The 262,272-nt window shown below is 43.8% G+C and overlaps 1 protein-coding gene across 1 annotated transcript; it reads left to right on the top strand.

The window, feature by feature from the left end:
* Window positions 1–21,478: 21,478 nt before the first annotated feature.
* LOC126187695 (coagulation factor XI-like) lies at window positions 21,479–183,560 on the top strand. The gene is made up of 6 exons (XM_049928937.1): window positions 21,479–21,604; window positions 73,810–73,981; window positions 94,235–94,440; window positions 123,664–123,938; window positions 171,051–171,105; window positions 181,411–183,560. Exons 1-6 carry the CDS (start codon window positions 21,520–21,522, stop codon window positions 181,596–181,598), a joined length of 981 nt encoding a protein of 326 aa, XP_049784894.1. The 5' UTR covers window positions 21,479–21,519; the 3' UTR covers window positions 181,599–183,560.
* The last annotated feature ends 78,712 nt before the right edge of the window (window positions 183,561–262,272 follow it).

The following is a 262,272-nucleotide window of genomic DNA, read 5'->3' as shown; positions in this document are numbered from 1 at the left end:
TTCTGCTCCTCCTCCTTATTTCGTTTGCTATCAGTACATGGTGTCCTCTTTAGACTGTCTTTGACTTCAACAGTCCTGTAGTTCTTCCTCCTTTTCACTGGGGATGGCAATGTCGTCAGCGAATCTTATCATCGATATCCTTGTGAAATGGCCTTGTGTGAATTGGTTCCCAGCCATAATCCATATGCAACGGTAACAGCCAGTGCAGGTTGAAACGATGTGGTCAAATGAGTTGAAATGCAAAGACGGTCGTGATCCTGACACTGGAACTTAAGGTAAGGGATCACAATTTTGCTCTTAAATTTATTACGAATGATAAGAGAATTGCTCATTAAATGAAAAAAAAATCAAATCAGAATTAACGTGTTAGTTTATTAGAACAAAAAATCTTCGGGGCATTAATCAATGAAAATTATACATAACTTTCCAGTAGCACCCTACAATAACGAACAAAAAATCTTTCCAGAAGCTAAAGAGTAGCAAAATTACAGGAGGAGGATGAAATTTATCAAATATTTCGTTCCTTAAACTATACTGAATGTTTGTCTTGCCTACACGTTGATTACAGTGGCTGACCGTCTGTTACAACAAGTGTGCACTGATATACTGAAAAATCACACCCTAACTGTTGATGAGATTCCAATAACCAAACTTCCCTAACATGCCCATGCCGCATCCTTACTTACCATAACATTAGATCCCACGTGAATTGAGCGATGTGTCAGTGACTAGCTGTGAATCAGTACAGCACTTGCAAAGACATGCTTGTGTAGTTTTTAGTCGGTAGTGGAACCAGCCATGCATAAGACAAAATAATGTACGAACTGTCTTGTTTCACTACTCGCGAATGTCTGTACGGCTCGGCGCTCCGGTGTCCAATGTTGTTTATAGCTTGCTCTACAACTGCCTTCCCGTTACTACCTACCACAAGTTACGAAAGCCAGTCAAATGCTAAACAAATCTCCTACGTCCATCTGACATCACAGAGCAGCTGATCAATCTGTGCCTTCTGTTAAAATAGCTAGCCTCGTTGTACAGTCTCCAGGAAAGCTGAAGGCTCGGCGAGAAGCTAGTTTCTGAAACTCCCAGCTCTTCCCAAACTCATACTCTGTGTTGGACGTTTGCGGAAGCATTCTGACAGTCGGCAGATTTTATCAGAGGGACGACGTTTACACACCACGGATGCCTTACATCAGACGTAGCACCGTTTTGCTCTCCAAAGGAAAGCTGTTTCGTGGCTCCAACGGCCCCAAGTTACGATATCCAGCGCCTCGCTGGAAACGGTCACCCCCCTGCCATCTGGGCTGAAATTCCCTGAGGGAGAACATCACAGCACGTGACACTACAGGTTACTGCGTGCTTCATTGCAAGCAAACTCTCGATACCACGCAGTAGAGTTAAGACTTTAGCGGAAAACTTTTCATGGACACACAGATTTCCAGTGCTCCCGCATGGAGCCGAGCATTTGCTAAGTATGGAGGACAAGGCGACAAGAGTGAGGTAACACGTCCGTTGCATGGTTCGTATTTCCCATGGGCCCCATTGACTCCCAACCATCCAAACACGTACTTTTAGTTCATCCTTACAAGGGAACCTCCCCATCGCACCCCCCTCAGATTTGGTTATAAGCTGGCACAGTGGATAGGCCTTGAAAGGCTGAACACAGGTCAATCGAGAAAACAGGAAGAAGTTGTGTGGAACTATGAAAAAATTTAGAAAAATATACAAACTGAGTAGTTCATGTGTAACATATGCAACATACAGGAGAACGTGAGCTCAGGAGCACTGTGGTCCCGTGTTTAGCGTGAGTGACTGCGGAGTGAGAAGTCCTTGGTTCAAGTCTTCCTCGAGCGAAGAGTTTACTTCTTTATTTTCGCAAAGTTATGATCTGTCCGTTCGTTCATTGACGTCTCTGTTCACTGTAATAAGTTGAGTGTCTGTGTTTTGCGACCGCACCGCAAAACCGTGCGATTAGTAGACGATAGGACGTGCCTCTCCAATGGGAACCGAAAACATTTGATCGCAAGGTCATAGGTCAACCGATTCCTCCACAGGAAAACATGTCTGATATATTCTATATGACACTGGTGACTGCATGTGCGTCACATGACAGGAATATGTTGTCGACCCACCTAACTTGTACACTTGGCGAATGGGTATAAAGATTGTTCTACCTTGCCCGATTTAGGTTTTCTTGTGGATGTGATAATCACTGCCAAAAAAGTGATGAAAACATAAGAGTTTGTCACATAAACTGCAGCAAATGAATGCAACAGTTTCACAGTCGCACAGTTTTCCCTGTGCTCTGTCAAAACATATGTTTTTAACGTCTTCCAATTTTTCCGTGTGTAGACCGTCAAATCCTGCATATGTCCAAGCAGATCTGAACATGTCCTGGAATTTTGGAGAGTGAAGTTGATCATGTGTGAGTGCCCGAACTTTCATTATTGTCTGAAAATAAAAAATTAAAGTTTTCACTCGAAGGAAGACTTGAACCTACGACCTGTGGTTCCGCAGCTACTCAATCTAACCACAGGTCCACGGCGCTCATGGGCTTACACTATCCTTTATGTTCCCTATATTGCGCATGGACTACTCAGTTCGTATATTTTGCTTATTTTTTCATAGTTCCATACAACTTCTTCATGTTTTCTCGATTGATATGTGTTCAGTTTTTCAAGGCCTATCCACTGTGCCAACTTATAACTAAATCTGGGGGGGGGGGGGGGGGTGCGATGATGGGGAGGTTCCCTTGTTAGCAATAACATGAAGTTCATGGCTCGCTTCCAAACTCAGCAGAAGAAGTTATCAGCAGCAAGTTGTTTGTAGTGCTAATTACAAAATGAAAATAAGCTTCATCAGCCACTGGAATGCAAATGCAACTTTCCTTTTAGTAATGTCATACCTGCCCCTGTGTGCTCTACTTCTTTCCGATCTCAATTCGAAACCGAGCAAGAGAAAGTCCACATACCTTGCCGCTTTTCACCCTTTTACGCTAAACTCTAACACCGCTCCTAAATCTTTATTTCTGCCATTACTTCCTACATGTACAGGTGGAACAGTAGGGGAGGAGGACTGCACCCCTGGCTTACGCTTTTTAATTCGAGCACTTTGTTCTCGGTCTCACGTTCATATTGTTCCCCCTTTATTCTTGGAGATATTGCCCTGATAATGCCTGAGTTTGACGGATAAGTGTGTTGAGAAATTTCTTCAGATATGTCATCTCCAGCTGATACCGCCCGCTGATGATTAGATCCTGCAAAGCTATCAAACTGCTGGAATGTGTATCGCGACGTTTCATCCGTTGTTCCAAGAGAGTCCCAGATTTTATGTGGATGATTTTGCTGGCCACTCTAGGTGCAATACAGTGCCTGGGTGTACCTGATACGAAGTATATATGGGTGCGCCCCTCACATTGCAGGGCTATAGTGTGCACAGCACACTCACCATGATCAAGAAATGGCAACATTACATGATCGACAACGCTGTAATAAATTTTTTTACCATTTTATGCCTAATCAAGCGAAGAAATTCAGGGAAATGTATCTGGCCTGAAATATACATTTCACGCACTGCACTGCACTGCACGGCCGTAAGAAATAGCAGATAAATGGAAAGATATAATGAAGGCATCTGCGCGAGGGAGTAAATGTCTGCTGACTTACGAGTGGGGGTAAATATCTGCTGACGTTATAGGGAAAAAAGTGGAGTGGATCTGAAAGAAATAGGAGATGCAGAACTAAAGACAAAATTTGAAAGACCTCTGGAAGACACAATCCAATGCCAAACGGCGTCCAAACAACACCTCATCAGAATTTCTAAAATCATTTGGAGAAGCGGTAACTAGACTGTTATTCTTGTTGAATCTATGACACTGGATACATATTATCAGACTTTCCAAAAAATATCATAGACACAATTCCGAAGATAGCAAGGACAGAAAGGCTTGCTGACAAGAATAATATTTATAGAAATATGAAAGAGGGTCAATTACATGACGATCACTTTGGTTTTAGGAAAGGCAAAAACAATACAAAGGCAGTTCTGACGTTGATAGTGGAAGTATGACTTGGAGAAAGTAGAGAAACTTTCATGGGTTATTTCCACCTAAAAGACGCGTTCGAAAATGAAAAATGATGTAAGATGATCGAAATACTCAAATCATAGGTATGATCTATAAGTTAAGACGATTAATACAAAATATGAATGAGAACCAAGAGGAAAAAATAAAAATGAAATACCAAGAACGCTGTGATAGGATTAATAAGGGTGTCAGACAGGAATACAGTCTTCTAGCCATTCTTTCAATCAGCACATCGAAGAAGCAATGGCGGAAATGAAACAGGGATTTACAAGTGGGATTAGACTTCAAGGTAAAAAAGTTATCTGATTTTTTCCAGTTCCCTTGGCACATTTAAAAGTCTGTCAGTCAAAGACTGTTTTTAAGCGTTGAGCGTATTTTAGTCTCAATTTTCGCTCCATAATTAATTATCAACGACTCGGTGCACTTGGAAGCAATTAAATATCTAGTACACTTATTTTTCTGAAAAAATAATTTCCACATTGATGTAAAGATGAAGAAGCCTTCAGCAAAAAAGGTTACCCTCATTCTCAGCGGAAAGAAGGAAATCTCGGATATAGACTCTCTAAAAACAAATCATAACCACTCGTTGCATGATTTTTTTTTCTTTTATATGTCTAACAAGGCACGTAATTTCATTTCGTGTTGACGTTCATTGTTCCTTGACATTGACAAGCTTGTGTAAAATGAACTAAACACAGTTTCGGGTCACAAAGATGTCTCCGCAAATAAATTTCGTTGTATAGTTGAGTTCCTAATGAATATTTTCACGAATTATTTTCATTGCGATTTCGCTACACCGTGTGGAGAAATAGTTGTATGGATTGACCAATACATATGATTAATGGAACATGAAGCTGCTTTCACACTCAACATATTAATTCGTTGTTTCAGACAGGACATACTTCAAAAAATTCCGAAGATGACACAGAAAACAGGCACCTATCTCCAAAGGACGATTTTGTACTGCATAACTGGAACGCCGTTTCCTCAAGTCTTATCTCCCTATCCACTGACCGCGTTATTTTCTGAAGGTAAGTGCGACTTACGTTGGTGTGCCGTCGATAAGGCAGAGCGACAGAACAACCGCTATATATGTCGCTAAGACGGCGGGACCATGTAAGTTGTCCACTATTGTCAATTTCACATCTTTCACTCTATGGAGGGTGATCTGGCGTAATGAGACCTGGTTACATCACATTAAAAAGTCCCTCAACTAAATTTGAAGGTTGTCATCATCCATTCTACATCATATTCTGCAAACTTCTGTGAAGAATGTGACAGAAGCCTCATTGTACCAATTATCAGAACTCCTGTTCCATTCACCTATGGAGGACGGAAAGAACGATTGTTTAAACGCCTATGTGCACGCTGTAATTAGTCTAGCCCTTTCTTCGCGATACCTACGGCCGCTATACGTAAAGTACCGTTGTACGTTCCTAGATACATCATTTACACTCCGTTCTTTCAACTTAGTAAGTAAACATAGTAAGTATACGGTTCGTAATCGAAAATGTTTCTTGATGAGCCCTCCATTGGCAAAAGATACCGGACTAGCGCCCATTCTTGTCTCCGGAAGGATCTCCGGGAGGGGACTGCCAATGGAGAGGTGACCATGAGAAAAAGACTGAATAACCAACGAACGGATAATGTTCTATGAGTCGCGCCGTAAAATGTCAGAAGTTTGTAAATGATAGGGAAGCTAGAAATTCTGAAAAGGAAAGTGCTAAGGCCCAGTCTAGATACAGTGGGCGTCACTGAAAAGAAATGGAAAGAAGGCAAGGATTTCTGATCAGACGAGTAAAGGGTAATATCAACACCAGCAGAAAATGCTATAACGGGAGTAGATTCGTTATAAATAGGAATGTAGGACAGAAAGTGAGTTACTGTGAGCAGTTCAGCGACAGAGTTGTTCTCATCAGAATCGACAGCAAACGAACACTGACGACAATAGTTCATCAATACGCACCGACGTCGCAAGCAAGAGATGAATAGCTAGAAGAACTATATGAGGGTGCTGAACGTGCAGGTTCAGTAAGTAAAGGGAGACGAAAATCTATTTGTCATGGAGGTTTGGAAAGTGGTTGTTGGGGAAGGGGTAGAATAAAGGGTTACCGGAAAATATGGGCCTGGTAGCAGCAATAAGAGAGTAGAAGGATAGACATCTGCAATAAATTTCAGATGGTAATAATGAATACTCCGTTCAAGAATCACAAGGGGAGTAGGCTGAAGAGACTTGTCAGGAAGAATCAGTGCACAAATAAATGGGTTACGGATGTACTAAGGAATAAAGAAATACTCTTGAAGTTCTCTGAGACTATAGATACTACGATAATGAATAGCTCATTGGGCACTTCAATTGACGGGGAATGGACATCTCTAAAAAGGACAATCAGAGAAGCTGGAGAGAAAATTGCAGGTGCAAGGAAGGGAACTGTGAAGCAACAAGGGGTAAGAGACGAAATACTTCAGTTGGTCGGCGAAAGAAGGAAGTACAAAGATATTTAGGTACATTCAGGAATACAGAAATGTAAATCACTTAGGAATGAAATAAACAGGAAGTGCGGGGAAGCTAAGACGAAATGTCTGCATGAAAAATGTGAAGAAATCGAAAAAGAAATGACTGCCGGAAGGACTGACCCAGAACGTAGCAAACTCAAAACAACCTTCGGTGAAATTAAAACCAAGAGCTGCAACATTAAGAGATCAATGAGAATTCCAGTGCTACATGCACAGGAGAGAGCGAATAGACGGAAAGAGTATATTGAGGGTCTGTGTGAGGGGTGAGGCCTAACCTGATGTGATAGAAAATAAACAGGATTCAACAGAGAAGAGATAGGGGATCCAGTATTAGAATCAGAATTTAGAAGAAATTGGAAATTTCCAAAATCATTGGAGGAAGTGGCGACATAACGATTATTCAAGCTAGTGTGTAGAATGTACGAGACTGGCGGTATACCTCTGACTTTCGGAAAAACATCATCCACAATTTCCCAAGATTGCAAGAACTGACTGAAAAGTAAAAGCACCATAGAAGCCATGCTGGCATACAGGTTGATACTGGAAGCAACACTGAAGAAAAATCAAGACACGTTCATAGCATTTGTCGATCTGAAAACAGAATGCGATGGTGTAAAATGGTGCAATGAGAAAAATAAGTGTGCCCGCATCTCGTGGTCGTGCGGTAGCGTTCTCGCTTCCCACGCCCGGGTTCCCGGGTTCGATTCCCGGCGGGGTCAGGGATTTTCTCTGCCTCGTGATGGCTGGGTGTTGTGTGCTGTCCTTAGGTTAGTTAGGTTTAAGTAGTTCTAAGTTCTAGGAGACTTATAACCACAGCAGTTGAGTCCCATAGTGCTCAGAGCCATTTGAACCAAAAATAAGTGTGAGCTATAGGGAAAGACGGGTAATACACAATATGTTCAAGAACCAAGAGGGGACAATAAAAGTACAGGACTAAGAACGAAGAGCACAAATGGTGGGATGAATTCTTCCGCACCTACTCTGCGTCTATATGTCAAAGAATCAATGACGGAAATAAAAGTAACGTTCAAGGTGAAAATATATCAGTATTAAGAGTCACTGATGACATTGTTATCCACAGTGAAAGTAAAGAAGAATTACAGGATACCTTGAATGGAATGAGCAGTCTAATGCGTACAGTACATGGATTGAGCGTAAATCGAAGGAAGACGAAACTAACGAGAATTAGGAGAAATGAGGTCAGTGAGAAATCTAACAATGTAATTGGTGATCACGAAGTAGACGTAGTTAAGAAATTCTCCTACCTAAGCAGCCAAATAACGGAGAAAGGGGGCCATGAACATCAAAGTAGCGCTGGCAAAAAGGAAATTCCTGGCCAAGATAAATCTACTAGTAACAAACATAGGTCTTAATTTAAGAAAGAAATTTCTGAGAATGTACATTTGGGGTACAGTATTGTGTGGCAGTGACACAAAGACTGTGAGAAAACCAGAGTAGAAGAGAACGGAAGCATTTGAGATGAGGTTCTACAGAAGAACATTGAAAATTAGGTGGATGATAATAGTAGTAGGGAGATGGGAGCAGAAGGGCAATTTTGATAACAAATTGATAAGCAAATTAATTAAATTGATCAATTAATTGCATTAACAGTCACCCCCACTTCCACCTCCAGATGACGTCATGTGTTTTCCTTAGCCAGCTCATCGGTCGCCGACCCGTTCCCCTCCCGATACCACCTCCTCCCCTCACCCATCTACCCTACTGGTGAGAATTTCGGGTTTTGGGAGAATTTCGAGTTGTGGTGGGTATTACTTCGCTCACGTCAAGCCCCCCCGTCCCCCGCCCCCACCACACACACACCCGGGAACTGGAGGGAAATCAAAAATGGCAGTGCCCTTTCTGGGACTTGAATCCTAGTCCTTCTGGACACATGGAAACTGTTCAGACGCAGGACAGGAAGGCTAGATTATATACTTTATTTATTTTCGTTGCGAAACTAAACTAAACATCGTATTAATCATAAAGATCGATCCTAATTACACAACTACACACATCAAAAAAGATTTGCATCACCTCGGTTACGGGAGCTCTGGAACCTGTACAGAAAATTGGAATAGAGATCATCATAAACATCATTTCAGCCGTTTTTACTGCTCATGAAAATCACACATTGAGTGTTGTACCACCATACAGCGAGACCTTCAGAGGTGGTGGTCCGGATTGCTGTACACACCGCTACCTTTAATACCCAGAAGCACGTCCCCTTGCATTAATGCATGCCTGTATTCGTCGTGGGAAACTATCCACAATTCATCAAGGCACTGTTGGTCCAGATTGTCCCACTTCTCAACGGCGATTCGGCTTAGATCCCTCAGAGTGGTTAGTGCGTCGCGTCGTCCGTAAACAGCCCTTTTAAATCTATCCCAGGCTTGTGCGATAGGGTTCATGTTTGGAGAACATGCTGGCCACTCTAGTCGAGCGATGTCGTTATACTGAAGGAAGCCATTCACAAGATGTGCACGATGGGGGCGCGAATTATAGTCCATGAAGACGAATGCCGCGCCAATACGTTGCCGATATGGTTGCACTATCGGTCGGAGGATGGCATTCACGTATTGTACAGCTGTTACGGCGCCTTCCATGACCACCGGCGTCATACGTCGGCCCCACATAATGCCACCCCAAAACAGCATGGAACCTCCACTTTGCTGTGTCTAAGGCGTTCAGCCTGACCAGGTGCCTCCAAACATGTCTCCAACGATTAAATGATAATTAATTGAAGCCCTCAGCTGCCGACAGGTGTTGTTGATATACCTCGATGGGGACAGCTGAAAATGTGTGCTCCGACCGGGACTTGACCCGGGATCTTACATGGCAGACGCTCTAACCATCTGAGCCACCGAGGACACAGATGAACAGCGCGACTGTAGGGACTTATCCCATGCACGCTTCCCGTGAGATCTACATTCCCAACTGTCCACAATCTACATACGTAACGTACCTAATAGATATTTGCCCATCGACTCATTACTCGCGCACACTAAGGTAACGATTCCGGTAAGAGTTCGGGCAACCAGTGCGCATTCGCACAGACGAAGGTCAATGGATGGGTAGCCTTTAACCATAGATATGAAGATAATAACTGTTCTCGAAAGAAGAGATACCATTGATGACCGTGCAGCTTCTCTAGAATAAATGATAATTAACTAAAACCCTGAGCTGCCGACAGGTGTTGTTGATATACCTCTATGGAGACAGTTGACAATCTCCAGCGATTGTCTGGTTGACGGCATATGCGACACTCGTCGGTGAAGAGAACGCGATGCCAATCCCGAGCGGTCCATTCGGCATGTTTTTGGGCCCATCTGTACCGCGCTGCATGGTGTCGTAGTTGCAAAGATGGACCTCGCCATGGACGACGGGAGTGAAGTTGCGCATCACGCAGCCTACTGCGCACAGTTTCAATCGTAACACGACGTCCTGTGGATGCAAGAAAAGCATTACTCAACATGGTGGCGTAGCTGTCAGGGTTCCTCCGAGCCATAATCGGAAGGATGTGGTCATCCACTGCAGTAGTAGCCCTTGGGCGGCTTGAGCGAGGCATGTCATCATCTAGGCATGGTTGAACTACAGACAACTCGAGCCATGTACCTCCTTCCTACTGGAACGACTGGAACTGATCGGCTGTCGGACCCCCTCCGTCTAATAGGCGCTGCTCATGCATGGTTGTTTACATCTTTTGGAGGTTTAGTAACATCTCTGAACAGTCAAAGGGATAGTGTCTGTGATACAATATTCATAGTCAACGTCTATTTTAAGGAGTTGTGGGAACCGGGGTGATGCAAAACTTTTTTTCATATGTGTATACGCATAGCGCTACACGAGGACTGCCTAAAATCGTAATAAAGCTCAAAAATTGACGATGCTATACAACTGGTGTTATCTTGCTGGGAAAAATTTCACAGTACGACTCGACACTTGTGGCAAACTGTCACTGGCACTGTCAGTGGCACTGTCTATCCTCCACATACAAGCTGGCAGGAAAAATGCTGGGTTGTATCTTCATTTTTTTGGTGGGACACATGTTCGACTGCCGAGATGCTGGTGTTGGACAGAGACGAATTTAATAAGTGTATTACCTGCAAGCATACAACTGAACACTGTATCTATCGTCAGTCAGATTTCGCTACATACGCCTCCTGCTGCTTTGTTCGACGATCACCTTGGAACCCAGGTAACCGAAGCCAAAACATGCTACCACTGTTCTAATTAAACATTGAACTTATCTTAAAAAACAAACACTGGTAATAAATGTGTCATAATGTAACAAATGTCCTGGGGCTGGGAAAAATTCATCATAATAACACAACTACCACAAATAGCGACCCCAGAAGATTTCAGAGATGCAGCAGTTGCAGCTGTGTCCTATTCGATGGGTGGTCATGAACTAACCAGCATGGGGCAGTATTACCCCCTTCCCCACCACCATCACCTCTCATACCTCCCTCTGCTCACCATAGGTAAGGATAGACTGTTCTATCTTGTTGCTGATGGTCCACAAAGAGGTCCTTCTGGTGGCATTGATACACTGTCTCAAGTCTGCAGAAATCAGTCACAGCTAGACAAGAGACAAGAAGATGTCACTTCATGCAATCTTTTAAACATATTTCTCAGAAAGGCTGCACCCCCTCTCCCTCTCCCCTGGAACAACAACGAAATTATTGGAGAGCTCCCGCCGATCTGATGGCGGAGTCGTCATTACAATGCATCCCTGTCGAGAACGTGGCTGGACGTTCAGCGCTATCGATGCCAACAAAAGTCACACATCCAACAGACTGCTATGCTGGCGTCCCTCAGAAGAAAAGCGAGATAAATGACAGCTATTCTGACTCCAGGATGTTTGTCTAAAAGGGTAGCTGCGCCCTCCTATGGAACACGCCCTCCATGCCTCTAGTAGCTCCACCCGCAAGTGCACGCCATTCTGAGGGGAAAACACTTTACTACAACGGTTCTATTTAACGTCAATGCGCCTTCTATAAGCGAGCATCTGTAAAAAGGGAAAACACAGTCGTGACGATAATAAATATCCTTTCCACGAAAATAGGTGCTGTCCATTTTCTTTTAGTTTTATGAGCAAAATAGGTATAGTTTCTACGTTAGAGTGCAGGATACAGTTCGCATCTCACTATTTTGTGACATCCAACGAAGTGCAGAAACCTACAGCACCACAGTCGATTACAGATGACCGGACTGCAAAGGCATATACATGTCTGCCCTGCATAAAATCAGCAAAAAAAAAAAAAAAACTGCCACTGTTTTCACACGAAAATTACCCATCACAACAGAATGTCCTCGTTAATTCGAAACCATCATCGGACTAAAGAAAAAAACGAGAATTTAAGCTCCAAAGAAAAGCGTCCGTGTTAAGCAATTGCTTTCAGCTTCATGGACAAATTACATGACCTGAGAGTGTCTCTCACGTTCAAATCAGTGTCTCCAAACAAACTGTCATGCATGTGAGCATTACAAACATTTCAGACACGTGAAATAACATAACAGAGCACAGCCTTTCACGCCATTTGCTCCCATGTCGGAAAAACACAATTATTTTACTTTCGACATCAACAAGCTTTAATTCAAGAGGATGTTGCAGTTTCGTACACTATGGCAGGTCACGTTTAACCAACGCAATGCTATATCACACTGAAATTTACTAAACAAATCGTGAGAGCCTGTCTTGTAATAGAGTCTTCTATAAAATTTTCGCATATCTTTCTCTCTTTTCCAGTACATCGAGAACAAATACAGTCTGTGTGCTTACATTCGACGTTTATGCTCCATAACTCACTTCTACCGTCCTGGGTGTAAAATGCCTTTCATCCAGTACACAATCTATCGTAATAGTAGCAGATTCTTGCGTTATGGTTCTGTAAGCAATTTGATAATCACAACCTGTTTCACACAATCTACTCACATGTCAGGAAAACACTATCATTTCTAGGCTCCAGAACGAGCTACAAGAGGTATCTACTTCATAGTTAGAGGTTGTGAAGTATGAAATAATACAGGAGTTGTGGTAACACCCATTTTTAAACACGCAATCATGACGATAATAATAGAAACATCACAGTTCAATGGTAATAGATACAGCCGATTTCTATTAGTTTTATGAGCAAAATTGGTGTAGTTTTGAGAGCACCATTTGCATCCAAATATTCACCAGTTAAACCACTCCTTGTAATAGAACCTTCTATAAGATTTTACCACGTCTCTCTCTTCCGATGTATTGAGAAACAATTACCATCTGGGTGTTGATATCGTGCATATTACATATACAAGTTTCGCTCCATTGGAGCAGGTGGCCAGTAGTCGACGTCGCTTGTACAGACCTGCGTAAAGTTTTGTCAACTGAACTGGAAGAAGACCATACCCGACAGAAAACCAGGAGGGAGTGTTCCTGTATTCTTGCATTTTTTCGGCTGCGGCTATTTTCGTGGAAAGATCATATTTATTATCGTCATGATAGTGTTTTCCTTTCCAATCGATGCTCGCTTATAGGAGGTGCATTGACGTTAAATACAACTGTTACAGTGACGTTCCCTCAGAACGGTGTGCGATTGCAGGCGGAACTACTAGAGGCGTGGTGAATGAGTTCCATAGGAAGTCGCAGCTGCCATTTTAGACAGACAACCCGTGGTCAGGATAGCCATCATTTATCTCGCTTTTGTTCTGAGGGGTGCCGGCGCCGCGGCCTGTTGTATGTGTAGCTTTTGGCGGCATCAATAGCGCTGATCGCAATGCCGATGCATTACACTGAAGACTCCAGCACCAGATCGGCGAGAGCTGCTATCGGGGCTGCCAACGACATAGCCAGTGAGCTACCTGCTCTCCAAGCAGCGTTGAAAAAATGATCTGGAGAGTTCTCCGGATTTTCGTTGTTGTTCCAGGGGTTGAGTCTTTCCGAAACATGCATTTAACTGGTTGTATGAAGCGTTCTGTTCTTGTATTTAGTCTAGCTGTGACTAATTTCCGCAGACTGGAGGCAGTGTATCAATTCCACCAGATGGATCTCTTTGTGGACCATCAGCGACAAGGTAAAACAGGCCTCTCTCCCCACCTATGGTGAGGAGAGAGAGGGATGAGGGGTATTAGGGGTTAGTTGATGACCACCGATCGAGGAGATGTAACTGCCACCTCTCTGCAATCTTCTGGGGTCGCTTTGTGCAGTAGTTGTGTTATTACAATGACTTTTTTCCCAATCACCAGTACCTGTGTTGCATTAGGACCCATTGATTATGAATGCTTTTGTTTTCACGACAATTTCGCTATGTAATCGGAATAGTGAAGCATTTTCCATCAGTTGTGGTAGCGTGCATTGGCTTCGTTTACCAGGGTTGCAGGGTGATTGTCGAGCAATGCAGGAGGATGTGTCCAGCAATAGATACAGTCCTCAGTTGTATTCTTGCAGGTTATACACTTATTAAACTTCTCTGTTTCCAACACCAGCATCTCGTCAGTAGAACATATTTCCACCAAAACAATATTGATAGTTCCTTTTACTCCAGCCTTTTTCCCTGCCACCTTGTATGTGAAGGGTGGGGTCTGAGTACATCCGCCACTAGTTTCGAGTGGTACTGTGAGATGTTTTCCCAGCAGGATAACACCAGTTGTATGGCATCCTCAATTTTTGACCTGTTATGCTATTTTAGGCACTCCTTGTTAAGTGCTCCGCATATGGTTGTGTAACTAGGACCGAGCTTTACTGAACTACGTAATTAGGACCTATCTTTACTTCAGTTCCCCAACCAAAATAAATAAAGTAGACTGACCTAACCTTCCTGTCCTTCATCTGGACAATTTCCATGTGTTGTGAGTGCACTTGGGCTTTCTCTCCAGAAGGACCAGGATTTTCATCCCAGAAAGGGCACCGCCACTTTTAATTTCCCGCCAATTCCCCGGTTGGGGGTGAGGTTGGACATCATCACATCCCTGGGTCAAAGTAATTTCTAACAAAATTGGAAATTCTCGCCAAAATTGGAAATTCCTACCAAAATTCGGAATTCCCACCAATAGGAGAGAGGAGGTGCGGTGGGGAAGGGAATGGGGCGAGATTCACGTTCCGTCTGAGAAAATCTCATGATATCATCTGGGGGTGGGTGAGGATGTAATTAATTTATCAATTTAATTAATTTGGGTATCAATTTGATATCAAAACTGTCCTCGTGCCACCATCTTCCTATTAGCGATAAGGTGAGGAATGAGAAGGTCCTCAGAAAAATCGGCAAGGAATGGACTGTATGGGAAACTCTGACAAGCAGAAGTAATGGGCTATGGGGCACCTGTTAAGACGTCAGGGGTAACTTACATGGGACTTTGGGGAGCTGTTGGGGGTAAAATCTAGAGGCAGACAAAGACTGGGTTACATCCAGCAGATAATTGAGGACGCATTTTGGTAGTGCTACGGTGAGATGAAATTATTGACAGAGGAGAGGACTTCGTGGCAGGCCGCATGCAACCAGTCAGAAGACTGATGAAATAAATAAATTAAAATTAAAATTAAAATTAAAAAGTCTGACACCTGATTTACCTGTGACTTATACTAAGTTTCGTCGTTTCACGAATGACACAATTCTGCATTACTGAACGTTCACAGCAAGTCGCCAATCTTTGCACCACTTTGAAATCTTTTCAACATCCGTCTGAATATTTTTCAGTCAGTACTTCATTAGAGAGAAATGCTTCATATGCAAAAAGTCTTACGATACTACTAACAGTGTCTGTAAAGTGATTAATATGTAATACGAACATCAGGGTCCCAACACACTTCCATGGATCACACCTGAATTTACTTCTACATCTATCGATGGCTCTTCATCGAAGATAACATCCCGCGTCCACCCTGCCAAGAAATCCTAAATCAAGTCACAAATTTCGCTTCAAACCCCATACTCTCTTACTTTAGGTAGTAAGCGTAGATGTGGTACTGAGTCAAATGCTTTTCGGAAATCAAAAAATATTGCACCTACCCGAATGACTCGATACACGGCTTTCAGGATGTCATCTGCAATATGTGCTATTTGATTTTCTCATGCTGGTTGGTATGAAGGAGTTCATTTTGTTCGAGGTATCTCATTACTTTTGAGCTCTGAATACGTCCCCAGATTCTACAACAAGTAAATGACTAGGTTGTAGGAGGGTACTTGTGAATCATGCTGCTACCCTTCCTGTGCTTTCTTCCAAGTCGTGGGCGTCTTTGTTTTGTTCGAGGGTTTTACGGCAGCTTATGATTATAAGCGGGGCTAACTCACACGAAAATTCGGTATAGTATCAGACCCTGGGATTTTATTCGGTTCAAGCGATCGGCTGTTTCTCAACACCACTGAAACTATTATCTATAATACTCATCTTTGAGTAGTGCGAGAGTAAAATTTAAGCAGTACTCCGGGATTTTCTTTTGTAAAGGAACTGAGCCGTGCCACGAGCCCGTAGGTCGCATCCGGCTTGCAAGTTGGCTGATCTTTGGCCAGGTGGTGCGCTGATACAATGCTCAGTCTCTGGCAGCGGCGGGCGCGGTCTGGGTTTCTTGGAGTTCAAATGGCTCTAAGCACTATAGGACTTAACATCTGAGGTCATCAGTCCACTAGACTTAGAACTACTAAAACCTAACTAACCTAACGACATCACACACATCCATGCCCGAGGCAGGATTCGAACCTGCGACCGTAGCAGCAGCGCGGTTCCGGAGTGAAGCGCCTAGAACCGCTCGGCCACAGCGGCTGGATTTCAACCGGCGCGCAGGAAAGAAGTAAGGCGGTGAGCAGGCGGTCGGGTGTGTCTGGACTCTGATACGTGCGATGGGTCATGTGGGCCGTTCCAGGGAGTCCTGAGTTTACCGCCGTACTTGGTTGTTGGATACGAGGGACCGTGTTAGAGGACCAGAACAGCGCGACCGTACGGAACCGGCAGACGCTGAGTGGCAGCGGGCGAACCGTTGCGGTCCGAGAGGCGCATTTTGCTGTTGTCTTCCAGGTTCAGGGAAGATAGGGCCAACAATTTACAGCCGCAAGCAGGCTTCCCGCGAGACTTCATTTAAAAACCGGGTGAGCAGCTTATGGATCGATACGCTAGAATTCAGTTCTCTTGTGACGTACTTCGTAGTGTGGTTTCCATGCTATGTAGTCCTCCTCGTGCGTCTCCACTGCTGTGTTTGCTTAAGTGCGAGTTTGCTAGTGGTCATACTTCCTAGTGTGGTTTTCATGCCACAAAATCCTCCTTGTGGGTCTCCACTGCTGTGTTTTTGTAAGTGCGAGCTTGCTAGTGTATGGTGTTTGGGAAGTGAGTTTTTCTGACGACAATCCGTTACTTTTGCGATTGGAGCCTGAGATGATGATGTTTGGTTTGTGGGGCGCTCAACTGCGTGGTTATCAGCGCCCGTACAAGTATCCAATCTTTGCTCAGTCCAATTGCGCCACTTTCCTGGATGATGATGAAATGATGAGGACAACACAAACACCCAGTCATCTCGAGGCAGGTGAAAGTCCCTGACCCCGCCGGGAATCGAACCCGGGACCCCGTGCTCGGGAAGCGAGAACGCTACCGCGAGACCACGAGCGGCGGACACGCGATTGGAGCCTGTCGTAGTGTTTGACTAAGCTCAGTCTCCCGTGGGAAAAATCCTCCTAGTATTTTTACTGGTTATTCATTTAATATTTTCCCCCAGATGTATATGTACAGGTTGATTATGATTTAAGTTCAACCTTCAAACCGCTGTAGAAATAACACCACTGGTCAGAATGACGTCAAATAGCAACGGAATATTATCGGATAAAGGGGAAGAAAAATAAATAGTTACAAAATGTAGCAACAGAGGCCTCTGTAAGCATCATAATTTAATAGTGGTCGACTACAAATGAAAAATGAATGGCTCTGAGCACTATGGGACTTAACATCTATGGTCATCAGTCCCATAGAACTTAGAACTACTTAAACCTAACTAACCAAAGGACATCACACAACACCCAGTCATCACAAGGCAGAGAAAATCCCTGACCCCGCCGAGAATCGAACCCGGGAACCTGGGCGCGGAAAGCGAGAATGCTACCGCACGACCACGAGCTGCGGACATGAAAAATGAATCATACAACAATGCCTAAGGTGTACGTTTGATGTTTAACAAACTGTACTACTCATTGTGCCTGGGTGTACAGGAGTGATACTGTTAGTTACGTATGGCCATCCACCATGCCAAAGTCATATTACATCGGAAGGGAAAAATTGATTTTCAGTTGTCCTGAGGCCAGAAACCTCATACAAAGCATCAATCAAAACCAAATCGGATTATTAATTTCCGTGTGACTGGCGCAAAACATGTTCAATATGCAGTACACCGTTTTCTGCAACAAGTTGAAATGGAGAAATAGCATGTTCCACAACTGATCGAAGTGTTTCCGGGGTCATGTTCAGAATGTGTTGCGCAATACGTGCCTTCAATGTAGCTAAGTTCGCAATTGGAACTCTGAACACATCTTTTAATAGCCCCACAGCCAGAAGTCACACGGATTAAGATCGGGACGGCCAGGCTGTAGCGAAATGGCGACTGATAATTCTAGTATTTTCGAAATGGCGCTTCAGCTGCAGCTTAACTGGATTTGCAATGTGCGGAGGTGCGCCGTCTTGCGTAAAAATGATCCCATCCACGCTGGAATGACATGGTTGCCGAAAATACACTCATAGCGGTTACCAGTGAAGGTACAGGTAACAGGACCGGAAGAATCTGTCTCTTCAAAAAAATATGGCCCTATGATAAACGATGCGGTAAACCAGCACCAAACAGTGACCTTTTCAGGATGAAGTGGTACTGCTCGATTTGCGTGTGGGTCTTCCGTTGCCCATATTCGACAGTTCTGTGTATTGACATATCCTCTCAGATGGAAGTGGGCTTCGCCTGTCCACAAAATATTCCACGGGCAATCATTGCCACTTCCATGCGAGCAAGAAATTCTAAAGTAAAGGTCTCTCTTGCTGTCAGGTCAACAGAAAGCAACTCGTGCACATGGGTACTTTTTAATGGGTAGCAAAGAAGGATGTTTCGTAGGATTTTATGCACCATGCTCACAGGTATGTCCAATGTTCCGTGCACTACACGTTTGCACACCACCACTCGTCTCCTCCTGCAGTGCTGTGGCCACTGCTTCCACTGACGTCGAATCAGTTCGTTTCCTCCCTCTACCAGGTTGCGCACCAAATCACCCGACTTTTCGAATTTCCGAATCATTTTATCCAGACCTACGGCAGTCATCGGACCAACGCCTTTTTTCAAACACTTCAGTGTCCGGAACTTCCGCGGAGGGGCTTGTGCACAGTCATCATTCTTGTAATACAGCTTTACGAGCAGAGCGCGATCCTGCATTGAGACACTCATGGCTGTTTATACCATCTTCAATAGACTGTGCGCACTACAGGTGCTTTCATTTACGTATTCTGACATATACAGCGCCATCTATTGCTACATTTTGTAACTATTTCTTTTTCTTCTGCCATACGTTTTCCCCCTTCTCCGATAACATTCCTTTGCAATTTGACGTCATTCTGACCAGTGGTGTTATTTCTACAGCGTTTTGAAACTGTAACTTTAATTATAATCACCCTGTATATTAAAGTTTTGCTGAGTTACAAATTTAATGTTTCTTATGGATTCTCTAAGACTCCCTTTGTGTATTTCAGAAATTACATCTGCCGATGTGTCCCATCAAAAATACCTTATGGAGTTATATCGCCTACAAACTCCTGAGCGTGCGTTTTATTCAGATCTTCTCCCTGAGGCTGCGTTTTATTCGGATCTTCTCTACCGAAGCATTTAGATCCTGCTGCTACAGTTTTCTTCAAGAACCCTTCCAGCTATTCAAGAAATGGTCTCTCGAAGAAGATACCAACAGCAGAGTGGCAACTTTAAGATGGAGGAAATTTCAGCAATGACGCCATACACAGCTTTAGATTGCTGTTTGCTGCAAGAAATAAGGCGTAAGGACAGATCCCTGCAATATGGTACGAAACCTAGTGAACAGAAAACCTGAGTGATTTCCCTTGTCCTCTCCCCTATCCAAATGAAGTAATGAAGAATTGTTGCTTCCTTGACTTCATTCTAATGGATAGCAGTGTTTTTTGTTCTACGATGGTCACTCCAAAAGAAATGCACCATTTTTGTAAAAGTACAGTTTTCATTCTGCGTGAGTGAAAGTTTTACAGTGTGTAGATACATCCTTCCCGCTTGTTTTCAAACTTAGTTCAACCTGTTCACGTGAGTGGCGCCGTCACAGTATGTCTTCAAGATGGTGCTCCACTTGACGTTCGTCAGAAGCAACGTGCTGTCATAGAATTCCTGTGCTGTGACAACGAGACCTTGGGAAACATCCACAAGAGGTTGAAAAAGGTGTATGGAGATGCTGCTAACTATCGCAGTACAGTTAGTCTGTGGGCAAGCAGGTTACGTGACGAAAGCGGGCACGGCAGTATTGAGGATTGTCCTCGCAGCGGCAGGCCTCGTACTGCACACACTGCAGACAATGTGCAGAGAGTTTACGAATTGTTGACTGCTGACAGACGCATCACAGTGAACGAATTTTCACGCTACTTCGGGATAGGGCAAGGAAGTGTTTGCAAAATACTGAAAGTGTTGGCGTTAAAAATGGTTTGTGCCAGGTGGGTTCCCAGGATGTCGACAGTGGCTCACAAAGAAACAAGAAAAACGGTATGCAGCGAACTTTCGGAACAGTACAAGAATGGTGGAGATGAATTTCTTGGAAGAATTGTGACAGGTGATGAAACATGGCTCCATCATTTTTCACCAGAGATGAAGAGGCAATCAATGGAGTGGCATCATGCAAATTCACCCAAGAAAAAAAATTCAAAACCACACCTTCTGCTGGAAAAGTTATGGCTACGGTGTATTTCGATTCCGAAGGACTCTTGCTTGTGGATATCATGCCAAGTGGTACCACCATAAATTCTGATGCATATGTGACGACACTGAAAAAACTTTAAGCTCGACTTAGTCGTGTTCGAACACATCGGCAAAAGCAGGATGTTTTGCTGTTGCACGACAATGCACGGCCACATGTCAGTCAAAAAACCATGGAAGCGATCACAAAACTCGGATGGACGACACTGAAACACCCGCCTTACAGTTCAAAGGGCTCTGAGCACTATGGGACTTAACTGCTAATGTCATCAGACCCCTAGAACTTAGAACTACTTAAACCTAACTAACCTAAGGACATCACACACATTAATGCCCAAGGCAGGATTCGAACCTGCGACCGTAGCGGTCGCGCGGTTCCAGACTGAAGCGCCTAGAACCGCTCGGCCACTCCGGCCGGCGCCTTACAGTCCTGACCTGGCTCCATGTGACTATCATCTCTTTGGGAAACTGAAAGACTCTCTTCGTGGAACAAGGTTTGAAGATGATGACTCCCTTGTGCACGCTGCCAAACAGTGGCTCCAACAGGCTGATCCAGAATTTTATCGTGCGGGTATACAGGCGCTGGTTCCAAAATGGCGTAAGGCAGTTGAGAGAGATGATAATTATGTGGGGAAATGAAAATATTGTTCCTAAAGGATGTAGGATATATCTATACACTGTAAAACTTCCAAACATTCAGAATAAAAGATGGATTTTCAAATAATAGTGTGTATTTCTTTTGGAGTGACCCTCGTAGTACTGAGAATGAATTCTCATAAGCTCCACATTAACATCGCCTCAGCCGAAAAGGACTGAACACGACGAGGTGACGTTAGTGCAGTAAGACTCTCACTACGTAGACGACTAGCGTGACTGACGTGAAGCAACCCGCGACAGGTTTACTTATCGCGAAGATAGCAACCACGTTCACGCCGCCGGTCTGTGTGAGCTGCCCTCAGTCTGTGCGCCTTGCCTTTACAAGCCACGCGATCAGCCGGACATGGTGTTCACCAGCTTCAGTCTTCACACGATACCCATATTTTTGCTGACGACCCTACTCGTTCCGTCAAGCGTCAACGCCTACGGTATGTTCTCAAAGGTCATTGTATGAAGCGTCTTGTCAGAGATCTCGTTCTATTAAGGTTTCCTGTTACCGTTTCCTTCTGTTTACTGTATACGAAAGCGCCAATAGCAACTCAAATTCTCGACCGTCTGCGGCTGAAATCCACATTTTTGTTTCAAGTTGTATGTCTCAATAATTTTTCGGCAATTACATCTGGCAAAACTAATCCATATGCTTTCATAATTTGTCCGTAGAACTACACTGATGAGCCAAAACATTTTGACCACTGCCACCGCGACACCGGTTGTCGCCTGGTGGTGTTGCGGGCACCGAAGGTATGGCTGCGTAGGGAGAAATCCTCTGATAAGCGACTTTGACAAAGGGCAGATTATTGTTACGCAGAGCCTTTGAATGAATATCTCGAAAACTGCAAAGCTGGTCGAATGTTCACGTGCTACTGTCGTGAGCATCTACGGAATAAGATAGGTCAGTGAAACTACCACTAGGCGCTAAATGGTTGGTTGTCCGTGACTTTTCACAGAGTGTGTGGTCGGAGGCTTGCTCTGTAAAGTATGGTAGATGGTGAGCTATGGCATCTCTACCGAAGGAGCACAATGCTAGAGCACGCACAGTTGCTTCGACGCAAACCATACATCGTACAGTGTTGAACATGGAGTTCCGCAGCAGACTACCCCCACGTGTTCACATGTTGGTCCAACGATATCGTCAATTACGATTGCAGTGGCTGCAGAGCCATCGGAATTCGACCGTCGATCAATGAAAAACATTTTTGTCACACTAGGTTGCCTGTCGTCTCCACAAACGCCGTCAAAGAGATGAAGGGCGGCTCGAAACGTGGTGCGTGCCACGGAAGCAAGCTGGTGGGAGAAGTGTTATGCTGTGGGAGACATTCTCCTGCGTTTACACGGTAATAATCGAAGATACGCTGACTGTTACGAACTACCTGCATCCCCGAAGCCGATGTCATCTTTCAACAGTATAATAGCCCGTGTCAAGCAGCCAGAACTTTGCTACGGTGGTTTAAGGAGCGTTATAGCGAACTCACATCGATGTCTCGGCGACTAAATTCGCCTGATGTAAATCCTGTAGAACCCATGTGAGTCGCTATCGAGCGCCATCACTGTGTACGCAAATCAGCGGGCCTTATTTAAGCGAATTACATGACATGTGCGTAGACATCTAATGACATATGCCTCTTCCACAAGCCTACAAACAAACTGGCAGATCGTTGATACGCAGAGCAAGTGACGTATTTCATTCCAGTTACGGACAAACAAGCTATTAAGCAGGTGGTTCAAAATGGTTCAAATTACTCTGAGCACTATGGGACATTTGAGGTCATCAGTCACCTAGAACCTAGAACTACTTAAACCTAACTAACCTAAGGACATCACACACATCCATGCCCGAGGCAGGATTCGAACCTGCGACCGTAGCAGTCCTGTGGTTCCGGACTGAAGCACCTAGAACCGCTCGGCTGCCACGGCCGGCCAAGCAGGTGGTCATAGTGTTTTGTCTCATCGGTGTATGTGAACATACATTGGTTCACAGATGTCAAAATGATACAATATCCAAGTAGATCCTTTAGTACGAAGACATATATTTTTAAACAAAAGACATATTCTGGCAGTGATAAAAATTTTCAGTTATCTTATACGACGTAAAAAACTTAAACACCTGGAGACTATGAACTATACAGAAGCACGAAAATATTCATATGGTGAATAACGTTTTGGGACAAAGTTTTACGATAGTGCTATATGAAACATGAGAAAAGTATACAACAAAATAGTGCTGTGATCTCCACATTGTAATCTGCTTATCAAAATATGTTAGTTTGCTGGTGATAAACATTATGGGGGAAAACTTTTCCTATCGTTCTGTATGAAACATGACGCAAATGTACAATAAAATACTGCTTTGATCTCCAATGGTAATCTGGTTGCCAAATTATATTTTTAGAAACACACACAACCAACTATACCTAGCCACTTCGTTTGTTGCTGACCACAACTGGAAACTGTTTGAAAACTGATCTAAACAGAATACTTTTTCTCTTCGTATCTCTATGTCTTTGTAGCCCATTTGGCTGCTACATTTTTTTCGTCGGGCAGACAGATAGAGTGTGGTAGTTCTATAGGTCTTGTGAGAGCTTTTCTTGAATTTTCGATGTGTCAGTCTTACAGTTTTTTGTTCTTGATGTTTTGTCTTAGTAAACCATAGACCTGTGGAAGCTTTTCTATGAATTACTGCACAGCTTGGAAGTTTTTGAAGAATTGTTTTGCCAGTTACTTGTCAATTGCTTTCTGATTATAAGAATCTGTTGCTGGGAATTTAGGTATTTCAGTCTCATTTCCAGGTCCCATGTTAGAGAGTATTTCTTCGTTTACAAGTATCCTAATATTTTACAATGCTCACTATTCATCCCAAATAAAAGATCAACGGTTGCGTTACTTATTGGGCGTGTTTTTCGCTGTTGCAACGGAGATTCGTTTCCTTCAAACTACAACGTGGCTAACCAACCCCTTGAACTATAAGCATGGGTTTGTACGGCACGGAATGAAGCTTTTTGAGGGTGGTGCCTGGTGCTGGGACGTAGGACAAGTGATTTCAATTTAAGACCACACTAATTAAGTTGCGTTCCGTTATAGTGCCTTTAGTCTCCACACCATAAGGCCATAATCAGGCTTATCCTTGCATTACGGGCTTCACATAAAGGGTGGCCAGAAACAGTCCGTAAAGGTTGTAAGCTTGCTGCAAGGCATGTTGTGCTGAGAAATAAATGTTCAGAAAAAAAATCGATACGTTGAAAAGTCTTCGAGTTATTTAGCATTGAGGTTAGCCAATCCAGTTGTCTCGCGCGCTAATTCAAGCACTTGCCTAGCTAAATAGCGGTAATGCACAGACATCTGTGGGTATGTGAGTTGTAACTTGTTGAAATGCTTACTACATATTAAAACGTGCCATTTTCGGAAGTGATAAATTTAGGTCAGGTGCGCAGAAGCTATGTTTGTTTGTTTGAGGAAACCAAACGAAGAATACGATTAGCAACACCGTGTCTGCCAGGCTACTTAAATTTACGCGCTCAGTGACCTCATTGGCTACCTTCAATGCTAAATAACTCATAAATGGTGCAACATACCGAATTTTTTTTCTTACAAATTATTTCTCGGCACAACCTCCCCTGCAACACGTTCTCAGACAGTTTCTGACCACGCTGTACATGCATCCATGTTGCTCTTGCTTGTTTCCTAATGCCATTTATTCACCTTCAATTACGTCACCGTCTTCGAGTTTTCCTTTTATCTTTTAGAATCGAGCAAAGACAGTTTATATATGACCTATTTGGCTAGCACTATGTTCCACCCCTCTCCATATCATTTAGACTACACTCATAGTCATGTATCCAGTTAAATCTTGTTCCTTGATACCTTAGTATGTTTCCTGCCTCTCTTAGTAATTTCCAAACTGCAACGGTCTCTGCGAGTACCCGCTGACCAACCGTCAGTTTCTCAGTCGTTTCCGGATGTAAGGTTCGTGTATCACTACGCTACACCATAATAGCTAATACACACTGATTGTAAAAATTCAGTTTGAGGCACATTTGAAAAACAGTTTTGCTGCCTCTGTTTAATTTACCAAAAGCCGTTCAGATTATTTTTCAATCTTCTGTTTTTCTATTTGTGTCTGTCCAGTAACTTTCTTCAGCTCCTCACAATATAAAAGTTTACCGTCTGGTTTCACGACTTCGTTATACACTCCTAGAAATTGAAATAAGAACACCGTGAATTCATTGTCCCAGGAAGGGGAAACTTTATTGACACATTCCTGGGGTCAGATACATCACATGATCACACTGACAGAACCACAGGCACATAGACACAGGCAACAGAGCATGCACAATGTCGGCACTAGTACAGTGTATATCCACCTTTCGCAGCAATGCAGGCTGCTATTCTCCCATGGAGACGATCGTAGAGATGCTGGATGTAGTACTGTGGAACGGCTTGCCATGCCATTTCCACCTGGCGCCTCAGTTGGACCAGCGTTCGTGCTGGACGTGCAGACCGCGTGAGACGACGCTTCATCCAGTCCCAAACATGCTCAATGGGGGACAGATCCGGAGATCTTGCTGGCCAGGGTAGTTGACTTACACCTTCTAGAGCACGTTGGGTGGCACGGGATACATGCGGACGTGCATTGTCCTGTTGGAACAGCAAGTTCCCTTGCCGGTCTAGGAATGGTAGAACGATGGGTTCGATGACGGTTTGGATGTACCGTGCACTATTCAGTGTCCCCTCGACGATCACCAGTGGTGTACGGCCAGTGTAGGAGATCGCTCCCCACACCATGATGCCGGGTGTTGGCCCTGTGTGCCTCGGTCGTATGCAGTCCTGATTGTGGCGCTCACCTGCACGGCGCCAAACACGCATACGACCATAATTGGCACCAAGGCAGAAGCGACTCTCATCGCTGAAGACGACACGTCTCCATTCGTCCCTCCATTCACGCCTGTCGCGACACCACTGGAGGCGGGCTGCACGATGTTGGGGCGTGAGCGGAAGACGGCCTAACGGTGTGCGGGACCGTAGCCCAGCTTCATGGAGACGGTTGCGAATGGTCCTCGCCGACACCCCAGGAGCAACAGTGTCCCTAATTTGCTGGGAAGTGGCGGTGCGGTCCCCTACGGCACTGCGTAGGATCCTACGGTATTGGCGTGCATCCGTGCGTCGCTGCGGTCCGGTCCCAGGTCGACGGGCACGTGCACCTTCCGCCGACCACTGGCGACAACATCGATGTACTGTGGAGACCTCACGCCCCACGTGTTGAGCAGTTCGGCGGTACGTCCACCCGGCCTCCCGCATGCCCACTATACGCCCTCGCTCAAAGTCCGTCAACTGCACATACGGTTCACGTCCACGCTGTCGCGGCATGCTACCAGTGTTAAAGACTGCGATGGAGATCCGTATGCCACGGCAAACTGGCTGACACTGACGGCGGCGGTGCACAAATGCTGCGCAGCTAGCGCCATTCGACGGCCAACACCGCGGTTCCTGGTGTGTCCTCTGTGCCGTGCGTGTGATCATTGCTTGTACAGCCCTCTCGCAGTGTCCGGAGCAAGTATGGTGGGTCTGACACACCGGTGTCAATGTGTTCTTTTTTCCATTTCCAGGAGTGTAATTTGAAGTGTTTGATATTCGGTATGGTAGGTGTCTATTAATTTAGATTTTTTGTAACTTATTTTCAAGTATGCCATCAAACTAGTTCTAATATGTTCTTTCATTTGTTGAAGTTTATTGCCAAAACAGGCACACAGTACAATCTGGACAACACAACGAAGCTATATGAAGAAAAAACGTTTTTGCCACTTTCTTCCAATGGCCCTGAGCACTATGGGACTTGACTTCTGAGGTCATCAGTCCCCTAGAACTCAGAACTACTTAAACCTAATTAACCTAAGGACATCACACACATCCATGCTCGAGGCAGGATTCGAACCTGCGACGTAGAGGTCGTCCGGTTCCAGACTGTAGCACCTAGAACCGCTCGGCCACTCAGGCCGGCCCACTTTCTTCACTATTTACTTTACCGACCTAGGTTTAGTATTATTAGCCCTTTTTCTACAACAACTGACAAAGATGTTGTCGTGCATACTCGTACAAACATAAACAGCAAAGAATGTACAATCATCAAAGAAATGAATTGCCCTCATTAAATACTGTAAATTACATATTCAGTCATAGAAAATTAAAATAAGTATTTGATTAGCGTATCAATGTAATAAAAGCGGACGGAGTAATTAGATTCGGAGGCATAAAGAAGAGTACAGTAACTGGTGACTGCTTGCCCATTCAGTAGTTCAAAAAAATGGTTCAAATGGCTCTGAGCACTATGGGACTCAACTGCTGTGGTCATAAGTCCCCTAGAACTTAGAACTACTTAAACCTAACTAACCTAAGGACATCACACACATCCATGCCCGAGGCAGGATTCGAACCTGCGACCGTAGAGGTCGTGCGGTTCCAGACTGTAGCGCCTTTAACCGCTCGGCCACTCCGGCCGGCTATTCAGTAGTTGATCAGGATGATTCTCGTAGCGCCGCTTGGTCTTTAGAGAGCGATAGTTTCTGCCCACTGTGCCCAGAATGCAATATTTTTACCTCTACTGCATAATCGTGGTCGCTTTCCCGACAATGGTACGAAAATGTGACGCCTGTTTTCTGCATCTGCCAGGTCCTGTGATTTTCTTTGTCTGATGCAGTTTGGTCTACCTGTTTTTGTTATGTAGTATGAGCCACACTCTTTGCAATTTATCTTACAGGCTCTACTTTTGTTTACTGGCTGATCTGCTTGTCTTTACGGTTATGTAAATTTTTCGTACTGTCTCTCTGGTGTAGTAGTTCACTGAATACTTGTTTCTCTTCAGAATATTGCCCGTTTCGGTCGAAAACTTACCAACAAATGGCATCACAAAAATTTTTCTGGTAATCGTTTGGAGCACTGTTGCGGACATGATAGTGATTTATAGTGTAAGAGGTCCATGGCTAAGGAATTTATTGCTAGCGCACTCGAGAAGATGTAACTTTGATGGACTGCTCACGCACTGCCTACGATATGTAAGCTACAATGGAACCGCAGACTAGAGAGCAGTGTCGGCTGCAATAGGAGCAGCGTCGGCTGCAGTAGTAGTTGTAGCTGGCAGTCGGGCGGTTGGGCCGGTCGTGGAGAGCGATGTAGTATAAGGTAAAAGCAGCCGCGCGCATATGTAATTTGTAACAACTGATTTTGTACTATTGTTGCATCAAGTCCCATGTAAATGTTTTTGAAAATCTTTTAATAATAATCTTCCTTACAAATAAATTTTGACAATTATTTATCTGAATTTAAAGGATTTTACAAATTTCTCCTATCCATGGTCATCCCTATTATCGTAAAGAAAAATCAGTTGCTTCTCTTTACACATAACAAATCTAGTGGCCAGCATTGCACTGGGCTGTGCCACAAAAATTTCTTATAGGAGCAAATGTACAGGGTGGTCCATTGATAGTGACCAGGCCAAATATCTCACGAAATAAGCATGAAACGGAAAAACTATAAAGAACGAAACTTGTCTAGCTTGAAGGCGGAAACCAGATGGCGCTATGGTTGGCCCGCTAGATGGCGCTGCCCCCATAGGTCAAACGGATATCAACTGCGTTTTTTAAAATAGGAACCCCCATTTTTATTACATATTCGTGTAGTACGTAAAGAAATATGAATGTTTTAGTTGGACCACTTTTTTCGCTTTGTGAATAATGGCGTTGTAATAGTCACAAACGTATAAGTGCGTGGTATCACGTAACAATCCGCCAGTGCGGACGGTATTTGCTTCGTGACACATTACACGTGTTAAAATGGAACGTTTACCAATTGCGGAAAAGGTCGATATCGTGTCGATGTATGGCTATTGTGGTCAAAATGCCCAACGGCTGTGTGCTATGTATGATGCTCGGTATCCTGGACGATATCATTCAAGTGTCCGGACCGTTCGCCGGACAGTTACGTTATTTAAAGAAACAGAAAGTGTTCAGCCACATGAAAAACGTCAGCCACGACCTGCAAAAAATGATGTTGCCCAAGTAGGTGTTTTAGCTGCTGTAGGTGTTTTAGCTGCTGTCACGGCTAATCCGCACATCAGTAGCAGACAAATTGCGCGAGAATCTGGAATCTCAAAAACGTCGGTATTGAGAACGCTACATCAACATCGATTGCACTCGTACCATATTTCTATGCACCAGGAATTGCATGGCGACGACTTTGAACGTCGTGTACAGTTCTGCCACTGGGCACAAGAGAAATTACAGGACGATGACAGATTTTTTGCACGCATTCTATTTAGCGACGAAGCGTCATTCGCCAACAGCGGTAACATAAACCGGCGTAATATGCACTATTGGGCAACGGAAAATCCACGATGGCTACGACAAGTGGAACATCAGTGACCTTGGCGGGTTAATGTATGGTGCGGCATTATGGGAAGAAGGATAATTGGCCCCCATTTTATCGATGGCAATCTAAATGCTGCAATATATGCTGATTTCCTACGTAATGTTCTACCGATATTACTACAAGATGTTTCACTGCATGACAGAATGGCGATGTTCTTCCAACATGATGGATGTCCGACACATAGCTCGCGTGCGGTTGAAGCGGTATTGAATAGCATATTTCATGACAGGTAGATTGGTTGTCGAAGCACGCTCACCGGATCTGACGTCCCCGAATTTCTTTCTGTGGGGAAAGTTGAAGGATATTTGCTATCGTGATCCCCCGACAACACCTGACAACATGCGTCAGCGCATTGTCAATGCATGTGCGAACATTACCGAAGGCGAACTACTCGCTGTTGAGAGGAATGTCGTTACACGTATTGCCAAATGCATTGAGGTTGACGGACATCATTTTGAGCATTTATTGCATTAATGTGGTATTTATAGGTAATCACGCTGTAACAGCATGCGTTCTCAGAATTCATAAGTTCACAAAGGTACATATATCATATTGGAACAACCGAAATAAAATATCAAACGTACCTACGTTCTGTATTTTAATTTTAAAAATCCACCTGTTACCAACTGTTCGTCTAAAATTGTGAGCCATATGTTTGTGACTATTACAGCGCCATCTATCACAAAGCGAAAAAAATGGTCCAACTAAAACATTCATATTACTTTACGTACTACACGAATATGTAATAAAAAATGGGGGCTCCTATTTAAAAAAACGCAGTTGATATCCGTTTGACCTATTCCAGCGCCATCTAGCGGGCCAATCACAGCGCCATCTGGTTTCCGCCTTCAAGTTAGACAAGTTTCATTCTCTGTAGTTTTTTAGTTTGACGCTTATTTCGCGAGATATTTGGTCTTGTCACGATCAATGGACCACCCTGTTTACGCGTTATCCGGCGACTTCATTGAAGTAAGATTTTTTTCAATTTATTCAGAATGACTTTTCAGGGCCATGACGCAGCATTGCTGAGGACCAGATTGACCAGTTTAGGTTCACAGTCAGTTAATTATTGAAAGTTTATATGCGAGCCACAGTTTTCTTGAGGGATAAAATAACATTTTATTATTCCGAGGTTACGGAAGTAAACTGTTGGGAGGTTACACTATGTGAATGTTATAATTAAGTATACTGTTGGGAGGTTACAATAGCATGATTGTTTTAGCTTCCTGTTACAAATATTGTCGACGAGAATGGGCTGGTAACCATTGTTGAATGTAGTTCTTGATCAAACGCAGCGAACTAACACCAAACGGTGGATCATAAAATCTGAAGCATAATGTTTGTGGGAAGCAAAGGTTCACTGAACACCCCCGAATGTGGGAGACTGTGTACCTGTTTTTCCTGTGTGTTTTAAACTGTTGGCTTCTTGTATTGATGTCAAGATAAATATCTAAAAATTTTTCTGCTTGAGTATCATCATTTTTAGGCGCCGTTTCTTTGATCACACTTCTAATCACATTGAACGTCTAATCTAGCGTTACTTTAGAAATATCATTACTTTTATGATTGGCCATCAGTGTTTCTGATTCATCTCTTGAATTACACAGATATTTAAATATGTCATGGAACGTTTGTACAATCTTCTCTCTCGTGTTAGTTATTTTCCTGTCTGCCACTTCATCCGCTGAGATACGATATCGATCCATTATAAATTTCTGTTTAATCTTCTTCAGATTCTTACTGCTTTTAATTGTTGCTCAATTGCAGATATTTCCGAATAATTTTATATAATTTTGCCTGTCCTATCACGATTCTGTTGCCACTATACCTTCAGATTAAAATTCCACGATATGATTTTCTAGTGGGTTTGTTGTAATTCTTCTTAGAAGTAATCAACTTCATCATTTGTATGTGACCACACTGATGCTTAGATTTGAATGATTTCCATTGAATATCTATTGATTACTTTTAAAATAAGTCTTATTATTTTGAATACTAGATTAAATTTTGACGTTTGGAATAAAGTCGCCAAAGGATACGTCCTGATTTTAATTCTATTTGTTCTTTATTTTATTGGCCACACTTCTAAAACGCTATTACGTTTCTTTCAATTTTGTTTAAGTCCTCTTTAAAACGTGCTATCTTTTCTTTCTTGAACCTGCAATTCTCCAAAATAAGAAGTATTAGGACAAGAGGAATTCAAAGGTCCATGTTATTATCTGTACAAGCCGGCCGCGGTGACAGAGCGGTTCTAGGCGTTTCAGTCTGGAACCGCGCAACTGCCACGGTCCCAGGTTCGAATCCTGCCTCGGGCATGGATGTGTGTGATGTCCTTAGATTAGTTAGGTTTAAGTAGTTCTAAGTTCTAGGGGACTGATGACCTCAGATGTTAAGTCCCATAGGGCTCAGAGTCATTTGAGCCATTTTATCTGTACAGCCAACCTACACGGGGAAAGGACTAAGGCGGAATACAGAAATCGCTTGAAGCTTTACGTATCAGTAGAGCCTCTGACAATACTGACCAGTTGGCATGCTATCATGTACCAGCAGAGCCACCCATCGTTCAGTCAGCTTTGTCATTTCACTATCAGTCAGTCTTTGTCCCACCAGTGGTACATTTAGTCGGTAAGGTAGCAGAATTTGACCCACTACTGTGTCTGCATTGTAGATTGCTGAACGGTCCATGCACATTTGTCCCTTACAAAGTAAACCATCAAGACAGTGACCTTAGGGATATGAACAACGGCAAGGCATGATGGACTGGTTTGGAAATTCCTCCCTAGTTGATTCCCTGAGACGTAATGAAGACTCTTCCATGAGTTCACAGGTGATTCACCTTTTTGGTACATGTAATATGTGATTATTAAGAAATTTTTCCGCCTCACATCTTATTTTGTACCACTTTGGGCTCTGCATCTAACTAATATTATTAAAATAGACTTACCAAAATATACTTTCAGATACTTTAGCTAATACGTCATTCTAAGATATTCTGATTCCACTTTTTTTTTAGATCAGTCTTTTGACCGTTTTGATACCCTTCTGTGTCAAACACTTCATCTCAGACTTCTACCCAACGTCCACAAATACAAGTGTCTATTGGCTGTACCCTTTTTTTGGTGTGAACCTACTGTGGTAATTTCTCTTGGTCCAAAAGAAATTCTGTTTCATGAAATTATTGTATTCGAATTGTCCTTAGAGCTCAGAGATTATTAGTTTTTCCGAAGTTCTTATTTCATTCATAGCTCCAAGCTTAAAATGACGAAACTTCATATTTTTTGGTCCACTCAGTGAATGCAGCAGTCTGGCAGGCAGCAAAGCAAGTTTTAAAGCTGACCTAAAAGTCATGGAAGAACTTTCATTTAAAAAATGGTAGCCAGTAAAAAAACTAGTTTTAAGTGTAGTTGCATGACTAGGACTGCAAACTTAAGTGTTCATTATTGTTAAACTGTCAGGTAAACATACCCTTCAAAATTACTCTTCTCACATCATTTCGATCAAAGATCGTTCAAATGGTCTATGGAACATGTAACTAGCTAAATAAATAAACTGTCATCATTGATAGAAATGTTTAGCCATATATCAGTGATACTAATGTGTAATTTCATTCATGAATGACGTAAATATTATACGAAAAAGCCCGAGAAACATCAGTATTAAAATTTCTTGTATTATTTCCAATACTTGGTAGCAGAGCCAATAAAATAACGATGGCACATAAAATTTCTTTGCGATTCATGGGTGAATTTTTCCTTCTCTGTCTCATGTATGTATACTGACGTTTCATTCTGATGAGAAAGATTTGTGCATTACTTTAATGTGGAACATAATGGAACTGTTTAGATCTTCTACTGCATATTCTATATTATTATATACGAGGTGCGAGTAATTGCTGACTTGAGAATAAATAATTTTTGTTAGGGTGTATACCGTGAAACGTCGAAACAAACGTTCTGTTTCGGACATAGTCATCCACTTCCCACGATGACTGAGTACAATAACAGCTCGATTATGTGCATCTAGGTGCAATTACAACAGCTTCTTCCCCTTTCTTCAATTCCTTTGGAGTGCAGCATGATTATGTTCTATAAATCGCACAGTTGTTCTGGTTTTTTATTTCTGATATGTTGTACACGTTGAAGTTCTACGTCTTATTAATGAGGAAGTAACTCCTTCATGTTGAGGTCTCCGAAGAAATTGACGTATTATGTTCTTCTTGTGGGGGACGATGTCCTTACGTTTGTTTTCTACATTTATGCTGTTACAGATTCTCGTTACTGAACCTTTTCAAATGTATTTCCAGGAAAAAAGCGCTATTTATTTTACACATACAGTTTATGCCTCAGACCTGTTTCCTCTAGGGTAACGTATGAACCCTGAGGAACGTCCTTTAAGTCGTGCACACGATATGATTGGAGAGTGGAGCGCTGGGATTTTGTGCATGAGAATCAGCTATGCTGTAACAGTCCTTTTATTCAGTCCCTCAATTTCAAATTTCCAAAGTACGCAATTTTCGGTCATCTGAAAGTCACGAGAATTTTGCCCGTCCAACGTCTTCAGAGTGAACCCTGCCATAGACATTAGAACTTGACCCAGGTCGACCAGCTTCATGTGGCTATCAGCGACCACGCGAATGTCGGAATGGTTGAGCGTGATAGATAAATGGGAGACAAAAGCGATTTTGTTCTGAAACAGAGATATGTACAATGAATGTTATCTACTGAAGATTTTAACCTCCTTCTCACTCCGACTAATAACACAACTGGATGGCAACATTCATATTTAAAACACACCACAAAAAAACATGCGATAAAACAACAATTTAAAAATTTTTGTTCAGCGATACATTCCCTGATCACAATTAACTGAATACTTCAAGAAAGTAAAATTCTGAAATCAAAGAATATTAAACGTCAAGGCTGACAATACGTATACCGCTTCGCTCAAACGTGACCACCTAGCAGTATTGGTTAACATACAGGTTAACGATCATCATCGTTTACAATTAACAAACAACATCCATAGCAGAATTAGTTATATACGTAATACAGACATTACCATGTACCCAGTTAGTAGTAATGGTTGCTATCAATTAGTAATCACTAGCGGCTGCTCACTATGCTACACTAAGCTAACTTTTAAACTAGAGCATTCATTCGATGTTTATTAACTCTAATGACGATAGTCATACAACCTTGCCTTTTGGCTGTCATAATCTGCAGACGTTGGACCAACCGAGACACAGGTCACTCCCTATTGAATCTATCATACAATCTGTTAAACAGTACCAACAGAATTGCCCTCGTAAATGAGTCCTAGGTATTGATTCTCACGAAAGGCACCACAGGTTTAATAACTATAAGGGGGTTCATCTAACTACTGAATTAAAAATCTAGGCCCAGTCTGCTCGCATTTTATTACAATAAGTCCTTGTGAACACATTCATAAATAAGAAATCAATACTTACACAATAAAATGATTAATAAAATACAGAGTGAAAGGAACTAATAGTTGTGACCACTGAAACAAACTTAAACCAGAGCTGTTGATATGGCAGAGCCCACAAAGAATAACAATGGTACGAGTGATCAGGCCGCTCTTGAAAAACAAATACTGCCGATGACTGTGCAGTGATTGCCCCAATCGTGCCAGGAATCCACATTCAAATGACAAATCCTGTTCGTCACGAATGAGTCCTCGAATACCAGACCAGGGGTTAAATTACAGAACATAATCAAGTTTAAACCACTGCAAGGAGAAACACCAACTGGTGTGAGGTAACGGGCGAGTTGTGGCGTCCTGGAAACATTATACACTACTGGCCATTAAAATTGCTACACCACGAAGATGACGTGCTACAGACGCGAAATTTAACCGACAGGAAGAAGATGCTGTGATATGCAAACGATTAACTTTTCAGAACATTCAAACAAGGTTGCCGCCGGTGGCGACACCTACAACGTGCTGACATGAGGAAAGTTTACAACCGATTTCTCATACACAAACAGCAGTTGACTGGCGTTGCCTGGAGAAACGTTGATGTGATGCCTCGTGTAAGGAGGAGAAATGCATACCATCACGTATCCGACTTTGATAAAGGTCGGATTGCAGCCTATCGAGATTGCGGTTTATCGTATCGCGACATTGCTGCTCGCGTTGGTCGAAATCCAATGACTATTAGCAGAATATGGAATCGGTGGGTTCAGGAGGGTAATACGAAACTCCGTGCTGGATCCCAACGGCCTCGTATCACTAGCAGTCGAGATGACAGCCATCTTATCCGCATGGCTGTAACGGATCGTGCAGCCACGTCTCTATCCCTGAGTCAACAGATTGGGACGTTTGCAAGACAACAACAATCTGCACGAACAGTTCGACGACGTTTGCAGCAGCATGGACCAGCAGCACGGAGACCATGGCTGCAGTTACGCCTGACGCTGCATCACAGACCGTAGCGCCTGCGATGGTGTACTCAACGGCGAACCTGGGTGCACGAATGGCGAAACGTCATTTTTTCGGATGAATTCAGATTCTGTTTACAGCATCATGATGGTCGCATCCGTGTTTGGCGACATCGCGGTGAACGCACATTGGAAGCATGTATTCGTCATTGCCATACTGGCGTATCACCCGGCGTGATGGTATGGGGTGCCATTGGCTACACGTCCCGGTCACCTCTTGTTCGCATTGAAGGCACTTGGAACAGTGGAGGTTACATTTCAGATGTGTTACGACCCGTGGCTCTACCCTTCATTCGATGCCTGCGAAAGCCTACATTTCAGCAGGATAATGCAAGACCGCATGTTGCAGGTCCTGTACGGCCCTTCTGGATACAGAAAATGTTCTACTGCTGCCCTGGCCAGCACATGCACCAGACCTCTCACCAATTGAAAACGTCTGGTCAATGGTGGCCGAGCAACTGGCTCGTCACAATGCGGCAGTCACTACTCTTGATGAACTGTGGAATCGTGTTGAAGCTGCATGGGCAGCTGTACCTGTACACGCCATCTAAGCTCTGTTTGACTCAATGCCCAGGCGTATCAAGGCCGTTATTACGGCCAGAGGTGGTTGTTATGGGTACTGATTTCGCAGGATCTATGCACCCAAATTGCGTGAAAATGTCAGTTCTAGTATAATATATTTGTCCAATGAATACCCGTTTATCATCTGCATTTCTTCTTGGTGTTGCAATTTTAATGGCCAGTAGTGTATGTTCGGAGTTGGCGTGGCCGCACAGAACGCTCGGCGGGCGCGGGCCGCTCGGCAGACCGACCACGTGGTGCCGGACGTTGGCCGAAGCGAGAGGGGTCCAGCCCGAGCACGTGGCTGGGAATTCCATGTTGACGCTGTGACGAGGACGGTGCTTTGTGTCGATGAAGGAGATTTCTATGCCGGGAGTACCAAAGATGGCGGACTTTATGAAACCTTAATGGCAGACATTTCACAGTTCATATAGAAATTAATAGTAGCCAGGGGAATCATGATACCTAAAAAGAAACATGTACATTACCACTATTTGCACGACGATTCTGATGGTGTAATCAGATTTTCAATATCTTTATTAGTTTAAAGTTTAGTATATGACTGTAAATTAGACAAGTAACACCCAGCAACGAATTTCCAAAATGTAAACGCTTCATCCGATTTCGTCGATCGACGTGTCTTTAGAAAGCCATTAGTGCAAGCCTAAATTGCTATAAATTACAGGCATATAACTTGAATAATACATGAGTTATAGGAGATCAAAGTGGCCAATTACTATCGATCGCGTCAGGCCATAAGCACTCCACAGTTACACGAGAAAACGGTAGCAGCATGCTTACAAGGGAACCTCCCCATCGCACCCCCCCTCATATTTAGTTATAAGTTGGCACAGTGGATAGGCCTTGAAAAACTGAACACAGATCAATCGAGAAAACAGGAAGAAGTTGTGTGGAACTATGAAAAAAATAAGCAAAATATACAAACTGAGTAGTCCATGTGCATGATAAGCAACTTCATGGAGAGCGTAGACTCAGGAGCGCCGTGGTCCCGTGGTTAGCGTGAGCAGCTGCGGAACGAGAGGTCCTAGGTTCAAGTCTTCACTCGAGCGAAAATTTTACTTATTTTTTTGGCAAAGTTATGATCTGTCCGTTCGTTGACGTCTCTGTTCACTGTAATAAGTTTAGTGTCTGTGTTTTGCGACCGCACCGCAAAACCGTGCGATTAGTAGACGAAAGAACGTGCCTCCCCAATGGGAACCGATAACATTTGATAGCAAGGTCATAATTCAACCGATTACTCCACAGGAAAACACGTCTGATATATTCTATACGACACTGGTGACGGCATGTGCGTCACATAATTGTCTGAAAATAAAAAATTAAAATTTTCATTCGAGGGAAGATTTGAACCAAAGACCTTTCCTTCTGCAGCTGCTCACGCTAACCAGGGGACCACGGCGCTCCTGAACTCAAGTTGTCCTTAATGTTGCCTATCTTACACATGGACTACTCAGTTTGTATATTTTGCTTATTTTTTTCATAGTTCCACACAAATTCTTCCTGTTTTCTCGATTGATCTGTGTTCGGTTTTTCAAGGCCTATCCACTGTGCCAACTTATAACTAAATCTGAGGGGGGTGCGGTGGGGAGGTTCCCTTGTTAGAACTGTGCTTATCCATCTATGTCGTTGTTTATATCCGTTATATACTACTAATTGGTTAAATATTTACTGTTTCTTAGAAAGCACGGAGACATTAGGCTACTGGTCTACCTTTTGTTCTATTCCTTTGATATATGTTTATTTAATTTGTTTATGTATCTAATAATGTGTGTTAGAGCTTTTTTCTGGTCCAGCCGAAGGAATGTTTATTTAATTTTAAGTTATTTAAATGTAACTCCAGTATTTCGTATGTTTCATTATGTTTGTGAGTGGCCATTGGCTTGGAGACACAGCGGGAGCGCTCTAGCATATCACAGCGATCGTCTACGGAGAGCACACGAGGTAGTTCTGGGCAGTGCGGCAGTGCTGGATAGTCGCACAGGACACGAGAAGTGCTGGACGCGACGGCGCGACGAACGCACAGTCGCGGGAAGGACTTGGAGAGTGGAGCGGTTTGCGCGTGGTCAAGGCAGATAGAAATGTGCACTTGTGAGATTTCGTGGCTTCTGCAGTGAAGACGTAGTGTGCGTTTAGAAGTGAATATCTCGCGAGCTGTGTTGTTGTTCATAGCTAATTACGTGCAGTAGGAATCTATCGTTTCCTTATTATTCAACTTGTATTTTATTTAATTGCTCGACCATTGACACCAATAACTGTTTTGCAGAAATATACCGCATTCTCAAAGTACTTCTACTATCGTACTCATGATTTAAATTCGTTAAAATAGTACCTGCAGATTTATTTAATTGCCATCTTTCATTTATAAACGTCTTTGTTACATTCGCAGTTGCCGAACGATAGGAACCTTCGACCATTCGATTCATGTGCATATTGATATCGTATACTGTAGGCTCAGCAGTATTTGGTTTGTAATGCAGCAAGTACGTATCCCAGCCCCTAGACAACGAAACCAGTCAGAACTTTTAATATTGCAACTCTGAGTCGGAGAGTACGTTGAGGGCCACCACACCTCACATTCTTTCAACGTAGTTGTTTGACAGCCTGCACTGCTCTGCTTTCCAGGTAGCCTGTGCTGCCAGATACTCTCACCGTAGCTGACAAGCTGGAAAATCGAGTCTTACATATTGCCAGGCCCCCTGCCAACTAGTATTCATCAGCCGCTGTGTGATGGGCTGATGCTTAAAGAAAAAAGAAAAGCCTGCCTTCTGCCGCGTCCCCGAAGTCAGCGCGTCCTCTTCCACATTCCGATCGAGTGTTTCTGTTCCTCCCCATCTCGAAAACCCCGTGCCCAAAAGTTCTTTTTCCCCTCTGCTCTGCATAAAAACCCGCGTAAAAGCTACTTCACCTATGACAAATATTGCCCTGTGATAAATATTGCCCAAAGTTATATTTAAAACAAAAATACCGAGCCAACGCTCCACAAAGCAAATGTTTTTTGAGTGATCAAATGATCTGCCTTCCCGTATGTAAAATCCTAAGAAAACTGAATTCAAAACTTCCACTTCTCAGATGTCTTTTTACGTCGCCGAATTGGGGTTTTCTCCCACGTCTGAGTCTTGTAGAAACTGGCATTCTAAACTCCCACTTTTTAGGTCACCCAATGAGCTACCTGGCCCCCAGAGGTCACACTTCCGCCCCCACAATGGTAAAAGAAAAATTTTTAACAATAAACAGCAGTTGAGCTTCCCGTGTGAGGGCAGAGAAGAATATCTCTCAACCAGCCTAACATCCTCCAGTTGTCTAGGAAAAGCGAAAACATTCCGTAAAGCAGAGGGCTGACTTGCAAAAATAATTAATTATAGTGGCCTTTTTGGCTAGAGTCCTGGTTTGCACAGCTCTAGGTTTGTGGAATCTTGCCCGCACGTGCCTTAACGGGATCCATAAACACCTACCTGGCGGTAAGTACCCAGATTGTTGTTCCCTCCAAGCAGCCTTATCTTTAAAACTCGGCTATTGTTCCTAAGAAGCTCTGGGGGCTGATTGCCAAAGGCTCTTGCCCCCTCCTATTATGTTGCCAATCCGAGGCTCGTAAAACACAACAAATAGGCTCATGCAATTAACTGCACACGTAGACAGAACTTAAGACACTTGTTAGTGACTCGATCTTTGCAAGCACCGATACCGCCTATATTATCAGCATATGTTCATCACACAGTACAACTATGACACGGTTTACGATAAATTGAATCAATAACAATAATACATCAGACTTGTCAGACGTGCCAGTCCATCACTTGACTGAAACGTTTCAAAACTAAAGAAATAGCCGTTTGTCACAGGATAGCACTTACAACTCTCGTAAAGTAACCTTCTTATCCTAAGACGGCTATAAATGTAGCTTACTTGCATTTTCAGTATATAGAGGGGAAACAGACCATTTATAAACACACAGGTTTTAGCTGGGTTTATGGTGGCAATATAATGCAAGCATATGGTTGTATTCTTGGTAGTAATCAGTGCATTAACGCTGATTTATCTCTAGTACAATTAGAATAGCTCTAGGTGTAGGCTTTTGCGGTTAACAGCTCAAGACGCCCAGTGAGCAAAGCGCATAAACTGTTCCTCACAACCAATTTTCGGTGTTTGACAGTGATGCTTGCATGTCCGAAGGAAATGATACTGTGGCGACTACAGGCATTACGAAATACATGAAACGTATTCACAGTTGCCAAAATGGACAACCGTCAGCTATCTAAGGGAATGACGACGGTGAAAATTTGTATCAGACTGGAATTCGAACCCGGGTTTCCCGCTTCACGCGAGAGGCCGTCTTATGTGCTTTTGCTACCCATGCACGGCTCACGGCCACACCCTAAAGTCCATATGTTGTCGTTCCTGCATCACAACCTGTAATCGCAAACACATTAATTCCCGTACAGGGTACCGGCGGATAAATACGATGTTGCAGTGCCGGTGGTGTAAAGAATAACGATGCGGTGTTCCTGCAGGCATGTATGCATAACGCATGACGTTCGAGCACAGGTAGTGACACAGGAACGACGACATGTGGAAGTTTGGGTCTGGCCGTGATAGCCAAAGAGGACAAGACGACTGCTCGCATAAAGCGGGTAATCTGGGTTCAATTTCCGGTCTGGCGCAAATTTTCACTGTAGTTATTCCCTTACACAGCAGATGGTTGTTCGTAGTCGTAACTGTCAGTACATGTTATGTGTTAAACTAAATGTGCACACGTGTATGCCCAAAATACAGCAACAAGATTAAGAAAAAATCATAAAACACAGCCACCCAAAACTAATGCTCGCTCGGACATGTCTTTCATAAACCACACATCGGTGCAGAATACGTACATGGACACACCAGACTGAATGACAGTTTATACAAAATTGGTGCAGCCACGAATGCTTAACCTTCTAAACAGTACAACAAGCGAGAGTACCTGATCGTTTCCACTGGATTTATGTGCGGAATTCTTTCCCCACCATCAATTCGCTGGACAAGTAATGCAATCCCTAATGCAAATTTCAGTCAGATTCCATAAAGTCACAGACACTAGACAACAGGCGGTTCGAAAAAGCAGACAGATGAAATACATTTCCGAGTCGTGATACCAGGAACACAGACGCTCACCGAACTCACTGTAAAGCGATGTAGACGTCGGCGTCTCAGTGCCTGCAGTAGGAAAGAAAAGCATTAAACGATAGCTGGCAGAACATATCCGACTGTGGTTGGTGCTTTACATGTCATAGGACAGCTGAAGGAAACAACTCAAAACACTTACGCTTCATGTTCCCTGGGCACGACGGCACGATGGGAACCTGTCACGTCAATATTTACATATGCCACTTTCCGCCTAAGCGTTTCAATGGTGAAAACACCTGTCACCACAAAAACTAGAGAAGGCCAATACTGTTGCCGAGTTCCGCTCTATCCCATATCATGACAGGAAGGGTTCCGTCTCCGGCACTCTGCATGTTGTAAGTGGCGGAAACGGCCTCCAGGCAGCGCCACTTGGACAGGACAACGCAGAAACCCGATATTGTCTAGCACTGCGACGCAGATATTTGAAATATATCTCAAAGGTGCCTACAACAACAACAACAACAACAACAGCGTAAAAGCGGGGCGTCCTACGACGTCACCTTCAGGCTCCATAACTCTTCAAATAGCAAGGTGTCCACATTCGAAAATAGGACAAGAGCTCAGAAGTTCATGTGAGGTGTAAGGTGGATCAATGATGTCACATTGGCACCAAGTTCGCCCCCCCCCCCCCCCTTCGTCTTTCCTTTCCTCTCCCCCTTTTTTACCCTCATCTGTCCCGGTCCCACCGCCTCCCCCATTCTGCCCTTGGCTGTGGTGTGTTATTTCCGTGCCGACTTTTTAGTGCAGTGTTGTGCGCCTTTTCCGAAGTGTTGCGAACGGAAATCATACTGTCGCTGGGTGTGATTTTTATGTCTCTTGCGAACAGAAACCAGACTGCCGCCGTGTTTTTTAATTGTCTGTCTACTGTTTTACTTGTCTGCTTCCTGTGCATTTTATTAGCATCACCAACCCTTTGTTTTATGTTTCAACTTTCCACAATTTTCCACCGTTTTACAATTTAAGTCACCGTTTTATCGGCTGCTTTTATTGTTTCTTATATTCTTCTTATGTTTTAAATATTCTGTAGTCTGTAGAGCAGCGTACTAAGCTACTGCCAGCCCGCCCCCTTCGGGGGGAAACTAAATTCAGTAAAGGAAAAAAAAAAGGCAACACGTTTGATCATAATTCTGCCAAAAGCACCGGAACCGGAGATGTAATGGGAAGATTGTTACACCCCTTCTTACCCACGTTTCGCCCATTCTTTCGACGCCTTTTTGACGGAGGCCACAACCGCGACGCCCAAATCACATGGTTTCTTTTTGCTGCCTGAGGGAAACATTTCAGACCACCGCCGCTCATTATGGACACAAACAGGCTTCAGGCGATGGCGTAAGGCGCGTGAATGAAACCGCTTGGGGCTGATATTCCTACACATTTCGCAGCCTAAAACGACAATTCGCACTGCAGTGTGATAACCAACAGGAAAACGTTCTTGACAACCTTTGCAGTACTGACCACCCCCCAAGACTATTCAACCCTTCTAAACACATCGTGGGCCGCCTCCATACCATCTGAACGTGATCACACCCCTTTGTAGTGCCATTAAAATAACTGTTCTAGTGTACAGGTGGGGGGGGGGGGGCACTAGAAACCGTTCAAAACCATTCAATGAAGTATGAACGTGATACGTAGCAGCAAACGATGTTCATGCTTTTTTAGTCCTTCGTGCCATCCTGCGGCGTTTTCACGGGAGGGACGGGGTGAGGGGTGGGGGTTCGAATCCTGCCTCGGGTATGGATGTGTGTGATGTCTTTAGGTTAAGTAGGTTTAAGTAGTTCTAAGTCTAAGGGGCTGATGACCTCAGATGTTAGGTCCCGTAGTGTTTAGGGCCATTTGAACCATTTTCGGAGGGGTGTAACATTGACACATGCGTGAATAAAATGGCAGAGGGATCACTCTAAGAACCCAGATCGGCAACACTTGTGGTGTCACCCGTGTACCTTTGTTGAACACTTTAAAAATATAATTGTACAGAGACAGACAGTCACTGATTTCTAAGCGCGGGTTGACAGTCAACCATTTCGACACACCTGAGCTGAGTGGTGCTACGTCACTGAACAAGCGCCTGCTGGCGTTTTGTTCATATATGCCACAGGAGGGCGTGTACAGGAGGGCTGAACAAGTGTAAACATCTTTTGCTGCTTCGGAACACGTTCAAGTTTCGTCCTATGCTTTTGAACGGTCTCTAGCAGTTCCACTAGCGCAAAAACTGTAGCGCGCGCTACACTCCAAGGGATGCGATGATGCTCTTGCAGGCCCACGATGTCCTTAGAGGAGGTATGAATCGTCCTGTTGCTCACCACAATGTGAACTGTCGTTTTCGACCGCAAAATATGTGGGAATCAACGCCCCGTAGGCAGAGGTGGTTACATCAGCACACTTCATGCCATCCCCTGAGGCATTTTCGCGTCCATTCTGAGCGGCAATGCGTCTGCACCTTGCTCTCTGAAGAGTTAGCGAGTCCGAAGGTGACGTGGCTATTAGGTTTCGGTTATATCACATGTTAGTCATCAGACCTGTAATTTAATTTAGAAAGTAATAGAAATCTTACTAGATTGACTGTAAAATATGACAAAATGACGATTATGTGAACCCGTTTTACACTGATTTGTTGACGTGAGATAGAGGGCGAAGAGGTAGGCGGAGCATCTTCGTATTTAAGCGTATGCCCGCCACTTGTTGGCACCAGTTGACATCACAGCAGCTGTGAAGAGTGCTCCACCTACCGTCTTCGAAGGTTGCCATGGGTATAACAAGTCTTATTGTATTTTATCCTTATAAGCACTTTGCCAAATTTTACTGTCAATCTACTAAGGTTTGGTGGTAGTGGTTGGTGGGTTTGGGGAAGGAGACCAGACAGCGTGGTCATCGGTCTCATCGGATTATGGAAGGATTGGGGAGGAAGGCGGCCGTGCCCTTTCAGAGGAACCATCCCGGCATTTAGGGAAATCACGGAAAACCTAAATCAGGATGGCCGGACGCGGGATTGAACCGTCGTCCTCCCGAATGCGAGTCCAGTGTCTAACCACTGCGCCACCCCTCTCGGTCTAGTAAGGTTTCTATTACTTTCTAAATTAAATTACAGGTCTGATGATGGTCACGTGATATGACTGAAACCGGTCACCTATGTTCTTGAAGCATACGTGGTGTGATCAAGACTGAATTTTTGAAAGAAAAATTTTTAAAAATTTTTCATCACTGCTCCAAAATTGTTTATTAAGATCTCTTTATAGTGAACACGTCCTCCGACGCGATTATAGTTATGGCGAGTAGAATTAGAAGGAAACTGTTACTTTACAGAAGTTATTTTTTTGGATTCCAAAAGTTTTTAAAAGGTTGTGTAGTGTAATGGATGTGCAACATTAAGAGCTGCAAAAGCTTTTAAAAACTGTCTCCATTAAAGACATAGATGTCCACGAATGTCAAGACGACCACAAAAATGCAGAACTACCAGAAAACAAAATTCGGAGGCCGAAAACAGTTTGTGAGTCGCTGAGTAAATCTACTGAAGATAAACTCGTATGTTAAAGACCATCAAAGCAATTATGTAATTGAGTGAAAGGAGACCGCACGGAAGAAATTACCGCTAAAGATGTCGACAGTTTACGTAAAGATAGGTGGAAAAGTTTCCGAAATTACCTACTTGTATCCAGGAAGTTCATGTTGTTTTGAATACACTGAGTGTGAAAAGTACAGATCGGGGGGATCTTTGTGATGCAATATATGTTGATGGAATATTGAAGTATTGCACAAAGTTTTTTGTTAGGTATTTACGGCCGATTGGCTTGTTGATGAACACTGCATTCCAACAGCTTTTTGTTTGTTAAACGATAAGAAATCTTCATTTTATCATACGTATAGGACAAAAATTCACTTTAGGTGCCAGTAATTTCTTAATTTATTCCACGACCTGTTTCGATGTATGAAGCTTTATCTTCGGATGTCACCAAGTGCGAACAAGTGGGAGGGGCTCCTAGCACACAAGTAGAATTGGGTTAACATACCAAAATGATAGCTACAGCTGTGAAAAGTGGTATACTCACAAAACTATGGGAACATAAGTGTATGGCTCGAGGGCGTGGAAGGTTCAAATGAACACATGGAACTGGAACAGAAGCGCTAACAATGAGGGAGGATTCTGAACAGAAGTGAACATAATAACGAAATAAATGCGTAGGACCAGCAACCACAACGCGCATGGACAGCACGACACAGAGGCGGGTTGTACAGACTCCACAGAAGCAAGTTGACAGCGGCGGAGGAAGCGACTGACATAGGAGCCAATGGGTGGGAACGAAGTAGATAACCGCAAAAGCGCAGAAAACGGGGACTGACTGATCCATCCGGTTACATACGTGTGGTGTACAATATGGATACAAACAGAACTACAAATATAAGAACAAATGTAATAGCCTACAAACATGAGTATTCGGCAAAAATGCCTAATGGCCAAAGTGATACAGTTCGTCATTATATATATATATATATATATATATATATATATATATATATATATATATATATATATATATAATGAGAGATGAGGTGTGGTAGGAGAACGATACTAACTGTTAACATCGGTACTCATCCATAGACTTGTCCTAAAAAGATAAAAACATCTTAGTATAAAAGGCTTAGTTAGGCTTGAAATGATATACGCAATAGGAATAAAAATGTACACTTATAAGACAACACTGTATATTCACATGGCAACAGACGTAATAAAAATAAGCGAGAAGTAAAAGGCGGTATAAACTAGGACTAGAAAAAGCGAGAAAAGAAAAAATGGATCTGAGCACTATGGGACGTAACACCTGAGGTCATCAGTCCATTAGAACTTAGAACTACTTAAACCTAACTAACCTAAGGACATCACACACATCCATTCCCGAGGCAGGATTCGAACCTGCGACCGTAGCGGTCGCGCGGTTCCAGACTGAAGCGCGAGCAAAGAAACTAAGCCTATGTGTAGTCAATTGGATCCCTGTAATCGGGTTACAATAGGATTAATACAACAGATTCGTTGAAATGAAGTAACATAAACTATGTTACACACATGGGAGCGTTACCGTTAAGACGTTTATTATAATAATACGTAAACGTAAGTGTTCGGGGGAAATGTCTAAGAGTCAACGTGACAGAACGCATGACAGTAAAAAGATAAAAGTAAATATGCAACAAAAGTAGGGGGTACAGATAATAAAAAAAATATATTCAAAAATTGTGCAATAAGACAACGATAGCGTTAGGCCGGCAAGAAAATGATGGCAACCGCTGCGCTTGGTAATCATGTATAGCCTCTTTTTTGGGAGCCAAAGAAAGGTCCTAATATGAAAAGTTTATTCAGGATAAAACTGCTATACAGATCACGAATATAAGCGTAAACATATAAAACAGAACGGTGTATCACGTGGCCCCAACCGTCATAAAAATAAGTAAAAGGGGCTCTAAATTAGAAGTAAGACAGGGGGAGTACCGAAACTAAGTCTATATACCGGGTGGTCCATTGATTGTGACCGGGCCTAATATCTCACGAAATAAGCATCAAATGAAAAAACTACAAACAACGAAACTCGTCTAGCTTGAAGGGGGAAACCAGATGGCGCTATGGTTGGCCCGCTAGATGGCGTTGCCATAGGTTTAACGGATATCAACTGCGTTTTTTAAAAATAGGAACCCCCATTTTTATTACTTATTCGTGTAGTACGTAAAGAAATATGAATGTTTTAGTTGGACCACTTTTTTCGCTTTGTGATGGATGGCGCTGTAATAGTCACAAACTTATAAGTACTAGGTATCACGTAACATTCCGCCAGTGCAGACGGTATTTGCTTCGTGATACATTAGCCGTGTTAAAATGGACCGTTTACCAACTGCGGAAAAGGTCGATATCGTGTTGATGTATGGTTATTCTGATCAAAATGCTCAACGGGCGTGTGCTATGAATGCTGCTCGGTATCCTGGACGACATCATCAAAGTGTCCGGAGCGTTCGCCGAATAGTTATGGTATTTAAGGAAACAGGAAGTGTTCGACCACATGTGAAACGTCAACCACGACCTGCAACAAATGATGATGCCCAAGTAGGTGGTTTAGCTGCTGTCGCGGCTAATCCGCACATCAGTAGCAGACAAATTGCGCGAGAATCGGGAATCTCAAGAACGACGGTGTTGAGAATGTTACATCAACATCGATTGCACCCGTACCATATTTCTGTGCACCAGGAATTGCATGGCGACGACTCTGAACGTTGTGTACAGTTCAGCCACTGGACACAAGAGAAATTACAGGACGATGACAGATTTCTTGCCCGCGTTCTACTTAGCGACGAAGCATCATTCACCAACAGCGGTAACGTAAACCGGCATGATATGCGCTATTGGGCAAAGGAAAATCCACGATGGCTGCGACAAGTGGAACATCAGCGACCTTGGTGGGTTACTGTATGGGGCGGCATTATGGGAGGAAGGATAATTGGCCCCCGTTTTATCGATGACAATCTAAATGGTGCACTGTATGCTGATTTCCTACCTCATGTTCTACCGATGTTACTACAAGATGTTTCACTGCATGACAGAATGGCGATGTACTTCCAGCATGATGGATGTCCGGAACATAGCTCGCGTGCGGTTGAAGCGGTATTGAATAGCATATTTCATGACAGGTAGATTGGTCGTCGAAGCACCATAGCATGGCCCGCACGTTCACCGGATCTAACGTCTCCGGATTTCTTTCTGTGAGGAAAGTTGAAGGATATTTGCTACCCTGATCCACCGACAACGCCTGACAACATGCGTCAGCGCATTGTCAATGCATGTGTGAACATTACGGAAGGCGAATTACTTGCTTTTGAGATGAATGTCGTCACCTGTATTGCTAAATGCATTGAGGTTGACGGACATCATTTTGAGCGTTTATTGCAATAATGTGGTATTTACAGGTAATCACGCTGTAACAGATGCGTTCTCAGAAATGATAAGTTCACAAAGGTACATGTATCAGATTGGAACAACCGAAATAAAATGACAAACGTACCTATGTTCTGAATTTTAATTTAAAAAACCTTCCTGTTACCAACTGTTCGTCTAAAATTGTGAGCCATATGTTTGTGACTATTACAGCGTCATCTATCACAAAGCGAAAGAAGTGGTAAAAAAAAACATTTGTATTTCTTTGCGTACTACAGGAATATGTAATAAAAAAATGGGGGTTCCTATTTTTAAAAAAACGCAGTTAATATCCGTTTGACCAATGGAAGCGCCATCTAGCGGGCCAACCATCGCGCCATCTGGTTTCCCCCTTCAAGCTACACAAGTTTCGTTCTTTGTAGTTTTTTCGTTTGACGCTTATTTCGTGAGATATTTGGCTCGTCACGATCAATGGACCACCTTGTATAGTGGACAAGAACACCACGAATTCGAGTGCAATGCGATCAGTGTAACGACAGACATTGAAATAAAATAGCAGAAATTATGTTGCAGACATTGGAGTGACAATGTTAAAATAATATGTGAGCTACTAAAGAATCGAAGCTTGGTAGATTTAGACAAGTGTGCATCATTTAGTGCTTCAGAAATTGATAGTTATTAAGAATAAATTTGTGTTTAACCATAGTTTGTTCATTTAGCGTAAACTCGGTGTTATCAGCATGTCTTTTCAACGGTTGTTGATAAACGGTTGGCCATTTAGCACACATATGCGATAGTGACAGCCGCTGATAGTGAACGACGTCGAGCAAGCAAGCAAGCGCTCCGCAGGCGGAAACACATACCATGTCCGCACTACACGGCTGCGAAAACTGGACTGCTTCGGCGATGGAGGCGGGTTTGCAATGTCCTAGCTACTGTTAAACCTTTATCCATAGTGTAGGGCAGTGTGAAGTCTTCATTCGAAGTTAACTATTCGTAAAATAGGGGTTACTATGATCTACGATGCAAAGGGGCGATCAAGAAGTTTCTGTACAAGAGCGTTGCTACAATGTGTATGCAACGCAGAGTGACTCAGATGCGGATATAAGAACTGACATATAGGAGAAGGATCAGTGTGGTATTCGTGTCTTTCCGACGAGCTTGCAGTAAATGCAGAAATGTGAGCTATGACGACGTTATTGCCAAATGCGTCCAAACAGCACTAAAGTGCTTTTTCTTCCCTTGGCTGCCGAAGGACAAACACAGGTAGAGAACCACTCTGTAATGAAGGATATGTATGGTGCAGCATCTCTGTCGAAAACAACCTTTGTTGAACGGTGCGCGACAAATTCTGCTCATAACGCATGTCGCTGTACGGCAAATGTCATAACACAGAAGTTACTCCAACTCAAATGGGAGACACTCGACCACTCTCTCTATAGTCCTGATCTCTCCCTTTCGATTATCACGCCTTTGGTCCCTTGAAGAAGACCCTGAAGTGTCGACGATTCCTGTCAGACCAAGATGTGCGGCAAGCACTTATGTCTTTTTCACGAAGCAGGATACTGTATTACACGAAATTACCAATATTATAATGTTATAACTGATGGGTACCCTCAGCCTGGTGCAACGGTTAGATGACTGCCTCAATACTCACGGCGATTTCACCTGATTCTCGACTATACTGCCTTCGAACGGAAACTTTTTACTCGCCCTTTATACACTACTGGCCATTAAAATTGCTACACCACGAAGATGACGTGCTACAGACGCAAAATTTAACTTACAGGAAGACGATGCTGTGATACATAAATGATTAGCATTTCAGAGCATTCACACAAGGTTGGCGCCGGTGGCGACACCTACAACATGCTGACATGAGCAAAGTTTCCAACCGATTTCTCATACACAAACTGCAGTTGACCGGCGTTGCCTGGTGAAACGTTGTTGTGATGCCTCGTCTAAGGAGGAGAAATGCGTACCAAAAAATTGTTCAAATGGCTCTGAGCACTATGGGACTTAGCATCTGTGGTCATCAGTCCCCTAGAACTTAGAACTACTTAAACCTAACTAACCTAAGGACATCACACACATCCATGCCCGAGGCAGGATTCGAACCTGCGAGCGTAGCAGTCGCGCGGTTCCGGACTGAGCGCCTAGAACCGCTAGACCACCGCGGCCGGCGAAATGCGTACCATCCGACTTTGATAAAGGTCGGATTGTAACCTATCGAGATTGCGGTTTATCGTATCACGACTTTGCCGCTCGCGTTGGTCGAGATCCAATGACTGTTAGCAGTTATGGAATCGGTGGGTTGAGGAGGGTAATACGGAACGCCGTGCTGGATCCCAACAGCCTCGTATCACTAGCAGTCGCGATGACAGGCATGTTATCCGCATTGCTGTAACGGATCGTGCAGCCACGTCTCGATCCCTGAGTCAACAGATTGGGACGTTTGCAAGAGAACAACCATCTGCACTAACAGTTCAACGACGTTTGCAGCAGCATGGACTATCAGCTCGGAGACCATGGCTGCGATTACCCTTGACGCTGCTTCACAGACTGGAGCGCCTGCGATGGTGTACTCAACGACGAACCTCGGTGCACCAATGGCAAAACGTCATTTTTTCGGATGAATCCAGATTCTGTTTACAGCATCACGATGGTCGCATCCGTGTTTGCGACATCGCGGTGAACGCACATTGGAAGAGTGTATTGGCCGGCCGGAGTGGCCGAGAGGTCCTAGCCGCTACAGTGTGGAACCGCGTGGCCGCTGCGGTAGCAGGTTCGAATCCTGCCTCGGACATGGATGTGTGTGATGTCCTTAGGTTAGTTAGGTTTAAGTAGTTCTAAGTTCTAGGGGACTGATGACCTTAGAAGTTAAGTCCCATAGTGCTCAGAGCCATTTTTTGAAGCGTGTATTCGTCATCGCCATACTCGGCGTGATGTTATGGGGTGCCATTGGTTACACGTCTCGGTCACCTCTTGTTCGCATTGACGGCACTTTGTGTAGTGGGCGTTACATTTCAGGTGTGTTACGACCCGTGGCTCTACCCTTCATTCGATCCCTGCGAAAACCTACATTTCAGCAGGATAATGCACTACCGCATGTTGCAGGTCCTGTACGGGCCTTTCTGGATACAGAAAATGTTCGACTTCTGCCCTGGCCAGCACATTCTCTAGATCTCTCACCAATTGAAAACGTCTGGTCAATGGTGGCCGAGCAACTGGCTCGTCACAACACACCAGTCACTACTCTTGATGAACTGTGGTTTCGTGTTGAAGTTGTATGGGCAGCTGTACCTGTACACGCCATCCAAGCTCTGTTTGACTCAATGCCCAGGCGTATCAGGGCCGTTATTACGGCCAGAGGTGGTTGTTCTGCGTACTGATTTCTCAGGATCTATGTATCCAAATTGCGTGTAAATGTAAACAAATGTCAGTTCTAGTATAATATATTTGTTCAAAGAATACCCGTTTATCATCTGCATTTCTCCGTGGTGTAGTAAGTTTAATGGACAATAGTGTTTGTAACAGGGAATGATGTTCAATGAATAGTCCTGAGTCAGTATTTTCATCGTTGCTACGACTTCATTTTTGGAAATTACATTAGTCTGTCATCCTGTTAGAATAAGAAGAAAAGTACTGAATGCGCGTCAGTTATATTGATAATGCTATACGGTCGTGGCCTCATTTGATCATGATCGGGATACAGAGTATAACGTAGACAAAATTATAACGAAAGGAGCAAAATACCCACATCTACGTCCACACAGATTCTCCATAAGCCACGCACGCTGCGTGGCGTAGGGCACCCTGTACCACTGTCATTTCTTTTCTTGTTCCACTTGCAAATAGAGGGTGAGAAAAACGACTATCTATATGCCTCCGTATGAGCTCTAATTTCTCGTATCTTATCTTCGTGGTCCTTACACGCGGTGTATTTTGGGGGTAGTAGAGTGGTTTGGCAGTCAGCTTCAAACGCCGGTTCTCTAAACTTTCTCAATCGTGTTTCTCGCAAAGAACGTCGCCTTCCCTCCAGGGACTCCCATTTGAGTTTCCGAAGCATCACTGTAACACTTACGTGTTGTTCGAACCTACAGGCAACAAATCTAGCAGCCCGTCTCTGAACTGCTTCTATGTCTTCCTCCAATCCGACCTGGTAAGGCGCCCAAACATAAGGAGCCCAAACACTCGAGAAGTACTCAAGAATAAGTCGCACCAGCTTCCTATGTGCGATCTGCTTTACAGATGAACCACTCCTTCCTAAAATTCTCCCAATAAACCGAAGTCGACCGTTCGCCTTCCCTGGCACAGTTCTCACATGCTTGTTTCATTTCACATCGCTTTGTAACGTTACGCCCAGATATTTAAACGACTTGACTGTGTCAAGCAGAACAGTAGTAATACTTTATCCGAACATTAATGATTTGTTCTTCCTACTCATCCGCATTTACTTTCATTGTTCCACATTTAGGACTAGCTGCCATTCATCACACCAACTGGAAATTTTGTCTGAGTCATCTTGTACTTTCCTGCAGTCACTCAACTTCGACATCTTACCGTACACCACAGCAAACAACAGCAGATTGCTGCTCACCCAGTCCGCCAAATGATTTATGTGTGCAGAGAACAACAGCTGTCCTATCACACTTCCCTGGGTTACTCCTGACAATACCCTTGTCTCTGATGAACAATCGCCGTCGAGGACAACACACTGGATTCTACTACTTAAGAAGTCTTCGTGCCATTCACATACCTGTGAAATTATTCCACTGGCTCGTACCTTCATTAACAGCGTGCAATGAGGCACCAAGTCAAATGCTTTCCGGAAATCTAGAAATGTGGAGTCTGCCTGTTGCACTTCATCCATAGTTTGCAGTAGTATGTCATGTGAAAAAAGGGCAGCTGAGTTTCACACGAGCGATGATTTCTGAAACTATACTGATTCGTGGTCATAAGCTTATCAGTCCCTAGAAAGTTTATTATATTCGAACTGAGAGTATTTTCAGGGATTCTGCAGCAAATCTAAGTCTGGTCTGTAACTATGCGGGTCCGTCCTTTTACCTTTCTCATATACTCGAGTCCCCTGCGCTTTTTTCCAGACGCTTGGGACTTTGGGTTGAGCGAGGGATAAATGCAGGCTAGGTAAAGGGCAAACGCCGTAGAATACTCTTTGTAAAATCGAATTGGGATTCCATCCGGAGTAGTGATTTACTTTCTTTTAAACCTTCCAGTTATCCGTCTACGCCAGGAATGCTTATTACTATGTCGTCCATAAGGGAGTCAGTCTGCCCGATGGTCTAATGACGGGATGTTTGTACGATTCTCCTGTTTGAACGTGAAATTTAAAACTTTGGGTTTCAATTTGTTGTCTTCAACTGCCACACCAGACTGTTCAACAAGTGACTGAATGGAAGCCTTAGACTCTCTTAGAAATTTTACATAAGACTAGAGTTTTCTCGGGTTCTCTGTCAGATCTTTCAATAAGCGGCTTTTCATCCCCATGGCACTGAACGCTGGGCTCAATTCCAAACGCATCCCATTCTTAATGGTGTATTGCAGGTCACTTTAAATCCGTGTTGTCTCGTGCTGTCACCTATAAATCAGCGGGTGCTGCGCTGTCATTGTATACACTGGCCAACGCAAGACTTTTTTCCGGGAGCGGCAAAGAATTCCACCTCAGGTCTGAGTGTCTGCAGCGGCGCATCACCTAACTGCCGTCCCCTACCGTGGCACCTCCGACTCTGGCGACTGTTTCAGCGATCACCTACGCATCAGCGCCCACCGTCGTCAGTCGGACCGCGTACCAGTGCAACGCGGGGATCGAGTGTCACACTCACAACCTGACGCGACTCCTGCGCCACTATCATCAGCTGTCTGCAACTGGTGACCCCCGCCTGGCCGATGATAAAGCCGTCACGTTGCTTACCGTTTATGGGACAGACTTTCTCCCGGACCTCTGTGACTCTCTACCGACACAGAGGGACGGATACGCAAAGGGACACGCAAAGTCCACCTAAATGGCGCAAGAGGAGGCGTCGTACGGTCTCGGAAAGAGACAACACACCTCCCCATGAGCCCGCAGAGGCCATCCGTCCTCCACTCCTATTGACCAGGTGGAACATATAAACGCCACGACGACAGAGCCCTCGATGGCTTGGAGTAACGAGGTTGACGATGACCCGAACCATACGCAGGGAACGGAGGTTTTGGAAAATTTGGAAATTTGTGGTAAGGTCTTATGGGACCAAACTGATGAGGCCATCGGTCCCTAAGCCTACCGTCTACTTAATCTACAGACACCCACGCCCGATGGAGGACTCGAACCTCCGACGGGGTGAGTCGCACGGACCGTGAGAAGATGCCTCAGACCGCGCGGCTACCCCGGACGGAGTTAACGCTGACGGAGACCTAGTTACGCCGACGCCAACGCCGCCAGGTGGCGTACGGCACGGCTCGACGCTGCCTGCTCCTCTTCACCCCCTCCCCTCCCCGCCAAGCTGATGGAGTTCCCTCCCGGCAGGGCTCGACCCCAAACGTACCAAATAGCAACAATCAACACTAACAACATTAGCTCCCGAGTGGAAATTCAACTGCTGCGACGGATAATATGGGCATCGGGCGTCTACATCGCACTACTACAGGAAGCACACTAGGCAACATTTCCGGACGTCATGGGCTATAAAATTTATCACTTCCCCATTGACCACCTGGGATGTGGCGTAACCACTCATGCCCTCGTGGGCATCCTCGTAGCTGATCCGCCAGACGCATGATGATCAACATCGTGGGGATTGAATCTTCAACATTTATGCTCCGTCAGCCTCCTCCCACAGACAGGACAAAGCACACTTCTGCTCCGAAGAATTCAGTCCTTTGTTTCATGGGCGCTGTGACCGTTACTTCCTGAGGGTTGATTTTAATTATGTCCTGCACCCTAACAATCAAATGCCCCACTGCAACAAATGGTTCAAATGGCTCTGAGCACTATGGGACTTAACATCTGAGGTCATCAGTCCCCTAGAACTCAGAACTACTTAAACCTACCTAACCTAAGGACATCACACACATCCATGAACGAGGCAGGATTCGAACCTTCGACCGTTGCGGTCGCGCGGTTCCACACTGAAGCGCCTAGAACCGCTCGGCCACACCCCCACTGCAACACCTGTCAAGAACTGCGTCTTGTCGTCCGTGATCTGTTGCTCCACGATACTTGGGAGGTTCGGTACGGCGACGCACCTGGACTTACTTACCAGACATGACATTCCGCGAGCCGCCTTGACAGCTCACACCTGCTCTCCAAGCTGCAGAACTTCACCGCTTGGCCTTTTCGGACCACTGTGCCTACACTTCAACATTCTCTTCACGCAACAAGTGGTCTGGCACAGTTGTGCACCGTGGAAGTTAAACACCTCCCACCTCCACGATCAAGGCGTTACCGAGACATGGGCCACTTGTGAACGTCGCTTGCCACAGTTATGCACGATCTTAACCTGTGGTCTGGAATGTGACAAACCTGCCATTCGACGCACCTTGATTCAGTGTGGCAAGGAAGTAGCTACGTGCCACCGGCATACTACCAATAATTTTTAAGCCGTTCTCCGCGACCTGGGTGGTCAGGTGCCCACCTCTGAAACCCAGTGGGAATGCAGCAGGAACAATAAGCGACATTGACTCGCCGTAGACTGCAGGTGGTGGTGGTGAGGGTCCGAAGTCAGGATTCGGCGTCACAGGAACACCCCACCATGCATCATATCGCCTCTAATGGGGGACAACGACTACAACGACTCATCACGGAGATATAAACCTGTCGCACCCAGCACGTCAATTGCCAGGCCGAAATCGTCAATGCCTTTGTAGGTCACTACCGCACAATGTCCCAGGAGGAGGTTGTGCTACCACACCTCGCCGGCGACGAGGCGGACAAGTTGAAGGCGCTTATTGCATGCAACGAGGTCCACGGTGCGATCAACAGAGGTGCTTTAAATAAGACACCTGACGTCGACGGATTGCCGATAGAGTTTCATCACGCCTTCCTTAGGCTAATGGCGTCGCGGTTAACTGCTGACGATGGACAACGCTGTACCGAAAGCCTTTGTCAAGGGTATTATTATATCCATCCACAAACTAACACTGGACGACAGCAAATTACCACTGCCTTATTATGCTTAGCGCAGAACGTAAAATTTATGCAGGACTCCTGGTGACGCATTGCCTCAAGATACTCGCTTGCATTCTGTCCCTAGCACAGACGACTTCTGATGGCTCAGTTAATATACTAACGGCCACAGGGGAACGTTCGACTTATTCAGACTGGCAGCTGCGTGCAGACTCTGCGCCGCAGTGATTGCCATTGATTTTGACAGTGCATCTGACAAGGTGCGACATCATTTTCTATTCTCCATAATGGACCAAATGGGTTTTCCATCCCCCTTTATTGCTATCATCCGTCGCCTATAAGGCAGCGCCGAATCCCTGATTCAGGTCAATGGCCGTGAGGCAGGACCAGTGACAATACGCGCTCCATATGCCAAGGATGCCCTCTTTCGAGACTATGCCATAATGCTGGAACCACTCATGGGTAGTCGGACGACCCAGCTTCCTGGTATCATTTTGCGACAGCACACTTTTCGTTATCATGCGTATGCAGACGACTTCCTCCCCTTAGTCGCTCGTGGACCGAAACACATTTGGTACTCGATTTGCTATCAACGTATGGAACTGCAGCAGGCGGTAACATGAATGTGGGTAAATCCTCGGCGATGTCCATTGGACGCAGCCTCTCACACGACGCCTCAGAACCTCTCCTGTGTGTACAGAACCTCCGATACATGGGTATCATTTTCGCCTCCACAGTTAGTCCTCCGTCACCATCAATTTTAAGCGTACTCTCCAAATTATCCGCACGACAGTGCCCTGGACTCTTTACAACTTATCGAATATCTCAATCGACATATGGCATCCAAGATGGTCCACAGTGCCAACAACTATTGGGCGCAGCCTCTAGGCCGCGTTCGGACATGTTATTACGGCTGGTATGCTCTTTAAGATCCGTTACGAAACATTAATTCTCCCCCGCGAGTGGAGGGCCTCCGTCTTCTCAATGTGCGACTCCGAGCGGCGTCTCTGTACATGGCCATCATTTCACGAGCAGTGGAACAGGGCCATCTCCCTTAGACGCAGCTTGCTGGACAGTCTTATACCTATCTCCACCTGGGACATTTTTCTCATTTCATCCTTGACTTCAGCTACGCTCACAATCAATCGCACTTACTCCAACAGAAGATATCTACTCCCCACTAATCCGCTGCAAATCCTGCAACAACGTCGAACTCAAACTTCCATCGACGCGGTGGCCCACGGTTGACGTCATGTCCACCAGCGTTTTCTTCCCTCTAACGTCTAGGCACCGTGTCGCATGTGGAAAATTCGCCACAAATTAATGTCTTCATGCAGCCGGATTGTTGCACACTTCACTTTATAAAATTTGCCACCTCGTGGATGACTGTCCCCACAATCTGACCTGTGCTTCCACCAGTGGTGTCTGGAAACTGGATCGACAGTTAGTTGCCTGCTACCTCCGCACACCGCTGGACTCGACTGACCCACCGGACTTTTATCCATCCCATGGATACTCATTTCCCTGCCACCAAAAATCATGTGATTGATTAGTCAAGGGATGGACGATCACTTACCTGTATATTGACGGCGACAAGTCACGGCTTGACTCCTGGCAGTACTTACAAACCGCCCACAGTGGAATCGAGCAGCGACAGCGCCACCGCATCTTCTTCGCCAATGCATTTTCTTCGCCAATTACTTTCACGCGATCTTTACGTCACCTCCCTTCAGCTGGATGGTGCCACACGCGGACGGCACTCCCTCCCCGCTCCCTCTCCTCCTGTTGACTCCTTGTGCTACATTTCTACATCGTATCGCTAAGCGAGATAGTCGCATGGACACTTGCCCTTTTCTTTCACGCACTACACAAGACCACGTCGGTCATTGCCCCAAACTGTCCCCTCCTCCTTGGCTTCCACCCGGTAGTGGTGCCGGGGACACTGTGACCAGGCCTCGCATGTTGACCCCTGCTCACTCTGCCCCCACTTCCCATCTGCCAAGCAGGAGAGAACTCCCAAGTCTTACCATGCCCCCGCTGTCTCTTCCCTCTTTGTCTGCGGCGTCGTACCTCTGAGTTTAATTTCAGTTTCTTTTTCTCTTTTTCTCGCACACCTTGTTGATAAATATGTTTACACGCCTTGTGTCTCATGTTGGTTCCGCTGGAAGTACGGCCTTTACGTAGTATTTATATTTGTACGAATGAAGATATTTTATTTAACGTTTTTTTCCCGTTCCCAACAAAAAAAGGCGGAGGGGAGCGGTTCAGGGATGGGAAGGTGATGGCACTGTGGCCAGGCTTCAGGTTTCGACCACTGCCCACCCTGTCTTACCTGCTCAAAGTTGACCACTATACTTATTGTTTCTTTTATATAAAAATTTTCACTACCATTATTTGGCCGGCAAGGGGAGGAGAGGTGGTGGTGCAAAGTTCACCACACTTTGCGCCGAAGCCCTAGTTTAAATACCAAACCTCTCCACAGTGTTTCATGAAGTGAGGGCACGTGGCACTATTGATGAGAAACGTAAGCTTGGCGCCCCCTAGGTGCTTTTCACGAGGAGTAGGCTATGTACGGGCACCGGGTCTGACCCTTTCCCTTGTTTTATCACCTCATCATCATCATCATCGTCATGCAACACACATAAAATAATACATACATGTAGTATTACAAGTAGCGTGTAATGGAGTATGATGTAAATAAACAAAAAAAACCATGACTAGGTACCATCATTAAATGCTTAGCGTGGTCTCCAAAGAACTCAAATAAAAATGCCGAAATTACGGCTCTGACTAAGATACAGCCGATTTCCTTCCCCGTTCCTGCATTATTGGAGCACATAATCGCTGATGACTCGTCGTCGTCTGGACGTAAATCCCGTTCTTCCTTCCTTCCTGTCACATTCTACACAGCCTTTGACGTTACATCTGTACATGGTCTCATTAGGTAATAAATGAGTGTATGGGAAAAAAGTCATAAGTGATTACATTAAAGCAGAAGTATCAGTAGAGGTAAACACCACTAAACCCCGACGTTTCAGTGGCATCTTTTTTAGTATACGATAAGTTCCAGTTATGTTACAATTCACTATCTATGTCCATTTAGCAGCTTACCTCTAGTGTGTTCTGTCAAGACTGCGCAATGACCCTTTTAGATAGCTCCGTTGCGTTTCTCCTTGTTCGCTTGCAATCTCTTGCGCTATCAGCACTAGTTCAACGTTTTTGTATGCTGCTTGCTTCATACAGATAATATTTAATTTACACGGCTTCCATTTGGTTTTAGCACTATTGACAGCTAAAATATGGAATGTGAAGAAAGTTAATCATCATTTAAAAATTCCCTATTTAATCACTCCGTAACAGTGGCTTCTTTCTTCTAGTTCATAATTTCTTTTCAATCGACAGCCAGGTGTCGAATTTAAGATCAACTATTAAAAGATAGCTCACAGCTCTTCTTCCTGGCCGTGTGAGCCCAAGCTATGTCTACCAGACACCGTGTCATCCTTTGCCTTAAGGTGTCATGTCGATGCCTTATGGAGGGACGTGTGGTCAGCAAACCGCTCTCCCGGCCGTTTTGCAGGCTTTCCAGACTGTGGAGCTGCTACTGTTCGGTCAAGTAGCTCCTAAATTGGAATCTCGAAGCAAACGCACCCTGTACCTGCCCTCCTCTCAACGAAAAATCCTCCGCAGTACGGGGAATCGAACTTGGGTCCACTGCACAGCAGCTACCTACATTGTCCACTCAGCTCCGCAATAACTGAACTATTAGTAAGAGAAAAACTTAGTACAACATTTACATACGTGTGTGTGAATCTGTGGATGAACGTTAAGAACTGGCAAAGAATGCCGTTAACGTTAGCTTACGAGGGTACAACATGGCTATCGGATTTTTGTAATTTTTGTATATTTATGGTACGTACAGTTCGACGCAATTTTCAAAATTGTCGAGAATATCGACTTCGAAGTTTTCCGACCATAATTAATATGGTCGGTTTTTCTCGACAGGCCGTGTGGCTGTGTGGTAGACTACTTGCCTGCCACGTAGGGTTTTCAGGTTCGATTCACGGCTAAACAGAGTGCCTGTCCTACTAGCATTTCCGCCAGGTTTAAAATACATAAAAATGGAAAAAATCAGTAGTGCTCGAGACTGATAATCACTGGTTTGCGTCTCGTTTCCGCCATTATTTTATTCGTCTTTTTCCGTTCATTTCGAATACCTACGTCATTTGAATATGAAATTCATGTATGTTAATTAACAAATATCTAAATGCTATTTTTATGAAAATGCACGTCTTCCTATTTCTAATTACGTATCACAAACAAAAATATAATTTTCGTTGGTGGGATACATTTTTAATTATTGATCTTTTATAAAAGATTCCTTAAATTTAAAAAAAAAACACAAATTAATTTCTTGTTCATCCTTACGTACTTTATGCTTCACGGAAATATTCATGCAAAATACACCTTTGCTTAAAAATCTGGGAGAGCTGGGAATCGTAACTGTACCACGCAGCCACATGACCTGTCGAGAAAAACTAATCTTGCTTTAGCATATTAACAGAAAACTTCACAGTTGATTTTCTCGAGAATGTTTGAGAGTTACATCGAACGGCTTTTGCTGATTGATTTTTGAGTTCTGAACTTGGGGTACGATAAATATAAAAAGTACAAAAATCCAAATTGCCATGTTTGCCCCTTTCTTAGACAAACTATTTACACATTTGAAAGCAGGAACTAATTACAACGAGACAGACATATAGCAACCAGTATTTAATGTTTGTATGTTTCCGTTAGCAAAAATTAAAACAAACTGAATCTATGTGTTATGCAGATCATTTCACGTTACCGAAATACTCAAAACGGAATAAATGAAGGTAGAAATAATAACTTACTGGATGACTACTCAATACCGAATGAAAGAGACAGTCTGACTGTGAAGATACAACTCAGCTTCCCACATTCTGTTACGACGGAAAGCCGTGAACGGAATACATAATAAAAGGAAAATAAGAAGGAAATTTTTGAAGCTTGTCTAAGATTAATAAAATGAACTCAACATGTAGCTAGTATGACTTTATACTATTGTTAAAAAAAGAATTAGAAATTGGTCATACTGTAAAAAAGTGGCTCTATCTATTGCCTTTTTGAAAATTAAAGATGTTCCTGACTGTATGCTGCATAGACTTTTGATTAAAATGATCAGGATTAGTGAAATTAATGAGAAACAGGTAACAAAATGACCTCACACCAGCTGAATCTGAAAAGATACTTCCAAGGTGCCAAATCAAGAATATATATATGTAAATATATGTGTCCGGCTAAACCCGATTTTAGGATGAACTAGTTTCGCCTAAGTCTAACTCGTTCATCCTGTTACCGATAGGGTAAAACAGATTATCCTAGGTCGAACTGGTTTATCCTAGTTAGAATTTACATGCTTTAGGATAAACTGATACATCCTAGTCTCAACTAATTTCACCTAGTTTGTATCTTTTATAAGCTTTTCAAAGTAAATTGAGTAATGTTCAGCCTAGGTCGAATCTTTAAATCGTAGTTAGAATTTACATGCTTTAGGATAAACTGGTATGTCCTAGTCTTAAATAATTTCACCAAGTATCTTCTATAAGCTTTTCAAAGTAAATTGAATAAAGGAATAGAAATAAAATAGTCAATATGATTCATTAAAGTTATTTCTTAACTAAACAGTAATTTTATTTCTATCACTAGATCAACTTACATATATCCGTCCACAGAAATCACCTTATCTGCATTTTGCTTATTTGCTTATTTTTGCAAGGTTTACTTTGGTGGCACTTATAATTGCAGAGTACTTCGTTTTTCTTACAATTGCATTTGTTTGTTGTACAGTTTTTCGAGCAACTGCATTTCACGAAGCCTTGCCCTGATCCAACACAATGTTTTGTGGTTGCAGTCCTTAAAGAAATTTCGATAATCTGGTTAATATCTCCCAGATATAAAAACTTCTGAATGCAGAATTTGAAATCAGTTCTAAAAAATAAAAAGAAGTTAAACAATTTTTTTAAATATTTCATTACAAAAATTTTAATTAAATTATACCTGCAATAATATTTTTGAAGTACGCCATATTTGGTGCCAACTTTGTAGAGACGCTCATCAGTCTTTTGAAGCATTATTCCAATATGTCTCGAAGGTCACCTCTGCCTTTATCTGCATCTGGAATAGGTATGGTTATGTTGTCTCCATTGTCAGCTGGTGGATGGGATTTGTCAGAGGAAGCTACCATTCTTTCAGCTTGCTTTTTACAATTTTCTGCCGCAATTTTTCTAGCAGTTTTAATACCGTTTGTGTCAATTTTCACAATGTGATCACCGTCACTGTCTTCGTACTGTTCAGTATTGCTGTCATCTTCGATTGCCTTCTTTCGGTCATCTTCGTCCTGAATATCATTTATGATTTCTTGAGGGAACGAGGAAATGGAAAGTCCTACTCTAGGTTCCATTCCGAATAATGCTTTGTAAAGTGATTGTTTTATGCCAGAGTGGTAAGCTCGATTTTTCGTGAATTGGACATACCTTTATCCTTCCGACCACTTTGTTGAATTGTCTTTTAACCAAGAACTTATCATATATTCAATGTGTTGGTTGGCACATTCAACAGAGCCCTGACTTTGGCTGTGCCTTGGTTTTCCATGCACAATTTTTAATTCTCACCAAAGCTTTGAGAGTTCATTTATAACATTATTCACAAATTCTCTGCCATTATACGATTGAAGAATGCACAGCGCCCCTACAGTTAGCAATATGTCATTCAAATGATAATCCATTTCTCCAGCCCTCTTTGATGTTAACGCACGAAAGAGATTATATTTGTGAGATGGTCTTGGTAAAATAGAATGAATTTTAAATTCCCGTCTGGTTGTGTTTGGAAATCAATCAAATCGACTTGGCATCTGCTATTCATTTCCGAATGGAGAATTGGCTTTTAAAACTAGTCCTCTTTTACTTTTTTGTCTACTTTTGTTGACAAACATCACACATTGATAAATAGAGGCATATCACTTCCTTTGTGATATTGGCATATTTTTTCGATGTCTCAGCTAACATCATATCGCGACCACCATGACCCACAGCTACATGAGCTGCGTCAATCACATCATAAATATCATCAGCTGGAACAAAGTGTTTTATATTCTCATCGCACTGTGCAATGAGTTTTTTCATATCACCAATTTTCAAAACTGCAAATCGTTTCAGTCTTCTGTTTTGTAATGATGTTCTTTTTTTCCAAATTTTCCACGTCTTCTATTTTTGTAACCAAATCTGCATATTCGTCTACTGATAACACATTATAGTGAGAAGACTTTTTTTCCACTCTGCAAAATTTCCTCCAGAACCTTTTCTCTCGACAGCATTTGATTGACTTGTCTATTACACGAAGGCTCATCCATGATGAAACGCCTCACAATGATTATGATAGGATTATAATAAAATATTTTAAACGCAACCAGCAACTTAACACCCGCCCTCGTCGATGCAAAATACCCTTCAAAACAAAGAACAGTGCGAGCGACGAGCGGTTGAGAGGCGTGAGGGGCGAGCCAGAGATGATTCGGGGATTCCCCGTTCGTACAGAGACGTGGCTTCCGACTAGGCAAAATTAGTTCAGACTGGGCTCAAAAATGGTTCAAATGGCTCTGAGCACTATGGGACTTAACATCTGTGGTCATCAGTCCCCTAGAACTTAGAACTACTTAAACTTAACTAACCTTACATCACACACATCCATGCCCGAGGCAGGATTCGAACCTGCGACCGTAGTGGTCACACGGTTCCAGACTGAAGCGCCTAGAACCGCAAGGCCACACAGGCCGGCAGTTCAGACTATGACGCACCAGTTTATGCTAAAGCATGTAAATTCTAACTGGGATAAACCGATTCGACCTAGGCTAAACTGTTTTATGCTATCGGTAAAAGGATGAACGACTTTGACCTAGGCGAAACTAGTTCATCCGAAAATCGGGTTTGGCCGGTAATATATATATATATATATATATATATATATATATATATATATATATATATATATATATATATATATATTGCATTGGAGAGTATACAATCATTATGTTATGTTATGTTACATTATCTTACGCAAAAATTTTCAGTTGTCGCCATTGAATTGTTTCAGTGTGCTTATACGGCTAATTCCACTACTTCTCTTACATCTCCGCTTTCTTTACCAACATCAGATAAATGCAACACTTCAATATAAAGGTAATTATTTGTTTTTTAAACTTTTATTTACAAAATTATAGAAAATCCTATAGTCAGTTTCACAGAAGATCACTGCTGAACCAATTAAAAATAAAATGAAATTTCAAACTGAATCCTGCGTCCTTATAGTAACATACGGGAGACAGGTAAAGTAATGTGAACACTTGTACTTATTTGTGAATCATTTATTAATAAGGGGTTGTTCTCTGCCTCGTGATGACTGGGTGTTGTGTGCTGTCCTTAGGTTAGTTAGGTTTAAGTAGTTCTAAGTTCTAGGGGACTGATGACCATAGATGTTAAGTCCCATAGTGCTCAGAGTCATTTGAACCATTTGAACCATTAATAAGGGGTTGGCCCCCATTTGTGCTTTTTACAGCTAAGGTTCTTCTTGGAATAGTCTGCAGTGGATTGTTATGCCACTCTTCGCACAGAACCTTTTCTAACTCCTGTAGTGACAAGGGAGGCGGAAATCTGCTCCGGAGTTTGTGCTCCAATACCACCCACAAGGGTTCGATAATGCTCAAGTCCGGAGACTTTGCTGGCCAGGGAAGACACTGCTCCTCATACCACGATTGTACTTTCCTGTCTGTATGAAGGGGGGCATTATCGTCCTGAAATATGACATCGTGGTTGGGGAACAACTTTTTAACCATGGGGTGCACCTGACACCTAAAATGTTCACATAATCATTGGCTATAACACGGCCTTTGAGAGTAATGATGGGACTAGCAGAATACCATGATACGGCTGCCCACACCATCACACTTCCAACCCCATTCTTAAACGTTGGAATCAAGCAATCAGGACTGTACGCTTCTTTTGGCGTTCTCCGGACGTGAACCCACCCGATGTTGGAAATAACTAAAACGTTGACTCGTCGGGCCATACGACGTGTTTCCACTGATCAGCCGTCCAGGATTTATGATCCTGACACCATGTTTTACGCTTCTTTGCTTAGCATCTCGTCCATGAATATTTGGTTTATGGAATTTCCAGTGGACGGTGTCGATAGATACAGGGTCTCGAATATGGCTATTGAGCTCTGCAGTCACTTAGCCGCCGTGGTTTTGTGTTGTTTTGGCACAATCCGTGTTAACATATGACAATCTCTGTCATTTAGTTTTGGTTTGCGCTCAATATTACGTTTACACAACGATGTCTTTCCATTTTTTGTGTAGGCTGTCGTGACTGTTGAAACGTTTGCTCTTGAAACATTCAAGAAGTCGGCTGTCTTGGTTACTGATGCTCCAGCTAATCTGCCCTCTTTGGAAGGTCTTCCATTGCACGTCGACCTCTGCCTCTGAATGCAGAAACGAAGTGTGTACTAGTCGTTAACAGTCTGCACTGATGCCTAGTCCGTACTGGACACGCACAGTCCAGCGCAACACGTGCCTTGCCTGCGTCGTTGACCTTGAAATAGAAACATCTCATTACTACCACGGTTCAGATTATTTTGCCTGTCCCCTGCATACTTTTTATTACCCTGTCATGTCAATTCTAATCATTGCTTTTATTGAATAAGTACTAGTAAGAAATAGAACATTGCAACTGTAAAGGTCAGGTCGTAACCGTTGCAGTTGCGGAAGAATTGGCTGTTGACAAGTCAAGACAGAGTGCCATTTCTCCACCTGGACTTGGGCTGCAGAGTGTTGGTGACTGGAATTGTACGGCTGACCCTCAGTAAAATATACCTGGTTAAGAAAGTCTTTTATTCATGTCAGTCGCTGCGACAGAATCGTGACTGGAGGAAAGACTGTTGTCATATATGACATGGACAGCCACTGTCGCATGACGTGCCGGTGTCAGTAACTTGCCCACCAGACAGGTAGTACTTCAGAGTGGTGGCAGATGTGGCGTCAAAAAACAATGGGATAGTTGAAAGAAATAATAATTGAATCTAGACCCTAAGCTGCCGACAGGCGTTGATATACACCAACGGGGACAGTTGAAAATAGGTGCCCCGACCGGGACTCGAACCGGGGATCTCCTGCTTAGATGGCAGACGCTCTATCCATCTGAGCCACCGACGTCACGGAGGATAGTGCGATTGCAGGAATTTATCCCTTGCACGCTCCTCGTGAGACCCTCATTCCCAACTTTATATCCACACACTACATTCGTAGTGCCCCTACCCATTACACTCATTACTCGCAGCAGACAATCTAACCGAGTCCCGTAAGAGTTCGGGCAATGCATGTGCATCCGCACAGAAGACGGTCAATGGCCGGTTGGCCTTAACTACACTCCTGGAAATTGAAATAAGAACACCGTGAATTCATTGTCCCAGGAAGGGGAAACTTTATTGACACAATCCTGGGGTCAGATACATCACATGATCACACTGACAGAACCACAGGCACATAGACACAGGCAACAGAGCATGCACAATGTCGGCACTAGTACAGTGTATATCCACCTTTCGCAGCAATGCAGGCTGCTTTTCTCCCATGGAGACGATCGTAGAGATGCTGGATGTAGTCCTGTGGAACGGCTTGCCATGCCATTTCCACCTGGCGCCTCAGTTGGACCAGCGTTCGTGCTGGACGTGCAGACCGCGTGAGACGACGCTTCATCCAGTCCCAAACATGCTCAATGGGGGACAGATCCGGAGATCTTGCTGCCCAGGATAGTTGACTTACACCTTCTAGAGCACGTTGGGTGGCACGGGATACATGCGGACGTGCATTGTCCTGTTGGAACAGCAAGTTCCCTTGCCGGTCTAGGAATGGTAGAACGATGGGTTCGATGACGGTTTGGATGTACCGTGCACTATTCAGTGTCCCCTCGACGATCACCAGTGGTGTACGGCCAGTGTAGGAGATCGCTCCCCACACCATGATGCCGGGTGTTGGCCCTGTGTGCCTCGGTCGTATGCAGTCCTGATTGTGGCGCTCACCTGCACGGCGCCAAACACGCATACGACCATCATTGGCACCAAGGCAGAAGCGACTCTCATCGCTGAAGACGACACGTCTCCATTCGTCCCTCCATTCACGCCTGTCGCGACACCACTGGAGGCGGGCTGCAACGATGTTGGGGCGTGAGCGGAAGACTGCCTAACGGTGTGCGGGACCGTAGCCCAGCTTCATGGAGACGGTTGCGAATGGTCCTCGCCGATACCCCAGGAGCAACAGTGTCCCTAATTTGCTGGGAAGTGGCGGTACGGTCCCCTACGGCACTGCGTAGGATCCTACGGTCTTGGCGTGCATCCGTGCGTCGCTGCGGCCCGGTCCCAGGTCGACGGGCACGTGCACCTTCCGCCGACCACTGGCGACAACATCGATGTACTGTGGAGACCTCACGCCCCACGTGTTGAGCAATTCGGCGGTACGTCCACCCGGCCTCCCGCATGCCCACTATACGCCCTCGCTCAAAGTCCGTCAACTACACATACGGTTCACGTCCACGCTGTCGCGGCATGCTACCAGTGTGAAAGACTGCGATGGAGGTCCGTATGCCACGGCAAACTGGCTGACACTGACGGCGGCGGTGCACAAATGCTGCGCAGCTAGCGCCATTCGACGGCCAACACCGCGGTTCCTGGTGTGTCCGCTGTGCCGTGCATGTGATCATTGCTTGTACAGCCCTCTCGCAGTGTCCGGAGCAAGTATGGTGGGTCTGACACACCGGTGTCAATGTGTTCTTTTTTCCATTTCCAGGAGTGTATATGCATCTTCATATAAATGGGATAGTTGATGTTTTCACTGCAGTGCCCATCTAACTGAGCAGGATGAGATGTGCACACACCAGGTGTTTAGACAGTGACAGTGTGGCTGGGCAACTAGGTGGCCCCGACTCGGACCTGCGGATCACTGCCGTATGGCTGTCGGCAGAAGGTGGTCACCCATATGTGATCCAGAGGTGTGAAGGCACCAAGCTGACAGCATGCAGACTTCCGCCCAGGCAGAAGCTTGCGGCCACGTGTTCGCAAAGTCTGTGTTGGCTGATTCGTCTTGTATCATAAGTGGACTTCGTCTCATAGTCATCAGCTGGTGAGAACTGTATTGCTCTGCGTACTGTACATACCTGAATACTGCTGGCTACAATGATCCTTTGAGAGTGAGGGTCTGATCTGGGTGCTATACATCTGAGTGGGCGACAAGTCCTCCTCCAACTAGCACGCCCACCTCAAAAACCTTAACAGGCTGGAACGCCCAGGCATTGCAATTGGGAAGCGATGACTTTATTTGTGTCCCTGTCTTCCTGTCAAGTAAGCTTCTCCAGAAGCCCTACTGGAGCTATAAACTTAGTTTCGAAGGTCCCTGGTTAGCGTATTCTGCATCGTCAGCTTACTGAATGAGTGTTCCTTCACAATGAATACGTTCTCTAGTTCAAAAGCGCCTGGTCTTCAAGATGACGAACGCTTCTCCCTCTAAGACATTATTCTGGTAATCTATGGAGGAATACTCCAGCGTTCCAACTAATCCGTGGCGCAACATTCCTTCTCCCAAAGCCGGCCGGTGTGGCCAAGCGGTGCTAGGCGCTTCAGGCTGGAACCGCGCGGCCGCCACGGTCGCAGGTTCGAATCCTGCCTCGGGCATGGATGTGTGTGTTGTCCTTAGGTTAGTTAGGTTTAAGTAGTTCTACGTTCTAGGGGACTGATGACCTAAGATATTAAGTCCCATAGTGCTCAGAACCATTTTGAACCTTCTCCCAAAAATACGATTCATGTTTCGCAAGTTGATGTAAAAATATAATATTCTCCACTTTCCCTTGCTCTGATTCGGTGTAAACCACATGGTTCGTAGGACATACGTTCAAACAATGGTTCAAATGGCTCTGAGCACTATGGGACTTAACATCTGAGGCCATCAGTCCCCTAGAACTTAGAACTACTTAAACCTAACTAACCTAAGGACATCAGACACATCCAAGCCCGGAGCAGGATTCGAATCTGCGACCGTAGTGGTCGCACGGTTCCAGACTGAAGCGCCTAGAACAGCTGGACCACACCGGCCGGCGGACATATGTTAATTCTTAAGATTAAACCAGCTGGTGCAGTGTGAGCTCAATAGATCGAGTGATTCTCCACGTAAAGTAGACACAGGCTACACAAAGCAGAGTCAGGATCACTGTGGTACCAGGAACAGGAACGTTCATGGCCATGATTTTATCACGCTGTTTATCGTTGTAGTGACGCATGTGCCTGCTCAGAGGCAATATGACCTTTCTGCATGGCTATAAGTTCATTCAGCGAATGGAGAATGTTAAGTTTTAAGGTGTTGTTTAGGTAGGTCAGATATTAGATTGGTAATAAATCCAATGGTTTTTCTTGCAATACAATGAGGGCTGTGTTGTATTCATTGTAACGGTCCCAGTGATAATAGACGAAAGGTTGTTCGTGCTACATCACAGGTGGTACCATTAACCAATAACCCACTACAGCCGCTTTATTTCCGTGGGCCGACCCTGATCGTAACAGGTTGTAATCACAAATTCTGGTAAATCCAATGCATACCGCCCTTTCGAAGCAAGATGCGGCGCCAGGACATCCCTTTGACACCCTACTGCATACAATCGATCCAGGAAAAACTGTACCTGACACGATATCATGTCGTTCTGGAGCATTCCTGTTGGACACGTAGCGACACTTTCCTCTTGGGCTTGACAAATCTCATGTCATCCATGAGCATCAGTGCGTAGCTTCCCGTCTCCTTACAAATCAATATTACTTCTCGTGTCTTTACTTATGTATACTTTCCCAGAGCTTCCCATTTTACAGAATGGGGTTGGACCGCAAAACATTCGTAATACGAGTCAGGCTATATTGCTGCTAACTTCTACTGTTTCCATATTATGGGTAACGATGCGTTCTGCTCTGTAGGTTTCAGTATATGCTGCAGGTCAACCATTAGTTTTTCAGTAGTCCTTGTTGGTAACGCCAGCTTGAGGAAAGGAATACTTATCACTCTCCCTCCCCCTACCAAAAGACTAGACGCAAGGAGTCTCTCATCACACACCAACAATGAACAACTCATCTCATTATGTTAACATGCTTATGTAGCGCTCACTTGCTGTGCTACCAACCCTTTTACTGAAAAATACAACATAGCAAATGAAAAGACAAATCTGTCTATCTTAACACATATAACAATACAATAGAAAAACAATGATACGACCATAACACAATTCAGTGGAAAGCTTCTTTATGCATCCCACAAGCCTCACACCTTATTGCTGAAACCTGATTACCTAGAGACCAGATTATATGCATCAAAAAAAGCATAAAAATACATGCAAACATGCATGAGAAACGCTTAAAAATGCATGAAAAGTGTCCATATATGCAAGATCAAATAATAAAAAAAAATGGTAGTTACTGCATGCATTATATCTCAAAAGCCAATCTGTGCGACGGCCACGCGAAAAATTTAGAACGCTGATATCATTTTCTGAATAGCTTGAGGCAGAAGGGGGTCTTTCTGGGATTATTTTCTAAAAATCTGAAAATTGAGGACGCATAACGTGTTTCAAGAATTGTTCCTTCTTTGCTTTTCTTGGCGGTAACAAGTGGATGCGATGCGAGTGAGTCGCAGCGAAGGAGTCGATAGGTATAGGACCAACTTCGAAATACATCGCACACAGAGGGGCACGCTCAAAAACTCCGTAATATTTTATTTAAAAGTCAACATACAATCATGAATTTTTTTGAACAGCATTATTTTTTAATCTATTGTATTGGACCACAGTATCATTTACAACTTATTTTACAATTTTCTACTATTGTAAACATACACGAGCACGTACTGTTGCGGATGTGCGGTAGTAAGGTTGTGTCTTCGATCACTCAGCACACTTTTATAAGCAGAAAAGGACCGTTCTACATCATCTGAGGTAACTGGCCAGTATTTGAATTTGTGTGCTATGTTGGCACTTAAAAGTCCACCTGTTCCATTAATAAAACTATCAATTTCGCACAAGGGATCAAAGCCTGGGTTATTGTTTAAAATGTTTTCTTGGAAATACATCCGGCAATGAGTTCACTCGAATAATGTCTTTTTTAATACCGGAATCATTAAAAAGCTTCCTTGCAATGGCAAACTGCCAAAGCCTCTGCACTATCGGAGTCGTTTACTACCCCTCTAATGGCCTCGAAATGTTCTTTGTAAAACAACACAGCTTCGATCCACGTACCTCAACGAGTTACCACTGGTTCGGGAAGTAAAGGCACATTTGGTAGTTTTTCTTTGTAGGCCTTGATGAGAGCGGGAGCCTTTAGAAACACTTTCTTTGAGGATGAAATCACTTTATTTACATTCACAAATGTGGAACGTACTTCTTCAGCAAGGCGATGTACTCCATGAGCAAAGCACGTCACATGAATTAAATTGGGATAAAATACTCGGAGGGCTCTTCCTGCTGCGCTCATATAGAGAGCAGCATCTGAAATAAACACAAATACCCTTTCATCTGCAGAAGATTCTGGAAATATTTTTCTGATGCCCTCATTCACAAATCTGGCAATCGTAGAATGACTTACCTTTCCAAGTTCTTTGCAGGCCCCTACACAGGAAAAAGAAGGCTCTTCTTTTAAAACACCAACAATTAAATTTTCAATGTAACAGCCACAAGTGTCTGTAGTTTCGTCAACTGAAATACACATAATGCTGCCTTGAGTTCATTGCGTATTTCTTCCAGAACTGTCGGTACGTAATTTTTACGCAATGTTCATTCATAAAATGGCTCTAAGCACTATGGGACTTAACATCTGAGGTCATCAGTCGCCTAGACTTAGAACTATTTAAATCTAACTAACCTAAGGGAATCACACACATCCATGCCCGAGGCAGGATTCGAACCTCCGACCGTAGCAGCAGCGCGGTTCCGAACTGAAGCGCCTAGAACCGCTCGAACACCGGCCGGCTGGTCATTCATTTGGTAAATTTTGATTTAAGCAATATTTGCGCAGGAAGCCTTTGAGGATAGGTTTTGTAAGTCTGTGACGAAGAATATTGCTTTCAATGAAAGCTTCACATAGATCCATGTTAAACCGACTTTTTTGGTTACCTTTGGACAAATCCCTGCTACTGCAACTTGCTGTTATCAGAAATTGTAGTCGTGGTCCTTTTTTCTGCATTCCTGCGATATGAAGACTTGTCTTGACAGGCTGGTCTATTTGAAACTTTGTTTTTTGCATGAAACATTTTTGTCGCAAATTCGACAATATAAAACTGTTCTGTCATATGTAAATGTTCCAGGATGGTTAGCTATCCACAAAACCACGTTTCTTTTTTCGGGCAGCATGGCACACAACACGTTACACACTACACGTTGTAAACTGGAGGGTGATGTTAAATGAACAGAAGCAGGCCCTCAGGCAACGCATGAAGAAGTTGTGGGAAGATAAAAAGACTATACCTTTGTCTTAGGTTCTAAGAGGTCAGTAACTGACCAAATTCTGTAATTAAAAAAATAGTAGAAAATTTTAAATTGTAGACGAATCGTAGCGTAGCACTAACTCTTACGGCGAATCGAATACCGCCATACACTGTCCATTCCTCATAAGCCCGTTTCGAAAATTATGTCTAGAAGTTTCAGTGCCAGAAGAGTCCACCATTGCGTCAGGGAGCCAAGTCGCCTTCGCCGGCTCTTACACCCGTTCGCTGTGACTGACACCTGTGTAGGACGGGAAAAACAGGAAAGCGGCACCGATATCGCCGCTGTTGGGGCTGTCTACTGTACGGCTTGTGACGGTACGCTGTGACGTTGCGGCGTTGGAATGTTGCAGTATGCGGGCTGACGTCGGGCAGCCGCGTCGTGGGCGGCGTGAAGGCGCCGGCCTACGCCTACCCGTGGTTCGCGGAGCTGCTGCTGCGCGGGGAGCCCGACAACGGCGTCTGCGCAGGCGCGCTCATCTCCCGAAAGCACGTCCTCACCGCCGCTCACTGCTTCGTCGAGGTGTGAGTGTCTCGCCTATCATGTGTGAATACGTAGTAGCGGCAATTTCATTCAACCGTGAATCACTTCTTCCTCTTCTTCTTCTTCTTCTGCTTCCTCCTCCTCTGCACTTCACAAAACCACACCGTGCCTAATGTCGTGTAGGAACGCTACCATGGAGATGCTGTGTCCCATCGCTCGTGCGCCGACTATAACACCACGCTGAAATTCACTTAAGGGGCTCCGGAACGCCCTATACTTGCAATGTTAAAATAACACTTATAAATTACATCTTTCCTCACAAAGTATTTGAGGTAGGAAGTTGAACTTTTTACAGATTATTTATTGGAATATGGGCTACAACTTAACACAGGGATCTTACAAAATTTTAGTTCAGTTATTAAAGATGATTTTTTTTTCAATTGTAATGAAAATTCACAACATTTTTTTGCAATTTTTTATTTATATATTCAAAAATATACAGTTTTTTGGAAAAAGGCTGTGTTAAATTATGCAGAAGGTACTGTGTAACATTTACTGAAAGTTTGAAACAAATATGTTTGGAAGATCCTTAGAAAACATGTAATTAGTATGAGAAAATAAAAGTTTCGGGAATCGAGCGACAAAGATTGCATTAACTTTTTAGTGCATTCCAGGTCCATAGGATGGATTATCTTCATCCTCTGCAAACTCCTCCTCCAGCTTCCTCTTGTTCCTCCTCCTGTTTACTCTTGCTTGTATTTCTAGACTCTTTACAGCCCTGTCTGCAGCCCGAAGGCGTTCCTTGTCTAAAGCAAGCATCGCTCGTACCATGTTAGAACCTATCTTCATTCCCATATTTCTAAATACCTTGCACCTTACAATGTTGCCATCATTGAAAGTCGCAACAGCATCATACACACCAAAGTGAAGTGTTTCTATTCCAACAAATACAGTCTTGGGGATTCTCGACCATATAACACTATTTACACTTTCATTGGGGTTTTGAGTTTTTCCGTGAATACACTTTTTCGACAGTTCAGGTGCTGCTGAGTCTCTGAAAATAGGTTAGCCACAACACATACTTTATCTCACATCACTAAAATGTACCTGATGAACACGGACGTTAATAATAACACCATTTGACAGCAGTTTAACAGCGCCACAGTGGATCACGCCCATGTAGAACACATTTCAAAAAAAATTTAAAAATAGTTGTAGTCTTCGGAATTGAATAAATTATATATCTATTAAAAGGTAATAGTCTGCAGATTCAGAAAACGCAAAAAAGTAAAAATTGAACTTTACATGATTTTGAGCCTTTCCGGAGCCCCTTAAATCTTGTGATTCTTCAATTTCTACAGGCGTATTTTATGACGAAATATATCTCGGGTGAAAAGCCTGGTATGAGTGTGCATAGCACGCAATATTTCGGCAATCGATCACGTTGCCATCATCAGGTGTGCTGACGTACTGACAGGCGGTGGGCCGGCGCCAGGTATATATAGTACAATCCTCCCCCCTCCTGCTCCTCCCTCTGGCGCTTCCTGTGAGTCGGTGCGGTCCAGATGCAGCGTCCGTTCTTCCGCCGTCTGGGCGCTGCGTCCTAGGTCTTCTCGTCCAGGAGGGTCAGTCGGCACCGCTCTCGTTATTCTTCCCTCCTCCCCCGTAGTCGGTACTCTCTGGGAATTATCCTTTTTCCTCTTAATCCGGGTGATCGCGGGTTCCCACGCTTTGCTAAGGACGTAACCGCTGTCACGATTTAGTTGTGGCTCCCTTACTCTGATCTCTATGGCTTCTTTGATGACACAGTCCCAGTATTTGGAAGTCTGTGTGAGGACTTTGGTTTGGTCATAATCAACGCTGTGGAGTTCCGACAGGCAATGCTCAGCGATTGCCGACTTACTGGGCTGTTGTATTCTAGTGTGCAGTCTAGTGTGGCCCAAAGTGCCGTCAGCGTGTATAGGAAGAAGATGCACACCGATTTGTAAACATGCGGATAGCTGTCACCAGCCGCCACAAAAGAATGGCGTGCTCAAAACTCTTGTACACAGAGTTCACACCATCTCCGACAGGGACAGTCTCCAACAAGAATTGGACCATCTGAAGACCGTTTTCGGAGGAACTGTTACAAGGAAGGGCAAATTCGGAAGGCTCTACATCCCACACCTGCAGCACCGGCGGAAACTGAGGATGAATCTCAGGAGGAGGCGGCGTAGGCTATTATTCCGTTTTGTGGGGCCTTATCCGGATAAGCTGGACGCATTTTACGTAAACACCAAGTGAAAACCATCATCCATCCTCCAAGCAAAAACAAGAGCTTTCTTGGTAGTGTCAAGGACAACCTTGGTCTAGTAAATCAGGGGTTTATCAGATACCTTGCCAATGCGGTAGCGTATACTTAGGTCAAACCATTCGTACCATTGAGGACCGATGCCGAGAACATCAACGGCACACTAGACTGCAACAGCCCTGTAAGTCGGCAATCGCTGAGCATTGCCTGTCGGAACTCCACAGCGTTGATTATGACCAAACCAAAGTCCTCACACATTCCAAATACTGGGACTGTGTCATCAAAGAAGCCATAGAGATCAGAGTAAGGGAGCCACAACTAAATCGTGACAGCGGTTACGTCCTTAGCAAAGCGTGGGAACCCGCGATCACCCGGAATAAGAAGGAAAAGGATATTTCCCAGAGTGTACCGACTTCGGAGGAGGAGGGAAGAATAACGAGAGCGGTGCCGACAGACGCTCCTGAACGAGAAGACCTAGGACGCAGCACCCAGACGGCGGGAGAACGGACGCTGCATCTGGACCGCACCGACTCATAGGAAGCGCCTGAGGGAGGAGCAGGAGGGGGATTGTACTATATATACCTGGCGCCGGCCCACCGCCTGTCAGTACGTCAGCACACCTGATGATGGCAACGTGATCGATTGCCGAAATATTGTGTCCTATGCACACTCATGTCAGGCTGTTCACCCGAGCCGCGCGGGATTAGCCGAGCGGTCTCAGGCGCTGCAGTCATGGACTGTGCGGCTGATCCCGGCGGAGGTTCGAGTCCTCCCTTGGGCATGGGTGTGTGTGTTTGTCCTTAGGATAATTTAGGTTAAGTAGTGTGTAAGCTTAGGGACTGATGATCTTAGCAGTTAAGTCCCATAAGATTTCACACTTTTTTTTTTTTTTTTGTTCACTCGAGATTTATTTAGTCATTTAAACCTTGATAACCTGCCATTGTAGCAGCAGTGACCGATCTAAGAACTGCGCCAGACACTTATTGTCTTATATGGCCAACTGCAACGCTGTACTCTGCCTGTTTACATATCTCTGTATTTGGAAACGCATGTCTATACAAGTTTCTTTGGCACTTCAGTGTATATTATAAAAATAGATGTGCACATACAGGTTGGTCAGATAGAGTCTGAAAAGCTTTTGGGAGTGTTGCAGGGAAGAATGTGCTGAGATTTATTGTTAAGAAAAAAATCGATACACTGCGCCATATCCGAGTTAAGCAGCGTTTGAGTTAACTACCGCGCTGTTTCACGAGCAAGTTCAGGCGGCCCGCCAGATACAAGTTACTGTCAGTTATTCTCATTGCGCAGAAGACAGTGCACGAGAAGGCCTTTGGCTCGGATTCAATCCTCACTTCCAGTGTTTGCACCGCTCTCTTGCTCGGTTTTAGGAAACGAGACGTGGAACACATTTGGCAACACCGTCTCTGGCAGGCTTCTTGAATTTGCTCGCGCAACGGTTTGACTGGCTAACGTCAATGTTAATTAATTCTGAAACGGGCCAGTGTATCGAAATTTCCTCTTAACAGTTATTTCTCAGCGCAACCTATCCTGCAGCACCCTTACAAGATTTTCAGGTTGTTACCGACTACCCTATATGTTCCACATCTCCTCCTAAACCACTGGACTGATTTCAGACTCACTACACATATCACGTACTGTCTGCAAAGAATCACTGTGAGGCTAAGAACCGTCTACCTGTCAAAGGGGTAGAGGTTGGGTTTGGGGTGAGAAAGCAGTGTAACCTATGTTGCACGAATATACATACTTTAGCCAGCCAGTATTTGTGAATAAGAGCGCCTAGTAACTTGCAATAAACTATAAACATAATTTCAAACCCTTACGAAACTTTTTCTCGCTGACAGCCTCCGTAAAATGACGAGAGAAAAAACATTTATCGCTTAATACGTTTTAGCTGTTCGTGCAGTCAAACTGAAGCATGACGTTTGAATTTATGTCTTCTTTACTACTAACACTATTCGCGACACATTTCGCTTACGGTGTCAATATACGTAGATGAATGTATCTACAAAACTATTTCGTAATATGACTTATGGTTCAGGAGATACCACGTTAAATACTGAAATGGATTAAAAACCGCGGCATCATGTATGACATTTTAATTTCTTATTTCTTTACTACTAATTCTATTCACAACACATTTCGCAAACACACGTGAAAAAATAAATCGTTGTACGACATATAGTTCAGGAGATATGGCGACGTAAACACTGAGAAGCAAGAAGAACTGCGGCATCATGCCCCACGTTCTACTTTATTACTACTGACTCTATTCACAACACATTCTGCAGACTGTAGTCACACATACTACTGGACGTACCTGCAAAATTATATCACTGTACAGCACATGTTCGAGAAGATACGCTGGCCGCTGTGCCCAAACGGTTCTAGGTGCTCTTCAGTCCGGAACCGCGCTGCTGCTACAGTCGCAGGTTTGAATCCTGCCTCGGGCATTGATTTGTGTGATGTCCTTAGGTTAGTTACGTTTAAGTAGTTCTAAGTCTAGGGGACTGATGACCTCAGATGTTGTCCCATAGTGCTTCGAGCCATTTTTTGAGGACATACGACATCATAAACAATGAGTTGTGGGAAAATAAAATTGTATAATTAAATTCACTAGAGATGTGAAATATCGATAAAAATATGTGTGAAATATGTTAAACGTATGTGATAATTTGACATGTGCTTACGTAGGCAAAGCCACAGACGGGAAACTCATTCTAAAGCCCTGGAACGATTTCAACCAAATTCGGTACACATACTGGTTACGATCTGGAAAGAAATACTATGGTGGTAAGAACTACCAGTCTCCAGTTGAGTTGAAAGCGATAACGTGAAGAGAGAAAGGGCGAGGACGGGATGGACAGACAGCGAGGGAGAAGGAGGTGTTGCAAACAGACAGGGGAGAGAGGGAGATGGACAGAGAATAAAGAGGTGATAAAGACAGGGGAAGAAAGAGAGAGGCAGAGGGACAGGAGATGAAAAGTGTGAGGGGAGAAAGAAATTGACAGAAGAAGGGATGTGTTGCGAACTGTGGATGAAGGACAACAAGCAGATTCCATATTTATGGATTTCCGATAAGCACTTGGCACGGTACCCCACTGCAGACTGTTAACGAAGGAACGAACATACGGAATAGGCTGCCAGATAAGTGAGTGGCTCGGAGACATGTTAAGTAATAGAGCCTAGCGTGCTGTCCTCGACGGCAGCGTTCGTCAGAGACAAGGATAACGTCAAGAGTGCCCCAGGGAAATGTGACAGGACCGCTATTATTTTCTATACAGGTAAAGATTTGGAGGACAAGGTGGGTAGCAATCTGCAGATGTTTGCTGATGACCCCGTGGTGTACGGGAAAATGTTTAAGGCGAGTAGAGTGATAAAAGATGACTTAGACAAAATTTCTAGCCAGTATGATGAATGGCAGCTAACTTTAGATATAGAAAAATGTAAGTTATTGCGGATGAGTAGGAAAAACAAACCCTTGGAGATACTTCGGGAACTCTAACGGGAATCCCTGGAGGGGAGGCGACGTTCTTTTCGAAGTACATTATTTAGAAAATTTAGAGAACCGGCATTTGGAGCTGGCTGTAGAAGGATCCTACTGCCGCCAACATACATTTCGCGTAAGTACCACGAAGATATAAGGAACGGGAAATTGGGAAATTAGGGCCTATAGACAACCGTTTTTCCCTCGCTCTGTCTGCAAGCGGAACAGGAAAGGAACATTAGGGTGACTTGCTGAGTGTGTATGCTAAATGTAGACGTAGATGAAGAGGAGGAAGGAGACAGAGAGAGATGGGAGAGGGCGAGATGGCCAGAGAAAGGAAATAGAAGAACAGCAACAGGGAGAGGAGGAGGTAGGAGATGAACAGAGAGAGGGGGATTAGTAGATGGACTAAGAGAAGAGGCCGAGGAAGGTGGATAAAGAGAGGGGGAGGAGGAGATGGAGTTGAGGAGATGGACAATGGGGAGAAAGGAGGAGATGGACAGAGGGGTAAGGAGCAAATGAACAGGGAGATGGAAGAGGGGGAGATGGACAGAGAGGGGATGTAGGGTGAGACGGACGGAGAGGGAATGAAGGGACAGATGGACAGAGAAAGGGCGAAGGAGGAGGTGGACTAATAGAACACTGGAATAAACACATCTGGGCAATTCCGGGTACTCAACTACCTTTTTCATACTGACGAAACGTGAAGTTCAATACTTAAATAACAATCAACCAAGGCTACTGGATGAAAATCTCAAGAATTATTGAGAAAATTGACATTGAAGTTTCCTGAGCGTCTTTAATACCCTAAAGTGTAGCCGATTTTTCGACAGGCAGTGTGGCCCTGTGGTAAAATATCCCGACCTGCTATGCATGGTTCCCGGCTTCGCTTATTGACAGACGCAAACCTTTAAACAAAGGTTCATATTCTACAAGCATTTCTGTGAAGGGTAAAATATAGAAAAAAGACAGGGAAAAAATGTGTAGCGCTCGAGGTTGGTAAACGTTGGATCACTGGCTTGAGTCTCTTTTTTATCATTATTTCTTTCATTTCTTCTTCCATTCTGTTCGAATACCTACACCATTTTATATAAAATTAATCACATATACGCTAACTATCATGTAGCATTTTTATGAAAAATACACATCTCCTTATTTCTAATTAATTGCAAACAAATATCCAGTTTTCATTGCATATATAAATTCTTAATTATCAAACTTTTATAAATGAATGTTTATAAGGATTGTTCGAATTTACAAAACAATGGCCCTAAGCACTATGGGACTGAACATCTGAGGTCATCAGTCCCCTAGACTTAGAACTACTTAAACCTAAGTAACCTAAGGACATCACATACATCCATGCCCGAGGCAGGAGTCGAACCTGCGACCGTAGCAGCAGCGCAGTTCCGGACTGAAGCGCCTAGAACTGCTCGGCCACAGCGGCCGGCCGAATTTACAAAAGAATTACAAATTAAATTTATTTCATCCTTATGTATATTACGCTTTACGGACAATCTCAAAGAACATGCGCCTTTGTTTAACAACTTATACAACCAAGAATTAAATCCGGGCCACCCACATGGTAGGCGAGCATGCTATAACAGAGCCACGCATCTGGTCGAAAAAAATACCGTATTTAGGATATTAAAGATACTTGGATAACATCAAAGTCCATTTTCTCGAAGATTTTTGAGAGAAACATTAAACTGTTTGGTGTTTGCTTTCCGACATCACGTACCACAAATATAAAAAATTACAAAAGTCTGACTGCCGTGATTTATCAGTCATCTAGTCAAATGCCTGAAGAAGAAAAAGTCAAGTTAACGAAAAACTGTGGATGTCTACAGTATATTTTTCCAGCCTTTATAAGAGAAAATTTAGAAAACCGACATACGAAGCTGACTGCAGAACGATCCTACAGCCGCCAACATGAACTTCACGTAAGCACCACGAAGCTAAGACACGAGGAATCAGGGCTCATACGGAGGCGTAGACACAGTCGATACCGTACGTCGGCTTGTGGAGTATGTATGTAGGTGTAGAGTAAAGTAATGTGGCGTGGCTTCCACCTTGAGGCCTCTTAACCTATCAGGGTTTTGATAGAGGTTTCCTTGCTCTAGGTTCTGAAACCAACATAAACAGTTTAGACCACAAGAAATCTTTATTTTTATTTCGGTCAGTTACTGGCCAACTTCTTACCTCATATTGAAATATGAACTTAGAATACATTAACAGGAATGTGTATAAACAGTAGTAACATATAACATACATCTTATATAACAAATAATAAAAGAAGAGATTATACCCGTGTTGGTAAGCGGTGGTGATATAATATCTTCTTTTATTATTTGTTATACTGGGTGTTACAAAAAAGTACGGCCAAACTTTCAGGAAACATTCCTCACACAGAAAGAAAGAAAATATGTTATGTAGACATGTGTCCGGAAACGCTTACTTTCCATGTTAGAGCTCATTTTATTACTTCTCTTCAAATCACATTAATCATGGAATGGAAACACACAGCAACATAACGTACCAGCGTGACTTCAAACACTTTGTTACAGGAAATGTTCAAAATGTCCTCCGTTAGCAATGATACATGCATCCTCACTCCATCGCATGGAATCCGTGATGCGCTGATGGAGCCCTGGAGAATGGCGAATTGTATCACAGCCGTCCACAATACGAGCACGAAGAGTCTCTACATTTGGTACCGGGGTTGCGTAGACAAGAGCTTTCAAACGCCCCCATAAATGAAAGTCAAGAGGGTTGAGGTCAGGAGAGCGTGGAGGCCATGGAATTGGTCCGCCTCTACCAATCCATCGGTCACCGAATCTGTTGGTGAGAAGCGTACGAACACTTCGACTGAAATGTGCAGGAGCTCCATCGTGCATGAACCACATGTTGTGTCGTACTTGTAAAGGCACATGTTCTAGCAAAAAATGGCTCTGAGCACTATGGGGCTTAACATCTTAGGTCATCAGTCCCCTAGAACTTAGAACTACTTAAACATAACTAACCTAAGGACATCACACACACATCCATGCCCGAGGCAGGATTCGAACCTGCGACCGCAGCAGTCCCGCATGTTCTAGCAGCACACGTAGAGTATCCCGTATGAAATCATGATAACGCGCTCCATTGAGCGTAGGTGGAAGAACATGGGGCCCAATCAAGACATCAGCAACAATGCCTGCCCAAACGTTCACAGAAAATCTGTGTTGATGACGTGATTGCACAAGTGCGGATTTTCGTCAGCCCACACATGCTGATTGTGAAAATTTACAGTTTGCTCACGTTGGAATTTGCACTGAAATGAGGATTGACACATTGTTGGATGAACCATTTGCAGAAGTGTACCCTTGGAGGCCAATCAGCTGCTGATAGTGCCTGCACACGCTTTACATGGTACGGAAACAACTGGTTCTCCCGAAGCACTCTCCATACAGTGACGTGGTCAACGTTACCTTGTACAGCAGCAACAGACATTAGGGTTATCGTCAACTGCACGAAGAATTGTCTCGTCCGTTGCAGGTGTCCTCGTCGTTCTAGGTCTTCCCCAGTCGCGAGACATAGGCTGGAATGTTCCGTGCTCCCTAAGACGCCGATCAATTGCTTCGAACGTCTTCCTGTCGAGACACCTTCGTTCTGGAAATCTGTCTCGACACAAACGTACCGCGCCACGGCTATTGCACCGTGCTAATCCATACATCAAATGGGCATCTGCCAACTCCGCATTTGTAAACATTGCACTGACTTCAAGACCACGTTCGTGATGAACACTAACCTGTTGATGCTACGTACTGATGTGCTTGATGCTAGTACTGTATAGCAATGAGTCGCATGTCAATACAAGACAAATGTAATGTATTGAGAATACATAGAAAGAAGGATCCTTTATTGTATGATTATATGATAGCGGAACAAACACTGGTAGCAGTTACTTCTGTAAAATATCTGGGAGTATGCGTGCGGAACGATTTGAAGTGGAATGATCATATAAAATTAATTGTTGGTAAGGCGGGTACCAGGTTGAGATTCATTGGGAGAGTCCTTAGAAAATGTAGTCCATCAACAAAGGAGGTGGCTTACAAAACACTCGTTCGACCTATACTTGAGTATTGCTCATCAGTGTGGGATCCGCACCAGATCGGGTTGACGGAGGAGATAGAGAAGATCCAAAGAAGAGCGGCGCGTTTCGTCACAGGGTTATTTGGTAACCGTGATAGCGTTACGGAGATGTTTAACAAACTGAAGTGGCAGACTCTGCAAGAGAGGCGCTCTGCATCGCGGTGTAGCTTGCTCGCCAGGTTTCGAGAGGGTGCGTTTCTGGATGAGGTATCGAATATATTGCTTCCCCCTACCTATACCTCCCGAGGAGATCACGAATGTAAAATTAGAGAGATTAGAGCGCGCACAGAGGCTTTCAGACAGTCGTTCTTCCCGCGAACCATACGCGACTGGAACAGGAAAGGGAGGTAATGACAGTGGCACGTAAAGTGCCCTCCGCCACACACCGTTGGGTGGCTTGCGGAGTATAAATGTAGATGCAGATGTAGCACCGAAGTCAACATTACCTTCCTTCAATTGGGCCGACTGGCGGTGAATCGAGGAAGTACAGTACTTACCGACGAAACTAAAATGAGCTCTAACATGGAAATTAAGCGTTTCCGGACACATGTCCACATAACATCTTTCCTGTATTTGTGTGTGAGGAATGTTTCCTGAAAGTTTGGCCGTACCTTTTTGTAACACCCTGTATATGAGGTATTTTATGTATTTCTACTATTTGTACCCATCCCTCTTAATCTATTATATGTTCGTATTTCAATATGAGGTCTGGAGACTGGCACTAACTGACCTAAACCGGTAACCACAAAAATAAGGATTTCTTGCGGTCGAAACTGTTTATGTTCATTTTCCAATACAGAGAAAAACCACTGTTCTCCATGAGAATTACTTGCTATAGATGATTCGCTTTCTTCACAGCCTCGGAGTCTCATCTCCTCTGGATTTAATCCCCTTCCTAGACTAGACAAGATTGCCCCTTCCCCCAGCTTCGCCGAATCAGTCCCCTCTCTGCTACGCTCGCCGTCGTTGAGGGCTTCGTCGTAGACTTAACAACGGGGCTTACGAAGTAGAATCGCCCGGAACCAGCTGTTACTCCTCACGCTCCGCCTGTCTTAAACGGCCTGGACCTGATGGGATACCAGTTCGATTTTACACAGAGTACGATAAGGAACTTGCCCCCCTTCTTGCAGCGGTGTACCGTAGGTCTCTAGAAGAGACGTGCAGAACTATAGAGCTAACCTATTATGTTCGGGTATAATGACTTTTCTGGAGACTAGAAATCTACTCTGTAGGAATCAGCATGAATTTAGAAAAAGACGATCGTGTGAAACCCAGCTCGCGCTATTCGTTCACGAGACTCAGAGGCCCATAGACACGAGTTCCCAGGTAGATGCCGTCTTTCTTGACTTCCGCAAGGCGTTCGATACAGTTCCCCACAGTCGTTTAATGAACAAAGTAAGAGCATATGGACTATCAGACCAATTGTGTGATTGGATTAAAGAGTTTCTAAAAAACAGAACGCAGTATGTCATTCTCAATGGAGAGAAGTCTTCCGAAGTAAGAGTGAATTCAGGTGTGCCACAGGGGAGTCTCGTAGGACCGCTGCTACTCACAATATATATTAAGTTCACTGAGGCTTTTTACGGATGATGCAGTAGTATATCGAGAGGTTGTAACAATGGAAAATTGTGCTGAAATGCAGGAGGATCTGCAACGAATTGACGCATTTAGCTACAATATAGCAGGTCAGCAACTGGAAGCAGTTAATTCCATAAATTATCTAGTAGTAGGCATTAGGAGTGATTTAAAATGGAATGATCATATAAAAGTAATCTTCGGTAAAGCATATGCCAAACTGAGATTCATAGGAAGATTCCTAAGGAAATGCAGTTCGAAAACAAAGGAAGTAGGTTTCAGTACACTTGTTCGCCCACTGCTTGAATATTGCTCACCAGTGTGGGATCCTTACCAGATAGGGTTGATAGGAGAGATAGAGAAGATCCAACGGAGAGCAGCGCGCTTCGTTACAGGATCATGTAGTAATCGCGAAAGCGTTACGGAGATGATAGATAAACTCCAGTGGAAGACTCTGCAGGAGAGACGCTCAGTAGTTCGGTGCGGGCTTTTGTTGAAGTTTCGAGAACATACTTTCACCGAGGGGTCAAGCAGTATATTGCTCCCTCCTACGTATATCTCGCGAAGAGACCATGAGGATAATATCAGAGAGATTAGAGCCCACAAAGAGGCATACCAACAATCTTTCTTTCCATGAACAATACGAGACTGGAATAGAAGGGAGAACCGATAGTGGTACTCAAGGTACCCTCCGCCACACACCGTCAGGTGACTTGCGGAGTATAGATGTAGATGTAGAAACGGGCTTTGGACCGGCTATGGCCGAGTTCCGTGGATCATTTTTATAAAGATGTTTGTTTATTACACTCTGCCGGAGCAAAATTAGTACTCCTGGAAAGACGACGTCGATTTCGATTCGATGACGGCATATGCCGTCTGGAGGATAGTGGATGCACTGGTAATGTTTTCAGCGTTGTCCGCCAAAAGGTAGCGTAGTTGCATACCTACTAGTGCGCCATATGTATCTGCCCTTTAATAGGGAATGCTCACAGCCCAAAGGCTCAGTGTGATGCAAACATGTAAAGCAAGCAGGGAGGTGGAGGGGAGCAACCATATCACAGAGACGCACCCGTACCGCGCGCGCTTCCTGCAGCCAAATGAATTAGTTTGAAAGGAGTCGAACTGTAGCCTTCCGAGTGGCGGGATGGTCTTTTCGACGAATTGCCACACAAGTTGGACGTGCTGCCTCTGTTGTGCGGCGATGCAGGTATCAGCGGTCTCAAACCCGTAGACGAAATTCTGGACGTTCACGCAGAACAGACGCCCACCATGATCATTGTATCGTAAGGACAGCAGTGGCAGACGGTACAGATACCACAGCACAGATAAGAGGGCTTGTGAGTACACACGTGCCAACGCGAAGTGTTCGAACTGTGGAACTGTGGAACTATGGACACGCACGCCTCTAGCAAATAGTGCAAATGGCTCTGAGCATATGCGACTTAACTTCTGAGGTCATCAGTCGCCTAGAACTTAGAATTAAACCTAACTTACCTAAGGACATCACACACATCCATGCCTGACATGCCTGAAGCAGCATTCGAACCTGCGACCGTAGCGGTCGCTCGGTTCCAGACTGTAGCGGCTAGAACCGCACGGCCACACCGGCCGGCACACCTCTAGCCCGCCTGCCACTCACACAACAGCAGCGATGCGCATAGCTCGAGTAGTGCCGTCAGAGAATTACTTGGAAGATGATATGGTGCACCTCGGTCTTCAGCGATGAAAGTAGGTTCTACCTGCATGCAAGTGGCGGTCGTTTGCGCGTGCGGCGTAGACCTCGTGAGCGCTGTCTCCTAGAGTGCATTTATCCGAGACATACTGCCTCCACCCCAAACCTTATGGCCACGACTGCGATAAGATAAAACTTTTGTTCACCTTTGGTGTTTCTGGAGTGTACGCTAGTCAGCCCGTTCTTTTGCCGTTCTTGCAACAGAAAGGTGTTCCAACAGGATAATGCTCCAACACACTGCCCGATAAACTCAACGAGCTGTGCAAGACGTGCAGCAACTTCCCTGGGCAGCACGATCTGCGGACTTGTCTCCAGTCGAACGCATGTGGGATATGATGGGACGCAAAGTGATTCGTGGGATTCTTCAACCAACAACGCTTACGTAGCTATGTGAACAGCTCGAGCAGACGTGGAATAACGTATCCCAGGACAATATTCGCCGCCTGCACGATTGACAGGATGTCAGAGTCAGCGTCTGCGCTGTGGTTCGTGGACTCTACATCAGGTACTAATATGGGTGTTTGTCCGTGGGTCGATACCTTGTACCTCAGAACCGCTTGTGCTATTCATACGTAAATGTAACCATTTCCTGTACTCCACAGGCACGGTTTACAAAAATAAATCTTGAGTTAACTGCAAACATCTAAAAGGGAGTACTAATTTTTTTCCTGGCAATGCAGTTTAAAAAAGATGTTTCATGAACACAGGCACTTTAGTATGACAAGAATCAGACAAGCAGTCGGCCGTGGCTTTATAGTATTGGTATTTGCATGAGATAATTCAAGTAAACCACGAAAAAACTGAATCACGAGTGCCCAATGCGGATGAGAGTTTCCATTCTCCTGAACACAAGGTCAGTCTGTAAACAACATCGCAACATCACTCTGATTATCTTTAGTATAGACTACCCTTTCGTTTGTACATTCTTGCAAAGAAGTTATTTATCAATGTAAATAGCTACTGCTACACTGTTCAGTTTTCAACATCAACCACTGTACCCACAACAGAAATTATATAGACACTGTCTGCTGACATCAGGACTATGATGATGATATTTTACATTCCTGATTCTTTCAACGTTCATACAGAACCTCTCGTCTCTCTTTTGTTGTTTCTAAAATACAGTGGCAGCTACGCGACCTGAATCACAGAACTCTAAAATTCTACACAGTATTTTAAGACCGAAGTGTTAAAGAATAACTGATAAGACAAAAGCACTTAGCTGAAAAAATAAATACCCAATAATACAATATCCAAAAGCATCTCGTGATTTCTAAAGTAAGCATATGAAAAGATGAATGAAACTAAGACGGCTCCGGAAGCAGAGTGGTGCTGGTAGAGGGCGTTTTCATTAAAACAAACATCGCTGCAAACATGAAAGATTTAAGTATATGCTACCGCGTCATATTGTAAATAACTATGAAACCAGCGTTTTAGCCATGGGACTTCTGGGTCTGCTGGTGTGTTTTTTTCTGTTTTTTTAATTGTTATTTTATACTCTTCTCCCCATATGAGCGAGGGGTAGGCTGCCGGCGGTACAGCATCCCGCTCTTCACCCATGAATTCGAATCAAAATTTCAACTAAACATGGGCTCTAAAATCCGCACGTTAAGATCTGTGGGCACTTGTTCATCTTCGCTAATGTGAAATAGTTCTGTTCTACTGAACAAGTGCTCATATCTTTTAAGTATCCATTTTAGATCCCATGTTTACTCGGCTTTTTTGCTTTAATAATCGTTTCTGTCATATCCCTGAAAATTGCCCATTCCTCCTGGGACTCCCTGTATAGGCCGTTGGATATTATCAGTAGAAATGAAAGTGTGTGTTTGGGTAGTAGTGGGACGACGACCGGGAAGACAAGAGCAATTTGACCGGGGAGGGGGGGGGGGGAGGAGGTGGGGCCGTGGTATCAGGAGGCAGAGGGATAGGGACAGATAGAAAAGGAAGAAGCAGGATGGGTGGGAGACCCTGATGTGCAGTGAGACAGGTGGGGAAGAGTTATGGTTGGTTGAATGGATCGGATCGGATTTCATTGTCTGGGAGAGGAAATCGGTTAAGTCGCGTTGGGACAGGATATGGAGTGTGTGTAGGGGTAGAAATGGTGAGATGTCTTTTTAAAGGTACGGCAACATAACAGGTTTGGTGATCAGAGGGGAAATAATGGGGTTATTGGGGTCTCGTTTAGTCTTGGCGTAGAAATGCGGAGGTAATCAAAATGGATGAAGAAGTGTTGGCTTTTGGTGAGGTGGTAGATGATCGGTATGGGGGAGGGTAAACAGCCACACAAAGTTAAGTCAGAGTGCTTGACGTTCAAGGCCTTCGAAAGACTGATGAAACTTTGTAGGGGCGGACATCCATACATCGTATGCATGGGAGAGGATGGGTCGAATTAAGGTTTTGTAGGTGCAGAGTGTAGTGGAGGGGTACAATCTGCCCATTTGTGGGCTGTTGGTAGTTTTGATCCATGAAGGGCCCATCCTAGTTGCGGTCGAAGGTTAGTCCAAAAAATTTTAGTGTAATGGTTAGCTGGATATGATAGCTGTAACTGACGAGGCTAAAATCATGGAGGTCAAAGCTGAGGATGGTTTGTCTTATATTTCTTGTCTGTGTTTCGGAAGGAATGAACTTGAGGAGCCACTGTCTGCACCATGAGGAAAACTAATTGAAGAAGAGTTGGAGAGATCGTTTTGATTTCTGCAGTGTTGGATAGAGGGTGAGGTAAACTGAGTCATTAGTATAGCGTAGGAGGTAGACTAACAGAGGTGGTTAGGGAATGTCGGCAGTGTAAGGGAGATATTGGGGAGGAGAGAAGATGGAGCCTCGATGCACGCCTGCTGTGGAATGGAAGGTACGGGAATTGGGTATTGTTAACAGTGACAAGGAATAGGCGATTACATAAGATGGATTCAATAAAACGGACGTAGTTAATGGTCCGTGCATTGGTCTGGAGTTTGAAAATCTCCTTGTTGGAGATACATACAACCTTCGAACTTTTGCTGTATTGTACTCAGATCCTTTATCAAGTATAAAGCATTTCCATATATGCCTAAGAGATGATAGTATGCGTTATAGACTTTCAGAGAGACAGAATGAATATGTTTTCTCGTAGTACTTCGTAAAAAGCGTCCTTGTTGCAAAAACCGGGTTAATAGTTGACTTAAGTAGCTTAAGGCCATGCAGTTCCTCCTTGAATATTGGCTTAACAGGTTTCCCTTTCTGCCGTTAAGGACTAATTGCCAGATTTCCAGGTCACGAGGCAGCCAAGTTCCTTTCTTTAGTATGTGTACTTCTTCCCATAACCTTTTTAAATAGCATTATAATGATTCCCTGCATTCAATCACTATGTGAAAAGTATCGTCTCATACACTGTCGAGCAGTTAGTAAAGCCATTGCTGACCAATCTCTTATAGTTCTTTGATCGAGTGAATACTGGATTTAGCTGGCCTAGCTACCTTGTTTTTTTGAGTTTACTTACTGCTGCCTCCACTTCCAACTAGATCGAAGTACCTGCATTTATACTCTCAGAATCATCAACGTGCAATTCATCAATCTGTTTGCAGTTCAGCATCATGTCGAATTTGATTTTAAATCCTTGTAGTATTAGCTCCTCGTCTCGAGTCAGCTCATCACGGAAGTTCTGTTTTTTGGAGACGCTTTATCCGTTCTTCTGTTCTCAGTTACGCTGTACAGCTTTTTAAAATCTTGTCTTGTGTTACTCGACTTGCAAGCCCTTCGTTTCAACTCTGCTTTGCGGTTGAATACAAGTACTTAATAATTGATTTCTTACAGACACTCAATTCTCCTGCATTTCACTTTGATTCCTTGAGTTCTTAATTGATGAAAGACTGTTTTGGTACATTGCCTATCCCAGACAGCTTTTCCAACGTTCTCTTTCCATTAGATGGTCTCTTTAGGTTTCCGTCTTCGTTTCTGTCGTCCACATACTATACGTGTTGAGTCTACTCTAGAAATTTTCGGTACCCTGCTCTTCACGTATTGAGATGCTTTTTATCACTTCTGGAAGTTATCTTCTCAACAAGATGTGGAACTAACATAATGATTTTTCCATTCGCTGTTTTATTATTGCAATTGTATTCTGTGATTTTCTGAGTATCCACTTACTTGACCCAAGTGTTATTTTTCTATACAAATTTAGTTAACGATCTCACTCTGCGTTGTTTCTTTCTCTTATTTCCATACCAGAGGAATCAGTGTGAGTTCATGTCATGTTCATTGTGAACAAGCCTGTACACTAAAATCACCCACTGAAATATTTGCACTGTCTATTTCTTCTCCCAATTTTTATAGCTCCGTCTAGTGGGGTGTGAATTTAGCTCACGGTCTGTGAACGACGTGATTATGCTTTCACTAACAAATTGAACCTGTATAAAAGAAACCATATTTTTATGAAAGACATATTTCGCTCCATTCTTCAGCTTTACTACATTTTTTGGACAACATAGTCTGTAATCCACTCTGTTTTATTATTTCGATTCTGTTCCTCTTCGTTTCACTTAATCCCAAGATCAGAATGTTTTCGGTCTCCCAAACCGATAAACTGTTCAGTTTTATTTGTCAGTTTCAGAATATTTACTCGTTTTCTCTTGATTTTCTACTTCAAATCTTTACGTCAAGCTGACGTATTTTCCACTGAGTTCAGCATAGTCCCCGAAGCTATAATTTTAACAGGCAACACCTTGTTTCTTTATTACTGCTCTATACTTTAGGATATAATTTTCATTGAGATATTGTAGGAAGAGAATGGTACATTTTCAAGGTAAATTATGTTTTTTTATGTTCTGGGACGTACTTATTAAAATAAGTTATGGTTAAATATGATACAACACATGTGGTGGAGCATGTTGTATAAGAGATATGGCGAAACTTAAGGCGTTCACAGAAACAAATCAAAATTTCGAGGGCTAATTATTTTTTTATGGCAGAAACGTACAAAATACATAGTTAAAAACAGAATAGAGAGATTTTACAACGTGAACAAGGACACGAGAAAATGTATATGAGTCCAGTATTAAATTTACAGGTTTTTTTCAACTACAAAAGTTAGTGACCATGCTGGGACAAGGTTTAGTACAGAAAGTCAGCTCAAAACGAATGAAATGTTACTTAACAGTCCACTCAGCGCTCTTTATTAATATGAAAACTGATATAATTGTAATCATTCTGAAGATTTCATGAGCACACAACGGTTATCAATACACCACTCTCCTCCTCGTGGACATATTTCAGGTATAAGTTGCGGTAAACAAAGCACGGCCATCTGCTTCTGCGCGGATCGATGGGTCATCCATTTATGGTGTCTCATCTATAGCTGAAGTAAGTTGTACGTTCGTTTAGAATCACTGGAACTAAAATATGTTCCGTGAGAAATGTTTCCCCGACTGTCCTCATTTCGGACTGCCGCTGGTTAGTTCTGCAAACTAAGGTAATTGCTTGGCGTTCCTGGAATTATCGGGCTGCCTTATCACCCGCCGCGTCTCTTGTCAAAAGTCACTTACTGTCTCGTCGAGGACAAACGTTTCTCGCAGTTTCTCTTTGGGTCGATGAAAATTAGAAATTTCGCAGTCCTACTTCCACGTGCTTTTTTATGTATGCCGTAAACCAGGATTACTTCGGTCCATTTTTTGTGTGTGGTTTTTTAGTGGCAAGAAAGAAAGAATAGTGTCATAGAGAAAATCTCAAATACGCCTGTAACATTGTAAACGAATTGTACCACCAATTAAAAAAGATGCAAAACAAAATACATCACTTATGTTGCTGTGGCACCATAAAAAAGTGGGAAATTGTTACCCACATTCGGGGCTACTTTGACCTACTGAGTCATTTCTTCACGAAAAAGTGATGATGTGATGTTGGGACAAAGTAAACTCAACGAATATTTTTAGAGTAAGTAGACATTCAGGAGCATGAGGAACAAATAAAATACTAAATTTTAAATGCAAGGACAGGAAGTATTAAACTTTATTCAGAAAGTGACACGGTAATATAAAAATGTAGTATATTTCATCAACTGACTAATTAATTTTCTAATTACATATTACACTACGGTAACTATATGCAAAATAGAATGTATAATACGTTAAGAATATTGTATAGTGCGTATATGAGCCTCATTACGCAAATTACTGAAGCTCCAGCACTTGAAAGTAGCCATGTTTTGTTAGTCGTAATGGACTGATAATTCTTATGAAATCGTACCAAGTATGAGGTAGGTTACCTTTTTCTTCTGACCGTTTGCAAGAGGACTTATTTCTTTCCCATGCAACTCTCCAGTTTTCTTTTTCTCCCTCATCAATCACCAAAGTCGAATTCCGGAATATTCTTCCTTATCATATAAAACTGTGTCCTATTACCCAGTCAGTAATTTATCTTTCAATATTTTGTCGTTCTGGACATCATGTTACACATCAGAGAAACTTTCAGAATCACCATTGTCACCACATTTTCTTATTAGGATTACTTTCACCCGGGCTAAAGTAATACAATATTTTGCAAAAATGTTCACCATTATACACATGTGTTAAATGTTTTGCCTAAACTGAAGTTCACACAAATGTTAGTTTCTCTCCCTTTCCTAATACTGACAGGTTGCAAGACTACACTCGCTGTATTTTTAGCTTAACTGATGTAAAATATACAGGTAGAAATTATTGGGATGTGATAGCTGTGAAAATATTCATGATCAACACTGAGTCCATTGTTGTCAACACGATATTATTTCATTGAACTCACAGCCTTCTATTCATTATTGACACATTGTAAATGCATACTGCCTTGTGTACGCAATGCTGCTTATGTAATTTTAGCGAGAAAAAATTTAAACCCTTTTCCTGCCAGTGGGCTAAAGTTACCTGCAGAGGGTCTAACTCCTGCTTACGGTATTATTATGACGTCACGTTTAGCTATTTACACAACTCAATGCGGCTTGATAAGGAATTATGTTATTATATCCTCATGTCCCAACAAAAGGTACTCAACTACATCGGGTGTTCTTTGTAGATCCATTAACTCAGTGTTTGGGCTAAAATCTCTCGTTGCAGACTGGAAGGTGTTCCCAACGACAAGAAGTATAAGGTCGCGCTGGGCATGTCGAACCAGTGCGTCAACCAGAACACGAGGAAGATCTACGACGTGGCCCGCGCGGACGTTCACGAGCGCTACACTACGGCAGGGAACGACTACGACATCGCCCTGCTCACACTCAAGGAGGCCGCGCATTTCATGCCGCTCTGTCCTCCGTGGGAAGGTCAGTACCCGTTACCCGTCGCTGTTGCCAATAAGTCTGTTACCATACACCTGATCCAAAGTCTCCCGACAGCCCTAAGCAATTGACCTATGGAACTGATCACTAGGTGCCATGAGAGGCAGACCAGCCAGAAAAAAAAAAGAAAGACGAGCACCTGGACTCGCATTCGGTTCACACATCCTCCTCCGACCATCCTCATTTAGATTTTCCGTGATTTTCCTAAATTGCTCCCGGCAAATTGCTAGAGGCTCCTTTGAAAAGTGCGGGGCTGATTTCCTTCCCCATAGTTTCCTAATCCGAGCTTGTTCTCCTTCTCTAACACCGCGCTGTCGACAGAACGTTAAACCCCAATCTTTCTTCCGCCAGTATAAATGACAGCAGGAACTATTCTGTGGGCAGGAGACTGTCATGTGGTCTCAGTGGTTTCGAACGTGAACGAGTAATTGGATGTCACCTAAGAAAACCATCAGGCACAGTTCAACCATTCTAAAGCTGCCCAAGTCGGACGTTCATGATGTGAGTGTGAAGTGGAAACGCGAAGGAACAACCACAGCTAAACCAAGATCAAGCAGACATCATGTACTGACGGACAGAGATCGTTGTTCATTGGGGTGAGTGGTTTTAAAAAATCGCATCGCTCATCGGAAGGCGTCACTCGTTAGTTCCAAAGTGCTTTCAGCATTCCAGCTAGCACTACGAATGGTCAAGTAGCTTCTCATAAGCAACACATTTCGTACTCAAAAATGAGAAATGGATCACGCTGTACCCTGTGGCAATCCGATGGAAGGATTTGGTTTTATCTGCCATTATCTCTAGTACCAGCCATTATCTCTAGTACCTGGATATCAAGAGCTCAGATGGAAACCCAGTTCTAAGCAAAGAAGGGAAAGCAGAAAGTTGGAAGGAGTATATAGAGGGTCTATACAAGGGCGATGTACTTGAGGACAATATTATTGAAATGGAAGAGGATGTAGATGAAGATGAAATGGGAGATACGATACTGCGTGCAGAGTCTGACAGAGCACTGAACGATCTAAGTCGAAACAAGTCCCCGGGCGTAGACAACATTCCATTAGAACTACTGACAGCCTTTGGAATAAAACCCTGACAAAATTCTACCATCTGGTGAGCAAAATGTATGGGGCAGGCGAATACCCTCAGACTTCAAGAAAAATATAATAATTCCAATCCCAAAGAAAGTGGGTGTTGACAGATTTGAAAATTAACGAACTATCAGTTTAATAAGTCACGACTGCAAAGTACTAACGCGAATTCTTTACAGTCGAAGGGAAAAACTGGTAGAAGCCGACCTCGGGGAAGATCAGTTTGGATTCCGTAGAAATGATGGCACACGTGAGGCAATACAGACCCTACGACTTATCTTAGAAGCTAGATTACGAAAAGGCAAACCTACGTTTCTAGCATTTGTAGGCTTAGAGAAATCTTTTGACAATGTTTGCTGGAATACTCTCTTTCAAATTCTGAAGGTGGCATGGGTAAAATACAGGGAGCAAAAGGCTATTTACAATTTGTACAGAAACCCGATGGCATTTATAAAAGCCGAGGGACATGAAAGAGAAGCAGTGGTCGGGAAGGGAGTGAGACAGGGTTGTAGCCTCTCCCCGATGTTATTCAATCTGTATATTGAGCAAGCAGTAAAGGAAACAAAAGAAAAATTCGGAGTAGGTATTAAAATCCATGGAGAAGAAATAAAAACTTTGAGGTTTGCCGATGACATTGTAATTCTGTCAGAGACAGCAAAGGACTTGGAAGAGCAGCTGAACGGAATGGACAGTGTCTTGAAAGGAGGATATAAGATGAACATCAACAAAAGCAAAACGATGATAATGGAATGTAGTCGAGTTAACTCGCGTGATTCTGAGGGAGTTAGACTAGGCAATGAGACACTTAAAGTAGTAAAGGAGTGTTGCTATTTGGGGAGCAAAATAACTGATGATGGTCGAAGTAGAGAGGATATAAAATGTAGACTGGCAATGGCAAGGAAAGCGTTTCTGAAGAAGAGGAATTTGTTAACATCGAGTATAGATTTAAGTGTCAGGAAGTCGTTTCTGAAACCATTTGTATGGAGTGTAGCCATGTATGTAGGTGAAACATGGACGATAAATGGCTTGGACAAGAAGATAATAGAAGCTTTCGAAATGTGGTGCTACAGAAAAATGCTTAAGATTAAATGGGTAGATCCCATAACTAATGAGGAGGTATTGAATAGAATTGGGGAGAAGAGGAGTTTGTAGCACAACTTGAACAGAAGAAGGGATCGGTTGGTAGGACATGTTCTGCGGCATCAAGGGATCACCAATTTAGTATTGGAGGACAGTGTGGAGGGTAAAAATCGTAGGGGGAGACCAAGAGATGAATACACTAAGCAGATTCAGAAGGATGTAGGCTGCAGTACGTACTGGGAGATGAAGCAGCTTGCACAGGATAGAGAAGCATGGAGAGCTGCATCAAACCAGTCTCAGGATTGAAGACCAAAACAACAACAAATCTCTAGTACCAACAGTGAAGAACGGGGGGTGATACGTTATCGGGTGGCGGTGTTGAAAGGCTCTACCCACAATGCTCCAAACGCTCTCAATTGGGGACGGATCCAGGGACCTTGCTGGCCAAGATAGGGTTTGGCAAGCACGAAGACGATCAGTACAAACTCTCGCCGACATGTAAGCGCGCTGTGCTGTAAAGGTGTCGCTCATGACAACCATTGGGGTTGGTCTGTTATGGAATGGAATGGCACCCCAGACTACCACTCCCCATTGTCGGGCTGTATGGCGGACGACCGTCAGATTGGTATCCCACCGCTGCCAGGAGCGTCTCGAGACACGTTTTCGCTGATCGTCGGGACTCAGTTGGAAGCGGAACTTATAATTCAAGAGAACTGTAGAACTGTACTTCAGTCAATTAGATTCTAGGCCAAATACATGTCTGGAGCCACTCTGGACAGCTGCGAGAGTTTTTAGTAATTTTCATCGTGCTTCCCAAAACCTACCTTGACCAGCAAGGTCGCCGAATCTCTCACCCACTGAGCACGTTTGGTGAATATTGGCCAGTGCCTTCCAACCATTTCGCGATTTTTACTATCTAACGCGCCAGTTGGACAGAATTTGGCACGAAGTCCCTCAGGAAGACACCCAGTAATCAATCAATGCCAAACCGAATAACATTTTTGTTCATTCCTCATTACTAGAAGGGCATTCTGTTAGCAAAAAGGTGAATGGTCTTTCAGATCATGAAGCACAAATTTTAACTCTAAAAGATTTTTGTGCTGCAACACATGTTAAATATAGTTCTCAACTGTTTAGGAAAGCTGATCCAGTTGCTGTAGAGACCTTTGTAAACCTTATCAAGGAACAAGAGTGGCAAGATGTTTATAGCGCTGATACAGTATATGATAAATAAATGCTTTTCTCAAGACTTTTCTCGTGCTCTTTGAAAGTTGCTTTCCGTTAGAACGTTCAAAACAGGGTACTAGCACAAACAGGCAGACTGGTTGGCTGACTAGAGGGATAAGAATATCTTGTAGAACAAAGTGGCAATTATATCAAAACGTTAGAAACAGGCTAAATCTAAATGCAGCAGCCCATTACAAACAGTATTGTAAGGTGCTTAGAAATGTTATTAGGAAGGCAACAAGTATGTGGTATGCAGATAGGATAGCTAAGTTTCAGGATAAAATTAAAACCATATGGTCAGTCGTAAAGGAAGTGGCTGGTGTGCAGAGACAGGATATAGAATCATTGCATAGTGGGAATATCCGTGTTACTGATAAGTCGCATATATGTACAGTATTTAATAATCACTTTCTGAATATAGCAGGTGAACTAAATAGAAACTTAGCCCCAACAGGGAATCATATAGCGCTCTTAGAAAAAAGTGTTCCGAGACTGTTACCTGAAATGCTCCTCCATGATACTGACAAGAGGGAGATTGAGTTAATAATCAAATCACTAAAGACCAAGATCTCTCATGGATATGACGGGGTATCTAGCAGAATACTGAAGTATTGTTCTATGTATGTTAGCCCAGTACTTAGCCATATATGTAACTTTTCCTTTAGGAGTGGTCGGTTTCCTGAACGAGTAAAGTACTCGGTCGTGAAGCCACTTTATAAAAAGGGAGACAGGTATAATGTTGACAATTTTAGACCAATTTCTACGCCATCGGTGTTTGCTAAAGTTATCTATAAGGTTGTATATTACTGAAGCATTTAAATTCACATAATTTGCTGACAAATGTTCACTTTGGTTTTAGAAATGGTTTTACAACTGAAAATGTTATATTCTCTTTTCTCTGTGAGGTTTTGGACAGATTAAATAAAAGGTTGCGAACGCTAGGTGTTTTCTTTGATTTAACGAAGGCTTCTGACTGTGTTGACCACAAAATATTACTGCAGAAGTTGGACCATTATGGAGGAAGGGGAGTAGCTTACAATTGGTTCGCCTCTTACTTTAAGAACAGAAAGCAGAAGGTAATTCTCCGCAATATTGAGAGTGGTAGTGATGTTCAGTCCCAATGTGGCACTGTTAAGTGGGGCGTACCCCAAGGATCGGTGCTGGGGCGACTGCTGTTTCTTATTTATATAAATGATATGCCTTCTAGTATTACAGGTGATTCAAAAATATTTCTGTTTGCTGATGACACCAGCTTGGTAGTGAAGGATCTTGTGTGTAATATTGAAACAGTATCAAATAATGTAGTTCATTAAATAAGTTCATGGCTTGTGGAAAATAATTTGATGCTAAATCACAGTAAGACTCAGTTTTTACAGTTTCCAACTCACAATTCAACAAGAACCGATATTTTGATCAGACAGAATGGGCATATTATAAGCGACACGGAAGAGTTCAAGTTCCTAGGCGTTCGGATAGATAGTAAGCTGTTGTGGAAAGCCCATGTCCAGGATCTTGTTCAGAAACTAAATGCTGCTTTATTTACCATTAGAACAGTGTCTGAAATAAATGACCGTTCAACACGAAAAGTAGTCTACTTCGCATATTTTCATTTGCTTATGTCGTATGGTATTATTTTTTGGAGTAATTCTTCTGATTCAAAAAGGGTATTTTTGGCTCAAAAACGGGCTGTTCGAGCTATATAGGCAGAAATCAAATCTGCATGTGGAATGCACTTCCTTGACTCTTGTGCAGAAAGGAGTGCAGCATTCTGCTGCATCCATTTTCAATAAGCTACCACAAGAACTCAAAAATTTTAGCAGTAGCCCAAACTCTTTTAAGTCAAAATTGAAGAGTTTCCTCATGGCTCACTCCTTCTATTCTGTCGAGGAGCTCCTGGAAGAGCTAAAAAATTAAGCAAATTCCAGTGTTACATTATTGATTTTCTTTATTTAAACTTACGACTTGTCGCCTGAATATGTTTTTTATATTTCATTTTATCTGTTTCTACTATCGTGTTATAATTTCATGTATTGACTCGTTCCATGACCATGGACACTTCTCCTTAATTTGGTCCCACGGAACAATAAATAAATAAATAAATAACTGCTGCATAAGGCCAGAGGTAGGCCAAAGCGATAGTGACCTGCTCAATCAGTGAAGCACTTTTTTTTAATAAATCATCGAATTGTTCGGAAACTGTAATTACTTGTTTTTCTGTTTATGTACAAGCTGTGACAATGAAGTAATGAGACTGATGTGAAAGAAACGTTGCTTACCGTTTTAGTCAAGTTTAGTGTTGTCTCCTTCAAAGTAGTTCCCTTCTGATTGCATACTCTTTTTCCAGCTCCTCTGACATTGATGGTAACATTTCTGGAACTCATCTTTTGTAATATCAGACAAGACAGCTTTTTGGACATCTCGTGTTGTTTGAAAATGGTGTCCCTCGACCAGCGTTTTGACTCTTGGAAATAGAAAAAAGTCACATGAAGCAATATCTGGTGAATAAGGTGGCAGTGCTAGTACTGAAATTTGTTTTAAGGTTAAAAATTGCTGTACTGACAGAGCAGCATGGGAAGCCGCATTATCGTGATGCAGAATCCAATTATCAGTAATGTTGACACAGACACAAAGAACTCTTTTACGAAGTCTTTCTAAAGTTTCTTTTTAGTAATATTGATTAACTGTTTGTCCAGGAGGCACCCACTCTTTATGAACAACTCCCTTGGAATCAAAGAGGTTGATGGTCGTCCACTGCAGTCTTCATCTTCAACATTCGTTCTGCCTTCACTAAACATTTTATACCAATGAAAAACTTGAGCTCTTGACATAACCACCTCTCCAAAAGCCTTCTGAAGCTTACCATAAGTTGTCGCCGCGTTTTAACCTAATTTAACCGAAAAAAGATATGGCATACCGTTGCACAATATTATGCGGTTCCATTTCCATGATGAGAGACACAAACATGTGTTAACTTATTATAGCACAGCTCACGACTGAGCAGTTGCATCGATGTGCCGCTTGGACTAGAAGCAGCTTATAGACCAAGGTCAGAGATATTATGCCTACGCAAGCCTGCAGGGTTGCCACATCTTGCAAAGAAAATCAGTCTCATTACTTTATTGTCGCACCTCCTACACCACATTTACCGATTTCCTTCCCATTTGGGTAATTCCTTCATGGTGCATCTTTTGTCTTACAGTGTATTAATAAAGTGAAGGTGTTGATATACAATATTAATATAAAGCCCTGTCGATAACAAGGAAATCAAGGATGGAACGCAAGCACGGGTAGAAGGAAATGGGATTTGCCCCTTGCGAAGGAAGCACTGGGAAGAAAGATGGGGTTTAACGTTCCGTCGACATCGAGTTCATTAGGCACGGATCACAAATTCGGATTGTCAAGGATGGAGAAGAAAATCGGCCATGGCATTTCAAAGGAACCATCCTGACGTCTGCGTAGAGCGATTTAGCGAAATTAAAGAAAATCCAAATCAGGATGGTCCGACGCGCATTTCAACCGTCGTCTTCCCAAGTGCGAGTTGAGTATGCCAAACACTATGCCACCTCGCTCGGTGGAACCATTAGGGTAATTGATATAAATATGTACGGAACCAAGGAAAACCTAAAACAGGATGCAATTCTAACGGCCGTCGTTGTTTCGGATACGAATCCCAAATGTCTCACCACAGCACTACATTAGTGTGTTATTCCACGCCGCCGGGGTGGCCGAGTGGTTAAAGGCGCTACAGTCTGGAACCGCGCGACCGCTACGTCGCAGGTTCGAATCCTTCCTCGGGCATGGATGTGTGTGGTGTCCTTAGGTTAGTTAGGTTTAATTAGTTCTAAGTTCTAGGGGACTGATGACCTCAGAAGTTAAGTCCCATAGCGCTCAGAGCCATTTGAACCATTTGTTATTCCACATTTGTAAATGGTCTTGAGAATTTCAGCTTCTTAATCCCAGTATAGACGTATATTTAAAATACTTCATTTCTTTGGTGGCTGAGTCAAGATAAGGAACTATCGTGAAACCCAGCTGACCAACTTTCGCCATTGTGACAGCTGCTTTGTCACCAATAGTGTTGTACTCTACAAAGAGAGTTTCTCGCTTTCGGTTATATCTCAATGAGTTATTGCTTTAGATGCAGCAATAACTTGTCATAACTATGTCCAATTATGCATTTGCTTTTCGCCAAGGTAAACTTTTTTGTTACATTATCAGTCTTACATTACAAGGAAGAGATGAAAAACGTAATGATAACAGACAGATGGCTGGAGTACATCGACAGCATATGCGATGAACAGGAACTATCATCAAGTGTGAAAATGGAAGAAGAGAAAATTGATGTAGAGGAAATATATACTCAGGTAACAAGTCTTGGGATAGCGAGATGCCGGCCGGAGTGGCCGTGCGGTTCTGGGCGCTACAGTCTGGAGCCGAGCGACCGCTACTTTCGCAGGTTCGAATCCTGCCTCGGGCATGGATGTGTGTGAAGTCCTTAGGTTAGTTCGGTTTAATTAGTTCTAAGTTCTAGGCGACTGATGACCTCAGACGTTAAGTCGCATAGTACTTAGAGCCATTTGACCATTTTGATAGCGAGATGCACGTACACAGATGGTGGTAGAATCACGTACACAAGTTATAAAACGGTAGTGCATTGGCGGAGCTATCATTTGCACTGAAGCGATTCATGTCGAAAGGTTTCCGACGTGGTTGCGGCCGCACGACGGGAACTAACAGACTTTGAATGCAGAATGGTAGTTGGAGCTAGGTACATGAGACATTCCATTTCGAAAATCGTTAGGGAATTCAATATTCTGAGATCCTCAGTGTCAAGAGTACGCCAATGATACCAAATTTCAGGCATTACCGCTCACCATAGGCAACGCAGTGGCCGACGGCCTTCACTAAACGATCGAGAGCAACGGCGTCTGCGTGAGTTGTCAGTGGTAACAGACAAGAAACAATGCGCAAAATAACGGCATAAGTCAATGTGGGATGAACGACGTACTTATCCGTTAGGACAGTGCGCCGAAATTTGCCGTTACTGAGCTGCGGCAGCAGATGACCGACGCGAGGGCCTTTGCTAACAGCATGAAATCGCCTGCAGCGCATCTAATGGGCTCGTAACCATATCGGTTGGACCATACACGACAGGAAAATCGTGGCCTGGTGAGATGAGTTCCGACTTCAGTTGGTAAGAGCTACGGGTAGGATTCGAGTGTGGCACAGACGCCGCGAAACCATGGGTCCACTTTGTCAATAAGGCACTGTCCGAGCTGTTGGTAGCTCCATAATGGCGTGGGTTGTGTTTACATGGAATGTACTGGATCCTCTGGTCCAACTGAAACAATCATTGACTGGAAATGGTTATGTTCGGCTACCTGGAGACCACTTGCGGCCATGTTCCGAAACAACGATGGAGTTTTTATGAATGATAATGTGCCATGTCACTGGGCAACAACTGTTCGCGATTGCTTGAAGAACATTCTGGACAGTTAGAGCGAATGATTTGGCCATGCAGATCGTCCAACATGAATCCCGTCGAACATTTATGCGACATAATCGAGAGGTAATTTCGTGCACAAAACCCTGCACTGGCAGTACTTTCGCAGTTACGGACGGCTATAGAGGCAGCATGGCTCAGAATTTCTATAGGGAACTTCCATCGACTTGTTGAGCCCATACCATGCCGAGCTGCTGCAATACGCCATGCAAAAGGAGGCCAGACACGATATTGGGATGTATCCCATGGCTTTCGTCACCTCAGTGTTGGTATTCAACTAATGCGGTCTGACTTTGACAGGGTACTGAGTGACTTACGCTCAAACAAGTCAACAGGTTCAAAATGGTTCAAATGGCTCTGAGCACTATGGGACTTAACATCTGAGGTCATCAGTCCCCTAGCACTTAGAACTACTTAAACCTAACTAACCTAAGGACATCACACACTTCCATGCCCGAGGCAGGATTCGAACCTGCAACCGTAGCAGTCGCGCGATTCCGGACTGAAGAACCTAGAACCGCTCGGTCACATCGGCCGGCAAGTCAACAGGAATGCATGACATACCGCTGGAGGTATTAAAATCCGTATATGATTTAGGAAGTAGAAGGCTTCTCGAGTTGGATTAAAACCTATGAAAAAGGTGATTTACCATCGTATACCCAGAAAAAAAACATTATCACAATTTAACCAAAGAAGAAATGGGCGTATAGTTCCGAAACTGTGGGGTGATAAATCTGACAAGTCATACTGTTTAACTGCTTATCGGAATAAAATAACAGAAAGAAAAATTAACAACATGTTGAACAAAAGTTACTTGAAACAGTTCTACCATTGCTTTGGTAAGGTAAGACAGATTGAAAAAGTATCAGTTGACCTAGAGAAAGCCTTTGACAATGTAATATGGAATAAGATCTCCACGACGCTTAGATGACACTAAATTACAGACAATAATAACCTTCGACGTCCACAAAACCCAAAGATTAGTAATGGAAAAATTAAGGTAGACAAGTTTATATTAAGTGAGCTGTAAGGCACAGCTGCTGCTAATCGGCACCACTCTTCAATTTGCACATCGATGAAACAATAAACCAAACAAAAGAACATTTGGGAGCAGAAATAGAAGTTCAAGTGGAACACATGTCAGCGTTGAGGTTCGCAGTGGACATGACCTTCTGGTCGTATCTAAGGAAACTTTGTTGCACGGAAGATGACTTAGAATAAACAGAGCATGGGCGAAGGTGATGGAGAGTAGTAGATAGGAGAATAAAGAATTGTTTAACGTCAGAAAAGTAACGAGAAGTGCAAGAATATCCTGTCTGTTGCAGAGCAATCCTATTTCTGGGTGCACTAATAAATTTTCGAAGCTAGTGCTCGGATATTATGGAATAGGAGGCAAACTTTTGCAAGCAATTAAAGGTCTTTACATGGATAGTCAGGCAGCAGTTAGAGTTGACGGTAAATTGAGTTCATGGTTCAGAGTAGTTTCAGGGGTAAGACAAGGCTGCAACCTGTCTCCACTGTTGTTCATATTATTTATGGATCATATGTTGAAAACAATAGACTGGCTGGGTGAGATTAAGATATGTGAACACAAAATAAGCAGTCTTGCATATGCGGATGACTTAGTTGTGATGGCAGATTCGATTGAAAGTTTGCAAAGTAATATTTCAGAGCTAGATCAGAAATGTGAGGACTATGGCATGAAGATTAGCAGCTCCAAGACGAAAGTAATGTCAGTGGGAAAGAAATATAAACGGATTGAGTGCCAAATAGGAGGAACAAAGCACAGGTGGACGGTTTCAAGTACTTAGGATGCATATTCTCACAGGATGGCAACATAGTGAAAGAACTGGAAGCGAGGTGTAGCAAAGCTAATGCAGTGAGCGCTCAGCTACGATCTACTGTCTTCTGCAAGAAGGAAGTCAGTACCAAGACTAAGTTACCTGTGCACCGTTCGATCTTTGGACCAACTTTGTTGTATGGGAGCGAAAGCTGGGTGGATTCAGGTTACCTTATCAACAAGGTTGAGGTTACGGATATGAAAGTAGCTAGGATGATTGCAGGTACTAGTAGATGGGAACAATGGCAGGAGGGTGTCCACAATGAGGAAATCAAAGAAAAACTGGGAATGAACTCTATAGATGTAGCAGTCAGGGCGAACAGGCTTAGATGGTGGGGTCATGTTACACGCATGGGAGAAGCAAGGTTACCCATGAGACTCATGGATTCAGCAGTAGAGGGTAGGAGGAGTCGGGGCAGACCGAGGAGAAGGTACCTGGATTCGGTTAAGAATGATTTTGAATAATAGGTTTAACATCAGAAGAGGCACTAATGTTAGCCCTGAATAGGAGATCATGGAGGAACTGTATAAGGGGGGCTATGCTCCAGACTGAACGCTGAAAGGCATAATCAGTCTTAAATGATGATGATGATGATGATGATGAGCTAGTGCTCAACACAAATGAAGAACCAAGTCCAACTAAGACCATAATCTAGCACGCAGAAAGTGCCATTATTGCAAAAGCAGGGCAACGCCTGTAGGTCACTGCTACACAACCAGCCACAGCAAGGAGCACAAACGGTGCAGTATGACGGCACCTGAACTCTACAACGCGGAGCAGTAACATACAACATCCAGTCCCCGCTACTCCGAAGCATGCCAATACTGATGTCGAATGGAGAGGCAGGAGAAACGGTTCGTACTTGAGACATCACGGTGAGGAAAGCATCACTGACACCTGTGTTTAAATGACAGCAATTGGCTGCGTAACCTGCTGCAATGACGCGAGATCTAGCTTGAAATACCCCTGTTCCGGACAGCTCGTCATTAGTGTGTCTGTTCATTCCGACCCCGACTGAATCAAAGTTTCACTAGGTGAGGGGGTTGCTGACGAACCGTGATGTGCTGCTTGAAGCCTATCTGAAGACTTCGACTACGAGACTACAGCCTGACGCCTGTGGATGGACTTCGTCGCCCCATGCCGTCGCTGCCGGTTGGTCGCAGCCTTGACTATTAGAAGATACAGCCGTATAGGGTCTTCTTCTGGTGACGAGCCTAGCCGACCTCCTACAAGCTACCGTCTACCACCTGCTGGGAGAGCACCTGCGTGCCGGCTCGCAGGTTGTACGTGCTGTTTGTGCCGAAGGAGCCCAGGACTTCCCGCTTCACGACAAACGCCATCCGGATGATGTTATGGGCACAGGTCTAATCTCGAGTCCCTAGTCGAGTCCACCGAGGCCTTACAGTTCACCGCGGCGGGTCCATACGCCGACACACGGGGTCCCGTAGCCGACCTCTCACTGCTTCGCTCTCTGACAGATCTGCCACAAAACTAAGCAAGCTGTTTGGGTGCTGTGTCCAGCATTTCTCATTGACATCTGGGCAAACAGCCCGGCCTGTTTCCTGAACAGCCCGCATCTCGTGGTCGTGCGGTAGCGTTCTCGCTTCCCACGCCCGGGTTCGATTCCCGGCGGGGTCAGGGATTTTCTCTGCCTCGTGATGGCTGGGTGTTGTGTGCTGTCCTTAGGTTAGTTAGATTTAAGTAGTTCTAAGTTCTAGGGGACTGATGACCATAGAAGTTAAGTCCCATAGTGCTCAGAGCCATTTGAACCATTTTTTTGTTTCCTGAACAGCAGGGAAAATAATATTCATTGTAGCAAACACTTTAATAAAATGTTATTTAAGAAATCTCTGTCTCTCTGGCGCCTTCGGACGTAAGACTGAAAGACTCACCAGTCTCCTGGGCTCGGCCTCTGTTGCGTTGCAACGTCAGCGCTTCACCCGTCCAGCCTCGATACCCACTGAAATCTTGACCTGAGGCGTGAACTTGACATACTTAAGATGGCGTAAGCAAGGAAGGTAGAAGCAGACTGGTGCAGTTGCAGAAAGCTGTCTTCAACAAAAGAGGTCTACTGATATATTGGCATGGAGTTGAGGAACAAGTTTCTAGATTTGTACGTCTGGAGCACAGCATCGTATGGACGTGAAACACGGACCACTGGGAGCGCAGAGAAGGAGAAACTAGAAGCATTTAAAATGAGGTTGAGCCGTGGCGCCATTGAGCTAGTAGACTGTTCTGTCTGGCGCCACTGGCTCAGGTGTAGTATCGACTATCCCTCTTGCGGCCCCATTGCCAATATCTATGAGGAAGAGTCGGTATATATGGGTTGTGCTCTTAGAAGGTCTTTACTTGCCGATATATATATATATATACGGGATTCGCTGGTCCGAGAGAGAGGCGCGAAGTTTGGGGATTAGCGGTAGCGTCGCGACAAGAGGTAGTGACGAGGTCCGAGAGGCCGAAACCACTTGCTGGGCAAGGAGGGCCTGCGCGGAGCCAAGATACTGGAGTACTTCACCGGGGTCAGCGTCGACTACAAGCAGCAGGTCGACATCCCGTCGGTTGGTCGGCAACACTCGTGTCGGACGACGGCTCTTGGCCTGGCTGCACTCCTCTACCTGGCTTTCATCGGCACCACTCAGTAACCGCTGCGACGCACCGTAGATCCATGGAGCTGCTTGCTTATAAAGGGGAGTAACATTCTATAAACCCTGTGGTGATTTATGTCATTCTCTACCTGCCCTCCTCATTATTTTCTGGTTCGTACCCGACCCTCAGAGTTTTACTCGGTCAGCTATTTGGTAGTAAATTTAGGCAGTAGTATTATACTAAGACACTAGTTGTCGTTTGAAAATTTGTTCCGCTATTATATTTCCTTTCGTTTCTGGTTCGTATCCGATCATTTATATTCTAATAAATCAGCTCCTCGTTGTAAATACAGCTGGAACAATGGTACTAAGGCACAGGTTGCCGTTATAAAAAAGAGGGACCTTGTAGTTACATTTAGATGTTAACCGGTTCAATTCTTTGAGTGTAATTGCATTTCTCAGTCGTTAGTTATAATCTGAACAACCTGTTGTACTAAGCTGTTCGTTTCTGTGTTTCAAGGCCGGATAATTATTGGTGTATTTTAGCTGGATCTTGTGGTTTCGACGACTGAGTTCTCTTGTAATAAATGTTCACAAGTAATGTTTTAAGACGTTCAGGGCGGTCTTAATAACTGTCAGTTTAACATTGGAAATATTAACAGCCAACTGTCACCAGGGCTTTAGTCAAAATAAAACTGTCAGAAGGGACGGACTGGGATCCAGTCGCACCTTTGTTGCCGATTGAAATTAAGAGGTTGGTTGCTTTGAAGTAAGCATTGTCATGTTGTTTCCTAATCTGTTTAACCTTTAAGCACAGATGCGCATCATAACCCAGAACCTTTCGACATACAGCTTTCAAATTAAAAGTTACGTCATCTGTTTTGAGTAACTGAATCACTCTTGTCATCAGTGGCGATCATTTAGTTTTCATGTATTGCAGTAGAACATTGAATAAGACAGACTGTGTCCAGTGCGGTAGTAAACACCGCTGTTTCATCCAGTAACTGGCGGGCTGCAGACCCGGCCGTCTTGTAATCATTGTTATATTGTTTGCTGCTTTGCAATATAGCACTCAGATTTTTTTGCAAAAGCTTATTCAATTTAAGGTTTAAGGTCTAAAGAATTAGAAAATTTGTTCATTTTGTTAAGGAAAATTTTATGGTTATATATTTTTAAATAAAGAGGTTGTGTGAAACTAAAGAGATATTTCCACAGTTTCCTTAATTCCAGTAAGTATACGTATCAGAGGTGCTGTCGAAGAGAGACAAACTACGGAATGAATATTTACTAATAGGAACAGGTGAAGAAAGAAGTTTATGAAGAGACCATCATCAGGGAACGGACACGTTAGTAAGACATTTGCTAGAGGATCCAGGAATAATTAACTTCTCACTGGAAGGACCAATATATGGGAAAAATAATGGAGGCACACTAAGACTACAACATACAAAACGGTATATTTGGAGAGGCTTGTAGGAGAATAGTCCTAATACACACATAAAAAAAAGTTTTGCATCACCTAGGTTCCGAGAGTTCCGGAACCTGTACAGGAAATTAGAATAGAGTTCAACATAAACAGCATTTCCCCCCTTTTTATTGCTCATGAAAACCACACATTGTTGTACCACCATATAGCGAGACCTTCAGAGGTGGTGGTCCAAATTGCTGTACACACCGGTACCTCCAATACCCAGTAGCACGTCCTCTTGCATTGATGCATTCCTGCATTCCTCGTGGCTCACTATCCACTAGTCCATCAAGGCACTGTTGGTCCAGCTCGTCCCACTCCTCAACGGCGATTCGGCGGTTTATCCCTCAAAGTGGTTGATGGGCCACGTCGCCCGTAAACAGCCCTTTTCTATCAGAGGCATGTTCAATAGGGTTCATGTCTGGAGAACATGCTGGCCGCTCTAGTCGAACGATGTCGTTATCCTGAAGTAAGTCATTCAGAAGATGTGCACGATGGGGACGCGAATTGTCGTCCATGAAGACGAATGCGTCGCCAATATGCTGCCGATATGATTGCACTATCGGTCGCAGGATGGAATTCTCGTATCGCACAGCCTTTACAGCGCCTTCCATGACCACCAGCAGCGCACGTCGGCCTCATATTATGCCACCCCAAAACAGAGGGGAACCTCCACCTCGCTGCACTCGCTAGACAGTAAGACGTTCAGCCTGACCGGATTGCCTCCAAGCACGTCTCCGACGATTGTGTGGTTCAAGGCATATGCGACATTCATCGTTGAAGAGAACGTGATGCAATCTTGAACGGACCATTCCGCATGTTGTTGAACCCATCTGTACTGCGCTGCATGGTGTCGTTGTTGCAAAGATGGACCTCTCCATGGACGTCGGGAGTGAAGTTGTTCATCATGCTGCCTACTGTGCACAGTTTGAGTCGTAACACGACATCCTGTGGCTGCACTAAAATCATTATTTAACATGTTGGCGTTGCTGTTAGGGTTTCTCCGAGCCATAATCCGTAGGTAGGGGTCATCCATTGCAGTAGTAGCCCTTGTGCGGCCTGAGCTAGGCATGTCATCGACAGTTCTTGTCTCTCTGTATCTCCTCATGTCCGAACAACATCGCTTTCGTTCACTCCGAAACGCCTGGACACTGCCCTTGTTGAGAGCCCTTCCTGGCACAAAGTAACAATGTGGACGTGGTCGAACCGCGGTATTGACCGTCTAGCCGTGGTTGAACTACAGACATCACGAGCAGTGTACCTCCTTCCTCGTGGAATGACTGGAACTGATAGGCTGTCGGACCCCCCTGTCTAATAGGCGCTGCTTATGCATGGTTGTTTACATCTTTGGGCGGGTTTAGTGACATCTCTGAACAGTCAAACGGACTGTGTCCGCGATACAATATCCACACTCAGCGTCTATCTTCAGGACTCCTGGGAACCGGGGTGATGCAAAACCTTTTTTGATATGTGTAGTTACTTGCAGATGAATTTGTTAGAACAACATAAAGAAAGATGATGAACATGCAACCATCCAAAAGATTCATAACGAAGTATTGCATACCTGAAGACCTGTTACCTAGTTTTTTAAATTAGGTTGTCATTTTACATCTTTCATCGTATAATAAAATAATTTTTTGCCACATTACAACCAAATATTTTTCTCAACAGAGTAAAATCAAAGAAACAATAATGACTTAGAAAGAAAAGTAAACAAATTGGAAACTGCAACGTACTTAAAGGAAAGGGTGTTAAGAAAAAAATTTAGTAATTTATAAGAGAATAAAAGAAAAGATAGGATCGATAAAATAGTTGCTCGCCACCCACAACGATCGGAAGTAAAAGCCTTGGAACTGAATCAAGCCTTTTCCAAGGAATTTTATTTTACAACTTTCATCGGTCCGCGTATCACAGTGCACGGTACCAGTATGTTCCAAAACCCCGCCCGCGCAAAGGCTATTTTTCAAGGGGTAATATTTTGTGTTCTGTTGATAACAGAGATAAGGGTCCAAGGGCCTTTGATTGTGTAAATCATGGAATTCTTTTAGATAAGATAAATCATTATGGTTTGAGTGGGACAGTGCACAAATGATTTAATTCATACTTAACTGGAAGAATGCAGAAAGTTGAAATAAGTGGTTCATGTAATGTTAAAACAACAGCTGATTCCTCAAACTGGGGGGCTATCAAGTACGGGGTCCCACAGGGTTCGGTCTTAGGTCCTTTACTGTTCTTGACATACATTAATGACTTACCATTCCACATTGATGAAGATGCATAGTTAGTTCTTTTTGACCATGATACAAGTATAGTAATAACATCCAAAAACCAAGAACTAAGTGATGTAATTGTAAATGGTGTTTTTCACAAAATTATTAAGTGGTTCTCAGCAAACAGACTCTCTTTAAATTTTGATAAAACACAGTATATACACCTCCGTACAGTAAATGGCTGAACTCCAGTAGTAAATATAGACTTTGAACAGTAGTCTGTAGCTAAGGTAGAATTTTCAAAATTTTTAGGTGATTCCATTGACGAGAGGTTAAACTGGAAGCAACACATTGATGGTCTGCTGAAACGTCTGAGTTCAGCTACGTATGCTATTAGGGTTATTGCAAATTTTGGTGATAAGGATCTCAGTAAATTAGCTTACCATGCCTACTTTCATTCACTGCTTTCGTATGGCATCATATTCTGGGGTAATTCATCGTTGAGTAGAAAAGTATTCATTGCTCAAAAACGTGTAATCAGAATAATTGCTGGAGCCCACCCACGGTCATCCTGCAGACATCTATTTAAGGATCTAGGGATGCTCACAGTAACCTCACAGTATATATATTCACTTATGAAATTTGTTGTTAATAATCCAACCCAGTTCGAAAGTAATAGCAGTGTGCATAGCTATAACACCAGGAGAAAGGATGGTCTTCACTATGCATGGTTAAATCTGACTTTGGCACAGACAGGGGTAAATTATGCTGCCACAGAAGTCTTTGGTCACCTACCAAAGAGCATCAAAAGCCTGACAGATAGCCAACTAACATTTAAAAATAAATTAAAAGAATTTCTAGATGACAACTCCTTCTACTCATTGGCTGAAATTTTAGATATAAAAAAAACTTAAACATTAGTGTCATGCAATTTTTTGTGAAATTTAATATCTTGTACAGACATCTTTCATTAACCAGACACGTTCCACATCATTACGAAGTGTCGTATTCATGATCTATGGAACAAGTATTAATCTAATCTAATCTAATCTAAGGGCATTTTGGATAATCCGTGCCCTAGCTATCATATGTATACTGCCATAACAACGGACATTCTGTACCTATCCCGCTGCACATTATCTAAATTTACACATTACACACTTCCCCCAGCCCAGGCAGACTGAGCAGATCGGTTGGTTCCTTTGTATTATAGTGATCTATAACGGGCTTTAGACGTCTTATAAAAGCACAATATGTTAGTAGATAGTTGCTGAGAAATACCCGATAAACGAAGATTTTTGTGTATCAAAAATATCAGTTAAGGGGATAGCCATATCTATAATTTCTATTCACGGCAATCCACAAAATTTTTACTATTAGTTCTTGCACTGATGTTCTCGGGAACCCTTGAGACATTTTTGGACGTCATTGTCCGTTACCGAGATCCATAGAGTCAAAGTTATTGTACTGAGGCACGTAAAATATAGACATAACATCCGGCCTGAGGCGTACTTGTAGTTTTAACTGACATAGTTTGCACGTGGCAAAGGTCCTGGGGTCATCACAAGGGTTTCCAGGACACCAGACTATGCTTTTAGTCGCCGTCTTTTCCCCAGATGTATCTGCATAATAGGCACTTCATGTCTATAAAGACTGTCTTGATCTGGAAGTTATTCTGTTGTGCGACCTTACAAAAAATATTCTGTCATACGAAATTCTATGTGCTTGCAAATCAAACATCGCACTTTTTGGTATACTGAAGGTGTTGCCTAAAAACGTTGTGTATTTTTATGCAACAAAGTGTAGAGCGAACTTGCGTTCTACAGGAGACGATTTTGTTTTAACTTTATATTGTGCATACCTATTTGTTGTTTATACTGTATGTGTCAAAGTACGTAAGCGTGTCGAAGTACATAAATAAACTGTCAAAACTTTTCTGAACTACATAATTCGTTTTTATATAACAGGCACACCCTGTTGTAACAGGGAGCCAGCCGAGAAAAATGCAAAAATGCTAATATGTTCCTCTTCAAAAGAGTCTAATAAATAATTGGGGAACCAGCTGTCTTAGTCATCATTCAGCCTTTCTCACCAAAATTTTTGCATGCGAGCATATTCGCGCTTTTTGTGCTGAAAGAATCAGAGAGACAGTGGCGGTAGAAGAAAGAATACGCAGTGCCTGTGGCAGAGGAAGAGAGAATGGCAGAAAAGAGAAAGAGAGGTGGAGAAAGACAGTAGGAGTGGGAGCCAGAGAGAGAGGAGATACTGATGGCCAGTGAGATACAGCGGCAGTAAAAGGAAAATAGAAATGGATGGAGATAGTAGCAGTGTTAGAAAAATAGAGAGAAGACTATGGAAATCAAAAACGAATATGAGTTGAGACCATACATAGGCTTGAGGGTCCGGAGGGGGTGGGTCGTTATGGAACCGCCCGCTCCTCTCCAAGACCGGCGAACTTTAACACGAAGAAAAAAAAGTTTTCTGCCTTTCCCAACACGCTATAGCCATGCGATAAGATTCCCCGTCCTAGGGGTCAAAACCTCAAGGAAGTCATCCCCAGTGGCATGTATGGAAAAGAGGCAATGATGGTTGAAGAGAAAAATAGCAGACCATAAGCGAGAAAGCAGGAAACATTGACAATGGGAAACAAAAAGAAATAGGACAAGTACAAGAGCGGTGGGACAGAGAGACTGGCAGAGAAGGACACAGTGGGGAAGGAAATGACAGTGGGAGAGACGGCAGGAAAAGTGTCAGTGGGAGAAAAAGGAGACTGTGAGAGAGACAGCGGCAGAGAGATGCTGCATATGAAGGCTTCACTACAAAAAGAGACTGGATAATAGGCTTTAGACAAAGAGGAGCACATTCTCCTTCTTTGTGCTCCGATAGAAGCATTTTTGAGCTGTATATACCTATGACTGTATGTTAAGGGTTAGTTTCCATCATAAGTTAAACTTTTTGAGCGACCATTAGGCTACAATAACAGGTCACTGTTCACAGATTATACGAAATACATTTCAAATACATTTATTATAGTTGTTATGACTGTCAGTATGGGGCTTGTCAGAAAGGCATATCTCAGTGTGAGGTCATCGAGTTATGCATTTTTGATCAATATTTTCTTTATTTATAAGTTCCTATGCATTTCGATATTTAATATTCTAGGTGTTAATATACTTTTATGTCTGTCTGTGTTACGTGTTACCTTGTCGTAGGGTGTGTCTGCTTCATCTCCTGTTTCTGTAGCAGTATCTATCACCATTTCTGTCATTTAGTGCTAGGATTATGTTTGGCCTGGGTGCAGGACTATACAGTCTCTCTACTGCGTTGCTTCTTGCAATATTCTTGCAATTGTGTCCGCTGTTCTGTCTAGGTCTGCCTATTGATCTGGTTATCTGAGGCAATGATATATAGGGTGATCCTACCGATAGGTTTTATGCAACCTAAAATGACTTTAAAAAACCCCACACGAGATTTTCATGTTCTCTCCCTCGCTTTGTGCAAACTGTTAGTCCTAAACAAAAAATGAACAGGGCCTTTCAGTAGGAAATTTAATGTAGTTAAATTTTGTACTGAGATATGTTTTCGCCGGAGGCCTCAGTTTTCGAGTTATTCAAGGAAAACGCTTTTGAAGGTAACTTTTGTATATTTTTCTTGAATAATTGGAAAACTTGGCCCTCTAGCGAAAACATGTCCAAAGCAAAAGGATCCCATTCATTTTTCCTCTAGGACTAACAATTTGCACGTACTGTGTGAGAGAATATGAAAATCGAGCAAGTGGTATTTGAAGGCATTTCAGCAGCTGAATCACCTTCTGTATTATTGAGTGTCGTCATTTGTCGTTTGACCGGTGTATGCGAGGCTCAGTGTAGTAGTACATGTTTAGGGAAGTTAGTTTCCCTACATGCACACTCTATGCTCGTATGGGTACTCATCTGGCGTAAATGTGTTGGACAAGGACAATGCCCGGTTAGGAAATGTATAATTCCACAGTTCGGGGTATCGTATCTTACTCCTAATCTTTCACTTACTTTAGCAAAGAATTCATATTCTCTGGCCCTTGTCGCATGTATCCCAGTGCATTTTCCATGTCTTCACTCGCCATCTTTTAGGATGGCGTTTACCAATGATGTCTTCTGTGACTGCTCATATTTTGTCCATAAAGCCTATCTTCATCCAGTACGTTCCAGTACGGCATCTAAGGCTGCCGTCGGTTGGAAAGACGCCCAGGATGTAGTTTCAAAGGCGTCTAATAACCGTAGGAGTGCACCCCTCTGATTGCGCCTCGCATCTCTTTTGTTTGTCGCTAGAATGAGTTTATGTACCCATGCGCTTGCTGCAAAGTACATAATGGATTCAAAGACTGTACAGTGATATATTGTCATGTTTGTTGGTGGAGGTCTGGAATATCTGTCTAGTCTTGCCAGTTTCTGTAACGTTTTTTCGGCCTTGTCTGAAGTACTTTGTATGTCGATCTGGAAGGAGAGTCCCTCATCAGTAGTAATTTCTAAGTATCCCGTCGTCTGTTTTCATGTTATATTTCTGTTTTCAAATTTCACCGACAGGTTTCTAACGAGTTTTCCTTTAAGTAGGCCATAAAGTGTTTCGTTTGAGGAAATTGTCAGTTTACTTTGTGTACACAAGTTCGTGATATGTTGAAAAATACTACTGGCTTTCTCCCGAAGTTGTGCTCGGGAGCTTGCCGATGCTACCATCGTACCACTAGCAGGTCGTTGTCATTGCCACGATTCCGACGGCGTAGTCAAGGCTCGCTACCGAGACGTAAAATGGGTTCTGTTCTTACATCTCAGAAGCTGTACCAGCAGATCGATCCCTGTCGGCATCCCTTAGTGGATCTTTTCACTACTTCCCGGTTGCCTGCTCGCCAGTCATTAACCCTGTCTCTACAGTAACCCCATTGACTGTGGTACAGGGTGGCGGGTTACCTGTGGCTCCCTAAGATGCGGAAACATCATAGGCCACTAGACGTTGTCAAATGCGCCAGTGAGTCTAGCATTATGGCATTAACATACCCGCGATTTGTGTTTTCTACTATGCAGAGAACTTGTATTATTCCGTCGTCAATTCTCTTGTTTCTCTGAAATTCGTATTGATGTAGGCTAAACCTCATCAGCTCTCTGTGGACAGGCACGACAGACCGTAACGTTTTATTCAGGTTTGTTTCCATTAGGCAAGCAGTAGAAAGTTTAGCAATGTGCGGGCAGGCATTATTTGCTGAAATGTAAACCCAGGACGACTTGCCATGAATGGCAACAAAACAGGCCATAGAATACCGTGTAGTACCGCTGTGCTGTACGCGTTGGCTGGCTGATTTTGGGGAGGGGACCAGACAGTGAGGTCATCAGTCCCATACTGTAAGGGTGCCGCGGTTAATTACCAAAGGGATCCTGCTATGAAATGAATTGGCACCCCAGACAATTACTTCTGGCTGTAGAGCAACAGTCTGGTTAGTGTTCACCGCTGTTTGGCGCGTCTCCAAACATACGTTCGCTGCTCATCGGGATGCAGTTCGAAGCGAGACTCGTCACTGAGGACAGTTCTAATCCAGTCAATTGTATTCCAAACCGAATGGGCTCGGCATCATTGCAAAGTTGCTTATTGGTTTACAGGGGTCAATGCTAGTCGGCGCAAGGAACGCTGTGAGCTTAGCCTCCTTTCTGTAACGTACTTGTGGTCACTGAAGCCCCAGTTGCACGTCGGATCGATGACAACAATGACTCTAGGACTCTGTTTGCTCTCTGACTACTGCTCGGTCCTCATTTCAGACGTCTCTCTGAGTAGACCGCTTGAATCTTGATGCTGTGTTTAGTCATGGTTCGCCCATTCCTGCCAACATCGACGAATACTGGCAACTGAGTACACATGGTGAAATTCGCAAAGAGTTTGTGCCCTGGTCCCAACACATCCCCTGTTTACAGTCCTTCCCAAACGACGGTGAAATTGCGCTGCAGCATCACACATTCATCCATCGGCATCAAAACTTTACTGATTGGCATTTTCCGCCAATCTATATAAATAAAAATCAGTTGCCGCATCTATGAAAGATCATTGCTTGAGAAAGGTTAGACCGATTTAACTGATTTTTTCTGTTATGTTCATAATTATCAGGACAAGGTTTGAATGAAGGAAAATTTTTGGAAAATCCACCGAAAAAGACATAAATTTGAATGATATTTTTGTATGTAGATCTCAATGAAAAAATTGTGACGGTTCTGCTGTCAGATTTTTCCGTAAGGGAAAAGAAACAAAGTGACGTTCAGTTCGACAGTTCTGCTACTGTATGTTTTAATACCAACAACAAATTCCGCATTGAACACTGATATTTCGCGAAAAAGAATACAGTTGAAAGCGGTATTTCGGTGTGTTATCGTTGGCGATCATATCTGTGGTGTGTGGCAAAGACTATAACTGGTGTCACTTCGTGATATTTTGGTGTGCTGAAAACATTCAGTTGAGTACAGTTCGTGCTTTATTTCCTTGAAAAAAAAAATAAATGCAACCAGTGAGGCGTCGAAATACCGGTCGACGTACGCGGAACGTAGGCCAACTACATGTTCGTCGAGCCAATCTGAACCAAACGAAACTATGTAATGCAATAAGACTCGCTGTTAAGAAACTGATGAACAACGTCGCTAAAGCAAGGGTAATCTCAAGGAAGTTTAAAGGTGAGGATGTTCTGATGCGAGGATGATCTGATACCAAAGACACCACTAATTTCAACCGACTTGCTATTTCGATTTACCCAATTATTTACGAAATCAATTAATTTCGATTTACCTGAATTTCTTTATTTCAGTTTACAGAAAGATTCGGTTATATCCATGTAACTGACAGTCTACAGGAGATATAGAATAAACACTGTCTGTTAAAGCGGCTGCGAGAAAGAATTGGGCTAAACTGTTCCTTTTCGCAGTCTTTTTTAATGGAAAATAGGGTTGTGTTTATCGTTAACTTTATAATACTACATGTTCATAGATTAAAATTGTGCGAAATACTGTCATTAAGGTACTATCCTCACAGATCCAGCAGCTGAGAAGGCCATGTACTAGTGATTCCAACAGATTTACCCATTCATTTTGACTTCTATTCGCTATCGAGATCCCGTTTGAAATAACTAAGAAGGTCAGAGAAAGAGAGAGGGACTAGGGGGGGGGAGGAAGAGATGAACAGAGAAGGGGAGAGGAAATTGAGTTAGGAAGCGGAAGGAGGACATCGGAGAAGGAGATCAGGTCGAATACCCAGATTTTAAATTCAATGAAAATGGGCACGGAAGAATATAGACTTGCACTTGGAACATAAAGACCATTAATAGGCGGCTCATAGAAAGGAGGTTAAGCTTACAGACCTCCTTGCACCGATCACCATTGACCACTGTACACCGAGAATGCCACTTGCACGGTGTCGGGCATATTTGTCCAGAAATATCATTGACTCGAGCATAATCGTCTTCAGTGATGAGTCCAGCTTCGAACTGAGCTCCGATAACCAGTGAAGATATGTCATGAGAGGCTCCAGGCAACGGAGGGATACCAATCTGACTGTCGTCCACCATTCTGCCTGAAAACCAGGAGTGATGGCCTGGGAAGCCATTTCTTTCGATAGTAGGAACCCTTTCGTTGTCATCCTGCACACCCTTAGAGCACGATATTCTACGGCACCTTTCGTTGCCCTTCATGGCAAGCCATCAAGGGCTTACATTTCAGCAAATAATGCCCGCCCGCGCACTGCGAGAGTTACTACTGCTTGTCTACTTTGCCCAGCAAAGTCGCCGGATCTCTCTCCAATCGACAACATCTGGAGCATTATGGGCAGGGCTCTCCAAGCAGCTCAGAAGTTAGACGATCCAACGCGCCAGTTGGGCAGAATTTGGCCCAACAGCCCTCAGGAGATCATCCAGCAACTCTGTCAGTCAATGCTGAGCTGAATAACTAAAGGCCAGAGATGGGCCAACGCTTGTTGGCTTGCTCAATTTGTGAAGCTGTTTCTCTTCAATAAATCATCCAATAATTTGCAATAATTTGTTTGTCTCTAGACGTACATCATATCTACCGATTTCTGCCCCATTCGGCTAATTCCTTAGGTTCGTGTTGGTCTTTTTTTTTCCTTTTCTTGTCTTAGAGTGTTTTTAATTTAGTGACAGTTACTACCCTTGTAAGTCAAAAGACTATTGGTAGTGGTAATACTGGTAAAAAAGTGAGTGTACGAGAAAATTTAGTATGAGATAGTTTCTATAGATGATCTGCTAAAAAGGCCCTCTTCCAGTAGAAGAAAGTAAGATTTTAAGAGATAGGTAAATATAAAAGTAAATCTAACAACAGCATAGCTTGTGATGAAGCTCACAGATTTAACTCAAACTATATGAGTAGAAGCCTCTTTCAAGCTCCTAGAATTTTTAACCTGAGGGAGCAGTAGGAAAAACGCTGTCTAAAGTTTTACGCGTAAGATATGAAGAATTTCTGAGCTGCAGGTCATGTATTGGCCCGGTAGTGCAGTGGTCAAGCGCACTGGCGCAATTTTTCGACTCTGGTTCGGTTCCTGCTGCTAATATATTTTTTCATTTTCTTTTGTTCCTCACAATGTAAGATGATTAACTGTGAAGTTGAAGTATACTTAAAGAATTCAATTTATATAAGTAAAATTAATATGTTCAACTAGCCTAGCCGGCCGGTGTGGCCGAGCGGTTCTAGCCGCTACAGTCTGGAACCGCGCGATCGCTACGGTCGCAGGTTCGAATCCTGCCTCGAGCGTGGATGTGTGTGATGTCCTTAGGTTAGTTAGGTTTAAGTAGTTCTAAGTTATAGGGGACTGATGACCCCAGAAGTTAAGTACCATAGTGCTCAGAGCCATTTGAACCATTTGTTGTGCCTATCTGCGACACGTTCTGCGGCATCAAGGAATCACCAATTTAGTGGTAGAGGGAAGCGTGCAAGGTAAAAATTGTAGAGGGAGACCAAGAGATGAATAGACTAAGTAGATTCAGTAGGATGTAGGTTGCAGTAGTTACTCGGAGATGAAGAAGCTTGCAGAGGATAGAGTAGCATGGAAAGCTGCATCAAACCAGTCTCTGGACTGAAGACCACAACAACAACAACAACATCTGCAGCTTATCTCCTCCAGTACATTGTGAATAGTAATCCATTCTCTTCATAGTACTGATCTTATTTAATATTATTACAAACGGAACCTTGATTGCAAATAGAAGTCAAATTAATGGGTAAATCAAGTGTAATCAGCTGCTGTATTTGCGAAGATAGAAGCTTTTATGACAATATTTTGTATGGTTTTATTCTTCGAACAGGTGGGATTATAAAGTTAGCCATAAACACAACTTTACTGTTTTCTGTTAACAACGACTGCGAAGAGGAAAGGAAAATCGTACATTTTCACAGCACTGCTTAGCATGTTCTTTCTCGCAGCCAGTTTTATAGAAAGTGGCTAATGTACAACATGTTCACAGATTATGTGCTGTTTGTCAGTTTGTTGGTCGAGAAGAAATTCATCCGACCGAATCTTTACTTGTCTTTGTGTGAATTGAAACAAATCAACTCAGTAAGATCGTGAAATTATTGAAATTTAATAAATCGGAATTTATTGTTTTGTCAATAATTGTTTGGTATTTTAAATGCATTTATCGCAACGCTTGGTAATAAACGATATTTTTTGTCTTTAGACCGAGCGGGGTGGCGCAGTGGTTATACACTGGACTCGCATTCGGGAGGACGACGGTTCAATCCCGCGTCCGGCCATCCTGATTTAGGTTTTCCGTGATTTCCCTAAATCACTTCAGGCAAATGCGGGGATGGTTCCTCTGAAAGGGCACGGCCGACTTCCTTCCCAATCCTTCCCTAATCCGATGAGACCGATGACCACGCTGTCTGGTCTCCTTCCCCAAAACCAACCATTTTTGTGTTTCAGTCCAAAGAGAAAACGAAAGCGCTGATGGTGTACAGACTCTCGAGCATGCCATGTACAACTGCCCATGGGAAAAACACATTTGCAGTTCAAAGGTGCCTCCAGACACTGTCTTCGCTCTTCATCAGTCTCCTGTACTCATAGTTGGTCCGCGTTGCGCATACGCCGAGCGATATTTCGACGCCTCACTGGTGTCATTTTTTCCAAACCAATAACCCACGAACTACCATCAAATGAATGTTTGCAACAGACCTCCACGAACTTACATGAATTCAATCTTTGCAACACACCAGAAATACAATCACCACCGATAACTGACTGAAACATCTCTTTCAGTTGTCTCATTTTTCGCAAAATTTCAACATTTAATGCGGAATTTCATGTTGTTATGAAAATAAGTGACAACAGAACTGCCAGCCTGAACGTCACATTTTATTTTTTATTTTTATGAAAATGTGCGACAGCAGAACTGTCAAACACCCCGTCAGATTTCTTTGATTGAGATTTTCGTACACAAACACCATCCAAACTTCCGACTTTTCTGGTGGAGTTTCCAAAAATTTTCTTCCATACAAACTTTGGCCTGACAATTACGAACACAACCAAAAAGAAATCAGCCAAATCGATTGAGCCATTCTAAAGTGATGATCGTTCATACACGAGACAGCTGATTCTTAATTATATACACTCCTGGAAATTGAAATAAGAACACCGTGAATTCATTGTCCCAGGAAGGGAAAACTTTATTGACACATTCCTGGGGTCAGAAACATCACATGATCACACTGACAGAACCACAGGCACATAGACACAGGCAACAGAGCATGCACAATGTCGGCACTAGTACAGTGCATATCCACCTTTCGCAGCAATGCAGGCTGCTATTCTCCCATGGAGACGATCGTAGAGATGCTGGATGTAGTCCTGTGGAACGGCTTGCCATGTCATTTCCACCTGGCGCCTCAGTTGGACCAGCGTTCGTGCTGGACGTGCAGACCGCGTGAGACGACGCTTCATCCAGTCCCAAACATGCTCAATGGGGGACAGATCCGGAGATCTTGCTGGCCAGGGTAGTTGACTTACACCTTCTAGAGCACGTTGGGTAGCACGGGATACATGCGGACGTCCATTGTCCTGTTGGAACAGCAAGTTCCCTTGCCGGTCTAGGAATGGTAGAACGATGGGTTCGATGACGGTTTGGATGTACCGTGCACTATTCAGTGTCCCCTCGACGATCACCAGTGGTGTACGGCCAGTGTAGGAGATCGCTCCCCACACCATGATGCCGGGTGTTGGCCCTGTGTGCCTCGGTCGTATGCAGTCCTGATTGTGGCGCTCACCTGCACGGCGCCAAACACGCATACGACCATCATTGGCACCAAGGTAGAAGCGACTCTCATCGCTGAAGACGACACGTCTCCATTCGTCCCTCCATTCACGCCTGTCGCGACACCACTGGAGGCGGGCTGCACGATGTTGGGGCGTGAGCGGAAGACGGCCTAACGGTGTGCGGGACCGTAGCCCAGCTTCATGGAGACGGTTGCGAATGGTCCTCGCCGATACCCCAGGAGCAACAGTGTCCCTAATTTGCTGGGAAGTGGCGGTGCGGTCCCCTACGGCACTGTGTAGGATCCTACGGTCTTGGCGTGCATCCGTGCGTCGCTGCGGTCCGGTCCCAGGTCGACGGGCACGTGCACCTTCCGCCGACCACTGGCGACAACGTCGATGTACTGTGGAGACCTCACGCCCCACGTGTTGAGCAATTCGGCGGTACGTGCAGCCGGCCTCCCGCATGCCCACTATACGCCCTCGCTCAAAGTCCGTCAACTGCACATACGGTTCACGTCCACGCTGTCGCGGCATGCTACCAGTGTTAAAGACTGCGATGGAGCTCCGTATGCCACGGCAAACTGGCTGACACTGACGGCGGCGGTGCACAAATGCTGCGCAGCTAGCGCCATTCGACGGCCAACACCGCGGTTGCTGGTGTGTCCGCTGTGCCGTGCGTGTGATCATTGCTTGTACAGCCCTCTCGCAGTGTCCGGAGCAAGTATGGTGGGTCTGACACACCGGTGTCAGTGTGTTCTTTTTTCCATTTCCAGGAGTGTAGATTTAGTTACTATTACTACTGTTGTACGCCAGAAGGCTAAAGGCCACCACATTGTTGCACATTGGTAAAATTTTACACGAGCCACCTGTGGTAAAATTTCACACTAGCCGCCTGCGCCTCACAAGCAGTGCATCGCACAGCCGGGCTGCGTTCCCTGTTGCAGTGCAGGGAGGTAGCCGGCTGATGTTGTGGGGCCGGCCGGTCGACGCGCCGAAGCCGCTGGTGCTGCCCGACGACGGCGGGCGCACGGGCCTGGTGGCCGGGATGGGCACGACGCGGCCCGGCGTGTCGAGCAGCGCGCCCTGCGAGATCCGGCACGCGCTCGTCACCGTCCTCACGCGCCGCGAGTGCCTCAACACGCGCCTGCCGCGCGCCGAGGCCATGCAGCCCGGCATCATCTGCGCCGGAGAGCTGGCCGGCGGCGTCGACACCTGCCAGGTGAGTCCGCTGCAGTGGTGTACACGTTCCGCCTTTAACCCGCCCATGCTTGCCCGGTGGCCAGGCGGGCACGCCGCCGCCCGTTGTCAACAGAACGGGCAGGCTGTTTCACTCCCAGCCAAGCCACGCACAACCCAACCCGGGCAGGCTGCGGGAAACTTGCTTGCCTGCCCATATTACTGCTGAGCTGCGCTACGCATCCGTTTACACTGCGCGCGTCATTGTCGTATTACGAACGTTAGTTAAAAGTTTTTATTTTACCTGAGCACCAAAGGACAAACCCCAATATATGTGTTAATTTCAGGTCAAAAAATATTGGGCTTATATTTGTATATTCTTCCTTTACGCATATATTTCGGGCTTATTATCCATATAAATAAAAATGAATTGCCAAATGTGTCGATAATCGTAAAACTCGAGAACGGCTGGACCAATTCGGCAATTTTTTTTTTTTTTTTTTTTTTTTTGCTGTGCTCGTAAATCTCAGGACAAAGTTTTTATGAAATAAAATTTTTGGAAAATGACCTAAAAATTGGAAAATTTGAGAAAAACTGAAAGTGCGTTTTCATTGTGCCCGTGTATTTGTATTGCATACAATCTTGATGAAATTTTGCACACTATCTCTTGAAACCATAAAATTTCGTAGGGTGCATGGCAGAGGTTACTTCACCAAACGGAATTCGACAAATTGTAGATTTTTATTCCAACCTTGATGAAGTTTGGCACACTTGATAGTGTTTTTTGTTTTGGTGGAACGCAATGCAGTCTGTGTTGCAGTTTTCAACACTGAAACGGATAGATATTTGTACTAAAGAAGTGAACCTCCACCCTCCAAAAAGAAGATTGGTCCCCTACCCAGAAGAATAAATTATCTACGCCCCTATAACCACGATACTGCAATGAGAACCAAATTAAGATTTTGGAAGTCTAGATTCTTTAACTTTAGTATGTTTCAGCCAAGTATGACACCAGTTATACAAATATTTAACTACTTTTCCAGGATGTATTTTACTGGTTCTGTGAATTCATTCGAAGTTGGCAAAATCATTCTAAATTGCCAAAATGCATTTTAACAAAATCGAAGCACTTGTTTCGTATCCAGTTCGTCTAAAAACTATAGTGCTGGGAATACAATGGCGAGTCTGAGCCATTTTTCGCGGCGTCTACGTTTGCGCCATGACAGTCCACAGCGCAACCTGTTGTCAGGCGCAGCAAGCTTAGCGGGGCCCGTGAAGCTTGGCAGGCCTGTGGGAACCCAGGTAGCCCGGGCTTGCGGGAGCCCGTGCCGGCCGCATTACCCACTATGCCTCAGTACACGCGCACTCTTGTGTTTACGTCGCGGCAGGCTGACCTGCATGAATGGTTGCAGAGGAGCTAGGGGCAAGCAGGCTGCAAGGGGAATTTGTACACCTCTAGTCCGCTGTCGCACGGCGCTACGTACTAGAGAAGTGCATCCGCCACTCGGCAGTCGTTCCCTAGCGCTCGTTACCCACACGAACGAGGTCCCGTAAAATCAGGACTGCAGTTGCTCTTTTTCTTCATTTTCATTTCGTCCCGCACGCAACATATGAGCAGGGGTGAGGTGTCAGCAGTTCAATACTCCGCTCATCAGCCAAGAGCATTCATAAGAATATAACAAAGACTACAGAAAAAGAAAAGTATGGGGAATATTTACATTTTAAATTAAAAACGGTCAATGACAGACAGCTAACAGAACGAAATATACACTACTGGCCATTAAAGTTGCTACTTCAAGAAGAAATGCAGATGACAAACGGGTATTCATTGGACAAATATATTATACTAGAATTAACATGTTATTACATTTTCACGCAATTTGGGTGCATAGATCCTGAGAAATCAGCACCCAGAACAACCACCTCTGGCCGTAATAACGGCATCGATACGCCTGGGCATTGAGTCAAACAGAGCTTGGATGGTGTGTACGGGTATAGGTGTCCATGCAGCTTCAACACGATACCACAGTTCGTCAAGAGTAGTGACTGACATATTGTGACGTGCCAGTTGCTCGGCCACCATTGACCAGACGTTTTCAGTTGGTGACAGATCTGGAGAATGTACTGGCCAGGGCAGCAGTCTAACATTTTCTGTATCCAGAAAGGCCTGTACGAGACCTGCAACATGCGGTCGTGCATTATCCTGCTGAAATGTAGGGTTTCGCAGGGATCGAATGAAGGGTAGAGCCACGGGTCCTAACACATCTGAAATGTAACGTCCAATGTTCAAAGTGCCGTCAATGCGAACAAGAAGTGACCGAGACGTGTAACCAATGGCACCCCATACCATCACACCCCGTGATACGCCAGTATGGCGATGACGAATACACGCTTCCAATGTGCGTTCACCGTGATGTAGCCAAACACAGATGCGACCATCATGATGCTGTAAACAGAACCTGGATTCATCCGAAAAAATGACCTTTTGTCATTCGTGCACCCACGTCCGTCGTTGAGTACACCATCGCAGGCGCTTCTGTCTGTGATGCAGCGTCAAGGGTAACCGCAGCCACGGTCTCCGAGCTGATAGGCCATGCTGCTGCAAACGTCGTCGAACTGTTCGTGCAGATGGTTGTTGTCTTGCAAACGTCCCCATCTGTTGACTCAGGGATCGAGATGTGGCTGCACGACTCGTTACAGCCATGCGGATAAGATGCCTGTCATCTCAACTGCTAGTGATACGAGGCCGTTGGGATCCAGCATAGCGTTCCGTATTACCCTCCTGAACCCACCGATTCCATATGCTGCTAATGGTAATTGGTTCTCGGCCAATGCGAGAAGCAATGTCGCGATACGATAAACCGCAATCGCGATAGGCTACAATCCGACCTTTATCCAAGTCGGAAACGTGATGGTACGCATTTCTCCTCCTTACACGAGGCATCACAACAACGTTTCACCAGGCAACGCCGGTCAACTGCTGTTTTTGTATGAGAAATCGGTTGGAAACTTTCCTCATGTCACCACGTTGTAGGTTCGCCACCGGGGCCAACCGTGTGTGAATGCTCTGAAAAGCTAATCATTTGCATATCACAGCTTCTTCTTCCTGTCGGTTAAATTTCGCGTCTCTAGCACGTCATCTTCGTGGTGTAGCAATTTTAATGGCCAGTAGCGTATATACAATTTAACAAACACTGTTGCGATGGGGTCATATTCTATTAAAAAAAAAAGACATTGGAGCATTCCACTTTTACTTTACGTCTGAAGGACTTGCACTGGATGAAAAATTATTGTCGGAGAAGAGAATTTGTTGCATAGATGTTGGGGAGTGTGGGCAAAGAGATACGGATCTGTTAAGTGGGGAAAATATGGAGATGACAGGTAGGTGATGAAGCAGATAGTGAGAATACAGAGAGTGCGAAGGACAGAGGTTGAGGAGGATTAATGGTGTGTACCAAAAGAAAGGGACAGTGGTGGGTTTAGAGGGAAAAGGAGGGAGAAGCCCTGTTGTAGAGTGGGAAAGGGAGTAAGGGTTAAAGTTGGTAGGAGGGATAAATATCGGAACAGATCTCACTGTCTGCCAGAGGGAGTTGGTTAAATTGCTTTGAGATAGTACATGGAGTGTGTATGTAGGTGTAGGGATATAGGGATGTGTTTGTGAAGGCGCAGCAACATCCCAGTGTTGATGATCAGAGGCGAAACAATGGGTTTATCAGAATTTAGTTTACAGATGGTACAGGAAATTCAGAGATGTTCAATGTGAGTGAGGAGGAGTGGGAATTTGATAAGATGGTAGAGGATCTATGTGGGGCAAGGTAAATGGATGTGGAAAGCGATATGGAGTGCATTGGGTTTGAAGATATGGAGGGATTTACAGAACTTTGGTGGAGCACATGTATGTGTGACAGTGACACAAAGGATGGATCACTTAAGGATTTTATGAGTGTGGAGAATAGTGGATGAGTGTAATCCCCAAGTTTACCCCATTTAGTCTGTTGCGGGCTTTCTGTTGGACAGTTAGTAGGTGAGGTTTCCACGTTAGTTGCCAGTTGAGCATGCCTCCAAATGTCTTGTGGGCAACAATAAATATGGTCTTGAACAAACGTACAACAATAAATATAGGCTTGAGCACACGTATGTGTGACGTCAGCAGTGTAGTGTTCATGGCCAACAACAAATGCTTGTCAATGTCCTTTTTGTCAAATCTTTGACAGGGGAGCTTCTATCAAAGATCTTTGATAAACATTAGAGCAAGGGCCTAACTTTGATCCAAGTTCACCATTCTAAACATATCTTTTCGCTTCCTTCAGTGGATTTAAACTTTAAAATGACGAAGTACGTTTGGTGAGTGGCTACCATCGTAGTGATCATTGCAAAATACAAAGGCGAGGAAACCCTTTATAACACAAAGCAATCTGACTACAAAAACAATAATAAGTTGTGGGAATTTTATAAAGAAATACCTGCAGCAATCAGTAGCATTCGAAATGGCTGCACTGTGGATGATATTACGTTTGCATACAGGGTGAACACTAATAAGACCAACAAACTGCAGGGACGGATTCCTGATTGGAAATGGAGTAAAAAAGGGCCTATAAGCATGTGTCCAGAAATGGACAGAGTGTGTGCAATGACAAAAAAAACGTCCAAGGGGCGCATTGCACGCGCTCACACGTCGCACCATAGATTTCCACACTCTTTCCCATGTTCCGACCTCCCTCTGAATAGCGTCACAGGCATCATGAACATGTTGTTGAAGGGTCTGCATATCAGGAAAAGTTCAGCATACACAACGCATTTTAGATGTCCCCATAGGCAAAAATCCAGCGGATTCAAGTCTGACGGTGTAGCAGCCTATGCCACAGGGCCTCCACATCCTATCCAACACCCGAAGAAGATGATGTTGAGGTGTTGGCGAACTATAATGCGGAACTGGAAAGGTGCTCTATCATGCAGAAACCACATAAGCCGTCGCATTGCCAAAGGCACATTCTCAAGCAGTCCAGACAGAGTATTCCGCAGAAGACTAGGAATTGGCATTGTGGAATAAAAAATATTCCAAGTAAGTGCTCACCTAGAATCCCTGCCTACGTACTGATGCTGAACCTATAGTGATGAGATGCAACAACCATTCCCTGAGTATTGTCTGTAACCCATAGATTACGATCTTGCAGATTGATGCCAGTTCTGGTAACGCTTGCTTTGTCGATGAAGATGAGCCATTTCAACCTTCTTTTTTTTTGTGAACCCACAGCAGCATACCAGTGTTGGTCATCAGAGGCGAAACAATGGGGTTATCAGAATTTAGCTTACAGATGGTACAGGAGATTCAGAGGTAATGTGAGTGAGGATGGGTGGGAATTTGTTTAAGATGGTAGAGGATTCATGTGGGGCAAGGTAAAAGGATGTGGAAAGTGATATGGAGTACATGCAGTTTGAAGATATGGAGGGACTTACAGAACCTTCGTGGAGCATATATACATTCAACAGTGACATAAAGAATGGATCACTTAAGGATTTTGTGAGTGTGGAGAATGTTGGATGAGTGTAATCCCCAAGTTCACCCCATTAGTCGTTTTAGTCTATTGTGGGCTTTCTGTTGGATGGTTAGTAGGTGAGGTTTCCACGTTAGTTGCCAGTCGAGCATGCCTCCAGGTGACTTGTGTGCAACGATAAATACAGGCTTGGGCACAAGTATGTGCGACATCAGCAACGTAGTGTTCATGGCCAATGACAAATGCTTGTCAAACCCCTTTTTCTCAAATCTTTGACAGGGAAGCTTCAATCAAAGATCTTTGATAAACAGAGCGAGGGCCTAACTTTGATCCAAGTTCGCCATTTTTGTGTGATAAGATATTGTTCCACAGATCTTTTCGCTTCCTTCAGTGGATTTAAACTTTAAAATGACGAACCGTATTTGTTGCATGGATACCATTGCAGTGATCATTGCAAAATACAAAGGCGAGGAAACTCCTCATAACACAAAGCAAGCTGACTACAAAAATCATAATAAGTGGTTGGAATTTTATAAAGAAATACCTCCAGCAATCACTTGCATTCGAAATAGCTGCACTGTGGAGATTTTATTTTTACATACAGGCCGAACATTAATAAAACCGACAAACTGCAGGGACGAATTCCTGACTGGAAATGAAGTAAAAAACGGTCCTATGAACATGTGTCCAGAAATGGACAGTGTGTGTGCAATGACAAAAAATCGTCCAAGAGATGCATTGCGTGCGTTCACACGTCGCACCACAGATCTCCACACTCTTTCGCATGTTCCGACCTCTCTCTGAATAGCGTCACAGGCATCGTGAACATGCTGTTGAAGGGTCTGCATATCAGGAATGGTTCAGCATACACAACGCATTTTAGATGTCCCCATAGGCAAAAATCCAGGGGATTTAAGACTGGTGATCTGGTAACCCATGCTACAGGGCCTCCACATCCTATCCAACACCTGAGGAAGATGATGCAGGAGTGTTGGCGAACTACACTCCTGGAAATGGAAAAAAGAACACATTGACACCGGTGTGTCAGACCCAACATACTTGCTCCGGACACTGCGAGAGGGCTGTACAAGCAATGATCACACGCACGGCACAGCGGACACACCAGGAACCACGGTGTTGGCCGTCGAATGGCGCTAGCTGCGCAGCATTTGTACACCGCCGCCGTCAGTGTCAGCCAGTTTGCCGTGGCATACGGAGCTCCATCGCAGTCTTTAACACTGGTAGCATGCCGCGACAGCGTGGACGTGAACCGTATGTGCAGTTGACGGACTTTGAGCGAGGGCGTATAGTGGGCATGCGGGAGGCCGGGTGGACGTACCGCCGAATTGCTCAACACGTGGGGCGTGAGGTCTCCACAGTACATCGATGTTGTCGCCAGTGGTCGGCGGAAGGTGCACGTGCCCGTCGACCTGGGACCGGACCGCAGCGACGCACGGATGCACGCCAAGACCGTAGGATCCTACACAGTGCCGTAGGGGACCGCACCGCCACTTCCCAGCAAATTAGGGACACTGTTGCTCCTGGGGTATCGGCGAGGACCATTCGCAACCGTCTCCCTGAAGCTGGGCTACGGTCCCGCACACCGTTAGGCCGTCTTCCGCTCACGCCCCAACATCGTGCAGCCCGCCTCCAGTGGTGTCGCGACAGGCGTGAATGGAGGGACGAATGGAGACGTGTCGTCTTCAGCGATGAGAGTCGCTTCTGCCTTGGTGCCAATGATGGTCGTATGCGTGTGTGGCGCTGTGCAGGTGAGCGCCACAATCAGGACTGCATACGACCGAGGCACACAGGGCCAACACCCGGCATCATGGTGTGGGGAGCGATCTCCTACACTGGCCGTACACCACTGGTGATCGTCGAGGGGACACTGAATAGTGCACGGTACATCCAAACCGTCATCGAACCCATCGTTCTACCATTCCTAGACCGGCAAGGGAACTTGCTGTTCCAACAGGACAATGCACGTCCGCATGTATCCCGTGCCACCCAACGTGCTCTAGAAGGTGTAAGTCAACTACCCTGGCCAGCAAGATCTCCGGATCTGTCCCCCATTGAGCATGTTTGGGACTGGATGAAGCGTCGTCTCACGCGGTCTGCACGTCCAGCACGAACGCTGGTCCAACTGAGGCTCCAGGTGGAAATGGCATGGCAAGCCGTTCCACAGGACTACATCCAGCATCTCTACGATCGTCTCCATGGGAGAATAGCAGCCTGCATTGCTGCGAAAGGTGGATATACACTGTACTAGTGCCGACATTGTGCATGTTCTGTTGCCTGTGTCTATGTGCCTGTGGTTCTGTCAGTGTGATCATGTGATGTATCTGACCCCAGGAATGTGTCAATAAAGTTTCCCCTTCCTGGGACAATGAATTCACAGTGTTCTTATTTCAATTTCCAGGAGTGTATAATGCGGGATTGGAAAGGTGCTCCATCATGCAGAAACCACATAAGCCGTCGCATTGCCAAGGCACATTCCCAAGCAGTCCAGGCAGAGTATTCCGCAGAAGACTAGGAATTGGCATTGTGGAATAACAAATAGTCCAAGTATGTAGTCACCAAGAATCCCTGCCTACGTACTGATGCTGAACCTATAGTGATGAGATGCAACAACCATTCCCTGAGCATTGTCTGTAACCTACAGATGACGATAATGCAGATCTATGCCAGTTCTGGTAACGCTTGCTTTGTCGGTAAAGATGACTGATGATGGAAAACTCATAATTGTAATGCTGGTGCAAAAACCATCGGCAGAATCTTTCCTGAAGAGGGAAATGCCCTGCTGGTAATTCTTGAACTCATTGCACGTGCTACAAATAGTAGCGGTTGTCACGCAAGATACACTTAATCGTACCTTGCCTGCAGCTTGTGCTGGAATTCGTCTCAATAACCTATAGAACCCAGTGCTCCAAATCTGCTGTATGCACAGTCCGCCACCTGTCTGTTCAAATGGTTCAAATGGCTCTGAGCACTATGGGACTTAACATCTATGGTCATCAGTCCCCTAGAACTTAGAACTACTTAAACCTAACTAACCTAAGGACAGCACACAACACCCAGCCATCACGAGGCAGAGAAAATCCCTGACCCCGCCGGGAATCGAACCCGGGAACCCGGGCGTGGGAAGCGAGAACGCTACCGCACGACCACGAGATGCGGGCCCACCTGTCTGTCTGAAGTCTGAAAGCACCAATGACCACACGCAAAATGGGTCTGAAATGTTGTGTGATGTGGTTGGTGTCTGTGAGGGTACTCGTTTTGGTATAGCCGTGCTGCCTCTAGATCATTTCCATCTGCTTGGCCACACACAGCCACCATCCCAGTTTGTTCCCAACATGAATACCCGACCATTTCTCTGCTTATGCCACGCTCAGTCACATAACCTGCTACACACAAGGAACATATGGCACATGGTCAGAGGAACTTTGATTCACCAGCGCCATGTACCGTGGCTACGACTCATTTCCGAACAAATGTTCATAGGACCTTGTCTCCTCATTTTTACTCAGGAGTCTCTCCCTGAAATTTTTCGGTTTTATTTATGTTCAACCTGTACAGAAAGAAAGTATAGTAACTGGAATATGACATGACCAAGAAACACTAGCTGACCAGCCGAGGGCATCGACAGCGACTTACCAAAAACCACGAAAGATAACAACAGCGGTGGACGAACAACAAGACAATATGACAGAAAGACAAGTCTGGAGTGTAAACCAAATACAGAGCCAATGTGTAGCAATATCTGAAATGAAGTAACACTGCATACAAGAAACGATACAAGAGTGCTGTCAGAGGTCGGGGCCCCTCCTCTGCTCCTACCTCTCATCTCCATAGTTTCTCCTATCTAACAGACCCCCAATATTTCCACCCACAGCCCTCAACCTAATGGAACAAACTCACTCTCAAGCACTACCACTGGACTCGCATTCGGGAGGACGACGGTTCAATCCCGCGTCCGGCCATCCTGATTTAGGTTTTCCGTGATTTCCCTAAATCGCTCCAGGCAAATACCGGGATGGTTCCTTTCAAAGGTCACGGCCGACTTCCTTCCCCGTCCTTCCCTAATCCGATGAGACCGATGACCTCGCTGTCTGGTCTCCTTCCCCAAAACAACCCAACTCAACCCCAAGCACTACCTCTCACCTTAGCACGGGTCCTTCAGATTTTAAGTGACAGTGCAGCGCTTCAGTGTTTTTACCAGAAGAATTTCACCTTCAGAGATATGTTGGCGGTAGTAACGCGTACACTAGGTATAAAAGGGCAGTGTATTGTCGGAGTAGTACTCAGGTGATCCATGTAAAAAGGTTTCCGATGTGGTTGTGGCCGCACGACGGGTATTAACAGATATTGAAAGCGGACTGGGACATTCCATTTCGAAAATAGTTAGGGGATTCAGTATATCGAGATACAATGCGTCAAGACCGTGTCGAGAATACCAAATTTCAGGCATTGTCTCTCACCATGGGCAACACAGTGGCCGGTGGCCTTCACTTAACGGACGAGAGCAGAGGCGTTTGCGTAAAGATGTCAGCGCTAACCGATAATCAGCACTTCGTGAAATAACCGCAGAAATCAATCTGGGATGCACGTATGACGAACGTATCCGTTAGGACAGGGCCCCGAAATTTAGAGTTAGAGGGCCATGGCAGCAGACGACCGACGTGAGTGCCTTTGCTAGCAATACGACATCGCCTGCAGCGCCTCTCCTGAGCTAGTGACCATACTGGTTGGACCTTCGGCGATAGGAAAACCGTTACCTAGTCAGATGAGTCCCGATTTAACTTACTAACAGCTGATGATGGGTTTAGAGTGTGGCGCAGACCCCACGAAGCCACAGAACCAAGTTGTCAACGAGGGTCTGTGCAGGCTGGTGATGGCACCATAATGGTGTGGGCTGTGCTTACATGGAATGGACTGGATCCTCTGATCCAATTGAGCCGATCGTTGACTATAAATGGTTATTTTCGGCTACTTGGAGGCCAAACAAAGTGTAGGTCGGTTTTAAAAGAGAGCAGGCAGAAAAGAGTCTTGGTGCTAAGTATCAGCCATGGCAGGCATGTAGGCCAGATGATACAACACAAATTAGGTACAGGGTATCAGGTCACAAGTATGGTGAAGTCAAGTGTTAGATGGCTGACTTTGTTTCAGAAAATATATGACGGGGGGGGGGGGGGGCATCAAAGGAAGCCAGATCCGTATGATTACAGATGCCAGAGAGGTAACCTTTAGGTCAGAATCAGGATTCAGGCACTCTGATTTGAAAGAAGTCAAAATAACAGAACAACCCCCACAAAACACTTAAGAATACACAGGAACGGAGGATCAGCTCATATCATGAAAATATTAGAGGACTGAGTAAAAAGGTACTAAAGCGTTTCGACTGTTTGGAAAATTTAGAGATATCTGAAAAGATGGACATCATGTGCCTATCTGAGCGCCACATAACGACAGAGTTAGATAAGTTACATATAAAAGATTGCGCTCTATTATCTTACTCATGCAGAACTAAGTGGGAAACGGAAGAACTGTTACATATATTAAGACAGAACATGTGCTCAAAAACAATTACACAAGTACATTTTGTACTGATCAGCACACAGAAGTGTGTTCCTGTGAGTTAATAATGAAGTAGTTAATTCAGTTTTAATTATAACTGTATATAGACCCCACTGATAAATTTTGAACTGTTTATGACGAATTTGGTTTCCTTACTGTGATATCTGTCAGACAGCATCAAGCAGTTAACCGTTTGTGTGCCTTTTACAAGATTCTGAAAGGAAAAATGATCTGGAAATCTTATTTGGTCTTACGATATGATCTCAGTAATTAAAATTCCAGTATAGGTGCATAAATACACTAGGACGCAAATCAAAATGTTTTCTTTAGTCAAATACAAAGCAAGAAAATAGCTGCTTACCCAATAACAAACACTGACTCCTATCATGATGCACAGTTTGTTAGAATGAATAACAGAATGCCTTGTAGTGTTGATACTCTTCATGGAAATCAAGTAGAATTACTAATGACTCCAAGAAAACTGTGATGTGTCGGCAGAAGTGCCAACACTGTTTTGTTTGAGGAGACCGAATTGCACGCTAAGCTCACGCAGGCTGGCGTGAGGTCTGAAACAGGATACGTATTGAATGCTATAAAGAAAAGTACGTAGCTTCTGGAATACTTAACTTTAATCCACATTTGTAGAACATCTCTCGTTACTGTACAGGCTTTATAATCACAATATCAATTGGTAATGGCGCCATGCTAGGTCGTAGCAAAAGTAGCTGAAGGCTATGCTAACTATCGTCTCGACAAATGAGAGCGTAATTCTCAGTGAACCATGGCTAGCAACGTCGGCTGTACAACTGGGGCGAGTGCTAGTACGTCTCTCTAGACCTGCCGTGTGGTGGCGCTCGGTCTGCAATTACTGACAGTGGCGACACGCGGGTCCGACGTATACTAATGGACCGCGGCCGATTTAAAAGCTACCACCTAGCAAGTGTAGTGTCTGGTGGCGGTAACACCACATTCCTCCCCCGCAAATCGGCGAACGGTTGTATTATAAGGTTTCCGCCCGCCATGGGGAGGACCCCATGTTGACGTATGCGACGAGGTGGGGAGCCGAACAACAGGCGAGGCTGTGCCACCCGCACCCGGCCATTCGGTCCGAGGGGAGCTAGGAAACGCCTGAAAACCTAGTCCAGGGTGCACTCCGACATGACGTGCATGCGCCCGTAGATAGGCAGGAGGGGCCGAAGGGTCGACCTCCATCGAGTCGGAGCACCCGACTGGCGAAGACGACATCTGGTCCGGAGCGGGCAAGAGTTCCACGTCGGAGGACAAGTGGCCACGGGAAGCGGTCGGCGGCGCGTGACCCAGGAAGGCGCCCGGCGGTTGCAGCGACGCGTCCACTGCGGGCGGCGCCGGCGGCGGCTGCGGCGGCGGCGCGACGCCATGGGGCAAAATGGAAGGCATCGTCGGTAACACCTGGGGATGAGGCGAGCCAGTAGATGGGTCCCCAGGGCGCTGACCGGACGGCACCGTCGCTGAAAGCAGACGGGGAGCGGCAGAACCCGTGCGACAACACAGGCGCAGCTGATTGAGATGCCGACGCACCTCACCAGAGGCCCCCAAAACCAGTTACATAGCGCGGCCGAGGCAACGAAGAATGCGCCCTGCGAGCCAACGCCGTGAACCGCGATAGGTGCGATAGTATACAACGTCACCGGGAGCAAAAGCAAATATCTGCCGCTGCACAGGAACCTGATGCGGCGGATGCAGCAAAGACATCAAGGTTCGATGAAGACGACCGTGCAACAACTCAGCCGGCGAGCGACCATCTCGGGGCTGAGAGCGATACGAAGACAAAAAGAGCAACAACGCGTCCTCCCGAGAATGCGATTCTTTCAACTTCAACATCTGTGACTTGAAAGTCCGGACCAATCGCTCAGCGGCACCGTTTGACTGCGGCGAAAACGGCGCGGACGTCAGATGTTGAATACCATTGGCCTTGCAGAATGACTGAAATTCTGCGGACATGAATTGTGGGCCATTGTCGGAAACAATAGTCTGCGGAAGACCTTCGATGCAAAAGATAGCGGACAACGCTTGGATGGTGGCAGAAGACGTCGTGGAAGACATCCGGACAACAAAAGGAAAATTACTGAAGGAATCGACAACAACCAACCATCGAGCATTCCATAATGGACCAGCAAAATCGATGTGTAAGCGTTGCCAAGGGGAAGTGGCTTTCGGCCATGCAAAGAATTTCCGCGGTGGCGCGGATTGTTGTTCGGCACACGCCATGCAAGAAGAGCACATATGCGTAATCGCAGCATCGATTCCGAACCAAGTACAGTGCCGACGAGCAAGTTGTTTCGTTCGCACTAGACCCCAATGGCATTGGTGTAGAAGCTTTAAGACAGAGGATTGTAACGAACATGGGACCACGACCCTGGACTGATCATTATCAGAACGCAACAGCAAAACACCACGTCGTACAAAAAGTCTCTCCTTGTGAGCAAAAAATTGGCGAACCAACGGATCCTCGATCCATGACTTTGACAAGGGCCATTGCGTAGCAACAAAACGCAAAACGGTTGCAAGGACAGGGTCTGCAGCTACACGACGAAAATCAATCGGAAACGATTCTACCACGTCATCGGTTTCCGCATCAATGAACATGCAAGCAAGTTCGGAGGAATCGAACGCTCTATCCTCAACAACAGGCAAACGGGACAACGCATCGGCGTTTCCGTGCTTAGCAGTGGACCGATACAAGATATCGTAGCGGTACTGCGAGAGGAAAATAGACCAGCGAATGAATTTCTGCGCTGTACGTGGAGGTACAGGCTTGGACGGATGAAAAAGCGATGTCAAAGGTTTGTGGTCTGTGATGATGGTAAAGTGACGACCATACAAGAAATCGTGAAACTTTGCAACACCAAATACGAGAGCCAAAGCTTCTTTCTCTATCTGTGAAAAATTTCTTTGCGCTGATGAGAGCAATTTGGACGCAAAGGCAATAGGGCGATCATGCAAACCATCTTTGTGCGCAAGCACAGCACCGATCCCGAAATCCGATGTATCTACCATCAACAAAAGGGGTTTCCGGGGATCGAATGGCGTAAGGCAAGTATTTGAAAGCAACGCCGATTTCAACTGTCGAAAGGCGCGTTCGCATTCCGTCGTCCAGACGAACGGAACACCCTTAGGGCGTAAGCGATGAAGCGTAGCTGAAATGGAAGAGGCATGGGGGATATACACTCCTGGAAATGGAAAAAAGAACACATTGACACCGGTGTGTCAGACCCACCATACTTGCTCCGGACACTGCGAGAGGGCTGTACAAGCAATGATCACACGCACGGCACAGCGGACACACCAGGAACCGCGGTGTTGGCCGTCGAATGGCGCTAGCTGCGCAGCATTTGTGCACCGCCGCCGTCAGTGTCAGCCAGTTTGCCGTGGCATACGGAGCTCCATCGCAGTCTTTAACACTGGTAGCATGCCGCGATAGCGTGGACGTGAACCGTATGTGCAGTTGACGGACTTTGAGCGAGGGCGTATAGTGGGCATGCGGGAGGCCGGGTGGACGTACCGCCGAATTGCTCAACACGTGGGGCGAGAGGTCTCCACAGTACATCGATGTTGTCGCCAGTGGTCGCCGGAAGGTGCACGTGCCCGTCGACCTGGGACCGGACCGCAGCGACGCACGGATGCACGCCAAGACCGTAGGATCCTACGCAGTGCCATAGGGGACCGCACCGCCACTTCCCAGCAAATTAGGGACACTGTTGCTCCTGGGGTATCGGCGAGGACCATTCGCAACCAAGCTGGGCTATGGTCCCGCACACCGTTAGGCCGTCTTCCGCTCACGCCCCAACATCGTGCAGCCCGCCTCCAGTGGTGTCGCGACAGGCGTGAATGGAGGGACGAATGGAGACGTGTCGTCTTCAGCGATGAGAGTCGCTTCTGCCTTGGTGCCAATGATGGTCGTATGCGTGTTTGGCGCCGTGCAGGTGAGCGCCACAATCAGGACTGCATACGACCGAGGCACACAGGGCCAACACCCGGCATCATGGTGTGGGGAGCGATCTCCTACACTGGCCGTACACCACTGGTGATCGTCGAGGGGACACTGAATAGTGCACGGTACATCCAAACCGTCATCGAACCCATCGTTCTACCATTCCTAGACCGGCAAGGGAACTTGCTGTTCCAACAGGACAATGCACGTCCGCATGTATCCCGTGCCACCCAACGTGCTCTAGAAGGTGTAAGTCAACTACCCTGGCCAGCAAGATCTCCGGATCTGTCCCCCATTGAGCATATTTGGGACTGGATGAAGCGTCGTCTCACGCGGTCTGCACGTCCAGCACGAACGCTGGTCCAACTGAGGCGCCAGGTGGAAATGGCATGGCAAGCCGTTCCACAGGACTACATCCAGCATCTCTACGATCGTCTCCATGGGAGAATAGCAGCCTGCATTGCTGCGAAAGGTGCATATACACTGTACTAGTGCCGACATTGTGCATGCTCTGTTGCCTGTGTCTATGTGCCTGTGGTTCTGTCAGTGTGATCATGTGATGTATCTGACGCCAGGAATGTGTCAATAAAGTTTCCCCTTCCTGGGACAATGAATTCACGGTGTTCTTATTTCAATTTCCAGGAGCGTATTTGTTGTAATAATTAATTTTTCCCAGCACACTCTGTAGCTGCTTCAAATTCTGCGGCGAAGGTAAGTCTTGTATGGCACGGAGGTGCTCTGGACTGGGATGTATGGCTTGGGCACTGAGTACATGTCCCAGATATGGCAAATCACGAGCAAAAACACACATTTGTCCTTCCGCAAGCTAAGACCATTTTGTCGCAAGACCTGAAATAATGTTCGGAGGTTGGCTAAATGTTCGTCTGCCGTCTTTCTGGAGATCACAATATCGTGCAGATTGTTTGCTGCAGTAGGGACCGACGCACAAACAGTTTGAAAATATTGCTGAAACAATGCAGGGGCGGATGCACACCCGAATGACAGTCTTTTGAATCGGTACAAACAAAGATGTGTGTTAACCACCAATATGCGCTGGGATTCTTCGTCCACCGGTATTTGCAAGTACGCATCTGCTAGGTCCAACTTTGAAAAATATTTTCCCAGGCACAGTTTCTCAAAAAGATCTTCAGGGCGGGGTAATGGAAAAGATGCAGTCACTAGTTGTGGATTCACTGTTGCCTTGAAGTCCACACAAAGTCTCAATTTTCTGGAAGGTTTTTGCAAAATGACTAAGGGTGAAGCCCAGAGAGAAGCCTGCACACGTTCAATAACACCTTGTGATTCCAAATCGTGTAATCTTCATGCGACCTCAGCACGCAATGCGTGGGGAACATTGCGCGCTCTGAAAAATTTCGGTTGCGCGTTTACTTTCAGTTCCAAATGTGCTTCATAGTTCTTAGCGCAACCAAGGCCCAGTGCAAAAATGTCTGCAAATTCTTCACATAGACTAGAAACACTGGTTGAAGGCACAGTCTGGTTCACTGATAGGACGTGATTGACTATAGACAAGTTAAACAACTGAAATAAATCTAAACCAAACAAGTTCACTGCAGAAGAAGAACGAAGAACGTAAAATGACACAAGTTTTGTTTGTCCCGTGTATGTTGCAAGAAGGCTGCACTGTCCTAACACAGGGATCTGCTGTCCTGAATATGTAGTTAGCTTAACATTTGCGGCACGCAACGGAGGTTTGCCCAGTTGTTTGTACGTGTCTTTATTGAGCAATGAAACTGCAGCTCCAGTATCGAGCTGGAATGGGATGACGTTGCAATTAATTTCCAAGTCTACAAAAAGTTTGTCCTGCTGACGACAAGAGCGACTGTCTCGTGCAACGTGAACAGACACTGGTACAGAATCACTTGCGACTTGACGTGATTTCCGTCGATGTCGACGCACACTTTTTTTGGGACGAACACAGTCACTGTTAGAGAGAGAAGCACTGGGCGGAGTGGCATTAACTACATGAATTTCCATGGGCGAAGGTTCATGAGCCCGAGTATTCTTGGTTCGATTCCGGCGCGAAGCAAAGGGCCTGGAATGGTTGTGAGTGTCCGATCGGAGCTTTTTCTGGCAAACACTTTGAACATGACCTTTCTTATTACAGAAAAAGCAAATAGCTTTGCGTGACGGGCAATTCTCACGCGAATGTCTAGTTGCACACCACAGGCATGATTTCAGCACTGCATTTGCTTGCTTGCGCGGGACACGTGGCGGAGGGCCAGGCGGCAGCTGCACGGACGAGCGCGAGGGCTGTTTACAGTTCCGCGCAGCTCTCCCGGCGGGCTGGTTAATGTGACACACAGCTGGCGTAGTTTCAAATGATTCCTGAGCAAAGTCAAGTGTGTCTTGCCGATCCAATATGTCTATCACTTATTGAAGGGAGGGATTGACTAGTTTCAAAATCTGTTCCCGTACACGAACATCAGAAACATTCTGTGCAATTGCATCACGCACCATAGTATCTGAATAAGGCAGTCCACATTCACACTCAAAAGCACAATCCCTTGTAATGCCTTGCAAAGTTGCAACCCACTCCCGATTAGTCTGAACGGCCGTACGTTTTGTACGAAAGAAAGTATACCTTTTTGCAACTACATTAACTGATTCTTTGAAATAGGCATCTAAAGCAGACAAAATTTCTTCGTAGGACAGAGTTGCTACGTCGCGTCGGGGAAACAATTTCACTATCACACGGTACATCTGCACCCCGACGGATGCTAACAAAAAAGGCTGCCGCTCGTTACCTTGAATTCTGTAGGCGGCGAGATGGAATCCAAATTGGCGTGACCACTCCGTCCATGTTTCCATTGTCGCATCGTATGGACGAAACTGGGGTGCAACAGCATGTTGTGGCTGTGGTAGCAGTGAAGCGGCGGCTGCCGCATCGTTTTGCAGCGCACGTTGACCCTGGACGAGCTGTCCAAGGGCATCCAATAAGGCCTGCGTCTGCTGATTCTGCAAGCGATAAAATTTGGACAGTACATCTGGAGATTGTGGCGAAGTCATTACACAAATAAATCAGAGCAAAGCAATATCAAGACGAATGCCAAGTGGGCGCATCATCAATCCTCGGCGCCAATACGATGTGTCGGCAGAAGTGCCAACACTGTTTTGTTTGAGGAGACCGAATTGCACGCTAAGCTCACGCAGGCTGGCATGAGGTCTGAAACAGGATACGTAATGAATGCTATAAAGAAAAGTAGGTAACTGCTGGAATACTTAACTTTTAATCCATCATTTGTATACAGCATTCTTGATGATACAAATGAGACTCTCTCTAGAAATGGTTAATGGCACCTTGCTAGGTCGTAGCCATGGACTTAGCTGAAGGCTATTCTAGCTACCTCTCGGCAAATGAGAGAAAGGCTTCGGCAGTGTAGTCGCTAGCAAAGTCGTCCGTACAACTGGGGCGAGTGCTAGTACGTCTCTCTAGACCTGCCGTGTGGTGGCGCTCGGTCTGCAATTACTGACAGTGGCGACACGCGGGTCCGACGTACACTAATGGACCGCGGCCGATTTAAAAGCTACCACCTAGCAAGTGTGGTGTCTGGCGGTGACACCACAAACTGTTTGTAAGAATGATACTTGTAAGAAAGAAATTTATAATGAACGTAATGCTAACACAAATTGTATACTATTCCATGATAAATTCGTATCATTATTTGAAAATAGCTTTCCACATAAGCTAATCAAACATTATATTAAACAGCCCGTAAATCACTAGAGGGATTAAAACTAACTTGTGAAAGGAAAAGGGAAGGGTATCTGCTGGAAAGAGCAAGCAGAGGTCCTGCAGTAGTTACACTCTATAAGAACTTCACAAAATTGCCACGGAAAGTTATAAACAAATCAAGAATCATGCACATTATCTTAAAAAATCTGTAATAAACACAACAGACTGAAGATTATGTGCAACGTAGTAAAAAGAGAGACACGACAACCCGCCAGAGAACAGGATGACATCACTATTGAACCGAATGGAAGGGCTATAAATAATGAGTCACAGATAGAAAATATTATATTTAATTATTATTTCTTAAGCACAATAGAAAGTATAGAGACTAACAGTTCAAGAGAAAAGTAACAGAAATTCGGTGAAAACGGAACATTCATAAAATTCAGTCGTATAAATGCATCACAACTTCTCTGAAATTAAGAAGATTATACTCTCTTTCTACCAAAAATAAAAGGTCATCTGGAATTTACAGTGTTTACAATAAAGTATGTAATATCCGTTCTCACATAATAAGCCCTATATTATCGTAAATATGTAATGTATCATTCTTCCTGAGAGACTGAAACATGCCTCTCTTTAAGAAAGATAATAGAAGAGATGTCAATAACTACCGACCTGTTTCACAACTAACATCATTTTCCAAAATTTTGTAGAATGTGATGACTTCCAGAATAGTATCTCACATGAGCAACAATAATATCCGCATAAAATCACAGTTTGGATTTCAGAACAATTTATATACTGAGAATGCCAAATTTGACAAGCATTAAAAAAACAAAATAGCGTCGCTTGGTAATTTCTGCGACCTATCTAAGACATTTTACTGTGTGAATCACAATGTTCTTCTAGATAAAGTGAAGTTTTATGGGACTGACTGTGTAGCCAACCGAAGGATAATGACACATTAAGCAAAAAAATGCATGAAGTTGTATTTAGTAATTCAATCAATGTAACCAGGAAAGATTCTTCTGCCTGGGGCGAAATCACGTAAACGGTTCACCAAGGGGAGTTAGAACGAAAAAAAAATTCCACATTTTCGGATTTTTATTTCATTGTAAAATTTGCAATTATCTGAATAAAATGGTATACATATCACTTGTAAACTCACATAGGAAGAATATATTTAATTTTTTAAATATAATCTACACCGGTAGAAAATGTTAGAATTTTAATGTGCATTACTTCAAGAGCTAATACAATCGATAATTTTTTATATAGAAGGCTGTGGATTGCTGTGTTATAAATGTTAAATTACGTATTTGTATTGGTAGCACTGTCAAAAACAGTATCGTATCGTTTAACAGTATAAACAAGCGATCTATGTCGAAGTGCTAACGTTTTTCCGAGGAAAAGTGACGAATAGATTGATAAATCTCTCAAAAAGTAAAGTATGACGCCAAAACGAAGTGTTTTTAAGAAAAGTGGGTTTCACGGTAATAGATTTTCGAATAAAGGGAACATTGTGTTCGACATGTGGCATGTGAAGTTACAGTCAATGAAATACGGGCAAGCTCGTCAGTATCTGGAGAAACACCCATTAGTGCTTCGAAGATTATAATATAAAGTTGTGATACACGGTTTTCTAAAAATAAAAGTGATGTAAATGGTAGTTAGGTTATATTCTGATAGATTTACATGTCCTAACAAGGGTGTTAGGTGAACGTGTATGTTGTAAAATATGTGGAGGGTCTGTTAGTTTATATGAAGACAGTGAGGTATGAAATGGACTAGACAGGAAACTTATCATTAATTGTGCCAGTTGTAAATACACGCATTCATTTTGGAATTCTGATAAGTGTAAAGATAAATATTTTGAAGTATATGTTAAGTGGGTTTATGCATTGAGAGCTATCGCCAAAGGACACACTGCAGCAGAAACAATGTGTGTCTTGTTGAATATGCCACGGCCACCTTGTAAAATCGACAAGTACCCAGGATTTACGGGAGATGCTGCGGAATTTGTTGAGTGTGAGTCAATGAAGGGTGCTGCAAACGAAGCTGTTGAAATAAATGATGGTATGACTGACATACCAGTAGCTCTTGATGGCACTTCGCAGTAGCGCAGCTTTAGTTCTAAGAACTCTGTTGCTACAGTGACCAGTGTGGATACTGGAAAGATTTCCAGATTTTTACCAAAAATTGTTATAAGTCTAAATCAGGGCATATCTGTGACAGAAATTACACTCCTGGAAATGGAAAAAAGAACACATTGACACCGGTGTGTCAGACCCACCATACTTGCTCCGGACACTGCGAGAGGGCTGTACAAGCAATGATCACACGCACGGCACAGTGGACACACCAGGAACCGCGGTGTTGGCCGTAGAATGGCGCTAGCTGCGCAGCATTTGTGCACCGCCGCCGTCAGTGTCAGCCAGTTTGCCGTGGCATACGGAGCTCCATCGCAGTCTTTAACACTGGTAGCATGCCGCGACAGCGTGGACGTGAACCGTATGTGCAGTTGACGGACTTTGAGCGAGGGCGTATAGTGGGCATGCGGGAGGCCGGGTGGACGTACCGCCGAATTGCTCAACACGTGGGGCGTGAGGTCTCCACAGTACATCGATGTTGTCGCCAGTGGTCGGCGGAAGGTGCACGTGCCCGTCGACCTGGGACCGGACCGCAGCGACGCACGGATGCACGCCAAGACCGTAGGATCCTACGTAGTGCCGTAGGGGACCGCACCGCCACTTCCCAGCAAATTAGGGACACTGTTGCTCCTGGGGTATCGGCGAGGACCATTCGCAACCGTCTCCATGAAGCTGGGCTACGGTCCCGCACACCGTTAGGCCGTCTTCCGCTCACGCCCCAACATCGTGCAGCCCGCCTCCAGTGGTGTCGCGACAGGCGTGAATGGAGGGACGAATGGAGACGTGTCGTCTTCAGTGATGAGAGTCGCTTCTGCCTTGGTGCCAATGATGGTCGTATGCGTGTTTGGCGCCGTGCAGGTGAGCGCCACAATCAGGACAGCATACGACCGAGGCACACAGGGCCAACACCCGGCATCATGGTGTGGGGAGCGATCTCCTACACTGGCCGTACACCACTGGTGATCGTCGAGGGGACACTGAATAGTGCACGGTACATCCAAACCGTCATCGAACCCATCGTTCTACCATTCCTAGACCGGCAAGGGAACTTGCTGTTCCAACAGGACAATGCACGTCCGCATGTATCCCGTGCCACCCAACGTGCTCTAGAAGGTGTAAGTCAACTACCCTGGCCAGCAAGATCTCCGGATCTGTCCCCCATTGAGCATGTTTGGGACTGGATGAAGCGTCGTCTCACGCGGTCTGCACGTCCAGCACGAACGCTGGTCCAACTGAGGCGCCAGGTGGAAATGGCATGGCAAACCGTTCCACAGGACTACATCCAACATCTCTACGATCGTCTCCATGGGAGAATAGCAGCCTGCATTGCTGCGAAAGGTGCATATACACTGTACTAGTGCCGACATTGTGCATGCTCTGTTGCCTGTGTCTATGTGCCTGTGGTTCTGTCAGTGTGATCATGTGATGTATCTGACGCCAGGAATGTGTCAATAAAGTTTCCCCTTCCTGGGACAATGAATTCACGGTGTTCTTATTTCAATTTCCTGGAGTGTATGAAGGAACTAGTGATGGCATGGAGGCCTCTGCAGATATTGAAATTTTTAGTCGATCTGTGAACGAAAGGGGAGTGTGTACACTAAGTTCTTAGTTGATGGAGACTCAAAAGCATGTAGTAGTGTAGTAGCTGCTCAGCCTTATGGTGAGAAGATTATCACAAATCTGGAATTGTTAGTCATGTCTAGATGGGCACAAGGTTGAGGAAGCTGAAACAAAGTTTGAGAGACAAGAAACTTTCTGATGGTAAAACCATAAGAGGCAGGCTGACAGACAAAATGATTGATGAACTACATCAGTATTATGGGATGGCCATTAGAAATAAAACTAAGAATTTGTTGAAAATGAAGCAGGCAGTATGGGCTACCTTCTTCCACAGACTGTCAACTGATGGAAAATCAGTGCACCACCTTTGCCCTCCTGGACCTGATTCTTGGTGCAATTACCGCAATGCCCAGTACTCAAACAGTTCATACAGCTATAAATAATCCATCCTAACAGCAGTCATGGATATCATAAAACCTATTTACAGAGACCTGGTAAATCCTGAATTACTGAAGAAGTGTCTGCATGATCAGACTCGAAATTCCAACGAGTCGTTCAATAATCTTATATGGACTCGCTTACCAAAAATTTTTTTGTTGGAATGAACACACTGAAGTGGGGGGTCAGTGATGCCGTTATTGATTTTAATGATGGCAACATTGGTAGGGTGAAAGTGCTACTGCACATGGGAATTAATCCTGGAGCAATCAGAGAACTTGAACAGATGAACAAGGTTCGCATTGATAAAGCAGAGTATGCAGCACAGTTGGCCACTACGGAGTCCAGAAAGAAGAAAAGACGAAAAAGCTTGGAAAAAGATCAAGAGGATGATATACAGTATGGTGCAGGAAGCTTCTGAGTGATTAAAAATAAAAAATTAAGCATATATTGAGTTACAGTCTTTTGAAACTTTAGAAGCTGTTCCTGAAAATTTACTTTTTCTGTTGCATTTTTCCCTAAATCACAGAAACATCTTCGAGTGGAGTATTCTAATTTTCAGAGAGAAATAATATACATATCCTCAGTCCACTGAACTAAGAGAAGAACATAACGTTATGTATAATTAAAATTATTTAGGATAACGTACAAAAAAGTATACAAAATTTTAACTGTGTAATTAAAAATTTTATTCCCGTAAGAAGTGCCTGAAATGCAATTATTGTAGTTCAGTAAACTCAGAACATAGACTTTAAAGTCCTGCAAAAAGTTTCATGTCAATGGCTATAGTGGTTCCTGAAATACGGGGAAGCCAAGTCACTAAATTTAACATTGTCGTGATAGGGTATTCCAATTCCCCTTAAGTCCGCAATTGTTCCTCACACATATAGACAATCTTCCATGTAATACATAGCTAGTTCTTTTTGGAGATGACTCTAAATCATTCGAAGCATACATACATAAATACAAGAGAAGGATGATACATAAGGTTTTAAAAAATATCATTGATCAGTTCTCTGCAAATTGTCTCACCCTCAATATTAAAAAAGACACAAAATATTAAATTATGAACTTACTAGTGTACTACACCAACGATAAGTGTACCCCATGGTGAACAAATTACATGTGCGACAGTGAAACGCGTGAATTTGCATCCCTGTAAATAGCACGTTAGGTTCTGAATTAGAAAACGGAGCCGTTCCATCTGGACAACAAACCTTTGCCGTTGACCCTGACATCCATGTTCAATCGAGATGTCGTCGTCGATCGGTTAACAACGTCCTGTTTCCGTGATGGCGCTCTACTTAAACAACGACAGCTATGTGGCTGCGCAGAGTGTATTTCATGCTCATTTCAATCTCTCATGTCATGCTCTACTCCCGTAGGTACATTCTATCCAAGTGTGGGTAAAGAAATGTGAAGAAGTGGGTGATACCGTGCGAAAGAGGGGTGGAAGTGCAAAGCGCGTGTGCAAACCAGAGAGTGTTGCAAGAGTGGAAGAAACCTTCAGCAGCAGTTCCAGGCGTTCAGCATGCAAGACTGCGCTGAAACTTGACATGTCGGATCAAAGTGTACTGCGAATATTGCACAATGAACTGCAATATCATCCATACAAAATATCTGATACTGCAACAACTGAGTGCGGACGACCATACAAAAATATTACAATTTTTTAGGAAATTACTGGAACTAATGAAAGACAACACAGGCCTATGCGACAGTCTGATGATGAGCGGTTAGGTTAATTTTCATGTTTCAGGCTTTGTTAATAAGTAAAACTGTAGATACTGGTCGCATGAAATTCCTGAAATGCTGCATGAAATGTCACTTCATAGTCAGAAAGTTGTAGTCTCATTTGTAGCATCTTCGTCTAGAATCTGTTACTGAGAATAAAGAACGTTTTGTTCACATGTTGAACTATTTGCCAGTGCGATAGCTTTCTGATTTTCCTGTAACTGCAAACACGTTCTTCCAACACGACAGGGCGACATACCGTACCTCGCGGTTTCCATAAACGTGCTACTGCTACAGAACATCTTTCCTGATCATCTCTTCTCCAAGAATGGGGACATTTCTGAGCCTTCAATATCTCCTGACCTTTCAGCGTGTGATTTCTTGTTTTGGGATTATTTGATATCCTAAACACCACCCAGGAACTGAAGGATCAAATTTCTCAGTAAGTTAATAGAATTCTAGTACTAGTCCTGCAAAATATGATGTTCAACTACCCTAAAAGACTTGAAATGTATGTGAAGGAAAATGGCGGCTACCTACATCATGTCTTTTTCAGTGATGGACGTTTTAAATAGTAAGTTTTGTAAAATCATGTTCTGTTTCTTTCACATGACTATATAAACATTTGTATCGCTGGTAGAGGTTTCACAATCGCACTTTTTATTTCTGACCCTGTTAATAAATCTTCAAAATCCTAGATGTGATTACTGATGATCATTTAAACGGGAAAAAGCACATTTTGGACCTCCTAAAAGAACTTAGTTCATTCACATTTGAAAATAGAATCACTGAAAATCTTGGGGAAAGACAAATCAGTAAGTTGACACATTTTGCGTTTTTTCATTTCGTAATGTTACAAGGAATATTATTGTTGTGTAACATATCTTTAAAACATAAAGTCTTCATTGCTCAAAAACGTGCTGTAAGATTAATACATACCACTTACCCATGATCGTCTTGCAAACGTCTGTTAAATGAGTCAGGCATTTTACTATTGCTTCAGAGTATATTTATTCCCTCATGTTATTTATTGTAAATAATCTATTGCATTTCGAAAGGAACAATGAGGTACATAATTACAATACCACAAGGAAAACTTACATTCATTATTCCCCTTTAAGCTTGTCTTTTGCACAAAAAGGGCTGCGCAGTGCTGCAACAAAAATGTTTGATGACATACTCGTGATATAAGACGTCTGAAGAGGCAACAAACTAAAAATATCTTGTGGATCTGGTGACTGCTGCAGAAAATCTGTTTGAAACCTCGCCGGCGGAGGACGTTGCCCAGTCGTTCACTGGCGCCCTTCACATTTGATGTGTACGAGTGGAAGCTTCTCTTCCTTGCGCTCTTCTCTAGTTTCGTTTCAGTTGGCCTTGGTAGCTTTTCTTATAACGTTTTTTCATAGCCTTTGGCGCGAAACGTGTGGTGTAGCTCTCTCAGTTCGTCTTTGATGTTGTTAGTGTCACATCTGGTAGGTATAGGTAGTAAGCGTGCGTGGAACGCAATACTTCTGAAGTGGGTGATGGTGGCTCTCCGCATGCAGATAATGATTGTGTGGGTTGGCTTCCCGTACACTTTGTGTCCCAGTGCACCATCCGCAGTTCTGTATACTTCCACATCCAAAAATGGTAACGCACCGTTGTTTTCGATTTTGTCGGTGAACTGTATGTTCTTATGCAGGTTGGTTAAATGTTGGCTCGACATCAGTTCCCTCCACTTTTAACTATAAAGATGAGTGATAACTCGAGTCGAACAATACAAGAGCAAAAAAACTAAAAATTATGAATCACATTCCACATCTTAGTGGTGGCATTACCGTTAATCTGAGGCACCCGTAGCCTAATATAAAATCTAACCGTCCAACCCCCGTTGCGGGCTCAAAACTTCGCACTGTGCGCTGTTCTCATCTCAGGTGGCTCACGATTTCAATTGACGCATTGCTGCTGCAAGTCGTGCCCTCGGTTCGCTTGCGAGGAGGAGCTTGTGCAGAATAGGTTTCTACTATAGTATGCCATGGAAGCCATCATACGCTGATGGCTGCTCCTCCGCCCAGTACAGGATGGAAGACTTCTGTCTTGAACCAAGGAAAGCTACTGCACAACGAGAACTTCTTAACTCTGAATACGAGCAGTTGGTCTCTACAGACCAGACCTCCCACTCCGGAATCAAATTGAGTTCCTCTGTGCAGTTCACTACCTGAGCTCGGAGCAGTGCGCCCTTTCCTCCCCACGACAAATAGTGATATAGGCACGAAAAGTCCCTCCCAATTAAAAGAACTAACAATAATATGTAACTCCCACCAGGGTAGTCAGCACAGACCAGCCAACTGAACACGCTCCTGCCTGAAGCATATGTGCACCCAAACTCACCATTCCAGCTTCTCATGCAGGATTCGAGGGCCTTCCTACAAGAATGCAAGACAAAATCCAAACATGTAAGCTTAAGTGCGCCATGCCTTTACGATACTCAGGAGAAGATACACTCCTGGAAATGGAAAAAAGAACACATTGACACCGGTGTGTCAGACCCACCATACTTGCTCCGGACACTGCGAGAGGGCTGTACAAGCAATGATCACACGCACGGCACAGCGGACACACCAGGAACCGCGGTGTTGGCCGTCGAATGGCGCTAGCTGCGCAGCATTTGTGCACCGCCGCCGTCAGTGTCAGCCAGTTTGCCGTGGCATACGGAGCTCCATCGCAGTCTTTAACACTGGTAGCATGCCGCGACAGCGTGGACGTGAACCGTATGTGCAGTTGACGGACTTTGAGCGAGGGCGTATAGTGGGCATGCGGGAGGCCGGGTGGACGTACCGCCGAATTGCTCAACACGTGGGGCGTGGGGTCTCCACAGTACATCGATGTTGTCGCCAGAGGTCGGCGGAAGGTGCACGTGCCCGTCGACCTGGGACCGGACCGCAGCGACGCACGGATGCACGCCAAGACCGTAGGATCCTACGCAGTGCCGTAGGGGACCGCACCGCCACTTCCCAGCAAATTAGGGACACTGTTGCTCCTGTGGTATCGGCGAGGACCATTCGCAACCGTCTCCATGAAGCTGGGCTACGGTCCCGCACACCGTTAGGCCGTCTTCCGCTCACGCCCCAACATCGTGCAGCCCGCCTCCAGTGGTGTCGCGACAGGCGTGAATGGAGGGACGAATGGAGACGTGTCGTCTTCAGCGATGAGAGTCGCTTCTGCCTTGGTGCCAACGATGGTCGTATGCGTGTTTGGCGCCGTGCAGGTGAGCGCCACAATCAGGACTGCATACGACCGAGGCACACAGGGCCAACACCCGGCATCATGGTGTGGGGAGCGATCTCCTACACTGGCCGTACACCACTGGTGATCGTCGAGGGGACACTGAATAGTGCACGGTACATCCAAACCGTCATCGAACCCATCGTTCTACCATTCCTAGACCGGCAAGGGAACTTGCTGTTCCAACAGGACAATGCACGTCCGCATGTATCCCGTGCCACCCAACGTGCTCTAGAAGGTGTAAGTCAACTACCCTGGCTAGCAAGATCTCCGGATCTGTCCCCCATTGAGCATGTTTGGGACTGGATGAAGCGTCGTCTCACGCGGTCTGCACGTCCAGCACGAACGCTGGTCCAACTGAGGCGCCAGATGGAAATGGCATGGCAAGCCGTTCCACAGGACTACATCCAGCATCTCTACGATCGTCTCCATGGGAGAATAGCAGCCTGCATTGCTGCGAAAGGTGGATATACACTGTACTAGTGCCGACATTGTGCATGCTCTGTTGCCTGTGTCTATGTGCCTGTGGTTCTGTCAGTGTGATCATGTGATGTATCTGACCCCAGGAATGTGTCAATAAAGTTTCCCCTTCCTGGGACAATGAATTCACGGTGTTCTTATTTCAATTTCCAGGAGTGTATTATCTGTACTGAGACACACTGCTGTAGCATTCCATAGGGTCATGGTTTTAGAAAACAAAGTTTTCGAGCAACCATTCGTCGGGCTAAGTGCTGCTGAAGGCTTAGTTTTCTTACTTAAAGAGTCTCTCTGCATTGTTCACTCCCTGTTTCTACATAAAAGGCATTGTCTTGCGAGTCTGAAGAACATGGTCAGTGTGACGCCCCCTGCCGTCTTCATATACAAATAGGTGCCACAGCCCAACAGTAAGTGGTCCAGCGAAACATCGCCAGACTTTCCATCTCACACACTCGTCCTAGAAGGTTCCCAAACAGGAAACTCATCGTTTCAATCCATGCAGGAATACAGAACTTTGGACGAATGCTAGCCTCCTGCCTACTGTACCATATGCACTAATAATATACTGAATGGAAGCAGATTATAAGGAGATGAAATCAAGTGGAAACCCATTGTACATTAACCATGTAATTACTCACTATCTGTTTGTAAATTTACCCCACCCATTGAGCCACGCTACCAGCAGTTCTGGACTACGAGCGCCCTGTGTCGCTGTGATATAGGACAGCAGGTGCTAACCATTCAACCCCACTCGCACTTGGAACCAGTTCGTTACGACACCATAGTTCATACTTAGTTCAGAAAGTGTCTTCCTTGTTGACGTTGACAGCTGGACTCCTGCTGCATTATTTTTAATGAGTCTTCATACATTTGGAGAAACACAATTGAAGTAAATATACTGTTTATCCTGTTAATGCGTTCACTAATCATTTCTGCTTTCCTACTATGACAGTTGCCTCACCACTCTGTAGCCCACCTCTCCTTACCATTCTTACCATCATGTACGAACATGTATACAACAAAACTAATAAGAGCCTCACGTAAATTCGATTTTAGATTAGCGAAATACTGAATTAGAATTGTGAGAAGAGGAGGCCTGGAAAAAGCTGACGCCTCTCAGGACCAGTTTCTCAATGGAAGTATCCATCACTATGCCCAAAAGAGCTACACCCTCTGAAGTGTTGTGATGTATCTTGGATAAAGGCTTACTTAGCACCAAAATAATGTATATATCATCTGAATCTATTTGGTGTATTCTATCATATAAACTTTGTGTGTCTAATGCAGAAATACTTCCTGTCAATCGGTACAAGATCGACTTTATAGAGTTCCTTCCATTCTATGAAGCAGTATGGAATACAGCTGGTCAAAGTGGGTTTGAAACTGATGAAGAAATATAGATTTTGGGCAAATACAACGTTTCTGTGGCAATAACTACGTCCGACAATCTGCTCGAACAGTATCCAAGTTCAGAGCTGAACGCCAACAGCATGTCTCATACACTATGTGATCAAAAGTATCCAGACACCTGGCTGAAAATGACTTACAAGTTCGTGGCGCCCTCCATCGGTAATGCTGGAATTCAGTATAGTGTTGGCCCGCCCTTAGCCTTGATGACAGCCTCCACTCTTGCAGGCATACGTTCAATCAGATCCTGGAAGGTTTCTTGGGGAATGGCAGCCCATTCGTCACGGAGTGCTGCACTAAGGAGAGGTATCAGGCCTGGCACGAAGTCGGCCGCAGGCCGTGCATTATGAACAGGAGCTCGATCTTGTTGAAAGATACAATCGTCATCCCCGAATTGCTCTTCAACAATGGGAAGTAAGAATGTGCTTATAACTTCAATGTAGATCTGTGCTGTGATAGTACCACCCAAAACAACGACCACACCGTAGCATCACCGTCTCCGAATTTTACTGTTGGCACTACACACACTGGCAGATGACATTCACCCAGCATTCGACATACCCACACCCTGCCATCGGATCGCCGTGATTCGTCACTCCACACAACATTATTCCACTGTTCAATCGTCCAATGTTTACGCTCCTTACACCTAGTGAGGCGCCGTTTGGCATTTACCCTCGTGATGTGTGGCTTATGAGCAGCCGCTTGACCTTGAAATCCAAGTTTTCTCACCTCCCGCCTAACTGTCGTAGTACTTGCAGTGGATCCTGATGCAGTTTGGATTTCCTGTGTGATGGTCTGCCCATTACACGACACGACCCTCTTCAACTGTCGGCGATCTCTGTCAGTCAACAGATGAGGTCAGCCTGTACGCATTTGTGCTGTACATGCACCTTCACTTTTCCACTTCACTAAGACATCGGAAACAGTGTACCTACGCGTGTATAGGAGTGTGGAAATCTCGCGTACAGAAGTATGACACAACTGACATCCAATCACCTGACCACGTTCGAAGTCCGTGAGTTACGCGGACCGCGCCGTTATGATCTCACACGACGTCTAATGACTACGGAGGTCGCTGATATCTTATTCAAATAGAATCAGTGATGTTTCAGATTACTGTAACCAAGCATTAAGAGAGGCAATCAAATCAGCGTGTGTGCTAAATTTTAGAATTCAGGCTAATCACTCACCAAAGCTTTTTCGAAGGCGATTGTTAACGACAAAGTATAGAGTTGTATCTATTATATATCGTGACGAGGAAAATGTTATTGCGTACGACGAACACCACCATGTCGTTAAGGTATCGCTGGTACGACGCTTGATATAATATTTATTTGCAGAGGCCACTCAATAAAGCCTCTATATCTGAGGATTCGCATCACTGTCTGATAGTTGCTTTCTTAACGAGCAGCTTTCTCTCGAAAGCTTGCAATTTTAAACCGGCTGCATGACAAGTCACCCGATAGCACCTATTTGACAAATCCGTAGCCAAATACTTCGTGATTGTTTAACTAAGAAGAATGACTACTAATATGACCCTATTATCACATAAGCGTATTGTAGATGGACGCACATTGTTCCTCTATTCATCATCAAAACTGGCTCTTGTAACTCCCTACTTAGGTTTTCGTCGAATATTAGGCGTCTTTCCTCGAACAGTGCCGTTCTGAATCTTCAGGATTCCTATGACTCACGTGAACCAAACAAGTTTGCGTCCATTCGTACATTTCGTTTTCGTATATGCTTGCTGATGTCTCTTAGCCCAGTGTTGTAGGAAACTCTCGTACACTCGAGTAAAATGGCGTTATAGATCGTACGATTTTTTAATAGGTAACTTTTCCACGTAAACTGTATTGCCTTAGTGTTCTGCCAATCAACAAGTCTGCCACTAGGCACAGCTAGCAGTCTGTGCAGACACTTCCGTCGCTCTGTTGTAAAAACACAAACGACTGCATTATTTTTTGGCTATAATGCTCGGTTTTCCTACTAGTCAGTGTGGAATTTCTGTTAAGGACCTACTTGTATATTTGTTATGCATAGTAAAGAGGCGTAATCTCATTCAAAATGGAACAATTTATTACAAATGTATCACAATTGCAGTACAATATACATATGGTTATGACTCGTATAGTGAACATATGTCTAGTCTGACATGTATCTATCATCGTAATGCATCTCTTGTCTATTTTAGACGGTTGTCATTAAGCTCAACAAAGTGTTGAAATTACATCTTTCAAAACTGCTGGCGGTACTCTAAACATCCCATGCAGTGACTTAATAATATATGATCCGAATAGTATTCCATCTCCCACCCACGTTCTCTCTCTCTTTCTCTCACACTTGCATAATGAAGTATCTTCGCACGTGTCTATGGTCAACGAGTTTAGCTACACCACTGAAGTAAGTGAGGATAATGGGTGGCATTGTGCAATGTGACCAAGAGCGCTCAAATTTTACAGCAGACAGTCATAATACCGATAATGAAACTGCAGGCCGGTTTCCGCCGTAGAACAAAGCCTTGAAGTGGCATAGTCAAGATAAGGAAAGTGTTTTCGACTAAAGCCGAACGAAAAGCAAACGAATTCTTTAAAGTTACTTCTAAGAAGATGAGAACGTAGAAACACAAATATAATTTTGCCAAGAGAAACATATTGAAACTCAGTCCAAACCTACAGTTAATGACTGCTTTACTATTTCGGTGACAGTATGCAGTGGATTCTTAGTAAGTGGGGTCACGTCACTAGAGACTGTATCATCAAACCAAACAGGATAATCTCTACAATTGCGAAATCCATTTTTTATCATTTTCCCATTACTGTCGTTGGTTCTGTGGCAGTCATGATGAGGGCGTTTATCACGACATAAACCACTCAGAATGTTAACGTGTAGTCGCCGCCTTGTAGAATCATGGATTCTTCCAAGAGCACAGTGCGTGCATTCTATACGCTCACAAAGTAGTTCAGTGTTGTGAGCGCGTTCTTAGTCAACTAAAACTTCCATGTAGCACGACAGATAAGAACATTACTGAATTCAGCGTAGGAAATGAGCAAGCCATCTGTCACGAAAATATTCGTTCTACTTGTTTTTGGTAACTGGACTAAAATGTCTTACTTCGGAGTCGTGCACGAAACCCATACGTCTTCCAAATTTTCATCATTCCACTGGTTTCGTCAATATTCTTGTTAGTCTGATCTGTTAACCGCACTTCTAGAAGAAAGACATTGTTAAACTGTCTACACAAGGTTGATGAAGTGTTAATTTCGAAGCTGAAGCACACCAACTAGAAAGTTAACTCGTTCCTAGCCATTGTGCATGTTGAAAATTCATTGCGCACAAGTATTCTCGCCACACAATGATCCACAATAGTTTTATGGCGATGCTGATTTTTTTCGAACACTTCTGCCTGAATAATTTTAATACTGGTCCATAAGTGGTCCCTGAAACTCATCATTCGTATACAAATCTGCTTGTAACTGTCCATCGGTAGCTTTTAAGCGATCTTGCTTTTCACTGTCGTTCGAATATTTGTTGTGTAGAAAATACTGTTGGAAAAGGATCCACGTACAAACGCCCGGCTTGTGTTGAGTTAAATTTGGCAGTTTCGGGAATTAAATGCGGAACAACTATTTCATGATTTATGTAATTCATTTCTTCACACGCTTAGCACACAGGACGCTACAAACTGCACTAATTAAGACACCAAGACGAAGTGACCGGTGCCAAGTACCAAACAGACCACTCGAGTCATGTACAGCAGAAGTGTCACTGGATGCTCAGAGGCATCGATGACAAACGAATCATTGTCCGGTAACAGCGAATGTTACCACAATGGGAATTGCTGGAAAAGGTACAGGATCCATTACTACTTAAACCCCGTCATAATATCGTCTACCCCTAGGTTTTTCAAATTATTGTTCGCCGCACAGCTAGAAACGAAAGATAACTCTAACAAACGTTCATACAGACTTTCATCTTTGTTTTTGAATCTCCCGCCCGCAGATAACTTCGCGAAATTCAGAACACCAGCTTCACTTTTTGTAACAAGCTTTTTTCTTGGTCGTTAGTGAGTATTTGTTCACCTTCTTCCAATGTGTTGCTTTGAGCTGCTGTCGCTAGATCGTCAGCGTAGGTAAACTTTTCAGAATTTGTCGCTGGCGCACAAGTTAGGAGCCATAACCGAGCCCTGTGGAAACAATTCTCTACGGCAGACAATTTTCTTGCAGTTTCTCCAATATTAACTTTAACAGAGCGTTTCGAAATATGTTTTCCATCATTGCTGTGATCTTTTACCTTGGAACGGTCTGACTTGGCTCATAAATCAAGTCATCCAGTCACACGGTGTCATACACTGCTGTGAACTCAATAAATTCCACTGAGGTTTTAGGTCGAGAACTTGCTCGCGGCAGCTTCGATGGTGTTTTATTTTTTATGGCTTGTTCCTGAACTTTTTTTTGAAAACTGTATCAACTCTTACTTTTTCTGCGCGTTTCTTTATTTGTAACTCTACTTGGGAAGATAGCTTTTGGGATGACTGTTGCTCCACCTAGTTTCCTTAAGAGAGAGCATGCTTTCCTAATGCTGTTAATGAAATCTAGATTTTCTGTATTGTCCGCCCATCATTTCTTGCGTGATTCATTAACAGTTTGTAAGATCCTGTCTCCCAGAGCTGGGTTACCTGTTCTTTGATATTCTCTATCTAAGGAGTATATTTTTTTCTGTAACCTGACGGAATATGTCGTTTTGTTTTTGCTATTGTCATTGCAATATATGTGCTATAAATGGCCATTCTAAGTGTTATCAGCTGTATGTTATAGTCAGTTTCTTTCCAGTACGATTCCTACGCAATATTGTTACAGGTGACGAGCTAACTTCTTGAGACGCAATTAAAGAACCCTAACCAAAGACATCTCCTTCAGCAATCGGCAGCGTGAACAGACAATATTTGGCATTTGGTGGCACAAGCTGCGAGCATCGCAGCCGGCATTCGTTGCTGTCTACTGATACGCCTTTCTGCGATAGTGTAAGAAAAACAACCACAAAAACTGCACCGTTTGTTGTTATTGCGCTGTACACCCGCATTCACTCCGCTGATTTCACGAAAAGGCTATCGAGGAATTTTTTTGAGAATCCATTCCTCACGCACTTATTCTTCTGATCTTGTACTCCCAAATGCTTACCTTTCGCGCTACTTATCGAAGAACCACTAATAAAATCAGTTTCGAGACAAAAACGTACTTCAAACGAGGCTTGACAACATCTTTAGCTTCGAACCAGTAGCTTTCCGCTCTACCTGAGCATTGTTATGACAAACATTACGACAAAAACTTATTTTAATTATACACAAAGTATTTGTAATACAAGCATAGCTAAATCGACGTCATTTAGTAAGATATTACGCTTTTTGGACTTTGAAACCTTAAAAATTGTGTGTATTCACAAACAGGGCAGGTTAGAGAATATTTTTCCACTTAATTGACTTATTATTTGGCAACCTCCCCCCCCCCTCCCTCCCACTCCTTTTCCCCCCGTACAGTTTCACGAGTATCAGTTTACGCTACTATTTGTTGTACGGATCGTCAGCGTAGGTAAACTTTTCAGAATTTGTCGCTGGCGCACAAGTTAGGAGCCATAACCGAGCCCTGTGGAAACAATTGTTATAACGAATGTTATACTTGGCCGCCCCTCTCAGCTTGGAGCGCCTAGCGGCGGCTTGTGTCACTTGAACTTTAAACCAGCTCTGTTCAAAAAAACAAAAATATGTCAGCAGATGCAGAGAAATGAGTGCAATGTCGTACGTTTTTCACCCTCAGACTGTAGAATACTCAAATTAGCGAGACGACTGCTAAGGGAGAGGTTTTCTTAAGATTATTATTATTATTCTCGTGTCAGAAACATCCAGTAATATGTACGTACATCAAACACAGTTATGGTTAAATTACTTTTGACCGAAACTTGGCCACTTCCAGTGCATTTTCTGTTACTTGTTGAATATCATCTTCTGTACAGGAGACTGGGCACAGTCGACACCGAAGCATGTGCCGAACTGTCTGTTCTTCTCCACAGTCACACCGAATATCATTTGGGTCAGTGTATCCCCATCTTGCCAAGTTAACCTTTGATCTTCCAACTCCGGATCTCAGTCTATTCAGGGACTTACAAGTTGTCCATTCTCTGTCTTGGCCTGGAGGTATAGCTTCAACAACTCTTTTCCAACTAGGTCGTAGCCCTCCATAGTCGTAACTTAGCTTTTTCAGCAGTGGTTCTAAGTTCCTTTGATGTCCCAAAGAAACTCTTCCTTGACTTCAGTCGTTGCTGATGCGGTTCATGTCCATACACAGGTTGGATAATTTCCTGTTCCACTGCCTTTCAAGCAACCTCTTATAATTCAGCAGATTTCGTTGAGAGCTACATGAGTTGAGTTATACCAAACAGGACAGGCATACTCTGCCACAAAATAGCATAGTGCCATTGCAGATGTTCGGATTGTCTCAGGTTGACTACCCCACTGTGATCTGGCCATTTTCCATAGGAGATTGTTACTGGTGGAAACTTTCGACTTGCATTTCATGCAGTGCTTTTTGAAAGTGATAGATCTGTCAAGTATCACTCCTAGGTATTTTGGAGTCTCGTAGTGTTCCAGTTCGACCCCTGACCATACTATTTTCAACGAGTGGCTTTCTTAAGATTACCTTACTGATTTTCGATCCGGTTTCTTATCGTTCTGCCACAGAAAAATTAAAAAGTTGACCTCCATCGAGACAGGAACGACGAATGTGAACCCAGCTTTCACTTTACACCGCGACTGTTACTACAGATGTAGCAAACAAATGTAGCAATCATCTCCACTTAACTCCCCAGTGGTGGGTGGCGAGGACAGATAAATCGCAAAATATAAGACGAGATTACTTTTTGCATAAAACGATCTTTCTAAATTCAGAACCATAAACTGATAACGGATGGCACATCTTTATTGCTAACTACTTAGATTATTCACTGAAAATGGCAAAAATAAATCAAGTGAGTTTTTCTGTAAAATTCTTTGCCCTACAGGATATATCTCGATGATCATAGAGCTGCTAGACATTTCATATATTGCTGCCAAGTTTCAGCTATACTACAAGCAGGAAGAGTACGTGTCCCCTACTGATGTGTTTCTTGAGTGGCCTTTGAAGACAGCACAGCTTCTGTCTCAACGACGTGGCCGGAAAGCAAAAAGTATAAACGAATGTGTTCCATTCTCATTTTTGTAACTAGATTTAGTAACTAGAGATTTCTTATCCATTATACTCAGATTCACAGTTTGCAAACTAAATATCTTAAATCAATAACTTTTTTATTTACTTTTGTTTTTTCTGCCGTAAGTGTACAGAAAACTGAAAAGCTCATTCTCCAGACGCAGTCCGCTTTTTTGCAGCGTCTCCTGTGATTGTACTGTAAACATTATACACTTGAGAAAGTTTTTTTTAAGAATGCTTTCGATGGTACTCTCCATCTACATCTACATCTACGTGATTACTCTGCTATTCACAATAAAGTGACTGGCAGAGGGTTCAATGAACCTCCTTCATGCTGTCTCTCTACCGTTCCACTCTCGAACGGTACGCGGGAAAAACGAACACTTAAATTTTTCTGTGCGAGCCCTGATTTCTCTTATTTTATTGTGATGATCATTTCTCCCTATGTAGGTGGGTGCCAACAGGATGTTTTCGCAATCGGAGGAGAAAACTGGTGATTGAAATTTCATGAGAAGATCCCGTCGCAACGAAAAACGCCTTTGTTTTAATGATTGCCACTCCAATTCACGTATCATGTCTGTGACACTATCTCCTCTATTTCACGATAATACAAAACGAGCTGCCCTTCTTTGTACTTTTTCGATGTCACCCGTCAGTCCCACCTGATGCGGATCCCACACCGCACAGCAGTACTCCAGAATAGGGCGGACAGGCGTAGTGTAAGCTGTCTCTTTGGTAGACCTGTTGCACCTTCTAAGTGTTCTGCCAATGAATCAGTCTCTGGTTTGCTCTACCCACTATATTATCTGTGTGATGGTTCCAATTTAGGTTATTCGTAATTGTAATCTCTAAGTATTTACTTGAATTTACAGCCCTCAGATTTGTGTGCCTTATCGCGTAATCGAAATTTAGCTGATTTCTTTTAGTACTCATGTGAATAACTTCACACTTTTCTATATTCAGGGTCAATTGCCACTTTTCGCACCATACAGATATCTTATCTAAATCATTTTGCAAGTCGTTTTGATCCTCTGATGACTTTACAAGAGGGTAAATTACAGCATCATCTGCAAACAATCTAAGACGGCTACTCAGATTGTCTGCTATATCGTTAATATAGATCAGGAACAGTAGAGGGCCTATAACACTCCCTTGGGGAACGCCGGATATTACTTCCGTTTTACTCGATGACTTTCCGTCTATTACTACGAAATGTGACCTTTCTGACAGGAAATCACGAATCCAGTGGCACAGCTAAGGCGATACTGCTTAGGTACACAGTTTCGTTAGAAGACGCTTGTGAGGAACGGTGTCGAAAGCCTTCTGGAAATCTAAAAGTATGGAATCAATTTGACATCCCTTGTCGATAGCACGTATTACTTCGTGATTATAAAGGGCTAGTTGTGTTTCACAAGAACGATATTTTCTGAATCCGTACTGACTATATGTCAATACATCGTTTTCTTCGAGGCGCTTCATAATGTTCGAATACAGTACATGTTCTAAAACTATATTGCAAATCGACGTTAGTGATATAGGCCTGTAATTCAGCGGATTACTCCTACTTTCCTTTTTGGGTATTGATGTGACTTGAGCAGTTTTCCAGTCTTTAGGTATGGATCTTTCTGTGAGCGAGTGGTTGTATATAATTGCTAAATATGGAGCTATTTTATAAGCATACTCTGAGAGGAACCTGACTGGTATACAATCTGGACCGGAAGCCTTGTCTTTATTAAGTGGTTTAAGTTGCTTGGTGACACCGAGGATATCTACTTCTACGTCTCTCATCTCTAATCCCAAAACAGAAGATTCCAATAGAAAAATTACAACACAGGATTGATTGCAAAACGTGAACACTCACAGAGAGATTTTGTTCGTTACGAATCACAAAAATTTTCAAATGGACAAAATCTACTGAGCAAGAAAATTTTTTACAGTGACCGTAAACATCTCTGATTGTTGCCAGCATCATATTTAAAATACCAGGGAAGCAGGTTGCTAGCCTTACTTGCCCCGAGTCCCATTGGGTTTTACCCCTAACGGCTGAGGGACTAACCGGTGGATTTGGTAGTCTTTGCCGTATGAGCACAAAGGTGACCACGACTCAGAGTATGTCCGAGATGCCCAGCCTTATTCCAAAGTAACTGGTATCCCGACTGTCGGGACCACTTACTTGGCCACTCATACGTTGCCCGTGGTTCATGAACTAGGACATGACTACAGGAACCCACACCATGAACCACAGCTAGGTGGATACAGGTTACCTTATCAACAAGGTTGAGGTTACGGATATGAAAGTAGCTAGGATGATTGCAGGTACTAGTAAATGGGAACAATGGCAGGAGGGTGTCCACAATGAGGAAATCAAAGAAAAACTGGGAATGAACTGTATAGATGTAGCAGTCAGGGCGAACAGGCTTAGATGGTGGGGTCATGTTACACGCATGGGAGAAGCAAGGTTACCCAAGAGACTCATGGATTCAACAGTAGAGGGTAGGAGGAGTCGGGGCAGACCGAGGAGAAGGTACCTGGATTCGGTTAAGAATGATTTTGAAGTAATAGGTTTAACATCAGAAGAGGCACCAATGTTAGCACTGAATAGGGGATCATGGAGGAACTGTATAAGGGGGGCTATGCTCCAGACTGAACGCTGAAAGGCATAATCAGTCTTAAATGATGATGATGATGATGATGATGACCGTAAACATGTTCAAAAAGCCGTGAAGAAAATAAAACCAGCAAATGTGTGCAGTGTCTGTTCGATTTCTTCTTCTGCTGCCGTGCCCGCATCTCGTGGTCGTGCGGTAGCGTTCTCGCTTCCCACGCCCGGGTTCCCGGGTTCGATTCCCGGCGGGGTCAGGGATTTTCTCTGCCTCGTGATGGCTGGGTGTTGTGTGCTGTCCTTAGTTTAGTTAGGTTTAAGTAGTTCTAAGTTCTCGGGGACTTATGACCACAGCAGTTGAGTCCCATAGTGCTCAGAGCCATTTGAACCATCTGCTGCCGCGAAAGGAGAGCTAATTGTGATCAGAACGTGGAACAAGTAACACAAAAGGCTGACCGTAATGTCTAGAAAACCTGTTATTCAGCCTATAAATAATGAAAGAACGACAAGTATCATTAACTTGTAATGACTGCAATATGATCGCTTCTGTCGATTTGTCAAGAAAAGTGCGAAGTGGCTATGTTGAAGAGATTTGTAACTGGCAGTATGCTTAAGACAGGACACAAAATAAATGATTTGTGCTAACTTTCTATTCATTGCCTTTCAAATGGCGGGTTATTAATTTACTCCCTAACGGTTTAATACGAACGGCGTCTCTAGGATGAGAACTAACGAGCTTAAATGTTTTGGCACAGATGGGCAGATTCCTCTGGTGCTTGCACAGACAGAGCTGCAGGACGCACTGCGAGGCACCTGTTAGCCATGCCACGGCACTCTCTGTCTGCAGGAGACGAGGAACGCGTTCTCTCTTCCCACTGCGCTCCACTCTAGTCGCGTAATGACCTTAGCATGGAACGATATGTCTGCCTCACTTTTTGAAGTCCTATGTATGTGACAAAGAAATTGAGATTCTCTTTAGGAAGGAAATGATAGGTTGGGTGTAGATTTTAGATAAATGAGATGCTAGCTGGAAAGGACAGTATGGACTGGAGCCTTCATTTGGAACCATTTGGGCAGGACTTATTTCATGGATTAATTGACAGTGTGCGAGTTACGCTGTCAAACAACATGGTATGTTTGCAGATGGGGGAAGGTCTAACTCTTTGATAAAGCGCATTCCGGAGGACGACGGTTCAAAACCGTCTCCGGCCGTCTTGATTTAGGTTTTCCGTAATTTCCCTAAATCACTTCAGGCTAATGCCGCAATGGTTCCTTTGAAGGGGCACGGCCGATTTCCTTCCCAGTCCTTCCCCAATCCGAGCTTGTGCTCCGTCTCTAAAGACCTCGTTGTCGACGGGACGCTAAACACTAATCTCCTCCTCCTCTTTGATAAAGGCGCGGCAGTAGGACTGTGTGACCACGAATGGGAGAAATGAGAGATTGTTTGAAGGACGTGTAGGAGAGGTGAAGGTGCCCCAGATGTTTGATGTGTAGAAAAGGAAACGTAATGAGGTGCACGATCGCAGAAGGTAGTCAGATACGGAATTTAATGAAACTTGACACAATCGCAGGAGCTAGTGTATACTAGACAAACAATCGCACACTAATGACCCATGACAAACAAGTCCTCAGTAACACGAAGAGTTTGTTTTCTGTCGGTCTTCATTTACAATTTTACGTCTGACCACAAAAGGTATTAAATTTTATACAAAAAGAACAATACACATAGGAAATCTTGCTGTTAAAGTTATGTAAATAATGCGACCCGTCTTCGCTGATTGGTTCGTGATAGTGAAGTACTGTGTATGTCAATGGATTCAGAGCAATATGAGCGATCGACATGGGGACGTGACAGAAAGACAGCCGGCCGGAGTGGCCGAGCGTTTCTAGGCGCTCAGTCCGGAACCGCGCGACTGCTACGGTCGCAGGTTAGAATCCTGCCTCCTTAGGTTAGTTAGGTTTAAGTAGTCCTAAGTTCTAGGAGACTTATGACCGCAGATGTTAAGTCCCATAGTGCTCGGAGCCATTTCTTTTTCTTCTACAGAAAGACAGATAGGGGCTGCCGTGTTTGGACGTTCCCTTGACCATGCTACGAATGAAATTTCTCGTTTTGTTGGCGTTTTAGTGCGGTCTCTCCAACGTGTGTGTAAGGAACGGTGTATCACTCGGAGCCACATAACAAAGGTCATGAAAGGTCTCATATTTCAATTAAAATAATATTGTGATTCTCGTTTCAGCGATTCACGTGACAGAGGCCAGAAGCCAGCCAATCTCAGTTCTTTCTCAAGCCACACTCTCACTTTTTGCCTTCTTGCAGTTACGTGCATTGATTTCTCCTTACCGGCAACGCTGTCTCCCGCCAATGCAAGCTGTAAATCACAAACTTACTTCATTCGAGATATAACCGACAGAGACCAGGCACAAGTGTCACTCCTTGTCAGTGACCATGGGTTTAGATCCGACACAAGTTGGAAACGGTGTCAGTTTTGTTAACTATCCTCTTAATGACCATCTCTTACGGTCACTTTCGTCCGCGTTGTGAATTACAGATAATGTTTTTCCTCTTTCCCTGCACGTAGTATAAATATTCGATACGGTGCCTCTTGAAGCACCAAACACTTCGAGTGCCCTGGTTATGGAAGCACTCACCATACGAACATCAACAATATACCCACGTTCGAATTCACTTAGCTCCAACATAATACACTCATAACTACAGAGAACACTCTTCAGACGACGACTGATGCTTACAACATATGGAGGACATTGCACAGGTGCCGTTTGAAATCAAATGCAACAGCGCGAACTGCAGGTTTGCCTAGCGTCTGCATTTGTGATCAAGCATATACTTCTCGCGGTGTTCCCACGGTTTTGTCCAAATTCTGTAGTTCTGTTTGTCATGCCTGGGTTGTTGAGCAATTTTGTTGAAGTGGGGCCATGGACCGCTCCCTGCTTTCGTTGGCTAGAGCCGGCACCTGCCCTGGCTGAGGGCAGAGACTGCCATGAGGCCATTGCCGTCCCCAGAGAGAAGTTGAGCACATGTTTATGCCTTATTGTACGGACATCAAAGGACGGGACGCCGTGGCACTGCCGGATCGGTGGGAGAGATGCGGGTGCTTGCTCTCAAAATTTTTGATGCATCCAATCGAAAGAGTGACCCCGCCACCTCGCTTGGCACAAAGAGGTTGGCCAGTGTACCACTGCTCCAGACCAAAACCAATTTCTTATTTGTTAACGTGTGTTTTGTGCATAAAGAGTGGAAGAAGCGATATTCTGGTTCGTCACATTAGCAGTAGCACTGGGTTTCCCGCTCTAAGTGGATTTCCTTTTTATCGAAGTTGGGAGTTGAGGGCGGGGAAGGAAGTGTATCTTCAAATGGTTCAAATGGCTCTGAGCACTATGGGACTTAACTTCTGAGGTCATCAGTCCCCTAGAACTTAGAACTACTTAAACCTAACTAACCTAAGGACATCACACACATCCATGCCCGAGGCAGGATTCGAACCTGCGACCGTAGCGGTCGCGCGGTTCCAGACTGAAGCGCCTAGAACCGCACGGCCACTCCAGCCGGCGAAGTGTTTCTGGGCTACTCCGCTCCCAAGCGCTGTCCGGTGCTGATTGGCGCACCTTAGCTACTTTTTGGGGAACTGTACGTGTCGCAGTCTTGGTGGTGTGGTCCATATTCTGAGCGATCTGTCCAGATTAGGAAATCTTTCTGCGTTTTCTACTCACAGACTTCCATATACGAAGTGCATTCAAGTTCTAAGGCCTCCGATTTTTTTTCTCCGGACTGGAAAGAGATAGAAACATGCGCATTGTTTTAAAATGAGGCCGCATTCATTGTCAATACGTCCCAGAGATGGCAGCACCGTACGGCAGATGGAATTTTACCGCCAGCGTCGAGAATGAGAACTGTTTTAAATACTTAAAATGGCGACGTTTTCTTTACTTGAACAGCGTGCAATCATTCGTTTTCTGAATTTGCGTGGTGTGAAACCAATTGAAAGGAGACATGTGGTGATGGAGTTATGGATGTGTCGAAAGTGCGTTCATGGGTGCGACAGTTTAATGAAGGCAGAACATCGTGTGACAACAAACCGAAACAACCTCGGGCTCGCACAAGCCGGTCTGACGACATGATCGAGAAAGTGGAGAGAATTGTTTTGGGGGACTGCCGAATGACTGTTGAACAGATCGCCTCCAGAGTTGGCATTTCTATGGGTTCTGTGCACACAATCCTGCATTACGACCTGAAAATGCGAAAAGTGTCATCCAGGTGGGTGCCATGAATGCTGACGAACGACCATATGGCTGCCCGTGTGGCATGTTGCCAAGCAATGTTGACGCGCAATGACAGCATGAATGGGACTTTCTTTTCGTCGGTTGTGACAATGGATGAGACGTGGATGCCATTTTTCAATCCAGAAACAAAGCGCCAGTCTGCTCAATGGAAGCACACAGATTCACCGCCACCAAAAAAATTTCGGGTAACTGCCAGTGCTGAAAAAATGATGGTGTCCATGTTCTGGGACAGCGAGGGCGTAATCCTTACCCATTGCGTTCCAAAGGGCGCTATGGTAACAGGTGCATCCTACGAAAATGTTTTGAAGAACAAATTCCTTCCTGCACTGCAACAAAAACGTCCGGGAAGGGCTGCGTGTGTGCTGTTGCACCCGCACATCGAGCTGATGTTACGCAACAGTTTCTTCGTGATAACAACTTTGAAGTGATTCCTCATGCTCCCTACTCACCTGACGTGGCTCCTAGTGACTTTTGGCTTTTTCCAACAATGAAAGACACTCTCCGTGGCCGCACATTCACCAGCCGTGCTGCTATTCCCTCAGCGATTTTCCAGTGGTCAAAACAGACTCCTAAAGAAGCCTTCGCCGCTGCCATGGAATCATGGTGTCAGCGTTGTGAAAAATGTGTACGTCTACAGGGCGATTACGTCGAGAAGTAATGCCAGTTTCATCGATTTCGGGTGAGTAGTTAATTAGAAAAAAAATCGGAAGCTTTAGAACTTGAATGCACCTCGTATATACACTGATACTCCTCTCCCACCACCCAGTAGTGTAAGCATCATTTACAGTAATTTCTACTGAGATTTGAGAGAACTTCGCTCTCCATAAATTTTACGTGTTTCGTGGGTATTATTGAGAGCAAATAAAAATCTGCTCTACTCAGACGTGACTTAGATTTGAAGATCCTTCAATTATCCTACAACTTTCCATGTTTAGGAGATCCACAAATAACCAATATAAGCTGTTAAATACTTAAGTTGTTGTTGTCACTGTAACTGTGTTTCCGTTATGTACAGTCACCAAACGCAACCAACTGCTGTTCGAAGTTAGAGACAGACCCACATCTAGTTTGAAACTTTCAGAGCCCTGTTGAGCACATTAATAACTTTATAGTTATTTACTATTAAAAACAGTCTTGATCACGATTTATTTATCAAGGTGACCGGTTTCGACCACTACTGTGGTCGTCTTCAGACCTACAAGTTGTATACAAAGCTTTAATTAGAGGGCTACTTACATTAAAGAAAATACATAAAGTTCTAAAGCTATAAAACGATGAATTACCATTGAGTAGGAACCTCTTTCTGTTGGAGAATCACTACTGGAGAAACCGTTGCACGTCTTACTATATATAATGGAGGCTTCACCCACTTCTGACTGCATGATGTCAATACTAACCAATGAGTTATAAGTCGAATCACAATTTAAAATTTCTTAGTTAAAAGAACATTGTCAAGAATTAAAGATAAATACACACTACACTTAGCTTATTAAACTGCTATTGTCAAATAAGAAGCGTTATAAATATTTAAATATGCAGGAAAAATAAACTTCGGTTTGGCTGTACATGGGTCTGTTAGTGAACCATTAGAAGAAACTGAAATCTTTTCACTTCACAAAAGTAATCCATTATCTGTTTTAAACGAACAACTTCAGTTCAAAGACAAACATTTCTTTGAGCTTTTCGATGATCTGCTTCAGAATGTTACTCTTCTGTCCTTTGTTTTTTTTTAATTTTTTAAAATTATTAAGACTTTTAGCAAATATTTTATCTTTACATTGTAATTTTACTTCACCAAACATTATTTTATGACTGACTATCTGTTTTAGAATTTTTGCTAATATGCTTTTAGACTGCATGTTGCTAATTCACATCCTTTTATTTTTGACACTATGGCTCATAAAATTATAATTTTAAATACCTTCCATTTTCATTATTTGTATTTGCTTATAAGAGTGGCATATAACTTAAGTAATAGCAATGCCTTTTAAAAATTGTCACATGTAATTTACATACCAACTTCATAGACAATGTTTCATATATACGTACAACTACTTCGTATCGTATTTGTGCAGCATGTAGTATACATGTCAGCTATAGATTATTGCAGCTTACCCATTGAAAATCGTTTCAATAAAGACATGTTGCTCCTCAGTAATACATCGTCTGACGTGACAGTCTTCGCCATTCCACTTTCGCAACAACTTCGTTGGAAAGAAGCCTGCTGCCACATCTTTGCACTGGCGTTTGTCCTCACCATGGCAACCACTAGTTCGACTATGGACTTTACAACAACTTCAGTGGAAAGAAGGCTGCTGCCTCATCTTTGCAACGGCGTCCAACTTTGCCATGGCAACCAGTGGTTCCAAATGGTTCACTAACAGGCCTTGAGAGGGCAACCCATGTACTGCCAGGCCGAAGTTCACTTTTCCTACATATTTAAATATTTGTAACGCTTCTTAATTGACAATAGCTGTTTAGTAAGCTAAGTGTAGTGTGTATTTCTTTTTAATTCTTGACAATGTTCTTTTAACTAAGAAGTTTTAAATTGTAATTCGACTTATAACTCATTGGTTAGTAATGACATCATGCAGTCAGAAATGGGTGGAGCCTCCATTATATATAGTAAGACGTGCACTGCTTTCTCCAGTAGTGATTCTCCAACAGAAAGAGGTTCCTACTCAATGGTAATTCATCGTTTTATAGCTTTAGAACTTTATGTATTTTCTTTAATGTATGTAGCCCTCTAATTAAAGCTTTGTATACAACTTGTAGGTCTGAAGATGACCACAGTAGTGGTCGAAACCTGTCACCTTGATAAATAAATCGTGATCAAGACTTTTTTTAATAGTAAATATTTGTAAGACATTGATCACTGCCTTTCCCATAATGTATTCAAAAATAAACTTTATAGTTGTTTCAGGTCTTATTAATAATTTGAATATTATTAGTTTAATGCAGTATATGGTTCAGTCAAACACCTTTATATTTATAGTAACCTTTATCATTTTCTGGATGTTAATCTGGAGAGGCTCTACCTTTCACGTGTTGTGAGCTGTTTTCTTTGGCCTACACCCCGACTAATCAAGAGACCGGTGTACATAGAAGGCGCCTCGGACTGTTTTTTGTTATTTTTTTTTCTCATAGCGATATCAGTTAGTATTGGACATTCACGTTAAATATTCGTCTACCAGGTAAAAAAATTCTAAATGTGCGTTTACCGATGGTTCTTTCTCTTAATTTTTAGGGAGACAGTGGTGGTGCAATGATGACCAAGTCTGGCCGCCAGTACGTCGCCACAGGTAAGCAATTTAGTTCATGGTAGCTCCGCTGTCTGCATGGCGTAGTTCCCCAGTTGGAATCATTTTTCATTTTAACATTCGCAGTAAACAATATTAAGGACAACTAATATACAAGCCACCAATACTGTCATGAGTCCTGTTCTCCTTAACTTATCTTACCCAACAAAATCTTTCTAGTTAGTGAACAGTCGGCTTCATTTCGTTATAAAGACACCAGCTTTCCTTAACTATTCCTGTCGCCAGCTTCTGACTTAAGTGAAATGTTCCACTTGTTTCGTCGACTGGATACCGCTGCTGGCACCAACAAATGTCGATAAGTTATGCAGAGAGATTTAAATTCTCATCTCCAATTAAAAATAGTTCAGCGGCGGTTAGGGACCACTATCCCCACTCCAAGTCTACACAGATCTTTGCACTGCTGTTCTTATTACAGAAGTACAAATACAGTGCTCTTGTTCACTTTTCCAGGTAAACCGACTTCGATCACAAGTCGTGGTCTTCATTCCAGTAACTATGTATCACGAGTCATGGGGTCTCACCTTCAGATACTTAGGCTCTAGTTACACCATTTTTGAAAACAGATCACCACTGGTCCTGTTAAACGTACAAATTTATACTACAAGGTAATATAATGTGCTGTAATGCAACTACACACTTTACAGAACTAAGAAAGGAAAGGAAATTTCCTACTGTTTCCAGCAGTGGTTACATACTTTTTAGGTACAGCATATCTAAAGAGATTATCTTGCATACAATCACTTTTAAATTCACAGCACGTTTACAGAAAATGTATACTATTCAAAAAGTATCTAAACCTAAACGTGATCTCAGGATCTATGCACCCAAATTGCGTGAAAATGTAATCACATGTCAGTTCTAGTATAATACATTTGTCAATGAATACCCGTTTATCATCTGCATTTCTTCTTGGTGTAGCAATTTTAATGGCCAGTAGTGTATATAGTGTCTCCCCTAAGAGACAATAATACTGGAAGACCAAGAACAAAAAAAATGTTCAAATGTGTGTGAAATCTTATGCGACTTAACCGCTAAGGTCATCAGTCCCTAAGCTTACACACTACTTAACCTAAATCATCCTAAACACAAACACACACACCCATGCCCGAGGGAGGACTCGAACCTCCGCCGGGACCAGCCGGACCAAGAACAAAGAGCTGGGATTAAAAAGAGTGAAAGACAGGGATGTAGTCTTTTTTCCCTACTGTTGAATCTATACATCGAAGAAGCAATGACGAAAATAAAATGAAGATTCAAGACTGGGATTAAAATTGAAAGTGAAAGCATATCAATGTTAAGATTCGCTGATGACAGTGCTAATTTCGGTGAGAGTGAAGATGGATCACAGGATCTGTTGAATGGAATGACCACTCTACTAAATACAGAGTATGGATTGAGAGTAAATCGAATAAAGACGAAAGTAATGAGAGGTAGCAGATACGAGAACAGCAAGAAACTAAACAATAGAATTGATGATTACGAAGTAGACGAAGTTAAGAAATTGTGCTACCTGTTGTTGTTGTTGTGGTCTTCAGTCCTGAGACTGGTTTAATGGAGCTCTCCGTGCTACTCTATCCTGTGCAAGCTTCTTCATCTCCCAGTACTTACTGCAACCTACTTCCTTCTGAATCTGCTTAGTGTATTTATCTCTTGGTCTCCCTCTACCATTTTTACGCTCCACGCTGCCCTCCAATGCTAAATTTGTGATCCCCTGATGCCTCAGAACATGTCCTACCAATCGGTCCCTTCTTTTTGTCAAGTTGTGCCACAAATTCCTCTTCTCCCCAATTATATTCAATACTTCCTCAGTAGTTATGTGATCTACCCATCTAATCTTCAGCATTCTTCTGTAGCACCACGTTTCGAAAGCTTCTATTCTCTTCTTGTCCAAACTATTTATCGTCCATGTTTCACTTCCATACATGTCTGCACTCCATACAAATACTTTCAGAAACGACTTCCTGACACTTAAATCTATACCCGATGTTAACAAATTTCTCTTCTTCAGAAACGCTTGGCTTGCCATTGTCAGTCCACATTTTATATCTTCTATACTTCGACATCATCAGTTATTTTGCTCCTCAAATAGCAAATCTCCTTTACTACTTTAAGTGTCTCATTTTCTAATCTAATTCCCTCAGCATCACCCGACTTAATTCGACTACATTCCATTATCCTCGTTTTGCTTTTGTTGATGTTCATCTTATATCCTCGTTTGATGACACTATCCATTCCGTTCAACTGCTCTTCCAAGTCCTTTGCTGTCTCTGACAGAATTACAATGTCATCGGCGAACCTCAAAGTTTTTATTTCTTCTCCATGGATTTTAATACCTACTCCGAATTTTTCGTTTGTTACCTTCACTGCTTGCTCAATATAAAGATTGAATAACATTGGGGAGAGGCTACAACCCTGTCTCACTCCCTTCCCGACCACTGCTTCCCTTTCATGCCCCTCGACTCTTATAACTGCCATCTGGTTTCTGTACAAATTGTAAATAGCCTTTCGCTCCCTATATTTTACCCCTGCCACCTTCAGAATGTGAAAGAGAGTATTCCAGTCAACATTGTCAAAAGATTTCTCTAAGTGTACAAATGCTAGAAACGTAGGTTTGCCTGTCCTTAATCTTTCTTCTAAGATAAGTCGTAAGGTCAGTATTGCCTCACGTGTTCCAACATTTCTACGGAATCCAAACTGATCTTCCCCTAGGTCGGCTTCTACCAGTTTTTCCATTCGCCTCTAAAGATTCGCGTTAGTATTTTGCAGCTGTGACTTATTAAACTGATAGTTCGTTAATTTTCACATCTGTCAACACCTGCTTTCTTTGGGATTGGAATTATTATATTCTTCTTGAAGTCTGAGGGTATTTCACCTGTCTCATACATCTTGCTCACCAGATGGTAGAGTTTTGTCAGGACTGGCTCTCCCAAGGCCGTCAGTAGTTCTAATGGAATGTTGTCAAACTCTTCACGCAATATCATATCTCCCATTTCATCTTCATCTAAATCCTCTACAATTTCCATAATATTGTCCTCAAGTACATCGCCCTTGTATAGACCCTCTACATACTCCTTCCACCTTTCTGCTTTTCCTTCTTTGCTTAGAACTGGGTTTCCATCTGATCTCTTGATATTCATAGAAGTGTCTCTCTTTTCTCCAAAAGTCTCTTTAATTTTCCTGTAGGCATTATCTGTATTGCCCCTAGTGAGATAAGCCTCTACATCCTTACATTTGTCCTTTAGCCATCCCTGCTTAGCCATTTTGCACTTCCTGGCGATCTCATTTTTGAGACGTTTGTATTTCTTTTTGCCTGCTTCATTTACTGCATTTTTAATTTTTCTCCTTTCAGCAATTAAGTTCAACATTTGTTCTGTTACCCAAGGATTTCTACTAGCCCTCGTCTTTTTCCTACTTGATTCTCTGCTACCTTCACTATTTCATGTCTCAAAGCTACGCATTCTTCTTCTACTGTATTTCTTTCCCCCACTCCACTCAATTGTTCCCGTATGCTCTCCCTGAATCTCCGTAAAATCTCTGGTTTAGTCAGTTTATCCAGGTACCATCTCCTTAAAATGCCACCTTTTTGCAGTTCTTTAGTTTTAATCTACAGTTCATTACCAATAGATTGTGGTCAGAGTCTACATCTGCCCCTGGAAATGTCTTACAATTTAAAACCTGGTTCCTAAATCTCTGTCTTACCATTATATAATCTATCTGATACCTTTTAGTATATCCAGGGTTCTTCCATGTATACAACCTTCTTTCATGATTCTTGAACCAAGTGTTATCTATGATTAAGTTATGCTCTGTGCAAAACTCTACCAGACGGCTTCCTCTTTCATTTCTTACCCCCAATCCATATTTACCTACTATGTTTCCTTCTCTCCCTTTTCCTACTCTCGAATTCCAGTCACCCATGACTATTAAATTTTCGTCTCCCTCCACTACCTGAATAATTTCTTTTATCTCATCACACATTTCATCAATTTCTTCATCATCTGCAGAGGTAGTTGGCATATAAACTTGTACTACTTGTGCTACCTATACAGCAAAATAACCCATGACGGTCGGAGCAAGGAGAACGAGGAAAGCAGGTTAACACTGGCCAAAAGGGCATTCCTTCACAAGGGAAATCTACCAGCGTCCAAATGGGTCTTAATTTGAAGAAGAAATTTCTGTGAAAGTATGTTTAGAGCACTGTATAGCAGTGAGACTTGAATTGTGGGAAAACAGGAAGAACAGAAGAGAATCGAAGCATTTGATATGTTGTGCTACAAAAAATGTCGAAAATTACGCGAACTGATAAGGTAAGGAATGAGGATGTTCTCCGCAGAATCTGGGAGGAAGGGAATGTGTGGAAAATAGTGAAAAAAAGAAGCGACAGCGTGATAGGACATGTGTTCAGACATCAGAGAATAATTGTCTTGGTGCCGACCAGCGTGGCCGAGCGGTTCTAGGCGCGTCAGTCTGGAACCGCGCGACCGCTACGGTCGCAGGTTCGAATCCTGCCTCGGGCATGGATGTGTGTGGTGTCCTTAGGTTAGTTAGGTTTAAGTAGTTCTAAGTTCTAGGGGACTGATGACCTCAGATGTTAAGTCCCATAGTGCTCAGAGCCATTTGAACCATTTAACTTCTTTGGTACTAGAGGGAATGTGTAAAAACTGTGAAGAAAGAAAGAGACTAGGATGTTCCAAGCAAATAATTGAGGACTTACGTTGCAAGTGCAACTCTGAGATGAAAAGCTTGTCACAGTGGAGAAATTCATGCTGGATCAGATCAAACCAGTCAGAAGACAAGACAGATGTATCTGAGCCGTGGCGGGGTTTATGGCGTTGCCTTTCTAATTCCTCGCACCACTAACTCGATCTGTAGTGTGATGTTCCTCTGGTTTGAGGCGACTAAGCTCTTTGCGCGAGGTTGTTGTTGGGGGACGGGGCGTGTTGTGACGTGGCGAGTTGGGGAGTGGTAACGGAGCGAGGAGGACGGCGTGAGAGGTCCGCCCGGCGACTAAAACGAGCACTTGCGCAAGCGTTTTGGCCACCGAGTCCAGTGAGTGGCTGCTGGGCATATTTGTGGGCCGATTTGAATCCGTGGCTGAGTTCGAGTGTCGTCTTCGTGCGTAGCCTGGCCAGCCTGCTCTGGGGCGTGGCACACAGATGACAGTGTTGATGCCAGTTTCGCTGTGCTGGATTCCTCTCCCCTTTGCAATCGGCAAGCTCCAGCTTCGATTCGTGAACTTCAGGACATCTTAAACTTTGTTAGCCGATGGTGTTTCCTAAGCGATAACGTGTTTCTTCCATGTCACGCAGTACCTAGATGTTTGGGCTTTAGGTGACATCCGTTCAAAACGTCTTCGAACACCAGATAAGTAACTTTCTCTTGTAATACGGCCGGGTGCCGGTAGCAGAGCGTGGTTATGATCCGCGGACCTCTAGCTTAAGGGCCTAGCACACTTCCACGTCAGTTTAAACCTGCAATTATGGATAAAGGGAGGGCCCATGTACCACTATGTGTCATTTCCTGTTACTACCCCTGGAACAGTTAGGCTTTGGCAATCACAATTTCAGTTAATTACAACACAAATCAAGTAACATATCCTGTTAATTTAATTAAAAGAGAAGTGGCGGGCCTTCAGTGATAACACCTTCAGTTAAGTAAAATTACCAAATAGAAAACAGGGAGGCCTTCAATGATAACAGCTTCAGTTAAGTATCATTCCCACAGGCATCCCTTCAGTAATAATAGCTTAGGTTAAGTAAAATTACCAAATACCAACAGGCAGTCCTTCTTTAATAACCGCTTAGTTAAGTAAAATTATCAATTCTTTAGTAAAAGCTTCAGTTAAGTAATACTACCAAATAGAAAGCAGGTTTGGCCTTCGTGAATAACTGGTTCATTTAAGTAACCAAGAGTTTGAATTGCCTCCTCACAAGGGCTGTACAAGAAAGAGAGGAAAGGAAAGAACGAGAGGACCGGCCTTCGTTGGCAAAAGAAACATTAAGATAGCAAGGTTAAAAAAATGTTCAAATTTGTGTGAAATCTTATGGGACTTAACTGCTAAGGTGATCAGTCCCTAAGCTTACACACTACTTAACCTAAATTATCCTAAGCACAAAGACACACACCCATGTCCGAGGGAGGACTCGAACCTCCGCCGGGACCAGCCGCACAGCCCATGACTGCAGCGCCTTAGACCGCTCGGCTAATCCTGCGCTTCCGCAAGGTTAATTACATGAAAGCAATAACTAAACAAACGGTATACCCGCATCACTGCAAGATACCGCCTCTACAATGATGGCGAAACAGCCGAAAGAAAGCTAGGTTGCCAAACCCAATTACACAGCCTCAGCAAATGACAAATTTGGGGATTCAGGCACCTCCTGAGCCAATATAATTCACAGAGTGATGACATCTGCAATGCCAGAAGATATGTCGAAACCGGCACCCGGCCGTTTTACGAGAGAAAGGTACTTACCTGGTGTTCGAAGACGTTTGGCAGGGAGGTCGGCTCAAACGCAACCAACTGGGTAATGAGTTCCTTCTCTAAATCCTCACACAAACAAAAAAATGGCTGACATCGAAATAAGTGTCCAAGGAATAGAAAAGCAACTGGAATCACTCAACAGAGGAAAGTCCACTGGACCTGACGGGATACCAATTCGATTCTACACAGAGTACGCGAAAGAACTTGCCCCCTTCTAACAGCCGTGTACCGCAAGTCTCTAGAGGAACGGAAGGTTCCAAAAGATTGGAAAAGAGCACAGGTAGTCCCAGTCTTCAAGAAGGGTCGTCGAGCAGATGCGCAAAACTATAGACCTATATCTCTGACGTCGATCTGTTGTAGAATTTTAGAACATGTTTTTTTGCTCGAGTATCATGTCGTTTTTGGAAACCCAGAATCTACTCTGTAGGAATCAACATGGATTCCGGAAACAGCGATCGTGTGAGACCCAACTCGCTTTATTTGTTCATGAGACCCAGAAAATATTAGATACAGGTTCCCAGGTAGATGCTATTTTCCTTGACTTCCGGAAGGCGTTCGATACAGTTCCGCACTGTCGCCTGATAAACAAAGTAAGAACCTACGGAATATCAGACCAGCTGTGTGGCTGGATTGAAGAGTTTTTAGCAAACAGAACACAGCATGTTGTTATCAATGGAGAGACGTCTACAGACGTTAAAGTAACCTCTGGCGTGCCACAGGGGAGTGTTATGGGACCATTCTTTTCACAATATATATAAATGACCTAGTAGATAGTGTCGGAAGTTCCATGCGGCTTTTCGCGGATGATGCTGTAATATACAGAGAAGTTGCAGCATTAGAAAATTGTAGCGAAATGCAGGAAGATCTGCAGCGGATAGGCACTTGGTGCAGGCAGTGGCAACTGACCCTCAACATAGACAAACGTAATGTATTGCGAATACATAGAAAGAAGGATCCTTTATTGTATAATCATGATAGCAGAACAAACACTGGTAGCAGTTACTTCTGTAAAATATCTGGGAGTATGCGTGCGGAACGATTTGAAGTGGAATGATCATATAAAATTAATTGTTGGTAAGGCGGGTACCAGATTGAGATTCATTGGGAGAGTCCTTAGAAAATGTAGTCCATCAACAAAGCAGGTGGCTTACAAAACACTCGTTCGACCTATACTTGAGTATTGCTCATCAGTGTGGGATCCGTACCAGATCGGGTTGACGAAGGAGATAGAGAAGATCCAAAGAAGAGCGGCGCGTTTCGTCACAGGGTTATTTGGTAACCGTGATAGCGTTACGGAGATGTTTAGCATACTCAAGTGGCAGACTCTGCAAGAGAGGCGCTCTGCATCGCGGTGTAGCTTGCTCGCCAGGTTTCGAGAGGGTGCGTTTCTGGATGAGGTATCGAATATATTGCTTCCCCCTACTTATACCTCCCGAGGAGATCACGAATGTAAAATTAGAGAGATTAGAGCGCGCACGGAGGCTTTCAGACAGTCGTTCTTTCCGCGAACCATACGCGACTGGAACAGGAAAGGGAGGTAATGACAGTGGCATGGAAAGTGCCCTCCGCCACACACCGTTGGCTGGCTTGCGGAGTATAAATGTAGATGTAGATGTAGAGTGACGAGGGGGGACCTGGCCACAGCATAGAAGAAACATGTTATCGCTCCAGCTCAGGAAACACCATAGACTCACGCAGTTTAAGATATCCTGAAGTTTACGAATCGAAGCTGAAGCTTGCCGGTTCCAAAGCGAGCCTAGAATTCAGCACAGCGGAACTGGCTTCAACTCTGTAATGGGTGTGCACGCCCCAAAGCTAGCTGGCCACGCTACGCACGAAGACGGCACTCGAAGTCAGCCAAGGATTCAAATTTGCCCATAAATATGCCCATCAACCACTCGCCGGACTCAGTGCTAAAGACGCTTACTCGCCGGGTGGACCTCTCACACCGTCCTCCCGTTACCACTGCCCAACTCGCCACGCCACAACACGCCCCGCCCTCATTAACAAGCTCGAGCAGAGATCTTAGTGATCTCAAAGCAGAGGAACATCACACGACAGATCGAGCTAGTGGTGCCAGTAATTCGAAAGGCAACGCCATAAACCCCGTCACTGCTCAACTTCCCCTCCTTAAACCAATGGATCCCGGTCCGGCCTACAGAAGAAGAAAGGGAACGTTCATTAATGGGCTTAAGATGATTAACGTGCACCCTGAGGACCTTACCAGTGGCCAGGTGCCTGACAAGCAAGTTAACCGGTCCCTGAATTTTGATGATAGAGCATGGACCTATGGAACGAGTAATGAATTTCCATTTACTGTTCTAGCGATCTTCCCATTTTCACAATGTCGTTCAAGATGTTGAAAGCTAATCCATGACTTATTTTCACTTTTTCCACAAACTCCTCGATGACGATACGCTGCTCATAGAGCAAGGGGCCTCCGGTTTTCTCATGCTTCTCTTTTCTTTAGAGAGACGACGCCTGCCACTTCGTCCTTCGGACTTGTTTTGTTACAATCGCAGCCTTTGTGCTACATAAGCACAAAAAATGGTTCAAATGGCTCTGAGCACTATGGGACTTAACTGCTGAGGTCATCAGTCCCCTAGAACTTAGAACTACTTAAACCTAACTAACCTAAGGACATCACAGGCATCCATGCCTGAGGCAGGATTCGAACCTGCGACCGTAGCGGTCGCGCAGTTCCAGACTGTAGCACCTAGAACCGCTCGGCCACTCCGGCCGGCCACATATTAGCACAGTGTCATATGATAGTACACTGTTGCTTTACACTTCTGCCAACTCAACATGGGATGTTTCTGTCCTGCACCCACATCTTCTTGTTCATCTTCGTCGTCCCGAGTTGGCGCCGGCTAAGATCGGTCTGCTGTCTTCTGGCGCGGGCGTCATCAAATATCCGCCGCCTTTCTCGACAACAGCGCACCACACGTCCCGGTCGTTCGCAGTGGTTTGTTATCGTGGGTCCTCCAGACGTCAATCTTCCTTGGTGCCCAAACAGGTTCCTCATACGGCATTGTAGGAACGTAACTTCGCCTGGGTCAAGACTTTTTTACAGTTTTAAATGGAAATGAAGGACGAGAGATTGGGTTCAATGTCTGTTCCACTTCCTCCCTTAATACCTCTTGAAGCGTCTCGGTTTTTTGCTCGCCCTGCAATCCAAGTGCCTTCTGAACTTCCCCTCTCACTATCTGAGGAAGAACACTTGTGAAATCAGTTGCTTCCTCCATCACAGACATCGATACTAAGTTTCAAATGGTTCAGATGGCTTTGTACACTGTGGGACTTAACTTTTGAGGTCATCAGTCCCCTAGAACATAGAACCACTTAAACCTAACTAACCTAAGGATATCACACACATCCATGCCCGAGGCAAGATTCGAACCAGCGACCGTAGCGGTCGCGCAGTTCCAGACTGTAGCACCTAGAACCACTCGGCCACTCCGGCCGGCCACGTATAAGCACAGTGTCATATGATGGTACACTGTTGCTTTACACTTTTGCCAACTCAACATGGGATGTTTCTGTGTTGTTCCCCCTCTAACTCCGCTTCATCAGTGGGCTTTGCCATTTTGTTTTGTCTGCTCTAGCGACGTGGTGCGATACTATGGCGCTGGGATTTCAAAGTGTATCAGAGACGCAGACATGTGACTGCAAGTAAAGAAATATTAATTAAATAATTTTATTTCTTCGACGTGTGAGAGCTTCATGACTCACAGCTGGCATGCAGGCGTCATTTTTCTCTACATTCTCTAGCAGAAGTTGCTCGAGATTTCCTCTTGTTGCAGGCATAGTGTCGTACGGCTACGGCTGTGGGCAGCGCAACATGCCCGGCGTGTACACCAACGTGTCGTACTACAAGAATTGGATCGTGAAGCACATGGGCGCCGGCTACCAGCAGCGCCTGCTCTCCAGGACCGGCGCCGCTAGGCGGGCTGGCCAGAGAAGGGGCGGCGCCGCTGCGAACGCCGACTGAACCTCGTTCCACGGCGGTCACCACTGCTGCCCGGAGGCGCGCCTTCACGCTAATCCTCGTGACCACTCACCGCCTGACCGTCTCCCGATGTCATTGCTTTCAAATTATCTGGGCTTCCATAGCCGCGATTAAGTGCATAATGAGTGTGCCTCCCAAATTCAAATGAACGTTCTATCGCTGTTCCTTTGTTTGAGTTCCTCGGTACGTAGATAATGAGATGCTTTTGACACTTATTAACGCCATTCTGTGTTTCCGGTATTTCTGTAAATAACACTTGGTTCCACACAAATTAAATTAAATAGTATATTTCACGTAGGCCCGAGTAATAAAATAAAAAAATTGTAGTCTTCTTTTGAAAAACCAATTTAGTAGCCGAGATATCTATGTTGACACACTAACTGTAGTAGTAGTTTCGCCATATCTGTTGCCTTCCTCAGTTAAATAAAAAAAGAAAATATTTCGACGTTGTAGTTTACAGCATGCACTATACTTATTTCATGTTACATTTCTTCTATTAATTCCAATGTTAAACAGAAATGTGACGCTCTTGCAGTAGTTGTCTGTAACTGATGTTAGGTAGAGAGCCTGTATAGGGAGAGAGTGGCCATTGGTGAAGTTGCCCGTGATTGGTTGATTAGCTTCGGCGACATTTTTCTGCCAAACGTCTCTCGCGCTTCCTATGTTCGCCATGCTATTGAGCTGAATTGAAGTTCATAGGACTTTTGGAAACGATTAAGAAGTATTTGATTTATTGAAAGACTTGTTATTCGTTGTGCATGCATGTTCGATTTAGTTGTATATCGTTTTTAGTACGTAATTAGCTTTGCGTGCATAGTGGTAACATCACAAGCTTTTCTGAAGCCAATATCTGACAGTCCTTGCTGGAAACGGAAAGTTCCTGTAATTGTTGTGCCATGCTCATTCGACTTTATAGCGTCAAACTGTATTTCGTTGCGAATCAGAACACTAGGCAGTATTATTTCCTGACTGTTGACGCAGCCAAGTTCTAGGCACGTTTTCCGCAGTTGTGGTTGCTGAAACATTATTCGTAGTAGATAATTGTAGGTATTCTTGAAGACAGTTTTTAATAGGCCTACTTACTGTGGGGTAGAAGGGATACGGTAGTTTCCTTGTTATATTTGGTCGATATTATAGTAGCCTACATTTAACATTACCTGATTTTTGTAATCTTTTTCGCTTGTTATCTACGAGAGGTATTCCAGTTGTTTATTTGTGACATGCAAAAAGTTTGAAGACGTGACAAGAAATACCAATACGCCTCAAACTTTTTGCATGTCACAAGTAAACAACTGCTTACGACTTTCATTCATCTGACCTAATACAGATACGTTAAATCTTTAGCGTTATGCACTTCCGATACAAAACAAATGCTATACACTATACTTTTTTTATTTACGTTACTTTCATTGCAATATGTCAAGTAAACGAACTTCAAAGGAAATAAATGCAAGTAACGAATAATTTTTACAGCCACTGTATCAAATTTTCCTGTGCTGTACGTAGTAGGCTACTACGAGTATATTATAGCTGTAAAGAAAGGCATTTAACGAATGATTACGCGATATTGTCTTGTGCTTTTGATTCGGTGAGTGTGTACTCCACTACTCCACTAGTGGCCATTCAAAAGTCTTGGCAGAAAAATGGCCGCCGCATCGTCCGGTTGGCCACTCTCTCCCTATACAGGCTCTCTATTGTTAGGCAGTGCAGACAGCCATCTCGTGGTACCTTTGAGTACCAAATCCTGACAGTTGCAGTGGACTGGGCGCGGCAGCCTCTCGGGCTGACCTCAACCAATAGCGTAACGCGATTTTGTAAACATCACTATCGCAACGCCTCAGTGTTGTCACAGCTCTGTAGGCGGCTATTGTTTTCGCCTGCAGCCGTTAGCGCTTCGCAGTTGAAAGCTGGCAACAGTGCTGTGAGCTGTCAGGGACCTTCTTACACTATAGCTTCCATTATACTCCAAATCCAGTTGTCAGTTGCTCCGTCGCAGTCAACACGGCTTTAGACCACAAAGTGGCAAGATGTGACATGTACCTGTCTTGCTGGCGCCATGCACACTCAACGTTGTACAAACTTTATGATGGGACACCTGGCATGTCATTCTAGCGCCTCGACTTCTTTACGGCATGCTTTTACTCAAAAAATTTTTGCTTGTTAGAGATATTCATCATTATATGTTGACGTTGGATTAAGTACATTTGAGCAACTCAGCATCCTCCATCACATTACACTAGCTGCCCTTTCTGTGTTTCACCTTACCATGACAGCCACACACGCCCAAAATCACTTCCAGTTCATTTTCTCTCTTCTAGATATCCTTGTCTGGTCCAAGTCTCAGCATCCCTCTCTTCCTGCTCTCAATCCGCCACATGCATAGCCAGATCCTATTCAATTGTAAATCGTCGTCCTTCACACATCCCCACAACGTGCATAGACAAGTATTTAAAGATGAAAACTAGGGTTCTGGGAAATGCAAGAAAAACACAGAACACGTACCAGAAGCTTAATGCCGTATACCATGATAATTAGCCGTTAACGATCCCTAACATTTTAAGTGGCGATAACCGTGCAAAACTCTTCCGCATTCACACGTAATTCTCTCAATTACGCAGAAGACACCACAACAATAATATGAGAACTGAATTGAGTGTTGGTGTAAATCGTATATTTAATCGTCTCGCTGAAGCTTAATGGCCCTTCACAGCATGACGCCCGAGGCCTTCCAGAAGGGATACGAACAGTGGAAGACGCGCTGGCAGCGCTGTGTTGAAGCTGAAGGATCATATTTTGAAGAATTTTAGTCCGCTGTACAGATTGTAAACCGAAGTCGTGCACCCTCGTGACCACAGCCCTTCCATCTGGCAGATCACGCGTGCCGCCAGTGGTCCCGGCGTGTTCTCGCACTGCCTGTACCTGTCTTCTCCTCAGTCCACAACCGAACTGGCCCACTCACTCGACCCGGAAAAACAACGACGTCGCCCCAAAGATAAGGCAACAATTACTGCAAATCGATAACCGCCGCTGCTGTCACTAGCGGACAGTCAACGCTTGCGAAACCGAGTGGCGCCAGTCGACAAGAGAAGAAGACAAACAACTGCAACCATGCCAACTGAACGATACGGTCTGACCTCCATGAGAGGGCGGAAACCTACAAACAACACCAAAGCGAGCCGCAGCACGGCTGAACTGCAACACACACTTAGGAGTGGCTGAGTCTCTTGCCAGTGTTATCGCCTCGCCCCCTGCAGTGGTTTTGCATTGTTGAACGCAGCAATATACTATTTTTGGAAGCCATCTTAACAGTGTCTTCTGCCACTGAATGTATCAGGATGACCAAATGTAGCGGGAAGACACCAAATGTAGTGGATGGGTGCCAGCAGGTGCCGTATTAAAACTTGGCGAGAACTTTCCAAGTGATTTATTTGTTTCCACTTCGGCACCCCATTCACCTCGGTCTGCATCATAGGGTCCTGCAATGCTGAGACCACCGCCCCAGTGACCCAGTGCAACGCTCTGCTGTGTGTTGGCCTTGTAGAACCGCGGTGCCAGGGCTGCGTCTGCAGCAGGCTCAGCAGTCTTCTTCGCCGTTGACTCAGCGCTGCTCTGCTGGGAGCCATAGGCCAGCCCTGCTGCTGCTTCTTCCTCACTGGCGTAGCTGATAATGCAGCGGCAACGACCGTCCGCGATCCGGCGTCCAAATCTGTAGCCCTCACCTCAGGAAGTCTCCAGCATGTGTCGGGAGCCGAGACGACTGTCCGCAGTAGCGAGCCAAAGAGTGGCCCACCACTGGCTGGCTGCGGACCCCGCATCAGCCTCAGAGGGTCGAACCAACAGTCCACCATGGACTGGGACGCTGGCGCCCCATCTGCTGCTGTGTGTAGCCCGGCGGTGTGACACGCCCCGCTGTCCAGGAGAGCTGCCACATTTGTTAGAAAACGGCACCTATTTATACTCGACCGTGCGCGTTTGTTTTGCCAAGTGCGCCGCTTCGCATCATGTATGCATAACAGTAGGTTGAGCAGTGGCCCTCTTCTGCCTGTGACTTGCGCCATGGAAACTGCTGTGTGCGCCCTCTCTGGCAGTTCTACGCCGGTGTGGCCTCTATTTGCCTTCGGAACAGCTGGTATGTGTAACTTACTGCAATCCGGCCCACACCTGGCTGTAACTCGTACTCCGAATATCACACAAAACTAACTTTCCCTATCCTAAACGATGGTGCTGCTACATTATAATAATGGATTGGAGTGTGACAGCTGAGTTTCTCAAAATCATATTCACATAAAGGAAAATGCCAAGAACATTGCATATAGTGTGTGACAGACCAAGCATCAAAGGTGGTGCAGATGGCTGGAATTTGAGTCCTTCTGCTGAAGGCAGTTCATAATTAGTATATACAGTCTCTACTTTTACAGACAGGGCTATCTATGAAGACCATGCCTTGACTGAAAAATTTATCTGACAGCGTTTGATGTCGAATGTTTAAAGGCATCTTTCATGACTTTCCATTTAAAAGGGATGGCAGGTGTCGAACACACAAGACAGGTACAAATGGCTCAGAGGGCACATTTTCCGGACACTGGCATGAAGTCACCATCATACCAATACCTGAGCCCGGTAAGGACAAAAACCATCCTTCTAGCTACCGCCACAAGTGATGAAACGTACAATTCACACCCAGCTGGTATGGTGGTTCGAGTTGAATTCATAGTGTGGATTTCGAGTGCGGCGTTCTGCAGATGAGCACCTAGTTACTTTGTCCACCCATGGCATGAATGGTTTTCTGCGGAAATCCCAGACTGTAGCCACGTTTTTCGATTTTGAGGAGGCCTACCTTCTGGGGAACTGGTATCCTCTGTACTCTTTACACCTGGGGCTTCCGTGGCGACCTGCCCTATTTCCTTCAGGCATTTTTAAAAGACAGAGTTTTCAAGGCGCGTGTGTGTTCTGCCTTGTTGGACACCTTTATCCAGGAAAACGGTGTGCCTCAGGGTTCTGTCCAGAGTGTCGTCCTCTTTGCTGTCGCCATTAATACTATAATGGCCTGTTTTCTGCCGGGCATCTCTGGCTCCATTTTTGTCGACAATTTTGCCATCTATTGCAGTTCTCCACAGACCTGTCTCATTGAGCGGCGTCTTCAGCGATGTCTTGGTCGTCTTTACTCCTAGAGCATCGACAATGGCTTTCGTTTTACCACTAACAAAATCGTCTGTACGAATTTCTGGCGACGCAATTGGTTTCTCCCACCATCTTTACTTCTTGGGCCTGTTGCCCTTCCGTTCGTTGAAACTACGAAATTCCTGGGACTCATGCTCAATAGGAAACTCTCTTGGTCCTCCCATGTGTCCCACCTAGCAGCCCACTGTACGTGGTCCCTCAATGTCCTACGTGTCCTCAATCGTACTTCCTGGGGTGCTGATCGAAACACCCTGCTCTGTTTGTACCGGTCCCTTGTCCGTTCGAAACTCGACTATGGGTGCTTTGTTTATGCGTCTGCACTTCCATCCACCTTACGCCGTCTCAACACTATCCACCATCGTGGGATCCGTTTGGCCACTAGCGCCTTTTACACTAGCCCAGCTGAGAGTCTGTATGCTGAAGCTGCTGATCCACCACTGCCCTACTCCCGTGATTTTCTTCTCAGTAGTAATGCATGCCGTTTGTCTGCCATGCGTGGCCACCCATCGTATGCCTCCTTCTCTGATGATCCCTTTGATCGCCCTCTTCTCTGTTACATCCTGGAGTCCACTTTCGACACTTGCTGTGGCGGCTTAACTTCACACTACCTGCACCTTTCCCAGTGGGTATGAACCCTTCACCACCTTGGCTTCGTGAAGCTGCCTGTGTTAACCTTGGCCTTCATTCGCTTCCTAAGGACATTTCTCCAGGCTCAGTCCATCGCTTCAGTTTCACAACATTCGCATGGAACTTCGCGACAGTACCTTTGCATACACTGATGGATCTCGGACAGACTGTGGAGTCGGGTGTGACTTCGCCATTGGTTCCCGCGTCTTTCGATATCAGCTTCTGACACACTGCTCAGTATCTACAGCCGAGCTCTTCGCTCTGTGTCAGGACATGGAGTACATCCAGCTACACAGACTTTTCGATTGTGTCCTCTGCTCAGACTCACTCAGCGACCTTCAAAGTATATGCGCGCTGTTCAACGCCCATCCCTTAGTGCAAAGGATCCAGGAAAACTCTTGGTGGAGCCAGTGTGATGTTTCTGTCTGTTCCTGGTCATGTCGGTCTGCCGGGAAACGAGGCTGCTGACGCTGCTGCCAAGGCTGTAGTCCTCATACCTCAGCCCGGGTGTTTCTACACTCCTGGAAATTGAAATAAGAACACCGTGAATTCATTGTCCCAGGAAGGGGAAACTTTATTGACACATTCCTGGGGTCAGATACATCACATGATCACACTGACAGAACCACAGGCACATAGACACAGGCAACAGAGCATGCACAATGTCGGCACTAGTACAGTGTATATCCACCTTTCGCAGCAATGCAGGCTGCTATTCTCCCATGGAGACGATCGTAGAGATGCTGGATGTAGTCCTGTGGAACGGCTTGCCATGCCATTTCCACCTGGCGCCTCAGTTGGACCAGCGTTCGTGCTGGACGTGCAGACCGCGTGAGACGACGCTTCATCCAGTCCCAAACATGCTCAATGGGGGACAGATCCGGAGATCTTGCTGGCCAGGGTAGTTGACTTACACCTTCTAGAGCACGTTGGGTGGCACGGGATACATGCGGACGTGCATTGTCCTGTTGGAACAGCAAGTTCCCTTGCCGGTCTAGGAATGGTAGAACGATGGGTTCGATGACGGTTTGGATGTACCGTGCACTATTCAGTGTCCCCTCGACGATCACCAGTGGTGTACGGCCAGTGTAAGAGATCGCTCCCCACACCATGATGCCGGGTGTTGGCCCTGTGTGCCTCGGTCGTATGCAGTCCTGATTGTGACGCTCACCTGCACGGCGCCAAACACGCATACGACCATCATTGGCACCAAGGCAGAAGCGACTCTCATCGCTGAAGACGACACGTCTCCATTCGTCCCTCCATTCACGCCTGTCGCGACACCACGGGCTGCACGATGTTGGGGCGTGAGCGGAAGACGGCCTAACGGTGTGCGGGACCGTAGCCCAGCTTCATGGAGACGGTTGCGAATGGTCCTCGCCGATACCCCAGGAGCAACAGTGTCCCTAATTTGCGGGGAAGTGGCGGTGCGGTCCCCTACGGCACTGCGTGGGATCCTACGGTCTTGGCGTGCATCCGTGCGTCGCTGCGGTCCGGTCCCAGGTCGACGGGCACGTGCACCTTCCGCCGACCACTGGCGACAATATCGATGTACTGTGGAGACCTCACGCCCCACGTGTTGAGCAATTCGGCGGTACGTCCACCCAGCCTCCCGCATGCCCACTATACGCCCTCGCTCAAAGTCCGTCAACTGCACATACGGTTCACGTCCACGCTGTTGCGGCATGCTACCAGTGTTAAAGACTGCGATGGAGCTCCGTATGCCACGGCAAACTGGCTGACACTGACGGCGGCGGTGCACAAATGCTGCGCAGCTAGCGCCATTCGACGGCCAACACCGCGGTTCCTGGTGTGTCCGCTGTGCCGTGCGTGTGATCATTGCTTGTACAGCCCTCTCGCAGTGTCCGGAGCAAGTATGGTGGGTCTGACACACCGGTGTCAATGTGTTCTTTTTTCCATTTCCAGGAGTGTACATTCCCTCCACTGATCTCTGTGTTGTCCTCTGTCGGTAGGTGACGTCTCTTTGGCATCGCCAATGGTCCTCGCTTCATGGGAATAAACTCCGGCTTATTAAGCCTCTTCCAGTGGCTTCAACGACCTCCTCTTGGCCCTCCACCGGGAGGAGGTCGTTTTAACTATGCTGCGTATTGGGCTCTGTCTTTTAAACCATCGTCATTTGATAAGTGGCGCTACCCCACCACTTTCTACACATTGCGCCCAAGTTTTAACTGTCTGCCACTTCCTGAGGGACTGTGCATTTTGTAACCGTGTACGTTAAAGTATCAGTTTAATAAGTCACAGCTGCAAAATACTAACGCGAATTCTTTACAGACGAATGGAAAAACTGGTAGAAGCCGACCTCGGGGAAGATCAGTTTGGATTCCGTAGAAATGTTGGAACACGTGAGGCAATACTGACCTTACGACTTATCTTAGAAGAAAGATTAAGAAAAGGCAAACCTACGTTTCTAGCATTTGTAGACTTAGAGAAAGCTTTTGACAATGTTAACTGGAATACTCTCTTTCAAATTCTGAAGGTGGCAGGGGTAAAATACAGGGAGCGAAAGGCTATTTACAATTTGTACAGAAACCAGATGGCAGTTATAAGAGTCGAGGGGCATGAAAGGGAAGCAGTGGTTGGGAAAGGAGTAAGACATGTTATTCAATCTGTATATTGAGCAAGCAGTAAAGGAAACAAAAGAAAAATTCGGAGTAGGTATTAAAATTCATGGAGAAGAAGTAAAAACTTTGAGGTTCGCCGATGACATTGTAATTCTGTCAGAGACAGCAAAGGAATTGGAAGAGCAGTTGAACGGAATGGACAGTGTCTTGAAAGTAGGATATAAGATGAACATCAACAAAAGTAAAACGAGGATAATGGAATGTTGTCAAATTAAGTCAGGTGATGCTGAGGGAATTAGATTAGGAAATGAGACACTTAAAGTAGTAAAGGAGTTTTGCTATTTAGGGAGTAAAATAACTGATGATGGTCGAAGTAGAGAGGATATAAAATGTAGACTGGCAATGGCAAGGAAAGCGTTTCTGAAGAAGAGAAATTTGTTAACATCGAGTATAGACTTAAGTGTCAGGAAGTCGTTTCTGAAAGTATTTGTATGGAGTGTAGCCATGTATGGAAGTGAAACATGGACGATAACTAGTTTGGACAAGAAGAGAATAGAAGCTTTCGAAATGTGGTGCTACAGAAGAATGCTGAAGATAAGGTGGGTAGATCACGTAACTAATGAGGAGGTATTGAATAGGATTGGGGAGAAGAGAAGTTTATGGCACAACTTAACTAGAAGAAGGGATCGGTTGGTAGGACATGTTTTGAGGCATCAAGGGATCACAAATTTAGCATTGGAGGGCAGTGTGGAGGGTAAAAATCGTAGAGGGAGACCAAGAGATGAATACACTAAGCAGATTCAGAAGGATGTAGGTTGCAGTAGATACTGGGAGATGAAGGATCACAAATTTAGCATTGGAGGGCAGTGTGGAGGGTAAAAATCGTAGAGGGAGACCAAGAGATGAATACACTAAGCAGATTCAGAAGGATGTAGGTTGCAGTAGATACTGGGAGATGAAGAAGCTTGCACAGGATAGAGTAGCATGGAGAGCTGCATCAAACCAGCCTCAGGACTGAAGACCACAACAACAACAACGACGTTCCCGCTTGGGTTTGCAGTCTAAATTATCGGCCGCTTTAGCAAATGACGCGCGAGCTGTCGACCGCGTATTACTTTTTAGCCGCCAAATCAACCTGGCGAAGGCCATTTAATTTTTAGTTTTGGACCTCAGCTTCTTTACGGTGTCTTTTTTTAGCCCATCCTCCACGACCCTGTTTTTAGCTGTCTTCTGTTACGTCAATTGGGACTGACGTATAGTCTTTTTTAACTCCTCTCTGTCTTGGTGTTCTATATTTTTAACCTGGGTGCGCACGACCCCATTTGTTTTTTGCACCCTAAAGGAAAAAAACCAAACCGTACTGAAGATTATCTAATTTGGTAAGACAAATCTTAGGCGCACTGTAATATAGCTTACAGCCATAGTTCAGTCTAGATCGAATGATCCCTCGCTACATTTTGAGTAGAATACTTTGATCTGCTCCCAGTCACATACGAAATACGTTTCATCCTTCTTCGCACTTATTAACAATAGATCGTATGTGAGGTACCCACCTGAGCTTAATGTCAAATATTTTTCCGAGGAATCGGGCGTGAGATCTTACCTAGAAAGTACGCTTTCTACTTGAGTCATTATCAACAATGCCAGCAGTGTTCGAAGTGTAAAAAGGTATGATCACCAATTTCTCAGCCGTAAAAAAAATCAGCTTCAACCACTTCTAAAATAAAAGGCTTCAACCACTTCTTTGGAAATGATGAGTTAGACCTGATACTGTAGTGATATGCAAAATGAAGTATGTAATGCTCATGAAAAAATTTCTATCTGAATGGAAGGCACATCTCTTAAAGTAGCCACACAGCCACACATATAAATGAGCACAACAGAATGACAAAATCCATCGTACCTCAAGTATAACACTAATTATTAAGCAAGTAAAGCCGAAAAAGCAACATTTAGTTGTAGTGTGTGTTCTTCTCGCTTATAGCGATCGGCAGCACAATGGGGCTTTTTTTTATAAAGCTGTACTGATGACGATGATGTTTGGTTTGTAGGGCTCTCAACTGCGCGGTCATCAGCGCCCCAACAAAGTTCAAATTTTTACACAGTCCAATTTTTTACTCAGTCCAATCTAGCCACTGCCACGAATGATGATGATGATGACGATGAAATGATGAGGACAACACAAACACCCAGCCCCCGGGCAGAGAAACTCCCCAACCTGGCCGGGAATCGAACTCAGGACGCCTTGTTCCAGAGTCAGCAACGCCAGCCACTAGACGACGAGCTGCGGACGCAAACCTGTACTGATTAACTCTCAATGAATGCAATAATTATCATTTAATAACCCATTCAATAGAGATCCGGCATCTCTCGTACGTTTAATATTAATAGTTTTGTGACACACGTAACACACCAGCAAACAGCTACTCAGGAACGAACTTCAACACACATCTCTCAATTTCTGAAACACTAAATGGAGTGCAAAATATTTGGCTGAATTCTGTTATCTGCTTCCAACCATGTCGCACGACATTGAACTTAATCATCAGAATTACTTTCGCTTCAGCGTTTTACTTTGTCTGTCCTTGTAATGTTTAAGTCTAACAAAGAACAGTTATATGAAGTTGTGTGATGGCTGCGTATCTGATTACGTGCATCTGTATATTAACCTGACCTTGTTTTAATTAGTATGTCTACTAGCGAGTAAGCAATACCTGTAAACCCAAACTAATCAAAATTTGTGCACGATAATGACAGATTAGAGGTAAGTACATTCGGATCTTCTCGATATTATTACGGCCCTGTAAATCTTAATAAGTACAAAAGTGGTCCCGGTGCGAAAACCCATAAACTGTGTGAAAAATTTCTTACCTCATATTGGTGTCGCCTAGGGTAACCCGTTGGTCTGCTCTCAGCACTATTAAATTAACTACAGTGGCATAAGCCAAAATGCAAGATTTTTTACAGGGAAACATTTAGAATTTCTTTAAGTTAAAACTACTTGGAATTGAGAGGCGCAACATGACTGAAGAGAATGACTGTAGTATTTTTCTTGAAAATCTTACTATATTGTGAAACTGACTTGCAACTATTAAGCCATATCATAAAAATGATCTTTACAAAAAAACACAACAGAAAACTCGGGGTTACATACAAAGCTGGTCTCACTGAAGTTAGTTCTACAGCAAAAGCTCATAAATACGTGACTATTAATTACCCCATTGTAGATTTATGCAACAATATGTAGAAAGATTCACAAAAATTTCATAATAATACAGGGCTATTACAAATGATTGAAGCGATTTCATAAATTCACTGTAGCTCCATTCATTGACATATGGTCACGGCACACTACAGATACGTAGAAAAACTCATAAAGTTTTGTTCGGCTGAAGCCGCACTTCAGGTTTCTGCCGTCAGAGCGCTCGAGAGCGCAGTGAGACAAAATGGCGACAGGAGCCGAGAAAGCGTATGTCGTGCTTGAAATGCACTCACATCAGTCAGTCATAACAGTGCAACGACACTTCAGGACGAAGTTCAACAAAGATCCACCAACTGCTAACTCCATTCGGCGATGGTATGCGCAGTTTAAAGCTTCTGGATACCTCTGTAAGGGGAAATCAACGGGTCGGCCTGCAGTGAGCGAAGAAACGGTTGAACGCGTGCGGGCAAGTTTCACGCGTAGCCCGCGGAAAATTGGCTCATGCCAGAACTGGAGACCGACAGCGCCGACTTCATCTTTCAACAGGATGGTGCTCCACCGCACTTCCATCATGATGTTCGGCATTTCTTAAACGGGAGATTGGAAAACCGATGGATCGGTCGTGGTGGAGATCATGATCAGCAATTCATGTCATGGCCTCCACGCTCTCCCGACTTAACCCCATGCGATTTCTTTCTGTGGGGTTATGTGAAAGATTCAGTGTTTAAACCTCCTCTACAAAGAAACGTGCCAGAACTGCGAGCTCGCATCAACGATGCTTTCGAACTCATTGATGGGGACATGCTGCGCCGAGTGTGGGAGGAACTTGATTATCGGCTTGATGTCTGCCGAATCACTAAAGGGACACATATCGAACATTTGTGAATGCCTAAAAAAACTTTTTGAGTTTTTGTATGTGTGTGCAAAGCATTGTGAAAATATCTCAAATAATAAAGTTATTGTAGAGCTGTGAAATCGCTTCAATCATTTGTAATAACCCTGTATATGTAGCAGTGCCTTAATTTTACTTCAGATACAATATACAACACTGAAATTATTACACTGAATATTTAATACTAAGCGACTGCCACTCCGGAGCATCGCAACAGATGTTGCCAGCCCCTGGCGCGCTACTACGCGACCTAACATAAGCCCTTTGTTACACATGCTCTGCCTCAGCGATAGTTGCCTTGCAGCTGTCTTCCACACGCATATCTTGGTAATGGAAATATCGCTTACGCTCTTGGATAATTTCCGATTTTCATTATATGTACCTATTTCATCCTCATATCGACAAGATGGCCCTGTTTTAAGCACATTCATGTAAATCACGAACAGGAGAAGGTTATGTCTAAGAAATAACTATGCAACATGTGTTATTAATACTCAGTTGTAATATTTCTCATAAATGAGAAAGCAATTTATAATCTCATGGCTACAGTGCCTTTTATACTAGTACCATTTACAAAACTAAGCTTCTATCGTCAGATACGCAATCCGACACCATCCAAAAAAACAGACCTCGCACTTCTCGTAAATTCTGACGCTGAAGAATCGAATACAAAACGGAATCAAATGACGTTATAAATGATGCAATAATCAGTTTCTAACTTCGTAATAATTCGCGCGATATCGATCACACGCGGAGTGCCGCGCGGCGCTCACAGCTACGCGAAAGACGGCACTTATGAACCTCCCGACAGCACTCTACCGCGTGGGATCGCTTTTCCTCACTCGTCGTTCTCCGACGGGTGCGCCCCGCGTACACCAGAGGACGAGGAAGTGACGTGACCTCACAACAAGCAACTCTGGCCAGCGCATCCTTTCAGGCACACGAATTCATAGCTCACCCTAGACGCAAACCCGGTGGCACACGAAACAAAGACGTACATACACAATTAACTCCTTCCGTAGAGATATGGTAGTAAATGCTGTTAATACGAACACTGCTCGTCAGCACTCTACCGCGTGGGATCGCTTTTCCTCACTCGTCGTTCTCCGACGGGTGCGCCCCGCGTACACCAGAGGACGAGGAAGTGACGTGACCTCACAACAAGCAACTCTGGCCAGCGCATCCTTTCAGGCACACGAATTCATAGCTCACCCTAGACGCAAACCCGGTGGCACACGAAACAAAGACGTACATACACAATTAACTCCTTCCGTAGAGATATGGTAGTAAATGCTGTTAATACGAACACTGCTCGTCAGCACTCTACCGTGTGGGATCGCTTTTCCTCACTCGTCGTTCTCCGACGGGTGCGCCCCGCGTACACCAGAGGACGAGGAAGTGACGTGACCTCACAACAAGCAACTCTGGCCAGCGCATCCTTTCAGGCACACGAATTCATAGCTCACCCTAGACGCAAACCCGGTGGCACACGAAACAAAGACGTACATACACAATTAACTCCTTCCGTAGAGATATGGTAGTAAATGCTGTTAATACGAACACTGCTCGTCAGCACTCTACCGCGTGGGATCGCTTTTCCTCACTCGTCGTTCTCCGACGGGTGCGCCCCGCGTACACCAGAGGACGAGGAAGTGACGTGACCTCACAACAAGCAACTCTGGCCAGCGCATCCTTTCAGGCACACGAATTCATAGCTCACCCTAGACGCAAACCCGGTGGCACACGAAACAAAGACGTACATACACAATTAACTCCTTCCGTAGAGATATGGTAGTAAATGCTGTTAATACGAACACTGCTCGTCAGCACTCTACCGTGTGGGATCGCTTTTCCTCACTCGTCGTTCTCCGACGGGTGCGCCCCGCTTACACCAGGGGACGAGGAAGTGACGTGACCTCACAGCAAGCAACTCTGGCCAGCGCATCCTTTCAGGCATACGAATTCATAGCTCACCCTAGACGCAAACCCGTTGGCACACGAAACAAAGACGTACATACACAGTTAACTCCTTCCGTAGAGATATGGTAGTAAATGCTGTTAATACGAACACTGCTCGTCAGCACATACTCATGCGATGCGATGCGATGCTGCTGCTGCTGTTCGCTTGACGTAAAACGCAGCTGGAGACTTAACATTAGGATAGAATCCAAGAGGGTGTGGGTGGTGCTGCGTTGAGAGGGAATACACAAAAATTTAGACATCACTAAAAACGATTATTAAAATCTGACCAATAGCACGTTCCAAGAACGTTTGAATATTTTACTTCCCCCATACGTGAACTATCATCCAGAAATTACCAAACTTCTTTAGCACAATTAAAACACTGGAGGAAGCCAAACACAAATGATCATAACTTCAAACAGACTTCAGCAACTAGCATATAACATGTTACACTTGACGTTTTCTCAAAACAGCATTTACATAAGGCGCCAATAACACACTACTGGCCATTAACATTGCTACACCACGAAGATGACGTGCTACAAACGCGAAATTTAACCGACAAGAAGAAGATGCTGTGATATGCAAATGATTAGCTTTTCAGAGCATGCACACTATGTTGGCGCCGGTAGCGACACCTACAATGTGCTGACATCAGGAAAGTTTCCAACCGATTTCTAATTCACGAACAACAGTTGACCGGCGTTGCCTGGTGAAACGTTGTTGTGATGCCTCGTGTAAGGAGTAGAAATGCGTACCATCGCGTTTCCGACTTTGATAAAGGTCGGATTGTCCTATCGCGATTGTGGTTTATCGTATCGCGACAATGCTGCTCGCGTTGGTCGAGATCCAATGACTGTTATCAGAATATGGAAACGATGGGTTCAGGAGGGTAATACGGAACGCCGTGCTGGATCCCAACGGCCTCGTATCACTAGCAGTCGAGATGACAGGCATCTTATCCGCATGGCTGTAACGGATCGTGCAGCCACGTCTCGATCCCTGAGTCAACAGATGGGGACGTTTGCAAGGCAACAACCATCTGCACGAACAGTTCGACGAAGTTTGCCGCAGCATGGACTATCAGCTCGGAGACCATGGCTGTGGTTACCCTTGGCGCTGCATCAGAGAAAGGAGCGCCTGCGATGGTGTACTCAATGACGAACCTGGGTGCACGAATGGCAAAACGTCATTTTTTCGGATGAATTCAGGTTATGTTTACAGCATCATGATGGTCGCACCCGTGTTTGGCGACATCGCAGTGAACGCACAATTGAAGCGTGTATTCGTCATTGCCATACTAGAGTGTCATCCGGCGTGATGGTATGGGGTGCCATTGGTTACACGTCTCGGTCACCTCTTGTTCGCATCGACGGCACTTTGAACAGTGGACGTTACATTTCAGATGTGTTACGACCCGTTGCTCTACCCTTCATTCGATCCCTGCGAAACTCTACATTTTAGCAGGATAATGCACGACCGCATGTTGTACGGGCCTTTCTGGATATAGATAATGTCCGACTGCTGCCCTTGCCAGCACATTCTCCAGATCTCTCGCCAATTGAAAACGTGTGGTCAATGGTGACCGAGCAACTGGCTCGTCACCAATACGCCAGTCACTACCCTTGTTGAACTGTGGTATCGTGTTGAAACTGCATGGGCAGCTGTACCTGTACACGCCATCCAAGCTCTGTTTGACTCAATGCACAGGCGTATCAATGCCAGAGGTGGTTGTTCTGGGTTCCGGTTTCTCAGGATCTATGCACCCAAAATGCGTGAAAATATGATCATATGTCAGTTCTAGTACAATATATTTGTCCAATGAATACCCGTTTATCATCTGCATTTCTTCTTGGTGTAGCAATTTTAATGGCCAGTGGAGTAGGTTTGCTACGTTTGTCTCTTTCTCTATCAAACTGCGTCACTTATATGTTCGTCAGAAAATTCACATTCATCCACATTAATTCACATTCTCCACAAACTTAAATAATTGACGCTACAGCGGAAACATTTAGAACAGAGAACATTTCTTTTACATTGAATTAAAGTTGCAACTCCTGGGCGTTGTCGTCCATCAAACACGCTTAGTCCTTCCCCTTACCGACAACAAATCACAAGAATTCAGGTAACGGGCACGACTAGTGACATCAGAAATAATTTAGATCGCGCTTAGCATAATCAAGAAAGCAACGGACTGTCAACCACCGCAACGCCCTCGTTCAACCGCGAACGGCACCGCGCCGACTCGTGCAGCAGAGTTGAATTGCTGTGCATTTGTCAACCGCGGCAAAGAGTTTGATTTCTGGGGCGGACGGTGAAGTTGATAATGACTCAGTTATATACAGACTGAAGCAGTCTACCATGCTAATGCTAACAATCAAATTAGACAGTATGGTGTCAAGTCTCGAATATCTGTGATACATATACGGAGACTGAAGTGACAAGGGAAAATTTGCGCGAAGCCTGGGATTCGAACTCTGGTCTTCTGTTCACTAGGCAGATATGCTAACCACAACGCCACCATTTTAGATGTTTACTCAAACAGCATATTGCTATTTGGGGAGCAAAATAACTGATGATGGTCGAAGTAGAGAGGATGTAAAATGTAGACTGGCAATGGCAAGGAAAGCGTTTCTGAAGAAGAGAAATTTGTTAACATCGAGTATTGATTTAAGTGTCAGGAAGTCGTTTCTAAAAGTATTTGTATGGAGTGTAGCCATGTATGGAAGTGAAAAATGGACGACAAATAGTTTAGACAAGAATAGAATAGAAGCTTTCGAAATGTGGTGCCACAGAAGAATGCTGAACATTAGATGGGTAGAACTAATGAGGGGGTATTGAATAGAATTGGGGAGAAGAGGAGTTTGTGGCACAACTTGACTAGAAGAAGGGATCGGTTGGTAGGGCATGTTCTGAGGCATCAAGGAATCACAAATTTAGTACTGGAGGGCAGCGTGGAGGGTAAAAATAGTAGAGGGAGACCAAGAGATGAATACACTAAGCAGATTCAGAAGGATGTAGGGTGTAGTAGGTACAGGGAGATGAAGAAGCTTGCACAGGATAGAGTAGCATGGAGGGCTGCATCAAACCAGTCTCAGGACTGAAGACCACAACAACAACAACAACAACGCCATCCTAGTACAGTGGCTTTGTACAGCTGCATGGGGTACCCTAGCGTGCCTCCCTCCTTAACCCAAAGTCCCCATTCACGCAACAGCCCGCTTGGTATTCCCACTGAACCTGAACAGCATTGCAGAGGTTCTCCAGCTGTATTGGAAAAGCCCCGCGGCATTGAACGAAACGGGGGATCCTGGTTGAAACCGAGTCATAGGTGCTTTAATCAAATGAAGCTATATGGTTCCAGAGATCTTTTCGAGTCACAAACATCTACTATGTATAGATGCAGACTGAAGCAATGAATGTAAATTTGTACCAAGGCCAGGATGCGAACCAGGAGACTTGAAAAGATCTGTGAAATCATGCATTTTCCTTTGATTAAAGCACCTATGCCTGGGTTTCAGGCAGGATCCCCGTTTCGTTCGATGCTGAGATGCTATTCCAATACAGTTGGAGAGCCCCTGCTATGCTGTTCGGCTTTAGGAATACCAAGCAGGCTGAGGCATGAATGGAAATTTGCATTGCGGAGGGAGGCATGCTAAGGGTGCACCGTGCAGTTGGACAAAGCCACTGTGACAGGGTGGGGTTGTGGTTAGCACATCTACCTAGTGAGTAGGATACCCGAGTTCGAATCCCAGCCTTGGTACAAATTTTCATTCGTCACTCCAATCTCTGAATGTGTGTCATGCATGTGTGAGACTTGAAAAGGTCTCTGGAACCATACTGATTGATTTGACTATCAACATTAGCAGGGAAGACTGCAGTGAGACAAGTTCATCCGTATAGAACGACGCTACCAAGCGTTATTAATATTCAGAGACGCACGCACTGTCTAGCCACATTAATGCGACCACCTGACAGAAGCCTCAATTACTACCATTTGCATCGCAGACCGCTCTGAGACTTGTAGGAAGAGATGAGCTTATGGAAGATATCGGCAGTGGCGTGGAGCCATGCCAACTCCAACGTCTTTGACGCCAGAGCGAGGTTTCTCGGTTGAGGGTTCATGGCGCGAACTGCCCGGTAGAGGTGGTCCCACAGATTCTCGATTGGGAGTTTGGTGGCTCGGGAAGTACAGTCAACTCATCCTGGTACACTTCGAACCATGCACGTACACTGCGAGAGCTGTTTGACACGCTGCGTTGTCCTGCTGGCAGGTGCCATCGTGTCGGTGAAAAAGAAACTACATGCAGGGTGAAGATGGTCGTCAGTCATAGGTGCATACTTGTGTTGATCGATAGCGCCTTCCAGAACGACGAGATCACCCAGGGAATCCCACGAAAACAGTCCCCAAATCATAACGTTCTCAGCTCCAGCCTAGACTCTTCCACAGTTTTTGCAACATTCGTTGAGGAGACACAGCTGAAGCACCTTGGTTCATCTGGGCGATCAGTTGCTCAACAACTGCACGTCTACTCACCTATACACGTCTCCGCAGCCATAGTTCAATCCTGTCATCTGTGGCTCGGGTTGCCTCGACGCTGGTTTCGAATAGTGCTATTTCCCCATGCACGGTAGACTTTAACCACACCACCATGCAAACAGTTTAAAAACTTAGAAATGCTTACATCCTTGGCCCGAAAGAATTATCATGCCTATTTGGACGTCAGGTCAATCGCACCATTTCCACGTTACGACAAAGGCTGCACTACTACCGGCCACTGTGGCCGAGCGGTTCTAGGCGCTTCAGCCCGGAAACGAGCTGCTGCTACGGTCGCAGGTTCGAATCCTGCCTCGGGCGTGGATGTGTGTGAGGTCCTTAGATTAGTTAGGTTTAAGTAGTTGTAATTCTCGGGGACTGATGGCCTCAGATGTTAAGTCCCATAGTGCTTAGAGCCGTTTGAACCGTTTTGAACAGCACTGTTTGCCGTGCCCCTCAACACACTTAATATACCCTCCACTGGCAGTGTTGCCACCTGCCGTCTGAGTGCTTACTGCACGTTGAAATCGAACATAGGTGTTGTCACATTAATGTGACTGGGCTATGTATAAGTGTATAAACAATCAAGACTATTTGATTCTATCAAGAAGATTACTATTATATGCATATAACTCAGCATCGCAGTAGAGCCTACAGCATTCAAAGCTACAGGGCTATTACAAATGATTGAAGCGATTTCATAAATCCACTGTAGCTCCATTCATTGACATACGGTCACGGCACACTACAGATACGTAGAAAAACTCATAAAGTTTTGTTCGGCTGAAGCCGCACTTCAGGTTTCTGCCGCCAGAGCGCTCGAGAGCGCAGTGAGACAAAATGGCGACAGGAGCCGAGAAAGCGCATGTTGTGCTTGAAAAGCACTCACGTCAGTCAGTCATAACAGTGCAACGACACTTCAGGACGAAGTTCAACAAAGATCCACCAACTGCTAACTCCATTCGGCGATGGTATGCGCAGTTTAAAGCTTCTGGATGCCTCTGTAAGGGGAAATCAACGGGTCGGCCTGCAGTGAGCGAAGAAACGGTTGAACACGTGCGGGCAAGTTTCACGCGTAGCCCGCGGAAGTCGACTGGAGACCGACAGCGCCGACTTCATATTTCAACAGGATGGTGGTGCTCCACCGCACTTCCATCATGATGTTCGGCATTTCTTAAACAGGAGATTGGAAAACCGATGGATCGGTCGTGGTGGAGATCATGATCAGCAATTCATGTCATGGCCTCCAAGCTCTCCCGACTTAACCCCATGTGATTTATTTCTGTGGGGTTATGTGAAAGATTCAGTGTTTAAACCTCCTCTACCATGAAACGTGCCAGAACTGCGAGCTCGCATCAACGATGCTTTCGAACTCATTGATGGGGACATGCTGCGCCGAGTGTGGGAGGAACTTGATTATCGGCTTTATGTCTGCCAGATCACTAAAGGGGCACATATCGAACGTTTGTGAATGCCTAAAAAAACTTTTTGAGTTTTTGTATGTGTGTGCAAAGCATTGTGAAAATATCTCAAATAATAAAGTTATTGTAGAGCTGTGAAATCGCTTTAATCATTTGTAATAACCCTGTATGTATAACTCAATCGTTAAGTGTGCACAATATTAGCCTGTTACCTTTTTTCAGGTGTCTGATTATATTTATTTCACACCACGAATACTGATACAAGAATTTGCAACCTCTTTAAGCCTACACAACTGAATGCGAATACGCGGACTCACATCGGTGATCGGGATGATTTAAAACCATTACAAGAAACAGGAACTTGTGTGTCCTATATACTGTTGAAAACCATGACTCGCCATCAGACTACGCTAACCTCATCAGAACAATATTCCAGCAAATATAGCTCCTGCACCAAACGTATCTTAAGGCAATTAGCGCTAGCACAAGAATCAAATGAAATAGCCGACCTCCTTTCGAACAAGCAAACACAATGCTTCGCAGCCTAAGTTTTTGATGAGCTGATAGCCAGTCAGTTGGCCACGAAATACTATGTTTCCGATGCAGAGGCTGATCAGATGGATTACGAAAGTATCAGGATCGATATATAGGGAAGCTAGTTAAGTTAATACCTCAGAGACAGTGGTAAATAAATAGTTGCAAATAAATATTATGGATCTTGAAAAAAGGAAAACACCTTTCTAGGTGTAATGAATTTGATACACATAGGCCCTATTGGGAAAAGAGGTGGGCGCTGGATGCTGTGTTGCTATAGAGGAAAAGGACATAGCTGAAATTCTAAGGGTTCAGTTAATTCAATGTCCCTGTTACGAAATCGAAAGAAGCCTATGTAATATGGTGCTGTTGTTGTGGTACTCAGTCCAAAGACTGGTTTGATGCTGGTTTACATGTTACTCTATCCTGGGCAAACCTGTCTGAAAAACAATTACAGCCTACACCCACTTTAAGCTGCTTGCAAAAAAATGGTTCAAATGGTTCTGACCACTATGGGACTTAACATCTGAGGTCATCAGTCCCCTAGAACTTAGAACTACTTAAACCTAATTAACCTAAGGACATCACACACATCCATGCCCGAGGCAGGATTCGAACCTGCGACCGTAGCGGTCCCGTGGTTCCAGACTGAAGCGCCTAGAACCGCTCGGTCATACCGGCCGGATAAGCCGCTTACTATATTCATCCTATGGTCTATCTCTATAATTACTACCAAATAGACGATTCCTTGATGACCCAGGATGTGTCCCAGCAACGTATTCCTTCGTTTAGTCAAGCTGTGTCATAAAAATCGTTTTTCCCGATTCGATTCAGTACCTCCTCTTTACTTACTCGATGTCTCCGTCCAATCTTCAGCATCCTTCTGTAGCACCACATTTTTACTTCTATTCTTTTCTTGTTTGACCTGCTTCTCGGCCATGTTTCATTTCTGTATTACGCAAAACTCCGTAATCTTCAGAAAAGACTTCCTGCCACCAACATTTATAGAAGACGTTAAAAACTACTCGATTTGATGAATGCCTTTCTTGCTACTGCCAATATCAATTTTACATATTTCTCATTTCGGCCATCATCACCTATCTAGTTGCCCAAATAGCAAAACTCATCTACTATTTTTAGTGTCTCATTTAGAATTTTAATTACATCAGAAAAGCCCGATTTAGTTCGACTACTTTCCATTACCATGTTTCACTTTTATTGATGTTCATCTTATAATCTCTTTACAAGACATTATCCTATCCTTTCAACTGATCTTCCAAATTCTTTCCTGACTCTAACGGAATTAAAATGTCATCGGGAAATATCCAAGTTTTATTTTTTCCCTGAACATTAACTAGATTTCCAGAATTCTCCTTGGCTTCCTTTACTGCTCGTTCAGCGATCAATTCCCTTTTCATCCATGGCTTCCTTTTCATGTCCTTCGATTCATACAATTTTAGTCTGGTTACTGTACAAGTTTTAAAAAACCTATCACTCTATGTATTTAATCCCTGCTACCATCATCCCATCCTCTTAGAGGAGTCGTAGGGTTAGTACTGTCTCGCGTGTCCCTAAATCTCTCCGGAATCGATGTTCTCCTTCCCTAAGGTTGGCTTGAATAAGCTTTGCCATTTTCTGTAGCCACTTCATTACCGCATTTTGCAAATATGACTTACTGAACATTTAATTCCGTAGTATTCACGCTTGTCAACATCTGCCTTTCTCGGAAATGAAATTATAAGTGTGAATTATAAGTGAAATTATAAGTGTGAGCGTATTTTCCCTGACACACACCAGGTGGAATAATTTTGTCATGGCTGGTTCTCTCAAGGATTTCAATAATTCTATGGGAATGTCGTCTACTCCAGGGACATTGTTCTGGCTTATGCTTTTTAGTGCTCTGTCAAAATCCTCTTGTAGTATCTAATCTCTAATCTCATTTTCATTTACTTCCTCTTCCATTTACCGTGAAGTTCATTACCACTATTTAGCCCTTCTATAAACTTCTTCCGCCTTCTAACTGTCAGCTTTCCCTTCTCTGTTTAGAGCTGGATTACCATCTGAGCTCTTGATAATCAAACAGCTGCTTCTGTGCTTAGTACTGGTTTGTCATCTGATTTCTTGATGGTGCTACAGCTGCCTCTCTTCTCATCAAATAATTTTTATTTTTGCAGCATCTATCCTAACCTTTAGTTACGGATGCTTCTACAGCCTTGTACTTCTCCTCTAGCCATTCTTGGTCAGGATTTTGCACTTTCTGTCAGTCTGCTTTTCTAGACGTCTATATTCCCCTTCACCTGCTTCATTTGCTGCATTTTAATATTTTCCCCTTTCGCTAGTTACATTTAGTAATTCTTGTGTTATCCAGGGATATCTACTAGGCCCTGTCTTTCTATGTGTGTTATCCTCTGATACCTTCCTTATTTCATCTCTCAAAGCTCCTCGTTCGTCTTCTATTGTATTCCTTTCCCCCGTCAGTCCAGCGTTGCCTGACGCTCCCTCTGGAACTCTCAACAGCCTGTGGTTCCTTCAATTTATGCAATTCCTATCTCCTAAATTTTCCTAAATTTTTGCAATTTCTTCAGTTTCATTTCTGCAGTTCATAACCAGTAAATTATAGCTCGAGCCCGCATGTACCCCTGGAAACGTCTTATAGTTTAAAATCTGACTTCCAAATCTTTGTCTTGCCACTATCTAATCAATCTGAAATCTTCCAGTGTCCCCAGGTCTCTTCCATAGAAAGAGTTTTCTTTCATAATTCTTAAACGAAGTGTTAACGATGACTGAATTATGCTCTGTGCAAAATTCTACTAGAAAGCTTCCTCTGTTCTTCCCCCCATTCATGTTCTCCTACCATTTTTCCTTCTCTTACATTACTCACTACCGAATTCCAGTCATCCTTCGTAACTAAATTTTGTTTCCTTTAACCATCTGAATAATTCCTTTACCTCAGGGTACATCATGAGCGGAGCTAGTTAACGTAAAAATCTTTATTACTGTTAGGATTTCTGTGCCTGTGTTGCTCGGAATTACGATGCAAAATGTGTAATTACGATTACACATCCATGCCCGAAGCAGGATTCGAACCTGCGACCGTAGCGGTCACGCAGTTCCCGACTGAAGCGCCTATAACCGCTTGGCCACACCGGCAGGCAATTACGATGCAATGTTCCTTCGGATATGCATGCTCGGATAGCCTAACGGTAACGATCCGGTACAAATTTTCACTGTCGTCATTCCATTATACAGCTGATGGTTGTCCATATTCTCAACTGTGGATACGCTTCAAGTATTTTATTATTGTGGTGGGTGTTGGCTTCATGTTCTGCTTGGAAAATTTTGAAAATTTGTGGTAAGTTCCTTTGGGACCAAACCGCTGAGGTCATCGGTCCCTGGGCTTACACACTACTTACTCTAACGTAAACTAACGTACGCGAAGGACAACACATACACCCATGCCTGAGGGAGGGGAGCCGCGCAAACTGTGTCAAGGCGCCCCTAGACGGCGCGGCTACCCCGCGCGGCCTCCTTCTTGGCTAATGCTCGGTTTACACTAGCAAGTTATTGCAGCAATTTACTTGCGCGGAGGAACTTGCCGCGCGATTTGCGAGCGTAAACATAACGCCAAGTCGACTTGCGACAGTAGCAATTTATTGCGGAAGTGACTTGCTGCACGTTTTCCGCTTCCAGTGTGAACACCACGCAAGGAGTATCTGCAAGTAACTTGCAGCTCTTAGGATTTATTTCTATTTCCTGCAAGCTGGAAACGCAAATTATAGTAAGTATGTCGTCTGCATAACACTCATATTTAACATTTTACTTAATGTGGTGACTTAATTTACGCAACCATCTTAGGTATTATATGCAAACAAATTTCAGAAATGGAGGAGAAACGGGAAAGGATGAAGCAGGATACAGAACATTTTATTGAAGCCGTGGAGAGCTACCCCGAAATACGGAACGTGCATAACCGAGACCTTAAGGATAGAGTGAAGAAGTTGAACGCATTAAATGAAATCTCGTCGATATTCGACGCATCTATAAAAGAAGTACATAGAAAGTAGCATAACTTGAAGACAGAACCCCTTTGCCACCTACATCCACTCGCTTGTTGTTTTAGGAGTCTAGCAAAAGATGATGTGTAATTATTACATACTTAGCTTGTCACTTTCCATTTTATGAGCATTAGAAAAAAAAAACATTTTTATAAGCATATCATTCTGTAAAATGCAGTTTATTTCAATAAAAATTTAATTTCATTGTTGTGTTTTCACATACCTTCAAATAATTTTCCCTTTTCAAGACGTTAAAAATGACTCTATGTACATCGGGTACGATCAGAGAAATTGTGCTGACGGGAATATGAAACAAGTGCATTAGGAACCTGTACGAGTCTAATACAAAGAAAAGATTTCCAAATTCAAATTTTTTTTGGTTGTATGTTTCACATAAATAAATGAAATGCCTATTTTATTCGTAGCTCACCGGTAGCTATAAATCATAGAGTGACTAGCAAACGTTCCTTTGCTGAAATAGCAGTACCGAGGATTGTGTCTCGTTTTGATGTGACGGCGCTATTAACATCAACAAATACTCCAGATCATTTGAGGACACTCTGCAAAAGTGACTCTATGTACATCGGGTACGATCAGAGAAATTGTGCTGACGGGAATATGAAACAAGTGCATTAGGAACCTGTACGAGTCTAATACAAAGAAAAGATTTCCAAATTCAAATTTTTTTTGGTTGTATGTTTCACATAAATAAATGAAATGCCTATTTTATTCGTAGCTCACCGGTAGCTATAAATCATAGAGTGACTAGCAAACGTTCCTTTGCTGAAATAGCAGTACCGAGGATTGTGTCTCGTTTTGATGTGACGGCGCTATTAACATCAACAAATACTCCAGATCATTTGAGGACACTCTGCAAAAGTTTTCAAAAGTATCCATGCTCTCGATACTAAGTTCTTGCATAAGGTTATTACAGGCACCATTTTGCGATCTTCTCATTATCTACTCTCTAACCGAAATACTTCTCTTTTTCACGTTTTGCATTACAATTACAAGAGCTGCAGCACATCTCACTCGCCTACTTGTCATTTTACACTTCGGCTGACACTCGTAGTGGTATTGAAAGCATATGTAAACAGTATCAGCAAGTTGTTGACGCAAGTTTCTTGCCAAAGAACTTTCGGAAGAATCTTGATTAATTCTTGCGCTGCTGTGTAAGCACAGCTGCAAGCGGCTAGCAATAACTAGCAGCAATAACTTCTGCAAGCGACTTGCTAGTGTAAACCCAGCTTAAGAAAATTCTTTCACTACGCTGTTGATAGCGACTTACCCGCATTCACATTTTGGTATTCATTACTAGGCCAACCTGTATTACCCCTATTTGATTTTGTGTTGGTAACCCTGTAGTGACCTGCCAGGAGTCCTATTCCACCTGCCACACCGCACTTCACTAGTTCCCACTATATCTACCTTCAACCTATCCATTACACTTTTTAATTTCTCTAAACTACCTACCCAATTATGTTATGTGCCATACCACATTCCGACTAGTAGAATGCCAGTTTTAATTTTCCTGATAATGACCCGAGTTGCCCCAGTTGGAGATCCCAATGGGGGGGAATATTTTTACCTCCAGAATATTTTACCCAAGAGGATGTCGTCATCATATAACCATACCACAGACCTTCCTGCCCTCAGGAAAAATAATAGTGGCGGTTTGCACTTGCTTTAAGCCTTTTGCAGTACTAGCACAGCAACACCAAATTAGCCAGTCAGCCAGACTATTGCCCCTGCGACTACTGAAAGGTTGCTGCCACTCTTCTGGAACCATGGCTCAGTCTAGCCTCTCCACGGCTATCTGTATCGTTGAGACATGCGAGCCACCTCACCTCAGCAATATCATGGTTCCCAGGTAGTAAGGCTGAGAAAGTATACTGCTTGACAACTGCTAAGCAGCGCCTGACACTTGCTAGGGACTGCCAACTGCTTCGGTACAGCCAACAATTACTACGGAACACCCGACTAATGACAGTAAAAATAAATGTAGAGGGCGGGACCTTTTACCTGCAGGGAAGCCTGTGCACTAACGCTCTGTATGCATTCGATAGTTCATGCGGTACGGTGTCTGAGGAAGGATGTTGTAGAACCAATTGGTGCAACATACCGTATGCCACGGCAACATGTGTACAAGAAATCATTTGAGCGCTGACGATTGTGAATGAGCAGTTGGATGGATCGAAGCCGGTCAACATACCACTACTGTGGCCATAGCAATGCATGTGTCCGAAAGTATCACCTCGCGATTAAGACAGGTAGCTGAAGTTAGAAATGCGATGCGAAAGCGTGCCGGTGTTCCTAGACGGATAACCGCACCACAAGAGGATCGATACGCAGTTCTAATGACGAAAAGGAACCGACGTGTCACTCCAAGGCAGATAGCTGCCGACCTTGCAGCCACTACCGGTACACGTGTCTCTGTCAGCACAATTTCGCATCAATTACATCAGGCTGACTTAAGGCCAATATTCTGGAAATGGAAGAGAATGTAGATGAAGACGAAATGGGAGATACAATACCGCATGAAGAGTTTGGCAGAGCACTGAAAGACCTGAGTCGAAACAAGGCCCAGGGAGTAGACAACTTTCCATTAGAACTACTGACAGCCTTTGGAGAGCCAGTCCTGACAAAACTGTACCATCTGGTGAGCAAGATGTATGAGACAGGCGAAATACCCTCAGACTTCAAGAAGAATATAATAACTCCAATCCCAAAGAAAGCAGGTGTTGACAGATGTGAAAATTACCGAACAATCAGTTTAATAAGTCACAGCTGCAAAATACTACAGCGAATTCTGTACAGACGAATGGAAAAACTAGTAGAAGCCGACCTTGGGGAAGATCAGTTTGGATTCCGTAGAAATACTGCAACACGTGAGGCAATACTGACCTTACGACTTATCTTAGAAGAAAGATTAAGGACAGGCAAACCTACGTTTCTAGCATTCGTAGACTTAGAGAAAGTTTTTGACAATGTTGACTGGAATACTCTCTTCCAAATTCTAAAGGTGGCAGGGGTAAAATACAGGGAGTGAAAGGCTATTTACAATTTGTACAGAAACCAGATGGCAGTTATAAGAGTCGAGGGGCATGAAAGGGAATCAGCGGTTAGGAAGGGAGTGAGACAGGGTTGTAGCCTCTCCCCGATATTATTCAATCTGTATATTGACCAAGCAGTAAAGGAAACAAAAGAAAAGTTCGGAGTAGGTATTAAAATCCATGGAGAAGAAATAAAAACTTTGAGGTTCGCCGATGACATTGTAATTCTGTCAGAGACAGCAAAGGACTTGGAAGAGCAGTTGAACGGAGTGGACAGTGTCTTGAAAAGAGGATATAAGATGAACATCAACAAAAGCAAAACGAGGATAATGGAATGTAGTCGAATTAAGTCGGGTGATGCTGAGGGAATTAGATTAGGAAATGAGACACTTAAAGTAGTAAAGGAGTTATGCTATTTGGGGGGAAAAATAACTGATGATGGTCGAAGTAGAGAGGATATAAAATGTAGACTGGCAATGGCAAGGAAAGCGTTTCTGAAGAAGAGAAATTTGTTAACATCGAGTATAGATTTAAGTGTCAGGAAGGCGTTTCTGAAAGTATTTGTATGGAGTGTAGCCATGTATGGAAGTGAAATATGAACTATAAATAGTTTGGACAAGAAGAGAATAGAAGCTTTCGAAATATGGTGCTACAAAAGAATGCTGAAGATTAGATGGGTAGATCATATAACTAATGAGGAGGTATTGAAGAGAATTGGGGAGAAGAGGAGTTTGTGGCACAACTTGACAAGAAGAAGGGACCGGTTAGTAGGACATGTTCTGAGGCATCAAGGGATCACAAATTTAGCATTGGAGGGCAACGTGGAGGGTAAAAATCGTAGAGGGAGACCAAGAGATGAATACACTAAGCAGATTCAGAAGGATGTAGGCTGCAGTAAATACTGGGAGATGAAGAAGCTTGCACAGGATACAGTAGCGTGGAGAGCTGCATCAAACCAGTCTCAGGACTGAAGACCGCCGGCCGTGGTGGCCGAGCGGTTCTAGGCGCCAAGTCCGGAACCGCGCGACTGCTACGGTCGCAGGTTCGAATCCTTCCTCGGGCATGGATGTGTGTGATGTCCTTAGGTTAGTTAGGTTTAAGTAGTTCTAAGTTCTAGGGGACTGATGACCACAGCTGTTAAGTCCCATAGTGCTCAGAGCCATTTGAACCATTTGACTGAAGAGCACAACAACAACAACAACATCAGGCTGGTTTGTATGCTCGGAAGCCTATTAAATGCATCCCAATCCAATCATACCCTCTTCGAAGAAGAGTTCGTTGGTTTAGGGAGCATTTTGGTGGGGATCGCCAAGAGCGGTCCAGAGTGATGTTCAACGACGATCACCGTTTCACGATGGCAAGCGATCCTGGCCAGAGGTTACAGCAGAGAGGGAGTGGGACACATTACACAGTACGAAATGTTCATGAGCGTTATCGGTACGGCCTAGGCGTTATGGTGTGGGCATTATGTGTAACGGCCGAACTACAGTGCGTATCTTTGCCTGAGGTACCGTGACAGCACTGTAGTACTACAGGGATATTATTCTGGACCACATCCATCTGTTTAGGGCTGCGGTAAGTCTTGTCTTCCTGTTTATGGACAACATTGTCCACCCATACAGGACTTTTGAGGTATCGGACACACTGGAAAGGGTAGATATTGAAAGTATGGAAGGGCCAGCGTAGTACTAGGACCTAAACCCTACAGAACGTGCCGGGGATGCTCTTGGCAGACGGAATTGTGCAAGAACTGAAAACCACCTTTAGAGAGAAGTGAGACAATATTTCACAAGGACTCCTCAATATTTGGTAGCCAGCATGAATAACAGGTACGAACTGTGCAGTAGTGCCCGATGTGGGCATATTCCTTACTGAGAGTCCGATATCGACCTTTATGTCCAGAGTCCTGTGTCAAACACGAAAGTTACTTGTGTCTGATATACTGCTTGCCTATGTGGTGAAATGTGCTCCATTTTCATTGTAAATATACCACTCCATGTCTGTTACGTATGTATTGTGTTTCATGTCGTCTATCATTGCCTCTGATTATTCCTGCCTAGCAATATCTCTGTTCCTTAGCGATTGTCAAGCAGTGTACGTTTAAGTAAGTAATATTACGTAGCTTATGTGTATTGATTCCAATAAATTTATGAGAAATGATGAAGTTGTAATATTTGATCCTGAAACCATGTCACTAATGAAGCATCATGTACTTATGAGCAGCAGGAGCAACTTAGACGGCAGGCGGGATCGAAATATGTCCTTTGACGACAGAGATCAAATTCAAGGAAAGATGGCGTGGCTGTTGTGATGACAGTGGACTCATCAAACGATGTAGCTTTAGTATGTTGGTCTGGCAGGAAACATATAAATTTCGTGTCAGCATATTCATGTGTTCAACCCATGGAAATATGTAGATGTTATTCTGTACCAAGGCCTGATATTATAGTATAGTAATAGAAACATAAGATCATGGATCTTGCTGACATGCTGACAGAACCGTGTCGGAAGGACTTAAGAACGGGAAGGGGCGCGTGCGTATTGCTGTAGCAGATGTCAGTGAATAGTGACTTTATCAAGGGCATGTGGTTCGTCGTGGGAAAACTACAAAGACTTCACTGTTGGCAGTTTCACCGCATTTTTACTGGAGGTGTTCTACTGTCAGGGAAATCAGCTTCCCAAAAGAAGAGATGTATATGGAGTACCAATTACGGACTTGCGTTTCGATGGTTTCGAAAGAAGAGAGTTTAGTGATAAGTGTGAACCAAGTCAACTACAAAAATTGTTTGCATCAAGTGTAAAGTGGATCTGTCTCACACTCTAGATAAGAAGTTTCAACGGATACTTCATAGAAAATAATAATGTTTGACAACGTCCTAGATGAGATACATGTGAAAAGGGCTGAGAAGAAATCGTATATAATACCTGAGTTTTCAAATTTTAATCAAAATAGAAAGCTAAACCTAATGACCTAACGCATCTGGAACTTTAAATTCAATTATGTTAGTACCTGTAGGAAGAACAGGTACTTGAAAGTAGCATTCATAAATTTCATAGTTTCACGTATCTGTACGTACTTAAGTGTACAAGCTAAAGCATTTATTCATTTTTCTCGAGTCTTGTAAATTGGATAAAGAAAGGATTAAGGGGATACGATGTTTTAAATTATCCTAGTGGTTTGTCTTCGAAAGAAAAATAATGCTTCATTTAGCATCGTTGCAACTATCTTACTATAGTTTTTATTTGTAAAGAATAATGAATTTCCTTGCGGAAGTCTGATGCATCACATCCGAAACACTGCCAAGATTTAATACAAAGCTTTCAGGTTTCCAGCCAAGTGAGCTCGTCGAAAGGGCGCGATTTTTCGATGAGTGTCATTCTCACTTCGACTAGAAAGAAAAAAATCACAGCTACCATGACTGTTATTGAAGATGTCGAGTTGCGATTACTTAAAACTGCTTAACCTAGACAAACAGGACAGTTTCATCGTTTGATAAGCCACATTGTATTGTATTGTATTGTATATTGACCGGGGACCTAGAAACGACGGAGAGGCTCCGTCCCCGCCGCAGCCACAGTGGTCTACAACCCCACGACGACTACCGCAGTCCACTTCACCCCTCCGCCGCCCCACACCGAACCAAGCGTTACTGTGTGCGGTTCGGCCCGCGGTGGAACCCTCCCCCCCCCCCCCCCCCCCCACACAGGGAACGTCTCACACCAGACGAGTGTAACCTCTATGTTTGCGTGGTAGAGTAATGGTGATACACTCCTGGAAATTGAAATAAGAACACCGTGAATTCATTGTCCCAGGAAGGGGAAACTTTATTGACACATTCCTGGGGTCAGATACATCACATGATCACACTGACAGAACCACAGGCACATAGACACAGGCAACAGAGCATGCACAATGTCGGCACTAGTACAGTGTATATCCACCTTTCGCAGCAATGCAGGCTGCTATTCTCCCATGGAGACGATCGTAGAAATGCTGGATGTAGTCCTGTGGAACGGCTTGCCATGCCATTTCCACCTGGCGCCTCAGTTGGACCAGCGTTCGTGCTGGACGTGCAGACCGCGTGAGACGACGCTTCATCCAGTCCCAAACATGCTCAATGGGGGACAGATCCGGAGATCTTGCTGGCCAGGGTAGTTGACTTACACCTTCTAGAGCACGTTGGGTGGCACGGGATACATTCCGACGTGCATTGTCCTGTTGGAACAGCAAGTTCCCTTGCCGGTCTAGGAATGGTAGAACGATGGGTTCGATGACGGTTTGGATGTACCGTGCACTATTCAGTGCCCCTCGACGATCACCAGTGGTGTACGGCCAGTGTAGGAGATCGCTCCCCACACCATGATGCCGGGTGTTGGCCCTGTGTGCCTCGGTCGTATGCAGTCCTGATTGTGGCGCTCACCTGCACGGCGCCAAACACGCATACGACCATCATTGGCACCAAGGCAGAAGCGACTCTCATCGCTGAAGACGACACGTCTCCATTCGTCCCTCCATTCACGCCTGTCGCGACACCACTGGAGGCGGGCTGCACGATGTTGGGGCGTGAGCGGAAGACGGCCTAACGGTGTGCGGGACCGTAGCCCAGCTTCATGGAGACGGTTGCGAATGGTCCTCGCCGATACCCCAGGAGCAACAGTGTCCCTAATTTGCTGGGAAGTAGCGGTGCGGTCCCGTACGGCACTGCGTAGGATCCTACGGTCTTGGCGTGCATCCGTGCGTCGCTGCGGTCCGGTCCCAGGTCGACGGGCACGTGCACCTTCCGCCGACCACTGGCGACAACATCGATGTACTGTGGAGACCTCACGCCCCACGTGTTGAGCAATTCGGCGGTACGTCCACCCGGCCTCCCGCATGCCCACTATACGCCCTCGCTCAAAGTCCGTCAACTGCACATACGGTTCACGTCCACGCTGTCGCGGCATGCTACCAGTGTTAAAGACTGCGATGGAGCACCGTATGCCACGGCAAACTGGCTGACACTGACGGCGGCGGTGCACAAATGCTGCGCAGCTAGCGCCATTCGACGGCCAACACCGCGGTTCCTGGTGTGTCCGCTGTGCCGTGCGTGTGATCATTGCTTGTACAGCCCTCTCGCAGTGTCCGGAGCAAGTATGGTGGGTCTGACACACCGGTGTCAATGTGTTCTTTTTTCCATTTCCAGGAGTGTATATGCGTACGTGGAGAACTTTGCGCAGCAATCGCCGACATGCTGTAGCTGAGGTAGAATAAGGAGAACCAGCCCGCATTCGCCGAGACAGATGTAAAACCGCGTAAAAACCATCGATAGACTGACTGGCTCACCGGATCTCGACACAAGTCCGCCGGGCGGATTCGTGCCGGGGACCAGGTGCTCCTTCCCACTCCGGAAAGCCGTGCGTTAGACCGATCGGTTAACCGGACGGGCATACGCAACATTACCAAACTCTTCACATAAACTTCTATAATTACAACCAAAAAGTCACAGGCTTTAAACGTGGAAATTTATCTTCCAGACATACATTTTCATAAAATTATTTTTTGGAGGAGATTAACGAAGTTTTGTCATTTAGAATCAACAACTTTCAGGGGAAAACTTCATTTTTCAAATTCTAGTGCAAAAAATTGTAGACTGTCTCATATATACTACCTGTACAAAAGTATCCGGATGTCTACGGGCGGGCATTGGTATGGAGTATGTCCACCCTTCGCCTTCGTGAAGACTTTGCTGAGGACATCTACAGCTACGTCATACTCCGCAAGCCACCTAATGGTGTGTGGCGGAGGGTACTTTCGGTGTCACTATCTGATCCCTCCAACCCTGTTCCACTCGCAAATAGTGCGTGGGAACAATGATTGTCAGCAAGCCTTTTCACTTTTAGTGAATTGTCTGAATGTCTAAGGAGGAATGGCAGCCGGTTCTTCCTCAAGAGCCGAAACCATAGAAGGTAGTGATGTCAGACGCTGGGGTCTGCAGTGAAGTCGACGTTCTAACTCATCTCAAAGGTTTTCCACTGGGTTCAGGTCGAGACACTTGGCAAGTCATTCCATTTCAGGAATGTTACCGTCCAAAAAAAGTTGCCTCATGGATGTTGGTTTTTTGACTGTGTACATTGCCACGCTGCCACAAAAATCATCTCTGAATAGTTCCTCTAGTGTACACAGTACACAATGCCGTAAAATTTGTTCATTTTCTTCCACATTAGCGTTTTCGTCATCTCTATCAGGAATGGAATGTAGTCAAATTAAGTCGGGTGATGCTGAGGGAATTAGATTAGGAAATGAGACACTTAAAATAGTAAAGGAGTTTTGCTATTTAGGGAGTAAAATAACCGATGATGGTCGAAGTAGAGAGGATATAAAATGTAGACTGGCAATGGCAAGGAAAGCGTTTCTCAAGAAGAGTATAGATTTAAGTGTCAGAAAGGCGTTTCTGAAAGTATTTGTATGGAGTGTAGCCATGTACGGAAGTGAAACATGGATGATAACTAGTTTGGACAAGAAGAGAATAGAAGCTTTCGAAATGTGGTGCTACAGAAGAATGCTGAAGATAAGGTGGGTAGATCACGTAACTAATGAGGAGGTATTAAATAGGATTGGGGAGAAGAGAAGTTTGTGGCACAACTTGACTAGAAGAAGGGATCGGTTGGTAGGACATGTTTTGAGGCATCAAGGGATCACAAATTTAGCATTGGAGGGCAGTGTGGAGGGTAAAAATCGTAGAGGGAGACCAAGAGATGAATACACTAAGCAGATTCAGAAGGATGTAGGTTGCAGTAGATACTGGGAAATGAAGAAGCTTGCACAGGATAGAGTAGCATGGAGAGCTGCATCAAACCAGTCTCTGGACTGAAGACCACAACAACAACATCAGGGGACTGCACATTAACCACCAAAATAATCCCATACTGTAACACTACCTTCTCCTTATTTCACTGTTGGGCCACACATGATGACGAGTAACGTTCTCCAGGCTTTTGCAAAGCCATAGACGTCCATCGGATTGCTACATGTTATAGTGTGATTCGTCACAACAAATCACTAGTTTCCAGTCAGTCACTGTCAGTGGCATCCCTCTTTACATCACATCGATTGTCTCTTAGCAGTGACTGCAGACATGTGGCGCTGCTGAGGGGCTCCTCAACCATAGCACCCCATTCTTCTCCCTATACAGCTACACTACGTGATCAAAAGTATCTGGACACCCCCAAAAACATACTTTCTTCATGTTAGGTGCATTGTGCTGCCAGGTACCCCACATCAGCGACCTCAGTAGTCATCAGACATCGTGAGAGAGCAGGATAAGGCGCTCCGCAGAACTCACGAGCTACGAACGTGGTCACGTGATTGGGTATCACTTGTGTGATAAGTCTGTACGCGAGATTTCCACGCTACTAAATATCCCTAAGTACACTGTTTCAGATGTGATAGTGAAGTGGAAACACGAAGGGAAACGTACAGCACAAAAGCGTACAGGCCGGCCTCGTCTGTTGACTGACAGAGACCGCCGACAGTTGAAGAGGGTCACAATGTGTAATACGAGGACATCTATCCAGACCATCACACAGGAATTCCAAACTGCATCAGGATCCACTGCAAGTACTATGGCAGTTATGCGGGAGGTGAGAAAACTTGGATTTCATGGTCAAGCGGCTGCTCGCAAGCCACACATAACGCCGATAAATGTCAAACGACGCCTCGCTTGGTGTAAGGAGTGTAAACATTGGACGACTGAACAGTAGAAAAACGTTGTGTGGAGTGACGAATCACGGTACACAATGTGGTGATCCGATGGCACGGTGGGTATGGTGAATGCTCGGTGAACGTCATCTGCCAGCATGTGTAGTACCAACAGTAAAATTCGGAGGCGGTTGTTTTATGGTGTGGCGGTGTTTTTCATGGAGGCTTGCGCCCCTTATTGTTTTGTGTGGCACTATCACAGCATATGCCTACATTGATGTTTTAAGCACCTTCTTGCTTCCCACTGTTGTAGAGAAATTCGGGGTTGGCGACTGTATCTTTCAACACGATCGAGCATAACATGCCTGTAATGGACTGGCTGTCCAGAGTCCTGACCTGAATCCTATAGAAAACGTTTGGATGTTCTGGAACGCCGACTTCGTGCCAGGCCGCACCGACCGACATCGATGCCTCTCCTCATCTACATCTACATCCATACTCCTGATGGTGTATGGCGGAGGGTACTCTGAGTACCTGTATCGGTCCTCCCTTCTATTCCAATCTCGTATTGTTGGCGGAAAGAAAGATTGTCGGTATGCCTTTGTGTGGGCTCTAATCTCTCTGATTTTATCCTCATGGTCTCTTCGCGAGATATGCGTAGGAGGGAGCAATATACTGCTTGACTCCTCGGTGAAGATATGTTCTCGAAACTACAACAAAAGCCTGTACTGAGCTATTGAGCGCCTCTCTTGCAGAATCTTCCACTGGATTTTATCTATAATCTCCGCAACGCTTTCGCGATTACTAAATGATTCTGTAACGAAGCAGCAATCCGTGAATAATGGGCTGCCATTCCTCAAGGAACCTTCCAGCGCCTAACTGAACGTTTGGTTGCGAGAGTGGAAGCTGTCATCAAGGCTAAGGGTGGGCCAACACCATACTGAATTCCAACATTTCTTGTAAGTCATTTTCAGCCAGGTGTGCGGATACTTTTGATCACATAGTGTAGCTGCATTAATGAAGGAAGTTCGGAACCCACCAGTGATTACCCTCCGCCGATTTCATGCGATTTTTTAACCTACCCTCCACATGCTCGACGGTCCCTGTTCATCAGTACATGAGGTCTGCGTCGTCTTGATTTTGTTATGGCTGTTCCTTAGCGTTTTAACTTCACAATAACATCACCAACTCGACTGTCCCTGTTCGTCAATACATGAGGTATGATTCGTCTTGATTTAGTTGCGGCTCAAATGGTTCAAATGGCTCTAAGCACTATAGGACTTAAGATCTGAGGTCATCAGTCCCTTACAAAAATGGTTCAAATGGCTCTGAGCACTATGGGACTCAACTGCTGTGGCCATAAGTCCCCTAGAACTTAGAACTACTTAAACCTAACTAACCTAAGGACATCACACACATCCATGCCCGAGGCAGGATTCGAACCTGCGACAATAGCTGTCGTGCGTTTCCAGGCTGTAGCGCCTTTAACCGCTCGGCCACTCCGGCCGGCAGTCCCTTACACTTAGAACTACTTAAACCTAACTAACCTAAGGACATTACAGACATCCATGCCCGAGGCAGGATTCGAACCTGCGACCGTAGCAGCTGCGCGGTTCTGGACTGAAACGCCTAGAACCGCTCGGCCACAGCGGCCGTCAGTTGCGGCTGTTCTTTCGCGTTTCCACTTCACTATTATATCACCAACAGTCGACCTGGACTACTTGGAAAGGGTTGAAATGTCCCTGATAGATTTGTTATTCAGGTGACATCCAATAAGTAGTTCACGTTCAAAGTAACTGAGCTCTTCTGCTCACCCCACTCCGCTGTTACATCTTCACTGCTGACAATACAACAATCCCCACCTCCTTCTATACTGGAGGTTCCGACTCTACTGACAACTTCTGGTGAATTCCACATCACCTAGCGGTGTCTGCAAACTTTCGATTACTGTACGCTCTTTTTTTCATGCTAAGGATACGAGAAACCACGTTAGACAGTGATAAAAACATCTTTTCTGGCCTGAGACAACGTAACCTAGCTATTTACTGATGGAAGATTATACCGAATCAAACTATTCTAAGATCTATGAGGAGTATATTTGACTAATTCACACAGAAAAAATTTCATATTAAACGTAGTTGTAGTAACGACTTCTGCTTAGGTTTTGTCATTACCTTTCTCCCGGTACCTTCTATCCGCAACTGGTTACGAACAAGCAAGACAGAGTCGCTGGCGGGTATATTTCGCAACTCAGTTTGGAGACCTATTATCATTCTCATTAGAAGGCGACGCTAGCGTACATGGAAAGTGATCAAGGCGATAAGTGATTACTGGCAGCAAACGAATGGGCAGTTAAACAGGCAATTCTGCCATACTAAACTCTGAATGCAGTTATGATGGTGCAAGGAAGGTGGAAGAAAGTGATTTTAAGTCCAATAAAATTTCGTATACTAACATAATTTATGTTCGTCATGTAGATGGCTACAGCGCTCGTACAGACACCTCCCACGTAAACAAATCTTTCAATTTCGCACATCGTTCATCTTCAGCAGGAAAACTTCCTGTTAACCATGCTAGAGTGGTAGTGAAGTGGTGGTCTCGCATTCGGGAGGACGGCGGTTCATATCCCTGTCCGACCATCCTGATTTATATTTTCTGTTCTTTCCATAAATTGGAAACGCAGAGGGGCTTCCTCTAAAAATGACGCAACCTCTATTCTTCCCCTTTCATCTCCGCTCCGAGGCTGTATTCTAGCCCTAATGACCTCGTCGTCGACAAACCTTATAAACTAATCTTCCTTTCTTTTTTCATTAATTCACTCGTGCATGGGTCCGCAGCCACTTTAATCTCTTTCAAGTTTGAAATCATTTTGCCACCTTCTGCCTCTTGAAATTTTTTGATGGATATTTCTTTATTTAAGCATTCATTTGTGCACTATTAACTCATATCCATGGGATACTATATCCTTCCTAAAATATCCAGCACAATAAGGAGTAACCTTGGTATTTTTATGACAAAGGATACACATTTCGGGGACTGCTACGGTCGCAGGTTCGAATCCTGCCTCGAGCATGGGTGTGTGTGATGTCCTTAGGTTAGTTAGGTTTAAGTAGTTCTAAGTTCTAGGGGACTTCTGACCTAAGATGTTGAGTTCCATAGTGCTCAGAGCCATTGGAACCATACACATTTCGCAATATTGCGTCATCAAAGAACGTTAAAAATATTTTTTTTTTCTTGTTTGTTTGTTTGTGTGTGTGTGTGTGTGTGTGTGTGTGTGTGTGTGCTTGAAAAAATCAAAGTTTCTCTATTATTGCAATAACATATAATTTTGTTTACTTTAAATCACAACTACATGGAATCTTTAGTCTCTGATCACCTCTTTGTAAACAGTACCGAGCAAGACGCGGGAATTGTAGGACTTGTAAGGTGGCTGCAACACGTCTGTTTTGCATAACAGCGACAACCGACAGCCGCTGCAAATGAAGGACCGTATTTTTGCTTCAGTGGCAGTCATAATCTCTATGGACTTACATATGCCCTCGTTAAGGTCCCTACTAATTGATGACCGAGACGGCTAAATGATAGCTTCATGGGACGTAGAGGCCGCGGTGTGCAGTCAGAATCCTTAAACGGCCCGCGGAGAAGAGGGGAGAAAGGCAATTTCATTCCACGTGACGGCCTGCAGTTAAACGGGAGAGAGCACTTGCAGGTGGCCACACGCGCTGCGACAGCCATGGCGCTTCCAACCGTGTCGGCGCTGGTGACGTTCGCCGTTTTACTGACGCTTACACAGGTAAGTCCGTGCTCGCCTTTCGAGTTCTGTACGCACTTCACTATCGAACTGGTTTGAACACCTGAACTATCACGTTTATGACGCAACCGGACTACCCCAAACCTGGTGATGGGATGAGATTTTTCGCCGAATGGATGCATACAACTGGTGAAATGTTTACACAGTAGTATCGTGCTTCGTGTCGTGAATTGCACCATCAGTGGCGGTGGATGTGAAAATCTGTTTGCGATTATCTGCTTGGTTGCTATGTAACATTCATGTCAGTTGAAGCAGCTATCCAGGAGAGGTGGTGAAGTTCATCTATACACGTTCACGATACCAAGCAGAGTGGAATACTTTGCGACGGGTGTCACTGAAAACAAACAATGGACATACCTTACCGCTGCCTTGCACGCCGGCACGTTAGGAAACCGGCAATTTACCAGATTCCTTGGTCGTTCGCTGTATCGCGATCCCACGTGATGTCGAAAACAAGCTGAAGGGTTATACTACTCTAACTCTTCCCACACACTCTGATTGGCCTTCGTCGACGTTGGCATCAAAGCACAGTAATCTGTATGTTTGGCATTAAGACATCGGCAACGGTCAAGGTTCTGCGGACACTGGTCGTAGAGCAATCCCCACACATTGTTGGAAACAAGCTAAGGGGTCGTATTACTCTGCCCCTTCCCCATCTGATTATCCTTCGTCGATGTCGGTATCATTGCAGTATAGCTTGCATGTTTGGCATTAGGAAGTCGGCCGTGTTCAGAAATGGTTCAAATGGCTCTGAGCACTATAGGACTTAACATTGGAAGTTATCAGTCCCCTAGAACTTAGAACTACTTAAGCCTAACAAACCTAAGGACATCACACACATCCATGCTCGAGGCAAGACCGTAGCGGTCGCACGGTTCCAGACTGAAGCGCCTAGAACCGCTCGGCCACACCGGCCGGCGTCGGCAGTGTACAAGAATGTTTGAACATTAGTTGTACAGCAGCCCATCGTAGTTGGAAACAAGCTGAAGAATCATACCAGCGTACCCTGTAATCTCCCTTCATCAATTTTGGCGTCATAGCAGTGATAGCAGTGTAATCTATGTGTCTGGTATTAGAAAGTACAAGGTTCCTTGGGCGTTCATCGTATAGCGATCCTGCATGCTGTTGAAACCGAACCGAATGCTCATACAGATTTACTCCCTAATCGTCCAACGTTTATGTTGCATTATGACAACTTACTCTGCGTCTGTTACATTCCTTCCCCTATTCCAAATTCACCAAATTAATGTGCTAATGGGGTTTCTGGCGCAGCTCAAAAATCATGTATAGCTTTGGCCCAAAACCATTCCATAGTAAAAATAAAAGAGATAAAAGACCTGGAGTACCCGAAACCTTAGTCACGGATCAGGGTACGAACTTTGTATGGCATGTGTTACATATTCAGAAGTTTTTAAGCATTAGAGTGTGAGCAGTGTATGAGTCATAAATCGTTGGTCGTATATCAGTCTCACATGTTGCAGAAAAGAAGCTGAAGTGTTGATGTCAACGTCATAGAAATGTAAACTGCATGTTTATCGTTACAAGACGGGCAGTGCGCTACATTCTTTCGTAGTTCGTGGTACAGCAATCGCAAACGCAAGAAGTGACCTGACTGGTCATATTACTAATAGCCGCCCCACTCCACCCTCCCCATCTGTTTTCCGTTGGTTATGGCATCTTTCTGACGAGTTTGTTGGCAATAACAAGAGGTTTAGACAAAACAGGCAGTTTAACAGTTTCATTTCTGTTAACTCTACAGTTCTATTTTCGTCATCAAGAAATGTTTTTTCAACTACTCTCGGCTGATGTCTTCCAGTGAACACATGAAGTCTAAATTATCCATGTTGAGTACATTGGGCAAGAGTGTATTAGAATGGCAACAAGCTCAGACAGAGGATAAAGACTATTAGGCTTTTAAGTCACAGTCACTCTTTGATGTGCATGAGAATCTGTTATGCAGAGTCAAGAGATGTGGACCACTTGCCGTCGTCCCAGCAGCTTTTCAAAAGGATGTGTTACAACGGGTTCTTGACCATGTGTCTGCTCACTGTGGACGACTACAACAGATAGGCATGATGTGGAATGGTTTTGGTGGAGAATGGTTTTGGTGGAGCAGTACGTCAAGAACGTGCTTAGAGAGTGGATATTTCGCATCAATAAATCTATTTACAGAGATTTCCACAGGCATCGAAGCCATGTCAAATGCTGCATCAATCAATCTAATGGCAGAGATTTCCACAGGCATCGAAGACATATCAAATGCTTTATCTCAACATCCTCAGGCCATTCAACAACAGACATGCAGGAATAGGTATGTGCTTATGGCCATCGCCCATTTCACACTTCCTAGCAATTATGGCAATTCCAGACCAACAGGCCAATACTGTAGTAAAGACATTGGTTAACAGTTGGATATTTAAGTTTGGAGTACCTGATAACTTAGTCACGGATAAGGGTACGAACTTTGTATGGCATGTGCAACATATTTAAGAAGTTACAAACGAGCTCATTCCACCTTCAGATCAACGGGGAAAACGTAGTGCATCCGTGAGATCATTTCGAAAATGCTAAGCTCCTACATGAATGCTAGAAATGATGATGGGACACCTATCTTCTGCATATGGTTTTCGCGTACAACTCAAAAACTCATAGAGGAACAGGCATATCACCATTAGAAGTGGTGTACGGGAGGAATATACCGTCCCACTATGACGTTTTAAGTACTACGGTGGGATCAGACTGCAAAATGGTAAAAAAAAATGCGAGAAGAATACGAAAGGTTTGGAAAAATGTGCAAAAAGCAAACGCAGAGGGTCCGGAACGCCTGGAACAGCCGAATAGGCGCATGTGCAGACAGCGACAACATGGTATATGGCTGTAAGTATTGGTCGCTAATTCCTGTAGGCCAAAGGGGAAGGGAAGAAATTCTTTACCAAATATCCCGAACCATATCAGGTAATGGTGAAGACCTCACTAGTAATTTAAATGTATAATTTCCTACTAAAACGTCTGTCGTTGACGTCAGTCAGGTAAAACTGTTTAAAGGTGTGGTGAATGTGGTGCCACAATTATTTGCAACCAGTCTGGTACGCAAAGGTGTCCTAGGCAGAAATAAATAACCTCTAGTGGTTACCCAGCGCCCGGCACATGACATGTCTTATGCTTTAAAATCAAGTAATTAATTATACTGTTAAATTCTTTGCAATATTTGTGTGGTATTACATTTATTCTTAACGTTTGCCGTTTATGGATACGTTGTACACTGTGTTGTGTTCAGATGGATTTAACGTTGTTCTGTTATCTCATTGCTATTGACGTTGTTTCTTGTTTTGTACTAGTCATTAGTTCCTCGATTCAGAAAGGGGAGAGGATAATGGACGATTCGTCTCCTCAGGCGGAGATTTCGTAAGGACATACTGGGTGATGGGAATTGTTGGTTTGGCCATACGTCATCAGGATTAGAGAAGAGTGCTTAACTGTCGTTCAGCTGTTGGAGTCGGGGCTGTTGTTCTCTGAGTAATCAGAGGTGTTGCTTACGAACCATCATAGGACGTTAAAAACAATAACAGAGATTTGGGAAATTAGGACGAAATTCGGAGAGTGGGAGATTTTTTTTCAGAATTATATAAAAAGGCGTCAGAAAGTGACATTGTGAGTGAAATGCAAGAGGAGTACCGTAAAATAGTTTACTTACTGTACGTTAAGGGGACAGTTTTCATAGAGTTTGGATATTGTAATATGGACCGTAATTTGGTGACAGAGAGATTGATTGAAGAAGAGAGGAAAATTACTAAAGGAAATTAATAACAGGACAGATGATGGGAGGATTTTCAGAAACTAAATCAGGTCCTGCGAATGGCAAGCTCTACGAAGACGTCGTAGAATGGTACGCAACACGACTGTCTAATCTGGAGCAGGGAATCTTGAACAATATGAGCTTAGTACGACAGTTAGCAGTGGAGCTAACCCGTGCTACGAAGGCGTTTAATGGCGATTTGAAGAAGATACAGAGGCAGTTAAGTTTACTAGATAACAAGTTTGCCATTACCAGCTTATTCCGTGTATCGGCAGATCAGCTTAATGCTGCGAGAAGTGAGGTGATGGTATTGCAGGAAACAATGTATCATGTGGTAAATGGACGGCTCAGTCTGGTGTCAAATCCACCACGGGAATTATAGTAGGATTATGTCTCGTAAAGAAACAATTCCTAGCGGAACTAAGACACACATGAAGTTCGGAAATTCCCGTTACAAACTTCTAGGGCTTGTGGATGGGGTGAGTACATAATATTTTGAATAGGAACAAATGTCCGGAAACGTACCCTTTCTGTTCAATGACAGTTTCAATTCAGACATTTAACTCATTCACTTCTGCTTGAGGAATTGAATTAGGAGTGACACAGTACGATTATTAGGTAACAATTCGAAAGGAAACATAACGAAACATCCATTTATCACTTAAACACATTTGATTGTATTAACACCTAACTCTACATGTTTACATAATTCCAACACAAAAAGAACCACGCATACTCTATGTACAGAACGGTAAGGATGCATTCCAACGACGGTTCGATGTGGCGGCCACCAACATTATTGCAGACATTGTACCCACGAAGCATGTTCTGGTACACACTATCCATCCCACCTTGTGTCTCTTCAGTTTCTAGTTCAGTGCCTAGAACTCATGCTAGCGGATCTTCCTCTGTCTCTACAGTATTAATACAAACACATGTGCTTTAGTGATAAATGGATGTTTCATCATGTGTCCTTTCGAATTTTACCCAGTAACTACACTGCGTCACGCCTAATTCAATTCCTCAAGCAGAAGTGGATGAGTTAAACATCTGATTTGAAATGGTACATTTCCGGACATGGGTTCCCATTGAAAATGTTATGTAATCACCCCCCCCCCTCTCTCTAAACGTCCTACAAGCCCTATAAGTTTGTAATGGCAATTTCCGAACACCCTGCTTAGCAGAAGCGACAGAAAATAATTTAGCATTGATTTTCCATATGGCTAGGATAAGAGTAAGAATGGATGAGGTGAGGGTATATATAACGGTTTATTTACATACGGCAGCGGTTAGTGCGAAATTTCAATGTTACACTATTCATCCATATCCATAGAAAGAGAAGGTTATAGGTAAATGGGTGTGTATAAGGATGCTCGATGTATTGTTGAATTCAGATAATAAAGAAGTCCCTGTAGTTATATCGTTAGCAGATTTGGAGAACTGCAATAAAGACGGTACTGTTGTCTGTCTTGATAACCCGGTACAGACCGATGTGTAGACATATGAGGCGAGTATGGTTTTGGGGAAAACGAATAAGGTGCGAAAAGGAAATCTTGCTCGCAAGATCTTCCTTCCAGAAGGTAGGGATGAATTGGCTGTACTCTGTCTTCTCACCAGGAACTGTGTTGACCATTCGTTATGTAAAAGTGAAACACGAGGGCTTGAGAAAATTAGAGTTGCATGGGACCGAGATAGTGAGGACGGATTTCCGCCTTCCAGTTACGCTCACTGATACGACTGTCGTGGCACTGATGCAGAAAACGTTGCACTGCACGGAAGGCTCACTCAGGGTACTACCGACCCAAACTTTAACTTACCTTAATGCCAGCTTCAAGCCTGAACTTATGCATTCATTAGACAAATTTATTGATCACAGCATGGGAAATTTTCAATAGAGCATGTGTTACATGTTCAAAATGTTCAAAAACTTCCTCAGCACAAGATTATACCAATAAGCATTTCAGTTACCAGTTGTGGCTTGCTTGTGCTAGATATTTCCATATTTTATTTCTCTAATAAACGCAGACATGCAAAATCTACAGATCTGCCAATGCAGATGCAATCGAGTGGTTAGCCTGTATTAACAAAGATAACTGGTAATGGAAGCAAAACTACTGTACTTAAAGTTGTATATAGGTTAAGGATTGTATTGTAATAAGGGTATGAAAACCGCAGTTTAATAGTAAGTCATGTTAATAAAAGATAAGGGAGAAATTCGTGTGGGACAGCTCGTTGTTAAATCTGAGTGATGCCGTCAGCACAGTATAGAGTTCCATCGTTATGAGTAATTCTAAAGAAAAATTCTTCTTGGGAGATTCGGGACGAATCTTTCGAAAGAGGGGAGCCGTACTACGCACCAGAATAGTTTAGCGCACGAATTGTAAACTTTTTCAAAGTCTTATTCCGGCCTCTCCCAGGCAATAGAGGCCAGCTCGGTCCAATGTGCTACCTAAGTAGACCACTGGGCTGTACTGGCGACCTTACGTCAAACACTCAGGCTGTAAGTATCTTTTAACATCACCCATGGGCGTAGGCCAAAAACTCACACATTGCAAATATAATTTCGCCAAGAAATGCCTACTCCTGGAGCGAACCATTAAAGCTGACGGGACAGGTAACGTGGAACAAATTCACTCGTGTGCCACCCCCCCCCCTCCCCCCCCTAGAATGGTAGCAATGAGTGTGTAATTAATCCAGTATAGGCGCTCAGGATATTCACTCGTGCCGCCGTTCTATCAGTGTCTTGAACCGTGGGGGGGGGGGGGGGGGGGGGGGGGAATGACAGCCTGCTGAGTAAAGACGCTTAGCAGCTGCTGGACTTGGAAACTTCACCGATGCGAATAGCTGGTGTGCAGCCTGCCTCCGTCCGACAATGGTCTTCGGTCGACGGACTAAAATCTGTATACACTGCCGCTGCGAGAGCTGCGCCCTTGCAGCCTCATAGCCACTTACACATCATTGGCCACCGTTCTGGCCGACCCCTGGAGGGTGAAGCGGGCCATTACCACTCGGCATTGAACATCGAGCGTGCGACATGAGGTCCACAAGTAAGAGCGTAGGTGCATATTCGGCTACATCCCGCCGGCCTGAGCGAGCCATGCCGGTATCTTTGCCTGCTTGTGGACCACACGGCGCTGTGCTGGAAGGGACCCACGACCAAGCGCAATGGACACCACGGGCACCGTCCCCATCCCTGCATTCCGCAACCGCATGAACTTGCAAGTGCGAGGGAGGCCTATAATATGACCGGTGCGCTGTGCGTTGCTGCTGGAAATAAACACTTGTTAACGCTACTACTAATCTCTGTACGTGATGGCGCAGCGTAAAAAAGTCCTCTGCTCCAACATCTTGACAAGTAGGGACTAGAATATGTCAGGGAATTATAATGGGACCTTTCCTAACTTTATGATTAATCCTATCTTCTAAGGGTCTCAGACTAACGTGCAATACTCACGAATCGGTGTTACAAGTGCTTTGTAAGCCACGTCTTTCACGGATAAATCACATTTCCATAAAATTCTTCCAATGAACTAGTTTTATGTAGTCATCCCAATTCAGATGTCTCTGTTCGTTTATTCTTAAATACTTTATCGCTGTTTCAATAATACTTACTTCTGTTCCTTCCAAAGTTATTTCTATATCTGTCGATTACGTCGAATTAAGAACGGAAGTCCTGAAGTTCCGTTACTTGATAAGCTCGTATTGTGAATCTAAATGGCAGTACAGAATACCTTATGCAAGTCAAGGAAAAGGGGCATCCTCCCGGATGCCGTCGGCTATTACGCCTCGACAATTGTGTGATACAATGGCCCACACATTCATTTCCAGTAAAAATAGATGACAATCACAATTTTTTTTTTGCTCTCGTGAATCGCCACTCCCAGGAATAGAGTGGCTTTTTTTAGATCTGGTCCATTATAGAGTTGCTGATCTTCACAGCCAATTCAATTCCGAGGCAAGATGTGATTGGGACAGATGGATACCCACACGGGAATAAATAGGAGGGGTGCACCAGTTCCAACATGTCACTTTCTTGGGTGATCTCAGGAATAGTGATTGTCAACACGCGATAAATAAGTTTCAGAACTTAATTCATCATTTTGGTGATGATATCCATAAATATTTGCATCACTAGCTACAAAAGCGCCCTCGACGAACTGGATGGTATAGTAATAAAAGACGATCAGCATACAGTCTGGTTAGTGGTTGCTGTTTCGCTTCTATGTTTAAGATTTATGTGAGCAGCTGGAAGTGAAGTGAAGCACGTCAACTTCATACCAAAAGTATCAATGGCAGGGAAAGCATAGTTGATCTAGCGGATGGGAGACCTTCAGTGAAGACTAATTATAAGACCTACCAGACTAGATGTCGTCGAATAGTTCACAATTTCTGTTCGAAATTTTCTTTTCGTTTGTACCTTTTAATGTGGGTTAACAACAAAGTCATACGCGTTTCCTCCTATCTTTTGTTAAGTCTGCCTGTTGGTTTGGTCCTGTGCAGGTCAGTCTTTGCACACCATCTAGGGCAACGTCCTCAGTAATCAGTGAACACATTTAAAACTTTCTTTTCTCTTACGTCTATTACTCGGTTGCCTTTCTATTTTCTAACAGAGAATCTGGTCTCGTGTACTTTTCGCAATGTCAGCAAGTTGTACTTCCTCCTAGCAACGACTTTTCACAGAGTGACTTACTTACTCTTTCCAAAGGAAACTTTTACAGTCCATGCTTCATCAACCCAGTTTCATTTTTAAAATCTTTCCTAAGAATCAAGTTCCGAACTCTGTGAGCATTTGCTTCTCTTCCAGCACACAATGAAACACGAAAAGCTTCGATTGAATTCCGCTAAGAATTTTTACATGTGAAGCTGACCTTTACTGGTGAATAATGCTGTGAACCTGACAAAAGGCTCACTGATAAACATCCATCTTCCAGAACCAAAATGTTACACTAACACAGTATCTAGTTGCAACAGGCCAGCGGTTCTAGACGCTCAGTTCGGAACCGCGCGACTGCTACGGTCGCAGGTTCGAATCCTGCCTCGGGCATGGATGTGTGTGATGTCTTTAGGTTAGTTAGGTTTAAGTAGTTCTAAGTTCTAGGGGACTGATGCCCACAGATGTTAAGTCCCATAGTGCTCAGAGCCATTTGCAACAGGCCAAATAACAACGCAACAACAGGCTATGACCGTAGCATATTCAGGTAGTGTGATTCCCTGTCTTATTAGTTGCTGTGCATATTCATCTACGCGCAATAAAGTCTTTTTCTGTATTAAGAATTATTAGCCGTCAATTGGCGACTTGTTGAACGCACATCATATTTGGTGATTCCATAGACGGCTCAATCTCTGTGACATAGCACTTACGTACCTAGTTCAAACTTGTTACAATATTTGACTTATATATACGCAGACCAAATACTTGCAGTGAAAATTTTCCACCTTGAAGATTCGAACCGGCTTATCTCCAAGTCGAGCGACATCCTTCGCTCGCTAAAACCATCTATCAGCTTCGGCTGCTTCTTTCATTCTAGACTTTTTATTCTCAACCATTTAAGTTGTTGAAAAGTAAATACGTTATTCGCGCGGAAGTCTTCCCCATCGTCGACAGGAGCACTTGTCATTGTGGTTTGAGGGTGTTGAAATTAAAGGAAGCTTCTGTTAAAATGAAACAGAATAACACATAGTGTTACTAAGCTGAATTCTCGAATATGGGCAGCAGGTCTATTGCCGCTTGTGTCGTTGGCCTCTCACACAAAACAAAAGCATAAGGTAAAGGAACTAATTACAACAGAAAATGTTAAAGTCGCTTGGTCTCTACAGTCGTTTGTAGAAAGTGAGAAGGTTTCAAATGGCTCTAAGCACTATGGGACTTAACATTTGAAGTAATCAGTCCCCAAGACTGAGAACTACTTAAACCTAACCAACCTAAGGACATCACACGCATCCATGCCCGAGGCAGGGTTCGAACCTACGACCGTAGCAGCAGCGCGATTCGGACTGAAGTGCATAGAAACGCTCGTCCACAACGGCCGGCTGAAGGGCGAGGAGAAAACTGGGTGTAGGTAAGGGGTGGAGTCTACGCAGGTGGGTATAAATTACATACACAACATTAATTAATTGCCCAAGATATATGACAGTATGCACCGAGAAACCATGCGCAGTAAACGGAAAGTAATGAAGTTACCACCAAAGCTGAGGAAGATTGAAGCACACAGAAACACCGCAAGGAGAACACTAGATTCTGAGGAATCCTGTCAGGTTCATTAAAAACATATAAAAACTGCTGTCAGACTAGGCGATTCAAAATCATCTACAGTTTTTAATCTCGTTCTGGAGAAGAAAGACATCAAAAATGAACATTAAGGACTACTAGTAAACAGAAACAATAAACTGATGGCTAATGCAGATGATAATGTAACAAGGCTGAAAACAAATAAGAGTTGAGAGACATAGTAAAAGATCTGAGGCACGACATAACGGAGGTTGAATTAAACTTTACTGTAGGAAAGACAGAAGTGATTGTCACTCAAGAAAAATTTTGTCAGCTGATGTTCATCGACTCCATTTTATTTACGTGTTTCTAGTAAACTCATCTTCAGAATATCCGCAGGAAGGTTACATACGTCATGAATAACATGGCTATTTTAAAATAATTAACAAATGATAAATGGACAAAAGTTTAAAAGAACAATAATTAAAACGAACATACCAGAGGAGGTAAGGGGCTTCATACACAGGGTATGGCGTCCTTTACAAGTAACCAGTGTTAAAGTACAACTAAGTAATCCACTTTGACATGACATACGCGATAGCAAACATGTTCACGAGATGGCATGGATGCTAGTACAATACAGCGTTGAATGCGTTCGATAGATCAAATTCAGACATTAAAATATTTTTAAAAAAGGATGTTAAAAACGAACTACTACGACAAAGATCACAACATACATCATTGCAAATATGCCAAAACAAGAGAATTACAATCAATGCAAAACCGAAATGTAAGGTAAAAAATGGCTCTGAGCACTACGGGACTTAACATCTGTGGTCATCAGTCCCCTAGAAATTAGAACTACTTAAACCTAACTAACCTAAGGACACCACACACATCCATGCCCGAGTAAGGATTCGAACCTGCGACCGTAGCAGTCGCGCGGTTCCGGACTGCGCGCCTAGAACCGCTACACCACCGCGGCCGGCACTGTAAGGTAAAGGATAGGAGTGGAGGAGAAAGCAGAACAAGATGATTGGCACAGTAGTCTTACATCATATGCATAAAATTAAAAATCAATATGCATTACATTTTACAAAAGAGAGAATATTATAAAATTTGTGTATTAAAATAAACGACATATTACTAAGCTTAGGAGTAGGAGAAAAGGGGGATAAAGGTGCACACTGACTAGCTTTATTTATTATGTTACGCTTAGGCAGTGAATAGAGTAATGCAGTAAATAATTAAAATATATATCTTTTTCAGGTTTATTACCTTTTACCACTGTTGTTCCCTTTATGTAATATCAAAGTGGTTTACTCAGTTGTAGTTTTAATTGGTTATTTGTATGTGGCACCATATCCTGTGTATAAAGTCCCATATCTCCTTTGGTATATTCATTTTAATTCATCTTCTTTTAAACTTTTGGCAATTTATTATTTGTTTTGTTTAATAGATATGTTACTTATGACTTTTGTAATGTTTCTGATGACATTTTGCAGTTAAGTTTACTCAAAATCCATAAATAAAGTTGAGTTGCTGAACACCAAGCAATTTAATTTTGCTCTTGCGACCATAATAGCAGAGTACAAATAAAAATAAATAATTCAGATTTACAAAATGGTCACATGCCTCTTACATGACTTTAGATCACACTTCAAATAAAATATAGGAGTGATAAATTTACAAGAAGAGAAGGTAATATCGGAAAAGGCTGAAATTGGTATTGATGAACAGGAAGATTCGAACATTGTATAATGAGAAAAATTATGTTAAAGAAGACATCAATCAACAAACCATAGCTGGATCAGGATGCTGTTGTACTTTGAAGTATGTTGTTAAGTCAAAAGTAAAATCAGTGGTCTAGAATGCTGTTACGTATATGAATCAGAAACGTGAAGTTTGAATAAGAAAGAGAGTGACAGATTGAGAATATTCAAATGGAAGATAATGACGAACATACAAGGACCAAGGTTGAAAAACGAACGTAATATTTCTTTATTATGAAGCAGTTTTCGTTTATTGGGCCATTGACAGAAAATAATTAACAACCATCCATGAGAGACATTAGGAAACTAAACATTCGAACAATACTGTTTACAGACAAAGATGATTTTGTATGACATTAGCTGAACAATTTCAGATTGAGCACTGAGACTATATTACATTAGAATCAGTTTTCGTTCCTAGACCCAGAAGTGAGATGATTCCTGTGATTGTGGAACATGTCAGAAAGAATAACATAATAAACGTAAAACATTTCAATACAATACTTACCACCTTGATCATTTGTAAAAATAGGTGGCTACGCTACAGTAAACTGGAAATTCCAATATTTACAGAACTAATACACTATCAGAATGAAACATCGTTATGCACTTTTAATAAATTTATCATACACAAAATATCTAATCTTGACTGTTGTGAGCAAGTGCTGTCAAAACTGAAATCTAACAGACATTTTTACTTACGCTGGTCTAACAATCCCTGTTAAGATATTCATCTATAGTGTGTGTTCCTGAATACTATACCTCTTTTGGACCAAGGTAAGTGATTTTAGGTCTTTAGGTAGATTTTTCTTGTTCCTAGTATTGATACTATGTATTTAGCAATTGGTTGGAAATAGAGTTATATTACTTGCAACAAATTTCAATTAGGAATAAATGAACTGAGAAGCAGTGGTTAGAATACGAAGTTCCTTGAACAGGTTTCTACATGATGTTCTTGAATTTTCACCAGAAATGACTTATTACTCGCTTTTGCACACTAAAAATTTTTGTTCAGTTCGACAGGATACCCCGGAATATGATCCCATATGGCTTAATAGAATGAAAGTAAGCGAAGAATGCAAGTTTTTTTTATATTGATATCTCCTACATCACTCATCATTCTCACTGCAAATGCAGACTTGTTTAGGTGGTTCAGGAATTCTGTACTATACTCTCCCCAACTGAATATATTATTGAGTTGTAATCCCAGAAATTTAACACTCACAACTTTTTCAATCTGCATGTCTTCATATGTTATACACATGCTGGAAGGAAATCTCTTACAGATTCTGAACTGCATATAGTGGGTCTTTTCAAAGTTTAACAACAGTGAATTAGCTTTAAACCATCTATTAATGTCAGTGAAAATTTGATTAGCAGCTATTTCTAAATTTGTACTTGACTTGCTACTTATTGCAATGGTTGTATCATCTGCAAACAAAACAAACTTAGCATCTGGCAATGTAACAGATGAGAGGTCATAAATGTACACAAGAAAAAGCAACAGACCCAAGATGGAATCTTGAGGAACACCAGATGCAGTTAATTCCCAATCAGATGAAGACTGACTGCTTATTGTACAGGTACTTCGCAACAACACCCTTTGTCAATGTTAAAAAATACATATTGGCTCAACCACTCGGTTATGGTGTTTATAGTATAAAACACTCACTCGCGTTTCAGTGTCGTGTTTGGCTACATGGTGTGTGGTCTCAACGAAGACGCACGGGCGGTTTACAACAATAGAGGAGAGAGCCATGTGGTTAGATGTTGAACACCATAGGCGACACCATTTTAGAGTTTTTTTATATTTTGACGACTGTGTGGAGATGCACCTTGGAAGACACGGCTGCAATAATGGAAGTAGCCACGATGTTTTAACTTTATTATCAATTTTATGGTGCCTGGTGCATGTTCCGTTTTAGCGAGTTTTAACAGGTTCTTTTACTTTTTATTATTCTGATGATGGAATCGTGTGGTTCATGGTGGGGTGTATTCTCCCACTTCCCAGAAAAACTGGGAATGAACTCTATAGATGTAGCAGTCAGGGCAAACAGGCTTAGATGGTGGGGTCATGTTACACGCATGGGAGAAGCAAGGTTACCCAAGAGACTCATGGATTCAGCAGTAGAGGGTAGGAGGAGTCGGGGCAGACCGAGGAGAAGGTACCTGGATTCGGTTAAGAATGATATTGAAGTAATAGGTTTAACATCAGAAGAGGCACCAATGTTAGCACTGAATAGGGAATCATGGAGGAACTGTATAAGGGGGCTATGCTCCAGACTGAACGCTGAAAGGCATAATCAGTCTTAAATGATGATGATGATAATGATGATGATGATGATGAATCTTGACTTCCGAAACGCGCCAATCTTAGTGTTTTACACTATAAACAAGTGGTTGAGCCGATATATATTTTTTAACATTGACATTCACAACCATGACCTCTGATCCAGTATGGATAAAATCAACACCCTTTGTTTTCTGTTATTTAGATAAGACTACAACTATTTCACAGCATTTCTTGTAACACCATAATAGTCTAGTTTACTTACGAGATTCTGTGGTGCACTCAGTCAAAGGCTTTTGACAGGTGACAGAATTATCTAATGAATTAAGCACATTCTCAATACGTGTAAATAGCTTTCTCTATATCAGAACTCTTAAGAAACCCAAACTGTGACTAGGACAATATATTATTTGTAGCCAGATGCTTTCAGAGATGCTTGATCAGAACCTTTTCAAATGTTTTGAAGAATCTGGAAAAGTGAAACTGATCGATAGTTTGATAGTGTCTCTCTATCCCTCTTCTTGTAAAGAGGTTTAACTTCAGCATATTTTTAGATTGTATGGAATAGTTCAAGTGATAAGAGATTGATAACATAAATAAATTAAGACATGACACAACTCACATGAGCACTCTTTGATTACCTTCGTTGATACGTTATCATACCCACAAGAATACTTAGATTTTATAGATTTTATGGTGGATGCTACCACTTCTTTGGGAGACTTCAGTGTCATTTCCATTTCACTGAAGTTATTTTTAATGACTGGTTTGGCATGAAACATTTTAAATAGTATTAAACTACAATTTACAAAATGAATAGTACAAAACATAATAACAAAAACATTTAATATTAAAACATACAATTATTATTGGTTTTCTGTCTTAAGATTACTGCAGATATTTGCAGTAAACTTTGTTATCAGTTTTTCCATCTTAAGATCACTATACATATTTGCAGTAATCTTAAGACAAAAAAACCAACAAGAATTGATTATGAAAGCCACTGTAGAAAATGACCATGCTAACAATATAAAATTGATATGAATGAAATCCTAACATTCTTCTTCATCATCATCTTTTTCACTTTTTGGGGTCTACAGTGCAGAATATGTTGTGTTTTGACACTGTTATGATAATGATATACCAGCTACACTGGTCTTCATATAAGTTCTCTTGCATAAATCACAATAAGCTGATTTCGGCATACTGCCATTGCCAGTTGTTCTGTAAACACACTTGTTATTGGTAACGGAGGCACATAAACTGGGTCTTTTGTAAACCCCCCGCAATATATCATCACATATAGTCAGATCCGGTGACCTTGGAGGCCAGTATGTAAGATTGAATCATTTGAACCAGTGCGACCAATCCATCGTTCATTAATCCTTTGATTTAAAAATTTCCGCGCTTCCATATGCCAGTGTGGCGTTTCCCCATCCAGTTAGTAAATGAAGTCGTTCTTATCAGTCTTCCAGCTGTGGGAAAAGAAAGTGTGAAACTTGGCATATGCGTTCGACGTCTGTGTCAGGCACTCTGGGACGGCAAGGCGATTTGCCTTAACACAAACAATCTGTCTCTCGGAATTGTTCTTGCCATCGTCTAATACTCCGTACTGTAAGAGGATCCACACCATATGTAATACGAAAGTCACGCTGAACAGTTATTACTTATCTGCACTGCGCAAAACGTAGAACACTAAACGCTTTCTGTTGTCCTGACACCATTTATACTACACACATCAAAAAACGTTTTGCATCACCTCGCTTCCGAGAGTTCCGGTACCTGTCCAGAAAATTGGAATAGAGATCAACATAAACATCATTTCCGCCATTTTTATTGTTCATGAAAACACATTGCATGTTGTATCACCATAGAGACCTTCAGAGGTGGTGCTCCAGATTGCTGTACACACTGGTACCTTCAGCACCCAGTAGCACGTCCTCTTGCATTGATGCACGCCTGTATTCGTCGTGGTATACTATCCACAAGTTCATCAAGGCACTGTTGGTCCAGATTATTCCACTCCTCAATGGCGATACGGCGTATATCCCTCAGATTGGTTGGTGGGTCACGTCGCCCATAAACAGCCCTTTGCAAACGATCCCAGGCATAAAGGCCAGCATTCATGTCTGGAGATCATGCTGGCCACTCTAGTCGAGCGATGTCGTTATCCTGAAGGAAATCATTCACAAGAAGGGCACGATGGGGGCGCGGATTGTCGTCCATGAAGACGAATGCCTCGCCAAGATGCTAACGATATGGTTGCGCTATCGGTCAGAGGATAACATTCACGTATCGTACAGCCATTACGGCGCCTTCCATGACCACCAGCGGCGTATGTCGGCCCTACATAATGCCACCCCAAAACATCGGGGAACTTCCACCTTGCTGCACTCGCTGGACAGTGTGTCTAAGGTGATCAGCGTGACTGGGTTGCCTCCAAACACGTCTCCGACAATTGTCAGGTTGAAGGTGTATAAGACACTCATGGGTGAAGAGAACGTGATGCCAGTCCTGAGAGATCCATTCGGCATGTTGTTGAGCCCATCTATACTGCTGTGCCTGGTGTCGTGTTTGCAAAGATATACCTCGCCGTGGACGTCAGGAGTGAAGTTGCGCATCATGCGGCCTATTGTGCACAGTTTGAGTCGTAACAAGACGTCCTGTGGCTGCACAAAAAGCATTATTCAACATGGTGGCGTTCCTGTCAGAGTTCCTCCGAGCCATAATCAGTAGGTAGCAGTCATCCACTGCAGTAGTAGCCCTTGGGCGGTGTGAGCCTGGCATGTCATCGGCAGTACCTGTCTCTCTGTATCTCCTCCATGTCCAAACAACATCGTTTTGGTTCACTCCAAGATGCCTGGACACTTCCTTTGTTGAGAGCACTTCCTGGCACAAAGTAATAATGCAGACGTGATCGAACCGCGATATTAACCGTCTAGGCATGGTTGAACTACAGACAACACGAGCCGTGTACCTCCTTCCTAGTGGAATGACTGGAACTGATCAGCTGTCGTGCCCCTCCGTCTAATGGGCGCTGCTCGTGCATGGTTGTTTACATCTTTGGGCGGGTTTAGTGGCATCTCTGAACAGTCGAAGGGACTGTATCTGTGATACAATACCCACAGAAAACGTCTGTCTTCAGGAGTTATGGGAACCGGGCTGATGAAAAACTTTTTTTAATGTGTGTAGAATTTAAGTGGCCACACACTGCTGCTACCTAGGGGGAACCATGTAAAACTCAAGAGTTTGTCCACACACATATCTCAAATAACATAATAGATATGATTTTTTTTAATCTGATAATTCTTTTGATACACTCCACATTGTTTGTAATTTTTTCATAAGGGGGGGGGGGGGGCACAGTCATAATATATTTCCTTAAAGTCAGTACCGCCGAAAGACTGTTGTTTATTTGCAGTCTTATATTTACACTTACACAATCATGATTTCGGCTTCGAAGTGCCATTATCAAGTGTTTTAAGTGTTATAAATTGCCTAAGATGGCATACTTTCGTATTAAATATTAATATTAAATACGACAGTATACCACCTTAGGCAATTTATAACACTTAAAACAAAAAAATGGTTCAAATGGCTCTGAGCACTATGCGACTTAACTTCTGAGGTCATCAGTCGCCTAGAACTCAGAACTAATTAAACCTAACTAACCTAAGGACATCACACACATCCATGCCTGAGGCAGGATTCGAACCTGCGACCGGAGCGGTCACGCAGTTCCAGACTGAAGCGCCTTTAACCGCACGGCCACATCGGCCGGCACACTTAAAACACTTGATAATGGCACTTTGAAGCCAAAATCATGATTGTGTAAGTGTAAATGTAACGCTGTAAATAAACGACAGTCTAATGGCGGTACTGACTTTAAAGAAATATATTTTTTGTGTTTCAGGTAGGTTTGCCGTTCAGTAAATTTAGAAGTTTATTGCGTGCATGTGAATATATCAGTTCCTGCAAGGATGTTCATGATTGTTGCCTTTTGCGTAATATGGAGGACTTCCAGTGCTTTTTTATGGATTTTACGTCGTGTTTTTCTATTTGCAGATGTTCAAAAAGATGTGGATGGGTTGTTTTCACTGTCTCTGGTGCATTCTATGTATCTAATGTTGAAGTTCCAGGTTTGTTCTGTATGGGAATTGTCTAGTTCCCTTTGTGCATTTTGTGTTTGAGATTAGGTCTGTTTTGATATGCAAGTGCGATGTTAGCTTTTTGTATTCATTTATTAACTTTGTTTGAGATGTTTCCTAGATAAGCTGTGGATGCGTATGTCGCTTTCTTCTTTTTCGTTGTATGTGTGTTTAGTGTAATTCTTTATGTATATTGAGCCTTTTGGTATACTCTTAAATTTTAAATTTGGAATTATAATCGTTGTGTTGGGCTATGTATTCTAAGATTTTTATTTCTTTCCGAACTGCTTTGTCTTCTAGTTTTAGATTTATTAATCTGTTAAGCAAAGTGTAGAAAATACGAGTTTTTGAGCCTTGTTACTCATTAATTTTTCATTAACTTGGCATAGTGTTTTATTATCTTAACATGCACCATAGCTTTTCCTGATTTTGAGTTTTCTTTCTATTTCTTCCACTATTCATTATTGTGTTTTTTAGCTAAATTTCCTAAGCCTAGTGCTTCTTTTGCACATGACATTAATTGCTTTTGTTACATATTGTGGAATATAGGTTCGATAGAATTCTGTAATTCTTTATCCAGTGGTTTTTGTTCTCGGTCATTAAAAGTAACTCCAGGCAAGTTGATCTTTCTTACGTGAAAAGAAAGGAGATCTTATGTCATTAGTTTTGGCAGGGGGGAATTGCTTTTCCATGAGGCGTCTCATTTTATTTTTGTGTATAAATATGATCTGGGTGCTTACAAAGTGTGAAATGATTTCAAATGTTAACAGAGTAGTATTGTCCTTAATTTTAGCTGAGCCACAGGCATGTCTGGATTTAGGTATTCCTTATAAGAAAGTTGACTGTTAATTTGCCATTGCATTCATAATTTTGCTCTCTATTGTCTGATATGAGGTAGTAACCTTGGTTTTGCTGAAATCTTAGTATACATAGCCTAACAAAACGATTATGAACTCAAAGTTATACTAAAAATATACGATAGTGAAACACAATCAAAGAGACTCGATATACATAAAGAAATAACACTGAACAAACACACAAAGGAAAAAAAGCAAACATCTCGAACAAAATTAATAAATGAACCAATATCGTATTTGCATACCAAGACAGACACTGCTTCAAACATAAAATCCACGCCGGCCGAAGTGGCCGTGCGGTTAAAGGCGCTGCAGTCTGGAACCGCAAGACCGCTACGGTCGCAGGTTCGAATCCTGCCTCGGGCATGGATGTTTGTGATGTCCTTAGGTTAGTTAGGTTTAACTAGTTCTAAGTTCTAGGGGACTAATGACCTCAGCAGTTGAGTCCCATAGTGCTCAGAGCCATAAAATCCACAATCGCAAATTCCGTATATCACAACCCTGGCACTTACAAAATTTTATGTAATATATGCAACAAATTCTGTGTAGGACAAACCGGCAGAAATTTCAACATTAGATACAAACAGCACACTAGAGATAGTGAAAACAAACCATCCATATTCTTTTAATGTCTACAAGCAGATAAACGCGTTGTAGAATGCATAGACGAAGTACTAGAAATCCTCCACATTACGCAAAAAGGAGCGATCGTGAACATCCTTGCAGAAATGTATATATTCACATGCACGCAATAACCATCTAAATTTACTGAACGAGCAAACCTACCTGAAGTACAAAAATATATTGGAATCTTTATTGATATCATAAAGCAGGAAAATGGCTAAAACAAACATACCACACTGTACAGCAGGAAAACAGCATTGCCCATTAACCGTAACAAAATTTATTACGCAAAAAATTAAAAATAAATAAAAGTAAAAAGTATAATAATCTCAACAAAGACCAGACGAAGTTTCAGACAAAAACATAATCAGAAAACAACCTAAAAAAATATTCAAAACACAACCGCATTTCCACACATCACCTACTTCTAGCGCTAAGTATGAAAACATATAATATCGCTGATCCACTGTCATCCAAGCTGTCAAGAGGGAAAATAATGCACAAAAACTGACTAGATCAAAAAATCAGATATAACTACATCTACAACGAACGTCCGCGTAACATCTAAATACAAATTCCTACAAAGACAGCATATGGCAGTATCGATATTACAGGTAACGTAAAAACTCCAATGAAATGTATAATACCTTTACTATCATAGTTACAGTTTACAATATCAACACTGTCACCTATTAACATATTTACAGAACGCCTGAAGATGGCAATATGCCGAAATGAGCTCTGAGTGATTTACGCAATAAAACTCGTATAGAGAGCAGTGTAACTGGCATATCATTTTCGTTATACTAATGGTTCTAATAAAAAACAATGCGAGGTATAATGACACTTACAATGGGACCTGTTAAGGGATAAGAATTCTATAGGATAAGTAGTACACATTTGTAACTGAATAAATGCAGCAGTTGCTTTTTTATTTTTATTTTGAATATCACTATCGATTTCGGTCCCCAAGACAATTTTTAATTAGCTATCTGAACAATAACGACAAACAAAGTACAATGTCAGTTTGTTTAAAAAAATAGCCACTGTAAAATGTCCTTGGGGACCGATACCTGCCGTGGTATTCGAAATAAAAATAAAGAGTGCAATTGGTGCGTTTATGGGACAGCTAATCAATACTACAGCTGCGAAAACTGCCCCACAGTGCTCTATAAGACGAACATTAAATTAAATTACATATATTTGCTGACGTAGCTCACCAACATAGTCAAGGAGATGAGAAGAAATTGAGTGAAGTGTCGAGGCCACACAGCAAGAGTGGGAGAGGAGAGAAGAGCAGGAGCAGCAATAGATACAACCCTGACGACCAAGTAGATAAATGAAAGGTCTGAGAGAAATGAGAATAGGCTAAGCAATATAGAGAGAAAGAATAAACTGAATGCTGTTTGCGCTGTCGTCGAGTGATCATAGTTCTCTGTCGCCGGAGAGCAGAACAAATAATAGGTAATTTCACTGCTCCTATTTTTATCTTTGAGGAAGATGTTTTATGCCGTTCTATGAAAATGATTTGTTACATTAGGATTTAGTGTCCCTTCGACATAAATATCGTTATACAATGCTTGACAATTGCTAAGGAACAGAGACATTGTTGGACAGGATTAATCACAGACGCTGCTGGGCGATAGAAAACACAGTACGTACGTAACAGAGGTGACTTGATGTACTGTATTTATAACGAAAAATAATAAAGATTTCACTACATGGTAATGAGGATAAGAGACATAAATGATGTTGTCGTTTGATACAGGTCAGATTCCCAACGTAAAGGTCGATGTCGGATTTTCACTTCTCGGACATTAATGCACATTCTGCACCTATTATTCATGCTGGCTACCAATCTGTTGAGGAGTAATTGGTGGCTATTGTCCCACTCCTCTCTCAAGGGGGTTTTCAATTTTCGCACAGTTCGAGGAGGGGGTGTTCGTAAGGAAACACGTCTGCCAAGAGCATCCCAGGGATGTTGGTTCAGGAGGTCCGGAAGTTCGCAGGCCGTTCCTTACGTTCAATATTTCACTTTCCAGTGTGTCCGACAGATCAGCACTCCTGTGTGGGTGGGCATTATCGTCCATTAACAGGACCTCAGTACCTTCCGCACCCCCAAACAGGCAGATATGATGCAGAATAATATGTCTGCAATACAGCTGTGCTGTAACGGTACCTCATGCGACGACACGCAGGGTGTTCGGCCATGGTGTATAATGCCTGCCCACACAATAACACATAGGCCATATCGATGACGTACATGAATATTCTGTGGAGTATAACGAGTTCCTCTCTCTCTCCACTCTATCTGGTGGCCAGAATCACTAACCACAGTGGAGCGGGACTCGTCGGAGAACATCATTCTCGACCGATGGTATTGCCCCCAAGAACAAGCTTCCTACACCAATGAACTCTTTCTCGACGTTGACGTTGATGAAGTGGGATGCATTTAACAGGCTTTCGAGCATACAAATCAGCCTGATTCAAGAGCCGCGTAACGGCTCTGGTAGAGATACGGGTATCGGAAGCTGCTGCAAGGTCTGTAGCGACCTTCTTAGGAGTGACATGTCTGTTCCTTTTCGCCACTAGGGCAATGTATCGATCCTCTTGGTGTGTGGTGGTCCTTCTGCAACCATTGGCAGGCAGGCAGGCTTGCACAAAGCATTCCCACTTTCAGCGGCCTTTTTTATTCTGCAGATGACTTGACTGGCTTCGATCCGCTCAACAGCTCGTCCACTATCGTAAGCACTCAAATGAAGTCCAGCAAACATGTTGCCGTACCACATGGAATCTCACGCCGATCGGTTCCACAACAACCTTTGTCAAATTCCGCACTGTGTGAACTGTCAAATACAATGTTCGTGCACAGGCTTAGCTGCACTTAATACACCCCGCCCTCTGCATTTCCTTTTTCTGTCATTGGTCTGGTGTTCTGTAGCTATTGTCGGTTGTTCCGTAGTAACTGGCAGTTGTTCCTTAGCAAGTGTCAGTTGTTCTTTATCAACTGTTAAGCCGTGTAGATAGAGCCTTAGCTCAGATTAACAGTGCCTGAACGAAATCTCAACTGTCTCCTTGATTTCTGTCCATCAACCATATCGCCAAGTGAAACGAAACGAATATATTTCGTTATTGGTAGTATGATCGTGAGCGAGAGATAACCGTACGATTGTTTCTTTCCCTTGCGAAATCACAATTTTAACAGAACCAGCTGTTCATTCTGACAGTAAATGCTACGAACATCCACCTCACGCTTTCACTTCCTGTGTGATAAAATGAAACATAAATACTAAAACGCACAATTACGGACACAGATTCCTGGTTCATAACAGAATTATGTGCAATATGTATTTTGTGACCTAATTACTCCTCCGGTGGCTGTGACCTAGAGATGATGAATTAGTGAAGGAATTTTTCAGTAATCGTGTCAGTAAGTCATTATCAGCTGACTCTGTTCCTCGTCAACTATAATAATTGCTATTCAAACATATGAACGTTACCTAACTCTTAGTAAAGAATAATTACGAATAATTACACTAGAAAAGAAGTGAAAATCAACACTGAGAAAGAGTACTAACAAAATTCCAGCAATGGCACAGGTTTGGCTCAGAGCACCGTGTAATAAGACGTTTAAGAGACAATATTTCGTGTTTTGTTATGCAGTTACCTTAATGCCCGACAGTCTTACTGCAACATAAATGTCAAACGACTCCATTGTACCGTGTTTCCACGTGTCATCGTTATTCCAGAATGCTCGTTGCAGGTTGAGCCGAAAGAAATGACCCGATAAACTCCAAACACAAGCGTTCGTTTATAGGACAGATCGAAACAAAAGTCGATCTTAAGGAGTCAAAGGTGATGTTCTCAAAGCATATTCCACAAAAGAAGCAGATCATTTAAAGCTTAGCGCCCTAGCACATTTCACTTTGTTGCGTATTCGCTCTGTATTCCTGGCACCTGACAAATTCAGAGAAAATTAAGTCACTTCCTCAATTAGTAACGATCTCGGAATCGAAGTACCTTAGGCTGTGTGCAGAGAAATAAAGTTTCCTCGCTCATTTATCCCTTAGAGTCTTAATCGAATCTTTGATTACCCGAATTTGCTATCCCACGCAAAGTTTCATTACGCGTTAAAGGACAAGGCCAATTTCTTGTCATTCACATGTCTCCTGTTAGTGCTTCTAGTGAAGAATAAAATGGGATCGCACTATAAGGATAGAAACGGAGGGTAAACAAAATTTGGTCTTTTTCTGCTTCTGAATCTTGATTCATTAGAAATGTAGTTCTTCAAGAATCCTATAACTCTCGGGTCTATGCGTGGCATTAACCGAGTCATCCATTCAGTAACAATAGTTAATAAATTTCATTACAAGCATATGATTCAGGAATGACAGCTAAGACAAGATGCATATATCGGCTATTCACCTATGGCTACGCAGTTCATATTGCGGTGGTCAGAAACACTACGCCACAGTCGAGCGAAATGGCACTCTGATTTAAACCACTGGACGCACTGGTGTGAAACTCAGCTTGTTCTCTTGTCACAAGTTACCGTGCGAAGCATGGCTGAAGGGCAGCAGGAATATTCCACATTCCTAGATTCCCGCAAAGTATTTGACACAATGCCCTAGTATAACATTCTCGACTTTGGGTGTGCATCAGGGAGAAGGGTATAGTAGGGAATGCCCCAGGGAAATGTGATAGGACGGCTCTTGATCTGACGATAGGGTGAGCAGCAATCTGAGACTGTTTGCTCATAAAGCTGCATTGCACGGGAATGTGTTGTCGTGTGTCTGTAGGAAGATATATCACGGGTTCGACAGAATTTTGATGCAATAAATGACAGCTTCCTGTAAATGTAAAAAAAAGTAAGATAATGCAGACGAACAGGAAAGACAAAGTTGTAGTGCTCGAAAACATTATTAGTGATGTGCTGCTTGACAAAGTCACGTCGTTTAAATATCTAGGCGTAACGCTGCAAAGCGATACGAAATGGAACGAGCACGTAAGGTCGGTAGTGGGAAGGCGAATGGCCTACTTTGGTTTACTGCAAGAATTTTAAAAAAAGTGTTGCTTACCTATAAAGGATAGCGCGTATAGATCACTAGTGTGACCCTTTCTTGAGTATTGCTCGAGTGTCTGGGATCACCACCGGGTCGGATTAAAGAAAGACATGGAAACAGATCAGAGGCGTGCTGCTAGATTTGTTACCGGCAGGTTCGAGCAACACGCGAGTATTATCAAGATGATTCGGGAACTCAAATCGGAATCCCCGGAGGTAAGACGACGGTCTTTCCGCGAAACGCTATTGGGAAAATTTAGAACACCAGCATTTGCGTCTAGCTGTAGATGGGTTCTACTGCCTCCAGCGCATATTTCGCGTAAAGACCGAGCAGACAAGATAAGAAAAATTAGGGCTCGCACTTAGGAATATAGACAGTTGTTTCTCCCTCGCTCCATTTGCAAATGAAATATGACAGATAGTGCTACAATGTATCCATCGCCGTGTGCAGCATGTTGGCTTTCGAAGTATGTATGTAGGTGCAGATGTACGTGTACGCGCGTACTCGGGAAAAGCAGTCATCCAGTCAGGTCTTCAGTGATTTTCCTAAATAATTCTAAGTGAATGTCCGGCTGGTTTCACTGAAAACTTTGCGGCCCAATTTCGTACTCCTTCACGTCCAATCCAATGTTGTTGTCCTGCTGTCCTGCTGTCCTGCAATCTGAAATCCTATTTTTTCTTTCTTGCTTGCAACACTACATTCCTGTTTTCAGACACGTTTACAATACAGAGCTACACTGGAAACGTGCAGGGCTGGAACGAAATTATGGCAACACCGCGAGAAATGCATGCTTGAACAATAATACAGGTGCCAGCCAAGCCTTCAGGTTTCGCTATTGTGTTTGACCACGAACGGCACCTGTAAAATATCCTAAATATGTCAGTGGTCACTACATTGTTTTGTGTAGTTGAGACTGCCGTATGTCGAAGCTCAGTGATTTCGAATGTACGCATATTGTTGGTGCCTGTATGGTGGGTGCTTCTGTATTCAAGGTAGCCGTAGTACAGGGTGACACAGAAAAACACGAACATTTCCAAATCCAATAAAACTAGAAGTGACGAAGGAAATAAATTGCATTCATAGTAATTAAAACGTCAGAACTTTGCCATTAGCGAAAAAATACGGTCCTATAATCCCTTGTGATGAAACACCACACCATTCTGTCGCTTTACTAGTATGTAAATGGCGCTCATGAACGTCATTGGGATTTGTGTTTGCCCAGTAACGGTAGTTCTGTTTATTAACATAACCTATGACATGAAAATGTGCCTCATCTGACATCCACAACTTGTTTAGAAATTCATCGTCATTGTTTATTTTTGTTATCATTTGTTGACAGAATCCTAATCGTAACCGGTAATGGTTGTCCTTCAGCTGTTTCACCATCTGTAGTTTGCACGGTTGAAATTTTAAATCAACCAACGACTGCTGCTTGCTTACGAATTGAACGCCGTGGGCTCCGTAAGACAGACTCGCGTACAACAACAATGATCGCTGGAGAACGCACACTTCTTGGTCGTCCTGTTGGTTTCTTTTTGAGGGCAAATCCAGTCTCTTCAAAGTTATTAATCCAACATTTTATCGCATCTTTCGACGTCTTAAATTATAAAAACGTCGAAACTCCCTCTGCGCCGCTACCAATCTATCATTGTTTTTATGAAACATTTTTATGGCTATCACAAGCTGTTGCCCGTCCCACTAATCCATGATTACTGAAATGGCGGACTGTTTACTCGCTGTCACGAACCTGCAGTGCTGCCACCTGCCCATTGTTGCAACTACTCATTTCAAACATTCCCATTTAAACTGTGTCACCCTGTATTTGGTATTTCAGGAGGCACAGTATGGAAGATTTATATCACCTACCGAGAAAGTGGAAAAACATCTTCCGCTAAGGCACAACGCGGACGAAACAGTGTGTTGAGTGATCGTGACAGAAGGTCATTGAAGAGAATTGTGATGAAAACAAACCGGCCAAGTGTCAGTAGGACTTGCGCTCAGAGAGTCCCGTACAAACTTAATTATGAATATACATTCATTCTCATAAATTAAGGATAATTGCAGAATGTGGTGCCACACAACGTGGCTCTACACAAAATTGACGCTAATAGCATAGGCACATAGGGAAAACACACTACACGGACCTGTAAGTCCACGGTATTCGTGATAAGTTGCGAAAATCGTCCCGAAACACATGTGCTACAGAACTCCACTGTTTTCTGTGCATTCACGCTGACATCAATATGGGATGTAATCACCATGCACACGTACGTAGGCCGCACAACGGATTGGCATACTCTGGATCAGGCGGTCGAGCAGCTGTTGAGGTATAGCCTCCCATTCTTGCACCAGTGCCTGTCGGAGCTCCTGAATTGTCCTAGGGGTTTGAAGACGTGCAGCGATACGTCGACCGAGAGCATTCCAGACGTGCTTGATGGGGTTTAGGTCTGGAGAACAGGCAGGCCACTCCATTCGCCTGATATCTTCTGTTTCAAGGTACTCCTCCACGATGGCAGTTCGGTGGTGCCGTGCATTATCATCCATCAGGAGGAAGGAAGGGCCCACTGCATCCCTGAAAAGGCGGACATACTGGTGCAAAATGACGTCCCGAAACACTTGACGTGTTACAGTTCAGGGGTGTACGTGAACCAATCATAATCGCTCCCCACACCATCAAACCACTACCTCCATACAGGTCCCTTTCAAGGACATTAAGGGGTTGGTACCTGGTTCCTGGTTCACGCCAGATAAAAACCAAGCGAGAATCACTGTTCAGACCATACCTGGACTCGTCCGTGAACATAACCTGGGACCACTGTTCCAATGACCATGTACTGTGTTCTTGACACCAGGCTTTACGGGCTCTCCTGGACCAGGGCTCAGTGGAATGCACTTTGCAGGTCTCCGGGTGAATAAACCATGTGTGTTCAGGCGTCTGTAGACTGTGTGTCTGGAGACAACTGTTCCAGTGGCCACGGTAAAGTCCCGAGCAAGGCTACCTGCAGTACTCCGTGGTCGTCTGCGGGCACTTATGGTGGGATACCGGTCTTTTTGTCGTGGTGTACACTGTGGACGCCCCGTACTGTAGCGCCTGGACACGTTTCCTGTCTGCTGGAATCGTTGCCATAATCTTGAGATCACACTTTGTGGCACATGGAGGGCCCGTGCTACGACCTGCCGTGTTTGACCAGCCTCCAGTCGCCCCAGTATTCCACCCCTCATAACCTCATCAATATGTGTTCTTTGAGCCATTTTCAACACACAGTCACCATTAGCACGTCTGAAAAAGGTCTGCACACTTACTCGCTGCACCTTACTCTGACATGCACCAACACACCTCTGCGTATGTGGAATGCTGCCAGCGCCACCGAGCGACGACCGCAGGTCAAATGCACCGCATGGTCATACTCCGAGGTGATTTAAATCCGTAAACCGCCCACCAGAGCGTTGTTTCACCATGTATCAGCATTATCCTTAATTTATGAGCATGTGTGTAGATCGCTCGTCGATAGGTTTTGATGAGTGGGTTTGCGAATATCAAAATATGTCACATAAATTGTCGCATTGATTGCACTGATTTGAAAGCTTAAATTGTTTAGCCTGCAAGAGACCGTAAACATACTTATTTGATATAAATTGCAACTTAGTACCTCTACCCGTGACCGAGCAAAGCGATCTTAATAAACGGACAGGCAGACAGAAAGACGTACAATAAAGTGTTCCTATAGTAGTTAGTTCCTACCGATTGAGTTACAGAACCCTAATAAGAGGGCGACAGTTATAAAAGTCATTGAAGAACTCAATGTCGCACCCGCGAACCTTGTCAACACCAATACAACACGAAGCGAGCTTCATAAGCTGGGAACTGCAGGGCGGGCTGGAATTCGAAAACCATCCATCAGTGATTCCAACCCCCGTAACGGAAAAACTTGTTGCCGAAGCCGGATGAGTCTTCTTTCTAACTGTTCCCAACTTCTGGTCGAGTTCACGTCGCAAGAGTGAAACTTGGCAGTGGTTCAGTGATGATTTCGGCAGCCTTAAGCATAGTTTACACGACGACACTAGGTTGCAGGCAAATGCGCTACCGGCCACTGCGCATGCGCGCCGCGCGTTTGCGCAACTCGTTCGCTTTTTGGATATCTATGTTCTGCCTAGGTGTTTGTGGGATTTTAATGATGCTGATTACAAAAATAAGCAAGATATTGCTGCTCCCGAGACCTTCACATGCGATCAGAACACAGAAAGTTTGATAATATCTGAGTTGCAGGGCAAAATTTATTGAATTAGAAGCACACATACTACTGAATTAAGAAAAATACAAGCAAATGTAAGTCTAGTTGTAGAAATGCTCTCCCCTACAAGACTAAAATCTCTTTTTTTTTTTTTAAGGGATATTTTTGACAGGAGGGAAGGCTACCCAAATCAAGAAGCTGCATTCTTTATTCAATATTCATCTATTTAAAACGTTGCAGCAGTGCTCCCTATTCACACATGTTTGAATTTTGAAATATTCCCACTGTACAGATCTTCAAGAGAGTAGTTTACAAACCATTATCTTCTTAATGTGGCCTGTTCGAATAATTACTGTTAATGTTAATAATTATTACTGTTAATGTGAATAATTATTGGTGTTGATGAAAAAGTGTCATCACAAATAAATCCGCATCTTATAGCATGCCGAGTGTCCTCGATTGTAATGACGCAATTGACATGTAATGTCAGTTCTGGTGAAGTGCTTCATGCATTATACTATCTTTATCCCTTATCGCAAAATTAACTCTATTTAGAAGAAACCTGAACAGTTCTGGTGGCATTCTAAGATAATTAAAACAACTTCTTGGGTCTTCCTTTACAAATTATTTCAGTAAAATTGCTGAGCAACCGAGCTGGCGTCTTTTCTTCATCCACTCACGAATCGAAACACGTTTCTTATTTTTTTTCTTATGTAGCGATTCCACGCAACAAGCTTTAACTCCATCACAACTCGTGCGACGTGCAGCTGCCAAAACTTTCATTTCACACACGACTCAGGAACCCACAGAACGACGAAACCGAAGTGTACACTGATTTCGCCGTGTCGACAGTCAAATATGAAACCATTTGCGTACAACTCATTCCACGCAACGAGTGGCGCAACCCAATGTCGTCGTGTAAGCTAGGCTTCATTGCGATGTTTCATGAGCTCCATGATTATTCTGCAAGATTCTATTACTGCCAAAGATTATGCGACCATTTTGGCTGACCAGGCCCGTCCCGTGGTACAATGTTTGTTCTCCAGTGGTGATGCTGTATTCCAGTACAACAGGGCCTCTGCACACACAACTCGCATCGTCCGGGACTGGTTTCATGAATACGAATATGAAGTGTCACATCTCGCATAGTCACTACAATCACCAGATCTCAGAACTGCTGAGCTTTTGTAGTCTATGTTGAAAAGACAGGTACTTCCATCATTGTGACTTGAATTTGTCACAATTTTGCAAGAATAATGGTGCAAAACTGCCTTAAAACCATACAGGACGTGTACTTATCCATTCCCAGAGGAGTGTAAGTTGTTTTCAATGCCTTCAGCTTATTGGGCATGGTAACGCGCTTTTTTTCATAATTTCTTCACCTACTGTTGAAACCTGGTGGTAGTCAAGGGAAGGCAGGTTACGATTGTAGACGGGGCTGTAATCAGTTACTATTGGTTGCCCTTTACAATTACACGCAATTTATTTTAAACCAGTAATTCCAGCCTCAACAATAAATAAGAATACCACACATTATTAATAAAGGAAGAAACAACAGTGTAAATAATAGTGTTTTCAGTGAGATACCATTTAGCAAATCACCATTAAGTACAGATTCAACAGATAATGTTTTAAAGCAAGCCACTGGGATCTGGGCAGAAGGCCTTACACGCCAGGAATGGCAATAAATTAAGAATTGCTTTAAACTCGCTGCAGCTTACAAATTACAGATATTGAAATATTAAAGGCAAGTCGCCACGAACACAGCAGAAGGCATCAGACGCCAGGAATGGCAGTAAATAAGGTTTTAAGGCTTCCTGCTAAAATACAAATACCAAATTAAAATTTTAAGGTAAATTACCACAATTACGGCTGAAGGCCTTACATGCCAGGAACGGCAATAATATAAAAAAATTTGAAACCTGCTGTAAAACAGCAAATACAATAGGAAAAGTTAATTTAAAAAAACAAGCAACTGATCCAGACGGTGCTCCAAGAATCGACCTCTGAGAAGGTCCGGCAGCAAACATTTTCACGAGCGATGAGATAGGCAGCCAAGAGTTGCATTCACTTCACAAGATGATAACTCAGACTAGTAGCAGTCTAACGAAAGACTAATGATAATCTTTCTGAAGCTACCTGGCGTCCAATAAATGCAAGGATGGAACTATACGCCAAAGCCGGAACCGGCGATCTGCACTACATCCAGAATACTGTGTTTCGAGCCTCTGGAACGAGAAAGGAATCATTACCACCAGAGTAGAGGAATGACCAACCGGCATACAATCAAGAAAGCTGTCAAAACTACACGCCTTACCGAACAGCAGCGGCAAGGCGAGGAAACGTACACCGCCGTTACATACACTTACTCGCAGGGCAAGTAACTGGGGTGTTAGCGGCAACCAGGCAAGAAAAATTACTGCTGGTTGAACGCAGTAAATAGTAATAAGAAGTCGAGGAAAGCTAATCAGATCCGCATTCCCCAAGCATTCCACTCGCTGCTCTTCGCCTCGGCGACACTACGAGCAGCAACACAAACCCAACTCACTGGAGAATCGCCGGATATAACAGTGGTGGAGGTTTGTCTGCTTGGATTCAAATTCACTCATCTTACACCTTTCTGGATCCGGTTTACAACGAAGTCGTGCACCCTCGTGACCACAGCCCTTCCATCTGGCAGACCACGCGTGCCGCTAGTATTCCCGACATGTTCTCGCACTGCCTGTACCTGGCTCCTCCTCAGTCCACAACAGAACTGGCCCACTCACTCGACCCGGAAAAACAACGACGTCGCCCCAAAGATAAGGCAACAATTACTGCAAATCGATAACCGCCGCTGCTGTCACTAGCGGACAGTCAACGTTTGCGAAACCGAGTGGCGCCAGTCGACAAGAGAAGAAGACAAACAACAGCAACCATGCCAACTGAACGATACAGTCTGACCTCCATGAAAGGGCGGAAACCTACAAACAACACCAAAGCGGGCCGCAGCACGGCTGAACTGTAACACACACTTAGGAGTGGCTGAGTCTCTTGACAGTGTTATCGCCTCGCCCCCTGCAGTGGTTTTGCATTGTTATTTAAATCTAACTCACTTTTTGGGACACTGTCACTCAGAGAAGCTATAACTTGCGGTTTTGTGTACGTGTCAGCTATAGAGGGAATTGGTCACTTTCACCTCAAACATTGGGGAGTTACTGGCCATCACGCGTGTATGAGTTGAACAACACCTGAGACGTCTGTAGGTTCAAGTGGCATTTTAAGGAAACAGAAAGAATATTGCTTAAGCAAATTGCGCATTCTGAAACAAACTGTTATTTCACGTCAAACCCTTACAAAACATTGAAGGTTTCATTGCCACAGCTTTTTCGAATGCATAAGCAGCAAAAGTAGCGTCAACAGGACGGCTCTATTTTCCACTGTTCTATTAAAAAATTGGAAAGTTCTGTGAAAGATCACGACATATGCATCGCGTGTCTTAATACGTAGGAGTCTCGCCACCAGGATCTATAAATCACGGCGACAAACTAAATGAACAATCAGACAGTTTGCTCGATTCCACAATCTTTTATCTACTACGTTGCGAAAACTACAAATCGAAGTGTGAGAAACTTCTTGTGGCCCGAAAGCATTGTTGTATTGGACTTCTTCTGCTCATGCGTCAGAATTCTATCGGATGTCATGGAATGTAACGGTGGCAATCTTTCCGCTGGTTCTTAAGTAAATCTGAACATTATGGTCGCACTCTTAAGACATTACACGACTGACGTAGCTTATATATTCTGAAATAAAAATATTTCGATCTACTATAGAACAACTGGCAACCGGTTATGAATAATCATAAACGTATCCCCCGAGAAAATGGAAGTATGCATTCAAGACATCACAACTGCTATAAAAGTGGTTGTAAAACATAATCGCATCTTAGCTTTCTCTAAAAGTCAATCGTTTGAGTTTTGCAAGAAAAAAATGAAAATCATTGCAGTTATATATTAACCTTTCTAATGAGATTTACAATGTTGGGGACGAAGTTAATCTTCTTAGCCCCTATTAAGTATGAGTATCGGTAATTAAATGACAATATAAAAATAGAAAGCACCATCAAAACGCAACAATTATGCTCACAAAGACACCCGAAGAAATATGAATGCATCAGGAAATCTCATTTTAAATTAATACATGCTCAATGGTGAGGTTATTTAATTACGACGTAATCTGAATAAAAACTTAATTAAGGTAATAATTTTATTTGTACTATGGCGACAGTTAGTAACTGAATGACGTCAGAATATTACTGTTCTTATAATAACTACTGACATTTTATTTAGTATCATGTATGATCGATGAACACATTAGAATACTTAAGATTGTGTTACGAACACCATAATTACAAGTGCAAAGTCCAAACAAGATATTCATTACATTGGAAATTCATTGATACGAAATTAAGAGGGCGTCAATACAGTGTTACAAGTCGTCATGTTCACAAAATTTTGTTCGAATAAAAATGCAGTCAACTTTTGTTGTTGCCTGGGGAAAGCAATGGTATGAGAACACAACATTCCAGTTTTCAGCTCATCATTTGACTTAATATAATTGACTGGATTTTAGAAAAGCTGAGTAGTCGCAAAGAAACAGGAACTAGTTGTCATTTGGTGCATTTATTCCAAATCATATGTTTCGCGTTCTGACCATCATCAGATTTCCTTTCCATAGGAAAAATAACTTTGACAGCTTGTTCCTTACTCATACATTCACGAACCAAACGATGTTACATATAATTTAAACTTGGCAAATGGGAATGTTGGTCGTGAAAAGGACTACGAAGTTTTCCGTAGTCATTCTTACGACCAACATTCCCATTTTCTAATAAGATCTACCTTTCAAAACTGACTATTCCACGGAACTCAAAGTTGTCTGCCCACCATGAAACTTTTGGTACATATTTTTTTGCTTTCTAAATACGTTCATCTTGTCTTATGACACTTTTCCGAAGCAGCATGTAAAGTTAATTTACCACTTTTTACTTCATTCATAGCTTTATCTAAATTATTAATTTTCCACTTTTCACTTCTTTCATGGCTTTCTCTGAATTACCATCATTCTACTGATTCATAGCTTTTGTCCCAGAGGGCCTCTGTACAACTTACGCATCTCTTTCTAGCCGTAAAAATTGAAATCAATAGAACTCAGGTTCAGTGTATCACTTCATCCTGGGCAGAAACTTTTTTTTTATTTTTGTCTTTTAAAAAGATTTTCTTAAATTTGGGGTAACGATAACAAGCTATTGATCGTAGATATATTTCTTGCCATTTACAAGAAATTCAGCTTCATTCAAATATAGGATATGTCTTCGATGAGTAAATTTTTCGGTACCCTAAAAAAGCACAACATAACCTCTAAAAAGTAAACAAAGCAACTGAGCAGCAAAATTGGTGGGACTTAACAGTTGGCTGTCACAGGCTTTAGAACTGATGTAGATAGTCAGGGAACCGCCATTACGGGCAAAATTTACTTTGAATTGCCCGTATAGAGAGATATTATAACAAAGCTGAATTTTGTTTTAGTTCACCCCATTGTGCCACTTCACACCAATTTACGGTATTTTCTTCGAGCAGACATATATCAACTACGATCCGCAAAATGTTATATAAAATTTAAAAAAACATTTAAACAAAGAAAACATGATACAAAAGTTTTAAACGTAACACACATTGGAAAAAAGATATGATTTAAATCCCGTAAAACAATGTTTTACTCATTTCCGTTAGAAGCTCATCAGCAATAGAATACGACTGTGTCTCCAGATCAGTGGTTCCTAAATTGAGAGTAGTTACCCGCTAAGAGTAAAATGAAACTTTCTGAGGAGTAAAAACAAAAGGGGTCACTTGTGTTTCGGTCACGAAGTCAAGTGATTTACAAACATTAGACCTAAGTATAGAGAAAACATTATAATCTAGTTGATTTTAAAAGGGGGTGCAGTGTGTGAATGAAGCAATTGTCGCTAGGTACATGAGTGTTACACCAGAAGCATGTAGAAACATGTTTTGTAACAAGCTTCTACCTTCACTGTAGATAGTTTGTCTTCTTTTCTGAGAAATGGTTGTAGGTAGCAGTGGCAATGTACTGAAAATTGCTTCATCACTAAATAAAAAAGGCTGTTAGAAATAATCAGTACCAGTTATCACGTTGACTCAATTGTCTGCGCCTTAATAAAATATCCACGAACACTAAATATTATGTGTCATTCGTTACTTTGAAAATTTAAATGTTCTCGTTCTAAAATTTACTTATGCACTACTCTAATATCTGATTACACTCAGGTTTAATCGTCTCAGAAAGGTTGGGAACCACTGCCCTAGATCAGGTGCACTATTTATCCTATTTGCCTACACTCATGCAATAAATTGTTGTTTTACTGTCACGGCAGTATGTTCGCAGGTAGTTTGCAGTGGGCGATCCTCTGATTTTACTTAGTTTCAAGTAATAAAGCAATATCGGAGTGTGACAAGTTACAGCTATATCGGTATGGCGACTGAGCAGGTGCTGACGCAATGATTTCCCCCTCCCACATCTAACTCCCCCCCCCCTCCCTCTAGGCCAATTGTCAGGGTACACGAGTAAAAAAAAGGAATCATTAATAACCCCCAGCGACCTATCTCGTCCTACTCAAGTGCAATTACCGTATTGGTTGGTGGAGAATGATTTTTGACCCCCTCCCCCATCCTTATCCCAATTAATTAAGGTGCTTATCCTATACGAGCACAAACGAATAAGAGCATTAATATAGGATTAATAACTGCGCCAAGATGGCCGTCGTACATAAAGTCTACATCTCTTCTTCATGCACAAGAGTGATCACACCCATTTTATTTACGAAAACTGGAGTATAATTTGATAGAGAACAGTTCCGCCCGCCACGCACCAAACATAAATCAATTATGGTGAAGCTGCACTGTATAAACAATTTGCGGCCTGCAGACTACGCATGCACACACTAGCCCAAAAGGACCGGCCATGTCTCACAACCAACATCACCCGAGAGTAGGTGGTACACGCTTGTCAATTGCAACACCAGGAGGGGTCTATTCCTAGCGGCAGTTTATCGAGTCGAGCCACCTCTTGCCATGTGCTTGGGAATGCATCTGCACAGCTTCTAATAATAATAATAATAATTGTAATAATATAATAATAATAATAATAAATTTTAGGGAGACGATGGAACACAGTTTCCTTCTAGCTTTGCTGGGTGCACGCTACCCGCATAACAACTGTGGCTATAAAGCACGCAGCATCATGTTTGCCCTCTGGCGACCGTGCAGGGTATCAGCGGTGGTAAGGTACTATGGGATCAAACTGCTGAGGTCATCGGTCCCTAGTCTTACACACCACTTAATCTAACTTAAACTAACTTACGCTAAGAACAACACACACATCCATGCCTGAGGGTGGATTCGAACCTCCGACGGGAGGAGCCGCGAGAACCGTGACTAGGCGGGTAGACTGCACAGTTACCCCGCGCGGCTGCTGGGTATAAGCACTTACTCTCGCACCAACTGTGGAGACGCTATTTTAAATAATAGTGGACACTGTAGCGCCAACAGGGAGCATTTGCGATCCGCTGGCAGTCACGCATGCAACTTTCGATAGCAGCTAGCTTTTCTTATCACGATGCGTCGTTACTGTTCCATTAAACAGAAAACTGTCTCGGCCAAAACCTGTAACTCAGCATGTAGGCCGCTATCATAACGAGAAAATAAACCGCTAAACCACTTACAAAATACACAGTCACACGAGACTTCCTATCACATCTCCATAAACACAAGCGCACACAAACAGGCAACTAGTAAAACCAGTTCCATGAAATCCGTTTGTGTAAGAAGTAGGTCAGCTATCAAAAATCATATGAAAAAGAAACTTCCAGGTAAATCCCAAGCAGTTAATGAGGATATAGCCGCTGCCGTCCGTAAACCCTCCTCGGCCATTCCTGGCACAGGTTTGACTTCAACATCAACAGAAAAGCAATTATGTCAGAACGGTATGAAAGAAATTGCTTTGGTAATAGGGTTGCAGGTCCAAAACGGGTTGCCCTGTTGTATTTGATAAAGAACGTCACCTGTGCAATGTCCTCATTACGTTGTGTCACTCGTCGTCGTAACTGTGTTCAGTGTAGTGGTGTGTGCTTGATATCGGGGCTAGGTGAACGTGGGCAAATTGTGGGTGCTCGTATGATGGGTGCCTCTGTAGCCAAAGTACCCGAGATGGTTGGTGTTTCAAGAGTCACCGTATCAAAGATTTATGGAGCTACAAGAGCAGGAAATTGGAGGGCGGTCTGGAATTCCAAAACCATTCAGCAATGATGCATATGCCCGTCACAGTAAAACGTGATGACGGAACCATGAAACCTGGACTATGGAGCACTGTCGTTTGGTTGGATGAATCTAGTTTTGCATATTATTTCCAACTTTGGGCGAATTTACTGATTTATCGCCTTAGAGTGAACAAGGGGGAAGGGGGCGAAAGGGGGAAAGATTCGGTGATGATTTGAGCAACCATCTCATGGTATTCCATGGGCCCTAATGGGTATCCTGTGAGGTCGCATTATAACAGATTATGTGCCTATTTTGGCTGAACACGTACATCGCACGGTACAATGTTCGCCCCCAATGACGATGGTGTATTTCAAGACAACAGGGGACCAGTTGATGCACCTCGTATTGCCCAGAGCTGATTTTGTGAACACGAGGCTGAATTGTCGCATTTCCTTTGACCACCGCAGCCACTAAATATCCATATTGTCAAGCCTTTGCGGTCTACTTTGACGAAAAGGGTTCGTGATCGCTATCAAACTGCATTATCGTTATCTGAACTTGCCACTATTTTGTAGGATTAACGGTGAAAGATTCCATTAAAATACACTAGCCGTATTTATCCGTTGCGAGGCAACAGGAAGCTGTTCTGAATCTTAACGGTTTCTTACACCATATTAGGCATGGCAGTGTGTTGTAATTTTAGTGCTTCCAAGTTTTTGTCATTCCCCTTTATCTGTATAACATCCTTATGGTATACCCTTATTCCTCCTCATACTTACTCTTCACAAATAATGTCATTAGCTTAACAAGGGCCTTAGTTGTGTCTTCTCGACGTTATCGTCAAACCTAACAAAAGCGGAATAGGCAGGGCTTATATACATTTTGTTGGATACGACCGTAATAGGGCGGACATGTCCGGCTAAAGTGGGACGCCTGGCAACCCAACTTGGGATGTAAATGGTGAAAAATCTAAAAAATAACATAATTTAGTAGCAGAATAGATTGCAATCGACAACGTTCCATAATCCTTCGTAGAAAAGCCCTTATTTACAACACTTCTAGAGCAAGCCTTAGCCTGCTATAAAGTGTCAAGCTGTATAGACAATCCCAAAGAAATTGTTCCTGACGTGTGCGACAGAATTTATGAAAAATAGAAAAGAAATATTTCAGGTACTGTCACGGTTTTTGTCACTTCTGATATACATGGACTGCTTGCATAACAGCGTCAAATTCCAGAGTATCAAAGCTCATTGTCTCCTGAATTCCAGCCGGAACACAGAGTTGTTGCTAGAAAGCCTTTTCTGCATGCTCGCACTAGAGAAAATCTATAAAGGGAGCCTAATACTATCCCGTCTCTAATTACCCCACTGTCGACGACGCGATAATCTTCCTTCCTTCTTCCTAAATACTATCGCCGGTCAGTGGGATACTTATCAGGACAAAATACATTAATTATTTATTCACGACAGTGGCATTAACAAGGTGTTCGAGTGGTTGAGTATGATTCCTCTATGTATTTCATCCAGTCGCTTCAAAGGATTGTAATTGAATCTTTGAAGGTCCAGCCTGAAGTAGCAGGAATGATCGCAACTGGTAGTCTGCTCGCAATGCACTTCAATATCCGAGATTAGCTCACGCAAAACTGTTGAAGGGGGTAAATTTACCGGAGGATCAGTTGGTGCAAGATATCAGCACGAGGTGGAATTCCACCTTTGGTGTGACTTAACAATGCACCCGAGAGAGAAGCAGACAAAGTGACGGAAATTACATCGAAGAAATGTGCAAAGAAACAGAGGAACTACAAAGAAGAAGAAGTACGACCTCATGTGCCAATTAACGTAGGAGCTGGGAGGGAACGAGAACAAAGGAGTATGGACGCTGGAGGACAAATCGTTACTGAGCAAGCGGAGGTGAAAATATGGGAAGAATACGTAAAGGGACTCTACGATAGGGGACATCGTCCGCAAGTCATCGAAGTGGAGACAGAGAAAATGATTGACGAAGACGAAAATGGGCCCAGCGTACTGACAACGGAATTAGAGAAGACGATGAAGGAAATAAAGAGGAGGAAAGCTACAGGGGACGACGACATAGTAGTGGATTCAATAAAAACAATACAAATCGCCGTTGTATAGGTTAATTTCTAGGCAAATGGTTTCGACGTTACACTACGTCATCTTCAGGCCTGCTCTAATCCAGTAACTTTCGTGTTACAAATATAGCAGTGCCTTTAACTGGTCTCGTAATAGCTATTACGGGCATACGTGCTCGCTGGACAACAGTCAGAAACTGTTACAACATACATGGAGTAAGATATCAGATCTCAATAATAGGGCAATAAAAACAGGAAGGTCTTGATTAATAAGAGTTTCAGCTAACCCAGACTATGAAATAGCTCTTAATTACATTAAAAATCGACAGACAGGCCTTCGATAATAACAGTTTCAGTTAAGTAAAATTACCAAATAGAAAACAGGCAGGTCTTCAAGACTAACAGTTTCAGAAAAGTAAAATTACAAAACAGGCAGGCCTTCAACGATAACTGATACACTGACGAATAATTGTCAAATAGAAAATAAGCAGGCATTCAACGATCACAGCTTCAGTTAAGTAAAATTACCAAACAGGCAGGCCTTCAATAATAACACCTTCAGTTAAATAAGATTATCAAACAGAAAACAGACAGCCCTTCAATAATAACATCTTCAGTTAAGTAAAATTACCAAATAGAAAACAGGCAGGCCTTCTGTAAAAATAACCGCAGTTAAGTAAAATTACCAATAAGAAAACAGGCAGGCCTTCAATAAAAACAGCTTCAGTTAAGTAAGACTACCAAATAGAAAACAGGTAGTCCTTCATGAATAACTGCTTCAGTTGAGTTAACAGCAGCTTGAATTGCCTCTTCACTGGGTGTGCACCAGAAGACTTAAACACAAGGAGCACAAGGTTACACCGAGAAAGGTTAAAATGAGAGTACTGGCCTTCCAAGGCCCTTTTCGTTGGGTACAGACTGACAAAAGAAACACTAACACAGCAAGTTTACTCAGGTGAAAGCAGCAATAATTAGCCAAACGGTATACCGACGTCACTGCAAGAAACGCCTCCACAACGATGGAAAAACGCCCGAAAGAAAACTAGGCTGCCAAACCCAATTACATAGCCTCAGAAATTGCAAATGTAGAGACCCAGGCACCTCCTAAGTCAATACAATTAACAGAGCGGTGACATCTGCAATGCCCGAAGATATCTCGAAATCGGCACGTAGCTGTATTGCAAGGGACGTCTGGGCATTAATAAGAAAATAACAGTCAAGACATCAAAATACAAAACTTAATTGAAGTTCACAAATCGAAGCTGAAGCTTGCCAGTTTCAAAGGGGGTCCAGAATTCAGCACAGCACAACTGGCTTCAACTCTCTCATCAGTGCGCCACGTCCCAGAGTAGGATGGCCAGGCTACTCATGAAGATGGCACTCAAAGTCAACCACGGATTCAAATCGGCCCACAAACATGCCTGACTCCATGCCCAAAAGGCTTACGCAAGTGTTCGCCTCTCACACCGTCCTCCTTCACTCCGTTACCACTTTCTAACTCACCACCCCACAACACGCCCCTACCCCATGAACAACCTCGAGCAAAGATCTTAGTGGCCTTAAATCAGCGAGAAACCCCACTGCGGCTCAATCTCTCCACCCTTAAACCAATGGATCCCGGTCCAGCCCACAGAAGAAGATGTGGAACATTAATTAATGGGCTTCAGCTGATTAAGGTGCACCCTGAGGACCTAACCAGTGGCCATATTCCAAACAAGCAAGTTAAC

The sequence above is a fragment of the Schistocerca cancellata genome, chromosome 5, assembly GCF_023864275.1.
Source record: "Schistocerca cancellata isolate TAMUIC-IGC-003103 chromosome 5, iqSchCanc2.1, whole genome shotgun sequence".
Classification (NCBI taxonomy): domain Eukaryota; kingdom Metazoa; phylum Arthropoda; class Insecta; order Orthoptera; family Acrididae; genus Schistocerca; species Schistocerca cancellata.
The sequence above is the reverse complement of the archived record's forward strand: the minus strand, read 5'-3'. Positions and strand labels throughout refer to the sequence as shown.

Bases quoted from the DNA above. Each gene is read 5' to 3' on its own strand.
- LOC126187695 (XM_049928937.1), top strand. From the start codon at position 21,520: ATGGTGTTCACCAGCTTCAGTCTTCACACGATACCCATATTTTTGCTG. The intron at 21,605-73,809 runs GTATGTTCTCAA...GGAATGTTGCAG, and splicing joins GTCAAGCGTCAACGCCTACG to TATGCGGGCTGACGTCGGGC. The intron at 123,939-171,050 runs GTGAGTCCGCTG...CTTAATTTTTAG, and splicing joins GCGGCGTCGACACCTGCCAG to GGAGACAGTGGTGGTGCAAT.